Genomic DNA, 250656 nt, shown 5'->3' with positions numbered 1-250656 from the left:
CGAAAAATCGAGGTGTCCAGAAATCTAAAATTCGAAAAATCAGAAAATTGAAAAATTGAAACATCGGGAAATCGAAACATCAAAAGAAAGAAAATTTGAGCCAAGGAAATAGCCCAAAATGAATTTCAATATGAAAAATTTAAACTAAAAAAAAAAACGATACATCGAAAAACAGATACATTGAAAAATCGAAACATCGAAATTTCGATAAATCCAAAAATAAAAAAATCCAAAAATTTAAAAACCGTAAAATTGAAAAATTGAAAAATTGAGCTATGGAAATAACCCAAAATGAATTCCAAAATTAAAAAAATGAAATTAAAAAAAAACGATAAACCGGAAAACCGAAACTCGAAATTTCGATAAATCCAAAAATAAAATTAAAAAATCGAAAAATCAGAAATTTTCAAAATTAATAAATTGAAAAACCGAGAAATCAAAAAAATTACTGTTAGCCATTTTTTTGTTCTTTTTTAACAGTCCCAGTCCCATTCTATATGAAAACATATAATTAACCACGCCCGCGCACCACACCCCCATTTCAGTGATTTGGCAAATGACATACCCTCTAATTAAATAGAGGGCGGGTGGGCGGGGTTAGTATTTGCTAAGATAAGACTGAACAATATTAAGGACAATCACTAGGTTGGAGAGGGGGTGGGTGGGTGGGGCTAGTACTTGCTAAGACAAGGCTGAACAATATTAAGAGTAGACACTGGAATGAAGGAGGCGGACGAGGGGCGCTATTGCTTGCTTATAAACGTCTCTACAGCAAAAAGTTAAACTTAGCCCCGCCCACCCACCCGTTCTCTCATTTTTCTTCTTAAATAAGAAATAAATCTTGAAGTAAATAGTATTACAAAAAAATTACGGTTAGCCATTTTTTTTTCCTTTTTTAATAGCTCCACTCCCATTGTACAGAAGAACATATAATTAACCACGCCCACCCACCCCGCCTCCATTTTAGTGATTCATTTTATCTGGTCTGACAGAAAGTGGATCTCATACTGAACAGAAATAAAATTAGTTCTTAGAATGAGAAAAGCGAGAAGCTGAAAAATCGAAAGTTCAAGAAATCGACACATCAAGAAAGTAGAAAATCTAAAATTTTTTAAAAAAATTGAAACATCGAATGATTGAAGAACGAAAAATCGAAAAATTGAAGTAGAAATATTGCAAAATTCCAAAACTAATACATTGAAAAATTGAGAAATCGAAAAATTCAAGAATCGAGAAATCGAAAAGTCGAAAAATCGAGAAATTGAACAATCGACAAATTGAAAAAACCCTAAACTGATAAAATAAATAATATATAAAAAAACGTTTGTAGGATTTCAAGATATTCGATTTTCAATTTCAAAGTTATATTCTAAAACGGTGTCACACAATTTTGAATGTTTTTCCAAAAATCTGGGTGCCTAGGGTAAAAACTCGACACGGATTCATAAACCACAAGTGAGGAAGTTATTTTGTAAAATTTAAAAAACTTTTTCTGTTGTGAACTTTGGAGATGATGTCATTCCATTGTCAATACGGATGAGCAGACAAATTTTGGTTAGAGTTTTACCATCCACATGATATTTCTAACATAGTTACAAAATTTGACAAAAAGCGCTCCGGTAATTACGAATATTGTCTGTCTAATAAAAATCGACACAGACGGCGAACATACAGACAGACAGACAGATAGACAAACGAAAACGGAGATCTATTTTTATTACTGTAGGGGTCATGAAACGTCGAGAAAACATGAAGGTAGCTTGTTGGCCGACGGACTAGATTTCAATACTTTTTTGGCTTACGCTCGGGAAGTAAAAGTTGAGGAGAGGTTATCAAGTTGAGGAGAGGTTATCAAGTTGTTGGTGGGGATGATAAGTAGTTAAATTTTAGTTAGCGTTTTACCATCTACATACATGTCATTTCTAACATCCATACAAAACTCGACAAGAATCGGCCCAATAGTTTCGGAGATTCTGTTTAGTAAAAATCCGAGACGACGAACAGACAGAAATGGAGGATCTATTTTTTCATACTCTAGAGGTTATGAAAACGCCAAGAAAACATGACAGTTGTCAGTCGTACGATCAATACTTTGTCCACACTCGCGTAAAAAGATGTAAAAATTATTTGGTTCGACCTTGAAGCACAATCAATTTTACAGTCAAAATTTCAATTTGCGAATTTTATTTTTTTTTATATCAATTTTTATGAGTATATTGTAACACTAGTAGGAACAGTAATGTGTATCCAGATTTTTGGAAAAATTAAGTAAACTGTTTTTGGATTAGTCAGTAAAGAGGTTTATCGGGTTTGGACTTGTCAAATTTGAAAAGATTTTCAACGTTTCACGTACTTTCGTAACGGACATCTTCAGGAAATAGAGGATAAGAACAACGAAATCTCTTCGTCAGAAGGATTTTACCTTGGAGGTCGCTCTCCTGAACTTTTCGTACGTTTTACGCCCGCGAAGTAAAAAATACTACAATCCAGTAATAAAATACAGCCAATTCTAGTTATATGAAAAAATTGAGATACAACTACATATTTGAAAATTATAGTATACAAGATTTTTTTAAGAACACTATGTTTACTAACGTTTAATTTTATTTATACTGTAACAAAGCACAATTTTTTTAACTGTCCACAAAATATTGCAGCACAAATGTTAAAAATTACCCCACTGCGACTTTTTGATTATTTTTTGCTTTGTTAACAATATTCAGGAAAATGTGAATAACTGGACAATCTCGCATTCCAGTAAAAAAAAATAGCACATGAAGAAATACGTAGCACGTTAATTTAAATAAAAATTAGTTTTCTATCTTTAGTTATAGCATAATTAGACAGACATCAAAGAGTGGAGATATTAATTGACCTTATAGATATATTTCCCGACCACAAAATTGATGACATCAAGCTAAAAATCATCAAATAAATAAACCATAATCTCGTGGTTCAGAATTGACGGAAGTTAACAATAATTTTTTAGTTTTTTCTGCTATTTAACATATATCCGTCAAAGCAGTGTTTTCTCCAAGTTTATTTTTTTTTTTTATTGATATCAGTTAGTCGTTAAAGTTTAAAGATCGGAATGAGTTAGCAAACTAAATATTTTCTTAGTATTTGTATCTGAAAAATTTCTGAGAAATTACCGTTCTAATACTTTAAAAACATTAAAAAACTATATTAAAATTTATAAAGTCATAAGTCTTCTTCTTCTCTTAATTAGAAAATCCAAAAATTAATCTATAAAGTTCAGAAAAAAAAATTCATTTAAAATTTCCAACGATACTGTCGGCAAAATAAGGAAACACTTCTCCTTTAATTGAGTTATTAATTATGACTGAAGCGCAAATGTGCTAACCTGAGGTCACGGCACGAAGAGGCTAAGTATTTACTCGCAGCCTCTCTATTTGCAAAGTTCGTAAACCCGCCGCAAAAACGACCAGTTGCTGAGAAGATAAAGAGTGTAAATGGCAAGGGATTGTATGTTTTTGAAAAGATTAATGTTTTAGCATTAGTCGGGGAAAATTAGACCGATTTAGAGCGGAAAATGTAGAAGCTACTTTGTGAAATATTCTCATAATGTAATTTCTCCGAACTGTTAGTCTAAACCGGCCGCACAGATAATTAATGTGCATAAAATAATTCGGCTTGCTCATAAAATTTTAATGTGACTACAAAGCGTTTACATGTTTTCCTCATTTTAATACAGCGTAGAATGCACGGATTACCATACATATATACAACGCATAATGTTAGTAGCAATCTCCTTTGTAATATTCTAGCGCATCGTAGAAAAAACGGCACGCAGAAAACACACTTTTTCCACCGCATGGAGATGTATTTTAATACGTTGTTTGTTAAGCTGGAGTCATCTGATTTAAAGCGACCTTCACAATCACTGCCAAGATTGGACCATTAGTTTCCAGACTCCTGCATATTCTCGAAAAAATTGCATGAATAATTAATGTATGATAATGTTTGGGGGAAGGGGCGAACGTTGCTTAAAATCAGGATGTCGTCGCCGTGGGGTAAAGTTTTGGATTAGCGAATGTTGTTAACGAATACTTGCTTCACTGATCCTGCTGAAATGCTTAGGGATGAAATTTTTTGGATTATTATGCTTTGAGCCTTGTAACTTCGGGAACATGGGTCGGTTGAGTAATTAGTAGTTGGATGGATGTATTATGTGCTTTCATATGAGCCTGTCATATAGGTATTTAAGTCGGGGTATTGAAGCAACGGATTTTTTAACCAATTTCGACGCTGAATACAAAATGGTACGAGAGAAAGCTTTACTTGATGAATTCGTTTGTCCCATTATTGCAGACGATACATATTTTCAAAATTAATGCAACTGTTAAATTATAAAATATGCATACACACTATCGCTCGTGCAGAATCATAACGATAGATAAATGGGATACGTTTTTACCTCATAATGTAACTCATAACAGTCATACTCATAACCATAACACAGACCACACCGCATCGAATTGTTTAAAATGCACATATAAATAGGCAAAATGTAAATTCTCTACAAATAGACATATGTGCAATTGTGCATTCGGCCAATCAGTCCTCAAATAAAACAGCTGCCTGTGTTTTATTAACCCCTACACTGTCCTGTCCATGAAATAGTAACAGTGTGACCCGGAAAAAACCGGATACGCTACGTTTGAAAGCGAACCGTAGCACGATCGTTTAAAAAAAAAAACAAATAGAAATACTGAAACTGAAACGCATATTTACTTAAATACCTCCACTGGATCGTGGTAGAAGAGGGTAAAAAGAGTGCAAATTAATTCACTTTACCGGCACGTACCTCGCACAATTAATTTGTATAAAGGGCTCTCATTTTTTTATTTTCGATGTTTCTACAAATATGCTCTCTAAATTTTTAGTGTTAAGATTTTTGACAGTTATCAGTAAAGAACGGATTCTAGGATGACTTTTCATTTTGTCTGTAGACAAATGCATGAAAATTATAGATATATAAATGTGTATGTGAGAAAATCCTTTTACTTGAGCCCTACTTGTTTTTGCCTATTTTGTTCTAAAATATGAATTTTCTATACCCCTAAGCACACGTTTCTTGAGAAGGTCACATTTAATATTTCCGGGACTATAAAGAAAGACATTCCAATTCCAGTTTTGGGTAAAAAGGTCACGGGAATCTTGTTAGCAAAATGCCGACAATTCAATAACCCAAATCTATTTTTCTACGTAAACCATCAAAAAACAAATTTTATTGGACAGCCAGGTAGGTAGGTAGGTGGGTTTTAAAAGAACTAAAACACCCATTTACAGTTCTTCAACATGAAAATACTCACATCAACAAAACAAATCTTACCAAAGATACCAAGCAAACTTTAATTTCCTCATTTTATAGTGAAGACCAAACGAAAAATTTTTACTACTTATGAATTATGCAGTGCATTTGTTGGGGCAAATATACCCTTGAAGAAACTTGACAACAAAACATTGCGCTTGCTTTTGGAGAGAAATTGCAAACATAACATTCATGAGGAATCAACTCTACGAAAAAATTACTTGTCCTAAGTTTATGATGATGTAAGTATTGTTACGTTGTTCGGTGATTTAAAATCGGCGTGGGTAAAACTTAACAAATTATTTCTCAATAACTCAGATTTTGTGGCGCACCGTTTCGTGAACGCTCAGCAGCTTCTTCTTCAAGTCATCGACGTAATCTATTACCTCCTTTGGTTCTTCACTCGGAGAGCCGTACAAGATGTCACAAGTACAAGAAGTTCCCTTCTGAAAACTGCCCGCCGCCGTCTGACCCGTCCTGTCATGGACAGCTGATCGATAAACCAGTAGGAACAGTAGAAGGTGTCGATCCCAATCTTCCTGATGTTCGGCCGTTACTTTCGAAAGATGTTTTTCCATGGTACGATTGATTCGTTCTACCATTCCATCTGACTGCGGGTGCAACGATGTAGTCTTCCGTATCCCTAGTACTTCAGTAACCTTTGGAATAGGGTTGACTCGAAGTTTATGCCTTGGTCTGAATGTATTTCCATTGGGACTCCAAACCTGTTGGTCCAATTGTCAATCAGCATTGTTGCAGACTGTCGACGTCAGACGTCAATTTTTGGTCATAACTCGTCGGCGACGTTCTTCGCCCAAAAAATCACGTGATAATAACGAGATTTTTATGACTTACTTCTGACGTCAATTAATGACGTCAAAAGGCCGTCTTTTCTTCGTCATTTTTTATAGATTATATGATCAATTAGATGTGGGTCGTCGTATTCTTTAAAAAGTGGCCTTCATAATGCTTAATTATATTTAGAGCAAAAAATGCAACGGCTTTACTAGAAATACACCAACGACAAGTTTTTTCATTCTAATAATTTCTAATAAAATAATAATTATTTCTGAAAACTTGTTTACTCTGGAAGTGTTATTTTGTAAGTACCTGCTTGGCAAATTATAAATAGAACATCTGGGATTGAGCGTATAAAATAGTGAAAAGACCCTACGACAAAAACAAATTCATAAAAATTCTTTGTTCATTGTTCCTAAAATGGGACAAAGTTTTGAAGAATTCCTTCGTCGAATTTTGATTTTATAAAGACGTTTATAAAGTGATGATGCTTACCAAAATAATTAGAGAGTGATTAATATTTAGTTATATTAAATTTATTTCATCTAATGAAAAATTAATGCTCAACTTCCGTATTTACTATACAATACATCAGATGTTTGGGGCGTGCATTTGGACTTTTCCTTTTTTCGGTATTCATGTTTATTGCACTTCACAGTGAAGCATTCCAATATTTCCAGTTGGTTTTCAACCACTAAAACTTTCTCGTGTATCCGTTACTCAGTTCATTTTTAACACAGTTTTGTGAAAATTTCTGGCATTCAGTGTGGGTTGTACTTATTTACACTAGGTAAGTTAATATCTAATAAAGTAATCATTTTAATTTTTACGTGTTTCTGTTATTTTTGATAACTGTACGTAGATAACAAAAGCAGTTTTTTCAGATAAGCTGGAAAGACCACCATTAATCACTGAAGATACTCCGACTGATTATGAAGAACTTACTGTGATTGTTTTTGAAAATGAGGCGCCATAAAATATTGAAAAGGTATGTTACTGAAATTTTTTATGAACTAATACTAATGAACATAATTTTATTCTAGATTTGAAACAAATACAAAACACATGTGCGAAAGGAAAGAAATGGTAAAAATGTCATCAAATCTAACAACTGAAAAAGAAAACAAAAATAGAAGTTATGCAGCCAAGACCACACCTAAACAAATTTTGACGAATTACAAGATTATCTTTGCCTATTAGAACAAGCAGATTTCTTTGTAAGTTAAAAAAATACAATGAAATCATATATGTATACATATATAACATAATATTGGATATTATACACAGGTAGATGCCTGTAATACTACGATACTTTTTGGTAACTTACTATACATGGCACATTTCGCTTCATTGTAAAAAATTATTGACAACGAGATTTTCCTGATAGGGTATGCGTTTTTGTCAATGCAACCATTTTACGATTATCCGTTAAATTCAAGTAAATTTAGCATTTTTAAAACGCAGAATTTGTCTTCTGCTTTAAGCTGTAATCCCTTAAATTTAATAATAGCCAAATACTTGCTTTTGCCCATAGACGAAAAAATGATTTCATTTCCATTAATCCATGCACTCTAACGGGTTTTTCTTTTCAGTGCAATAAATTGAGGCAGAGTTAAAAAACTTACGTTATCAGATATGATTGTTAAAACAGAATTAATTCTTAACGGTACTTTTTTGTGTGTTGGGGACAGTCAACTCGTCGTGAATTAGATAGATTTACAGTGCATTTTCAAATCAAGTAACTTCAACAATGCGATTCAATTGTCTTTTCCTTTTATTCTAGTTTTTTTTTTATATTTTTTGTAAATAGATTTGTTTGTGTTTTTAAGACTGATTTATAGTTTATAATAATTTTCTTTTAATATTCTTTGTAACTAAATAGATTTCTTTGTGTTTTTAAAACTGATTTTTCGTTAAATAGTATATTTTATTGGAACGTTTATTGTTGATTATATGTATATTGTATATTATCCTTTTTTTTTTTGTTTAAGGTAGGCGAACTTAAAATTGGGACTATTTTTGAAACGTATTTACTATTCAAACGAAAAACAATAGTGAACCAAGAACCTTATAAACTTATTTCTTAATAAGTCTCAATGTTCGATTCACAGCCACTTCATTAATTCTCTTGCGGTTGTTCCACAGCAATCGCTTGAAGTATTTTTCGTCAAATTCCTTGATTTTCTTTTTTATTCGCTGCTTCAATTGCCTAAATGTCGAAGCTGGCCAGTTTTCTTCATAATATAATTACTTTATTCTTTAAATGTGACCAAATAATGTTTACTTGAAAACGCCTTGTCGTTTTGAAACGAAAAATAGGATTAATCATCATAAATGATGTCTTTTTTGCCACTGAGTTTGAAATCGCCAGAAAATAGGACATTTAGTCTGGCTCTTTGTCGTTCTTGTCGTTCAGGGGTCGATTTCCATGCATCTATTTTGGTAAAACGGTTAATTCCTTTTTGTTTTAATATTTTCGATATATGCCGATCTGACACATGATATTTTCTTGCTAACTTCGATGCAGTCGCCCCATTTTTCTTTGAAAGTTTAACAATCTTCCGAATTTCTCCTTCCGTTAATTTTCTTCTTTTTTTTTCCAGACTCTTCTTTCCTTTCTATTCCACCACCTCCATCCAATGTTTCCCAAACTCTATACACAGTGGTTTTCCCAATTACATAATTTTTTAATCCCTTAACCACCAAATATGGAGTAATCTTTGACTGCCTGTCATACACTAAATTTATTAATTTTCTTTTTTCAAGTTCTTTTAGTGGGGTAATTGCTAATATGACAGTTTGGCTTAAAAATAAATTATCATTATCACAATCTAAACGTCATATTTAATACAGCCCTAAGCAAATTGCTTCTTTATACAAAAATTGTGGAAATTAATTATAGTCCCGATTTTAAGTTCGCATACCTTATACCATATATCTAATACTACTATATTGCTAACTCTTCAGAAGTAACATAAAAACGGTGTTCACGGACAGAAAGGGACAGAAGATGTTGTTTTCTGTCTATAAGAGTACTGAGGGTCTGTGCGCATGTACACAAAATAGAAGCGAAAGTACGAAATGTCAAAACGCATCCAGTCACGCTATCGACTACAAATCAAGCAAGTACGAGTGTATGCGCAGTACTGTTTAGTACCACAGACAGACAGAGAGGTCCGATATATTGCTCTGCCGTTATGTTTTCGGACGCTTTTGAGGCCAGTTAGTTGACATATATTTTTTTATTTGTTAACTGAAGTTTATTGTTGGTTGTACAGAATTGTAGTAAATTTATTTTTTTACACTAATTTGTTTTAACTTTAATTAATATATATTTTGTTTTAGGGTTTACCTGGTGATTATAACGAATTATAATATTTTATTTAAGGTAAACAATATAAAATTATAAAATTATTTCAGCGTTTTATTTATTGCATATTTTTTTCTAAAAATCAAAATATAAAACAATGTCTTAAAATGGACAATAAATGCCTTCTCTAAGATGTCAGTACATCACGTCAATAGTTCGTTACAAAATCACGTCATCTAGACGAGACATATGACCGTCATTGGTACGTCAATATCACGTGAAATCTTTGGTCACTATGACGTAAATGATGACCATTTATTCACGTGAAAAAGACGACATCATGTTGCGTGGGAACTTGGGTTGCAAAAACTTGTTTCAAATGTTCATCCCCAAATCGAAGTTTTAGAGCATCAGTCTTCCGAATTCCTGTCTAAACTGCCTGTAGATATCCCGTAAAGTCAATTATGGATCTTGAATTTCACTCCTGACACCAGTGTTGCGTTGTTCGGTGATTTAAAATCGACGTGGGTAAAACTTAATAATTTATTTCTCAAGAACTCAAATTTTACACGACTATACAGCAATTATGTAGAAAATAATTTCGGCGCAACTTGACTGAATTCGTTCGTTGGACTTGACTCGCTGACTGAAATATATCGTTTTCGAAAGTAGCCTCTATTTAAACCCATACTTTCCTTCTAGATATTTCGTGATCGATGTCTTTCTGTAATACCCATCGCGACTTCCGCTTTCAGGTTTTTCTTTAGCCAGTGCCGGCCGGCTGTCGTCACCGACGATGAGTCACCCATCATCGCCGTACATACTAGAACCCATAGGCGTTGCAACGGGGCGGCGTATGGGTTTCTTTCGTAATAGTATTGTGTGATTAGATAGAAACTTAGATTTGGGAACATCCTAATTTTTACTGTTTTGTAGGTGATTAATAGAGTTAGAACAGATATTGGGATTTACAGTATTTGTATAGTAGTAGATGAAACTACAAATTCTAATGGGCAATACGTTGCAAAAACATTGCAGTGGGAAATTTTTTTTTTCCCAAAAAAATTTTGTCACCAATTTAGATGCGCGAGTCTTAGATTTAGTTTTATGCGATGTCGGATGCTCGGTAATCCACTCAGAAGAAATACTAACTTCAGAAGATGTGCATCATCCTGCCTTAGAGATTACTGTAAAAAATGTAAAAAATAAGTTGGCACACATTCGCACCAGGAATGGTGGCGAATTTAATTTTAAAAAAGCTGATTTTCCATCCTTATATCGCAACATAGCAGAAACTGACTTTTTTTTTCTAAATTCCATAACAGATGTGAATAGGGCTGTTGAATTACTTTATGACAAGTTGTATAAAATCTTCAATTTTTTTGTGCCCAAGAAAAGGCAGCCAACCAGAATTTACTCAGAATGGTTTAACAAAGAAATTATAGTTAATCTTAAACAAAAACACTAAGCTTGGATAAAGTACAAAAATGATAAATCACTTGTATCTTTTGAAATATTTAAAATCTACCGCAGTAAAGTAAAAAATTTAATTAGAAGTGCTCATAAAAATTATTTACGACGAATTACAGAAGAAATAAAAATAAATCCAAAACAATTTTGGGCTTTTATTAAAAACAAAACGAATACCCAATGTGATGAAATATAATGACAGCGATTTAACGTCAGCAGAAGATATAGTCAATGCGTTTGCTGAATCGTTTGTTAAATCATTCAAACAAGGTAATAACACCAACTCTGTAGTATTTGAGGAAAACTTAAGTAGTCTAAATAAAAACATCTTATATGTTAAAAATGTTGATTCCAGAGAAATTTGCAATTCGATTAAACTACTTAAGCCAACTTTGACAGCTGGTCCAGATGCTATTCCCTCATTTCTCATTCGTGATTGTGCGTCAGTTTTATGTGAACCGTTGTCTGTTATTTTTAATTTGATATTAAGAACATCTATTTTTCCAGAAAAGTGGAAACTATCACGCATTATACCTGTCCATAAGAAAAATAGTACAAGTGACATAACAAATTATCGTCCAATCACAATTATTAACAATTTTGCAAAAATATTTGAAATTCTACTTCATTCTCGAATATGTAATCACGTTTCCACTTATTTGTCCCCAAATCAACATGGTTTTAGAAAGGGAAAGTCAACAACCACAAACTTATTTTTAAAAACACAGTTTATTTCAGACTATTTAGATCTGTGTAGTCAGATGGACTGCATATATATAGGTTTTTCTAAGGCGTTTGATCGCATAAATCATTCATCAGAATTTTATTGCTTAAAAACATTCAATAGTAGATTGTGAAGATATTCTGAACCTTTTGTATTTCAAAGCCTGCGGAACTAACTTAAGATTTAGTTTAGTCTTAGAGGCACGACGACCAAAAACCAATGGTACTAAAGTGTCACCCCTCTATCAGATGATAAGAAACTATATGCAGATAGAAAATGAGGTGGATATCTTCAATTGCACAATTCGTGATATCAAAATCTGTTACAAATTATAATGGTAGCTACTATCCTGCACTCACTTTCATGTATTCTATGGTTTTCCCCTTTTTCTTTTCTTTTTTTTTTATTTTTTGTGTCCTTTTTCACATGTATGTCTTTCACTAAAGGTGCCCTAGCCTGTTGAAAGACTATTAACAATAATAATAATAATAATAACAGAAAGGATGTATTAAAGGATCCTTTGGTTGCAAAGAGCAATTAATCATAGATTCCATCATCTGTGAACAAGCTAGAAAAGAAAACCGAAACATATATACTGCTTTTATTGATTACTAGTTGACCCCGTGAACTTCGTTTCACCTACAACTTAATTTTGAATCTGCAAACCGAATGCTTTGAAATCTTGCAGATGTTTTAAATATCTGATAAGCATAATAAATTTTTATTCAAAATAATACTTACTTCCTCCAAAAAATTGATGACATCAGCCCAAAATTTTGCCAAATGAATCCTTTTTAAAATATCCATTTTCGTTCGTGTTCACATATTGTGATTTATCATTCCATTCATATTTTTTAGTTTTGCTTATAGGGGGTGTCTCAAAAAAAATTAATCACTGAGTCAGCTTATTTTATTGATTGAATCAAGAATTGCAAAACTAAATTTTTAATTTTTGCAGATGTTTTGAAGTTACTGTTTGACATGGTACGTTTTTAATTAAAATATATCTGTTTATCAAGCCCAAAAACTTGATGACGTCATCTCAAGATTTTGCCGAATAAATCCTATCTAAAATGTGCAAAATATCATCAGTATATTTTCGTAAATTTATCATTGCATTCATATTTTTTAGATTTGCTTTTCCAGTGACAAAAACATGTATGGATCAGTCAATTTATTTTAGAAAATAACTCAAGAGTTGCAGAAATGACATAATTAATATAATTCATAATGTTTAAATATGAGAACTATTAATATGTGATAATTAAACCGAAAACCATTTTCCTAAGAACACGAGGTTAGCAAAAACAAATTAGTTTGTTTAAACATTGTTAAATTAACCCCGAACATGTACAACTTCTGAGCGAAAATATGAAAAATAATTTTTGCAATCTCATCGTGAGGTACGATGACGCCACTGTCACGTGAGCCACCTGATAAAAGGTCACATTTTTCGGTCCTCTGCGTTTAGTTTTGATTTCGGTTTGGTGGCAGCAACATCAGAGTCCGTTTTGGCTTAAAAGTAGGGCTCTTTTCACGAATTTCTAATTTATATATTTAAATATTAGTGAAAATGTGTTGTATTAGTACTGTGAACACGAACGAAAATGGATATTTTTTCGAAAAGGACCGAAAACAGGGTAAGTTCGAGTTCAGTTTTAATTTATCGGATTCCGTGATTCGTTCACTCAACAATATTTAAATTTTGGGAAAATTTTCGAAACGATTGAAATCGGTCGATCAAAGCTATACATTTTCACGACATAAATAAATAAATTTTAAACATAATTAATATCATTTATAATGTTTAAATATGATAAGCATCAATGTATGATAATTAAACCGAAACCCGTTGTCCTACAAGCCCGAAATTATTAAAAACAAATCAATTTGTTTAAACAATGTTAAATTATCCCCGAAAATGTGCATTTTCCCGGCCAAAATATGAAAAATAAATTTTGCAATCTCATCGTGACGTACGATGACGTCAATGTCACCTGAGCTACTTGTATAAAGGTCACGTGCTTCGGTCCTTTGTGTTCAGTTTTAATTTCTGTTTGATGGCGGCAAGATCGTCGCTTCATTTCGGCGTAAAAGTGGAGCGTTTTAGCGAATTTCTAGTTTATTATTAATACATATTGTTGTGTTAGTGCTGTGAACACGAACGAAAATGGATATTTTTCCGAAAAGGACCGAAAACAGGGTAAGTACGACTTCAGTTTTAATTTATCGGATTCCGTGATTCGTTTGGTCGACAATGTTTACATTTTGGATAAATTTTCGAAACGATTGAAGTTGGTGGGTCAAAGCTATACATTTTCGCGATATAATTAAATAAAATTTAAACATAATTAATACAATTCATAATGTTCAAATATGATAACTATCAATATATGATAATTAAACCGAAATCCGTTTTCCTAAGAACACGAGGTTAGCAAAAACAAATTAGTTTGTATAAACGTTGTTAAATTAACCCCGAAAATGTACAATTTCTGATCTAAAATATGAAAAATAATTTTTGCAATCTCATCGTGACGTACGATGATGTCACTGTCACGTGAGCTACCTGATAAAAGGTCACATTTTCGATCCTTTCTGTTCAGTTTTGATTCCGGTCTGGTAGCAGCAACATTGGAGCTTCGTTTTGGGTTAAAAGTAGCACGTGTTCGCGAATTTTTAATTTATTGTTAATAAATATTAGCGAAAATGTTTTGTGTTAAGTGCTGTGAACACGAAGAAAAGTGGATATTTTTCCAAAAATGCCTGATTTTTTTTTAAATATGTTGTTAATAACATGCATTCAGGACTGATAAAGTACGCCTTTAGAATATACAATGTACTGCGTTCATAATTCACAAAATACCGTATTCATCATTTTTAAAGTAGTGCGTCCAAATTTACAAAATACGGTGTCCTTCACCAATGCTATCAAATCTTAGTCCTCTTTTTTAATGGCAAGACGCACTCCAGACCTCCTCGTATTGTTTGGTTCTTGCTGGGCAACAGCAACGAGCGAGCAAAGTCATCGCTCTTTGGTGGCAAACGTGGAGAAATTTGTATATTGTAACTTTTGTAATTGAAGTTTTTTGTACTGTATATTGTATGTGTTACTAACTTAACTTAGGTCTTGCCAATTTAGCTCCAGTGGTGCAAATGCTTTGTTTTCATGGTGCATTTGCTTGGGTTTTATTTTTGCAACAGTGCATTCTTTGGTTCCGGGACTGAATTCTCCATGTCGTCAGACGCTTTGGCCTGGGGGGGTTCTTTTGGCCCTTAGACGCTGGGTTGCATCGTTCTTTGAGAATGAGGTAAGACGACCTTGGATTTATGCGGCTGCGTTCTCCTTTGGGCGTGTGAGCGCTGCGACCAATAGATTTCGTCCCGAGTTCCATCGGTGTGCTTGCTTGGGTTTTCATTTTGCAACATTCTCAATTTTTGGTGCAATTTCTTCCGGTGGTGTATTGGCTACTAACTTTGCATTTGTATTGTATCTGAATTGTATCTGTATCTGTAGTGTACTCTGTATTGTAGTTAGATTGTAGGTACCTGTATTGTATTTCCATTGTATTGTACTGTATAACGTTCTATCCCTCATTAACAAATCCTAGCCCTCTCCTTTCCTAGCGAGATCTGCTCCAGACCTTCCCGTGGTTCTTGCTGAGCATCAACTATCGAGGACAGAAAATTCAAATTCAAAACCAGCAAAGTTTCACAAAAATCTTGAAAATCGCTCGTTGGTGGCCAACGTGGAGCAAAAGACACTTTTGTAACTCAACTAACTTTGTTAACTTTGTATTCTTAAGGAAACAAAAATATATTACATACAAATAGTCATTTGCCACACCGATGCACATTTTTAGATTAAATGCTCACAAAACGCGTAGATGTTCAATTTGTGTCCGGGGAGATACAATGTTTGCAAGTAGGTACTTCGTACTTCGAATATGAGTATCTACTCAGTTTTATTCATACCACCCAATGTCTCGCTTCAATGTTTGACTATTATGTTGATTATGAGCACAACGCTGATCATCTTCCGTATCCGAATTACCCATGAAATAAATCATTGCGATTTGCACCTGAGGTAGTTCGTCGCACATTTGATTGACTTCGTGGACGTATGTTAGCTTGTCGTCTTCTCGGCATAAAACGACACAGAATTATTTTCACCGTCAATCAAATCTGTAAATTTTGTCTTGAGAATTTTAAAATATTGAAAATTTCAAATTAAATCCTCGAATAACGGTAAAGTTTGAGGTTTTGTCGAAACCAACAAAGTGAATATACGTAAATAGAATGGCAGATCAAAATGAATAAGAAACTTTCGCAATGCGTAACTAAATTCACTTTAACGAACACTTTTCTTAAAATAAACGACGTTTCTTGTTACGAAAAAACAAACAACGACTTGAAATGCAATAATACTTTTCACAATCGCACGGAAGAAATAGTTTTGTATGACACGTCAGTTAGGCAACAGGTCCGTCAGAAACGCCAACTATTCAAATTCATTCGAAGTGGCGATTCCCATGCAAAATTTTTATTTTTTTTTAATCTTTTAGGCGTCTTATTTTTTATAAATTTTCTTACATATAAACCTTGTCCACGTAACAAGGTTTATATGTAAGAGGTTGACAAGGTTGACAATAAGGAACACGTAAAAAAAAGAATCGTCCAATTCGGTGCAGCCGTTCTGAATTTATGAGCGTACATACATTTCGGCGATTCATTTTTATTAATATAGATAAGAAAGCTTACGATTCCGTTCCTCATTCCTGGCTATGCAAAATTCTGGAATTATTTCAAAATATTTACAATTATCGATAGAAATGAAATCCATGTTGAATCTTAAAAAAATTTCAATTCTACCCTTAGTTATCTCTAATGTAGGTGTAGTCCCAAATAGCTTAGTTGAGAATTTAAAGTCTTTGCATTTGAATGATTCAATAATTGTTAAAATTCAAAAAGCTTTTTGTTAGGAACAGGTCATATTGTTCGTAAGTTTCTTGAACAGTCTGATCATGTCAGTCAGATTAGATTAGCACCAGTAGGTCAGAGTAGTGTAGGTCACTTTCCAAGTGATACGCGGATAAATGATCGGTAGTTACGCTAGACTTTTGGGGATGGGGTGAGATTAGAAAATAATAGCAGACTAATTTGTATGCTGTAATTCTAGAATCTAGAAAGTTGTTTTGTTAATCTAATCAATGTATATCATTACTTGGTCTTAATACCCGTAATGATAGAAGTCTTGCCTGAATGCCGGTCATTTCTGGGTCCGTGGTCGGTCTTAAAATAAAATTATCTGCAGAGGCAACTGGTACATCACATTTACTGCCATCGAAAATATTGGAAAAAACCAATAATGTAACAATGGCACGTTTTATCAATTCTATTAATTATTAAAAAAAAATTTTTTCTCGGATCGATTTAAATTAACTTCGACTTGCCTTAGTGTTCAAATTGCATGTTAGTAATGTCAATCAGTTTGGTTATATTTACCAATGTACGGTTGCAAAGTTGTATTAACATTGTTGCACAATTAGAGCAAAATTTGCAACTTTGCTATGTGATAAGGTAAGTAATCTGATGTAAGCTGAACTTAAATTCAGTTTGTGACACAATTTCTGAAATGATAATGTTAATACAAATGTAATAATACAGGTATATTATGGTCAACGGGAATCAAATACAAAAAATTAAAACTGCTACTAGCGGATGGCGCTGCATACATCGCACTGTGAGAGCAATACTCACGTAAGTCAAAATTTGCCGAATTCTTAAATTTATCATTAATGCATAAAAAAGTTAATGTAGTTTTAGTATATGTAAGTATAAACGGTTTTTAATAGTTGCGTAATGCTCAAATTCATCAAAATGTTTGTATTGCATTTCCGAACATTACGCGTGCACTTAATGCAAGACTGCCGTATCTCAAAACTAAGTGAAATGCAGGCAAGCTGTGAAGCTATGCGATTTCAGTCGATGTTGATAATCTGATACTCCTACTGATTTAGGTACAAATTGAACACAACAAATGCACAATGTCTTCTGATATAGTTAAGAATTGACCAAAAACGTGGAAATCAATTTGTCTTTGAATAAGAAAGGTACGAAAGTTAATTAGAGCGAAATAAAAAAATTAAAATTTGTCAAAAATTCCGATGGAATTTTGTAACTTCGTATAGAAAGGAAGTATATCAGGAAATAATAGTTAATCAATTCCCGAACATCACGACAACGGCGGCATCAGACTTAAATAAAAATGATTAAACAAATATTTATGAAGGTTCTTTAGCAATACGTAAAAAAATACGATGGACTGAATCAATTATGTATAAAAAAATGAATTAAACAAAATTATAACACAGTTTATAACAATTTAACCATAGTACACCGACCGGCAAAAAAAAACGGCCACCTGAAAAATTTCGCAAAACGAAGCTTTAAAAATTATTAATTTAACTAGTGATCGTTATTTTATTAAAGAACCATTCACTATTGACATATAGGGTATAAATTAGCAAAAAAAGGAAGCCAATTAAACTCAGAATTAAATTTAATTTAACAAAATAACAGAAACAGAGCAACACTTTGAAAGACGTCTGTAAGAGTTAAGGGAATTATTTTCGCGTGAAAACGTTTATTAATTGCCAAACTTATAATCAAATGATGAAAAACACTATTTCCAACAACAGCCTCCTTTAATGTTTTTTTTTTTTAAGAAAATATCGTACTTGGTCTGTTTCTGTTATTTTGTTAAATTAAATTTAATTCTGCGTTTAATTGTTTTCTTTTTTGTGCTAATTTGTACATCATGTGTCAATAGTGAATGATTCTTTAATAAAATAACGATCACTAGTCAAATTAAGTTTTAAAGTGGTTTTGCGAAATTTTTCAGGGTGGCCGGTTTTTTTTGCCGGTAGTGTAGATGTTGAATGAATTAATACAGTCATCGTTTTGTGTTTTGTTATATTTTTTTCATTACAATGTGCTGCTAGTTTGCTCTTGTCTTAAATTTATTAACACGCAAGCCAAAATATTTGATATGGTGTAGCAGTGCAATAGTCACGTAAGTCAAAATTTCTTGTTTTCTATAACGAGTAGAAGGGTCTACTCTAAAGGAATAAAAACACGATTAATAATAGATTCACAATACGACTATAATGTATTTCGAAGCCTTTGGTATTTAAGATACAAATAATATATAAAAACTTGGGAATTTTAAATCATCATTACTCAAAACACGCTGGTTTTGAGTTGCGTGAGTATTGCTCTCACAGTGCGACATGGTTAAATGTAGTAAACATCTGGAAATATTTTCTCCCAACTTAATTCATAAACATGTTTGGCTCGCCCCTTAAATTTAGTAGCTGAAGTTATCCGGAATCAATATGATTATTTCTTAAAGCTCATTTATTGTCCATTGTCTCCAGAAACTGTTATGACAAGTGAGGTTCATGTATCGAAGCGGCACTATATTATTGTGATAATTTTGACGATATGAAAAAGATTAGTTTATTGTTATTCATAATTTTGTTGTGTAATTCTAAATTAAATGAAACATTTTAAGTTATTCTGGAATTCGACTCCACACTCTCGAAATGCATCGCCGATGCTCAATACTATTTCCAAGAAAAGCATCTCAAACATAATTTGGTTTATATAAAAGTAAAAGATTAAGAAATGAAACCTACTGAAATTTCTAGTTTTTTTTTTAACATCGTGTGATGTTGAGAAAACCTTCTCTAGATATAAAAATGTCCTAACAGACAAAAGAAAAATTTTTTCTGCCGAAAATTTAGAAAAATATTTAATTTGTTATGCAAATTTTAACGCATTTTAGGATCGCTGATTATATAAAATAATAAAATAAAAGTAGATCCTAAAGAAAACATGTTGTGTCCTGAAGCAGGTTTATTCCCATGCAGCCGATTTGTAAACAAACCCGTGATTGATTGACCTAAACTGGGGTCAGCTTGTAGAATAAATTAACAAACCCTTAAATCTAAAGAGTCTAAATTCAGGCCTGAAACTGACTTCAATGTAGTTAAAAACTTGGTACCTGAACGGAATTTTATTAGCTCCTTAGTGTATCCTATTCACTAAACAATGCCACAGGAACACAGAATAAATGAATACACTACATCTAAAAGACGTTTGCGATCACATAGATTTATCTGCTCGCACTTTAAAAAATACATCGACGCATCGAATGAAATTCGGAATCAAAACATTTGTACAAATGCCTCTGTAGACAAACAACGGGGTAAAAGGGTCACACGCATTCTAGAAAAGTGTAAAATAGGCTTACTTCACTGTCAAGTGTACTTAAAGAAATTCTGCTGTTTTAACTTCAATATTCCAATTTAAGTCACCGTCGGATTTCCGAACTGGCGATCTAAACGCATCAATTTAAAACTGCTTGTGGGGTTTATTTGATTCAATTACTTCCTTTTAAATTTAAGAAATCTGTCAGAAGAAACTGACATTCTACTTGAGGATGTTTGCTGCGTACAAATTAAAGTATTAGCTTTGAGCAGGGCCAGAAATATCAATTTTCCAACTTTTAACAATAAACATCGCCTGACAAATTAGTCAAGAATAACTTGAATAAAAAGCTGTCGCAAAACTACTTCAAATTAGTGTAGCTAACGTGAAATTCTGTGGATAAAGAACTTAAAATGCATTTATTATGCTTGTTGTTTGTTTTGCTGCATATAAATGGTTCTAAATGAGTGCTAAGATAGCGAGGTAACGTTGCATTAGTAAGCGGCGGAAGTCATATTTGCTTTTGTAATATTAATATCAGTGACATTAACAGCACATCGTATATAGCTCAGCTTAACTTTAACCTAATTAATATAATTAGAACAATAATTATTAGTGCAACAAATGCGCAAATTGGTATCAAAATTTACCTAAGGAAGAAAAATCGATGAAAATTCATTTATAACTGTTTTTCAAAATACAATACAGTTGTTACTGACCTCTTATTCGCTACATTTTTAATACGAAATAGTTAATAACAAAAAAAAAAAGAAAATACGAAATTAGAACACAGTTCTTTTCATGATTCCTGCTTGAAGTATCACATTTGAACAAACTTAGACTGAAAAATTTATGTAAAGATTCTGTATTCCGTCAGCAGTGTACAGGACGAGTGAGCGCATGATATAAAAGCGGGTAAAAGGCATCTGTTTCACCGTCACGTATATCGAAAAATTAATTCATTTAAGGAAATTCCTTTGTTTCAATTTCATCATTTTAATTAAATCGGAAATCCAGTTGATTACCTGAAATAACGCTCTGAAAACAATCAACTTGGCCAAAATGGAGACGAATTTCGTTAACAAAACTACTATAGTAGCATGAAAATGTTCAAAGGCAACGTCTCGACGATGCTAACCTTGTTATGGAAACGTGTCAATGCATTCAATTGACTTCGAGGAATTTTTTCCGACTTCTCGTCCAAGCGAAATATTGAACCTATCCTGTATTTCACCTTTGGCGTTTTCGATGTTAATATTTACGGACTAGCTCATTGTAGTAAATTAAGTTTGATCAGGTAGTAAACTAACTGACGTAATTTCAGTAAAGTAATTTTTGGGTGTTATCCTCATCGTAATTATCGTAAATTTTATTTCAATCATTAAACAAATACCAACACCAATAAATAACTTTGATGTACATTGCATTTAGTTTATCCACAGTGTAATTAAATGCAATGCACATTTAGTTTATAGGCAGTGCGCCCCTAAAGTCTAGAATAAATTCAAACGAGATTTAACGTTCTAAGCAATGTTTTGTAAATGACGTCAGAATTATGTCGTTTGATATTTACCGACACCTTAGTTTTTAATTAAATTGGTTACTTTAGTAACATATTATTATTTGAAAAATTCTGCAAAGAATAAAAAAATGCCCATCATATGATTTTTAGTCACGACGAAGAAACTGGATTTTCTTTTTTACATTTTTCATGTTTTTTTTTAATTCACCAGACAATCAAGTGCGTTTTTTTCAGAAATCAGATGTCAAAAACTATCAAGTATGGTGACAAAAATTTCAATTATCTATTGATTGTCGACTATTAAAAAACCCTTATTAACAATGTTTGAAAGCACAAATCGCACAAAATTCGCATTCAAATACCAATCAGTGTAGTCAACTTCCTGAAAAATTGGTTGCTATTGTTCAGGTAGGACCTCTCTGATTTCTGGAGCAGAATTCATTTATTCTACATATTTTTTTTGTGAGAACTTTTGTTCGTTAAATTGAAAATGAAAGTGAATTGTTACCAGATTATTGACGTAACCAAAATTCTGGGGAAACAAAAGAAAAAGGAGATGAAAAAATACTTATAGGAGGGGATTTTAACGCAAGATTGGACGATAAGGGGACAAGAATAATAGATAAAGAAAAGGGAGAGAAAAGAGGATCAAAAGATAAAGCAAATAACAAAGAAGGGAAAATATTGTCGCAGATAATAGAAGAAATGGGATGGGAAATTTTGAATGGAAACAAGGAAGGAGATGAAGAAGGAGAATGGACGTACGTAGGGGCGAGGGAAGAAACAGAGAATTTCAAAGTGGGGGAAAGGGTAGAATCAGACCATATGCCTCTAGAAATAAAAATCAAAGGAAAAGAGCAAGAGTACGAATAACAAGAGAGAAGAAACGAAAGAAAAGAATTAGAAAAAAGAATATCGGATGAAGAGGGAATTTAAAGATACAGAAGTAGACTAGAAAAAAAGAAAATAGAAGTAAAAGAAGATATAGAAGCTATGATGGTGGAACTGAGCAACCTAATTGTAGAAGCTACGGAAAAAAGAAAGATATACATATGGCAAGGGAGGGATAATGGATGGAACCGAGAATGTAGTGAGTTGAAGAGAAAAGCAAGGGAAAAATTAAGAAAATGGAAGAATAACAAGGGAAGGAAAGCAGAGTACCTAAAAGCAAGAGAGACTTATAGGAGAAAATGGGAAGAAAGAAAAAGAGAAAAACGAGAACAAGAAGAAAAGACAATAAAGTCCCTGAAAACAGAAGAGCAAGTATGGAGATATATAAACAAGTAACGGAGAAGGAAGACTGAAGTCAGCGGGAAAATCAAAATACATGAATGGAAAACACACTTTATGGAATTATTGGGAGGTTGTGAGGAAAAATGCTGCAAAATAAATAAAGGAATCACAACGACGGAAGAAATGTGGAGAGATTCGGAAATAACAAAAGATGAAATAGGAATACAGATTGAACTGAAAAGAGGCAAGGCACCAGGAGGGGACGGAATCCAGAACGAAGCGTGGATGTTCGGGACAGAAGGAGTGAAAGAAAAGATATGGAAAGTGGTAAATGGAGTTTGGAAGGGAAAAGGGTTTCCTCGGCAGTGGAGAGAAGGTATAATAATCCCATTATTTAAAAAAGGGCAAAAAAGTGATATGAAGAACTACCGAGGGATTACCTTGCTCAATACGGCGTACAAGATATATGCAATGATTTTCGATGAGAGGTTACGAAAGGAGATGGAAGCAAGGAGTATGTTACCAGACGGTCAGGCAGGGTTTAGGAAAGGAAGAGGTACTATGGACAATGTGTACATCCTGCGGCATTTAGTGGGAAGAGAAACAAGGAAAGACGGTGGACGAATGTACGCATTGTTCATAGATTTCAAAGCAGCGTTTGATATCATGAATAGAGAGAAAATGTGGGAGTATTAGAGGAGAAAGTGAATGGAATAGAGAGTGAGAGTTTTTATACAAATAGAAGAGTGAGACAAGGATGCCCACTCAGCCCCGCATTGTTTGCAGCTTATCTAGGAGATATAGATGAAATGTTCAGAAAAGCACAGACAGGAGGGGTGGTAGTCGGCAAAGAGAAAGTGTGGTCGTTGGCGTACGCAGATAATTTGGTGATTGTGGCAAAGAAAAGAGAAGAAATGAAAGCAATTATTAAAAGTTTGGAGAAGTATGTAAAAACAAGGAATTGGAAGTGAATGTGGAAAAAACAAAAATGGTGGTGTTTGGGAAGAAAGTAAGAAAGGAGAAGGAAGATTGGGCATGGAGAGGGAAGAACATTGAACACGTGAAAGAATTCCAGTACTTAGGATATACATTAAAGAACAATAACTCAGATAGAGCGCATATTCAAGAAATGGTCCAAAAAGCGAACAAAGTGATAGGAATAGTATGGGGAATAGGAGAGAGAAAATTTGGACATGATTATAAGAGAAGAATGATGATGTTTGATAGTTTGATCAAAAGTGTATTTATGTACGGAGCTGAGATTTGGGGATGGAGGAAATATGAAGAAATAGAGAGAGTGCAAGAAAAATACTTGAAATGGACATTGGGATTGGAAAAGTACACGCCGGGGTATATAGTGAGAGAATAAACAAAAAGGGAGAAAATGAGAGTGGAAGCGGGTAAAAAGGCGGTTGGATTTGAAGAAAAGTTCAGTGAGAGAGGTGGTTGCAAGATATTGCAAGAATGTTGGAAAGAAATAAGAAAGGAAGGGGGAAAACATGTTTGGAACGAAAGGGACAAGTATTATGAAGGAAAGGGATATGCATGTGAAGAAATAGAGGGAATGAGAGAAATGGGATGGAGTATGAAAGAAGAACTGAGTGTAAGAGATAAGGATATAGATAAGCAAGAACGTAGATCGAGAATATCGGAGTCTAGATATAATGCAGACTATAGAAAAATAGTAAAGGATGAAGTACCAAAGTACACACAGAGAGAGAGAGAGAGTATAAAAGAAAAAAGAATGATGGCGAGATTTAGGTGTGGAAATCAAGAGAAAGAGAATAATTTTTGGATGGATGGATGAAACTGACAGAAGGTGTAGGATATGTTGGAGATAGGGAGAAACAATAGACCATATGCTGGAAGGATGTGAAGGATTGAGAGTATGGAAGATAAGGGAACTATGGCAAGGGGTGGGCAAGCAGAAAGAATAGAATATTTATTATATAACACTCGAATTTTTATTTTTATTTTTTATTTTTTTATTTTATTTTATTTTATTTATTTTTATTGTTATTGATTTATCTGATGTAGATTAAGTTATTTTGTACCCCTAGTGGGAATATTATTAAGCCTGTAAGGCAAATAATAAATTAATACTACTAACCAAAATTCTGGGGGTCACAAAAACATAAGAGTGTTACATATAACATGTAACACTATATAATTCCAACATTTCTGGAAAATTAGACAAGTCGTTTTTGATTCAATCAATAAATTAAATTTCCGCTTTAACTTTTCCAATTTCAAGAGAGATTATTATTTAAAAAATTGATTGAATATTATTTCTACAGAATTTCCCTGGACTCTGAACTACGTATCCAACGTTTTCCCTATAAGTTAAAATAAATATTTTTTGTGTTACTACACACAAAAGATCATGCCATTCGCATGTTTCATGTGAGGACTCGATTTTGCATTGATACAAACACATTATTCTAAGAAACCATAAACTCTCTCTGCTTGTTAGCCTAATTCTTTGATTGAAAAAAAAATATTTCGTAGGATTTTCTAATTAACGAAAAATCAGATTTCTTAATAAAAAATTAGTCCAAGGTTTTTTACACCCTCCGAAGTACAGTCTAACAAATTCAGCTTCTTCGAAAAATTGTAGAAATAAAATAGGTAACACTTATAATTTAAAGTGAAGATATGTATGGACTTCTAAAGTACGGATAAACCAGTCACAATATAAGGGAAAAAATGGATATAGTGGAGATCGACCAGACCCTTCGTTGGTATTATGTATTTAAAGATCACTGTTACTATGAGAAAAATTGAATAACAAACATTATAATAATAACAACAAATAAAATCAAGGTAAATTCATAAACTACAAGCACAGGAGTATGCTACTTTCCAAAATTTTTATAACATTTATTAACCAAAATTTTCATCAAATTGTTGGCGTGAATAATCTAAAGTTTAGTAGTTTCTTGAGGAGAAAAACGTGTAAGTACCCACTGACCATATGGACCTTATTACAATACTTTCTTAGCTTACGCTTGACAAGTCAAAATAAAATTTTTAAAATGGAAGAATAGATGAATTCTATCGGTTTATCATGTTTAGGATAACCTTAAATTGTCCGCCAAGGTTCAAATTACCCATTTTCTAGTTTGAAATTCAACTGCAAAATTTGGTTACACATTTTGAGTTCTTTTTTCAAAAACTAAGAAAGTTTAATAGCATATTATTTTGCATATTTTAAATAGGATTTACTTAGCAAAATTTTGAGTTGACGTCAACAATTTTTTGGTGGAAATGATCAGACAAATTTTATTTAGCGCTTTACGGTATCCTTCAAATACACTAAAATTTCACAACTAATTTAGTAGTTTCGGAGATACGCTGAATGCGCAAATTCCACACCCAGAATGTGGGCAAAGTGTTTGATGTGGTTTTGTAGAGAAGCAAATAAGTAGACTTTTCTCGTTTAAGACCAGTCCCTTGATTTTTTTGTTGTGAGCGTCAGTCTATTTTCAGAATTTTCATTTTCTCTATTCCTATTGTTATGAAATTTTACATATAATTTGTCCACAATTTTTTAAAAAGACGTTATCATCATCTTTTTTTATTTTGGTAAAATTTTTCATCACGTATTTTTAAAAATCAATACCTACCTATTTCAGTTATTTATAGAAATTTCGGAACCAATCTTCACCACTGTTTTCATGTTACGGGAACGTTATCGACTTTTTTTGTCGAAAATGGGATACAGTAAAATCAGTTTTTGTCAGAAAAATTGCTGTTTACGAATAATATCGGCTGAGGACGTGTCTGATAGCCAAATTTGGTTTCAATAAGATGGTGCTACGCCTCACTATACTGTTAACATTCGACCCTATTGTTTTATTTTTGTTTAGGGCGTGACAATTTTGAACACACATTTAAAATTATGTTTAATTTATCAATTTTGATTTTTATGTTTCCTATTTCTTCACAAAATATCGTTTGTGTAAAAAAAATGTGACTTGGAGCAGTTTTATAAAAATACTAATTTTCTGCAATTTTTATTCATGTTTTCGTGCTTTTCATACGAATTTTTTTTTCTTTTATAATCCAGTTTTTCCCAGTTTTGAAATAAGTATGTAACAAACCAGGTTTTACCGTTAAAAAATTATCAACGTCAAACTTCTGTCGTTATAAAAAAAAGTTGCCCGTGTTGTAAATCTTATACATATAACAATTTATTCTTGATGTTTTCATCAATTTCTTTTTCTTCCATACTTACCGCATATTAATACTTTTCTGGTGTTTTTTTTCGGATTTTAATTTGTAACAACTTGTCAAAATTATGTAATATTTCTTTATTCACTCGCATTTGTCGTTCACTGCTTAACTTTAATCCTTTTGAATATTTTTGTTAGAATTTTACTTCCAATATTTCAGACTCGTCTTTTATGTCCAGTATCAATGCTTTGCAAGCACACAGTCGTTCTGAGATAATCGTTTCATAAACTCGAATTTTTTAGCTCTTGGTATGTTCCTCTCTTTTAAAACTTTTGACAGCATTCCAGCAATGCTTCTTCTGGTCAACCGTTTCTGTTAGTCCTATGTAATCGATTGATTCTATTTTATCCATTATCTATCTCTTATTTCCGCTGCACTCAATTTCCAATTTCAATCTCCTTTTCTTGCCATTATCCTTCCCCACCTTGTTTTTGTTGGCAAATCTGTAGTATTAATACTTACCAGTTGATTGTCGTAAATTAAGCTCAATGATGTATACACAAGTTTTTAGACGTTGCTTCTACTGGATTAATTAAAGAAATATAATTAGCAACAAATAACACTTATTAAAGTAAAAAAAGTTGAAAGCTGAAATTAGAGGAAAAAAAAACATATATAAATAGGAGGAACGTAAACCCATGACAAATACGCATGCAAGCACTCATCCGGTCATTCCGCAAATAAAACTGCCATCTGGATGGAACTGTATTTTATTAACCCCGTACAGTACCCTGTTCACAAAACAATACCAGCGGGACCCAGAATAAACGGATACACTACATCTGAAAGAGACTTGTGACCACAGAGACTTATTCGTTCGTATTTAAAAAAATACATCGAGACATCGAGAGAAACCCGAAATTGAAATATTTACATAAATGGACTTAGACGTTGCCCCCGTAGCTGGGGCGCGGCGGATGCAGGAATGGGCTGCGGGACTGGCCGCCCCCGTTGGAAGAGGGCCGCGTCGTGCCGCCGTTGACGGTGACCAGCGTGGTGGTGGTCACCTCCGACGTGCAGGACTCTCTTTTATGGTAGGTCGGCTGACTGTACAGTCTGTATCGAACATTATGCAGGTCAAATCAATACCATGCTGGGAACTAAGTGCGGCATTAAAGAAAACGCTGGATTGCTGCTGGACATGCTTACACACATGCACAACTTTACCTATAAAAACGAGAATTATTGTCACGGTGGGGTCTTCCTCGTGTGATTGCCGGCGTTAGAGGGAGCTAGGTTTGATAGCCGTCCTCTCTTAGTGCGGGTTTGGCTTGAAAATAAATGGAAATGGAGCCAGTTGTGGCTAATTGCATGCACAAATAAAACGAGTTGAATAAAAAAGACTTTATTTGCTAAAATGCAAGGTATAATGGAAAGTACAGGTACATTTAGTGCGGGTGTAAGTGGTTAATGTGCAAGTGTTAGTTCCGCAGCGGCAGTGTTTGTGCTTTTTGGACCAGTCGGTGTATGGTGAAAAATTAAAAGCGGCATTTTTTAGTGGAGTGGTTGTGTTACTATTAACTGCACTTGGAAATTTATTTACACACGTGAATTGTTTAAGCATTATCTAGGCTTATTTATAGAATTTCGTGAGACATAACTTGGTTGCGACTACGCTAAACCCCGATTACAAATCTTTAGTCTCATTACATTGTTTACTATTCTAATGATTGCTTATTATAGACTTATGAAAATTTGTTTAGCTTTTACTTTTTCTTTTTTGTGTAGATTTTAAATTATTACTCTCTTAAATGTTTCTTTTAAATCTTTGATAAAATCCAACTAAAATTATAGCGTGATTATTGCTTTGATACTTAAACTATCATAACTAAATTATTTAGACACATATTTGCCGGAGAGTTTTCTTTGGTTTTTGTTATGTACTAAAAAATACTTATGTTTCTTAAATCTTCTAAGGTGCCGAAAACAATAACTTTAACCGACTGCTGATTCACATTCCTCAGAAATATGACATGAAATCCTTACAAACCTCAATAAAGTCGATATTTAGCCGCTTATAGTCTTTTTTCGCTATTGCCTGTCTTTTATATACAATAATGGCAGTAAGAAGTAAAACTTTCCTGGTGGGTCTCGAAATAACCATTTCCTCTCCGTAAGCTTATTTAATAGGTACTTGTACCGATTTGTGCTCTACTTTGTGTATTTCCTTTTTCGTTAAAAACGGTCTTTGTGAAGACTATGCTTTTACCTATACGACAGAAAAGTATCTGTATATTTTTCTGTCGCATAAATTCTAACATTTTAGTTTTTTCCGCTTCTTTTGGAGTGTATAACTATAATGGCAAGACGGTTCCAGTGTTAGAATTATTCTGGCAGATAACAAATTAATCATATTAATTGAAATTTTAAAAAGTCTGCCATTACTAAGAAGCGGAAAATTTACAACATTTTTAAATTTCACAGATCACTGGATGTAAGAAAAGAAAAAAAAGTGTAAGCAAATATTTCAACTTCGTACAAAACTTTTGCCATTAAAAGTTAAACAGGTGATTTTTTAATGTAAATGAACGTTAAAAATGCGGAAGAAGAAATTGAGCTGTAACAAAAAAAATCTACCGCTAAAAATTCCATTGTTTACTTTGGAGAAAATACTCTCTCGTGGAGCTCAGAATAGAAAATTAATACTTGGTAAAATGAATTGATATTGGGTTATTTTACATTTTTTGAAAAAAAAAAGAGATTTCAGTTCAGGAAGCAAGTCCAAAATCTTGAGATGATTATTCTAATAATTAATTTTCCTTGATATGATGTTGCACAAAACATAAAAAACATTTCCCTCGTCCCTGACGTACAATGAGACATACATACATTCGAAAAATTATAAAATTTGAATTTTATTTTCTTTTATTAGAATAAATATATGTAAATAATTAAATATGTAATTTTAAAGTAAACGTAAAGAAGCGTGCTACATGTATGTTTCAAATGAGATTTTAGTTTTTACTTTCAAAATTTTGTGATGACGTCATGACCATTTTTGCAAGGCCATAGTATATCAACTTGGATTGGATATAATATAGTATTGTATTGAGCCGTTCTTGATTTGATCAATAAAAGAAAAATGATTCATTCATGAATTTTTTCGAGCCACCTGCAATAGCAAATCAAAAAAATATTAGTGCAATGATAAATCACAAGTACAGAGTGATAATATTTTGTATAATTCAGACAGGATTTATTCCAGAAAATTTTGAGATGACGTCATGAATTTTTTGGGAGGAGACAAATGAATACATTTTGATCACGATAACCTTAAAAAGATTTCAACGCATTCGGTTTCGCAGTTACCGATTTATTCAATAAAATAAGTAAAACAATATTAATGCAATGATAAATCACAAGATGACGTCATCAATTTTTTCGGGGGATAAACATACACGTTTTGATTAAAAATTTACCGTCTCGACAATAATTTCTGCAAGATTTTAAGGCATTCAGTTCTTCAGTTCCTGATTAATCAATTAAATAAATTGAGTAATTAATACACTTTTTTGGGTCACCCTGTATAAGCAAATCTAAAAAATATGAATACAATGATAAATCAGAAGTATAGACTCATCACATTTTGCGCTTTTTAGGTAGGATTTATTTGGTAAAATTTTGACGTGACGTCATCATTTTTCTGGGGGATTAGCAAATATATTTTGAATAAAAATTTACCATGCAAAATATTGTTATAAAATTTTGACTTTTTTCCAAAAATCGGGACGTTTCGGGTAAAAACTCAACATGAATTCATAAACTACTTGTGAAGAACTATGTTACCTGATTCTGATACAATTTAAAACCCATTTATTATGTACAATTTTGAGGTGAACATTGTTGGTGAGGACGATTAGACAAAGTTTGAATAGTGTTTTACCGTCTACATGATATTCGTAGTACATATATAAAATTTGACAAAAATCGGTTCGGTAGTTTCGGAGATTATTTATTTAACAAAAATTGACACAGACGGCAGACGGACAGGCAGATAGACGGAAACGGGAGACCCATCGAGAAAATATGAAAGCTGCCAGTCACCCAATGGACTCGATTACAATACTTCCTTAGTTTACGCTCAGGAATTAAAAAAAATATAATACTACGTGCAGGATTTTAAAATATTTGAGTAGAAGATTTATTATAATTATAATATACATTATATATTATTTATTATTTATTAGTATAGATATTAAGAACACAAAAGTTCTTTACGATCAAAATATGACAACTCTGCCTCAAACAAGGAAGAAATTGAAGCATTATTTGTAAACAAGGAAGAATTGAAAACGAACAATTGGTAAAACTATCAATATTGGCTGCATTCCTGAGCAATGAGTAAGTATACACAGTTCACAGTTGCCTCAGTGGCTGAAGATGAAGGAAAATAATATGCCTAGATAGTATTTAATATAAATTCAAGTACGGCCCTGTAATATTCGCAAATACAAAATAATACAGCCCCTTCTGGTTGAGAAACGGGAAAGATTTGTGAAATTTATAACTACTGTCGGTCATCATCACGCTATAAATTTAGTTAGACTACACAGTTTTCAAACTTTGGACGATCAAATATTGAGTTAATCAAAGGTTTTTGATATTTCAGAAAAAAATATTTTTCTTTACAAAATGTGGTTTAATTTATTACATTTATTTACAATGTAGACTTTTTTATAATAACACAAAATTTGTATTTTCTGTATATGCATTTAAAATATGAAACGAATCTATCAGTATTTTAGTTTGGACGGCGATGTTGAAACAAACAATACCTGAAAATGTAATTTAGTGTGAAAAAATAAAAATTACATACATGAGGCTTAATAGGAGTCGCTACGTTTGGATCTTACGGTGTTGTCAATATATTTTCGGAATGTAATATCTCCATTATTAACACACCTATGGTTATGAAATTTTAAATGTAACTTGTCTACAACTTTCACCACATAACTGCCAGGGCAGTTTTTTTTAACAATTTATTATTATCATATATTTTTTTAATTTTGCTAAAATTTTTGTATCACGTATTTTAAAAAATCAATAGTTCAGTTATTTATGGAAATTTTGGAACGGAGTTGTCACCATTGTTTTCAGCTTGCAAAACTTTAGAAATCGGACTAGGTCTATTTTGACTTTATTTGTTGGGACTGAGATTAGTAAAAATAAAAGTTAGCAACTTCTATGACACAAACTTTTTTTGTGTATCGTTTCTAACAAAAAAAAAATCGACGATATATCTGGTAGGATTTCTGGAGTTTTGTAAACTGAAAAGTGTGTTGAAAATCGTGTTTTGAAATTTCTTTAATAACTGAGATACTGATTATTAAAAATACGTTATGAAAAAATTTCACTAAAATTAAAAGAAAAAAATGATCACAAACTGTTTTTAACAAAATTGTCCTGGCGTTATATAAAGAAAGTTATGGACAACATATACAGGGTGTTATGGAAATACACGAAAAGCTATTGTTGAAACCTTAGCAGCTAAAGAGTACAACGATTGCTACTATTAATTTATTCTACAAAGATGAAGTGATAATTGAATATTTGTCAACTCAAAATTGACAAGTAAAACTCGAAAATTGTTCTTTAATAAACCAGATAAACAAAATACAACCTACGTAGAGTGTCAAAATTACAACAAATGCTCCAAATCTCGGCACTATTTCGTATACATGCCTCAGCACCCCGAATTAAACTTTGATGCGTTCTGCCTATCAAATCGCTATTGGCCCTAACTTCAGCAGCACCGTTCTGTATTCCGTTTATAAGTTCCTCGACAGTATTGACTGGAGTTCGGTACACTAACTGTTTCATGTGACCCCATAGAAAGAAATCACAAGCGTTAAGATCAGGTGATCGAGGAGGCCACAGAACCGGTCCATTTCTTCCCATCCAATTTTCAGGAAAGTTTTGCCAAACGAATCTTCTCACCTCTCTTGCCTAATGAGCAGACGCCCCATCTTGGAGATACCACATATTTCTTCTTGTTGCCAGCGGTACTTTCTCCAAAATGTTTACCAAATTATTGGTCAAAAATGAGCTCTTTACAGATCGGGAGGCCAAAAATTCCTTTCTTGAATTGCATCTGGGTTTTCATCACACCAAAGATGGGTACTGTGCGAGTTAAATACACCATCTCTCGTGAATGTTGCTTCGTCTGTTGAAAGCAACATTGTAACGAATTGAGGATCCTTTCTATTTTTGGCACACAGCCACTCGAAGAAATGAACCCTACTCGGAAAATCTTCGGGTTTTAAGTGTTGAACTCGTATGTGGTATGGAAACAGACGCTGCCCATTTAGTGTTCTCAAACCACAAATGGTGAAACTCCAATTCGATAGGACAATCTTCTAACGCTTATCCTTGGATTTTCTCCAACAGAATTCAAAATTTCTTCCTCGGCGTCGAGCACACGCTCAGTTCTTTCACGACCACGATCGTTGCAACAAGGTTGAAATTTGCCGTTTTCTCGTAATCGCTGTACAACGGCAGCAAAGGTTTTAAGGTTGGGCAACCCATGTTCAGGAAATGTTTCCTACCGCTTGCCCGTACGTGAGGACCATATCGGGCATTTCAGCATTCGAAAAATCTGCCATTTTTAACTCACGACAAACGTCCGATGAATCTGTCATCATTTTTGCTAAGCAACCTATTTTTTACCTTTTTAATTTTTTTATGGTAACTTCTATCTTCGTAAAATCAGTAGCGTAGGGGAAATTTTGCATAAAATCTCATTGAATTTTATCTCAAAAATTAAAAAAAAAAATTATTAGAACGATTTTTGATATATGGTCTCTATACTATACCGGGTGTTTCTTTTATTTGATACAACCCCTGTAAATTTTTTATTTTTAAAGATAAATCTGTAGTTCTTTGAGCAAATTTGTATCATTTTAAAAGATCTAGTGATGACAACAATTTTGCAATTGTTTTTCAAGCAACTAGATTTTGAAATAAACGGAAAATTTTGGAGATATTTTACTAAATAACTTTTTTATTATTGATTTTAGAATATTGGTTGCTTGTGATTTTTTGTAGTCAAAAATCAATCTTTCCATTTATCAAAAAATATACCTAGTGTTCCATTAAAAAAAATAAGTTGGCGTCATTTCCGGTTCTACCGCCAGTGATAATAAAAATATGTGCTTACCATCATATAAATCTTTGAGAATGATACAAATTTGGTTAAAGAACTACGGGTTTATCTTCAAGAATAAAAAAGTTACAGGGGTTGTATCAAATAAAAGAAACACCCTGTATATATCTCTATACCCCAAACAATTTTTCCGTGCATTTAAAAAACACCCTGTATTTAAAATTTCAAAATCGTAGGTCTGTTAATAACGAAGATATTAAATTCTGTAAATAGATCGAAAATTCCACACGTAGCGACTGGCCTTAAAGTGAATTTCGCAGAAAATTACACAATATTTTTACAATGATTTTGTAATAGCAAAAATTATACAAAAAAAAATCGATGTAGATCTACAGATCTAAAAGTATTATAAATGGTTGATGTAATTTCGTGTTTTATAAAATCGTCAGTCAGGTTCATAAATTTGAGGTAGCGAAATGAAGTCATGCCTATACATCTAGGTTCTAGTATCAAACACAGAAATATTTGAGATTTGGCATGAATTCTAAATTTTAAAAAATTAAATACTTAATACATTTCACTTGCAAAAGAACGTTACGTTTCTACATTTCATTTTTAGATGAGAGATTTTATTTATTTTTATAAGCTAAGTGAAGCCGTGATATTTATTTTATCCCGAACTTTGCAATCTTGTTTTATTAAAATAACGTTAACCTCTAGAAGGAATGAGAATTGAAACTTTTTGTTATGAATTTAAAAATCTACGGACGTCAGATGTGTTTTTATTCGTTAAGCCTTTGAAATATAAACTACAGTAAAAACTGCAAAAGTAGTTAAACTGGAATCAATCTAACTATCCGTGTCTTCATTTTACGCTTCCTTGAGTTCACCCAATAACGACTAGTTAAATTAGTTTGTCTAATTGGTTGTTTTCTATTTTTAATTGAAATTAAAAAGGCGGATTTTTATATTTCTATCTCTCTACATTTTCGGCATGAACTACAACAATGTAAAATTTCTGTAATTATAAAATGAACTAAAAAAATAAATGTAAATGTGAACAATATAAATATTTGTCTCATGGTTAACAATGAGTAACTAGTAAATAAACGTTTATTGTATACCTTCGTTCCACTAGTCAAAATAACTCTAGGCATCTCTAAACGTCTATACTCATTTAAATATATAACGTTAAATTAAACAGGTTTCAATTTGACGAAACTTTACTGGAATTTGTATATAATAAATCTCAAAAACGCAGTTTTAAATTATCTACTTCTTTCTCAAAGTAGATCAAAGTCAAAATAAGTCAACTGACTAACCACACAAAAATTTCTTTGAACCCTCCACTATCTACAAAAATCCGTTTCTTTTTCTCACACCGGTTGTTAAAACAACCAAAGCCACCTCGGCATTGATCGTGTTCAAATTTAATATATTTGACAACTTCCAGTTACAGGTTAATTAACCGCTGGGAAACTAATATGCACGACAACGCAAAACATTTTAGTTGCCTAAGGGGTATTAACTTGTGGTAATTAATTCTGGTGCGTTCGAACTGTTTCATATTTTTGTCATGCGAATCGACGCACATTTTACTCGTAACTTATCTAGATTTTAAATTCGTTTCACAAATTACCTTTGAGCTTTGTCGATGGGTCTCACGTGGCCAATCGTAAAAACAAACTCGAGTGATTTATGAGAACACTTGTTTTTTATGGGTTAAAAAATTGATGTTCGAAAGACTAGGCCCACAATGGTCGTTGTGATGAAAGTGTTGAAAAATGTTTGTTCTATACGCCGTTATAGCGATATTGGGTTTTGTTGAAATTTCGTAAGCACAAACTGTGAAATTAAATTACACCAAAATTTTAACAAAAAAAATGCCTTTAAAACTTCGATTTACACTCTCTGCGCGCCAGCGTTTGGAATGAGGTAAAATAAGGCACGATTTCCATGAAATCCTGAAAGCTCGATTTCGAAATAAAAAACCTATCTACTAACATAAAAGAAATCGATGCTGTTGCCTTTAATAACATTGCAAAGAAAACACATCTGGTCATAGACAAAGTGCTTCCTTATTTTACAACTAACTACATCTTCCAAAATCGAACATCTACCAACAACCCACAGATCCGCTTTCCTTTTGTTTTTTAATTTTAATTCAAAACAATATGAAACAGTTCAACAAACCCTCGCCCATCCCCAGCACATGTTAGTCCAGAGGCGAATAAGAATTGTATCGCACAGTATGTTATTACATTTGAAAATATACGAATTCCAGTATTAAATTGTATCTCCGTGCAAAGCGCCTCGGGATGGACTGGCAAAACACGGTCTTAGCGAACGCATCCGTTGGTCTGACGGCGCCCGGCGAATTTTCCTTCAGGTTCGACATCATCCGGCATTACCAATGTCCATTCCGTATCTCTGACAACCAACATGCAACATGCATTATGGATTATTCGGTGACAAATAAATAAAGACGTCGAAAAAAGCAATAAATACGACAAAAAAGGCGACATGCGGAGGTGATCCATCATCGAATATCGAAATTCATAGTCAACAGTCGCCGATAATGACTGCAAAAAACGTAGGCTTGTCAGAAGTGAGTTATTGTTAGACCTGCTGACTCGGATTTCAGGATTCAGGATCACTTCGGGGGTTGAGTTGCGGGAATTTGGCCCAGATTTGGAATAAATTCGCACTTGTAGTTCAATCCCGATCTATGTAATGCTGTTACCTGTTAGTGAGGTCAGATTATGAGAAAAGTTTCCTATGAAACCAGCAATATGAAAGCTGTAACGTTGAACATTCTCCGAGTTTACATCTAAGTCATTGTTTGAAATCCTTTCGAGCAAAATTCGTTTTTCTCTTTAAAATAAGTAGCAGATTTTATTTCAAAAAATTTTTTAAATTTTACTAATCGGAGGTGATTGTGGAAAATAAATTCCGACATCTAGAAGGAAGTAAGAAATCACATCAATCACTCCAGTAGTTCCTGAAATTATTTACTTAATAAAATCGTCAGCAGCAAACGACAGACGACAGACAGACGGAAACGGGACACCTATTTTTCATTACTCTAGGAGTCAGTCGTACGCTCGGAAAATCTCTTAGTAAAACTTTTAAAAATATTTTTTCCTCTGTACACAGTTAACGGATTAAAACATGTTAAACCCAAACTCACTTAGCAAAACACGAACTTTGTGAAAAAATTTGATTATTCTCACGAAACTGCTAGACGTATAAAAAGCAAACTGAAAAATTGAGTCCTGAAAAGAAAAGAAAAATTACGCCATGAATTCTTTCACCACGAAAAACTAGCATCCGCCTTCTTTCCGCGACCGCTGTGTTCAGCACAATACGCCATAAAAAACTATTATATCTCCAATTTCCGGTAAACTCGGAGAAATGAAACATCACCAAAACGGGCATTTAAGTAATCAAAAATGCCGCTCAGTGTAAACTAAAAGCTTCCGTACGTCCTGCACTCAGCATGCAAATGCAAAATTTAAAATTTTTTGTTATGAACCGCCTCTCCCGCAAACAATTTTCCTAAATGCATTTCGTAACAGGTGAGTCCATCAGCATTGCAAATCCGTCCCGAAAATGCCATTAAAATTCCAATTTATTCCAAATTCAAGCTGGATTCGGCCCATCGAGCACAACTCACCGAATACTTTCAGTCCTAGATCTGGGCGACCAATCCTTGCTCCTGCTTCCGGAGCGCAGTCTGCTCGGTCCTAAGGACCTTCGCGTTTTCCACGTCTCGAAGTGGTGTCGTACGGTATTCTGCACCTCCGTGTTCAAGAAACAGTAGAACAGAGCCACGGTGAAGCCCTGGAAATTTCATTTAAAGGTTATTGTGGTTTCCTGGAATTACCATATAAGCGACTATCTTTAAATGGATCTAAAATTTCAAAGTAATCTGTGGAGTAGGTTCGGAGATTATCTGTCTAATAACATCTCCGACGAACAGGTTGGAATGGGAGACTGGCATTTTTGTATTGTATAAGCTGTGAAGCAGCTGGAGAGACAGAGAAACAGTGAAACACAGGAGATAAACTTAAAACAACCTATACCGCATAACGCATTTAAATTGATTTTTGTTTATCTTTAACTTTATGAAAAACAAGAATTAAATAGTATAATATATATATATATATATATATATATATATATATATATATATATATATACATTGGTGCCTTTAGTATTCGATACAAATTCTAATGGGCTATACGTTACAAACATTGTAGTTCCATTTTTGTTTAGTTTCTTCTTTTACTTTGGGGAGAATATTTTTTCGCTATTTTTTCTCAAATTAGTCTATTTTCAACAACACGATAATACCCCAAACATATTTCACTTGCTAATTTCTTATACAGCAGTATGACCTTTGCAATTAAGCTCCGCCCCTGGTCTCACAGCGAATAAAAAATTTATCACAACTTGGATCGGGGATACAAATTGCGATGGTCTTTTATTCGTCGTGTGACCAGGGGGGGGGACCTTAATTCCAAATTCCATATGTCTGTACAAAAAATTACGTAAAAAAGTAAAACAAAGTAAAAAAAAGAACAAAAAGCAGGGAAATAATATTCTTATTCTCTCAAAACTAAAAGGAAAAAGAAGAAAAAACTATACGAAAATAAAACGTTTAGTATTCACAATTTCACTTTTTTGTAAATTTGTAACGTAAATCGGTGGATCTGGCTACTCTGACGACGCAGCTGCAAATAATTCTAACCTAAAATTCAGCATTTGATATTTTAAGTACTCGAATTTCGTTGTTGAAAGAGGACCATTTTCTTACGAAAAGAAAGTAAAAGGATAAGCACCGCCCACCCGCCCCCATCTCAATTGTACTTATTTTTTTTTATTGGTCATAGGCGGAGCTTAATTAAGAAATTTATATTTCTCTACAAGAAATTACCACGTGAAACATTTTTAAGTCTCGCGTCGTTGAAAAAAAAAGCTATGGATATTAAGAAAAAGAAGCCGAATATGTTTTGCTTTTTTTTTTTCTCTTAATATATATATTTTCTTTTTCACAACAACAAACAACATAAAACATGTTTAAAATGGTAAATTTTGTAGGGAAATATCGATTTTGCAATTATGCTCCGCCTCTCGACGTGGCAACGAATGAAAAATTCAACACAATTGAGACTGGGGCGGGTATAGGTAGAGCTTAAACTTTGACTTTCTTTTTTATTTGATACATATAATTTTCTTTGAACAACACGATTACTTACTTAAGATATGTTTCAGTTGGTAATTTCTTGGAGAAAAATGAGGACTATAAGTAAGCTCTACCACTCGGCTCACGACGTATAAAAAAATCATCACAATTGAGATAGGGTGGGTGGGCGGGGCTAATATTTTGTTCGTTTTTCTTAATATATGTATTTTATTTTTCAAAACAAGGAACTTAAAACATGTTTAAAATGATAACTTTTTGTAAAAAATATCGATTTTGCAGTTATGCTCCGCCCCTCGGTGTCACAATAAATGAAAAATTCATCACAACTAAGATCGGGGCGGATGTAGGTGGAGCTTAAACTTTAACTTTCTTTTTTATTTCATATAAGTATATAATTTTTTTTGAACAACACGATTATCTAGTTAAGATTATGATGTTTCACTTGGTATTTTTTTGGCGAAAAATGAGGATTGCAATTAAGTTCTACCCCTCGACTCACGACGAATAAAAAAATCATCACAATTGAGATAGGGCGGGCGGGCGGGGCTTATATTTTGCCTTTTTTTTTTTTTTCTTAATATATGTAGTCTGCTTTTCACAACAAGAAACTTAATCATATTTAAAATGGTAAATTTTGTAGGGAAATATCGATTTTGCAATTATGCTCCGCCCCTTGACGTGGCAACGAATGAAGAATTCATCACAATTGAGATCGGGGCGGGTATAGGTAGAGCTTAAACTTTGACTTTCTTTTTTATTTGATACATATAATTTTCTTTGGACAACACGATTACTTACTTAAGATATGTTTCAGTTGGTAATTTCTTAGCGAAAAATGAGGATTGTAAGTGAGCTTCACCCCTCGGCTCACGGCGAATAAAAAATATCATCATAATTGAGATATGGCGGGTGGGCGGGGCTTATATTTGCCTTTTTTTCTAAATATATGTAGTCTTCATTTCGCAACGAGAAACTTAATTATGTTTAAAATGGTAAAATTTTTTTGGGAAATATCAATTTGGAAATTATGCTCCGCTCCTCGGTGTGACACCGAATGAAAAATTCGTCACACTTGAGATCAGGGCGGGTATAGGTGGAGCTTAAACTTTGACTTTCTTTTTTATTTAATGCATATCATTTTCTTTGAACAACACTATTACCTACTTGAAATTATGTTTCAGTTGGTAATTTCTTGGAGAAAAATGAGGATTGCCCCTCGGCTCACGACGTATAAAAAAATCATCACAATTGAGATAGGGCGGTGGGCGGAGCTAATATTTTGTTTTTTTTTTTCTTAATATATGTATTTTCTTTTTCACAACTAGAAACTTAAAACATGTTTAAAATGATAAATTTTTGTAGAGAAATATCGATTTTGCATTTATGCTTCGCCCCTCGGTGTAACAATAAATGAAAAATTCATCACAATTAAGATCGGGGCGGCTGTAGGTGGAGCTTAAAGTTTCACTTTCTTTTTTATTTAATACATATAATTTTCTTTGGACAACACCATTATTTGCTTAAGATTATGTTTCAGTTGGTAATTTCTTGGCGAAAAATGAGGATTGCAATTAAGCTCTACCCCTCGAGCCACGACGAATAAAAAAAATCCTCACAATTGAGACAGGGTGAGTGGGCGGGGTTTATATTTTGCCTTTTTTTTTCTTAATATATGTAGTCTCCTTTTCACAACAAGAAACTTAATCATATTTAAAATGGTAAATTTTGTAGGGAAATATCGATTTGGCAATTATGCTCCGCCCCTCGGTGTGACAACGAATGAAAAATTCATCACAATTGAGATCGGGGCGGAGCTTAAACTTTGACTTTCTTTATTACTTCATTCATATAATTTTCTTTGAACAACACAATTACCTACTTGTTTTTGATCACTCATTTTATTGGACGAAAAGTGGAATTTATATTGATAAATCCTGGAATTTAGACAAAAAAGGTAAAACCAACCCCACCCACACCCGCTTTGGAATTTCATTGGCTTATTTTTATTTAGGTGAGATTAAAATTGGATTTTATTCTGGCAAGTGGTACGATAAAAAAAACTTCAAAGTGGTTTTTATATTGATAAAACTAACCACACCCACCTCTGCTTTTGAATTTCATTGGCTTATTTTATTTACTGCGAGATGAAAGTTGAATTTTATATTACTAAGTGGTAAAATCTACGATTAGAAAAAAACTTCAAAGTGGCCACGCCCGCCCTCCCCGTTTTCTTTTTGATCACTCATTTTATTGGACGAAAATGGTTTTTATTTTGATACAAAGTAAAAATTAACCCCACCCACCTCCGCTTTTGAATTTCATTGGCTTATTTTATGTACTGTGAGATAAAAATTGGATTTTATTTTAGCAATGGGCGAAATCTACTAATGTGCACGTAATATTAAAGTTTAATGTAAAGAACCGTGCTACGTCTATGTTTCAAACGAGTTTTTCCTTTACAGAATTTGTGATGAGTTGTTTGTCAATTTGGATAGGTGTAGCACAATACTAATAATAACAATACTGCATTGTCGAATTTTTGTAATTTTTATAATGGAAATCCCATCAAAATCTCGACGTCAGGTGTAATTCAAGATTCTAGCTTAAAATCACTGTTTTTTTTGTTTTATTTAAGAATGATGTAAGTCATTTTAATAGCCTACAGTGTGCTGACAAAAAGGGCACGCCAACTCAACGGTACATTATTAAGTTCAGTCTAAGTTCGGGAAGAACAAAATATCGATTTAGACCGATAAATAAAAAAACTCTAAAAATTAGCCACACTTGTCTAATTCATTCTAAACAAGTTTTAAGGTTTTTGTTATTACTATAATATGAAGAAAACTGTGGATGACAACAAGATACTTCCAAAATTATTTTGAATAATGGAGGTCTAATTGATTTCATGTATCCAACACTAAGTGGTGAAATATTGAAAATAAAAGTTAAATTTTGAAGGACTACATTTTCTGTATTCCTCAACAACGTCTCATAGAGTTAATATGCCATTTTTTCAGCACCCTGTATTTGTCTTACTTCGATTATTGAAAACAGTCTGCATCAATCTCCCACATTACTGTGTAAATCATCTGCAACGTAATCTAAATGTCATTCGATATGGTCTTACACAATGCTCCGAATTTGAATGTAGAGAAATAATTTCCGTTTCTTGCTCACATAATATAAACGGTCAGCTACTATTCGACTCAGAGTTATGAAATATTCACATTTGTAGACCATATTGAGGCCATTGCTTCCTCTGAACATAAATCTCTGAGATTTATAATGCGTTTATCTATATTTTTTTAAATTTAATGGTTGTCAAGTTCGTATTATTCGTTTCTTTTAAGCACATTAATTTATTATTTGGTCACCACGTCATTTTCTTCATTATTAGTTACTAACAAAGAAAAAATTAGTAACACTCATTCATAATGGTGCGCTTATAATCGAAATACTTTGAGAAGAACACACCAATAAAAGGACTCAGTAGACGGACGAGTCCACCTGAGTATTTTATTTTCTTATTCTGTCTCTTGTGTTTAAGATAGTAGAATAGAACAACGGTCAACCTAGCAAATTTCACACAACGATTACGGTGAATAGAAATGTCCGATCGAGCACGTTTAGTGCATTAGAATTGCACTAAAGCAAATGTTGGTTTAGGGTTTAGTGGCCTGTGTGTAGCCATCAAATGGCCTATAGGTGGTGGAAAATTAGTCTCTTCATTCGATTGCTAAATCAAATTGGATGAGTGGCTAGGGATGGGTGGAGTTGTTGTAATATTAATGATGCGGATAGTGAGCCTGTTACAGTAAGGGTTGTTGGGGCGATCAACACGACAAAGCTTAATTGCTGATAATTCCTTTGGGAAGTTTATGATAAAATAGAGATGAAATTAAGTAGCATACAAAAAACGGTTCATCAAAATAAAGATAAAAATTGCACCTCAGGAAGAAATAAAATTATTTTAAAAATAATGAAGTTTTATCGTCGAGTTATAAAATGGCAGAGTTGTCCACAATTATATTCCAAAGTTTTATGACCTAAAAATAAACGAAATTTTTTGTTTTAACGTGCAATTTTTTTAGATTTAGGAGAAATTTGTTACTAAAACCACATCCTATTTTAGAATGAACAACATAACCAATTTCATTCGGGTGATAATTTAAAAAGGGATAACACATTTAATTATTCATATTACTCCTCACTTCTAAGGGTGGTAATTTCATTAATTAAATTCGGGGCGTCGTTTTACAAAAAATGTAAATACACATATCTGTTAAATTAATGTCACTGTCGGCTAAAAGCAGCTTTGAGCCGAACACCAACAAAACAAGACAAACTTTTACCGAAACATTTAAGCAAAAACCGCACCAAAACTGCTAAAATCTATTTTCATTTACGTAGTGGAGTTTCTGCATCGTGTTTTCTTTTTGTATAATTAAACTTAATTTGGTTGTAATCAGCAATCTACCAATATTTCGAAAAATAGCTTTATTTTTGATGTGCCAAATCCTTTCCACATCCTAATATCTTTTAATAATTATTATTGTGTATATATATCCTATTAAGCATTAATAAAAAACAGGATTAATTTTGTCGGAATTTTTTGTAATAAAAATGCCATAAACGCAACTGCCGAAAATATTAAGCGACAGTGTGAATACGCAGTAACACATGGCAATCAAATAATGGTGGATGCGCTGGGTCAAAAAACCCAGTGACAGTTAAAACACGATCAAATGTAAAAGTTTACAGCAGGTTATAATTTGCATTCCATATTTTGCATTTCTAATTTGAAAATATATTTGAAGCAGAAAATGTGAGAAAAATGTTAATATATTCCAACTCATTTTACTGCTCAAACTCGCGTTTTTTTAACGTTTTTTGCGCTCTGTTCGTTTTCTTTCTTTTCTGCATGAAAATTGCTTTGCGGTTGACTTAAAATTTGATCGAAATATAATGCAATTAATTAATTTCATGTCATTGCCTGATCTGTGTCACATTAATTGACATTTTCACTGAATCTAAATTAACTAATTGCAATAAGACGAGAAAAGCACACTAATGTCCAGCTTACACCAACATGAAATTCAGTAATACCTATTACGTTTATTACTAAGTCTGATATATTTGTAGCACGCGTATTGCATTTGTAATGTTACCACATGAAAATGTTTTGTTTAATACTCAAAGACTTATAGATGGAAATTACTTCAAAGCAAGAAGAGCTTGGCCATATTCTCTCTAAAAATAACCATTACAAATGAATGTCGTTTCGGACCTACATCTTTAATATTCAAGCTTAATTTAGCAAAGTTTATACCTCTAGCATAAACCTTCCAGCAATGGTCATGTTTTCAAGCAGCGCCTCATTCCCCCCGTATGTACACACCAAATTAAGTATGCAAGACCCCGCTTTAATACATTATGCAAGTGAACTTTGAGCTTTAGAAACCGGGTTAGACAGAAGATATAATTTGTATGAGTGCTTTGTACGAATCTCTACGATTACTAAAGTCGTTAAGAAACTACTTACAAATGACATCGAATTATAATCCGGTTAATACGAACCTTCCCATTTGGGAGAACGATTTTCCAACCACACTTTTGCAAGAGTTGTTTTGTTCTTTTTTCCGAGATGACGAAAGTTCTATTAGTTTTTAAGCGGCACAACTCCAATAAAAACCTTTTTAATAGCGGAAATTAGATTTGTTCACAGATAATTAATTTTTCCTTGTGAGCGTTAGTTGGGGAAAAGTTTTAATAACAAAGCTTTCGTGGATTTTGTTGGGTAAGGGCCGGATTTTTTCATTATTTTCAAAGCGGGATGATTATATTTGGCTGGCTGACGATATAAGGAGACGTTCAGGGGGTTATAAATACCTGTAAAAGGGATGAAAAGTGGTTGAGATTGTTAAGTTGTTTTTTCGCTTAGCAGGAACTAACGGAAGTTTAAACACACATTATTGAAACGAATTACTTTACAATTAATTTTCATTTTTCACAGGAGCGTTCGCGTTTTAGCAGGCGCATTTATCACGTGGTAATGGAAAGTCAACAGAGAGTATTTTCAAAGACAACCAGTCCGTTTAACATTTTCAAATTAGTTATTAAATTATGAAAGCCCGTATTATGGAAGAACAATAAAATTACCCAGACTCCGCTTTTAGAGAAAGAATTTTTTTATAACGTATTGATTTCAATCAATTTATTTGTCAAGAGCAAAGCTTCAACAATAACAGCGTAAAAAATCAAACCTCAAAGCTTTTCTCTATTTGTTGGCGCTTTCTGTGATGCCTTTCAGAACATCCACAAATAAATCATCAATACGCAATTTTTCCGTACCGGTAGATCAAAATTCGAAAATTGTTGACCAGGTTCGAATGTTTCAGCTATTAATCACTTTGTTATGAAAAGTAGAACGGCGCTTACTTTATCAACACGTTGGATAAAAGGCGAAGCTTTGTACGCTGAGAATTGTTATCAAATTCTTCATGCAGAAAGCACATTCAAACAAACTTACGCTTTCTTCTCTTTGGAAGCTGTGCAAGCTCGACTCTAAAGAAATTCATCGTATTAAATCAACTACTGATAAAGTAAAGATAAATGCTCCGTGTGCTGTTAGCTCTTGTTAATTTAATGAAGCATGTCTCTGGAATTTTCTTCTTGTAATTTTTGTGGGTAACTTCGCTCGACTCGCCCGCATAATACTTCTCTTCTGTTTAATTTTCGAGGGCTGAGTTTTTAATTTAGCGGGAATTTTTCGTATTAACCTTTGAAGTACACGTAACTAGAGAGTTTGGTGCTTTAAAGGGAGGATTTGGTAATAATTAAAAAAAAAATGTAAAGTTATCCACACGGAACATCCTCCATTTCCTCAAAGCAACAAGTAGAACATGTTGGGGCGCAATTTTCTCAGAATTTATGTAATATTTTCTTGAAATGGCATCATCTATTTTGATACGTACAATTGCAATAGTAACTCAAAGCCTTTTCTGAGATGACTTTACCGATTTTTTGGAAATGTTAGTACGTTACTAAATTTTAATAAAGTTCTAATATCAATTTTCAGTACTAGTAAAAAAATTTTTACCTAAATTTAACATCACAGGTAAAGGAAAACATTAAACTGCAAATTTAAAGTGAGATGTATTTAAAAATTCGTGAAGTGACGTCATCAGTTATTTGGAAGGCATAAACAGACAAATTGTGTTTATATACGTATTCACCAGACCTCAATACAGCCAAGGTTACTTAAATATCCACAAAGATATTAAACTCAGTTTATTTTGTCTTGTTTATGACTGCAATTTACACAACTTATTTAAGTTATGAATACTTTTATGTTATTAAAAAACGAATTTAATTTTAAATTTATGCAGAACTTTCTTGCCCTTTGAACAATAACAGGTATGCCATACACAAACGATTACTAGAATATGGCGTTGATGTAAGTGTTCAGCAATTGGTTTTAGCAATTCCCTACAACAGCTATCAATTGTTCCCCCTTGTTTATCGACCAAATTAACCCTCCTACAAGAACCTCTGCAGAATGTCTACCCCCTTTGATCCCATTCTGGCTTTCCTCATCTTTCAAATCAAAACAGATTATCTCGCAAGTCCACAGTCTTAAATCCGGTCCTGGCGCCGCAATATTTCGTCTCGCTTTTAATGGGACGCATCTCCCGGGACAGATTAGCTAATTTATCCGCAAAGTTGCTGTCTAGGTAAACATTTTTAGCAAATAATTCACGTAAAGTCCTGGTGTATCTGTGTTTATTCCGTCCTCATTAAAGTCGCTTTTCCGCCGAAAAAATTGAATTTGTAATGACTCCATTTCAAGCTATTACAGAAAATATGTATACGAACCAGATTCTGTAAAACTTGTAAGACGACACTTTTAAAAATAGCCCTTTTCTTGTTGTCAACGAATTAAAATTTAACGCTATACTTTAGAGATTCTAACGTCATAACGGACTCCTCAAAGGAAGATATCAGTTGCTTAAATGAATAAATAAAAATTTCATTTAAACTGCGCCTTTGAAGAAATCCATCAGAGAGCTTCCTTTTCAAAAATTCATACGGCTTGTTCTGCGAGCTTTATGGAAACGGAACTACACAAGCTGCAACGTGACCCTTTTCCGGAGATAAGAAGGTAGTTATTAGGAATTAGACGTTGCGTGTGTGGACGTTGATTTCGGGTTTAAGTCAGGTTTCGCCAGTTAAGGGTTTATTTAATTTGCGAAGAGGGGAACTGAAAGATATAAAACATTTGTTCGATGAGTGCTTAATCTTAGGACGAGGATGAGACAAACGTGATTAAGCCGAAGAAAAGTTCGGCTTTAAGATGGCCATGGTTAAGTACAATCGAGTAAATGTTTCCAGCTGGATTATTGGGGTAATATCTCGTAATATAATACTTCTGCAACAAAGAGGGCAACTAATGGAGTTGTCAATTAATGTAAGAGTCCTACAATGAACCAAAAGCTGGATTTTTAATTGCAAACATCAAAACTGACACTAATTAGTGGCGTAATTTCATTCTTTTACGGATCATAGAATACGGAATTGCAGGTTTTCTGCAACCCTAATTGTTACCGCACTGAATTGTGACTAGAGCCAGTTTTCTCTGCTCCTTCCGTAACGAAATAAATCAAAAAATCATTCTTTGAACAGACATATTACTAATTGGAAAACCAGTCACTAATGCGAGTTTACAGTCCCCACGTTCCTTTGATCATAAAATCAACATTTAATTAACACATACATCTGTCACTCCTACCAGTCAAAGCTTGCTTCACCATAAAGAACTCGCACTTCCCCAATTAATTAATTGAAAGTAAACAAAACCTCTTCTTTCTAGGAGCTACAGCATTATCTCATTTTATTAACCCCAGCATCCGATCCACTGTTCCTTAAAACTTTTTAATATTTCAAAAACCCACTCCACAATTAATTATCAAACACAAAATCGATCTCGTGAAGATATAATGAAATTTTGCCACTTCCGATAACAAACTATAATTAGAGGACGGATGAAATGAGCGGAGGCTTTTAATTTTATTATCGCCAATTATCACTTCTACTTTACTTCCTTATGGAGTAGTTGCACTTACCTGTGTCGAGAGAAGGACCGCCCGCACGCATTCGAAGATCATTTCCGATTTTTTGTCAGGGGTTGGAGCGTACATGGTGATCACGTAGGTGATGCCGAGCAAGGGCATAAGTACGAGGAGGGCTTTTGCAGCTTTGTGGTATTGTTGCGTTTCCACGGTGTTGGCGGATCGAAGTTTCGTAATTAACACCCACATTATAGCGAGAAGGAAGGCTAAGTTGAGGAGGAGGATTGCCAGAGTGGGGCCCTGGTAGATCCAGTCGACTGCGTGACTGTTGAACCACGTACACTGAAAATAACACAACGTGAGCATCAATTGAGTGTTCGAATAAGAATTTTGCACAAATTTGAACCTCCAAAATAAAGACGTTGAAATTGCTTTTTCTAAAGATGCCACTGGTCATTGAGTTCAAAGAGAATTCCTGGAAGGAATTTGAATTTTGTATTAAAATTTTTGGAATTGGTATAATATTTTATTGTTATTTTATAAATACCAATTCCAAAAATCCATTTATTTAGTTCTTAACTGATTCTAGAAACTTCTACTATAGATAAAGCTAAATTTAAAATGTATATAAATAATTACAATTTAGGAAATTAAGGTCTAACCATTATGACACCAGCGCAAAATTACAGAATTATCAAATTCAGTTTTCAAGTTCATATAATCACCAAAGAAACTGATTCTCAGAAACAGTTTCAAAACGTCGGCAAAAAGTAATAACGAGACATGCTTAAAAATGTTTTCAACCTCATTAATAAAAAGCAAAAATAAAGAAAGTTCTAACTTTGATCCTTGAAAACCCTCTTTTTGCAATAAAAACATCCGAGGAAGAATCATGGCAGAGAAGGTTTGCACTCGATTTGTTGTAAATTCATCCAAACTAATAGTGGATCTTGTATCCCAAAGCACGTAAAGTATTTTTGATGCTGACAAAAACCTAACTAAAGTCAGTATAAGGATTTTTTTACCACACGGTGCGTAATAATACTGTACCGTTTATTCTCCAAAATACCAAAAAAAAACAACAAATTTTGGTCGACGCGTTTCCTCAATCACGTTGGCATTATCTACACAAAATGGAGCGAATTGACAGGGTATTTACATTTACTTATGTCTAGATCAGCGATTCCTAAAGTGTGTTCCGCGGAACCCTAGGGTTCCGCGAAAGCCGTCCCAGGGTTCCTCGAAAAATTGAGTCTAAGTAGTCATAAAAAATTGCAATAACGACTCGTAGAATTCGTATTGTGAATAGTTCTCAGAAAAGACATTTGTTTTTCTGAATACATTTCCTGTTAATCGAATAAACAGAGAATGTTTTCGGCACCAACAATCGCAAGCACTCACACGATAGCTCTGTTCAAACTTACATATTTGTTCCAAAAGTTCCCTGATTCTATGATTTGATAACAGTGACGTTAATTAATGCCTTGAGTTGTTGAGTGCTTGTTGTACACCAGCGTTGTGATTATGGATAGGCGGCTTAAGACGGGCCAATTATCTGCGGCTAAATCAACTGCTTTGGAACCAACTGATCACCACAAAGAACAAGTGCAAGGCAATACTGTCACAGAACCAATACAAAAGGAAGGTATTTGTCAAAGTTTGCCGAGTTCTTCCGTAAGTAGTTTCTGCCAAATGAATAGTAGGAGACGGGAGTATAGCTCAGAAATGTCATTTTTTACCGGTTTGTGTTTTACGCATTTTAGGGAGCATCAACAATGGATTGTGATACGAAGGAGCTACATTCGAAGTTTTCGAAAAAAAGAAAGTACGACGACATTTATCTATCTTTCGGTTTTATTCCGGTTGGTAATGCAGAACATCCGGATGGACAAGGCAATGTTTGCAGCAAAGTTCTGGGAAACAGCTCTTTGGTACCAGCAAAACTGAAACGTCATTTGGATACCAACCATCCGCATTTAAAAGACAAAGACATGTTGTTCTTCAAAAGACAGAAAGAAAGTCATCATGCTGGGAAAACACTTTTAAAGAAATATGTAAAAACAGACCACGAAAATGCAACAAAAGCATCTTTCTTACTTAGTTACAGAATTGCCCGTACTGGGAAACCTCATACCACTGCAGAAGGTTTAATCAAACTGTGCATGGCCGACGTAGTTACTTGTATTCTAGGAGAAGAAGCTGCACAGAAAGTTGCCATGGTTCAATGTTCAAATAACACTGTGTCTAATAGAATTCACAAAATTTCTGAACATATTGAAGAAGAATTACTGCAAAGATTGCAAAAATGTAGTTCTTTGCAACTGGACGAAAGTACAGATGTTGCACAACTGTCGATACTGTTCGTTTTTGTTAGATATGATTTCGAATCTTCTATTGAAGAAGATTTATTTTTATGTACCTCCTTAGCAACGAAAACCACTGGTGAAGAGATTTTTAAAATACTTGATAGTTACGTTTCTAAACATAATCTTACCTGGCACAAGTGTATCAATGTTTGTACCGATGGAGCTGCCGCAATGGTAGGCAAAGTAAAAGGAGTAGTGTCAAGAATAAAAAATGTGGCACCTAATTGTTCGAGCAGCCATTGTGTCTTACATAGACACGCTCTTGTCGGGAAAAAAATTCCTGATGAATTAAAAAATGTACTGGACAATGCTGTCAAGATTGTAAACTTTATAAAATCTCGACCACTTCAATCGCGACTTTTTAAAATAAATTGTGAAGACATGAACAGTCAATCACTTCTTCTGTACACAGAAATCCGATGGCTTTCAAGAGGTAAGGTTCTAACGAGAATTTTTGAGTTACGCAATGAACTTAAAAATTTTTTTGTTAATGATTATTCATCCCCGTCTGTGAAATACGCTGAATTTCTATGTGATGAGAAGTCGTTGATGCAAGTGGCCTATCTTGCTGACATATTTAGCAAATTGAATGAGGTGAATTTGTTTTTGCAAGGAAAGTCAACAACAGTTTTTATTATGAGAGACAAAATATCAGCATTGAAAAAAAATTTTTGTTTTGGAGTCATGTATTAATAATCAAAATGCCAGTTATTTTCCCGTGTTAAATTATTTTTAACAGAAAACGAAATAAGTCTCAACAGAGACGTAGAAATAAATATTTGTGACCATTTAACGGGACTTTCGACTTCCTTATCAGAATATGTTCCTGACACTACTGAAGCCGATGATGTCCAATGGGTGCAAAATCCATTTTCTTATCAGATGACTGCAAACAAACCGTCCATGTTCTCAATGGAGGACTGTGAAAGTCTGCTTGAAATTCAGTGCTCTTCTGATTTGAAAATAAAATTTCAATCAATGCCCCTGAGTGACTTTTGGACTGGACTTAAATTAGAATTTCCAGGAGTGGCCGAAAAAGCTTTTAGAGTTTTGCTACCCTTTGTTTCTATCGCTGTGAAGCAGGATTCTCAGCATATATATATAGAAAAAACAAATATCTCAACAGACTAACTGCTTCATCAGATTTGAGGGTCCAGTTATCGGATCTAAAGGTTTACTTTGAAAACCTTATTGCCAAAACTTGTAAACAGTTTCATTCCTCACATTAATAATAAATAAAATATATGTGTATTAATTTTTTAAATTTTTGTTTCCAAAAATTTTCACAAGAATTTTGCATTTTTTATATTCGTATCTATTAGTTAAAAGTCTATTATAAACTTAAGTTTAAGGGAACGAATCTTGGGGTTCAGTAAAATTTAAACTTGTCTCCAGGGGTTCCACAGTCAAAAAAGTTTGGGAACCGCTGGTCTAGATAATGCCAACGTGGGTTGTGAACGGCAAAATGTTTTTTATTTTGAGTGTTTTGGGTAATAAATGTTAAAGTGAAAGTCACTATGCTACAAAGCCTTCTTCCTTAGTTGTTAAAACGTCTTTAGTGTACACAAATAAATTATTAGTAGCGATAAATTTACTGCTATCGTGAAGCTATATTGTTCTTCATTGTTTGTAAGTATGTTTACACAGAATCGTTCATTTTCAAATTTTCGGGAAAACGGAGTGAGCTATTCCCGATTTAATCAATAAAATAAATTGACTCATTCATTAAGTTTTGTGAGTCAGCCTGTATAAGAAATTTAAAAAGTTTTAATACAATGATAAATCACTAGTATACCTTTACCATATTTTGCACACTTTAGATAGGACCTATTCGGCAAAATTTTGAGATGGCGTCATCAATTTTTTGAGAGGGGATAAACGAATAAATTTTGCTTAGCGATTTACTATAATTACGATAACCTTAAAATATTTAGAGTATAAGATTTCACAGCAATCGGTTCTGTAATTTCAAAATTATATAGGAAAATATTGTTATTCAGTGTTGAATTTTTTCCAAAAATGCTGAAAGTCTAGGGTGAAAATTTGACACGAATTCACACACCACAAGTGCAGGAGTATCTCATTTTGTACAATTTCAAAAAACTTTTTATTATAAATTTTGGTGATGACGTCATCCATCTCATTGGTGGTGGGGATGATTAGCCAAATTTTAATTAGCATTAAACCATCTACATGAAATTCCTAATATACATACAAAATTTGTAAACCATTGGTCCAATAGTTTCGGAGATTACTTGTCTAATAAAAATGGATATATATATATATATAAAATTTGGCAACAATCGGTCTTTGTAGTTCCTGGGTAAATCAATAAAATAAATTTACGCATTCATTAATTTTTTTGAGCCACCCTGTATATGGAAATCGAAAAAATTTGAATGGAATGATAAATGACAAGTACAGACTCATCATATTTTGTACAGTTTAGATAGGATTTATTCGGCAAACTTTCGAGCTGACGTCAGCAATTTTTTGGAGGGGATAACTAAATATATTTTGAGTAAAGATTTATGATGCTCTTTATAGCCTTAAAACATCTGCAACATTTCACAACGTTCGGATTAGCAGATTCAAAATTAAATTGCAAAATGTTGTTTTATAATTTATTTTTTTTTAAACTAAACTACATGTTTAGGACTATATTATTTTATACAATTTAAAACCCATTTACTATGTACAATTTTGAAGTGACGTCATCACATTAGTGGTGGGGATGATTAGACAAATTTTGGTTGGCGTTTTACCATCTACGTGATATTCCTAATATAACTACAAAATTTCACAACAATGGGTCCAGTACTTTCGGAGATTATCTGTCTAATAAAAATCCGGGACGGCAGACAGACGGACGGATGGACAGACGGAGAGACGGACAGACGGACACACGGACAGACAGACGGAAATGGGAGACCTATTTCTTCGTCTTCTAGGGGTCATGAAAGGTCGAGAAAACGTAAAAGTAGAGAGTCGGCCGACGGACTCGATTACAATACTTCCTTTGCTTACGCTCGGGAAGTAAAAATCAACATAAACAGACGATAGACAGACAATACGTGACATACGACACACTCCAGATGCCACACAAACATACGGAAACGGAAAACTGATTTTTTCGTATCCTTGGGGTCATGAAAGGTTGCGAAAACGTGAAAGTAGCCATTTGTCTAATGGTCCTTCGCTCGTGCCCAGGAAGTAAAAGTGGGTATAATGTAATCTGATGTTCATAAAAAAGGAAAAATTCCAGGGGTCAATAATAAATTGCAAATTCATAAAACTGGTAAAATCAATCTGTACTATAACAGGGCCCATCCGGCGAACGCTAATTTCATGTTTTCTTGAGGTTCCATGATCTCTAGAACATGGAAAGATGTGCCTTTCAACTCGGTCTGTCTGTTTTCTGTCTGTCGTCTGTGTCGTGAACCGATTTTGTCAAATTTTATATGTATTGTAGAAATATCGTGTAGATGGTACAACTCTAACCACCGGGAATGTCTTGACGTCACGTTAAAATGTTACATAGTAAATAATATTTAAATTTCATAAAATAGCATATTTTTGTATTCGTCGTTTATAAATCCGCCTTTATTTTTATAGCCTAGGGATCCAGATTTTTTAAATTTTTTGTTAGCAGTGTTTACCAACGCCGTATTTTATAACAACGGACCAGTACTTTGTACATTCTGAATGTCTACGTTCTAACGAAGCAAATTTTCGGCGTACCGTCCCTGTCCAACCCTCATTTCAGCGTCGCCGCCTCCCCAAGATCCGAAACAGCTTCATCCAGCGAGAAACCGAGGCAGCAGGAAGCCCTTAAACGGATTTTACTTCCTTACTTGGTTGTGTTATTTATCCGACAATCTTCTTATCTTAGCCTCCCCGAAGAGGAAGCTGGCACCAGCACAACCGTCCCCGTAGAAAGAACCAACCTCAGTGGCTTGAAGTAATCTCTTCGCCAAGACCTGCAGTAGTCGGTTCAGGGCGCGGCGCTGACGTACGCCACAACCCCATTTGAGATCAGCGAAACCTGAACCGTCACGTCATCGTCATCATCACCGACTCCCGGGATTTATTGCAACGTTATAATGATGGAAGCCGTACTTAGCAAATTCTGAAGGTTGGACTTTAGAAATTCATAAACGACGAACACCGTATAAACCATGGACGCAGCATTTTGTAAATTCTGACAGTCTTACTTTTAATTTAGAATTGTTCATAGAGGGAGATTCAAAAACATTGATTAATGAACCAATTATTTTATTGATAAAATCAAGATCAGCCCACTTCAATTTTTTTTTTATTTTAAGCGTATAGTACCTAGTAATACACTGCAAATATTGAAATTGGTACCTGAAACATGCGCGTAGCATGATTCTGATTTGTATTTTCTAACGCCTACAACGTATATGGGTCTTCTAGTATGTAGTAGGACTCATCGGCCGGCGATGTAGCGTTCGCTACAAGAAAGCCTGAAATCGGATGTCGCGACGGCCCCAGAAAAACCTCGAAGCATGGAGAGGAATGTATACGTTTAAATAGAGGCCACCGTCGGAGACGAGGATTATTCAGCTAGTTGAGTCAAGAGAAGTTGCGCGGGGATTATTTTATTTTATACATAATCGCTGTAATAGTTAGTCATGTAAATTTGAGTTAGTAACAAATAAATTGTTGAGTTTAACCCACCCCAATTTTAAAGCACCCGTTCAAAGTAACAATATTTTCGTCATCAGCACAATTTCATGTCTGAATTAAATTTGCCAATTGTTCGACTGAATTTTGAAGTTTATTAAAATAATTAATTCATATTACAACGATAGTGTAGAATAATATCAGTACATATTTAAAACAGTTGTAAAATATTGAGCAAAGAAAGTAGAAATTTGTCACGAACACTGATGATAGTCCCTTCGGAATCGAGACTCATATTTGGTTGAGATCGTCTAAACACCCTTAAACTTGATGTAATTTCGGAAAGATTTGGAATCATATATATTCAATATTGTTTTAAATATGGATAAGACAAGATATTTCATTAAAATGAACCTCATTCTCCATTCTGAAAGTTCTGAAAATCAAGTTTTTTAGTTCTTTTGTATAAATAATGAGTTTTATGTTTCTCTCTGGTCTTTGATAAGTTTGATTATATCCTCTCTAAACCACTTGGGAAAACATGATTTGCGCACTGTACAGAAGGGCGGATGAAATCACCTGGAAATCGGGAATTTTCCAGATCCGCCAGTGCATATACCGAATCCAAATTATATGTAAATAATGTTTAACCACAATAAATTTTTCTATTTTAATTGCGAGTTTTATTCTTTAAAAACATAAGAAATTAAGCAGTTACACAGATGGGGGAGGTATTTGTTGTGCGTCCTTTGACATTTAATAAAATACATATAAAGTGATACTGCATCTTTACACAGGTATAAAACAGAGTAAAGAACTCAGTCCAGACTTCATGACAGAAATTTAAAAACCACCAGTCGACACTACATAAAAATATTGATTAAACTATAGTTAGCTTTGATTTATAATGAACAAATTTGTTGATGGTATAAAAAAAAAAAAACTATTTCCAGCGATAGATTGGAAAATTTTGAATTCACAATCGCCAACCGGATAATCCAAAATATACTAACATTATACGCTTAAAGCAGTTAAAGAGTTGTAGTTTAAGTTGGCAACCAACGTTCCTTTTCCCGCGCAACGAATTTCGTACGCCTATATGCCTACGCTAGTTGGCCGGTTTCGTTTAACCTGTGTTTTGGTCGATCAGCTGATTGACGTTAATTTAAAATTTTGGTTCAAAAAGTTAAAAAGTGTTTTTCGCGTTTAGTGTTTGTGTTTTTTTACTTGTTTTGATTTGTTAGGTATGATATTATAGACCTTTGTGCTGTTTTTTGTATAGTGGCTGAAGTTTGGACATTTTAGGTTAAGTTTTTTGTGTCAAAAAACGTTTCATATGGACTCCACGGAAGACATTACGAATAAAATTCATAATTACGCAAGAGTGAGTTGTCGATTTATTCTGTGCAATTATTGTATATCATTATATTTTGTAGCCCTCTTCAACCCGGTGCAATGTGACTGTTGTTGACAACATCGTGGCACAGAAAATGATTGCCAATGCGTATTCATTTTTCAAGAAGGAAAATTTTAATTTAAGATGCTCTACAGAGGTTGTTACTTCAATATAAAGTACGCAATGTTATTCGAAGTGTATGTTCCAGTATAGATAATATTGTCTGTTGGAAATAAATTGTGTTATTATTAAAAGTAATTTTACATTATTTTCAAATCTCTTTATATTTCAAATAAAGCGCCTTTGGCACTACCTTTTATAGCGGTCTATTTGGTGACTTTTCTGTCAGCTAATCTATCGGTGGAAATACTATAACATCAGATCATCAAAAATCAAGAAAGCGAAGTGTAGCAGTGTTATTATATATATCTTACATTTGACGTCAAGTTCAATATATTCACAATCGATACTTAATTTCAATTTTTGTATAGTCGACGACATTATTACGAAAAAAGTTTAAATTTTCAGCTTTATAATGAATCCAGTTTCTCGTTATATTCAACATCAAGTAAAAGTCCTTGTATTAAGAGTTGGATACAACTGTCTATTACATTCTATAGACCATCTGACAAAGCCACCTGTCTGAATATCATACTCTAATATAAATTCTTTTTAACTCGTAATTGTGTAAGTCTGTAAAGTTACAAAATAAATCATAATACAACTACATTATATATTATCGTTATAACATCATTCATAACAACATAGACAACTCTGAATTGTTAGAGATGTTAAACTTTAACGTCCCTAGGTTAGGTATACGTTGTGTTAAAACTTTTTATTGTTCAAGTGCACGAACTAACCAGCATAAAAGTTCACCTATGTTATTGATGTGTACATTATATAATGAGTTACAAATATTTGCAGATATCTTTCTAAATAATAAAAAAAATTCTATTCTGATATTTCAACAGCACTTAAAATGCGTGTATTACTGTAAGTTAGATACTTATTTAGTATATTTATTTATTGCATTGTATTCCTTTAATTTTTTAATTAGGCATAATATTTTTATTAATTTCTTGTTTATTATCTTAAAGTGTGTCCTAAATGGTACCCTTCTTGGACATTCTGTATTTTGTTCTTGGGTTAAATATATATTATTATTATTAAGACCCACCACTGACCCGGAAATGACCGGCATTCAGGCAAGACTTCTATCATTACGGGTACTAAGACCAAGTAATGATATGCATTGATTAGATTAACAGAACAACTTTCGAGATTCTAGAATTACAGCATACAAATTAGTCTGCTATTATTCTCTAATCTCACCCCATCCCCAAAAGTCCAGCGTAACTACCGACCATTTATCCGCGCATCACATGAAAAGTGACCTACACTACTCTGACCTACTGGTGCTAATCTAATCTGACTGACATGATCAGACTGTTCAAGAAACTTACGAACAATATGACATGTTCCTAACAAAACAGCTTTTTGAGTTTTGACAATTATTGAATCATTCAAATGCAAAGACTTTAAATTCTCAACTAAGCTATTTGGAACTACACCTACATTAGAGATAACTAGGGGTAGAATTGAAATTTTTTTAAGATTCAACATGGATTTCATTTCTATCGATAATTGTAGATGTTTTGAAATCTTGGTGTCGTATGTTTGAATAATGTTGTTTGTGTTAGGAATAGCAATGTCAATGAGAATGGCTTCGTTCGTGTGTTTTTTGATAAGTATGATGTCTGGTCTGTTAGCTGTAATGTTTAAGTCTGTAAGTATTGTGCGATCCCAGTATAATTTGTATTTGTTTTTTTCAAGGAATGGAGACGGAATGTAAGTGTAATAGGGTGTCGTATCTTCGATTAAGTTCATAAGTGTTGCTAATTCTTTGTGAATGATTTTGGCTGCGTTGTCGTGTCTAGCTTTGTAATCAGTTTGTGCTAGGATGCTGCAAGAAGAGATTATGTGCTGGATCGTTTCAGGTTTTGCTTTGCATAGGCGACAGCAGTCGTTTTTTATGTTCGGATCTTTGATGATGTATTTTCTATAATTCTTGGTATTGATTACTTGGTCTTGAATAGCAAACACAAATCCTTCTGTTTCGGCATACAAACTTGATTTTTTTAACCAAATCAATGACATCTTCTTATTGACATGATTTTCTTCTAAGTCTTTGTAGAATTTTCCATGTAGTTGTTTTTGTTTTAGCCCATTTATTATTTTATCTATTGTGTGGGGGGTGTGGATTTCTTCGGTGTTTATTATTAATATTATTATTATTATTACATCAATTATTTTTTTTACAAAAATAATGTTTTATTAAACAGATAATACTTATTTCTGTTATCCGTGAGAGAGAAATGCTATATTATTAGCAAGATCTTACTAGCTTACAATGGCATTTCGCTCACTTATGATTTACAAATTTACCTTAGAGAAGTAGCTTTTACGTAAAAGTCAGAATAAGACGGATCTAAAGTGAGTTCAGTTAATCTTAAGTAGTATAATATGTACCAAGTTTCATAAACGCCTCTTGAGGCGTGAGTTTATTTAATCATGAGCGAAGCGAAGCTAGTGTCTAAAAAACGAGTATTGCTGCTTTTGCTACCCAAATTAATTTCCGAAGGAGGGCCTATGAAAAGGTCTTCAGTTTCAGTAAAGTTTGCAGCCATTTGTTAACACCTATTAAATAATGCATTTTATTTGTGCGATGTCCGATACCAATTTGAAATTTACGTTGGCTAAACAAGATTTTAGATAAGGGGGTGGAAAAAATCGTTTAATCATATTAGTAGAATCTATGGTCATATTACATTACAGTCACTTGTTAATAATGTTAAATTTTTGTCTCATAAAACGGTAGCATAAACTACCTCAAGACCCACTACTGTAAGATAAAAATCATTAATATTAATAAATATAACCATTATGCTTAAGGACAATATTTGTAGTAACAATATGAAAGCAATACTAATTTACGATATAGTTCTATTACATGCATTTACAGTAGACAAGATAAATAGTCAACATATTTACCTTGTTACAACCTTTGATTAAAGTCGTTGTCTAGCTGTAGGTACACATTATTAACTACAGCAATGTAAGCAAACTAATTAGACTGGGATTTACGTGAGTGTCCGCAACCTATAAAAGGAGTATCGGCATGTCAGGAGGAAAACGGAAAAATATTTGAACAATACCTATCTCCGAGATGTGTTAAAATAGCTGAAAAAATTACACTTGTAAGAGAAAACAACAGAAAAAGCGACAGTTACAAACGATATACTTTATCGTGTGTTAAATACGCCAACTTCCGCTCACTCCAATCTTTTGCAATTTTCCATTTTTCTTTACACTGTCACTTTATAACAGTCACGGAGTCTAATGCACGCCAACGCTATTAACACAGTTAGCTACCGCGAACCTCCTCAATCTGCATAATCCATGACCAAGAATCGATACTTCCAAGTTCCAGGTATGTTAAGCCATCAATCGAGTTTCGGCAATCCCAGATTCAGTAATTTTCCGGGGATTGAGCCGAATTGTAAAACGTAGCGTGCCGAAACATGCATTTCATTTTTTCTTTCGATAAAATATTTTGTGAAAATTATATCTCACGTTCCATATAACTCACTCCGAAACAAATACGCTACAGCAAAAATATTACAAGGGGAGTTCATCGTGGAAATGTATTATTCAACGAATCGTGTTCTTACTCTTCCAGAGAACTTTGTGTGGAAGTTACGGCGACGTTTTCGACTACAAGCATGAAATACATTCCGAGGAGTTCGGAACTTTGCGACAGACATATCTGAGAAACTTGCCAAATTCTTGATGAAAATTGAAATCTCGCATGGAGAGGAAAGAATGCACGTGTAGGAGTATTATAACGGTTTTTGTTACTTTTGGAGTGTCAAAATGACTTCAAACTAAATTACTAACGTCGTTGCTTTAGGTATGTAAATTCTACTTACCGAGGAAGGATCCGCATCTGATGGAATGAAGCTTTTGACCACCGCCCAAATAAGGATAAACACCATCGGCAGGCCTGCAAAAACACATTACAAAGAGAATAAATTTCTATTAACATAATCCATTAAAGCTTCGGTTATTTCCATTTAATGAAACTGAATAACATCGAAAACAGTTTCATTTTACACATAACTAAAAAAGTTTAATTAAAGCACACCACGAAAATAAACTTACCCCAGCCGATGCCTACATAAACCCTCAACTTGAAATTCTCTCTGGTCAGGGTTTCAACAACCAAAATATAAAGATACAGTCCTAAAAATAAAATTAATTACAATTTCCACTCCGTGCTGAGCGTTTGACGGTGTACAACATGATCCTTCAAGCATAAAATTATGCAATGCTTTTAACGGATCTTGTTCAAACAATTATTACTAATGGTAGACAGTTTAGTTAAACTTCATTTAATGCTTGTAGTTGAAATTATTTAAAGCAATAAACATCAACAAATAAATGTTTTAGTAGTTCTACGTGTTCAGTTTCCAAATTTATATTTGGAAACTCTTCCCATTATTGTTCTAAAAAAATACACACAGTTATGCTACTAAAAGACTAAGTTCAACAACAGAAAATTAACTATTATTGAAAATCATATGGGTTTCGAAATGCGATATTAGTTGTTTTTCAGACATGAAAAAATCGAACTTTGTAAAATCCATTTTTCGGGTGAATTATGTATCTTGAGTCAATAATAAAAAAACAACTTCACTTTTAAGTTCAAAACACGCAGTCCGGAATTTTTACTTTAACTGCCACATTTTTTATGCTCGAACTGTAATCTTATAAACAATCAAATTATCCTGAATTGTAGAGTAAAAATTCTCGTTATTGCGTTCTTTCTCAGAATTCACATTAACTTGAAACCAGCTCCCCCAGCAGCACATTAAAACTTACCCTCAACGAACATCCAAAAGAACGTCGAAATGTGAAAATAATGTAACAACGTGATGATAAATATACAAGCTATGGAAGCTCCGTCTTTTGAGCTGAGCTGAAAATTATTTATTACGAGAGGTATGAAGAGGAAATTTTAGCTTACCACGGTCAAGGTTACGATCCACATACAGTACATTAGCATGTACGACCACATCAGATTCATGTGAATTCTATTTCGAAGGCATCGCAGCTCTCTGAAATTAATCGTATAAATTAGGGAGAAAGAGCACTTGAATTATGATGGACTTTAATTGGAGATTTATTATCATTTGGCATGATTTTGGAGCAGTGATGTTGGTTCATTGCCAATGTAATTGGGTCTTTGGGTATTTGGAGTGGTTGTATTTGTGGAGGTTCTGTTTTAACGCGTTTACTAAGTTTAGAGTTATCTTTAGCGGGATTTTCAGAGAGGAATGAGAATTTGGCAGGAGTTTGTGGACTTCCGCAGCGTGTGCAAGCTTTTGTAATCAATAGTACTTAAGTATTTGGGATGCAAAAAAGTTCAGAAATGCTACCGCAACATTTTCCAATTAAAACTAACCCCTAAAATAATTTTATGTGTCTTTTTCTTAAATAACTTCAAAACTGTCTGAAAATTTGAACAAAGAAGAAGAAAACTTTTTATTTGCTCTATCCTTTGTAGTAATTAGGATGTCACAACCGATTTAAAATATGCGCAGGAATTTCTTCTCGAACATCGGACACAAGGATCGAATTCGCAAACTCGCTGGCCAATCTTAGGAAAATTGCGTCGACTTACTTGAAATATGTGAAAATCCCCAGCGCTATCGACAGCGTAATTAAACTTAAAACATATCCAACGAAATAAATCGTGGCTTGAGTTTCCACGTCCGGAATAAGAATAATTTCCGTGCACTTGGAGTAGTCCGCCTTCGTCCAAGTAGCGTTGGCGAGACACATCCTTGTGGCATTTTCTGTAAAAAAAAACAAAAACGATAATTACTCCTCTCATTTCCTACATAAATTTGCTTTCCATTACTGTAATTGTCGCAGCGTTTGATTAAACCCGTCGTAATTTAAGTCAATATTGGAGCGTTGTTTTAATGGTTAATATATTTAATTCGCCTTTAGCCTAGCGCGTATGGCTCCGGTAAACACGGCAGATTAAATCATAATTTATCATTTACTGTTTCAATGTGTTGTTTCGTTTCATTGATCAGCGGGACGTCGAATATGACACATTCGTAATCGAGTTTAATAAACAGAACTCGAGGGTTTGCTAACTGACAATCCGTTTGAGCTCATTGCGAAAAGATAAACCCTATCAAAAATTCATAACGCTCGTGTGGAGGGTAATTGGAAATACGCAGACAAAGGAATTTTATTTACGTTTAATTTTGATTTTAAGGCGATCGCTGCGACTTTGTCTGCGAGGATGAGAAGATTACGTCCATGTAACACTTCTTGATTCTCTTATTCTCTGTATATTTAATAAGCAATAAAAATGGCGGCTGCGAATGCCTGCCAATTTTGCGACACGAATACGCACTTTTATCAGACAAATCTCTTTTTTCTCGGAATTTAAGCGATGAGCTTTGGTAATTTACATACGATTGACATGACCTCTGGGAGGGTCGTGCATAAAAAGGGATGTGATGATAGATTGGAGAAGCGGGAGAGATAACAAAAACTCGTACTGATACCGGAAGCAAGAAACAAAGAGCTTTATCCTAAATGTCATCTTTTTTATTTTCGTGAATTTAATAAATATAAAGAAAAATATGAAAATTAGACCTGTGAACTCAAGCTTTTTTGAAAAGCTCAGATTGCACGAAAACAAGTTAAGTTTCGCTATATTGGTGAAAAACAGCTGAAGATTTGAGATTTACAATAACGTAAATTATCATTTAGAAGCAGAGTATTTAAAAAAACGTAATTGAAAACTCTCTAAATAAGAGTTGACGATGAGATTTATGTTATTTATTTATTTTTATTTCCACTTTCCTTTAATCATTCTTTGCTGGTTGTGCAAAAATGTTTTATCGGAGCTCTATTATGTGCGTTAAATTCGTGCCCCACACAAAAGAGTTTTTATTTAACCATTCAACACTGAAAACACGTTTTGCATTATTTGCTTCGTCACAAAATAATAATTTGCATTTTAACCCTTTTACAAAAATTTTAACCGACTTTAATTCTGATTCATAAGCGAAAAAATAACAAAATCCCGCATATTGCGACGAATCCTATTTTTAAAATGAATTAAAATTGTTTTGATATCCCCAAAATCAATACTTACAGCAAAAACACAGTCCAAAATCTATTGGTGAACACAGACGCGGAAAAATATCGTATCAGGAATAACAGAATTATTAAATCTCGTATTGTACGCACATGTCTAAAATTTTCATGCATGCCTTCCAACTCCATATTATCTGTAGAAGCCACCGAACCACGCCTTCATACTCTCTTTCGCCACTTTTTCACCATTTAATTAATTTTATAAAAGTCTGCCTTCACGCTCTTCACCCTCCCAAGTTTTTTGTGCAAAAAGCGAACATCCTTGTTCTGTTTCGCCATGTTTTCAGTTATTAATCTACAAAGAACATTTCCAAACTTTTTCTGAACAGCTTCACCTAAGGCCATCTTTTTTTTGTTCGGAATGTAATAGGATTCATTAGCCATGTGGCTGACAATTTCCTGTTCGCTTTTGCACCCGGATTACGGAAATCCTGCTTTAAATATGAATGCCGTTTAAAGGGCTGCAGTATGCAATATAATTTATACATTTCCTGTTTCTAGTTGTTTTCACCGAGCTAACGCCGACGGCTTCGTAGCTTTTGATTCAATATTTATTATCCAGGAGGCTTTTACGAAGATAATGTTTGTGACGTTACTGGTGGAGTTGACTATTTTCAATTTAAGAAACTTGTTTAATATGTAGACGAGCAAAATTAGATATCACTAGAAGTTTCGAGCACCAAGAAGTTTTCTTTGCGAGACAGCAGATTTTTTATTACGGACGTGAAAGGCGTTCAATAAATTCATGCAAATTAGATTTCATCTTGAAATTTTATTTCACTGTTTTGTTCTCTTTGCAGTAGTAAGGTGTGGAGAATCATAGATCAGGGAATGTTATCCCATTTTACGACTTTCTTACTCCCGAAGGGACTACTCAAAAATTGGAAGTTTTGTCACAGTTGTAAATATTTTGATGTCCAGAAAAATATGGTGTAAGTTGAAAAATACACCCGAATGAAAGGTTTTATACAAACAGGATTCATTTGTGGGAGTAATGACGACGCCAAATTTCAGAGCTATACATGTTTTAATTAAAATCAGTTGCTGCACAAAGTTACTAGGGAGCTGTTAATTTACGTAACTAGTTTTTCTACTGTGGTTGTCGTTTTTATCCGATTTGAGGTCAATATATCCGACTATATTCAGCCAGTTCAAAAATTGGTCGAATGTTATTTCGACAGAACTTCTCTCGCCCTTAAAGTATAAATAGATATTCTCAATCGATTGTTTAGTCGCGCTTAGCTCATTATGGACTTTAACCACGATTTTATCACTTTCAATTTTGGAAAATTTCTTTCACATGAAGCCACAGCAATGCTTAAAAAAACCTTAGACAAAGCGCTAGACTCGGAACACACTCAGAATTTTAGATGAATTTGAAAAGCTCCAATATAGTCCACTGAACCGCTTCTTGGGAAAAAATGCTTGCTGGAAGTCGCCAAGGGGTCCCTTAGTCGTAAAATTTCCAAAATTATGTTCTCTGCAGAAAATTCATCGTAGATTTTTGTCACATTTGGAACTATTCCAGTAGCGGCTCGTGGTCTTTTTGTTAGGTGAGGCAACATTTCCGTTTCAAAATCAGCAGGTATTAATTAACATGTTGGCAATTACTTTTGTTAAAAAACAGATTGTTTATTCGTTTTTATGAAAACAATGCAAATAACTCTGAGTCAGTAACATATCTCTATATGGGTACACTTCCCGAATAAAAAACATTTAATTGCTTGACACAAACCAACGAGAAGGTGTAAAGACTACAGAATTTGCTTTATTAACATTAAATATTAATTCATATGATCTAGGGCTGATTTAAATATATTAATCAATTAATTAATAAATTTCAGCTCAAATCTGGATGAGAGGTTCTAAATCTTTGACATCCAATTGTTCGTCGTAAGAAAAGCGTGCTTAAATATTTAAACTTTATAAGAAACTTTGGAGATTATAGATTCTTATGTTGCTATCAGCATTGTAAAACTCACATTTTCATTGTCCTACTGTTTTCAATTTCAAGTTAACTTAAAAGTTTTAATACATAACCTTGGCAATGCACATGCAGTCAATACCTTTCCTCGCGTCAAATTAATGCACAACTAACTAAATGCATTCAGCATCCCTGTTCAGCATTGTGCAGTTTCACCGTGAGATTAAAAAATTCGATCTGATTGGCTTAAGGACGGTAGGCGTTGGTGCCTCCGCTGGCGCTTTGATAAAGCACTGATGACTATTGTCTTTCTCAAAAACATATTAGCACCACTGACTAATCATACTGAAGATATCCGCCTATCTGAGGCATGCCTCCGTCTGAAGCTGGCCTACACGACGATGATCAGTGCTTATTCCTGTCGAAAGCGCGTACTTCAAAATATGTTACCAAGACGCGTTTTAATAAATCACAGTGTTCCATAAAAGTTATTTGCTATATCTGTAAAATATATTTGAAGTTAACAGATATTAAAACAAAAACTAATGGTCAATTTTTCCAGGGGAGGCACTGCCTCCCCTGCCTCCCCTGACGAGCCGCCACTGAACTATTCCATGAACATCTTTTTTTGATGACGTTAGCAATGAGATTTATAAACTCCGTTGCAAAGTTGCCGTTGATAGTACCTTTGATGTTCAAGTTTTGCCGTATTTAACGGGGTTGTAGAAGAAAAGTAGAGGAGTTAAGTTGATTACTACAAAAATTTACCATTTTAGACAAGTTTTAAATTTCTTTTTGTCGAAATAAGTCTACACATACTAAGAAAAAAAGGCAAAATGTAGCCCCGCCCACCCGCCCTATCTCAATTGTGATGATTTTTTTTATTCGCCATAAACCAAGCGGACGGAGTTTAACTACAAAATCCTTAGTTCTCTACAATGTTTTTGAATATTGTGTTGTTCAAAGAATTGTATGTATATTAAGAAAAAAATAAAATTAGAACTATACAAGGCCCCACCCATACCCGCCCCGATCTCATTTCTCCATTGCGATGAATTTTTCATTCGTTGTCAGATCGAGGGGTGGGGCTTAAGTGCAAGATGGATATTTGTCTACAAGAATTTACCATCTTAAACATGGTTTAAGTTTCTTGTTCTGAAAAGACAACTACGTATATTAAGAAAAAAGGCAGAGTATAAGTCCCGCCCACCCGCCCTATCTCAATTCTTATGATATTGTTATAATCGTCTAGAGCGGAATTTAAATGCAAAATTATTATTATTCCTGTCTCTACAAGAAATTACCATATAAGACATTTTTTTGAGTATCGTGCTATTCAAAGGATACTATGTATACCAAGAAAAAATTAAAGCCAAAGATTAAGGCCCACGCATAAGTGCCCTGATCTAAATAGTAATGAAGTTTTTATTCGTTGGCAGACCTAGGGGCGGAGCCTAATGGCAATATCCATATTTCCTTACAACAATTTACCATTTTAATTGTGTTTTAAGTTTCTAGAAATAAAAAAAAATCATCACAGTTGAGATGAGGTGGGTGGGCGGAGTTTATATTTTGCCTATTTTTCTTAATATACATATTTTGACTTTTTGTTTTAATATGTGTAGAATTCTTTCCACATCATGAAATTTGAAACATGTTTAAAATGGAAAATTTGTATAAAGAAATATCGATTTTGCAATTAGGCTAAGCTCTGTAATTGCAAAAGCCATGTTTCCTTGCATAAACCATTTTAACCATCTTAACCATCTTTTAAGTTTCTTGTTATGAAAAGAAGGCTATGTATATTAAGAAAAAAAAGGTACAATATTTGGAAGTATTGTAATGAACTCCCTCGGCCGACTCTCTCTATTTTTACATTTTCTCGACCTTTCATGACCCCTAGTGTACGAAGAAATCGGTCTCCCATTTCCGTCTGTCTGTCTGTCTGTCTGTTCGTCTGTCTGCCGTCCAGATTTTTTTTTGTGTGTTTTTACAGACTAATTCCTCTGTAAGTATTCTCTGGCTGTGCGAATGAGGTACCCGGGGCGGGGACCGCCCCCACCGCCTCCCCTTTACGCCGCCACTGCTTCGAAAAAAATCGACTATTAGCACGTTCAGATTACAAGTACAAACGGCTAAAAGTCACTAACGAAATTTGTTTAATTTTGTCTCCTCGAAAATTGAAATAAAAATAAGTAAAATATCAAATGATGAATTCGATTTTAGAATTGTGTTTTAAGTATTATGTTGTTGAAAGTAAATTCTATACATTAAGAAAAAGAGGTCGATGATTAATTGTGATGAATTTTTCATTGAGTGTCACTTCGAAGGACGAAGGTTAATTACAAAATCCACATTTCTTTAGAAAAATGTACCATTTTCAAGATGTTTTAAGTTAAAAAATGTTTAAAATCGTATACAGTAAATTTGATTTAAGTTTTATAAAATATCATGCTCTTACGTGTATTTTATGAATTAGTGTTGATTTTTTGTCCGAGACATCCAGATTAAAAAAAAAAATCTAAAATGTATGACAAAAATTTGCAATTTAATTTTAAAACTACAAAATCGAATGTTCTAAAATTTTGGGAACGTTTTAAGGTTATCATAATTCATAAGCAATGTAAATCGTTAATCAAAATACGTTTACCGCTTCCCAAAAAATGGATGATGTCTCTCAAGAACGGCTCAAAACATTTTGCTGAAAATTTTATAAAATTGGACCAATTTTTTTTAATAAAACGAGAATGTGCTCGCTGCGCTCGCCTTCTAAAAGCTCTTTCTTTGAAGTTTAGTGTCAGAAATGTTCAAGAAAGTGTTTGGGATCATTTATAATAATAATTTTGTAGATTTTCGGAAATTGACCCTTAGAATACAAGCGCAGTGAGCACATTTAGGTCTTTTTTGTATGCGATAAATGCATTTTTTGTTTAATTTAGCTTCTCAGGGACAACCGTGATTTTTTTTTTTTTATAACACTTACACATGCAGAAGAGTGATTCAGTAATTAACCACACTCAGTTTTTTCCCAAAAAGACTCATAAACTTGGGGAGCATATATTCGGCAAAATTGTAAGATGACGGACACATTTTGAATAACGATTTACCATCTTCTAATAACCTTAAAATATTCGTCAAATTTCACAACATCCGTTTTTTGCAGTTACAAAGTTATGTTGAAAAATATTGTGATAAAATTTTGGTTTTTTCCCAAAAATCTTAATGTTTAGGGTAAAATCTCTATACGGATTCGTAAATCAAACATACAGAAGCACGAAATTAAAAAACAAATTATTCGATAGAATTGTAAGATGACGTCATGATTTTTTTGGGAAACCATAAACGAATAAATTTTACTTAACGATTTATTATACTTCCTGTGTGTTTAAAACTTTTGCAAGATTTCAGAGCATTCGGGTTTGTAATTTCAAAATTGTAAAATAAAATTTAAATGCCTCAGGTAAAAACTCAACACGGTAAAATTGTAAAGTGACGTCATAATTTTTTAGAGGAGCATGAATGAAAAAATTAACGATTTACCATGCCTACGATAACCATAAAAGACTTACTTGGAAATTTTGCAATTTCAAAATAAAGTGAAAAATGTTGATGAGAGACAAAAACGAGAGACCTATTTATTCGTACTCTAGGAGTCATGAAACGTTTAGAGAACATAGAAGCAGTCAGTCGTCCAATGAACTCGATTACAATACTTCCTTAGCTTACGTTCTGGAAGTAATAAACTTACGTACCCCAACTAATGATTTTGTAAAACTATTTCTTCAGTTGACAATACAACAGGATCTGAAACATGCTGTTTCAACATAAGTTTAAGGGAAACAAGTTTGTTAAATTGTTGGAAATGTTATGTAAGTTTGTTACAATAGTTAGTAATGAGTTTTGAAAGCCAACTCATAAAGGCTAGTTTGCTAGTAAGTGGTAAGATTTTCCTCAATAATATTTTTTATCCAAGCTGACAGATATTCTTTTCCTTCTCCCGTAATATGAAAGTAATGTTTCTCCTGCAACAAGGTAATATTTTAAATAATGAGTGCAATTAAAAGTAAATTCACGACGTGTATAATGTGAAATCAAGCTTTTTGATGCTAAACTCCATTTTTTGTAGGTAGGGCACTGTACTTTTATTTATGAATAATTGGATTTGAAGCTTAACGGAGCAGGAATTTAGATTAACATAAAATTAACTCTCTGATTTCAAATTGCGTGATCATTTTGTAGAACTGTGCTCACAAATAAATACCTACCTAACTACAGTAAAACATCTGACAATGCATTTGTGTTTTTTTGTTATTCTTTCCTCCCATTCTGTTCGCATAACTTTAATTTGCAAAGCTTCAAAACAGTTTATTCCAGAAGTGGATGTAGAACAGATATTTTCTCATTATGGTGGAAAACCTCAGGGCAACACAACATTTCGTCATTAAATCTAGATTCATTTCTTGTATCCATTGTGCTAATAATCGAGCATGTTTTGTGCTTTGCGTATTTACGTCCAAACCCCCCACAAGAAAAATGATTATTCCCTAAAATAACGCAATTTTGTTTTATTATTTACTTTTCATCGGTTCGTCAATTAGCACGCCTACAAAGAAACGAAAATTCAAAGACTTTTCTTTAATGTCCAATTCCGCTGAAATTGCGCCAATCATCCGGTAACACAAAAGGTAATTCCGAGCTATCTGTGCAACTACCCGTGACAACGATCGAATATCGCACCGATAAGAAAAGAAATTTGCAATTAGGTATAAAGAAAACGATAGAAGCGAATAAAAAAATCGCTTCCTTTTCGGTTAAAAAGATTGCGAGTGTAGCGAGTGACCTTAGCTCGCATAGATTAAGGAGGAATTGCAAGAAGCTGTAAAGGGACGGCTCCTCTGAAAAAATCAATTACGAAATGAATGCTGTCCTGCTCTTTGAACCTTCGAAGTTGCTGCTTTTAGGTTGCCTTTTACGGTGGAAATGTTTAGTAAAGAAATATGCCAAGTATTTGTCGTCAAGGAAAATTTGTAAATGTAAGACATGCACCTGTCTCGTTTTCGGACTGCTTGAAAAATATAGGGGAACGACCGGCGAGCTAGCCGGATATATGTAGGTTTTTTATAGCCGCCCTGCTAAAATAACTAATTAAAATGCGTATGAAAAAATAAAAATTAAAATTACTTCGCCTGGAAATGTTTCTTTGTTTTGTTTATCACGAAACAAAACATGCACGGTTTTCTTTGGTTGTTTCTTATTTGTATGCAACGTTTAATGTGGTTTTCGTAAATTAATGAGAACACACAGAGAAGCAAAATACACAAAACCCAACGGCAACATACAGAAAAGCAAAACAATTATTACGTCTTACATAAAAGCAAATTATAACCAACTAATACACAAAACGGTAAAAACACAGAGTTATTTAAAAACATTTGTCGAAGATTATTTCGACAAAACTTCCCACGCCTCTGAATGAACTCCATTAAACCCAGCTTCTCTAAAAAATTATATATATTTTTTTTATTTTTGTTTCCTGATAACCTCTATAACGTGAAAACCCGTGGCGTAAATCACACTCTCGCAACTTTTTTCACTTGAAATTTTTCAATGTTTCATTTTTTCGTTTTTTAAATTTTTTGTGTCGGTTTTTTTTATTTCCTTTATTTTCACATTTTTTTCGATTTTTTTGATGTTCCGATTTTATAATTTTTTGTTTTTTCCATTTAAATCTTTTCAATTTTTCATTTTTCTGTTTCTTCAATTTTACGATATTCGAGCTTTCATTTTTAAAAGTTTCAGTTTTCCGATTTTCCAAGTTTTTTAACTTTCAGATTTTATAATTTTTCGTTTTTCCAGTTTAAAATTTTTCAGTTTCTCGATTTTTCAATTTTCGTTCTTTAAGTTTTTGTTTTGCAATTTTTCTACTGTTCACTTTAAATGTGTATCTAACGATAATTATAAATTTAAAAATGTTTCATCTTTTCAATTTCAATTTTACGATTTTAGAATATTTCCATTTTTCATTTATTGGATTTTAAAACAATTTCACTTGTTCCATTTTTCAGTTTTTCGACTTTTAATTTTTAAATTTCTGTTTATTTAATTTTTTAATTTTTCGGTCTTTCAGTGTTACAGTTTTTCGACTTTATAATTTTGACGTTCCTATAACTTTTAGATTTTATAATTTTTGGATTTTCGATTCATATTTTGTTTTTTCCAATTTTTCGTTGTTGTAATTTTTCTTTTTCTCAGTTTTTTGATTTTTCAATTGTTCCAATTTTTTAGTTACTCGATTTTTAATTTTTAGATTTTCAACTTTCCAAATAAAAAAAATGGAAAAATTGAAAAATTTAAAAATTGAAAATTCAAAAACGAATAATATAAATAAATCTTTGAAAAATCTAAAAACTGGAAAGCAAGAACTTGAAAAACTGTAGAAACGAAAAATTGAAAAATCGAAAGATTGAAAGTTGAGAACTTCGAAAAACGGCAAAAATCTAAAAAACAAAATATTAAAAATCGAAATATTGAAAATTTGAACAACTGAATAAATAAGAAATTATAAAATCGAAAGAAACATTGCCAAGGTAAAGGAAATGAGAAAACGACAAATTGTGACATAAAATCGAGAAAATGAAAAATAAAAATGAAAAACTTTTAAAATTGAGGAAAAGAAAATCTGAAAAATCGAAAAATTAAAATTTGAAAAATTGCAAATCGAAAAATTGAAAAATTTGGAAGATGAGAATTTGAAAAATTGAAAAATTAAAGACAACGAAAAAGGAAACATTGGGATATCAAAAAATTTTTCAATTTTTCGATCTTTCGGTGTTACAATTTTTCGTTTTTACAATTTTGACGATTATATAATTTTTCGATTTTATAATTTTTGGTTTTCCAATTTTTCAATTCGATTCATATTTTGTTTTTTCCAATTTTTCGATTAATTAATTTTTTTCGATGTTTAAGTTTCTCGATTTTTAGCTTTTCAATGTTTCCATTTGTCGTTTTTTCACTTTTCCGATTTTTCAATGTTTTCCAATTTTTTAGTTTCTCGATTTTTAATTTTTCGATTTTTAAACGTTTCGAATAAAAAAAAATGGAAAAATCGCAAAATTGTAAAATTGCAAATGCAGAATTGTAAAATTGAAAATTCAAAAATGAAAAAACGAAAAATATAAAATGAAAACTTTGAAAATTCTAAAACTGAAAAGCAAGAACTTGAAAAACTATAGAAACGAAAAATTGAAAAATCGAAAGATTGAAATTGAGGAACTTCAAAATCGAAATATGAAAAATTAAAGAAACTGGAAAATCGAAATATTGAAAATTAAAAAATTATAATTGAGAAACACAAAAAACGCAGAAATGAAAAATCGGAGCATCGAAGAACTGAAAAATCAAAGATTGAAAGTTTGAACAACTGAATAAACGAGAAATTCTAAATTCGAAAAAAACATTGAAAAGATAAAGGAAATAAAGCGACAAACTGAAACATAAAATTCAAGAACTTGTAAAATTTAGGAAACAAAAAACTGAAAAATTGAAAAATTAAAACTTGAGAAACTGAAAAATTGAAAAATTAAAAATTATATTATCGAAAAATTGCAAATCGAAAAATTTGGAAGACGAGAATTTGAAAAAATGAAAAATTAAGGACTGAAAAACGAATTTTTTCAATTTTTCGATCTGTCAGTGTTAAGAGTTTTTCGATATTACAGTTTTGAGGATTCTGTAATTTTTCGATTTCATAATTCTTGATTTTCCAATTTTTCGATTCGATTCGTATTTTGTTTTTTTCAATTTTCCGATTCATTAATTTTTTCGATGTTTAGGTTTCTCGATTTTTAGTTTTTCAATTTTTCGTTTTTTCAGTTTCCGATTTTTCAATTTTTTCCAATTTTTTAGTTGCTCGATTTTTCAACTTTTCGAATAAAAAACATGAAAAAATCGCAAAATTGTAAAATTGAAAACGCAGAATTGTAAAATTGAAAATTGAAAAATGAAAACACGAAAATTATAAAATGAAAACTTTGAAAATCCTAAAAACTGAAAAGCAAGAACTGAAAAACTGTAGAAACGAAAAATTGAAAAATCGAAACATTGAAATTGAGGAACTACAAAATCGAAATGTTAAAAAATTAAAGAAACTGGAAAATCGAAATATTGAAAATTAAATAATACTATGCAAGGTGTTTAATCACACCGAAGGCAAGACTAAATGACAATAACTGAGAAATCCAAAAAACGCAGAAATGAAAAATAAAAAAATCGGAGCATTGAAGAGTTGAAAAATCAAAGATTGAAAGTTTGAACAACTGAATAAACGAGAAATTCTAAAATCGAAAGAAACATTCAAAAGATAAAGAAAATAAAAAGCGACAAATTGAAACAAGAACTTAGGTAAAATTTAGGAAACGAAAAAGTGAAAAATTGAAAAATTAAAACTTGAGAAACTGAAAAATTGAAAAATGAAAAATTGTATTATCGAAAAATTGCAAATCGAAAAATTTGGAAGACGCGAATTTGAAAAAATGAAAAATTAAAGATTCAAAAACTAAATTTTTCAATTTTTCGATCTTTCAGTGTTAGAGTTTTTCGATTTTACAATTTTAACGATTCTATAATTTTTCGATTTTATAATTTTTGGTTTTCCAATTTTTCGATTCGATTCGTTGTTAGTTTTTTCAAATTTTCCGATTCATTAATTTTTTTCGATGTTTAGGTTTCTCGATTTTTAGTTTTTCAATGTTTTGATTTGTCGTTTCTTCAGTTCTTCGACTTTTTGGATTTTCTACTCTTTCGTTGTTGCAATTTTTCGTCTTTTCAGTTTTCCGATTTTTCAATTTTTTTCAATTTTTTAGTTTTGTGATTTTTCAACTTTTCGAATAAAAAAATGGAAAAATCGCAAAATTGTGAAATTGAAAATACAAAATTGTAAAGCTGAAATTTCAAAAATGAGAAAACAAAAAATATAAAATGAAAACTTTGAAAAATTCAAAAACTGGAAAGCAAGAACTCGAAAAACTGTAGAAACGAACAATTGAAAAATCGAAAGATTGAATATTGAAGAACTTCAAAATTGAAAAACTGCAAAATCTAAAAAACGAACAACTGAATAAACGAGAAATTATAAAATCGAAAGAAACATTGAAAAGTTAAAGGAAATGAAAAAACGACAAATTGAAAAATAAAAATCAAGAACTTGTATAATTGAGGAAACAAAAAACTGAAAAATCGAAAAATGAAAAATTGTATTATCGAAAAATTGCAAAACGAAAAATTGAAAATTTGAAAGACAGGTATTTGAAAAATTGAAAAATTAAAGACAATGAAAAAACGAAAAATTGGTCGGAGGTAAATAAATCCACACTTTTCGAAAAATAAACTTATAATATAATATATATGTATATTATCTTATGTTATAAGAATAAAAACAAATTTACTATTGTAAATTTTGAAAATGACGTCATCAAATTGTTGGTGAGGATAATTAGTAAAATTTTGGTTGGCGTTTTAGCATTTACATGATATTCTTAATATTTATATAGGAGAGTAGTATTTAAATATAATACAATTGCCTAGACTGCAGAGCAGACAAATAAAAAAACAAACAGACAGACAGACTGAAACGGAAGATCTGTTTCTTCGTACTCTAGAGGTCATGAAAGTTCGAGAAATCGACTCGATTACAATGCTTCCTTAGCATACGCTCAAAAAGTAAAAAAAGTTGAAAAATTGTTGCAGATACCGTAATTGTGTGTAAACACACTCAAATATAAGTATGTGATATAAGATTTGTTCAAATTTTCACCACGAAACTTTCGCTTCAATTAAAGGTATTGTTAACCAAAACTTCAAAAATATATTAAAAATAATAATTACCTTAGCGCTGTAAAAACCGCGAAGCCCATTTCAAAAACCAGGAACACAATTTGTCTTGTGATTTCTTAGTTCCGAATCTTGCGGAATATAAACATAAGCATATTTAAGGCCTTTAACCTCATTTTAGTAAATTTATGAACACTTTCTTAATAAAAGCGTCTAAATTTAAGGGTTTGAACACAAAGTGGAGTAAATAATTTTGCACAAGGAGAGTCAGTTTCCACAAATATGTATAATCGTATAATGAATATTTGTGAAGCTTGAGTTTTCCTTTTCATCTCGAAAATGTCTTACTGCATTATTAATAAGGTAATACAGTAGCGATACCAAATTGCTGTTACATTATTAATTAATTTTGTTTAACAATAGTATGAAACATATTTTACAAAATTCCCAAAAAATGATTTTGTCAATACCTTTGTGTGAGTAAATTTGTTCTAAAATGCTTCTAATTTTGAAAGAAACATAAATAATGGGAAGCTTTACTTTGAACGAATGTTTTTCTAGTAAGCATACGAGGTATCAAAATCTAAAGAAGTGTTAAATCTAAATCCCCACATGTTTTGTGATTAATGACTCTGAATTAACCTGTTTTTAGACTCAATATAGTCCACCTGTCTTCAAACGCATGTTAACACCAAATACGTCACAATTTTTTTCTGTACCTCCAGATTGATCAGCTTTTGACAAAACCTCAATATTTTAATTCTGCATGTGCAATTCTTCACAAAAAAATGTTTTTGTTACATCTATTTAGGCATTTGTGTCTTCATATTAGTTTGGTTTAGTACACAATCAAGTTGTTTTACTGGTAGAGTCCATTAAAAGCTTTGCGACTACGACAGACATTACTGCTTATCTAAACTCAACTTCAACCAGAAAACGATTCATCAGATAAAATCCTAAGACGTATTAAATCTTTTACTTCCGAAAAATGTATTAGATGCTGAGACAGCAGGTAGCTAATCGAAACTTTTCTTCAAACTCTTGCACAAAGTTAGCACGTAACCTTCATCAAGCTTTTAGTTTTAACCATGCATTATTCACAATCACATCCGACACATTGCGGTGGGATAATCCTGGAAATCTCGATAATTCACGAACAAAATTCTACAGGAAATTGATCCTTCATTGGTCTGATTAATATTCAAGAAGGGACAAATTAGGGCGAAAGGTTAATTGTGGCAGTAACCTGACCGCCAAGAGACTATCCATACATTTTTCTCTTGTTGGTGTTTCAAAACCTCAATGCACCCACCTGCAATTAATCATCGTTTAAAAAAAATCATGACGCAAATGCAGTAACAACGAATTTACTCCGGCTGCAAATAACAACTCTCTGGCAATATTTTCAACACAAAGGGTTCGTTTTCCGGTTTAATTTCAATATTTATGTAGTCATCAATACAATTTGTTTTCCAGTTTAACCATGAATCATGAGAAGCAAACTTTTCCCGGACGAATCAAACTGTTCCAATTATAACACAAATTGCAACATTTCTGAACAAGATTTTATTCGACTTTGAGACGTCGTCATTAGCATTTAACATTAAACATTTCTAAGTAATCCGTGTGGCAATTGGTTCTTCCCGGTCATTTAGAAAGTAAAAATGAATTCCTTTACAAATACCCACAATATTCTGCACGGTTGCACTGTGCCGAGCTTATAGCAGGATTTTATCTGTGTTTGCAGGCAGCTGTCCGGAGCAGAAGTTTACCAAGCTAGACAAAATTGCATCCCCTGTCGTTTACACTCTGATTTATAGACGGTGGAATTAGACGAACCGGACTTCCAGAGCGTGAATTGTGTCACTCCGAGAGGGTTAACAAAATGCATTTACCCCACAGTTATCCGATTCCCCACAATGGGACAGCTTTGTGGCGGACTTGTTATCAAAGTCAGTGAAAATTGTATTACGACCGTTGGAACACACAATGAGAATTTTCTAGTTATTATTGTAGGAATTACAATACGTGAAATTATTTCTCCCTGCGGGACACGTTGGGTTTTAGGAACAATGCGAACTTGTAGGGGGGTTAAGTAGGCACCTTCGTATTGTACGCGTGTTCTAGTCGATGGCAAGTATAATGCCGCAGACTTTGATTTTTGCATGAGAAAACTGTTCGATCGTGATTTTAAAATAGCGACTGAATACTATTATTAAGTCGAGTTCTCCGCATAGTTAGAATATTAAATTTTCTATTCCGTTTCTCATAACTTGTCGTCGCAACAGTGAACAGTGTAGTACTGGCTAGAAGTATTACTTCAATAAAAAAACAGATTCATAAATCACAAATGTGGGAGAATGTTAATTTGTAGTAATACTTTCCATGCAAAATATTGAGGTGCCGTCATCACATTATTGATGGGAATGATTAGATACATTATGTTTAGCATTTTACCAACTACCGGGTGTAGAATCGTTTTTACATATATATATTATACATACATATAAACAGAAACTTGAAAATATTGACTCTCCTAATTATTTTAGAGCAAAACATTAAATACAAAAATTATAGAGAATAATAAACTGTATCTCAATCTTTTTTTAATTATTTTGTAACATCTTCTGGTATTGAAATAAACAGAAAAAAAGAATTTACGAGTTGTGATAAAATAGTACTAGCCATGAAATGTAATAGTCAAATAAAATTCATTACTTTGACATTTTGGCTATTTAGTTTAAATTATTCTGATTTTGGATTCAAAACAAATTTCAAAGGACGCTTTATTCTCAATAATTATTACACTTAAATTAAATGTTCAAACACATCACCACTAGCAGCTAAACAAAATCCTAATCTATCATAAAAGTTTCTTCCTGTCGCCGTCAATTGATAACAACTAATTCGAGCACTAAAAACATCTTTTCTGTTCCGTATTAAATGTAGATTATGATGTAATATGTCCAACGCGCGGAATTGTGTTTCATACGCTCGATCCAGTGCTGTCGCGGCGATAGTTTGATTACAAATATATTTTTCTTTTGGACTAAGTATATCAACATAATATAACATTTCAAGATCACAAATCTGTGGTCATGTGTTGGAAAAATTAAAAAGGGCATCGAGTATTTTTATTTGAAGTAATATAGTAATATAGAAGTAGTTTTTTAACAAGCTGTAAACACTCCAAGCGACGCACTGGCTACGACCTTGTGGACCAGATCAAAGCGTCCCCGCTACTCGCCGTAAAACACACCTTGCTTCAACTGGGGAATTGCATCCGTAAGATATTTTTCCGCCCAGTGAATATGTCTCACTGAAGCCTGGTTGTCTAGTGAAATATATAGTAGTGAAATTTTTGATAACAGGTATGCTGTTTACAGGAATGACAGAAATACTAGTAATAGTGATAAATCTACGGGTGGAGGTGTTCTCCTGGCTGCAAATAGTAAATTTAAGTCTTTGCGGTTATCTTCCTCTGATACTGTTGAAGAAGTATGGGTTAAAATATCTATTTCTTCAAAATGTGAAATTATTATAGGATGCGTTTATATTCCTCCCAAATTAGATCCGTCTAAATATTGTGATCACATTAGGTCAGTTGAAACTATTTGTGATAAACATCCTTTCTGTGATATAATAGTAGCAGGTGATTTTAATTTATCCAATATTGGGTGGAATCATGTAGATGGAACCATTGGAGTTGTTCCTCATAAGTTGAGTAGTGAAGTTGAAATATATGTTTGTGATAGTTATTTCTCTTTATATTTCAGTCAGTATAATCTTATACCCAATTTGTATGGTAATATTTTAGACTTGAGGTTTTTCAAATTATGCTGGCGTTGAGGTTATAGAATGTGAGCCATTGTTTAGACTGGACTTATGTCATCCTTCTTTTTTAGTTAATTCTGATCTAGACTATGAAAATTTGTACTATAGTAATGTAGATAGTTATTACAGTTTTAAGGAAGCTAATTATGTAGGCTTGAATGACTATTTCAATAATATTAATTGGCCGTACGTTATTAACTGTTCTAAACTTGATGAATTAATTGATATTTTTTATCATTTTATATATTTTGCTATTAATCAGTTTGTACCTGTCAGATTCAAATTTAATTCAGGTTACCCTAAATGGTTCAATGCTGAAATGATCAATCTTATCAAACTTAAAAAGTGTGCTCATAAACAGTTTAAAACAACTAATAGTAATGAAGATTATTTTATTATTTTTATTAATGATGTTGGCTTCAATTTTAATAGTAACTACCCTCATTTTGGTGATGACTTAAAAATCTATACTTCCGTTATAAGCTTCAATGATGTTGTTTGCCTACAATCTGATATAAACAAATTGAGTAGTTGGTGTATTGCAAATAAGATGACTTTTAATGTTACAAAATGTTGTGTTGTTAATTTTACTCGCAAAATCTCTCCGTTATATCCTAGCTATACATTGAGTGGGTCACTCATGACTGTAAATACTGTAATTAAAGATTTAGGTACATATGTGGATGTTAAGCTAACTCTTATATATCTCATTATGAGTATATTTTAAACAAGGCAAATAAAATTTTAGGGTGTATTAAAAGGTATTGCAGGGATTTTAAGAACATCTCTACTTGTAAAATTCTCTACGTATCTCATGTTTAGAGAGCGGATTTCTAGGTTTAATGCTTTTTGTGAAAAATGTAAGCACTTCAAAACTTTTTTATATCTGTAACTATGATACAATTTGGAGTCATTTGACACATTTTTTTTATGCTTATTTGCTTTTTTTTCAATTTTATGCATATTAAAACTTATATGCTTATTGAATGCTTTTTTCGATGAATATGAGTTTTAACGCATATTTTGTTCAAATGCCGGCCTTGTCGGGATGACAAATACTTGTTATATATATAGTTAGGCATATCGTATCGTATGCACTTTACCTGGACTTGACCATTGAAGTACACTTACTCAAGACCCTTTCTGTGAATAGGTTCCGGTCATTTGGGTAATAAAATTTTATTATAGGATTGGAAAAATACTCCATAGATTTTATGACTTTAAATCCTTACTTCCGTTGATAATGAATTAAAGCTTTTAACCAGATGTTCTTTTTCGGCATTTTGCGGCAAGACCGTTGAAGATTTTCTAGAAAAAAGGATTATTGTACCCAACTACCTACCTTAAAATTTTTCTAATGGAAACTTTTAAGTAAATGAACCGTTTATTTCACAACCATCAGTCTATCGCATCTGTCGTAGTACAGTGTTATACGTGGTTCTCCCTTGTTACATGTTGAGTTCTTTTTGGTAATATTACCGATATTTAAAGAATGCCGAAAGTAAAATCGACGCCGGATGAATGGATAAGGGATTTTCCAGAATTAAAATTAGAAAACAACAAAATATTCCGCACAGCTTGTGTGAAAACCGTAAGCCCATGTATAATGTACGTTGTTTTAGATCCAAAGTGATAAAAAATATTACGTGACGCAACATGTCAGAACGACTCTTCATGTAGAAAGGAAGAAAATGTTTGAAGTTTCTAAAATTAAACAGCAGACCATACATGAATCTGTTGCATCTACTTCCACAAAAGATGAGCAGTTTCAGCTTAATTTCGATTTATGTAAAATGATGATCCAGTCCAATATACCTTTAAAAAAAATGGAGAAAGGCCCTCTTCAAGAATTCCTTGAAAAACACTGCAATCGACATATTCCGGTTGAAACTACTCTCCGAAAAAATTATGTAGGCCCAGTGTTTCAGCAAGTTTATAACGAAATTAAACATCGCATTGGAGATAATTATTTATGGTTCGCTGTCGATGAAACAACCGATAGTTGTGGAAGATACGTGGCGAGTTTAATTGTTGGAATCTTAAATGAAAATTTCCCTAGTTGAGGGTATGTAGTAAGTTTGAAAATGTTAGATAAAACAAATGGCAATACGATTACCAGATTTGTAAATGACAGTCTTACGTCACTATTTTTGCCAAATGCCGTACCGGCGAATGAAATTTAATTGATGATCTCGGATGCAGCTCGTTATATGTTGAAAGCAGGGAATAATCTAAAAATATTGTACTCCAATTTAATTCACTCTACTTGCATTGCCCACGGTTTAAACAGAGTGGCTGAAGGAATACGTTTGCAGTTTCCTACTGTTAATAAATTAGTGGCAAATGGTAAAAAGATTTTTGTTAAAGCCCCACTAAGAGTGCAACATTTTACGGAAAAATTTCCAAACATACCATTGCCCCCAGAGCCGATTATAACGAGGTGGGGAACATGGTTACAGGCCATATTTTATTATGACAAATATATCAAAGAATTTGAGGAAGTAGTTACGGAGTTTAGCGAAGATTCTTCTCTAAGATCTAGTTTTTCTAAGAAGCAATTATCAATTCGTATGTGAGGTAATAGAAACGTTAGACAAACCCAACATGTTGTTGGTAGATGCCATAAACTTAGTGAAAGAATTTAAACAACAAGCAAACGCAGTAAGGGGTGATATTGGTACTAGAGTATCTCAAAAACTTGACGAAGTGTTAAATAAAAATGCAGGTTTCGGTGTTCTTTCCGACGTTGCTCGTGTTTTACAAGGCCAGAAGGTGGAAAATTTGGTGTTAGATTCAACATTAGTTGCAAAATTCAAATTTGCACCAACAACGAGTGTGGATGTTGAACGCACATTCTCCAATTTTAAACACATTTTAAATGATCGGCGAAAAAAATTTACACTGGACAACTTGGAACATATTACAATCATAAATTGTTTTAAAGAAAACTGAAATACGTGTGTAAAATATAAAGTCTAGGATTATTATAATAATATTTTATCCAAAGTTCTAAGAAGTGTTCTTTGATTTGTAATATGATTATGTTTTTAATGCTTTTTTGCTTAAAATAAAAGTTTTTTAATGAAAGTGTTATGCTTATTTAATGCTTTTTTGCTTAAAATAAAACTTTTTTATTGAAAATGTTGTGCTTATTTAAGCGCTTATTCTTAAATCTTTTGTGCTTATAAATACGCTCTCTACTCGTGTTAGATTTATTCTAGAGTATGGTTCTATTGTCTGGTCCCCTTATTATATAAGTCATATAGCTAGGCTGGAATCTGTTCAAAGAAAATTCATTTCATTAGCTATCTGCTATGGAAGTTCCCACAATATGTAAATAGAGATACATCTTCTATTATCAGTTATAATGCGTTGTTTGAACTTCCTTCTCTCGAAGCAAAAATACAGTTTTCAGCTGTTTGTTTTATCTTTATTAATATTCTCTCTAATAATATTGAAAGGCCTGATATTCTAAATCTATTGCCTTTTTATGTTCCATCTTATCCTGTTAGAAATGTTCCAATCTTTTATATTGATCCATCTAAATGTACTTGTAACTATATGTTGAGATGTCCACTAAATAATATTATTTTAATATATAATAGATCATATCATCATATCATATCATATCACTTGCTACAGTTATTGCCGCTTTTAAATCTTCGACATTGCTCTACGTCATTCCATTAATGTAAACAAAGTTTTACAGGTGCCCCCACAAAAAAAAAAATCATTCGGCGCCAAATCGGGGGATCTCGCCGGCCAGGGAATTGCACCCCCTCTGCCTAATAATCTCTTACAAAATTGGACCGGACAAACATCTTGTTGAAACCAAATCTCATCAATTCCCAAATCATAAATATCTGGTACTACACTTTCTTATAGCAGATTTAAATAACGATTGCTATTGAATCGGTTTGGAATAAAATATGGCCCAATGATACGATGACCCAATATTCCAGCCCATACATTTACACTACCACGATACTGGGTGTTAGTTAGCAAGAATAAATGTTGATTTTCTGTACTCCAATATCGGTAGTTTTGTGAGTTTACTTTGGTTGCAAAAACCATTTTAACCATGTTTTAAGTTTCTTGCTATGAAAACACGGCTATACATATCAAGAAAAAAAAGGACTAATACAAGCCCCGCCCACCCGCCCTATCTCAATTCTGATTCCTTTTTATACGTTGTAAGCCGAGGGGCGGAGCTTAACTGTAAAACCCTTATTTTTCTACGAGAAATTACCATGTGAAATATGTTGTTAAGTATTCAACAAGCCAAAAATTAAGCCCCACCCATACCCATCCCAAGATGAATTGTGATGAATTTTTCATTCGGTGACAGACCAAGGGGCGGAGCCTAATTGCAAAATCGATACTTTCCTACAAAAATTTACCATTTTAAACATGTTTTACCTTTCTTGTTGTAAAAAGAACACTATACATGTTAAGAAAAAAAGGGCAAAATGTAAGCCCTTTTAGTTATAATACTTAATCTGTTTTTCAGACGAATAGCAATAAATCTTGTTGATTTAAACGTCGACAACTATCTTTAACAATGTATAAGTACTGACAGAAAGCTACAGTGTAGAAAATAATGGCAGATATTTAAAATATGAGGGTTTTGGTGAACAGGTGATTAAATGACTTAATATTAGTGGACCTCATTATCTCTATCAAAATTTGATTTTCCTGGAATTAGTACCAGAAAAATGTCCCCCTTACTTTGATTTAGCAAATCTTTATTATGTGATAATAAACTCTAAAAAGTAAAAACCAACGGCATGAATAACACCCCCATAACCCCCGCGCCGTGGGGGCACAAATTAAAAGGTGACGCCGAACAAGCACGGACAATGTAAAATACACAGTCAGTCACTAAGCATGCGGTCCTTCATATCTTAATAACTATAGAAGAAAAAGTCGAAGACGGTACTTTGAGGACCATATACTACAATTATTTTTAAGTATTTAGGGGTTTTTATTTTAAGGCGTAACATACAACTTAGTTTTTTTTTAGTGAAACACCCTATATATGTACTTTTACATATTTAGTTAACCTTTTAGGCTTTACAACCAGAGCTTACACAAGGGGTCACAAAAAAATCGCAATAGGGTTATTTTTAAAATCTGTCTTATAATATTTACCGAAAGGATAAACAAAGGTTCGCGTTCTGGTGTGGTGTCAACCAAATCAAAGTTAATATACAGAGTGTTTATAAAAAAATTTAAAACTTTGCAATTTTCCAATATCGATATTTCAGTTTTTTTTCAAATGGAACACTGTACGTTATTATTGTATCTTATTCTATTTTTTGTTCTCATACTTGTAATATGTCGATGTGTCTCTTAAAAAAGTAAAAAATCGCAGTAACTTGCGACTTTAAATATAGAAAATACTCTGTAAGAAAGAAAGAGAGCAAAAAAATACAAAAAGATGCATTAATAAAATATATTCAATAATATTTGAAAAAACATCGGTATTAGAAAATTGTAATAATCAAAACACTCTGTATATGAAAGTTAATCGCATTAAAGCGTGGACCTTTCTTTATCTTTTCCCAAAATATTGTAAGACAAACTTTAAAAATAACACTTACTGTGTTTTTTGTGAACCCTTCCGTTGGTAAACATTAAAAAAAAACTGGAATATCGTGGCAACGCTGCATCTAAATTTCAAAAATAAACTGTGGTTATAAAGAAAGCCTTATAAAGAGGTCAATCAAAAAAGGTGAAAGATGGACAAGGTGTTTCATATAAAAAACTAAGTTGTGTGCCGCCTTAAAAGCAGAACACTTTGTACAGTTGAAAATAATTCTAGTATATTGTCCCCAAGCGTACAGTTTTAGTCTTTGACTTGTTTTCTATTTCTTACAATTAATATGATATTGAGGAACACGTGTTTAATGACTCACCCTGTTTATTTTTAAAGCAGATAACCAACGGTAAAAATGGGTTCTCAGCAATATGATAACGACTTCAAGTGTTTATGTTTATACATGGGAAGAATATCATGTAGAAATTTGTTTGATTTGAATGCGTGCGTCGCCTCAAAAAACAGAGGACTAAAATTATTAATTAAGCCACAATGAAATAAAATGTTTTGAATGTTATTATTATAATTCTTATTTAATCATTATTAAAGACGTACATATTCTCACGCTATTGAGAAAATAGGGTGACCCGTTCTTAATTTGATCAATAAAAATTACATGATCATATACGTACAAAATTTGACAACAATCGGTCCCGTAGTTTCGGAGATTTTCTGTTTAATAAAAATTCGGACAGACGGCAGACAGGCAGCCAGGCAGAGAGACAGACGGAAACGGGAGACCCATTTCTTCGTACACTAGGGGTCTACTGAAAATTCGTGAAAACTTAAAAGTATGGACTCGATTACAATACAATGTACAAACCGCTAGAGAGACATAGTTCCCAAAATCAATAAAATAAACATACTTAGAAGCCATTTAATTAGTGAATTTTGTTACCAGTTTATTAAAGAAACTGTTGCAGATTCTTGATTTCTCAAAAATAATAAAAGTAATAAATAACTTTATCAAATTGTGTAAGCAGTATTTTTATTACTAAACTTTAAACTATTAATTTAAATTACATGTTTCAAATACAAGCGATGCGTCTGATTACCTCGACAGTTAATACGAGTACAGAGTGGTTTAAAATTACGAAGCGGTTATTCAACCAATCTATTAAAAGACTTCATTTTTCAGTTAAAAGTTTTACATAATTTCATAATAAAATCAAAGAAATTTTTATAATCTTATTTGAATGGTCTGAAAACGTGTTGACTCAAAACTGTTTGAAAAAACAGTTTAAGAATTATATTTAAGCTAGTAAATATCAATACGAAACAAAAAATTCCCAAATCAACGAACAAAACACTGAATATTTTCCAAACAAATGTAGACGACCATTGCCATTTTTGACATAAATAAAACTATAAAATTCAGAATCTGATACGCTTCGTTACATTGTTGCTGAGCGCCGTCGATGTTTTAAAAATATTCTTTTAAAGAAATCAATAAAACTGCAGCCAACTGTAAAGAGTTTCAGGTAAATTTAAATTAACGAAAAAAATTCGGAGTCGTCTATTTTCCCAGAGGAGAATCAGGGAACCAATATCGACCACAATCCCATTTGCTTGTTCAGTTACTAAGGGGTTAGAAAAAGTTTTCATAGGCCTTGATATGAAAGTGGCCTCCATTTCGCCAACCCCAAAAATAAAATAGGGTTAAAGGAAAGTTGGCGATTTATGAAATTGGAATAACAAGGATATTGAACAACATTCAATCATTCCAATGATCAAAAAATACATGGCGTATCTAAGAGAGAGACCCAACGACGGTCATAAATTTTTGGATAAAAAAATAAAGATAGCGTGTTTAACCCTTGCGCTGGTCTGTCTCCCACTTTTCTATATTTTCTCTAATAAATCGTCTTACAATGAGTGAAGGATCCAGACATAACCTGCGAGTAAGTAATACATATAAGTAAATGTGTAATAAAAGTTAAACCAAAAATAAAATACTGCATTGCAAAACACATTTTCGCATTATTAAAAAAATTGTAGTTATAGTTAGTAAAATATGTAGAATTAATATCCACTGTTGTGCACAGTATCGATCAGTGCCGGAAGCGACTTCATTCCATAATTAAAATCGTCCTACCTTTTTAAACAAAATACCTTAAATAAATTCGCATCAAAAAGAGAAAAATAATCTGCACTAGCAAATATTTTTTCAGGCAAAATATTTATACAGCAGCATCATTCTCCATACAACAAAAGACAGATTGAAGCTTTTCATCTTGTGACAGTTGACAGCTTTACATCCTTTTTCCCACCATCAAAATAATTCACAATAAAACTTCCCTCACTCCCAACTCCACTGCAACCGAATCATTAAAAGTGAAACTTTCACTAAACTCTCACTTTCTGTCTTTCGCACAAAGCTCTTATTTTTTATTTACTTCTTCTTTACGGTCCAGCGACTCTATTAACAAGCACGGTCTCTATCGGATAGGCGGTATCAAGTATTTAAAGGTTGTTCTGGCGTGTTTTACGAACGAAAAGATCGCCAAATCGCAAATTATTGATCGTTGAAAGCCGGAAACATTATGACCCACCGGGTTCGAATCACGAATTTACTTCTCATCGACCAAATTGCCGTTTAGTTAGACCGCGAAATGGCCCTTACCACTTTTCCTCTAAAGCACTCCATTCCCTTAAGACACATAATATCCTGCGGCGGAGAGAACTAAAAAATCCGGCTGCCGAGGGAGCAGTGCGTTGTAATTTTGGGGATTTTTAGGGCTGGTGCTAAGTCTCGGTGGAGAGATTTGGCGAAGTGTTAGATTAAAATCTGCATCAAATTTCAGAATTCATACGGGAGGGTTGAATGAGATTAAAATAAAAGGGGAGCTTGATTTACAGTCTGAAAAATGTGGAATATTCGTGCCATTTTAAATTTTCAAAAACCAGAAATGTTAAAATTGGTCAAAAGTGTCTCCATTTTTTTGTATGTAAAAGTTCGACTATTTTAAATTTAAGAATTAGCTCTAAATAAGACAAAATACTTCTACGGCTATGCATTTAAAAAAATCAATGAAGCGTTAAAATTAATGAAAATAAAAAAGCTGAAAGGTCATGCCCAAAGGCACAAAGTAAAATGAAATATTAGTGCCAAGCAATCAGAATTTCATTTCGCACTGGCTATTCTTCGCCAATATTTTCAGTATGATTGGTCTGACAGGTAACAAGGGTTCGAATCAAACCTGCCATCTGCTTCCTACCCGCCTTACTGTTAACACTTTTTATCTCATTTCTGTCACAGAGAAAGCATTTCTCTCACATACTTCGAATTATCCAAATATTCGTGATTCAGAAGTGATCAATAAAAGACTTCAGTGACTTCGCATATGAAAAGTGGACATAAATACGTTTCCAGAATTGAGTAAGGCATGTATCATATTCTATAGTTACAAATGTGCAAGTTTCAGATGAATAGAAACTACACGTCAGACAAAAATCTTGCTAGAATTTGCAGGAAACTGGGCATTTGCTTCTCGTTTTATTCTCGACAATAAAGCGGCGATTTTTTACAGCGCCGTTTCAGTGGTAATACAATGTGGTATTGTGAACACAAGAGAAACAATTTTTAAAGTAAAACCTGCTACATTTTTAACCATTCCCGAGATGGAAAATAAACGATATTGTTATATTGCTGAAAACTGACTCGACTTGATTTAAAAATTTATGAACCTCAACATTATTTGTGCAGTTGTTTTCCTGCCACGGTAGCTAAATACATAAATAAGTGAAAGGCTCCTTGCTGCAGAAACTTATCTCTGCATGTATTTTACTTCTCTCTTCGCCACGATAAACACATAAACTGTTTAAAATGGTAAACTAATTCAACTTCCCAACTTCTTAACCTGTTGCATCTTCAGGGTATGCAAATTAATTCAAGAAACATTACAACTTTGCGAGAACTCTAAAAACCCCGCTGCAATACCGTTTATCATCCGAAAAAATCTAGTGTAGTTCTAACTTTCTGAATAAAGTTACTGACGCTGCAGGAATTCGTCCGATGTGGCGATTCCGGTAAATACTGCTTTTAAATTTTCTTTTGGTGTTGTCATATCTGAAAAGTTCAACGTTGGAAAATGAGTCATCGTGATGCGATAAATGGGTTTGACGTCAACCACGGCAGAACTAGAGCGCAAAGATGTTTGTCTGTTTATGGTGGAAAAGATTGGAAAATTTGTAATAATCGCAATGTAATCACAAAATATGAGGAACATGTTTTGAAACAAGGGCAAGTAATTTGTGCCAATTCAATTTAAAGAAAAACAAAAACAACTGTCTTAAAACAAGAAGGTTGTCGCTTTTTTAAGACATCGGGCCAACATATGAATTTTTATTAATATTGGAGCTCTTCAAAAATCTTTCAGAAGCAGACGACACAAAAACATAATAAACAATAAGACATTTGCAAACAATGTTAATCCTTGTTGTACACTGTGGCGTGTAATAAACAACAGCTGTTTGTACTAAGTAGCTGCCATATAGCTTTTAACTTGACACTTCCTGCCGTCATCGCTCAGTTAAAAAGCTGGTATTAATTAATCGATAATCTCTAGTAAAGATGTCTTTCTCTATTTAACAGCTACACCAGGAACTAGTTCAAACAATCGGCGTTTATGTACACTGCAAGCATATGCTATCTATATCTATTACACGGAGACATGCAAAACCGGGTATATTACAACCAGGAGCTTCTCAAAAGCGCAATTACGGACTAGAATTACCCTCTTGGGTCCCTCCCTTAGTAATTACAATACCTTGTACATTATACGTCACTTCACTATTTTCATTTGTCAGCGGGAAGCTTTATTGCACGAACTTCAACCATAAGCACACATGCCCTGTTAGTTACGCTTAAATCATAATTATAACAGTGACTTTAGGGAAAGTAAACTATTTTATGTTTAATAAAATGAACTTTCTTTGTGCTAGTTTCCAGGTTTTGTTTTATGGTTTAACACATTTTATTGTGTTGGTGGTTTTAATAGACATGCCGTGTCATCACAATATTAAAACAATATTCTGGTAAAAATTCATTTCATGTAACATTTTAGTAATTGATCGATTTGTGTATAAAAATACGGCTTTGTTATGGAAATAAAAGACATAATTTATTTAATATTAATCAGAAACGTATTGAACAATATTTGTAAATTTTGTGGTGTTCAAGGATTGTGATAATGTAAAAAAATATTTTCATGTGTTTCATACTATTACGTTTAAATAATTTTGGGTTAATTTTTTTGCATTCCAAACACTTGTACGATTTGTACCGCTTCTGCCGGAAACGTTTTGTTATTCCAGTCGCTTGCATTAATGACATCCGACAAATGAATCTCGGCAATCCCACTTCAACCTGATCCAATTCGTCAGCACATTTCTGCATAATCTGACAAATATTCCAAGACAATCGATGAAGAGTATTTTGATTGGAACAACTTTTTATCGCAATTCCATCGTAAATCAACCATCAACAAAGTAAATATTGCGTTGAAGCATATCTAGAAAGTAATTGTGTCAGATCTTTGTATCGAATATTTTCATAGATCATTATATTAAAAAGAAGGTGAAAGAGAAAATCTCTTGGAAAGCACCTTACGAAACAAATTTAGCATATTTTCTGTTCTGTTATTTTTGTAGACTTGTGCGAGCAGACTCCAACAAACGATTTCAAAAAACAAAAATTGGGATCACATTCAGCCTCGAGCCGGTAACGAGGTTCAAGCCCCAAAAAAAAGTGGATTTGTTTCATGGCGTAAAACATCATATATCTATCTATCTCGCAGAACAAGACGACAACGAATACTTGAAGTTTACACTTCGTGAAACCACTTTGCTCGAAAACAAATCAATAAATACTTCAATTAAAGAAGTTCTAGCCGACAAAATTGCAGTGAGAAGACAAACCGTTACTGCACGTAATGAAACAAACTGTCCAGAGGCAAAGAAAACTCATTTTCGTCGCAAACTGTAAAAAAACTTGCCTTAATTTGTCACAACTCTCAAGTCAGAGAAAATTTTGAGCTACAGGTGTTTCTGTCTTTCGTCGGATACACCACTGTGCTGTCTTAGGGGCCAATTCCAAGTTGGTGGCGCAAGTCACTGGGGCAGCGCAACTTTATAATGCTAATTTGGGTATCAAATGCTGGTTGCTAGGGGTGACGGAATAAACAAGCGCAATTTTTCGAATTTTCCATTGAAATTTGCACCATGGAGTTGCGGCACCTCTAGTAGGCAGTGCAAGTTGGCGCAATTTATCTCGAAAAATTCCAAGCGCAATTTTTCGAGATAAATTGCGCTTGGAATTTTTCGAGATAAATTGCGCCAACTTGCACTGCCTACTAGAGGTGCCGCAACTCCATGGTGCAAATTTCAATGGAAAATTCGACACAACTGCGTTTGTTGATTCCATCACCCCTAGCAACCAGCATTTGATACCCAAATTAGCATTATAAAGTTGCGCTGCACCAGTGACTTGCGCCACCAACTTGGAATTGGCCCCTTAGAATCGAAAGAAAGGTTTGATCAGAGAATAAATGATGATGTGGCGAAGTTGTGACAAATGAGGAAACTGAACACGACTCAGTGTCTCAAGTTCTGTTAAACAAAGTCGAAAAAAGTCCGGAACTTGTTGCAGTTTTAACGAACATTACAAGATTCATTCATTCATTAACAAAGAGTCAAGAAACAATGATGAAGACTGGCCATTGCGAATCTCTCGAATGTGGAAATCAATACAACATACAAGCTAAAAGGGTTGAATGCTTACGTTGCCAAAAAAGGATTCGTGAAGGTTGTTCGAAGTGTTTGAATTTATGAGATGCTTGCGGTAAAGTTTTGAAAACAGAGTGAGTCATATTATTCAGACTACAGGCGTCATTTGACTTGGGCAACATATTTATTTGTATTTTTTCTACCCTATCTTCCCTAATGTCTTGTCTCAGTTTCTATATTGTCATTTTCTTACGTATAAGTAAATCTAGTCAGTTAAATGGCAGCTGAAGCACTCAGTATAATCGACTTAAGTTAATCCTCGATGACATGTAATAGATCACTTAAAGGAAATAATTATTATTGGTATTTTTGTGAACATAACACTTTTCAGTATGATTTACAAAATTTTAATTAACATAATTTACGATTCGTGCATTAAACACTAGACTTGATAATATAGTTTATTTACTTTGTAGTATTGTTTTATCGTTATCTAAATAGCATTTTAGATCATACCAACACGCTAACACTAGTAACATTAAAATTTACTTTGCTCTGTTTGTTGAAGCAATTTTTGATTATTTAGGGTAAATATTGCGGCTTTTGTACGACAATTTTGTTCTTGCCCTGTCACTGCCTCTTTTGTCTCACTCTGTTTTTTCTTTTATATTTCTTGGTTAAAAATATTTACGAATGAAAGAAATTTATTTTTTGGATAAGACTTTGAACAACAATCCTATTTACATCTTATATGTTCTTAAAAATAAACGTCGTTCAAATAACAGCTTTGCAAATAATTGACAGGATTGTAAAATTTCACAAAAAGCACGCAGAAATCCTTTGAAAGCTGGCAGGATTTATTATGTGGATAAGGTCAGTGAGTTTTTAGCACTTCAGTTGTGGTTTTGTGTTCCAGCTTTTCGGTAGAGGTTTGCATTATCTTCCGGGCGTCCGACGCAAGGCTGCTTGTGGTCCAGCCAGCTCGTGGTTGTTATACCCTCTTTTTTGATAGACAGGGAAGACTATTTTCACAAATATGCATACCTGAATTTTTTATTAAAGAAGGCTTATAATTTAATTAATGAAATTATAATTTTTACATGTTTTAAAAGAACAAAGGTTCAAATATTTAATACTATTAGGCAGATTATTGTAAAATTTAATGTTGCAGGTGTATACATCGTAATTAAAGTATATTAAAATCACAACAAAGTTAGTACTTTCACAGGTAAAATTTGTCTAAAGAGTTTAGACAGTACTTCCCTCGCTGTCAGAAACATGACGACTGATGTTTTTTTTCTGGTTACATTTTTGTAGCGGGGCAATTTAAAAAAAATTGCGATGACGTCATCAACATTTTTGCAAGGACAGGTGTATCAGTTTGGATAGACGTATTGTAATACTAAAAATAAAAGTACTGTAATCCAAAATTTTCGGGAAAATGAATTGGGTCGCCATGAATACTGATTTATAATCAATAAAATAACGAAACAGTTTACTCACGGATGCCACGTGTATTAGCAGAGGCGACTCAAGATCATTTATGTATAAGCATTCTTAATTTTTATTTTTTCTTGCAGTATAATTTCTCGATCTGGATTACAGTTAAAGAATAACACGCAAGAGACGAATTAAAAAAATATATATACTAAAGAAAAACAATCAAACATAAACAATAAAATACTCATATAAATATTAGTACCAAAAAAAATTCTTTCCATCGGGGTTAGGTCTTTACTGATTTATGAAGTTACACAATTCTGAATCATTTCGAGGTAATAGGCTGTAGCCTGAGCATGACGTTCCTTTAATAAATTAATTATATTGGATGTAATGATTTTTTTCTACACTCTTATAATTCATCTTGTCTCTAACATCTAAATCTGACTTGCTAAGCAGATGTTTAGATTTAGGCAAATCTTCTACTAGACTGAACAAATCTTCAACAGTAATTTCGTTCTGTCCTAATATCATTTTTTGTTCTTTCTTCTTGTCAAATCTTTTAGCACTGGTTTTCAATAGGCAATTTCTCAATTTAGTAGCAATGTGGATGGTATCTTGAACACATACACCACCAGCTTGAAGCATAGGGCATGCCAAATATTTACAAAACTCATCACAATGCTCGCCCATTTTCATTTGATACAACATCGTCTTCAGAAGTCGTGTGTCACCATCACTCACCCAAGATTGTAATATCATATTTTGCAGCTTCTTGCAAAAGAAAGTTCCATCTCTGCATTACGTCTTTACTGGTAAATTTATTATCTGTTCCATACAGACATAAACAATATGGTGGGGCCTTTTCTTGTAAGGGCTGCATCATAATGACATATACCAATCTTGAAACCTTTTCATTGTCAAAATAACTTTTTATAGTAGGCGCATCTACGGCTGGAAAATTTTTAATAACAGGAAATCCATTTTCTGCCAAAGGAGAAACAAATCCAACCACTTGGTTGGTGGTAGGTTCAAACTGAATTCTTCCTGTAACTCCAGTAGCATCTTCACTCATCCACAACTCTCGAGGCAGCTTATATTTTGTCAAGTATTCGCTTAGTTTTTGTAACCTTACTTCACCCTCTAAGACAAAATGATCACTGTCTCGAATTGACCTTAAGACAGTTGGTACAGATGGAAGAGGCAAATTGGCTGATAACGTTTGATACGCAGACCGTCCAGCAATTATAAACAAATATGTGGAAAAAAGTTTTAGAGAATTTTCATATCGGTTACTTTTGCAATGAGACTGTCTATCTGCAGATTTTTTCAATAGTTTCAAAAATGTTGACGTTGAACTGGACTCTTTTTCTTGGTTGTGAGCTCTACTTTTATTTTTCATAAACGACGTAACAGTTTCACGCAAATTGTAATTTTCCTTTAAAAGTATACCCATTTTATTTTCGATTTTATGTACAATTATCCCAAAGGAATCTAATGTTTGACAGTTTTGAGCAGCTTTTTCTAACACTTGCGCTCTTCTTTCTCTACGAGAATACTTTGGATGTTTCCATTTTTGCGTGATGCCATTGTTAAAAGGAACATGTAGGATTGGATATTTATTACACTGAACAATCCTACTTAGTTTAGTGCAATTTGCCCTTCCCCCGATTGCTGAGGAATACAGTCGTCACTGTTTTTGCGAGCATACTTTTTCAAAGGTTTATCATCGTCATCAGTCTCGTTTAAATTTGTAACTTCCATTATTACATTATTATTATTATTCTTATGCAGGTTATTGGCTAAGCTATTACAAGTAGTTTCGTTGTCTTTAACACTATTCGGATCTTCATTGACCGAAGACAATGTTTTGGACGTGGATGAACACGATGAAGGAGATATTAATGATGTTTCACAAGACGACATAAATGAGTTGTTATCTATTTTGAAAGGTGAAGCTTGTTCAAAGGTTTCTTCTTCTGGAACACGGGTAATAGTACATGGCTTATTTGTAGATTTAACAACGATATGTTGCAAAATTGAAATCTGCTTCTTTTCTTCTTTTTTATTTTCTATCAGCTTGTTTTTATCCCCACTTTTATTACTGTTATTCATCTCAATATGATGTAGTTTTACATGCCGCACAAAATTAGAAATAATCCAACGCCTTCCATTTTTCAACAGTGAGCTTGCTATCGTGACAAAACTTCCATTTTTACTTCGATTTTTGCACATACCGCATTTTATTTTTGCATTTTTTCCCTCAAGTATAATATCCAAAGAAGTTAATGAAATAAGTTCTTGTATTTTCTGCATGGTGTTATTCTTATCGCTCTTCAATGTGTTTGTGACCCAAGTATGAATTTGTTTTAGAATTCTTCCTTTTTCATCAGTTGTCTCCGCAATTGTTTTTTCAGACAAAATTTGACTTGTAGTGGATACCTTCCTTGGTGCTTTCTCAGTCTTGTCATTAGGGATACGTCTGGAAAAGTCTTCTTTAGGGTTGCATAGCAGGTAGTTCTTCATTGAAAAAATTATTTTCACATGGCCTGGAAGTCTTTTTAACTTGTCCTTACTATGCTGATATATGCCGTAAAAGTCAGACATACAAGAATTTTCTCCAATAATGGACTGCATGTCTGACCGTGCAAACTTTTCCATATCGTGAATATCTGACATTTCAATTTGGGTTATAGCAATTGAATTATCAAATCCACAAAGACTCATGATGTTAATTAACTATGTTGGAAACTCACATTTTAAACAGTTTTGCATTTTTGCCCAAAATGCATTTTTTGAGTCATTTTTGTCAACGGTTGCATGAGTTGGAGAGTTTAAATTTTCACTACTAACTAAGTTTACCTGAAAAAAAAAAATACCAAGAATAATACTTTAGATAATAAAAGCCGGAAGATGTTTCATTTAATTTTTAATAGTACATATATTACTCAGCCAGTGAGCGATTTAGAATTTTAATCACAGGTGGATCCAATTAACTCACGAGCTGTAGGCGAGTGAGGTAAGGTCCACGAGTGAGTAACATTCAATTGCCTCACGCGTGAAGTAAGTATACCATTTTTTCCAATTTTAAAAGTTAAAATAAAAAAACAACAAATTTTAAAAGTAAAATAAAAAACAACAATTTTTAAAAGTTTCGTTCATATCAAAGATCGTCGAATGCACATAGTTGCCGGAGATAAATTTAATATCCATAGTGACGGGCACAAATAAATCAACAATTTTTCTCGAATGGTCTGATTCCGTTTACGTGGTGTTTTTGAGTTGAAAGTATAGAAGAACTGGTAGACAAAATGGATACAACGCCTCCAGATGTTGAAGAAGAAGCCCAGACTGCAGCTGGAAAGTTGCTGACTACAAAATTTGAAGAAAGATATCGTAAAGAATACGATACTTTTGACCAATGATCAAAGTTTTTACCTCACTTATGATTAAAATTTTTTGATCACAGTATGAACGAAGACCAACTTTCATGGTTACTAAACAATGATTAAATACATAATTTTAACGATTAAAATTGGAAAAAATTATTATTTACGTGCATGAACATAAAAACAAAAAATATAAACTTACATTTCGACTTAAATCAAGATTCGGAACGTCATTCATTTTGTCTTTTCAGTTAAGGCATAAACGACAAAAAATCTCTGGAAATTAGGCTGGGAATAGCAGTGGTTGCTCCAATGACTGCACACTGCACCATGAATTGGCGCGAAGAGACTTCATTGGTTTAGTCAAGGTTAACAAAACCGTGCAGATTTCAAATAGAATTCAATTAAATTCACAAGAATTCAAAAAGAGTTCACACGAATTCACAGAGAGTTCACGCGAATTCACAGAGAATTCACGCGAATTCACATGAATTCAAGAATTTAGACGGAATTCATAAAAAAATCAGGAAGTTCAAATGAGTTCCTATGATTTCAGAAATTTGCAAAGATTTCTGATGGAATTCACCTCAAGTGTACACCAGAATTCACGAGTGATTAACCCCTCGGGGGAGACCTATTTCTTCGTCTTCTAGAGGTCATGACAGATCGAGAAAATGTAAAAGTAGAGAGTCGGCTGATGGACTCGATAACAAAAAGTAAGCTGTTATTGTCGTTAAATTAAATATTGCCTGGTTAAGATAACAAATATTCTGGGTGGAATATTTTTGCAGATGTCGAAGATACAACCCTCTGATTTCGTTTTAAAATCTATATAAACTCCTAGAAATTTTGTACGTCGCTTCACATAAAAAATAAATAAAAAAATCTCCTTTACCCTTGGTTTGAATTTAAAAATTTATTATAAATAAAACAATTCTTAGCGTCTGTGTTAATTTCATTTAAATGTTGTTGTGTAACACGTTGAAAATCAGAGGCATCCATCAAGTTATGTAAGATATAATAGAAATGAAGCAGATCAACGATATAAGCCAGAAGTCATGTCAGACCTAGTGCCGAACCCTGTAGCACACCAAGCAAGGTAGTTATTTCGTGTCACGTTTATTACAAGAAACCTACTGAAAACGTTCAAATAAGTACGAGGTTGAGAATTCGGCAGCATTACTGTCAGAGCCATAGCAACGACGTGTATGGATTAAACCATCACGTGGGCCGTAATCAAATCCTTTGAATAAGTCGGGATAAGATGCTAAAATATGGTGTTTAATTTCAAAAGCGTTTACCAAATTTGAAGTATTATTCCGGAAACGTTAATGATTTAACGGAAATAAGTGGTTAACTTTAATTTGGAACTAAACTGGTTATATTGTCTTTTAGTATTTTCTTCTTTACATATTAGTATAATTCTAGAGACCTTCATTAGAACGGGTATTCTTCTAACGTAGGTATGTATTAACGTCAATGTCTAAACTACTTTTTACTGGAATTTTGCACGTAATAACTTCAATACTTTCGACGTGGCCCTAACTTTATTATTTGAAAAATTAATATAAACATCGTTAGCTTTGGTATAACTACGAAGCTTTTATAAGATTTTTAGTTTTCTAACATATTTTTTAATTAAGCATTAAATCCTCGATTGTTGTTTAACTGCACCCATAACCATATTCAAATGTTAAATAATAGTATAAAACAGATATCAATACATATAAGATTCAATATTTCCTACGACATTTATTAATTTTACTGCAGTTTAAAACCGAGACAAAACATAAATCTCTCTAACTGTTGAGTTTATGCAAAGAAACCTCACATCTGCCCCCAAGAGAAAATAATAACGATTTCAAAGTCTAACTTGGAAGTTCAACCTGTTCCTTCCAAGGTCGACTTTTCGCTCGTTTCGTCTCTGTCTGCACAGATAGTCAAAACACATTTATTTAAGGCGCAAATTGAAAAAAATAAAAATAAAAACAAGTACTAATAATTTCCGCTGGATGGAACAGTGCACACGACATTAACCAAATGCAGTGTGTATTTCAGACAAGAAAATATATTCTACAGACATTTATACCTCCCTCATAAATTCCATTCTTGTTTTCATAAAGTTTAACTCAGACACCGAATATATCAAATGTTTTTCTTAAAATACAACATCAACAATTTTTATTCGTCTCTACACCGGTCAAAACTTGACTCTGGCAAAACAAAATCTTAACCCGTTATCAAATATTTGTTCATAACCCGAGTGTAATCTCCACGTGTGCCTCTCGTGCAGACATCGAAATTTTCCAGGTATTTTGTAACAATTCGAGTGCATAATCCAATTAACATTTGACAGAGCGGCTCATTATCCCGGCGAAACTCTCCAATAAAGACCCACTAGAATTAATTACGAACACCTATTTAATTAAATACTTACGTGTATCATCGTATTTAATGCTCATAAGTTCGGCAAAGCACTTAACATAGGTTGTTTCGTTGATGGGCGTAGGGGGCCAACAGAGCAACCCATCTGTGGTCACCGGACAGAAACCATCAGGGTTGATTTCAGCCAAAGCCGCAGTCTTATTCGCGTAGACAGTCTTACAGTGGGTTTCCGTTATGTTAAGTGTTAACTTAATGTCTTCTGTGTCATTCCACTCGTTCTCTCCTTCCACCGATAAACTGACGGTCTGGTCCAAAGGACCTGGTTCCTGGGCGAGCTGCGAGTCCGACAAGCTCATTTTTAACACATTTTGGCACTTGTGGACACTTCAGTCTGAAACACAACACGATTTGCTTAAGCAAACGTAGCAATTGTTTCACAGTGTGTTTTGCTCTTATCAGTTTGTTTAATCTTGATTGTGATATATTATATTATTGTTCTGGTTAAATATGGAGGATGCACTAGCGCGCAATTTGCCTCAGTGGTGGCGCCGAAGAGTTTCTAGGCGATTAATTTTGAAAACCGGATTTTCAAATGTAATTTCTTTTTTATGGTTTTCCGAAGGAAATTATTATTTATCTATTCTGTTTAAAATTCGACTTATACAAACCCAGTATTTTATTACTTGAGCAATGAAAGATGGGTCACTCGATCAAACATTTCGATCGAAAACTTAAACAAATTTCTGAAGAATAAAAAAATTATTATTTATGCTGTTCTACTACCGTAAACAGTTTCATTTTTGTAAGAGATTTTCTGTTTGTTGTTGTTTAAAGTAGGTTATGCGATTTTACGTCACGTCAACGTCACGTCGTGTTGACAAATTCACATTACACATACTTGTTTAATTACTGTTTTCCGGATCTTGCTTTTCAGTTTGTGTGGATATATTTTGCAAGTTCTATATTTTGTTATATTTTGATACCCATATTTTTTTTATTTAGTGTGTCATAAACAAACGGAAAAAAAACAAAAACAATGTGCAACAGTGATAACTTTTGAAATAATTTTATTTTGAGGATAACGACGTTGCGGTTTCAAAAAGAAAAATAACCAAGAAAAATTGTTACACATTTATTAGAGGATTAGACTCTAGAACAGTTTCGTCCTGCCAGTAGCAAAATCCTGCGGACATGATGTTTTACGCCTACCACCGTATTTATTGCGTTCTAAGCTCTATTCAGCTCCTCTAGGGTTACTAAAACGCATTATAAGAAAACAATAACACCCTACCTAATTTAAATGAAGGCGTTGTGGTTCATTAAACGAGAAGTTAATATTACAGGGACTAATTTATGAAAAAGGTGAATCGACCACATAATAGAGTAGGAAATTCATAACTGGTCTGTAATTTCCAGAAGTTTATATATACACTATGAAAATGTCATCGAGGTTCAAATTAATCTTGAAAATAATTATCCTTATTATAGTAGTGTTTGTTTTAAAAGGCATGTTTATTTACGCTACATTATTGTGGATATGTATAAAAATATTTTTTTAAAACTGTAATAAAATTAATTGTTGGTACACAGGGGTTTTTACACGTGAATGTAAATAATCTGAAACATTTTCTCCTTTAATTATTTTTGCAGCAAACTTGTAAAAGAAAAAGTTGTGGAAAATTAAAAGGCGCTTTCACAACCGCCCTTAGTCTCCTTTTATCTTTATTCAGTTCTTAAAAGTGGAAGAATAAAACGTTGAAAATTTACACTTCAGTTACCAAGAAGTCACTTCAAATGACATTTAATTCAGTCCTCCTTTAATTTAACGGAATTTATTTTGTCTTTATTTGAAGAAATAGTACGCTTAGAGGATGTTATACAATAGAAAAAGAACGATCTAAGAAAATAATACTGCAGCAAAATTTTTCATTATTTATTTCCGAATGGCACAGAAACATTCCATGAATATAATATTCTGTTGTAACTTCTTGGAGAATTTTAGGAAAAACTGTTACGTTATTGATACTAAAAATAATTTTCATATTTTTACTTACAATTTTACTATCTGCTTTCCAAATTTTTGAGAATCGTGCGTAAGAAAGCTTAAATGTATAGACGAAATAATGAAAAACCTGAAACGAAAAAAATTACCCAAACATCGAAAGCACTGAAATATGAAAACCCCCATTTCAAGGCAAAACCAACTACGTGAAGAGCAGAATTTTTACGTTTCTGTGTCTCTTTTGATGTACATTTTATTACAGAACATAAAGTGGGCTATTTGTTTTACGTCACATCATCGTCGCATCGTGTTGACAGTACACGTCATATACGTGTTTCTGTTTTCTCGACATCTCCGTGTGGGGGCTCTCAAGATTGCGTTCATTCATTCCACCTATTTTCGGGATTGTTTGCTTGTTAAAATTAACACTGACAGTCGTTCCTGACCACAACCCTCCTACTCACAATTTAAAATAAACTACAACAATTATTTCTAAACCAAAATAAAACTCCAATGAAAGACGTTTTATTATTTTATTTTTATCACACGACGATAACTCACAATATCTAACTCTACTGTGGTTTGTAAATAATAAAAATCCTGTGTTAGCTTCAAGTACACGTTGAAACAGTTTTACTGACACCAGACGTAAAATAAAAGAGATGTTAACTTTTATAACAACTTGTTGGATTGAAGACAAACTATTCAAAAGATGTTTTTCCAGTGTGACAACGCTCGAATTTTCGTCAATTCTAATTTTGATGAGCAATTAATTCGCACTTTGCGAAATTAGAGGATTTTGGTGCGAATCTCAGGGATGTGTAATATCCGAGTAATAATTACCTCGGAAATTTCGTTAGAGTAATTAGGCTTTTCACATTAGCTGGCATTAAACAGACAAGTTTTTGGTGGCGGGAGAAACACGTTGACATTTAAGTAAAACGGTAGAGTAAAATTTGTAATATTTATATTAATTATAAATGGTACGAATGTGAACACTTGCCAAAATTTAAATGCAGGAAATATATTTTACCAGACCTTCCATAATTCAATTTTAATTTATTTCAGTAATATTCCTAGATGACATCATTGACTTTTTGCGGTGGATAAATATATACAAATTTTATAATATGCAATTAAACACAACATTTCTTCCACCACTAATACGCTACTCCATTGTCTCAATTTACTCGTTACTGTGTTCAACGAGTTTCCCCCATTAAAAAAGCTCGGATTACGCTCCTGTCTACGAGTATAACACTTGCCTCATTCTAATCACCAGATAGCTTCCAATCGGTTTGCGCCATTTCGATTAATACTACCAGTTTAATTAAAACACTAACTTCTAAAATGCGAAAGTTTGACACTTTAATGGACGTCAAAGAAATTAAATTGAGCTGTCTATTAGATCAGTTTTCAATTCGTTCTCATTCGCAATAGTGAGACAGACGTTTTATTCATCGGTAATTATGACAAATGCCACTTTTACGAGTGAAATTAAAGCTTTCAGCTTTATTTGCGAGATACAGTTCATTCCAATTATAGCTGGTTTGTTAATTCTCAAGTGGTAATTCGATCCTGTGGCTAAAACTTTAGCTTCTAAAGAATGTTTATGCTAGGTGCGTGCCTAATTAATTAAATTTTTACCGCCACTTCGTTTTATGACTTGTTTATTAGTGTGTTAACAAAGTGAGTTCACATTCTTGCGGAGATTATTTTAGCCAGGTTACGTAGTGTCGTAGAGGTTAATCGGAAAACCAGGGAGCATCCTGTTTATATTTATTACTACTTTCGTAATTAACCCTTAATGCAGTAAAGTTTGCAATGTGACTGTGACATATGTGTGTACGTTCGAACAACATGGTGCCCCTGCTCACTTTATTTCACTAACGTTAAATTTTATAAAGTGGAAGAATTTATATTTATAAATTAATTACAAACAAAACACAAATGAGACTTTAATAAAAAATAAATTATAAATTATCATAAATTTTTATTATTGTAACTGACCCAAGAAAATACTAAAATTTATTAGTATTTTTGTTGTGGTGGCAGGCTGAATCATTCTTAATTCTTATCAGACCGCCCACCCTAAATTTGTATTTTACTTTTTCGCGCGGCTTCTCTACTCTCTTATTTGTTGTTTCATGGCTTTTTGTTCCGCAACCCACCTAATATATTTTCTTAATTTTATTTGACATCATAGAGCATTCTCTAATATTTCTTTGAGGTTTTCAACGAATCCTCGTGGGCGGGCAGTATTACAACATCCATTTTTAGCTAAGTTGAAATTAATTGTTCGAAGACAAAAAGTTGTTCAAAGAACTTAGCCACGTTTTACTGTCAATTTTACGAATATCGGATGCGATAATCCCTCTCTAATAAAATTTTATAGAAACCTAGAAGCGAAATTTACATAAAACGCTCATCTTTCCTTGAAATAAATGGACGATTTTATTATTGTGCTTGTACAACGTAAACCCATTTAGAATTTTAATAATGTTTGGTCGAAACCTAAGCCCCAATATGTTCGTTTTGCAAAGGTATCTGATGTTGAAACCCTCTAGATTATCGAATTTGTTATACGTTCGAGTGATTAACTTCAGCGTTCATATTATATTTTATTAAGGTGTTGGGTTATCTCTGCCAGTAAACCCAAGTTGCCTCCCTTTGGTAACTGAGCCGCCTTTTCAACGTCTATCTTACCCTATTTTGCGATTGGTTAATTAAAGATCGGTTTACGGGACGTGGGTTCGGTCTAATTTAGATGTCATTTAGCCTAGTAAATCTGTAATAAATTTAACGAGGAAGTTATTAAGTAATGCTTCAGAGAGGAAGAAGTGGCAGATTGGCGAGGAATTACTTTAAAACTGTGCGGGAATTATGATGGGAAATTTTACAGGTGAGTGGAGAGATGTACAGGAAAATAAAATTGAGTTTTAAAGTGGTGTTATTTTTATTAAAAATTGGTTCAGCTGATTGATTAATTTGCTCGAATTTAAATATCCAATTCAGATTTTTCATCGACCAATTTAGAACCCAATATGCGGGTTAAAAAACAAAGCTATGGATTTATTTTGTTATTTTTTTAATGTTTTGATGTTTTGGGTGTCTTCTTGAAAATTCGTGGCAGTTATACCAACGTTTTTGAATGTGGTTTAAACAAAACAGTACTAGTAATAGCAGTATAGTAATTTTAAAAATGTTAAAACTAGTACTAAAAAATTGAACTGTACCTATATATAGGGTTTTCAAATGAAAAAGTCATCAAAGTGGCCTTGATTTTGTATAAACATTGTGAAGTATGTCTACAATAAACCTAAAATTTAATCGATGACAGCTGCGAATTGATACAACCTAACCTCACTTTTTCGTATAATAAAATTAATGCTTTTCAACAACTGTGCCAAATGTCAATTATACACAAAAGTAAGTTTCAAAAAAACAACGCCAACTTGTTGACTTTTCACTTGAACACCGTTATGTAGAGCAGCATATTCAGAGATGCATTAAAAAATATATGTATCATTATCATTAATTTTGAACTTATAAAATGTTTCCATAATACCGTATTTTAGTCTTTAGTTAGAAAGTTAGATTTTAAATGTAAGACAAACAGTAGGTTTTTAAATAAATTAAGACGAAAAAAGTTTTATAAACACCCTGTATATATGGAAAAAAGCGACTGCGCTACTGTACACCATTACAGATTTAGGACAGGTAATCATAAGCTTAAAAAATCAATTAATGCATTTCATTGCAAGACTATACTTAAACGCGTAGGCTTTTGTGTACACAGGTGTTCAATATTTACGGATGCTTAATTGATTCGAAGTGATGGTAATTCTAGCCGCCGTGTAAATTCGGACTTTATTCTCTAACACAAAAAAGAATGAGATTAAACATTCTCTGTATGGGATTACGTTAAAACCAGAACAAAGTATGCAGAAAGTTGAGGAGTTTAATCCCGTTAACAAAGGCGTGCAAAAATAGCGTCTAGAATGTTTGGCGTTTAGCTCAAAAACAGAAATATAAAAATGTTTCTTCGTCCATAAAGCGTTTTAACTATACTTACCTAGTGTACGTGGATAAAAAATTTATAGATACAACATAATCTAACAAAACCCCGTTATAGCATAGCACGTAAAAAATGTCTATTATGTTACTTTACGAACCCTACAACATAAAATAATTTTACGGCAGTTATAAAAAACAAATAACAAATCTTCCTCCAGAAATAACCAAGATTAGGCAATTCGATCGAATTTAGCTTTTTGAATCAAATCCTGTTTAATCTTCGGGACACCTGAATATTAAAATCCCGACACACTTGTTGTAAACGTTTTAATTAAAAAACTTTACTTTTAAATATTTAATCAGAACTTTGGAATTTGTTCGTCCTCAACTTTTCCGGATCAAGAGTTGACGGAGTATTTATTGCCACAAGCTGAGTTCCCTGCATTTATCTCTGGAGGAACAATGTCCGGTCCTTTTTCCATTGTAGCATTAAATGATCGCCTTCCCATAGAATCCGCATTCTTTCCCTGTTTTTATTTATTGCACGGAAGTGTTCCGTGATCGTTTAAAATATATCCTCTGTCAAGTCTAATGTAACGTTTTCGGAGAGATTTTCACTATGGGTGTTGTAAATCTATTGTTGGGTGAGAGAGTATTGTGTTAAAGTACCGCGACGGATCGAAACAGATAGAATTTCAAAGCGTGAGTTTTGCCCTTCATAATTCCTACATTTGCATAATGTAACAATATCCGCGCTAGAAACTCTTATACCGGGTGTGTGAAATTTTGTTACTTAGAAAATAGCTTCCGTATTAGTGGGCTTACTAATTACGAGGAAGTCTATTCTAGTATATATAATCATGTAAAATGAAATTTATTTAAAAATACTTCGAGATGACTTCATTAATTTTATAAAGCAAATGAATAAATAATATTTAACTGGAGTGTTATCATCTTCCTGTGAATCATTCATTATACACTAAAACTTGTACTTATTTCATGATTTCGTTTTAAAATTTAAATTATAGTAGGAAAAACAGGCGCATATGCAACACTGTCGAGGGCGACTTGCATCCAGAAAACTTCGTGAATAGTAAGTAAGAATACGATATTATGCAGCATGCATTGAAATTAAAATTGTCAGCTTGGCAGTTTCTGAGTCAAATATTCAAATTAATTCACGAACAGAGCGTACAACAGACATTCGAAACAATTATTCAAGATTTTCCGAATAAACTTCGCCTAGTGGTGCAATCCCGAGAATCTAATTCTGCCGGGTGATGTATGTTTACTAGCAATGGCCATATCTTGTCTGAAAATTTGGAAACAAACATGCCTTATTATTAGAAACAAAGTATAATTGCGTTACAGAAAACTCTGTAATTATCTGGAAGAAAACAAATTTATAACTTATAATTAAACTGAATTGCTGATGGGGATATGCCTTTGACAACACTCAGCGAGGTTTTGCGGTCTTTGCTTTTAATTTGTGTTTATTAATTAATCGCTCATTTGTTAATACAACTGGTTGTAAACGAAATGTGTTTGATTCATTATTCCGGTCTTGCTTATATTGGCATTGGGGGCGTTTGAATGTAGGTGGTAATCTTAAATTTCTGTATAGCGTTGGTGTAAATGCCATTTTATCAGGATGGCCAGTACATTAAAAATAACCCTGCTGCTGTTTTTGTGGTTTTTAAAAAACTGGAATAACTTGGCAACGTCACAGAGGAATTTCAAAATTATTGGCCAAAGATAGGGAAATAAAAACATCTAAAAATAATATATATGGTATTAAATGAAAAAAAAGTTCCTAAAATAAAACACTATAAAACAACTCTAGATTATGCCCCTCAACAATCCGTACAACTGAATATGACAACAGCCAGTGGACCAATGCTTTCTATGCCTTTAAAATAAAATGACTTATTGTTAAAGCAATTGTTAAACAATCTCGTGCCAGTTTAAAGCATAATAAGTCGATTTCCGTAACTACTATATTTAGGTACGTACAGAGAAATTAAACAGTTTAAACACAATTTCATAAAATTTTCAGGCCTCATTAAGGTTACGAATTTCTTACAAAGAACTTCAGTACAATATCAAATCAATTAAAAGTGGAAAATTGCCTTCTCTAAAATAGAAAGCTCTGGGGTTATTACATCCGTAGAAAGTTTGAATAATTTAATATTTGATGTTCGTAACTGCATATCCAAAGTCGGATAGTATATATTTAAGTTCAGTAAGAATGGAGCAGTTGGAACTGCCTGGAGAACAAAGAATATTTACAAAAATTAAATCTAATCCGAGTTTCATAGAAATATGTTTCAGATCAGTATTAATTAAATCCCACAACATTCGAATAAAATTATGCTGTATATTTTAAAGTTAATAACGTTACAAATATACAAGCAATACTAAAAAAGCATGTTTAAGAAAAATGGTTTAGTTATTAACAATGATGATTGCCTAAAATTCTCAGCTTATGTAAGTATAGTTGCTTGAAAATGCAAATACTCGCATTATCAACTTTTTTGCTCTGAATTATAGTTTTGGAAATTTCATTCTACCGTATAACATTTTATTGGCAATAACGAGACGGACAGTAGTACAATAGCAAGAGATATTTACAACTTAAAGTTGTCTCGTGCTGGTAATCCCCAGATGTTAGAAAACGGAATAATCCAGGTCCGGACAAGGACCATCGTTGCTCACGAACAAAAATGACCATTATTTTATGACTACAACTACCTGCAAAATGTTCTCCGACAAATTCGGGTGAACTGGTGTGAGCCATAAATATTTCTTACCATTGTCTCGTCTCGTTATTGTCAATAAAATTTTATAGGGTAGAATGATATTTCCAAAACATACTATTGGATCGTTCCGTATGAAAACATCAAATTTGAATAAAAAAGTGCACAGCATGATTTTTGATTTTGATGAAAAAAATTGAGGATGTTCTTTAAGACAACCAATGTGAAAAATCGTCTCATTTATTTTTTGGATTCTTCACTTCCAATCGGCACCCTTTTTAGAGATCTGAATTTGTACCATTTTCAGATTTTCCTATTATGGACTGTAACTTTTTTTCTATAATACGTATTGAAGTGATTGTAGTTTTATTTTACTGCCTAAGTAGTATGCTTTCAATAATAAGTATAAATATCTTATCAGAACAAGTGGATGGGCTACTGAAAATGCTGAAATATTAAATTTTTCCAAATTTTAAATATATTTCTAGAAGCTCACGTGTCTGTAAAGATAATATTCACAGGTGTGTCAGACTTTTTTGAGACTAACTTAAAAAAATTTCCGAAAGTTGTTTCGACAGAACTTCCCTCGGTCCTGAAGTACAATGAAACATATGCAACATTTTTTTCGCCAGGACACGTATATTAACTTGGATTGGTGCAGTTTAAGGGGACTCGCTAGACGAGGTATAACATTTTTTTGGTTTTTTGTATGAAAAAATGATGTTAGTATAGATGTATCATACATCAAACTGCAGCTTTTTTCATATTCTAGAGCGCAGAGACCAGTTCAATCAACTGAAAAAATATGGCTGAGAAATATCGTAAAAAAAGCACCATTGTATGTTTTCTTTTCAAGTTTTTTGAGTCATAACCATCATAGAATCGCTTTAAAATTCGCACATGGATAAAACATTACTTTTTACAGGGCGCAGAGTTATTAAATGTTTGTTAGTGATACAATTTGTTTAAATAATAATGTGTTTATTAAAATCAAAATATACCACAAATTAATGCAAAATACGTCGAATAATTTTAACAGGAATATCAGAAGAAAATTAATAATCTATTGGTTAGCAGAGTTTTTAACAGAAACTAACAATTATTGCAAAAAATGGGTATCAATTCGACAGAATTTGAGCAGTTAGTTCAGTACTTTGCCGATAGGAGCGCCACTAAAATTTACGGAAGCGACTTTCCAGGTAAAACCCTTATCGGCTGCTCTACCACAAGCTGATTGTTTTAGAGTTCTCGACTGATTTTTCTAATTTATGGCAAGGAACTCAGTTTTATAACAAGCCGCCAGGACCGGCCGTAATTAAAACTGGGGAACTATAATATTTTTACTCCACTCAGGATCCTGAATTCAATACACATGATTACTAAAAGTTCATTGTAATATTATTGTTAATATATATTTTGCTTTGTTAATTAATAAAACTAATAAACATATTTATAATAATAATAAAAATTATATAAAATACAGCTTTTGTTTAACACGTATAAGTAGCTAAGTGTATCTACTACTTATCCCAGAAAGGAGGTGTTTTAAAAAAGCCCTACGCCCAGTAACTTCCCCCTTCATTGTTTACTCGAAAAAAGTGCTCGTATATGTTTTCATTTGCCGAGAGATTTTCAAAATATATTTATAATAAAAATATGCAAGTCTTGGTGATGAAAAATGTACTCCTAATAAATTATTAAAGTACATAAAAAAATAGAAACAAATTTTATTTGTTTTAAAAAAAATCTCTCGCAAAGGCAGGTTCTCCTTTCTTCTTGAATCAATTATTTCGGACAATAATGCGCCTAAGTAAAATCTGCCAAGTTTTTACATATATTTCTTCGTCTTTATAAATTTTTTCTATATTTATTCCTTTGGGTGTCCATATACATCAAAATAAACTTCTGAAATACCCGTAACAAGCATTTGTTCCTGGACTTGAAAGTAGTAATCATGATTTTTTTTTAGTTTCAATTCTCTGTCTGTCAATGTACAAAATTTGATTTTTTTTTAACCGCTTCTTCGGGAGACAAATCTTGCGATTTTGAAGGGCATTTAATTTCGACTAATGCACTCCTATCCTCTAGAACCCTGTCTGGACTAGCAGCCAAGTAAGGAAATTGTTTTGAAATAAACAAGCCACACCGTTCAGTTTTTATATTTTTATTTATTTCAAAACACTTGACAGCTTTTTCCTCACTTTGCTGTCCATAGTATGTATGACTATTACCTCTAAATGTACTGTACAATAGAGACTCCACAGTTTTAGCTATTGCTGTAGTCGGTCTAAGTTTGTAAATACGTCCAAAATTTGAAGCTCTAACCCTAATTTCTCTTTCTTTTGCCCAAATGTGCCTGTTGCCTAGTGTCTATTTCAATTTGGTCTAAATTCAAAGATAATTTTCTCAAAAAAACCTCTTTGGCTGTCACAAATGTTTCTACATCCATGACAGGATTTTCTAAAAAATATTTAAACCGTAATCGCAGTCGGGACCAGCATACGTAAATTTTTTTACGACATATTTTTTTACGAATACTTTGTCTAAGACGAGATTGAACAATATTTTTTTGTTATTAAACCAGGACCATTTTAATCACAATATATTTACTTATCCCCTCTAAACAATTGATGACGTCACCTCAAAATTTTGCTGAATAAATCCTATCTAAATTGTATAAAATATGATGAGTCTCTTCTTGTGATTTATCATTCCATTCATGTTTTTTGGATTTGCATATACAGGATAACCCCAAAAATTAATGAATGCGTAAATTTATTTTATTGATTTAATCAGGAACTACAGAACCCAATGCTTTGAAATCTTGCAAATGTTTTAAGGTTTAATTTATAATAAATTCTTGTAATTTATCATTCCATTCATATTTTTTGGATTCGGTTACTCAAAAAATTTAATGAAGGTGCAAATTTATTTTATTGATTTAATCAGGAACTACAAAACCGAATGCTTTGAAATCTAATGTGAAAAAAACATAATAGGCATGCAGTTGTCACGTTTCCGGGAGCGAGGGAAGTACTGTCTAAACTCTTTAGACCAATTTTTTTGATTTTTCCATTTTTCCATTTCTCAATTTTTCAATGTTTCAGTTTGGGATTTTTTCACTGTTTCGATTCTTTAATTTTCCTTCCATTTTTAGGTTTTTCAATATTTCAGCTTTGGAATTTTGCAATATTTCGTTTCTTCAATTTTTCAAATTTTGGATATTGTGTTTTCTCGGTTTTTAAATTTGTCGATATTTTAATTTTTCAGTTTTTAAAGTTTTAGGTTTTTAGATTTCTCACTATCTCGACTTATCGATTTTTCAGTTCCATGATTTTTCAATTTGTCGAATTTTTAAATTTTAGATTTTTTGTTCTCTATCATTCGATTTTCTGAGTTTTCGGGCTTAGATTTTTTTTGTTGTTCAATTCTTGGATTTTAAAAATTTTTGTTTTTTAAATTTTCCTATTTATCAACTTACTGGGATTTCAATGTTTTGATTTTTTGATTGTTCAATTTCTCGATTTTTTGAATTTTTAGTTTTTGATACGATTTTTTTTTTCAAAAATTTTCAGTTTTTCAATGTATTAACTTTACGATATTTCAGTTTTACGATTTTTAAATTTTTTTATTTTTCAGTTTCCAATTTTTGACGTTTCTAAATTTTTCGATTTTTCAATTTTTCGATTAACTGATTTTTTGATTTTCCCATTTCTCTATTTCTTGATTTTTCAATTCTTTCTTCAATTGTGATTTTTCAATTTTTCGATTTCTGAATTTTTCAATGTTTCAGTTTTGGATTTTTTCTCTTTTCCGATTCTTCAATTTTCTTTCCATTTTTCAGTTTATCAGGATTTCAGTTTTAAATTTTTTCACTTTTTCGATTTTTCAATTTTCCTTCCATTTTTCAGTTTTTCAGTATTTCAATTCTGAGATTTTACAATGTTTCTGTTCTTCAATTTTTCCATTTTTTGATGTTTCGATTTCTCGGTTTTTCAATTTTTCGATAGGTATTTATATTTTCAATTTTTAAGTTCTAGATTTTCCGTTAATTTTTTTGTTTTCCTTGATGTTTTGATTTCTCGATTATTCGATTTTTCAAGTTCTCGGTTTAGATTTATTGGTTTTCCAATTCTTCGATTTTTAAATTGTTTAATTGTTAGATTGTTCAATTTCTCGATTTATAAATTTTTCAATTTTTCGGTTTAGCGATTTTTTTCATTTAAAATGTTTCAATTTTTCAATTATTAAGTTTTCGATTTTTCAATTTTGGTGTAATTTGAAAACGGTATTAATAATACATTAGGCGAATAAACTAATAGACGGGCTTGATAAGCCTTGTTTGCTTGACAGTGTCTAAATTGTGTTTGAATAATATAATAATTATCTCGAATATTAACATTAATATGTCAAAAGAATACGAGAAATGATTATTCTGTGCTGAAGGTATGTTGTGGGCCGCCTGTCATAAATTATCATTATTCTGCATTATCGGCTTACGATGCTTTTATGACCCACGTCCGGTAGTCGTCTATCCCAGCGCGTCAGGTAGATTTAAAGAATTGCTGGTTGCGTTTAAGGCAACAAATGGCGCCCAATTCAAACTTGTCTCTCGTCTAGCGTTCCCCCTTCAGAAAGAGAGATTGTTGTTAAATTAGAATAGATGTCTTCAATTTGATACCTTGCTTTGCCAGAAAAACCTTTTGAGAATACCGCTGCATAGACATTAACAATTTCAGATGGATCACGATATACATTATCATCATGTTTTATCAAACCAGGAATTCTCGTTTCTTTGTTCTTAAGATGAATATACATATTTCCAAAAATCGTTGGGACATTTTTGCAAAGATTGCTCAGCTTTTTGGGTAAAGAGTTCTGGATAATACCTATAACATCCTGAGCATTTCCATTTTTTCCTATAGTATTGCTTCATTTTGATGTTGTGTATTATTTCTTTATTGAACCAAATAGGGAACTAGCCTTCATTACGATTTCCAACTTTCGGGACAGAATTGTCAAGGATTTGATAAAGGACATCATAGAACTCTCTCAAAGCTACATTAACATCCTTTTGCGCATCCAAAAACGACCAGTCAGCATTTAATAAATCAGAATAGAGTTTGACGTAGTCTGCTTTACGAAAATTGTATCGTGCCTTAGTAGCAGAAGGAAACGGTATGGGATCAGGAAACTCAATCAATGTATTTATTGATAGCGCAGGATGATGCAAATCTTCCCTAACAAGTGGGAATTGCTCATGATGAACCATCGTCTCAAATTTTGTATTTGATAAAACTAAGTCCAAGATATTGTTATTGCGATTAACAACACCATTAACTGAGTTAGGTTTAACAGGTTACAAAAATCAATAAAACAGCGAGTTTTTGCACAAGCAATGTGGCGATCGGGGTCAAGAGAGAAATGTGGCAAGTTGAGATCACTGGTGGTACGTAAACAATACCTAATAAAAAAGATATTTGCGGCATTCGTAACGTATTTGCACATGATGATATCAACCATTGGTACCACATTGCTAATATGCGTAGTGTCAACTTGCTGAAAGTTATAGTCATTTGAAGGAGCAAACAGAACTCCGCCACCACTTGAACGACCAACCGAAGAAAATTTCAATATATTTCCTGGAAATTTCAAATTTGCATTTTTTCCTCAACATAATGATTTCTGGACCCCAAGTAAGCTATTTTTGGAAGTTTCCAAATTTCAAGCATTTTTTTCAAGAAAATGGCGATCCAGAGACTTACAACTGCCTTTACATTTTATATGAGTACTAAAGCCCTGAAAAAATCTACTCTCTCAGGTCAATAGTGTTGACACAGGAGTGAGCGGAAAGTTACCAAAATCAGCAAATTAAGTATGTATAACGAAGTTTCAGTAGCCCACGATTCATTGGTGCTTGTTCAGATAGTACCAAAGAAAATTAACAAAATTTGAACAAAAAGCGTCACTGTTACCAAATGGAGAAAACGATTTCTAGTGCGCAGGATCACCAAAGTGTACAGAGTGTGTTTAGTAAAGCTGTACCGCACTGTTCTATCTTTGTTTATTGTAGACGTACATTGCATTTCTTAAAGCAGGCGTTTGTCGTCACTTATTTCATACATACATTTTCATCGTTCTAACCGTTCTAACCATGCCGGACAAAAAATTTCAAACGACAAGTTCCTCATTTTAAAAATCAGCAAAATAAAAAAATATGCGGCGTACCTAGTTTGGTGGTTTCATATAGAAAGGTTCATGCTCAAAATTTTATTTTATTAAAAAAACATAATTATATTCTGGTTGGCCCGGAAGTTTTAACTGTCTTCTTCATTCCCTGCCAGTCTAACACCAACATAAAGACATTTTTGTTAACTAGATAAATTTAAATTTCAAACAGAAATATCCGATTTGTGGTAGGCGAATTAAGTATTTAATTTGAATTATATATGTACTTAAATTGATGAACCCGTGAATCTGTTCATTTGGTTAATTTGAGTACACAATCCATAAATTGCTCGATTAAATAAAATAAATTAAGCACTTAACCGGCCATGCGATAATACTAGCCAATAAAAAAATAAATAAAACACCATATTAATTCTAAATTCTGCTTGCTGTTCTTCTAGTTATTTCAATGTTATCTCTATGTTACAGAAATTTTATAAGTGTGTCATTTTAATTTAACACCTCTTGACATTCCACGCTAGAAGCGACATAAATTTAAAAATTACAACTACTATTTGAAGTAAAATACAAACACTCTTCTCAACGTTAATAACTTCATGTCAGAATTACGAAATATCGAATATTGTCGAAACGCTTTTGCATTTATAACTGCACCATTTCGCTTCCCTTGTCGGTAATTCATGCAATGAGTTTACACACATGTCTGGAGCCAATAAAACTGTTTATTCCATTCCAACAGTTATACGTGAGCTTTCGCTCCATTTACCATAAAACCGACCTGTTACTGTTATTTCTCCGGAAAAGTAAATAAAACTAACCTTTTGTATCGACGTTGTAGGCGATTATGCTTCCGACACGGTTTGTGCCAATTCTGCAGAAATCGCGATTGGGTTCATTGTTAAATGACAGCAATAGTAAACTCTGCATAAAAGAAAGACCTGGTTTAAGGCATCCGTTTTTCCCATCATCAATACAGCATAAAACAACATTTAGCTCATGTTTTAACAATCGACAAACTTGTTGTGATTTGCTGTGTTTCTCACCGTTCAATTAATTGTGTTTATATTTACTTTAATTTGCACGCCGCTGAAAGAAATCATTTGGTTCTTTAAAAAGGAGAGGTGGTTCTAAAATTAGGTGTGTCGACACAATGTACGTCACACTGAAACAAACCTACGTGAATTTTTTTGTTGTTGTTTTTGTGATGAGAAATGTCAAAATTCTTGCGCAAAGCTCTTACTATGAAAAACTTAATTATAAACGCGAACACTTACTCTAAATTCATGTCGTTTGGTCTAGGAAATGCAACCCACAACACAGTTATGGCCCAACATTCTCGTAATTGCCTGAGCGGGAATTTAGGTCAGGTTGAATGCAGATAAATTTTGAATGTTACAAGAACTAACTATAGGACGTACATGAACATTAGTGTGAATTTGAATGCTTAATTTATGTGGAATTTACTATTATTTTGTCCATTAAAATCTATCATTTGTTTATTAGCTTCAACGGCACCGTAGTCCGTTCAGTTTTTAATGATTAACTTATATTTATGAAACAAACAATCATAAATTTATGTAAAGCCACTTTTTAGTACAGGTTCATCAACTGTTAAAGTCTCAACTGAACGAATAAACTGAGTAGAGAATTTAGTTAGTACGTTCTCTTACGCAAAAAATCGGAATTGCTTCCATCGCTAGCGTTATGTACAGACTTTATTGCAACCTTTCCAATTTTCACACAAACAGTAAAAAATAAAATCCAGTCGAACTTTATATTCTAAATTTTCGCGGTGTCGCTACACATTTTCTGGATAAATTGAATAGTTGTTGGATCCTTAATGTAAAATCTAATCGATAATATACATTTTTTTTATTTCTCCAAAAGAAAATGTCTCCGTTTTTCTACATCATTTTACGATTTCCTTTATAAGACTAAAATTTTTTATTATTTTATAAAATACATCAAAACTTCAGAAAAACTTAAAATGTTTCGATTTATCAGATTTGGTAAATATGCTTTAACTTTTAAAATTGCTCTGAACGCGGCTGGCGTCACTAGCGTATCAATTTCAAATGATGTGCTTTTCTATTGTATCGCTACACATTGAACTAATCTTAAAGCTTTCAAAGGCAAATTATATAGAAAATCCAATTTAAATTAAAACCATGGAAACTCCGACAGCGCGATCATTTTTACTCTACCTCGTGCAATAAAACGACAAAAAACCCAACTAGTTCCATCCAACTATGATGGAACACAATCCAGTTAATTAAACTTGCATTCAAGTAGTGACTGACATTCAAATTAAACTATGTGATTTAATGCTACATTTTAATCACATATAGTTAAAGCCTGATGTTATACCGGATCACAGCTACGGTACACAGGTATCGCAAATAATGTTAAGCAAACATCAAACAATCAACGTACGATTTCCAAATGTGTAAATACTGGTCATTCCGAAACATTCGTTGAACGCCCCCGCTTCGATTCACATAACCGATCCTGTTTTTTTTTTCTAAAAAAAGTAATTTATGTAATTGAAAAAAAATCTCTCAGCAGAAAATAATTTCAGCGCAATCTTTTCCACATAATATTCCAGTCGGGGCAACATTTATGAATAAATAACAATTTCATACGGGAGTCCGTTATTCGATAAACAATGGGGTTATAAATTCATGTCGCTTCGAGTTGATGGTAACCCTGCAAAATAAATGAGTTATTGATGAGCCAAACCAAAACCGGTCGGATAAAATTAGGAAAAAGGGGGAAGGAATTGTGTTGCAGCGGAGGAATTGGGACACATGCCTCTAGAAAAATTTCTTGCTATTAAACGTTTTCATTACAAAAATATCGTTATGGTGATCGATATCTTTAAGACAGCTTAAACTTCGACCTGTACACATGAATACAATACATCAAATTGATTGTTGTTTTGGGGCACGAAATGCAATCTGATTTTTTCTAGTTGGGAAAGTAGTTCGGCCTAGGATATCAGCTGCCATAACTTTTCGCTTTTTGTTCAGGTTTGGGCTTCTATTATCTGCATTAAACCTCTACAGAATTCGCGTTAGTTATCTGTGTTCCAGATGTTGGAAACTGCCATTTATCAGCGTTAAACCGTTAACATCAAGTTTTTTCCCGAAGTAGAAACCTAGCACACAACTGTCGCAGAATTACTGCTTCTCTGAAGCTTATTCATATAAATGAACCACCTAACTAAACCTGCCTTATAAATCACAATTTTAAATCCTCTTGGAAAGACTTGAATATTTAATTCCCTTTCTAACAATAATTCACAGCGACGCCACCGATTATAAAAGGCTGATCCCAGATTATCGTTTATCACATTTCAACACGAAACCATGAAACTTCCGCAATGTTTCCTTCATACAAATTTGTTTCCGTTTTATTAGCAGACCGCCGCATAAAACCGAATCAGTTTTTATTGGTTTATTCTAAGGCAATGTTTAATGACTTTCAGACATCCGGTGTGTTATAGATTTACTGTCGACAACCATTATGTTGCAAACATTGAAGAGCTTTTCTACCAAATATTTGTTTAATATTACCGCGGACGAAACAAGAAAGGTAGAAAAAGCTTTTGATTGATTTAGTGCACGTTTTGCTATTTACGGATGAATAGAATATGAGCCGACTTTTCAGCAAAAAATCATGCAGAGGTGCATCAGATTGAATACTTGATTAGGTTAGTTCAAAGGTCGGACGGACGGCTTTTCTGGGTCAATGAGTAGGACAAGAGGTGGATGCTAAAAGAGGAATAATGTTGAGGGTAAGACCGTGCGTGGGAATCCCAGACAACATTCGTGTAATAGAAGCGGATTACAATAAAGGAAAGCTGCTTGATACATTTTTCTCGAGGCAATACAGTGAAGCTTTCATTTTATTTCCTTTTGTTTAGTTTGTACACAGACTGTATGCACAAACTGTTATTTTTATGGTATACTTTATACTCAGTACATGACTAAGATAAAAGGTATACCTACGTTGTGTTTCATCTGAACTGACTTCATAAATATAATATTTAATCCCTTATTTTCTCAATGTTTCATAAATTGTAGAATATGAAATGCCGGTGTTCTGTTTCCAAATTAGTTATTTTTTAATTTATTTTAATAAAAAATTTTTATTTAAACTTGAGGCTGTTGTTACGATGAAGCCGAGACTAAAAATGCAATACAACGCAAAATGATGTCTTCCTACGGAAAAATTTAATACTTTTCTGTTTTTTGATATCATTATAAAAATGTAATACTTAGTTTATAAACTTTGACTTTAGCAAACGATATATCCTCTAAGAAAATAGACAGTGGGTAGGCAAGGCTAGTATTTGATAAAACAAGTCTGTTTTTGGCACTTTTCACGTTTTCCACCATTTTTCAACTATTTCCGAAAATCGGTTAAAGACGTTTTCTTGTAATTTGCGATCTCCAGAAATAATTTTCGACTTCGTTTATTATATAAGTTTTTTTTATAAATTTCCACTCTCACTCGACAGAAGAACATAATTAGCCCCACCCACCCACCCTGTCTCCTTCTCAGTGATTGATTGATTTGATCCGAACTAAATGAAATGAATGATTTTATACTAAACAGAATTAGAAGAGGTAGGGTGGGCCGGCCTAGTACTTGCTGAGGTAAGACTGATTTTGGCAATTCACATACGCTCCAAGAAAGTAGAGGGCGGGTGGGCGGGGCTAGTATTAGCTGAGATAAGTCTGAATTTGGTAAATGATATATCCTCTAAGAAAATAGAGAGTGGGTAGGCAAGGGTAGTATTTGATATAACAAGTCTGTTTTTGGCACTTTTCACGTATTCCACCATTTTTCAACTATTTCCGAAAATCGGTCGAAGACATTTTCTTGTAGTTTTCGATCTCCAGAAGTAATTTTTCACTTCGTTTATTATATAAGTTTTTTATAAATTTCCACTCCCACTCGACAGAAGAACATAATTAGCCCCACCCACCCACCCTGTCTCCTTCTCAGTGATTGATTGATTTCATCTGAACTAAATGAAATGAATGATTTTATACTAAACAGAAATAAAATTAGTCGCCAGAATGAGAAGAGGGAGTGTGGGTGGGCTTAGTACTTGCTGAGGTAAGACTGATTTTGGCAAATCACATACCCCCCAAGAAAGTAGAGGGTGGGTGGGCGGGACTAGTATTTGCTAGATAAGTCTGACTTTGGCAAATGATATATCCTCTAAAAAAATACACAGTGGGTAGGCAAGGCTAGTATTTGATAAAAGAAGTCTGTTTTTGGCACTTTTCACGTTTTCCACCATTTTTCAGCTATTTCCGAACATCGGTTGAAGACATTGTCTTATAGATTTCAATCTCCAGAAATAATTTTCCGCTTCGTTTATTATATAAGTTTTTTTATAAATTTCCACTCCCACTCGACAGAAGAACATAATTAGCCCCACCCACCCATCCTGTCTCCTTCTCAGTGATTGATTGATTTCATCCCAACTAAATGAAATGAACGATTTTGAGAAGAGGGAGTGCGGACCGGCTTAGTACTTGCTGAGGTAAGACTGATTTTGGCAAATCACATACGCTCCAAGAAAGTAGTGGGCGGGTGGGCGGGGCTAGTATTTGCTGAGATAAGTCTGACTTTGGCAAATGATATATCCTCTAAGAAAATAGACAGTGGGTAGGCAAGGCTAATATTTGATAATACAAGTCTGTTTTTGGCACTTTTGACGTTTTCCATCATTTTTCAACTATTTCCGAAAATCGGTTGAAGACATTTTCTTGTAGTTTTCGATCTCCAGAAATAATTTTCGGCTTCGTTTATTATATAAGTTTTTTATAAGTTTCCACTCCCCCTCGACAGAACATAATTAGCCCCACCCCCCCACACTGTCTCCTTCTCAGTGATTTATTGTTTTGATCTGAACTAAATGAATTGAATGATTTTATACTGAACAGAAGTAAAATTAGTCGCCAGAATGTGGAGAGGGAGGGTGGGCGGGCCTAGTACTTGCTGCGGTAAGACTGATTTTGGCAAATCACATACGCTCCAAGAAAGTAGAGGGCGGGTGGGCGGGGCTAGTTTTTGCTAAGATAAGTCTGACTTTGGCAAAATGATATATCCTCTAAGAAAATAGACAGTGGGTAGGCAAGGCTAATATTTGATAAAACAAGTCTGTTTTTGACACTTTTGACGTTTTCCACCATTTTTCAAAAATTTCCGAAAATCGGTTGAAGACATTTTCTTGTAGTTTTCGATCTCCAGAAATAATTTTCAGCTTCCTTTATTATATAGGTTTTTTGTAAGTTTCCACTCCCACTCGACAGAAGAACATAATTAGCCCCACCCACCCACACTGTCTCCTTCTCAGTGGTTGATTGATTTGATCCGAACTAAATGAAATTAATGATTTTATACTGAACAGAAATAAAATTAGTCGCCAGAATGAGAAGAGGGAGTGTGGGTGGGCTACTAAGCCTAACTACTAACTTGCTGAGGTAAGACTGATTTTGGCAATTCACATACGCTCCAAGAAAGTAGAGGGTGGGTGGGCGGGGCTAGTACTTGCTAAGATAAGTCTGACTTTGGCAAATGATATATCCGCTAAGAAAATACACAGTGGGTAGGCAAGGCTAGTATTTGATAAAACAAGTCGTTAACGTTTTCCACCATTTTTCAACTATTTCCGAAAATCGGTTGAAGACATTTTCTTGTTGTTTTCGATCTCCAGAAATACTTTTCGACTTTATTTATTATATAAGTTTTTATAAATTGCCACTCCCAGATAATTAGCGCCACCCACCCACCCACCCTGTCTCCTTCTCAATGATTGATTGATTTGATCCGAACTAAATGAAATGAATGATTTTATACTGAACAGAAATGAAATTAGTCGCCAGAATGAGAAGAGGGAGGGTGACATACGCTCCAAGGAAATAGAGGGCGGGTTAGTTTGGGTTTTGCTCCTTCAAATTGTCTAAAATTCTTTCGTGTTGATGAAATTAGAAACTATTAGAAAAGACGAAATTAAAAAATAGACCATAAGAAGCGAACTATAAGTTCTAAAACAATATCGAGTATGACATAAATTAAATCGTAACGGACGTGACAGTCATAACACTGTCACTTAAAAATGACCCAAATTAGAACATAAATTAAAATAGAGATAGTACCAAGGTTAATAGTTGCTTGAAAATCATGTCATAAAATGACTACCGATGAGCCTTATCCAATCGTTTTATAAAAATTTAAAATTCAACTAATAACATGACAGCGTTCTTATGGCGAAAATGATTCAAATGAATAACGGATCTAAAGATAAAAAAAATAAAATTAATCTTGTGAAACTGCCGCAATTGTGAAGACAAAACTAAACGCAAAAAAAATAACTACACATGAAAGAAACAAATAAAAAACGTCTTTAATTAAATTAATTCAAGTTATTATTGGAAATACGACACACAATAACAATAAAGAAAATCGCTCGATCACCACTGACGCAAAAACGCCCATTCTTCACAGCATATTGACAAACCCACTCATATTGTGACTTGTACTAGAAACACATTTCCAATTTAATCAGAACGTGAAACGATTTCCGGAAAGCTCAATATCAAGGTCAGCAGGCAAAGCTTGATATCTTAATAGCAAAAAGCTTTCCGTCCGAAAGCGCGGCGCAACCATGGATTACGGCCTGAAAACCTGGCCAGATGCATGAAAATGGATATTAAAGTTGATTTTCAATGCGACAGTGTAAACTTTATGTCGACTGCAAACGTTCACTCGGTAATAAAACAGTTTATTACAACCGACTGCGATTAGAATCGTTTAATTTTTTGCCGCCTGCTGCAGGATAAAGGATTTGCAGGACACCTGTCTAAGCTCTCAAGTTGCGTATTGTTTCGAATCAACTTGTCTCCGGTTTCATTGTTTGTTTTGACAGTGGTCTGCAATTAGGATTAAAACTCTATAATTCAGGGGGAATGAAGCAAATATTATTCTTTTTGTAGTTTGCAGTTCGTGCTTTTCAGATAATAGGATGTTGCTATAAGCTACGGGTTTTTTTTATTTTGTTTCGAATTAAAAATTAATTGTCACTGCAAACTTTTTTTACAAAAGATTATAAGCTGCTAATTGAATAAAAAATTATGAACAAATTTATATTTTAAAAATGTAAATTTACTATTCTTCTAATTCCAAAGCGTAAATACTAAAACTTGGACAAAAAATGAATGAATGTCAATTAAACGCGGTAAATATTTCTGAAGACGTCGTGTTTGTTCTGACAGTGGCTCGGTTAAGATTAAAAGTCCATATTTAATTCAAGAGAATAAAGCAAATGTTGTTCTTTTATGGGTAGTTAATGTTTTTGCAAAAGTCTGATGTTGTGATAAGTAGGCGAGGATAATGAGGAAGCTGAAAACACACAGAAATTGTTATATTTAGCCTCTAATTAAAACTTTGTTGGAGTTTGGATTTGAGAAAAATAAACACACCTCGGGGTTATTGGGTATCTTCGAGTGTATGGAAGTTTAATAAGAAAGTTGGTAAAAATAGATACAAAACACCAGCATTGAATGCAGTTTAGTGAAGGCTCGAATAATGATAGTGCATTTTGTCTTATTTTTTTACTCACGATATTTTCCAATCCTCGATGTTGTTGTTTTCCCGACGTTAAACTCCCTTGAGTGCTGCGTCAGTTTACACAGAAAATTTTAAAGATCTCCCAGAGAGTACACTTTGCATTGTTAACAGAATTATAAAATATCTACACGATAACGTACGAGGTTATGTAAATTTTACCGAACTGATATTCTGTCATTCATAGAATGTGGTTTCAACATTCATTCCGGCGGTAAATAATCAGGTATGCATAATTTTATTAAAGAGGCGAAGTCGAGCATAAATAATCAAATTGGGATGTTAAAAGTGGTATAATTAAAATACGATATTTAAACAGAGGATACAGGAGGATATCTGTGTGCTTTATAAACACCGACAGGTTGAATAAACATTAATATAACTTTGAACTCGTTTAAATTGTGTTTGTTGTTTGAACAGTGGAGCGTCTTTGACCTTTGCCGTTTTTAATTTATCTTGAGGTGGGTTTTATTATTCTTGAGAAGGGAGACAACACCGAAGATTTTACATATGAGACGAAAAGGGGGCGAGATTCAGGCATGTTGATTTTGCATGAAAGACTTAAAATAACTGTCGCAGTACAGAGCATGAAAAGAAATGGAACAAATATTTTAAATTTTCTATTTATACCCACGCAAAAATAGGGGATTCACTTGACGTAACAGCCACTACATGAAAATTTGAATGTTATTATGTTAGCAATGTCATGTCGAGTGCATCCTTATTATACGGGTATGTTACAACTAGGTTTAATGACAAGATGAGTAGCAAAACAAAATGGAGGAAAACCATTTGGTGGTTGCTGCTCATATCCACAAATTTCTGTTTCTGAATACAACGTTACGTTTTTTTATCAAAACATAAAAGTATATTTAATGTTTTTAAAATAATGTTTTTTTTTATAATTTAACAGTCAAAGTGTTTATTATCACGTATCACATTATTTAGTTGGATAATTATTTTACAAAATAGGATGGTGTTCAATTAGCATACAATTGTTTGCCAGCGGCTGAACTGTTGATTGTTTTAATATTGATGTGATCATTTCTCACAAAATAAATATATTAGTATTTTAATTGGAGTACTCCTAATTGTTTTATAAAATTAACCGAACAACATAACAAACTGTAAAAAAACTTATACAGTCAGTGTTGAAACCAGAAAAGGAAAACAGAAACCCTTGTGTAATATTAAAATAAAAAATATCTGTCTGACAAAGGAAAAAATAAAAGAAATTAATAGCAAGATATGCGTGTTTAAAATACTGTTACGCCGCCCCAGTACCACGCCTATAGATTTTTTAGTGTGTGCCGCGATGACCGGTGACTGGATGCGGTGCCGGAAATCTTGATGGCGGACTCCAGAACAACCTCGAAGGCGGCGATCGCGAACTCTCTAGAAGAACGCATGGCGGTTTAAATAGGGACCACCGTCGAAAACGGGCAGTCGGTTAATGAGAGAATTAGAGTTTAGTCAGATCCATTTCGGTCGAGTTAAGCTGAGTCGGAATTATTCTATACATAATCGTTAGTAGTGTTAATTAGTACTAGTGTGAAATAAATTGTTGAGCTTTACCCATTCTGATTTTCATACCCGTAAATCGTAACAATATATTATTCCCTAGACGAGAAAGAGAAATCTATATCATTGTTTGTGGATTAAATTTGATATGAATAAATCTAACAACGAAATTGCGAATTTGCTGTACACAGTTTTAGGAAACTCGTTTAGATTTTACTCGAAATTGGTAATTGTAAAATACGCAGGTTTTTAAAAAATTTTAAATAAAAGCAAAAAACTTCTGTGAACAAATTTTACTAACAAATAAAATTAAAACTTACCACTATTTTGTTGCTTCCAATTTATTTTAATTTTGTTTTGTTAAAGCAGTCACTACATTACTTTATCTATTTCGTTAGTAGATACAGCAACAGTGTAATAAATATTGTGCTTTTAGAACAGTTTCACTTAACTCTGAAATATAAATTTTCATAGGAAAATTTGTTTGTTGCGTTGTATCTGATTTGAATTGTAAAGTTTTGTTTCATTTGCATTAGATACGACTGGTTTAAGTTCGCAATTATATACAATGTAAACTCGGTAATGAACTTGAACTAGTTCTATAAAACACACATATACGAAATGTTCATTGTGCTATACTTTAAAGCAGTTTCAAAACAATAACATAACATTACGAAATTGTGTTTATTCAAATTATTTGCAATTTTATTATATTGACAAACGACGAAAAAACAAAAACAGTAAGGTTCTATTTGCATTTGTATAAAATGTATGTTTGAATCCAGTCGTTTTATCACGTCTTTTTGTATCTGTAATACAATATATCTCTGTCTATAACAAGATTCCAACCTAAATGTGAGCTAACTACAAATCTCGAAATGTCAGATTAAAATAGAAGAGGTGAGTATAAATATAGACGACAACAACATTTCTCTACGTAATGTAAATTTCACAACAATAGGGTCAATTCCATATGTTGTTTTAATTATAAGACGTCGTATTTTAAATTTTTTACAGAAGTAGTAATAAACACGTGTAAACCTAAACTCTGTTATTACTTTAGACACTCTGTCACCAAAGTTTAAAACTTTTTTGGTTTCGTTAAACAAACATCCCCTCTAGGAAAAAATTGGAAAAAATATTAATATCAAAGACCAACATAAAATCGATATGTTGTTACAGATTTTTAAACATTTTTTTATTCATATATGATGTAGTATTAAAAAAATCAGTTTCAGTTTAATGGAGTACCAACAGTCAACCACAGTTTACAGAATATTAAATTTATTTGAAATATAGAGTAACAGACTTCTTTAGCTGCATATAGTTTAACAACCAAATCTTACTTTTATTTTTCGTATTTCCCTTGTCCTAAAAAATTGAGTTGTAGATAAATATTACAATTTATTTAGTTCAGGTATTTGGTCTTAGATTTCTTTGAAATTACGATTTTGTACAAATATTGACTGACGCATTACAGAACAAAACTAGAATTTAGTTAAGTATATACTTACTTTAAGAAAATTGATTACTGCGTAAATAAAATTTTACGAAAAAAAATGTTGTGGTAAGATAGAAATGAGACTTTTCGTTTTGTTCTTTAATGAATAAATTAGCTCATTTTTAAATTATTCTTTTTTATATCAAAATTGAAAGTACAAATGTGAAAATCTTAACATATTATTTGTTAACATATACAATATTTTTGACCTGTGGCTATGATGGACACATTTTATTCCTTGAGCTTTTATTAACGCAAGTGAAATTGTTTACTCTAGAACTACCTACTTGAAATATCATTTTTGGTCAGTGAAAATGATCACAAGAATTTTAGCGATGTGTACATCACAACATCCAATTCAATCAGTTCCAAACACTTCTACGAAATTGTGTCGTCGCAGTAAACACATTTCTGGTGTAAACACCTGTCTTATAGCAGTGTCAATTTCGAGAGGAGCTCAAAATTTCAAATACCCATTTTCACAAATTCTAAGCGGAGTTTCAACGCGTTCGGCGAAAGCAGCGAGGATGTATTTTTCAGTTACCTGAATGCGGTTTGAACTGAAACGTGACACTCTCAAATTTTAACCCCGTCGAATCGAATTCCATTTTTTCTCGTTGAAACTAAAACACAAAATACTTAAAAGGTAGTTTCATCTTGTGAGAAAAAACTAGTGTTAATCCCGTTTCACAGTGTCGACTCCGTATTGAAATTTGTCAGTCTGTAGACTTAACTAACTCAAACAGCTCCAAATTACAGTTTACATAATTTTGAAACAAACTAGAATCTCGTTGAATAAACATAACGTTAAAAGCTTTTGACACAAAAAAGCTTTCTAGGTCTCATTACGTCTTTCCTGTTTCGAAAAATTACAAATTGGTAAAATATTACGTCAATGGAATCTGTACGATCGTCTCGCACTAACAAATATGCCATCCCCCAAATGTATCAAGGGTGAAATTTTTTCGGTACCCATATCTTACAGTAAACAAGACATATCTCTGGCAGCAATCCAACCCAATAAAGAGGGAAGTAAGCCAAGAAGAAATCACTCAAGTAAGTTAGGGCAATTAAATCAGATTCTATTAAAGACCGAAGCGATCTAACGCTGAACTCGCACGTGAAACATCAAAGTTCTCCTGTGTTTGCGGCAAGCGGTACGAAGGGTAAAATAGATCAACAATAAAAGCAGAGAAACGAGTAAATTGCAATTACACTAGAACACTATACGCGTATGTCAAACAGCAAGTTTGAAAGCTTCCAGCGCGTCAGATAAGGGATGATTGACGATTAAATTTAGAAATAGTTCCGTTTTTCGGCCAGAAACGCATCATTAGTTTCACAAAAAGAGAAAAGACGTTCAGTAGTGGCTGAAAGTATGATAAATTCGCTTTTAACACAATGTGAGTATATATTTAGCTGACTTTCATTAATCTCTGAGAATTTATACTCGGAGATCGAATTTCCGTACGGATATTGCGGAATTTCGACTTTTTCGCTTGAATGTATGATGACTTAAAAGCTGCTTTTGTTCGCGAAATGGGTAAGACATTAATGGGGTTTACATGTTCTGCCTATCCTCCAGTGGATTCATTACGTATTCATACTGTATATTATGGCTGAAATTTGTCTAGTAATACCTTGTGATGTACAGCATAGGGGACTGTGATTGTTATCTAGGGATATTCCCTTATCAACCGAAATTATTAATTGAGATTCGGAAGTAATGTCTAATTATGTTTTGACAGGCGATATTGTTTGTACTGGAAGCATTCACAAATTTCTTCCAAGCACGACAGTTGTGATATTTAAACTAATTTGGGCGAGTTGCGTGTGCCCCGTGATAACACATGCTGAATGTTGAATTCGACTAGACAGAGACCTTGTCTGGATTTAGTGCATAATTATTCGAAACGAGATCTCGGCAACAGTTTGACAAGATAATTTCTAAATTGCACTGAGGGAATGCTCGAGTAGTTGTTCTAACGAGGACTAGCTAATTTTAATCAACGTACTATGTTATTAGCTTTGCTTCATCTATTAAACTATTAACGAGAAAGTTTTAAATTTCGCTTTGTACAATAAAGGTAGGTACAGCGGTACATCTGTCGCAAAATGCTAGCGAAATTGAATACTTGTACTAATTAAGTAATTACCATCAAATCAGTAATGTCACTCTGATACTGTTTCATATTCTTTCAAGCTCTTCCACCTACAACGATTTAATCCTTATAAACACGTAAAACATAAAGTAAAACATCATATTTAATTAATTTTAAGTTGCATATTTTGTGTATACCTTCACTGGTGCAGCCAACATTTCTACTACATATCTTGCGTTCTATAAACTGTGAACATATGTTACAAATCTCCCTCTCGTATTTTCGTCCAACTGTACAGACACTCCATTCTTATTTAATTTACTTTTCGTTGTATCATAATTTTCTTGGCTTTTGCTTCTGTAGAGATACATCATGTCTCACACACTTTCGTTCCATATACACGCATCCTTCTCTCCACATCTTTCGTCTTCGCTCTACAGTTAATTTCATGTTTTCATGGCCTTCCATGCCTTGTATAATACCAAAGTGTCGATACCCGTTTCCGTTTGTGTGTCGTTTGTCGTCTGTTTATCGAAAATTGTTATTAGACACGTCATCTCCGACACTACTAAACCAATTGCTCTGGGATTTTGGGTGTACTTTAAGACTCGTGTAGACAGTTGAACCCTAACCAAAATTTGTTTAATCATCCCTATCAACAATTTGATTTCGTCATATCAAATTGATTTAAATTAAAAGAGTTTTCTAATATTGCATGTATTCTTTGCAAATCTACAGCATTAGTTCATTCTAGTTTTTTTACTTCCCAGGCGTAATCTAAGGAAGTGTAGTAATCGAATCCATTGGGCAACTTGCCTCTTTCATATTTGCTCGATGTTTCAGAGATCCCTAGATTACGAAAAAAGTGATCCCGCGTTTCCATCTGTCTGTCGTCTGTGTCAAATTTTGCAAATAAGTAAATTCGATTTAAAATGTGCAAAATATAATATGAGTTTATTCCTGCGATTTATCATTGCATATACAAATTTTAGAATTGCTTATAGAGGATGATTAAAAAAAATTAACGAATGAGTCGATTTATTTTATTAATTGATCAGGAACGAATCATTCCATTTTACTGAAAATTTAGTATAATACTGTTATTATTACCATTAGAGTGCACCTATCCAAACCGATGTACGTGTACTGCAAAAATGGTAATGACGTTCACAAAATTTTGCATAAGAAAAACTCATTTGAAACATATGCTTAGCACGCTTCTATTTTAACTACGGATATATATCTTTATTTTAAGTTATAAAAATAATTTTAGTAATCTCATCGTGTCCAATGATGACGTCAGTGTGACGTAAGCTACGTGAGCAAAGTTGACGTTTTTCGGTCCTTTGCGTTCAGTTTCGATTTCTGTCTAGTGGCAGCAACATCGGAGCTCCGTTTTAGCTTAAAAGCTGCACATGTCCGCGAATTTCTAATTTATTGTTAATAAATAGTAGTAAAAATGTTTTGCGTTAGTGCTGTAAACACGAAGGAAAGCGGATATTTTTGCAAAAATTCCCGAAAACGGAGTAAGTACGATTTGAGTTTTAATTTATCTGGGTCAGTGATTCGTGTATGCGACAAACATAAAAATAATATAAATTGTCATAGCATAATAAACAATATTTAAACATAATTAAAATTATTTATACCGCTTAAATATGATAAGCATTAATACGTCATAATTAAACCGAAAACCGTTTTCCTACAAACATGAAGTTATTAAAAACAATTCAATTTATTTCAATATTCTTAAATTAACCCCGAAAACGTGTAATTCCCCAGCCAAAATTTGAAAAATAATTTTTGCAATATCATCGTGACGTACGATGACGTCACTGTCATGTGAGCTATCTGAGCAAAGGTCAAGTGTTTCGGTCCTTTGTATTCAGTTTGGATTTTGATTTGGTAGCAGCAACAACGGAGCATTCGGAGCTCCGTTTTGGCCTAAAAGTAACGCGTTTTTCAAATTTCTAATTTATTGTTAATAAATACTAGTGAAAATGTTTTGCGTTAGTGCTCTGAACATGAAGGAAAGTGGATATTCCAAAAATGCCCGAAAACGATGTACCTAAGTACGATTTGAGTTTTAATTTTCAGGGTCCGTGACTCGTGTATTCGACAAGTATTAATATGTCATAATTAAACGGAAAACCGTTTTCATATAAACATGAAGTTATTGAAAACAATACAAAATGTTTAAATTTTGTTAAATTAACCCCAAAAATGTGCAATTTTCCTGCCAAAATATGAGAAATAATTTTTGCAATCTCATCGTGACGTACGATGACGTCACTGGCATGTGAGCTACCTGAACAAAGGTGGCGTTCTTCGGTCCTTTGTGTTCAGTTTTCATTTCGATCTGATAGCGCCAACTTCGGCGCGTCGTTTTGGCGTAAAATTAACCCGTTTTCGCGAATTTCAAATTTATTGTTAATAAATATTAGGGGAAATCTTTTGTGTTAGTACTATTAACTCAATATAAAGAGGAACATTTTCCAAAAATACGCGAAAACGGAGTACGTACGAATTCTGTTATAATTTATCGAGGTCCTTGATTCGTACATTCGACAAATATAAAAAAAAATATCAATTATCATGACACAGTAAACAATAGTTAACATAATTACTATTGTTTATACTGTTTAAATATGATAAGTATTAATATGTCATAATTAAAACGAAAACCGTTTTCCTACAACCATGAAGCTATTAAAAACAATTCACTTTGTTTAAATATTCTTGAAGTAACGCTGAAAATGCGCAATTCCCCAGCCAAAATTTTAAAAATAATTTTTGTAATTTCATCGTGACGTATGATGACGTCACTGACACATGAGCTATCTGAGCAAAGGTCGCTTTTTTCGCTCCTTTGTGTTCAGTATTGATTTCGGTCTGGTGGCAGCAACATCGGAGCATTTGGAGCTCCGTTTTGGCTTAAAAGTGATACATGTTCGGGAATTTTTAATTTCTTGTTAATAAATACTAGTGAAAATGTTTTGCGTTACTGCTCTGAACATGAAGGAAAATGGATATTTTTCCAAAAAAGCCCGAAAACGGTGCAAGTACGATTTGAGTTTTAATTATCGGTGTCCGTGATTCGTATATTCGACAAAATTACAAATTATCATAACACACAGTGGATCTTGCTAAGTTAGCTCCAGTGGTGTAAATGTTTTGTGGGTTTTCATGATGTACTTGCTTGGGTATTAATTTTGCAACAGTGCATCCTTGGTTTCGAGTCTGAATTCTCCATGGCGTCAAACGCTCTTGGCTTGGAGGGTTCTGTTGGCCCTTAGACACTAGGTCGCATCATTCTGTAAGGATGAGGTCAGTCGACCTTGGATTTATGCTCCTGCGGTCTTTCCTTGGGCGTGGGAATACTGCGATCCTATAGTTTTCGTCCGAATTCCATCGGTGTGCTTGCTTGGGTACTCTTTTTGCAACATTCAGGTATCGTTTTTCTTAAAGTGGGTCTCAATTTTTGGTGCTAGAGATTTCTTCCGGTGTGTATGTAACTGGGTACTAACTATGCAACTGTATTGTATCTGGATCTGTAGTGTATCTGCATTTGTATCTATAGTGTATCTGTACTGTACACTGTATTGTAACTGTTTCGAACCTAGATACACCTGTATTGCACATATATTGCATTTCTATTGAACTGTACTGTACTGGCATAGCATGACTCACTTTCGTATAACGTTCTATCCCTCATTAACAAATCCTAACCCTCTCCTTTCCTAGCAAGACCTGCTCCAAATCTTCACGTGGTTCTTGCTGAGCATCAACGATCCAGGCCAAAAAAATTCAAATATTTAGGGCCAGCAAAGTTGCACAAAATTCGTGAAATTCGTTCGTTGGTGGCCAACGTGGAGCAAGGGGGACTTTTGTAACTGAAGCATTTATACTGTTCAAATATGATTAGGTACTATAATTATGTCACAATTAAACCGACAACCGTTTTCCTACAAATATGAAGTTATTAAAAACAATTCAATATAAAATTTTATTCTTCTTAAACATCTTTCGTCTCTAGTTTGTAAAAAATCATGTTTATTAATTTTAAGGAGTCTCTATCTGTTGATGTATGATCATGCACGATATAACAAAATAGAAAACAAAAAGTCACTATTGACGTCGAACACAAACGAAATTACCCATAATTTCACAGTAATTATCAAATTTGGATCCTTTTATCGGACAAACCAATCAATACTCATTAGTCTGACATTTTTTTTAGTTTACCACAAATTCGGCCGTATGCGAATTATTGATGTATAGGTCACTTATTAAACTACATGTGTAGTGTTATTTCATACAATTTAAGACCCATTTACTACGTACAATTTTGAAGTGACATCATCACATTATTATCACATTTTGGTTAGCGTCTTATCATTTACATGATATTCCTAATATAAATACAAAATTTGGCAACAATCGGCCCAGTACTTTTGAAGATTATCTGCCTAATAAAAATCCGGGACGGCAGATAGAAGGGCAGATGGAAACGACAGACCTATTTCTTCGTACTCTAGGGGCCATGAAAAATCGAGACTCAATTACAGTACTTCCTTCGCTTATATAAGTATATTTTTGTGTAACATTCAAATCACTTTAGAATACCATTCATTGCAATGACGTCATCAAATTGTTGGTGGGGATGATTAGCGAAATTTTGGTCAGCATCTACAGGAAATTTCTAATAAACATGCATAATTTGACAACAATCGGTCCAGCAGTTTCGGAGATTACGTGTCTAATAAAAATGGATACAGATAGACAGACAAAGGAAAACGGGAGACTACTTTTTTCGTACTATAGGGGTCATAAAACGTCGAGAAAACATAAAAGTGGCCATTCGTCCGATGGACTCGATTACAATACTTCCTTCGCTTACGCTCGGGAAGTAAAAATATATCTTTAAAAAATGTACGTACATTTATCCTGCTTGCGATTATGTTTTAAATATTTCTAATTATCCTGATATCGAAACTTAAAGTTACTGAACGTTTATATTTTTATGTCATATTTTTTTAATGATTGAACTGGGGATTTAGAACATGAAAAACTTATAATACATCTACATCAATATTACTTTATCGTAGAAAAAAAAAGGAAAAAATTGTTATATCTCCTCTAACGAGTTCCCTTAAGTGAAATTTGTAAAACTTACAAATAGAAAACTTTTAATCTGACGTTAGATTTGACTTTATAACTAATTCAAAATTATTATAAAAGTGAGCAGCAAAATTAGACAAACGTTTTATATGTTTATTTAGCACTGTTGTAACTATTGAACTATTCTGATATTATTTCTTTTGTTTACTTAATATAATAATTTAATTGTATAACTGATTTTACTATAATTTTAAACACTATTCTACAAAATTTACCTGCTTATATTTAAACGCATAACTGTAACAATAATATTTTAACGCTGCAAACATTAGTCGCTAAATATCTTCAAGAATGAGAGAGGTATCGATTAAACCCAAGATTCAGTCTATAGGTATACATTTTATTCGTTACTACAAACATTTTTTTACAAATGCGTTTTTAACCTGAGTTATATCTTCCAGAGTAGAATTTCCCTAATCCCGTGCTTTTTAAAATCGAGAACGTTTGTATCCGGATTTATTAATCATAAAACTAAACTCCAATCGAATGTTTCAATTCAAAGTTAATTAATTGAAACGAAATTCAGTTACAATTGAAAATTACATCACAATTGAAAAATCAGACATACACAAATTGGACGTTTAATATTTGTCGGAAATTCAAGTATGAATATGTTTACAGCAACAATTTTTTATTTTTTCTCAAATAAAGGCATGCCTTTATAGGCAGCGCACGCTTTATGGTACTTTTACCGAAAGCGGCATAGCATGACTCACTTTCATACAAGGCGTGACCTTCCGTATTGCACCGTTCCATATGCGATGATACTGCCCACTTTTGCAACAAATGTTGTATCTTTCACGAAAATGTTTAAATAAAAAAATAATGAAGCAAAATAAAACTGGAACCGTTTTTATTTAAAGGGTTCTCTTGTCGTTGCGGTTTCATTTCCAGTGCACAATTTTCCGGAAAGTAATATCTCTTTATGTCATTCGAAAGTCGTTTCTTCCGACGTTATTATTGTAGCTTGATGCCAAAGATATTCCTTTGACAAACACATTCCTCCCATTGCGATCCACACACATTACTTTTAATGATCGAAACCCCTGGTTTTTTGAAAAGCTGCAGATTTTCGAATAGGGGCTTTCAAAATACGTTTAACGAACGTACACAATGCGAATGTTGTCGATAAATTTTTCCGTATTATATGTTTGCTTTATGTTTGGTGTAAGACTTATGTCTTTAGTTTTCGGAGAATTGAAGGGAATCGGGGAGATAAAGCGGAACGAAAGGATAATGTTGTTAGGTTTTATTTAGATGTAAGATCTCGAGCATTAAATAAAATCAGGTCGCTTTCAACAACATTTCTCTTGTGTTCGACTTTATGAGGTCATCATTGTTTGTAACTCTGGTTTTTACCAAAAAAGGGTGATATAAAAAGAACTAATTTGGAATATAATCTCGGCTATATTTTCCGCTTTTGCTAAAATTATGAATATTACAAGTAGACACCCACTTTGTAAATTTTATTAGTGAAATTAGATTTCACTGCGATTTATTTTCTTTTGCGCTTTTAGATTTTGTCAGATCTTCCCTTCGTTATTTATTTAAACAGATTAAAAATACTCGAAGTGGCTGCCTCTCATCACGTCTATAATTAAAAATTAACCCAAACTTTACATCTCCCTAAGCTAAATTGCTTTGTTCGTATTCACAAGCAAAAAGAGATTTAAGTATCTTGATGTCGGTCGTTTGACTTAAATTCTGAAGAGTTTAGTATTATGAAGGAATTTTAAAAGATACCTTTGAGGTGGCTACACAATATGGCGTTTCCGTTCGATCCACCGATCCGGAAGTATCTAAGCTCCTAAAGAACGGCATCACATTTTCCAGCAGTATTTTTTCGCACGAAATGGACACTTTTTCCTCACAGGGTTTGTTTTTGTTTTGGAGTTGCTTCCGAGTTAATTAATAATTAACAACATTACGAAAATCACAAGCTGGAGAGAAACAGCCAGAGATTTGAAGTAATTAAACAACAGAGCCTTGGCATAAAGACGTTTTGAGATTCCACCCGTTTCCTCCTACAAATACATACAAATCGTCTCCTCTGGAAGCAGAAAACTAATGTAATCAACACATTTTTGTCGTAAAAAGCAATGAAGCGTAAACTCCATTGCACTGCCGTCCATAAGTGATAAAAATCTCCCGTTTAGAGCAAATCCGCCTCAAACTTGGACAATTAATCCTCAAGTTTTTCCATCTGCGTAAATGCGGTTAATGTTTGTGCATTTCCGCACTAGCAACTTTTGCACATTGTAATAAATTAAACAGAACACCGCTTTTCGAGTGTTCCGCACAAAGACAATTCGATTTATTCATGCGAAAGTTTAAACAGGGTTCGTGTTTAGCAACATTTTATTAGATAAGTTGCGATGTCATATTAGGGATTTCAGTTGATAAAGCAGGGAATTCTTTTGGGAGAGTTTGCATATTTTGGCGTGGAGAACGTGTAGTAATAATTTTAGGGACATTCGTGTCGTGACAAGGTGATATATTTTTCGTTTGTATTTTACTCGTTGGCTGGGTGAAGACTTAATTAATTTTGAGTGCATTTTTTGCGTTTTCTGGGGATATAATTTTATGAGTGTTTCCTTTTGGTTGGTTTGGTCGTTGGCGGATCTGAGTTTAAAAGGAAATGCAAATGTGTGCAGGTTTTAAACACATGAAGCTGGGAAACGGTATTTTTTGCAGCTGATTTAATCTGGTTTCATAGGTATGAACTCTGCTTAACAAATTAGTGTAAATACTCAAAGGAAATCCTAGTCATGCTTTTGGTTTGCCCATGTTCTTTGTTGGATCTAGTAAGTGATGTAGCGTTAACGTGCTCGTTCTCCTCTCGAACGATGTACTAAGTTCCTTTATTAAATAATTCTTGAGATAGTCAGACAGAGCAAATCAAAATACCTTTCGTGGTAAGGAGTACAATTTTGGATGGTTTAGAAACAAGATAGTGTAAATCAAGTAACTATATTTTCAGTTATGGAACTTTCCTTATTTTTAGTAGATATAGTTTGAAAGATTCAAATAATAAGTCACTAAGAAATTGAATGTTGAGAAAATATCGAGGAGAAAAATACAGAGATCACCTTTCGTGATGAACAATAGTTTGCTCTCATAAAGTACCAGCACTTGTAAAAATCAGCCTTTTCAGCGTTTTTATGAAGCAACTCAGTCTTTTCCCTCTCATGTCGCAAGAACATTACAAGGACCATCTCCCCATACATTAGATTTCACGAACTGATCTTCCACTCGAAATTCAGCTAATGTTCACATCCTACTTCCCAACCACTTGTCTTTATTCGACTATGAAGAAAAATTAGTTTTATATAGGTCAGCTCGTGCATTATTAAAGACCTCCACCATACTACAGTCACAAAGGGTCGCCGCACTTAATCACCTGCAAACAAATCGTGTTTTTAGTTCAAGTTTAATCGAATTACAACCCACGCGATGACCTCCGTGAAAAAGATAATGTTCAATTTTCTTATCTATGGAAGGACGGTTGCATATAATGCAAATAGCATGCAATGGATTAGAGCTTGTAAACGAGAATGAAACGGTTTCGTATTAGCTTATGTTGTTTGGCATGTGGAGGGTTGTAAGTTCTGCAACTTCCGGAGTTACTTAGCTCGACTGGGTCGCGGAAGTGGAACCGCAAGGGTATTGCGTCCGATCGAGGAACTGTTAAGAGCATAAAGTTAAGAAAAGTATTGCTTCCGTTTTCGTATCCAGGTATTTACCTGTCCGTGCTGACAGGAGATTGAGGGGTTGATATTTTCCGTGCAAGGAGAGTGAAATGCGGACGAAGTTCGGTGGACTTTTTCGATGTCTATAAATATTGATAACCATTTAACAAGTTTATGCACGTACATTATTAAAGGTTGTATATTCACTGAAATTGGAGATGTACCAATTTTGCGGTAATGTTTTACATCTGCAAACAAAAGTTCCGTTAGTTGAAAGGTAATTTTTTGCGACATATAGTTCTATAATAATCATGGAAAACCTTCCACTGACATCAATGCATTCTGCAATTCTGCAGTAGAGTAATTCATGGTTGCTTATGAAAAGGAACTTCACAAGTTCAAGTGAAGCTTATCATTTTCGTGGGTGCTCCTTATATTACCAAAACTTAATTAACTATGATGTTACCTTACAATTTCTCAAAATCACATATTCAAACTGACGTAAACTGCGCATCAAAAACAAGATCAAATTTTACACAATACTAAAAAAATTGGTCCAAAGTTGTTTCGACAGAAATTATTATAGAATTTGATTTTGGGGATTCTATATTTTTTGAGAACCCCTATAAGTTGAAATAAACATATGTAAATATGTAATGCTATTTAAGATAAAGAGATATATTTTTATAAAAAATTGACAATGCTTGCAATAACTTCAAAACGTCTGTAAGATTTCAAGGCATTCGTTCGGTTTTACAGTTGTTCATTTAATCAATAAAATAAATTGAGTCGTTAATTTTTTGTGCATCACCCTGTGTAAGCAAATCGACAAAATATGAATGCAAATGCAATAATTTCAAAAGTGTGCGGTATACTTTATTGAACGATAAAAAAAAGCAAAATAATATTGGATGGCTAAGTCGTTTTTCGAATAAAAAACACAATTTTATAAAAAAATAAAATTAATTGCTAAAACGGAGTAGGGATGGGTGAGTGGAGCCACTTTTGAGTTTGCTTTAAATCATAGATTCTATCTCTTGTCAAATCAAGATTCAATTCCTTTCAACAATAAACTAAATAAGTTAGTGAAATGGAGAAAGAAGGTGGGCGGAGCTAAGTTTAGCATTTTTCTACAATCTTGTAAGCAAGTAATAGTCCCGCCCACCCACCCCTCTCTTGATTCTAGTGACTACTCTTAATTCTTAACTAATGACAAAATTATTATACTTATTATTGAATCTCAGGCAATTCTGCTAAACTGTGAGAAAATAGATAAATTATAAATAAAGTGCCTAGAAAATATTAAACTGTTGTTAAATAAGCATTCCAAACGTAATAATTATATTTAAAACGCCTTATTAAAAATGATGCTCCTCCCACTCGCACAAGCTCCACCTTAATAAATCATTTCATTGGCCCGGAGAAGGGTGTGATTTACAGTTGTACCTCATTGTGTCTACTTTATATGATTTTAAAATACTTATAAGTAAACGTTGACGTCAAAGTCGTTGTTCGAATAAAAATCAAAATTTTATTTAAAAAAAATTAGTCCTAGATTCTGTCATTTCTCAATATAAAATCCAACTTCCCTCTCAGAGCCAATAAAATGAATTATCAAAACGGAGTAGAGATGGGTGGGTGGGGCCACCTTTGACTTTAATTTAAATCTTACATTCTACCGCTTGTCAAATCAAAATTCAAATCCTTTTAATAGTAAATAAAATAAGACAGTGAAACGGACGAAGGAAGTGGGCGGAGCTAAGTTTAGCTTTTTCTACAGTTTTATAAGCAAGTAATAGCCCTGCCCACCCACCCCGTTTTGTTTCTAGGACTACTCTTAATATTGTTAACTAATGACAACATTATTGAATCTCGGGTAATTCTGTTAAACTCTTTATAAGAAAATAGATAAATTGTAAATAAAATATCTATAAATTATTCGGCTGGTGTTAAATAAGCATAGCAGATGTGATAATTATATTTAAAACGCAACATTACTCCTCCCACTTGTACAAGCTCCACCTTAATAAATCATTTCATTGGTCGGAGAACAGGGGCGGAGTTTACAATTGTACCGTATTGTGTCTATTTTATATAATTTTTAAATATTTCGATGTAAACGTTGATGGCAAAGTCGTTTTTCGAATAAAAATCAAAATTTTATCAAAACGTTCAAGTCCTAAATTCTATTATTTGTCAATGTAAAATCTAACTTTCTTCTCAGAACCAATAAAATGAATTATCAAAACCACGGAGGGTGGGTGTGGGCACTTTTATTATTTTGATTTAAATCTTAGATTCTATCGCTTGTCAAATTAAAATTCAAAGCCTTTTAACAGTAAATAAAATAATTCAGTGGAATGAAGGAAGGAGGTGGGCGGAGCTAAGTTCAGTATTTTTCTACAGTCTTATAAGCAAGTAATAGCCCCGCCCACCCAACTCCTCTTGATTTTAGGACTAGTTAACTAATGACAACATTACTCAACAATTCCGTTACTCTTTATAAAAAAATCGATAAATTGTAAATAAAATATTTAGAAATTATTCGGGGCGTAATAAGCACGTCAGACGTGATAATTATATTTAAAACGCAATATTACTAATGCTCCTCCCACTTGTATAAGCTCCATAATACATCGTTTCATTGGCTGGAGAAATGGGGCGGGGTTTAGAATTGTACCTCAAGTTTTATAAAGAAAATCTACTCCTAAATTCTATTATTTGTAAAATATAACTTCCTTCTAAAATGCAATAAAATTATGAAAACGAAGGAGGGATGGGGCCACTTTTTTTTATTTAATTCTTAGATTCTACGCTTGTCAAATCAAAATTCAAATCCTTTTGACAATAAATAAAATAAGTCAGTGAAATGGAGAAAGGAGGTGGGCGGAGCTAAGTTCAGTTTTTTCCCTTTTGATTCTAGTGACTACTCTAAATATTGTTAACCAATGACAACATTATTATATTATTTAATTCGTTAAACTGCGAGAAGATAGACAAATTGTAACTAAAGTATCTAGAAAGTATTAAGCTTGTGTGAAATAAGTATACTAGACGTGAGAATTATATATATTTAAAAAACAACATTACTGATGCTCCTCCCACTCGCACAAACTCCGCCTAAATAAATCATTTCATTGGTCTGGGGATTTTTAAACATTTCCATGTAAATCCTGACAGCAAAGCCGTTTTTGGAATAAAAAGAAAAATTTCATAAAAAAATGTATTACTAGATTCTGCTATTTGTCAATCTAAAATCCAACTGACGTCTCAGAGTCAACAAAATGAGTCATCAAAATGGAGTAGAACTGGATGGGTGGGGTCGGTTTTGATTTTGAGTTAAATCTTATACATCCTGCCCTTTGTTAAATGAAAATTCAATTCATACAGAAGTAAAATAGGTTAGCAAAATGGAGAAAGGAAGTGGGCGGAGCTAAATTTAGCTTTGTATTTACAGAGTCTAATAAGCAAGCAATAGCAATTGCAAACAAAACTCAGCAGCTCTTTGTGCAGGTGGCTGCCTGGCTGCAAGTCATAAATTAGTGGAACGCCCGGAAGTGGTCAATCTCGAGATCATATGTGTCAACAAACGGTCAGTCGAAGACGAAATCCTATTTTTGTAATAACCAAATTAAAAACAAATAAATTTTGCTCAAGCCAATATTTTTTTTTAGACAACCCGTTTAATTAATTATAATTTTGATTTTTTTCCAAAAATCTGGAAGTCTCGGCTAAAAACTCAAAACGGAGTCATAAACTACATGTGTAGGACTATATTATTTTATACAATTTAAAACCCATTTACTATGTACAATTTCGAAGTGACGTCATCACATTACTGGTGGGGGCGATTAGGCAAATTAAACGGACAAACAGACGGACAAACAGACGGACAGACGGACAGACAGACGGAAACGGAAGACTTATTTTTTCGTAATCTAGGAGTTATGAAAGGTCGAGAACGCATAAAAGTAGAGAGTCGGTTGACGAACTCGCTTACGTTCGGGAAGTAAAGATTGATCAAAGGTTATTTGGACAGAACTTCTTGCTTCCTATAAGCAATTCATAAATTTTTAATGCAGTGATAAATCCCAAGTATAAACTCATCGTATTTTCCACATTTTGAATAGGATTTATTGGGCAAAATTTTGAGATGACCTCATCAATTTTTCCGAAAGGGATAAAGGAATAATTTTGAATTAACGATCTGCCATGATTACGATAACCTTAAAACGCTTACAAGATCTGAGAGCATTCGATTTTGCAGTTTCAAAGTTAAATAGCAAAATATTGTTATGCAATTTTGATATTTTTTCAAAAAATCTGAGCGTCTAGAGTGAAAACTCAACACGGATTCATACACCACAAGTACAGAAGTATCTTATTTTAAGTAATAATAAAAAAATACTACATATTGTAAATTTTGGAGGTGACGGCATCCCTTACTTTTTACCATCTACGTGGTATTCCCAAAATTTAATCGGTCTAGTAGTTTCGGAGATTATCTGTCTAATAAAAACCCGGAGAGACAGATGGAAACGGGAGACCTATTTCTTCGCACTCTGAGGGCCGTGAAAGGTCGAGAAAACATAAAAGTAGGGAGTCGACCGATAGACTCTAGGACAATATTTCCTTAGCTTACGCTCGGGAAGTAAAAACTATTTTCTTTGTCTTCAACACATTTTAATTCTACAACGTTGCAATGATAATTTTAGAAATAAATGTTTGGGGAACTTTCAGTGTAAATAAAATTTTTATTTTCTTGTATGTGAAGTTGATTGACGAATCTTTTATACATTGATTCACATATTTTACCATATTCCGAGCAACCTAGTTTATTTTAACCAACCTTTTTGTATTTTTTAAGACAATGCAGATGTCTGTGCGTAAATGAAATTCACCTTTTACGATGGTGGTTTATTCATTTCACACAAAATACAAAGTTGCTCTGGTCTCTCGGGTACGTATTCTTCTCCCTCTGGTTACTTCTCGAGGACTCTTCGACCACTGCGTTTCCCTCTAAAAACCCAAAATTTAACTAATATTCATTAATTAGAAGTCTATAGAAATCTGGATCACTTTGGAAAAAATAGGAAACGTTTAGTAATTCAATAAGTAAAATTAATGTGCTAGTGTTATATATATGTAACAAACGTGGAGGATCACAGCGCTGAGTTTCTTATCACAAAATGTATACGAATAATTTCAAACGTGAGCGAATTTTGTAATTTCTTAATCATTAAAGATACGCTCATTTACATAAAAACGCTGTATCGCGACCGTGAAATTGATTATTATTTTTCATGTATTTTTCTTATTTTCTCAAGAATTATGCGTTCGGTGTCCTTTTAGACTATCTCCCGTTACGTCTCGCGATTCTCCCTCCTGTACCGCAGGTTTGGTTGTCATAAATCTACCATGGCATTTTATTCGCTTTTACGAAAAGACTTTAGTATCGTAAAATATAGAGAATTCATCCGATTTCAATTTTATAGCACTCCTTTTATTGCTGCATTATCTAATTTCCACAAACCGCAGACAATGACATATTAGAAAGATATCAGCAAATCTTTACAGTTAAATTTCCAATCCAGCGTGATAACGAATTTATACCTTTAAAAATAGAATAAATAGAAAAAAATCGATTGTTGAAATTGTACAAAACAAAACACTGAACTGCGTGTACGTAGCTTTGAAATTTGCGGTTTTCGGTTACCTGAGGGTAATTCTATAATAGATAACAGTTGCATGAAGTAAACTATTTCCCATAATGGAGTAATTGTCTGAAATAAATGAATACGTGAAACACAGATTACTTAAACCGGAAATAGAACTGAGTTTGTTCGTGGCGGAACTTTGCGTGGGCTTTAAGCACTTCGATACGTTTACCGATACTAATTTTCGAAAAATAAAACTAAATTTGTTCACAATAACAAACAATTAGATTTTATATAACTAACAAAAATCATATCTGAGCTTATTTTGGAAAATTGGGAATACACAAAAATCGAAACAAAAAATTAATTACGACACTGTATTTAAGGTATCATTAGGGAGTTTCCTGAAAATGTGATTTACTGAATGCGGTCGTTAAAAGTTCGCGAATATTTAAATGTAAAAAGTTTAATGTTACCTTTGTAACAAAGAATACCCAGAAGTGTCTAACCATATTCAGACTCTAATAGCGTCTGGTGAAAAACAACGCTTGGAATTTTTTTGCCAAATGGTGAATTTTAACAAAAGCCACGCATTTATTAATTTATTATCTGTTGTTTCAAAAACAACGAAACAACTTTTTTAGGATGGAGCTGCTTTAGAGCTGTCAATTTTTCAGTCACCACCCGAAGTACAAAACACACAATAATAATAAGAATGAATTTTATTGTCCCAATTACCGCGTGGTCAATCTCCCTTCCATAATGCCACACACGTATTGCTTCCTTTTGAACCAAAATTTGCGAACAAGATTGCATAAATTATCAAATTTCAGTAAAGGGCATTCCAGCATGTAACTCCGTAAAATTAGCTTTGCAAAACTTTGCGGTTACGTTATATTCCGAAGCAAGTCGGCTATTAATTTCAAAGTTTATATACTGTTTTATTATGCGTGAAAATGTATCGGACAGAACGTTGAGCTTATTTACTAAATTAAGTCAGGAAATTAACCTAAAATGCGGTGGTTGTGGAAAGAAATTTTTGCGTGTTCGTTAAATTTTATAACAGTATAATTAACAGGCAATTAGGGGTTTTACGTCACGCAAAACATGTCTTGCGTTATATTGTGTTAGTGCTTGCAATAATTGATAAATATTCAACATGGTGTCGCAGTTGGTTCGAATTTTATGGGTAAGATAATAATGCAATATATTTTCTATCCCACATAAGTTAGAATATACATTTGTGAACACATGTCGCCATTTTATACGTTACATGACAAGAACCTTTCATTTTGTTGTAAAGTTACACCCAAATTTTTATTTTAAATTTCCCACTGAGGTTGATTTACATGGATTAATATGTACGTGTATTATTAGTATTACATATGTAGATTTAAATTATAATTGTTGAAATTTTATTCATGCATTATTCGAAATCTGTTAAATATGCATAATGTTAGAGTTCGATTTATTTGTTGCATTTTATGACACGCTATGAAATTGTCACAAATTTACGATGAAATAACATGCATAGATCTAAATTTGTATTTCATTCTAGATGAGTATTTTCCTCACTAATTAACGAAATTTGAAATAAGAGTGTTAGTAGGTAGATTAGACTATTGTATATAGTGACGGTATTTACGATTCGTAAATTGGTTTGTTTTTATAACACGTCAAACAAAGAAGCCGACTGTACTTGTCGGATATTTTGATCACATGTGTGTAAATGATTGAGTAAAGCACATTTTTTCACAGCATAAATCAAGTTAATTTTGTGTGAGTTACTTAGTAAAGTATGATTCTAGTTTATAGTTTATGTAAAACATGCAACTTTCTGCTGTTAGTGGGCAATTCTTCTCGGTTTCTCTTCCCGTAGCCTAACATGTGTTACATTTTATTTCACTTTATCGTTGTAACATTAGCATAAATTACACTTCCAGCAAACTTTCCTCTTCGTAGCTTAAAAATTCAGGGTCAAATAGCAGCACAGTTTTAAATTTAGCTCCCTCCTCCCCAACTTTGTTAAAGTCTCCATTTACATAACTCCTGACTGTAGTTCACACGCGACATAATTTAGCCGACTTCTACAGGTGGTTGGGTTCCCGATGTTTTTCCATCAGTTTAAGGCTTAGCAAAAAGAGGAATCTCTCCGAATTATTCACCCTTTTTAGGTGCGCTAAATTCGATTCCCGTTCGTTTTGCTTCTTTTAACTTGATTAAATATTTTTAGCGAGTCAGACTCTTCAAATAGAGCATTTCCAGGTTTAAAAAGCAATTTGAGGATGGCGTCGATGTCGATTACTCTTACTTACGCTGCTAAAATGTGCACTTATGAGAATAAGCCGCAAGGAATTCGATCCTGTTCGAAATTCGAGATGAGAATTTTCCAGTGTAATTGGGTGCAGAGGTGCATTATCTTGAAAGGGTTGTTAGTCATGGCGTTGAGGGTTTGCTGAGGTTTACTGGGACAATATTTTTGTTACGTGTCATGAGAAGTTTCAGGTGTGTTGACAGACCTTGTTTGAAATAGCACAACAATAGTGTGTTTTTGGGTGGCTATTTTTAATTAAATTTTACAGTCTCGAACAAAGTAAACCAATAAAATTACTTTGTGCTTGATCAGGAACAACAAATGATATTTTTAGAGGATGGGATATTAAATTAATTCTCGACATGTGGTTGTTCCAAAGAAAATGTGATTAACGTTTGGGGGACGAAGCTGAAATATTTGGGCCTCTAAGTGAATTGAACCATAATGTTGTGATCTAAAAATTATTTATTGGTAATAAATACGGTTTCATATATTTTATGGGCGTGCTGTAAACTGCTGCCAAAAAGATTACCGATTTTCTTACCTTTATGACAGGTATTTTTATTTTATATTGACAATAAAATGCGTCGCTGAAACAAGAAAATGCCACTAGAGATTTAATATTTTTGAATTTTGCGATATTACATTTAAAAGTTTCAATAAATGCTGCGAAGCATTTGCAAAATGTCGCATAAAGCGCAATGACAAATCTAACACAGTTGTAGCGAAATGAAATAAAAATTTTTGTTTAAAACACGGCCGTCGAAATAAAAGTTGGGGAACTTATTTTTTACGACTGCGGCTGTATATCATTTTGCACCCGCAGAAAGCTCCAGAATGCTGCGACGTAATTAGATATTAATGATGCTTTTGACCTACTGAAGCTTGTGACAACGCTGACAGCTAGTGAAGTTCGTAAGATAAATTGGTTTTGCAACTGCAGTGGTTACAGAATTGCACGTAAATTCAAACGAAAACCAAAATATAACAAAAAAAAAAAAAAAATTAGGACGATACAAAATATGGATATTTCAGTAAATGTCCTGAAAAATATGGTACTTTTTTATTTATGGTCACGTGGAAGAGTTTGACAAGTGGTAACATCGTTATGTGTTATGTGTTGATGACAAGCAAACAGATTTTTTTTTTATTTTTAATGGTGAAGATTAGTAACCAAAAAATTTATTTTATGTAACGTTAAAATTTGGCCGTGAATCTTTACAAGGATTGTGTGTTGTTTTAAGTTCACATTAAATTTTATGAGATTTGCGAAAGAGATGAGTTGACCTCGAAACGCTGAGAAATAGGAAGGTTAAAGAAAACAGTCTTATTTCTCGTGACAGTAACGAAAGCAAAACTCTATCATAAAGTCCTGAATATTTTAGACTAAAATAAATGGTAATATAATACCGTGTGATTTTTTTAAATTTCTACTCTAGTTGGCCATGACGCGTACGTCAGCAAGACAATTGAAACGGCTAGCGTAAGCGTAATAGCCAACTAGAGCAGAAATTTAAAAATCACCCAACATTAGACCGAAATTATTTTAATTTTTAGTAATCTAAGTTAACACCATAAAAAAATATTTTTCTGGAGCTGTTAACAAACGCAGGTAATTCAAAATAATTGCCGCTCAGAATACACCTTGTAATGTTTTAATCGAATACCTATACCAGAATTGTCTGAAATATTTAAGAAATAATTTTCATGAGAAATAATGCTTCAACTTCAATGAAATAGACTAACTAAAATAAAGTTTTACGATGACATAAATTCAGTTAAATACACGTGTATCCCAAAGCTATTTTGTCAGACACCAGATCTTTTTCAGTTGCAAGAAAGTTCACAAACAAAATAGAAAAATGATTCCTCAATAAATTCTACGCAGTGGATCCTTCAAGTCTGGAATAAATTCGATAGAGAAGTTGAGGAATGAAATTTAACAAAAAGGCTAGAACAGGTCGATTTAGATTTTACATGGGCTATATATATGAACAACTTTGAAATGTTTTAGCTAATAGCGGAGAACTACTCTTCGATATTTTTTACTAAATGTATAATGGAAAACTAGACATAAGAATAAAAAACTTCTTTATTTTTATAATTCGATTTGTAAAAATAATAATAAAAAGTAAAAATTTCTTCATGACACATAACCTTTACAAAAATACTTTAACATTTTTCTTTAATTTTTTTAATGTTTTGGCACCGTATGCTAATTAACACAAGATCTAATAACGCTTTCCTCAGTGCCAGTTTTGATAATAATCGTTCGCGACGTTCTTTAACAAAACACAAAATACACACCCACCTACACATAAAATTAATCGAATATGTTATGGAACGGCTACGTAAATTCTACAACAGACAAATTAAAACTGAATAATATAAATAGCACTACACAATAGCACATTGTCGTCAGTTTTATAAAAGACTGTTACCATATTTTGGATTTAAACATTCCCACTTAAAAATTCATCAAATATGACCATAGTTAATATATCCCACTTTAAATTAATTTATTTGATTTATTTTTACATTCTCTTTGTTAGAAACGCTATAATTTATATTTAAATCTACGTGATACACATAAACAACAACATCGTCCTTTGTTCGTTTCAGCGCAGCTAGTTTTGACGCTGTCGACCAACTTCATTCAAAATTTAAATACGTTAAATAAACCCAGAAGTTAAAATATAACCACCTGTAGAGGTTTTCAAAATCTATCCACGTACAAACTCCGAATATTTTCAATAATAAAGTAGTTAACGAAAGCCCGAATTTATTTTCTTTCTTAAAAAAAAAAAAAAAACTCCACTAAAACCCTCATCCACAACCCCTTCTTCCCTACTTGAGGCCTAACTAATCAACTTCTGGCACATACGTAAACATCCAAGTTAAATATACTCAACAACTGTTTACAAAGTCGCTCCTTTGAATACTCACACTTTGTCAACTTAATAAATCCCGTGGAGCACTTAACAGCCACCATTTGTCCCTTCATCCCGAATGAAAATTCGGCGAAAGCGAGAATCGAATTGTCCGCGCTGCACCGCTTTGAAAGCTTCCTTTGAAGACCGGAGTGTTGGTACAACTGCGACGCTGCCGACGCTCAGGACGCGAACTGGACCAACTTTATGCGTACTCCCGTTGCGTCCTGCCGGAGTTCGTCGTCTGGCGAAGCTCCGGGCATTTACTACGGGGCTAATGGTGTTTTTAGAAGGCGTGTGTGATGTGGACGTAAGGGTTGACGAGAGAGTAAATTGAGACTGAGGGTAATTACGAGGAAGGGAAACACTTTTTTAAATCGGCGTAGTTTCCTTGATGGTTCAATTTTTCGAATTAATTAATAAGATCAAAGAAGTTTATTGAATTATAAATTTCTCTTCATAAATACTTACAAATTTAAAAAAAACTGTTTTTTATTTAAATTCTAGCCGTTTTTATAATAAAAAATATTAAAATTTTAAATACTTGTTTATCATTTAATAAAGACAGAAAATACCACAAAAGTGCTTCGAAATCACTCACTGTGCCTTGTTTAAAATTTCAGTAGTTTATTTGTCTTACGAAAATATTAAAAGAAAACTGAAATGTGTAAAATAAACTCAGTATCATGTATATTTGTAGTACAGCACTGGATTTCACATAAATTATTACAAACTGTTGACGATCATTTCATGCAAAAGAATGGAGTCTACAAAACTCGTTCATTCATTTTTGATGAGACGGGGAATTTGCCAGTAGCACTTTAATAATACATTTCGTACTGAAAATGTTTAATTATAAGTTAAAATTCAACGCGACAGTTTATTATTTCATCACTCGTCGCACCTTCGTCAGTAGATTTTCTCTCTTATCAATCTTCGTGTAATTTTTTCACATATTCTAATGTCTGACAATCTTTTGCTTCTAAACATGTACCACACAGTGTCTAATTCTTTTTATTCTACATATAACGTTATTTTCATTGACTTTCTGAGTCTTCCTTGAAGCTTTCTTTTAATCTCCTTCTCATATTATATTTTGATATCATCTGTATTTTTCTCGTTCTCTTCCAAAAAAAATATATTGTTATCTCTTGTAAGGTGTTTTTTTTTTCTTTTATTACAGAAGTAGTATGGGAAAAACAACACATCACAAAGATCTTTATTAAAGTTTTAATCAATCATTGATCAACTAAGAATATATTTTAATTTCTTGATATTTGCTGCAGCTGATCACTATAGCCTGTCATTCAAATCTCCTAAATACTGTCTAGATACCTAATTGTTATATTTTCTCCACACAAACGTCTTTCTTTCTCTTTAAGGGAATTAAGGATTACAGGATATAATTGTTCATCTCCCTCGGGTGGCGTCATGTAAAAACTTCATTAAATAACTCTACTCAAAAATACGCCCTAAAATATTGTTTACAACTGGCTATATAGAAGTACATGTATGAAGCAACATACTTTAAATTTTCCAAACTAAGAAAGCATAGCAAAGTTTCACAAACTAAAATTAAATAAAAAATTCTATAAAAATTTAAATAAACCTTTGTTAACCAAATAAGTGCATTTTTTTTAGTATTAATTATTTAAAAATGTAGAAACTCTTTTCCCCTAGTGTTTTCTGCAAAATAATAGTGTCGGCTCGTCCATGGGGTCAATTGGTCAATGACCCTCAAAAAAATAAAAACTGAATAAAATATTTTTTGTCAAAATTATATACATTGTATCATGACGTAAACAAAAATTTCAACAACAATTCAACAATTCTATTTCACGGTTCGTTGGGTCAATTTAAATATTGCCCTCACACAGACGTTGACATTTCCTTTGAGTAGTAGGGAAATAAACTTATGGCTTTTATGCAAAATTGGCTTAAAGATACAAAGTCAAATACAGCCCCATAAGAAGCATGACTACGTTCTACCGAAAATAAGTTAATTAACAGCTTTAGCAACGTTAAGTATTGAAAAGTTTATTGGGAAAACATTGTGGGTTTTAATGATCGAACATTTTTCAAACACAAAAGAAAAAAGAATTGAGCTGAAATTTAAAGCGCTTTAAAAAAATAAAAAGTAGGTTTATAGAAGGTTTGCATTTACATCTGTACATAAACATATGACACTTCAATGGAGTAGCCTACAAGCAGCCACTGCAAAATAGTTTTTTGGCGGGACGCTAGTCGAGATAAAAATCATTCGAAAGTTCAAGTCTTATTTCTGATACAATATGATTCTCAAATCTTAAAACGTTCATGTTTATTTTATATATAAAGGTTTTCACTTTTTCACATTTTTACTTTTTAAGTTTTTTAATCCATCCGACGACTTGCTACTGTAATGTTTTCTCAACGTTACGTGACCCTAATGTATGAAAAAAGTGGTCTCCGGTTTCCGTCTGTTTATTATCTGCCTGTCTGTCGTCTACATCGATTTTTATTAGACAGATAAACTCAGAAACTATCGGACCGATTGTTGTCAAATTTTGTTTATTAGGAATACTAGTATGTAAATGGTAGAACACTAATCAAAATTTGGTTAATCGTTTCCACCAACAATTTGATGACGTTTGCGTCTATCAAGGGTAGTAACTAGAATGAAGAAGGGATGAGTGAGCAGGGGTACTGCTTGCTTATAAGACTCTTCAGAAAAAACTAAACCTAGCCCTTCCCCCCCCAACTCTTTTCTCCATTTCACTGACTTATTGTATTTACTGTAAAATAGGAATTGAATTCTAGTTTGAAAAACGGTAGAACCTAAGATTTAAAACGAAGTCAGAAGCGGCTCCACCCACCCACCCCTATGCCGTTTTGGTCACTCATTTTATTGGCTCTGAGACGGAAGTTGTGAAACTATTGCTTGCTTATAAAAGATCCTGTAGGAATTGATGAATTGATAGTTAATACAACCAGCAACCAACAATAATCCACTCAAACTGGGGTATCAAGGTAACAGTTGAGTTTTGTATAAAAGGGTTGCCGTCCTACCAGGCGCGGATCCAGGGTGGAGGCAATGGGTGCAATTGCCCCCCCCCCCCCCCCCCCGACACACGAACGAGGTACTTTATTTTGACCAATTTCAAAATTTTGAAATCGCATTTTATTTTGTAAATACAGTACCTACAACCTCTATAATCCGAATTCACGATTAGAGGCTATTTGAAGTCGATGCTTCTTTAATCCGAACAAAAACTCTGCAATCCGAACTGAACTTGGAAACACGCACCTAGTTGCATAAATGACGCAAGATCTTTCTACATAGCTATGTTGTATGGAATATTTTGAAATTTTTAAAAATTGCCATATTTTAATGCACTGAATTAATTAACTAATTCTGGAACAAAGGTTGAAGTTATCGAAGAAATGAGGCCCGAAATCTACAAGAAAAGGTATTTACGTAAATTTCGAAAATCGTCGAAAATGAAATCATTTTTGAAAAAGTTTCCTAAAAATTCAGGGATATGTGTATATCCCGACGTGCTGATTCCAAAAATGTAGCATGTTAATGGTAACCGAGCAATATTTTCGAAAATTCGGTGTGAAATTCGAATTTTTCGAAATTTTTAAAAATTGCTATAATTATTTCAACTGGACGAATCTGGAAAAATGGTTTAAGTTATAGAAAAAATAAAGCCAGAAGTGACTTCTGAGGCCCAAAATCTACAAGAAAATGTATTTAGTTAAATTTCGAAAATCGTCGAGAATACATAATGGAAAATTACATTTTTGAAAAATTCGTCTAAAAATTCTGAAAAAATTCAGGGTATAGATCCCGGCGTGTTGATTCCAAAAAGATAGCGTGTTTATGGTCACGGAGTAATATTTTTTTAGAATGTATCTATTACACCGGGGAACAGTGGATCAGCGGTAACTACTTTGAGAGTCGATTTTGGGTATTTAAAGTCTGCTGAATACGAAAAAAATTTTAGATTTGCCAAATTGACTATAATTTTTGAGATAAATGGATCTTCATTATACGACCTCAGTTATGTAATAAATATATGAAATTTATTTTAAGACTGTTATTTTCAAACCAAACTGCTAATATATGTTAGATATACATTATTATTAATCAAAAATAAAAATAAAAGAGAAAAAACATGTTTTTTGTAGGATTTTCTACAATATTTCGAATTAAGACAATTTGTTTTTGAAGTTCAACGGTAATCTGTCATCATTTGCGCTTCCATTGGCCTTAGTACCTTTCTTCCACTACCTTTATGTACTGGTGAAAAAATTTTCACTGCTATTAGCTGGAATCGCTAAGACTGTTAGGAAATGGGTCCAAATGACTAAGCAACAAATGGATTTTTAATGCTCATGTTAATTCCTAATTTTTCAAATATTTATCTAGGATATTGGCAACGCAATGGCGATACTCTATTGTTTTATGATTCTCCTAGAAATTTTTGACCGCTAAGATAAAGCTGTAATAAAAAAACAGAAAGATTTGATCGGAAATGCTTGAAAATAACATTTTTGGATGACTTTTCGTGAAGTGCTGTATCTTTCGAACCAGAGTCATTTCAAATGTTCTGATCACACAACAGATTACTACAACAATTGCAGTAACTGAAAGTACAATCAAAGCTAATACCGCATAAAATTTAATTTTTTTTGTTGCCCTGTGTTATCCATTGTTGCTTAAGAATTCTTTAATTTTGTTTAATAAAATTAAGGTTTATTTCTTGAAGTTTGTTTTCAACTGTGTATGAAGTTGTTATTCAATTTCCTTTCAGATTTTTGGGAAAATAGCTGATCCGAACAAATCGTTAATCCGAACACACCTTTTTTCCAATTAATTCGGATTATCGAGGTTCTACTGTACACTATATGTATAACGAAAACAACCAAAGGTCACCCATGTTATGTGAAAAAGAGTATACTAGTTAAAATTTTATAATTTTTTTTGTTTAGAACGAATTTCTGGGAGATGAGTAAAATCTCAAAAAATTGCGCCCCCCCTAAACGAAATCCTGTATCCGCGCTTGCGTCCTACACATTTCTTTTCGAGTTCTCCTCGTGTATCAATTAGTTCGTGTTGGGTTTTCGTGAAGTGAAGTTCAAAAGTGTAAGTGTTTTAAGTTGTAAGTACTAGCCCCGCCCGCCCACCCTTTATTTTCTTAGAGAGTAGGTTATTTCCCAAAATCAGTCTCATCTTGGCAAGTACTAGCCCCGCCCGCCCACCCTTTATTTTCTTAAGAGTAGGTTATTTGCCAAAATCAGTCTCATCTTGGCAAGTACGAGCCCCGCCCACCCACCCTCTATTTTCTTAGAAAGTAGATCATTTGCCAAAATCAGTCTTATCCTAACAGGTATTCGTCATGTCCATTTGCCTTATATTTTCTTAGAGAGTAGATTATTTGCTAAAATCAGTCTTATCTTGCCAAGTATTAGCCCCGCCCACCCGTCCTTTATTTTCTTAGAGAGTATGTCATTTGACGAAATCAGTCTTATCTCAACAAGTACTAGCCCCGCCGACCCGTCTCTTATTTTCTTAGAGAGTATGTCATTTGCCAAAATCAGTCTTATCTTGGCAAGTAGTAGCCCCGCCCACCCACCCTTTATTTTCGTAGAGATTCGGTCATTTGCAAAAATCAGTCTTATCTTAACAGGTACTAGTCATGCCCATTCGCCTTTTATTTTCTTAGAGAGTAGGTTATTTGCTAAAATCAGTCTTATCGTGGCAAGTATTAGCCCCGCCCACCCACCCTTTATTTTCTTAGAGAGTAGCTCATTTGCCAAAATCAGTCTTATCGTAACAGGTACTAGTCACGCTCATTTGCCTCTTATTTTCTTAGAGATAGGTTATTTGCTAAAATCAGTCTTATCCCGACAAGTATTAGCCCCGCCCACCCGCCTTTTATTTTCTTAGAGAGTTTGTTATTTGACAAAATTAGTCTTATCTCAGCAAGTACTGGCCCCGCCCACCCGTCCTTTATTTTCTTAGAGTGTATGTCATTTGGCAAAATCAGTCTTACCTTAGCAAGTACCAACCCATCCACTCGCTCGTTTTTCTTAGAGACTACGTCCTTTACCAAAATCAGTCTTATCTTGGCAAATACTAACCCCGCCCACCCGCCCTTTATTTTCACAGAGAGTAGGTCATTTGCCAAAGTCAGTCTTATTTTATCAGATACTACTTGGTACTTGATATTGTGTAATTAACATTATCTAAATTTTATAAAATATGTGGTCTACTCTTTTACTTTTAATTTACGGATCTACCTTGGTTTTATTTATTATTAATATATTTGTTTATTGTTTAATCCATTTTGCCTTTAGACATATAAGATCATCCATCAACCCATCGATGGCGCAGTGATAGTGCGCTAGCTTTGCATATGAAGAGGGGCTGAATGCTTAATGCCGCCGTGCCGTTTTTTTTTTCTCGGGTCAATAACAGTTCAGCCCATTGTCTCGAAAATGTAAGAATGCAATAATGTCGCACCCAAATATATTTAATAAAAATAAAATAATTATTATCATAATAACACCTCGCCTAAAATTACATTGCTCCATTGTAGCTTAATTAATTAAATTAGTCTTCTCCTTTCTTTTGAGGAGACAAAATCAATCAAATGTCATTTTCTTTTAACGCAGATGTTTGTTGTCGGAACGTGCTAATAGTCCAATTCTTTGGAAGCATAAACATAAACAGTCGAAGTTGCGCATGTACTGAGACAGCGAAAGAGCAAGTTTTCCCGTTAGTTATTTGTTGTCCGCATTTATGCGGACAGCGCTCTCTTGGCGCAAGAGCTGCGGGGGTATTATTTACGCCACTAATTTTCTTTTACTTTATAGAGGTGATCACAAAACAAAAATCGCAAAATCAAATGTTATAATTTTTTAAAGAAGCGGGATTTGTTTGATTTCTGTCAAAATAATCTTCTATCAATTTCATTCTTCTTAAATATATACGAAAAATACAGACAAGTAAATCAACCAAACACTCGTAAAATAATAATTTTTTCTCATTTTTCTGTAACTCTTAACAAAGGCGGATAATTCAAAATAATCTAATATACTCCTGTGTGAATGTATAATGTTTTCATTAAACATGCTTTAAGTGTTAGAAGAATAATTTGCTAGACAATAATTTATCAGTTAACCCCCAATAAAATAACTAATATATGACCTGAAATATATATATGTTACGGTTAAAGTGAATACTCGGCTAGTTTCCAAACTAACTGGTTGTTATGCAAACTAACCAAGTCGCTAGTTATTATAGACGAAAAACTATTTTCTCTTACATTAGCAGGGTTTCTTGGTTAATTTGTAAACTGCCCAGCTAGTTTATAAACTACCGTACAAGTTTGGATAATTTACATACTTTTTTTAAAGTACATAAATTAACCGAAATAATTGGTTAGTTTACAAACCAGCCACTTTGTTCTGGTTAAAATAAGAACTTTTTCTCTAGTACGATAAAATAACCAATGAATTGTATCATATTTTAGGCAGTTAGTATGCAAACAGACAGTTGTTTTAGTGTTCAATGTAGGCAATGATACAATTCATTGGTTATTTTATCGTACTAGAGAAAAAGTTCTTATTTTAACCAGAACAAAGTGGCTGGTTTGTAAACTAACCAATTATTTCGGTTAATTTATGTACTTTAAAAAAAGTATGTAAATTATCCAAACTTGTACGATAGTTTATAAACTAGCTGGCAGTTTACAAATTAACCAAGAAACCCTGCTAATGTAAGAGAAAATAGTTTTTCGTCTATAATAACTATAGCGACTTGGTTAGTTTGCATAACAACCAGTTAGTTTGAAAACCAGCCGAGTATTCACTTTAACCGTAACATATATATAAAATAGATTTAATCTCAACACACGTACTTTTGCGAAGTTGTTTTGTCACACACACAAAATCTTTTTGAGCTGCAAGGAAGTTCATAAACATAAGATTTGTCGATAAGTTCTACACAGTGGGTCCTGAGTCTGAATAAATTCTCTAGAGAAGAAGTTTAGAATTGAATTTTCTCAAAAACGCTAGAACAGGTCGATTTAGGTTTTTTTTGGGCTGACTTTTAAAAGTTTTGGTTAATGTCGTAGAATTACCTCCTCGATATTTCTTTATTAAATGTCTTTAAAAAAGTAGAAGACTAGACATAAAAAAATCGTTATTTCTATAACCCATTTTGTAAAAAATATGGAAAACATGTTTGAAGAATGTTTTAAATTATTTTTTTATTATTGCCCTTTAAGTGTTTAACAATAACATTGAAAAGAATCTTAAAACAATTTGAATATTGTTAATATAGAAAATGTTATTATGTTTGAATTGTTGCCCAGTGAAATCTATTTAATACAAGTGTAAAAATCTGAGAGTTAATACTGAAATACTGTAAATCATCTAAACGAACCAATGATTCATAAATTAAAAATAGTTTAGTCCGAGTTTGGACCGCTGCGATAAAAGTCGTAATGCATTTTCATTCAAAGCATTTACTGGTTTTAAGGCAATAAATAATCGGGTTTAGTCTCTTTCAGCTTCAGATGTGTTCAGTAACTCAAATTAAGGCAGCGTGTTTTTCTCCCTTGTCCATAAAAATTAATCATAGACATTTTCATCGAGCAATAACCGAACGTGTTGCTCTTGACACACCACCTTCTAATTACTCCACACTCCGACCTAGAAAACAGCGTTTAATTTCACCCCTCGGTGACAAGGACGACACGCGAAAAACTAAATACGTCGATGATGTATCCTCCCTTAATGTGACCTGAAACATGGCATCTCGACTCGTGTTTCAGGAATCCCAAAAAAGGCCTACAAAAATCTCGTTATGTCATAGCCAGATTTAGTTACATTGTTAGGACTGGCAAATGTACAAAATACACGCGACATGCAAAAAATTCCGCGAGTTCTTAAAACAATATTCAGCAAAGTCGCAGTTTACACTTACGTCTCATCTTTAGTTTCTGTGTAATTGACTCCAGCTAGGATAAGTGGAAAATAATGAAGCTTATTAACTTAGCTCTTAGACTTGACTATCTTCATTAATAATTAAATGTTCTCGACTTTGTGCCGCGTTAAACTACGAGTAAAAGGGTTGATGGTTCTCGGTTACCAATTTTATCACAGCGACTTCAAATACTTTAAATAATGCTGGAACACAGCTTTGAGTATCGAATAGCAGTGACTGTTGCCATATAGACGGCCAACATCTTCACATGTTTGTCCTCATTTCGACAGGGTAAAAGACCTGTCATCCCTTTATGGATTCATTGATTCTCCCCCCCTATTTATATATATAGAGCTTTTTTTGTGAATTAATGAAAATTTCAATAGAGATGCCTTTAACATCAGTTGTACAAAACTGTTCAAACTAACGTACATTAATTATCGTAAAGGTCAAACTTAAATTACCAAAATAAAAGTCTTGTGTTAAACTCGCAACGCAACCCTGCTTGTGCATGTGCCCAAACAACAAATTAAGCGAGAACAAAGCACATGCCACGATTTAATTCTAACGTTGCACAAAACACCGAGTCAAAATCATGTGCAGCAATTAACGTACGATTACGTGCCACGCAGTTTTCGAGTTTAACTAAATTTTGTACTAAATTATGTTTTTTTGTATACAGTATTACAACACATGTAATGAAATGTAAATTATTACAAAACTATGTTTCGCGTAACCATATTTGGCGCAGTCGTATGGATTTGCATATTTTCTTTATTTTATGTACACAGAAAGTACAGACAGACTTGAAATTAGTTCTACATGCTAATTAGATTGCTGTGCATTGAATCACTAAATTAACAACCACCACAGGCGATCCTAGACACAGAGCACTTGTTCATTACCAGTAATGCTGCAATGAGGCAGCACGATATTGATGAGCATATTGGAGTATGTATGAATTTGCACGAGTATCTAATCACGCTGTGGAATCATGTAACCATAATTTACAAAGAAGGAAAGGGGATTTCTGTTATCTTCAAACTAAAAGTTCTTAAAATTGTAACTGCATTTCTGTAGTGTATTTAAAATCAAATTGATTTAACATGTTGGAATGACGTCATATATTCTTTGGAGGAAATGGATAGATAACAGAAATAAACATCAACACAACACAAGATTGATACACGTAAGGATAATTTTAAGAAATCTAGATAGATCTAGTAGTCTTGAATAATAAAATAGACTTGTATTAGGTAGGTTTGTTTATATATATTTTTTTAAACCCTGAGTTCGCTCAAGGGACCCAGAAGCTGTCGTGTTTCCAACACTGCACTGATTGCCTTTTAATACTTAATAATGCTATTAATAAAGCATCCGACCGGTGATGTCAAGGTGTCTCGTCCGACCAGACGTGTCCTAAGTGACGCTTGCTGACCCAATACGTCACAGATGGACATAACACCAACATGTAATACCGGAGACCCCTTTCCACGTTCCTGGCAATTGCTTCGCAATAGTTTCGAACTTACATTTTCGTATTCTCTTAACTATAAAATTGCACGAAAACCTGAAACAGCCATTCGTTAAAATGGCTCTTAGCTTGCTTACTTCAAAAGTATCACCCGCATATGAAAAATATGTATATCAAGTATAAAAGCCTGTTCACGAATAAAATAATACACATCGGAATTCGCGAGAAATGGAAACAACTTTTATTTTTAAGTCAAACAATCTCGTTTTTGCTATATTTTAAAAGGTTAAAATGTTGTATATATACAGTAGCATTAAATTACTAAAAATTGCCTTTCAGCAATATTTCCAGCTTTATTTTCATGTAAACTGATTACTTCGGTTGTGCTTCAACTCTGCTAACCCTTGAACCATTGTTCAGAAAGAATTTTCAACTCAGTTTATTTCAAACTTCTGTTCATAAACTATTATAAATTTCATGTTTTTGGAAGTTTAGAAAAATATCCCTCTTTACTATCTGAATCTAAGCTAGGGCTAACTTTATGTTCTCTCGACGTTGTATGATCCCTAAAGGATGCCACAATAGGTCTCCCGTTTCCGTCTGTTACTCGTCTGCCTGTCTGTGTTAACTCCAGCTCAACTCAGTTTTATTAGTAAAAGATCAGTTTTTACAAACAATAAATCAAAACATATTCCATAAAGAGTCCGTGTAACTGCATGCTCACAGTCGCGGTAGAATCAATTACCTATCAATGCTTTCCAGAACCCATTAAAAGAGATGAAATAGCGTGTGCACAGTTGTAATTTGCTTCGGTTTCACATAACAGTATTTTCTCGTGTCATTTTTTTTAAGACTCAATTGATGTCCGCCCCACCAATAACGCAGACCTAACTCAATTAAGCACCTTTCAGTCGCAGAAACTTTAATAAATGGAAGAGAAAATCTGTCATTACGTTTAACACCACACAAAATTCCCATTCCACTTCATTAATATTTCAATAAAACGTCCCTAAACCGTAATTTTATTTATCCCAACACGGCAACAAGATTTCACGAGCTAACTTGATTTACGTCCATACAAATTGCTTAATTTTTAAAATTAATCTCCACATTAATTTAATAATCTGGTTGAACTGTACAAAACAATTAACTTTTATGTCCGCTTTTTGCTCTTCCTTCTTCTCCAGTTGTGACGGCTCGTCTTTCTTTTAAAAAATTCATTAAAGAGTTACTCCAATTAAGCAATTCTGTTTGGGATTCTCGCTTTTATCTTGACGTTTTCTATGTGCTTTGTGCCGACAAGGATGTGTTTGTCCATTATTCAAACGGGTCCTGAACAAACAGATCTGCATTATCTACTACACCGATTTGCTAGTATATCAATATGTACGCATCAAAATTCGGCTTTTTGTTGTCGTCTGCAACAGACACGAAGCAAATTACAACTTTTTTTTTTAATCCAGACTGAACGTGATTAAAAATCGGTTGTTGAAAAAGTAAATCTTCGTTTAGAGGGAGATCAACTGGGAGGCGCTATGCAAATGTGTTTGGGTTTAACGCAAATGTCATATGTGATGTGGAATTGATCACTTAGTCGAAATGCCAACTACAAGCGCAAATTTGCAATGGTGATCTTCGAAATCTCTGTGTGACACTCTGACACTAGTGGTGACGCACTGAATCAAAGTACATAATTCATGGACGTGCTTAAAAGCGATTAATTTAGCAAGATAATTTGTGTTTTCAATAATTTTATAATTTATTAACCACGACGATGTAATATTGAACGTGTTTCTAAATTTAGTAAGTTCAGGAAGTAACGAAATATTCAATGTTACAGAATGTCGAGCGGATTCGTTTGACACGTAATTTTTTTTAATGATGACTTCTTTTTTTAGAATGGTTTATTCTCGATTTCTTTATTTTTAGATCAAGATAAAATAAGTAACAGTTTGGCGGAAAATGTTGCCAACTTCAGTAATGACCATGAAATCGGAAACAAAGAAACACAATAGAATAACCGAAGAATTTAAAATATAAACTAAACGATTTGAGCAATAAATTATGCAACTGATCATACGATAAACCACACATAAATAATTCGATTTAAACTGCAACATAACTTTAAATTCAACAGATAATCCAAAAACCAAATACTCCCATATTAAATTCGAAATAAATCGAATAACAATAAAATTTACCAGCGATAAATTGGTACTACATGTTGCGTCAGTAAAAGCCATTGTGAATAAATATTTCTTAAATTCTGCAATAAATTTGGTGGATGAGTTTGTTTAATGTAGCCACCACAAAAAACTGGTGCCTGAGCTTTTTTCTGGTTCTCAACTAGACTAGAATTCCGGCTCCCACTAAAGGTTTCCTCAAGGGCACATCTAAGACATCAAAGATGGTGTCTGTTTGGATACTTTTATTATTTAGATTTTGCCAATTTCATGGCGAATGAATCAAAATAAATATCGCGTAATAAAATTCTAGATTTTGAAAGCTCTAAACTGAAGCTGCACAAATATACTGATGCACAAGTAGTGTCGGTGGTCAACACCAACTCCCATTATTTAAATAGCTTATAAACTTGAACCAAATACGAAACTTCTCTCAAACCCATTTCTTCAAACTCACAAACCTCTAGAAAACACATTCGACTCAATCTTCATCACTTCATAGAAATGTAGTTTTCTGTCTCAAGGGGGCACTCAACTCAACTTCCCCGTCTATTTTAACTTGGAAAGAGATTTCAGGAAAACACATCCGACTTGTTTTCCGTGGCCTCTGTTAACTTGAGTGTTTATTTAATAATTCACGTGCCATCTACACGAACTCCAAACTTTTACCTTACCACAACATCGTCTAATAATTGTTATTTACTTTAGCCGTTGAAGCAACATTTTGGAGGTTGTAACGCGGGATTTACAAAATGATAAATTTTCAGAAGGAGTCCCTGACAACACTAATTAAAAATCGGCTCTGAGAGATTATCTTTTCATTAGTGTTGGGATTATCTGAATATTTGCATAGCGGACGTATGAGCTTTTTGGAGAAGAAAATTTGCCGGGAATTATTATTTTCATTAACTTACCGTTTCTAGAGATGTATTTCTGAGAGTCTACAGTTATTATAATAACGTTTTTTTTTTTATTTCGAGTATACATATGAAGCAGTCAAATTAGTAATTAAAATTGTTTTAATGATTTTGTACTGTTGTCGTTACTGTGTGCTTCCAGCCCAAGTTATAAAAAAAAATAAACAGCACATTTGCCGCATGAAAGGGCGAAATAACACACAAAAATCTTCTCTCATGTCATATGAAACTGCCGCTAACGAAAACACCATTATCAGAAAAATTAAATAATTTATTCTCCCCTTAATAACGCATTCTAAATGTGAGTCTCCAGAGCTAACAAAAAGCAAAACAGAATTGCGGTAAATGAAGCAGGTTTATTATGCGGGCACTCGCTCCACTCTAATAAACTTCATTGTGTAAAAAATGTGATGATGATCGTGATATTATCTCAAAGTATAAAGCAAAACGAGCAACCGTTCTGTATAAAGCTCAAATCGATACTTACTGAGAAGAGCTTTTAATAATTTTTAATTTGCATTTAAATTGCAGCGACAGGAAGCTTGCAAATTATTACTTTTCGAGCATGTTAAATAGAAATAAAAATAAAAATAAATGTGAATTTCTTGCTGCAAAAGCTCACTGGAGGAGTGACGGACGGGTGCATTGAATATTTCTTTAATCTAAACTGCTTTTAAAATTGAATACATCTACTATCGTTGACAACGACTAGATGGATGCGATGACCGCGGAACGAATCTTTCAACAAAAAAAAAGTAATAAATGAGTGACGTGAAATCAATAAATGCAAACACTCCATATAGGACGAAGAATTTATATTAAGTCTTTAATGGGTAATCCCATCAAATTTAAAGTGTACATAAGGAGTTGTTTACAAGCTGAGCGTCAGCTCCTCTAATCCTGTTATGAATGGTACAAAACGATAAAGCGCTTCCATATTCCACCAACTTTAATTTAATTCCTCTATTAACAGCACGTTAAAAAACTTTTCGATCAATTATAATAAGCGGATGCACGAATTTGATGTTGAATGTAGCGGTAGAACATTTACAAAATTCAAAGTGTGTTATTGACCATAATGAAAAATTAAAGTGAATTATCGAGATGGCGTAGTCATAATTTACTCAAAGAGCGTGGGTATTGATTGTTTGTGACTGTTTAATTGATTTCCACAAAACCTAGGAAATTTGGTCGAATCATCTCTTTTAGGTCGTTTTTTATGGCTCACATAAATATTTCAACGGTGGGAATTGAAACCTGTTGTAACTATTGCAATTAAAATTTGCATAAACAAATTGTTATGGATTCCATATCATAGCACAACACAAATTACGTTTGCATATCCGACTGGAAAAATATCATACCGACATGAATTGAATTTTATAATTAACGAGGTAATTCATCTACAGTTTTTTTGACAATAAATATAATTCTGTATAACGGTTAGACGGAAATTTGTTTTGTCATGTAACTGTCACACGATCACAGCAAGGATGATGAATGTATATATTTTTTCAAAACACATTTGTTTCTTTCAGATTTGAAAAGTAAATGAGACTATAACAAACGATAAAGTCAAACAATAAAAATTAATGAGTTTTTACAGTTTACACCTTACATTTTGTATGATTTTTTCGTAGCCGACACATCATTAAGACGTCATTTTTTCTGATAGACGGTAAACAGCAATTTGATAAATGACGTATATTTACATACTTTACAAAGCAGTGTTTAAAATTTAATCCATAAAAATGCCATTAAGTCGTTGTAAAAATCTTACACGTGGCGTAACGTTAGTCATAGATTTCAGGTTTCTTAAGCGTTTTAAACACAATTAATAAATCTGCTTGTCATGTAAACGTCAGTGATAAAAGTGGTGGACAAAATCCAAACGTTGGTGCTTCTTGCAAATTTAAAACAATTTTTAACGATTAATTAATCATTTTGATTAAAACGTTTATCTCAAAAATTATTTCCGTAGCGCAATTTAAGATCAAACGAAATAATATAATATGTTGACGATTTAATCGAAAAATTCATAAGACGTTTAAAAATAGTTGATGGCGTGATGTTATTAATAATATTTTAATTCGTTAAGTGTCTACATTACACGTTGGAAATTTCAGTAACTAATGTTTTTAAAAGAAAAAACTGCAAAACTGGCGGGCGTGTATAAGCCTTTGCTGAAATAATATGTACAACTCTTAAGCCCTAGAAAACATCCTGCCACGAAATGAATGAACTGAATAAAGAGGAAGAAATATTTTTAACGTACCATCATGAAATTTGTAGTCTGAAACCCTTTGTCTTTAAATATCGTATTAAACTACCCTCTTATTATCGATAAATTTTCAGTCTAAATTAATTTTTTTAATTACTGTCAAAATTATTAACTAACAATTTCTACATATAAATGAAATTTAAACAATATCTCGATGTGAGATTACAAATTAAAAAAATCGTATTTAGACATGAGTTTGTGGAAACCTAAAAAATAATTATCTATCTAATAATAATCTACACTACTTGTAACAAAATTCTATCCCTTTAGCCGTTTTACCAAATTTTATTCATGAACTTTTTATCCAATTTATTTAATGTAATTAGTCAAATCGTAATATAATCGCTTCCGTCCCATAAACTCGTAAAACTGAGCAAAAACATCTTACTCTGCGTCCCATTTCCCGGCTCTGTTAGTGCAAACCCCGCCGAGGCAAAATCTAAAGTCCACATGACCCAGAAACCGGGACTATGTATTTATCCCTGACCTTAGTGCTATCAATTTCTTCTGGCTCGGTCCGCATTAAACAACTGCATCCAAACAAAGATCACGTGCCGCCTCCAACGCAGTCCATTTCCCACTGTCCCATCATTTTATCCCTTAATCCAGAAGTAAACAAATTTACGATTTTACAACACCGAAAACTACAAGAATCTCAACTTTAAAAGCGACTTCGTTCCGACAGCCTTCGAAATAGGATGAATGTAAGAGATCCGATAGAGAAATCACTTTACGCGCGCTAATAGAATACGAAATCTGTCTTGGGAGTTAGCAAGATCGAAAATGGACTGAGGATAACAGCGGCTTTTCAACTGGTTATCTGATACGCTGACCCTCTCTATGACTTGTGCATTAATTTGTTTGTTTTCGGACAATGAAATGATGCGATCGAGCCGGGATAATTTTGCTGAATGCTGACCTATATGTGAGTAATAGGGGATTTTATTTCGTCAGAATTATTGGAATAGCCGACATTTAGTTCTCAGAAAAAAATGAATTTTTTGCTGGGCTTCCTTCCAAATGTTCTTTTATATGAAATCCCGGCACGCTATTTTTCTATTGTAAAATTCCCACAATACACACATTAATATTTGATATAATAGCGACCCTGGAAATTGATTTTGGGTGTTGTAATATTTCATTTCGATATTATTATTGCAACACTCTTGTCAATTACCAAAATTACTGCAGAGAAAGTCGTATTAACATTGTTATTTGCTTGTAATTACTAAGAATTGTGTTCATTATTGTCTGTGTGTACAATCACTAGCTTGGATTAAAATTCTCAATTTTTTTAGAGGTGGAGACCTGTATCTTACTGTGTTTTTATTGTTGAACTAATTACAAAAAAACGAGCTCACATATACGTTGCAATATTTAATTACATCCTCGTCCAGGGACGCTACAAAATAAATTTTCCAGCTTAATGACACAATACAACTCTTTACTGTATTGTAAACATAAACAGCAAAAAGCAAACGATTTTCCTGATCCCGTTTTTCCGTAAAATTAAACTATTTTCTCCTTCGTCCTTTTGATGTCAGAAGTAGCGCTTAGCCTTCTTTACCTACAAATACTCCGTTTTTAATGAAGTACATCTCGACTTTTTTAATAACGAATAGTTTTCTCTCACAAACAACCAACGCTTACTCGTTTCAAAAACATTTCGACAGTTTGTTTGAATTAAAATGTTGCTATATTTGACTTGTCTCGCGACTCGTGTTTCTTTGTTACAAAGGATCTGCACTCAATACGCTGACTTTATTACATCCCCTGTCACATACATCTGAAGCTTTGAAAGCTGCTCGTATCGGAAACTAAATTTTCTATAATTCGGTGCTGTTGTTTAGTTGAAGCCATCAAAACTTATAATTCGGTTATGTAGTCGAAATATGAAGTTGAACACACACTTGAAAAACTATGTCTTTATGAAAAAAACACTTCAAGCTCGTAAACGTCGAAAACCAGGCTTCGAAAGCGCGAATTTCAATCAAACTCTAATTTTAACACAGTTAATTTGGTTAATACGCCATGAATAGAGTTTATTAGAAAGTAAAGATTTAATTTGTGTACCACCTACGATTATTTCATATTGCATGAACGCTCTAATTATGACTTGTGGTAGTTGTAACTAGCTGCGAGCGCTGAATTTATAATTAATAATCGTTTTAATGGAGGCAATTTGTGGTGGTAGCGTAGAATTGCCCATTATCTTCCAATATTGCGAAATGAAAGTAAATGTGGGCATTGTATAAACAATTTTATACAACCCTATAATTTGCATAGTTGGTAGGCTTGATTTTTGGTGTGGCGTAGACGATGTGGGACGTGTCGCAACGATAATTATTACGTTTCAACGAGTAAAAAAATGTTTCATCAGGCCGTAAAATTTATTATTAGAGAATTTATAAAGACAACAACACAATTTATTAAATTTTGAACTAATCTGAATTTCATTAACTCTGCTAAACTTTTCAGCGGCACGGAAGGCTTAGCTTTAAAGTAAATTTCAAATAAAGTAGACGTAAAAAGTCTCATTTCGACATCAACTCGTTAGAGGACCATTAGGATTTCGCAAATTTAAATTAAATGTTCCAAACGGAAAATCCGCATGAATATTTTATCACGCGCAGAGAAGTTACCGTCGACCATCCTTTTTAAGTGTTTAACTAATCGTTACTTTTAAAATAAGTAAAAAAAAAGAAAGTTGTTTCCGCCCGGGATCGAACCGGGGACCTTGTGCGTGTGAAGCACACGTGATAACCACTACACTACGAAAACTGTAAAGGTATAATTAAAACATATACATACTGTTTGCAATTATATTGAGTTACAATTAGTTTCTGGAAAGTATTAAATTTTTGTTTTTTTTTCGTAATTTTTATTGCCTTCAAATATTTAATTAATATTTAATTATCGAACAACTTGCAAAATACAGGAATTAACACCCTAATATAATAATTGTACTACCGTGTTAATTTAATTTGATAGCCACTCTTAAATGGTGGCGTATAACTGGTTGCATAACGTTAAGTTTTATTATAACACGTATTAGCCTGCTATAAATTACCTATAAATATTAGTATCGATCATTAATGTAGTAAATTCGAATAATAATGTACCTTCAACATGAGGTTATATTACATCGTGCAGAAAATTTAAAAAAATATGTATAAAAAAATACATCCCCCAGTTTCATTTAAAATACGAATTATTATTAACGAAGTGTGGGAACAAAATTGTTTCTCTAAATCTCATAACGTCAGCCACAGCTTAATACAGATTAGTGATAAACTGGACTTTACATTTTACAAATTCGAGGCAGACATTTACAAGTTTTTTTTTCAGTTGCAACTTCATTTCCGCTTTAAAGTGAATTTTGCCCAATGATAAATTCAATTGTGCTCTGCAAATTTCCAGTCTTTATACATTTTTACCAATATATGAATACAGAATACATGCTTTCCAGATATACGCACACGAACCAATAAATAGTTGATATCAATCAGAACATGTATGTGCATGACAGGACGGTTAGAAAGAGCATTGTTTCATCCTGGAGCGGCTAACACAAATTTATACCGAAACCAGCATTTTTTAATTAGTATTAATTTAAATTTGTCTTCGTGCAAATATGTTCAAGTTGGAAATAAGTATTAACACAAAAATGGAATCTTGCCGTCCATGTGATCAATTGATTAATGACTCCCAAAAAATAAAAAGTTAAAAACTGATTTTTTTTTCAAAAGTATATTTATCAGTTGTGTATTCGTATTTATATACCATAACACAATAAAACCCAACCAACTAGGAATGAGAATGGTTCATTCGCGATTGGGTGGGTCAGTTATAAACATTGGCCTCACGCAGAGTATTATACGTAGAGCCTTGATTTGAGTGGGAGTGAAATAAACTTACAGCAAAGTTGTACAGTGTCAAACATAGTTCCATAAGAAGCAACGTGGTCAATGACCGCGTACCACCGAACATCAACGAATTGCGTTCGGCAATCATAACAACTAGGTACTGTATCAGCTGGGTTTCTGGGTCGATATTCGCATTTCACATTATTGCATTCAGCCGCGGATTACACACTGTTTAGCATATTTTTACAGAAACTGAATTCAACAACTCAATGAAAATGTAAGAGAAAATGGTTGCATTATATCGAAAATTCTGATTTGTATTAAAATTTTTAGTGCATTTGATTTAGCAGAGAACGTTAACTTTGTGACGGAAATTGACATTTTTAAAGAGCATTTAGATAAAAATGCTAATATTAAGGGGAGTTCGAAAATGCTTGATTCCATGCTTGGTGTTGGTCAAGAAAAAATTTGATCTGAAATCACTGTATCAGATTTTATAGCTGCTTAAACTGATGAAACGGCTGACAGTTCCACAAAAACGCAAATGTGCTTCTTTGTAAATATTTTCTTAATGGTCTAATGTACGAAAGATTTTTTAGTTTATTAATCCCTCTGGGACGACGGCTATACCTGAGTGACGAAATTTTTAAATTTCTCGATTGGTTGGATATTTTGAAAAATCCAGAAAAAGTAGTAGGCCAGAGTTACAACGCTGCGTCGGTGATGAACGAAAAATATGGAAGAGTACAAGTAAATATAAAAGTTTTTCAAACACAAAAGGTAGAAGAATTAAGCTGAAGTTTAAGGCGTTTTAAAAATAGAAAATAAGTTTATAGAAGGTTTGCATTAATATACATATATGACTCTCCAGTAAAAAAAAAACTACAAGTCACCACTGGTATCGAGATAACGGTTTATCTAACCTTCGTCACCTACACTTATAAATAGGACCTACAAATATAACTACGGCTTTTATATCTAAATACTCAGTGTTTGAAGTGTTTGCAACGATGGCTTCAAAAATCTTTTTGACACTTCCAAGCGGACAAAAAATGCCGGTTCTTGGTTTAGGAACGTGGCAAGTAAGAAAAAATCCTATCTAAAGCAAACACACTTTTATTACTATCTCTAGGCAAAAGACGATGCAGAGATTGAGACAGCCATTAACACAGCACTGGAATTAGGATACCGTCACATAGACACAGCATGGTCCTATGAAAACGAACGAGCTATTGGCAGAGTCTTGAAACAATGGTTAACCTCTGGGAAACTCAAACGAGACGATTTATTTATTACCACAAAACTACCACTGGTGGCAGTACATCCGGATCGAGTTGATGCGTTCATGAAAAAGTCTTTGGAAAATCTACAACTAGATTACGTGGACTTATATTTGATACATTTCCCAGTTGGTTGCAAATATAAGGAAGGTAATGTGAGGCCGTACTATGATGACAAAGGCGAGGTTGTGACTGAAGGAAAAACAGATCATGCAGCTGTGTGGAGGGTACTCAAAATATTTACTTTCTCGACAACGAGAATCATTTTTCTAATTTCAGAAAATGGAAGAACAAGTAGAAGCAGGACGTGCTAAAAATATTGGTCTTTCGAATTATAACATTGCACAAATTTCGACGGTACTGAAGACGGCAAAAATAAAACCCGCGAATTTACAAGTAGAAATGCATGTGTATCTACAGCAAAAAGGACTTGTTGATTTCTGTCATAAGAATGGAATAACGGTCGTTGCATACTGTCCTGTCGCAAACCCATCGTTTGCACAAATTTTCGAACGACTGGGAAAAGAGTAAGTGGCAATTTTTTAATTGTATGGTGTAATTTCCAAAAGTGTTGTAGTTCTAAACATTTACCTAATATTTTTGCCGATCCTGTGATTGCCAAAATTGCTGAAAAGCATAAGAAAACGCCAGCACAAGTTGCTTTGAGGTTTCTTCTACAAGTAGGGGTTTCTCCAATTCCGAAAAGCGTCACACCAAAAAGAATAGAAGAGAATATGAATGTTTTTGATTTTGAGTTAGACGAAGATGATATGAAATCTTTAAATGCTTTAGAAAAAGGAGAGAAAGGTCGACTAGCTAATTTTGGATTGTTAATGTCTGGGTAAGGGTATTTTGACGATTAATTCAAAAATTTTAATACGTGTTTTTTCAGCATGGACAAACATCCAGATTTTCCATTAAAATAACGTACAGTGTTTATTTAAATTTAAAATAAATATTAAATTCGAATAAGGACCATTTATTCCTGACTTTCCTCATATTAATATTTTACTCATCGAATTCAAATAAGTGTATTTTGGTAACTCCATAAAAAAAACTTGGTGTCATATTCATTTTCTATTCCAAGAACGTTATAATAACTGGTTATTAAATATCCGTAAATTCCGTTGATTTGTTGGATTATGTGAATAATAAATCACACTAACTTACTCATTTTTTTTAACAAACTTTAAATTCTAATTATCAGCCTGTAAAATATTTGATTTTACAGTGACAACATTACGAAAAAATTTAATCATAAAGAAAGGACATACGAACTTATTTTTCTTCTTTATTCTCATTCAATTTTTATTTTCACTTATTTCTTAGAAATTTACTTAATAATTAATTATGATCCTCATGTTGTTATCTCATACACTTTTGGATAATCTACTATTTGCAATGTCATTTTCCTTAAAATAATTTAAGTATATTACATATTTACTTTGCTCTATTTTTACATTTTTATATCTATTTTTAAAGCATTGTTTGCCGATAAAAGTGAAATAGATGACAATTAAAACGTTCTTGTGCAATAAATACTAGACAACACAATTATCGACAATGCATTTTAAGACTTTGATAAAATTTGTTTGTGCAATATAATCACTATAATCCCATAATATTCAAGCACCTTTTAGACATTTTTTTTTGCAACCTTATCGATTATTGTGCGTACAAAATTTTTAAAGCTGCTCGATGAGTTGACTTTTTTTTTAATAAATATTTACATATAAAACAGATTCTTCCCTTTCATTCAATGTACAAATTATGTGTAGACCATGCAATCAAAACTGTTGCTAAATATAGATATATCATGACATCACCCACAGCTAACACAGATTTGTGATAAACAAACATTTTTTCAACTGCACCTTAATTTCCGACTCGAGTAATTTTTGTTAGATTATAAATTCAACTTGGCTTTATAAATGTTCAGTCTTCACAAAATATTGACATTTTTGGCAATCGTACATGATTACAAAGCACATGGTTTGCACAGATATGCACACTGGCCAATAAATAGTTCATATCCAGGAGACCGTGTACATGACAGAGAAATATATTGCAGTTAGGAGCTCATTGTTGAATCCTGAATTTGCTAACACAGATTGACACTGAAACTAACATTGTAATAACAAATATTAAGTTTATTTGTTAACCTCAACATGTTCAGTTTCGAAAATCAATACTCCACAATAATGGAAATTTTATACACTTTTTCTATAATACTGTGTTGCATCAGCTTTGATAATTTACTTTCTTGTAACCTACTATGTATTAAATATTATTTCAGTTGATATTCATTTACCTACAGAAAGCTCCGCTTTGACAAAAATTTAACCCAAAATATGGAAATGAAATACCAGAAATACCAAGATTAATTAAAATAATAATACGCGTTTGTTTGTGAATGTTTCAATTTCGTTAATGTAAAATGAAAGTGACAAAATTCAAGCTATTATAGTAGACGTATTTAGAACATGCTATTGATTTATTTTTTTCAAATTCAAAAACACGCCAATAGAAAATAGGTTGTCATTTATTTATAAAGTTATTGATTATTATACATATTATAATTTTATTTGAGCTTTTAACTTTATAATTTGCCTGCATGCATATATATTTATTTATCATCAAACAAATGGCCGTATTTTGTTTCTGGAATAGGAATTTATTAAAAAAAAAACCTGTAAGTTGAAGACACCTTTATTAATTTTCATTTTATTTCATCGGATAATCTGGATGGTTCTCTATTCTGAAAAAATGATAATCACATTTTAGAACTTTTTTAATGCACATTTTTTACATACCCTCGAATAGCTTTAAAATCTGCGATACGCGCAGGTTCTCCAACTTCCAATTTATTCAAAGCCTTCATGTCTTTACAGTCTAACTTGAAATCAAAAATACTTATATTTTCTTCGATTCTTTTGGGCGTAACACTTTTGGGAATAGCAGCAACACCTATCTCCAAAAGAAATCTTAGAGCCACTTGCGCGGCAGTTTTTTTATGTTTTTGGGCAATTTTTCCGACTACTGGATCATTTAGTATATCCGGCAGTTTTTTAGGTCTGTAGAAAACACTGCTATTATCCTAATACCTAAACAGTTAGCTACATACTTGCTACCCATTTTCTCCAAAAATTTGTTGAAATTGGGGTTTGCCAAAGGGGTGTGAGCGACAACGGTGATCCCATTTTTCTTACAAAATTCAAGCAACTTACGTTGCTGCAAATAAACGTGTACTTCCACTTGGAGGTTAGCGGGTTTTATTCTCGCGGATTTCAGAACAGTTGCAATTTGGGAGACAGTGTAGTTCGATAGACCTATACTTTTGGCGCGACCTGCATCTACCTGTTCTTCCATTTTCTAAAATAGCAAACTTAAATAAATATATTTGTTCTTGTTTTTTTAATTGTACCTTCCAAATAGCCGCATGGTCTGTCTTCGGTTCTGTTACAGGTGCTCCGTTTTCTATAACAAACATATGAGGGCCGTCTTCTTGATACTTGAAGCCCACAGGAAAATGAATTAAGTACAAGTCAACGTAATCGAGTTGTAGATTTTCTAAAGACTTCTTCATAAACATCTCTACTCGATCTGGGTGAACTCCTACCAACGGTAACTTGGTGGTGATAAACAAGTCCTCCCTCTTGAGCTTGCCGGATGATATCCACTGGTTGATAACTTTACCAATAGGTTTTTCATTTTGGTAAACGAAAGCCGTGTCGATGTGACGATAACCCAGTTCCAAAGCCACATTTATTGCCGCTTCTACTTCTTCTTCGCTATTGGTCTAAATGTAATAGTTATTTTTGGAACTAAAAAGTATTTTCACTTACTTCGAGAGTCCCGATTCCAAGGGCCGGCATTTTTTGACCACTTGGGAGAGTCAAGGAAATTTTTGAAGCCATTTGATGAAAATTTTAACGAAAACGCTACAAAACAAGAACGGTGATATCTCGTCTATAATGACTGATTTTCAAAAACGACAGCTTTTATGTAAGTGTATACCTACATTTTTTTTGAGAATTAATCTGATAAAATTGTGCTGCGTAACTACAGATGATTCATTTGTTGCACTAATCGATAAATGCTTATTTCAACACCGATGCATTTTCTCTTATTTTAATCCCCACTTATTGCAATGTAATGACTGTTTTTAATCCCTAGAGAATTTTTTAACTTTCAAGGGATTAAAAAAAATTTTTTTTTAATTTAACTCCCGCTTCATACAAAGACAGATAACAAGTCATTAACGACAAGTATTTAATTTTTTGGTACATTGCATACTATTAATACTACATATTTTTGCCGCATAAGTAAATATTAACGTTACAATTTTGGAAGAGGCCCATATTGCTACGATCGTTACACTCTTAAAATCACTCAATTTTGGGAGGTTAATGTTACTCTAGTAGATCTAGTGGCTTCGCTTGTAATGAGTGTATAGCAATGTCCTTTGTATAGAGCAGAATCTGCTAACTGTAAGAATTCAGCCAACAGCTTAGGAAATTTAGAGAACGCATTTTTTCTCATCGTCTGTACAGTCATTTGTTACGCTTGTAATTAATAAAAAATCTCTTGTGTGGCGTGTGGTACGTTCTTTGGTCGTAGGTTTTCATACATCCTACATAATTGTAAATAAAGTGTGTTCTTGCTTTCGTATTCGACAATGGTAAATACTCTAGGAAGAACAGAACCACGATCTTCTATATGACCTATCTGCCAATCAACTAATTCTGCAGTTCTACAACCTCCTGCGATACCCATTATTGTAGCCACTTCTATTAGCAAATAATCCTTGTCGGGAGCTTCATTTAAGAAGGTACTGACATTCTCACCCGTAAGAATCTTTGATTTCTTTGACCTGTAACCTCATGAGTCATGATTGCTTCTTCAGGAATGCTATAACTTTTCCGAACCTGCAATAATTTTTCATATTGAATCACAATTCAGAATAAAAATAGGTACACAAACTTGAAGATTTGACATTCTTTACTTTTTCGGACAAATAGGCGAGGATTGTATCCTTGTTGACGCTTATGGCCTTTTTCTGACTTCATCAGTTACAAAACTTAGTGTATTCTTTTTCAAATAAGTGATTTGAACATCCCCTCAGGGGAATTAAAAACTAGTTTAATCTGTTGGTACATAACACATTCTTTCTCGTAGTGGTTAAATTAAAACGTTTTTCTTTATTGATATTTTTCAATATAGAACAATGTTTAAAAAAAACCTAATATAACAAGGACAATGGCAAGCGAACATATGATTATTATGTAAACGTTAAGTCTGTTACAGCTTTTCGAACTAGGGTTCTCATCTAATTCAAAAACCAATGACGTTTACACACTTTAAATATTAATCCGTTATACTTGTAATATGTTCTCAAATTAAGAGAAAATGGAGCAATACATCAATCATACACTCATCTAATTTTTTATTTAAGCAGTTACTACAACAATAAATATGTAGAAAGTTAGGAATAAGTCGTCATTATTTGAACAATGTTAAGATTTATTTTTAATTCAAACACACATAACCATATACAATGTTTGTACGTTATTTGAAAGGATAGTCTGGGTGTTTTCCAAGGCTGTAAAAATACATATTAAATTTTCTTCTGAACTATAAAAACATACCTACCCAGGCATAAATATTTTAAAATGAAGCAATCGACCCTCCTCTCCTCTTTCTAAAGCATATAAAGATTTCATATCATCTTCATCTAAACCAAAATCAAAAACATTTATATTCTCTTCTATTCTTTTTGGTGTGACGCTTTTCGGAATTGCAGAAACGCCTATCTGTACAAGAAATCTCAAAGCAACTTGTGCTGACGTCTTTTTATGCTTTTCAGCAATTTTGGTAACCACAGGATCGTCGAAAAGAGTAGGCAACTGGTGAGAACTACGATTTTTACGAAATTACGTCATTCAGTAAAATATTTGACGACTTACTATTTTATTCCCATTCGTTCTAGAGTTTGTGCCAATCCTGGATGTGCGATAGGACAGTATGCAACGACCGTTATTCCATTCTCATGACAGAAATCTACAAGTTCTTTTTGCTGTAGATACATATGCATTTCTATTTGTAAATTCGCGGGTTTTATTTTTGCCGTCTTCAGCACCGTCGAAATTTGTGCGATGTTATAATTCGAAAGACCAATGTTTTTAGTGTGCCCTGCTTCTACTTGTTCTTCCATTTTCTGAAATTAGAAAATAACTGTCTTTGTCGAAAAAGTAAATATTTTGAGTACCTTCCACAAAGCTGCATGATCTGTTTTTCCTTCAGTTACAACCTCGCCTTTATCGTCAAAATACGGCCCCACATTACCTTCCTTATATTTGCAACCAACTGGCAAATGAATCAAGTATAAATCCACGTAATCTAGTTGTAGATTTTCCAAAGACTTTTTCATGAACGCATCTACTCGATCCGGATGAACTGCCACCAGTGGCAGTTTTGTGGTTATAAACAAATCTTCTCGTTTGAGTTTCCCAGACGTTAACCACTGTTTCAAGACGTTGCCAATAGGTCGTTCGTTTTCATAGGCCCACGCTGTATCTATGTGACGGTATCCTAATTCTAGTGCTGTATTAATGGCTGTCTCAATCTCAGCATCGGTTTTTGCCTAGAAATAGTAATAAAGGTTTCCATCTTTAAATTAGATTTTTTTTTACTTGGGCCGTTCCCAAACCAAGAATCGGCATTTTTTGTCCGCTTGGAAGTGTCAAAAACATTTTTGATGTCATTGTTTCAAGCACCTCAGACACTGTGTATTTACACTTAAGAGTTGTAGTCAGGTTTAGCAACGGTGTTTGTAAGTACGCAGCTTATATAAGTGACGAAGGTTAGATAAATTGTTATCTCGATAGGACTGGTTCTTTTTTACGAACTGTTGGTTAGATTAGAATATTGTGTAATATTGATTTTCAGTCTTGAATATATTTAATGCAGTAAACCAATTCAACTTACTAATTGTAATCAAAATGTTAGTTTCGTTATAAATCTATTTTAGCAGCTCCAGAGTCATGCACACGTTGTGGAGGATATGAAGAGCAGAACGTGTGCGTGACACTACAGATAACGTATGTACACATGTAACAATGTAATCTTACCGACAGTTTTAAAAAGAACCTGTGCCATATGGAGATGACAGTTTGTCTAATTTTCATCACCTACATTTAAGCTGCGTATCTATTAATATCACTACAACTTCAAATGTAAATACGCATTGTTTGAATAAATACAACTATGACATCAAAAATCTTTTTGACGCTTCCTAGTGGGCGAACAATGCCAATTCTTGGCCCAACTAAGGAAACTTTTACTACATACTTGAAATTTTTATCACTGAATATATTTAGGCAAAAGATGACGCTGAGATTGAGAAAGCCGTTAACACAACACTAGAATTGCGATACCGTCACATAGACACAGCATGAGCCTACGAAAATAAACAAGCTATTGGCAGAGTATTGAAACAATGGTTGTCATCTGGAAAAATCAAATGGAAAGATTTGTTTATTACTATGAAACTACCACTAGTGGCGAGTCATCTGGATTGAGTAGATGCGTTCATGAAAAAGTCTTTGGAAAATCTACAACTAGATTACGTGGATTTATATTTGATTCATTTGCCAGTTGGTTGCAAATATAAGGAAGGTAATGTGGGGCCGTATTTTGACGATAAAGGCGAGGTTGTAACTGAAGGAAAAACAGATCATGCAGCTTTGTGGAAGGTACTCAAAATATTTACTTTCTCGACAAAAACATTTCGACAGTACCTACTAAAGACCTCAACATTAAAACTCGTGAATTTACAAAAAATAGAAATGCACATGTATCGCCAACCGTGATCTCCAGCAAAAAGAACTTTTTGATTTCTGTCATAAAAATGGAATAACGGTCGTTGCATATTGTCGTGTTGCAAATCAAACGGTTGCACAAATTTTCTAACGACTCGGGAAAGAGTAAGTATCATTTTTTTATTGTAGGGTGTAATTCCCAGAGTGATATAGTTTTAAACATTTACCTAATATTTTTGCCGATGGACAAAATTGCTGAAAAGCAAAAGAAAACACCAGCACAAATTGCTTTGCGGTTTCTTCTCCAATTCCGAAAAACGTCACACCAAAAAGAATAAAAGAGAATATAGGTAAATGTTTCTAATTTTAATTTAGACGAAGATGACATGAAATCTTTAAATACTTTAGAAAAAAAAGAGCAATGTTGACTAGCTAATGTTGGATTGCTAATGTCTGGGTAAGAGTATTTTGGTTACTAATTAAAAAAATTTAATACCTGCTTCTACAGCGTTAAAGAGCATCCAGATTGCCTATTTAAATAACGTACAGGGTTTATTTAAATTTAAAATAAATTAATATTAAATTCGAATAAAGATGATGTATTCCTGACTTTCCTTACATCAATCTTCTGCTCGTCGAATTCAAATAACTCAACGTTTTTATATGATGACTAGATGACCCAGTGAATTTCGTTTCACCTACAATTTATTTGATTATAAGTTTATTCGCTGTTCTGATGAAGAAAGTTTTGTAATATTTCGCGAGCGTAAGCGAAGGAAGCATTGTAATCGAGTCCGTCGGTCGACTCTCCCCTTTGATGTTTTCTCGACCTTTCATGACTGGCCCGATTGTTGTCAGATTTTGTATTTATATTATGAATATTAATATTATGTAGATAGTAAAACATTAACCAAAATTTAATCCTCACCAATAATGTGATGACCTCTCATTAAAATTGTACATAGTAAATGGGTTTACATTATATAAAATAACATAGTCCTACACATGTAGTTTATGACTCCGTGTTGAGTTTTTGCCCGAAACGTCCGGATTAAAAAAAAAATTGCAATTTAATTTTGAATCTGCAAAACCGAAAGCTTTGAAATCTTGCAGATGTTTTACAGTTATGATAAAGATGATAAATTTTTAATCAAAATATATTTACTTATCCCCTCCAAAAAATTGATGATGTAAGCTCAAAAGTTTGCCGAATCAATCCTATCTAAAATGTACAAAATATGATGAATCTGTACCTGTGATTTATGATTCTATTCATATTTTTTGGATTCGCATATACAGGGTGACTCTAAAAAATTAACGAATACGTGAATTTATTTTATTTATTTAATCAGGAACTACAAAACCGAATGCTTTGAAATCTTGGAGATGCTTTAAAATTAACATAAACATGGTAAATTTTTCATCGAAAGTTAATTGTAATTTCAGCTGCTTACAGTGTTGGGCAGTATCTAGATACTTGTATCTAAAAAAAGTATCTAGATACATTTTTGGGTATCTAGTATATGTATCTAGATACAATCGAATTTAAGCACAAAATATCTGTATCTAGATACAAAATTAATGGCGCAGATACAGATACACTTTTTTATTTCAATTTTTTTTCAGTAGTTATTAGTTGAGTTATACTGGTAATAATTTTTGATACTTCATCTTGGTGATTTTGGTCACATAAACAAAAATAGAGGTAAGAGGTCCACTAATAGTGTTCTGTCACGGAAATTTTCATATTTTAAATACCATCATTTTCTACATTGTAGCCTTCAGTACTTATACATCTTTAAATATAATCCTGAGGGGAAATAAATCTAAACCATGGTAAGATGGTATTTTAAAAACCATAAACCACAATTCACTATTCACTGCGTTTTACTCTTATCCGGGGCAATGCATTTTATCTGTTTACCTGAGCAATCCGGGTCCGGTAGGCCCGCTGGTTGTATTTGTGTTATTAAATATGAGTAATTTTAATAGTAAAAATATTTGTTTAAGGTATGTTATTATTTTTAGAAAATAATAATTGCGTGTTACATAATGATTAATTTTTTCAATTAGCACAAATTAGTTCTCTAATCGACTAATCGAATGTTCAATACATACATTTGTCTTACATAAATCGCATATTTCTTACTGTTTTATAGCTTTATTTTACAGACAAATGTAGCATCTTTTCCTGTTGCCACATGTGTCATTTCTTCACTTTTTCATTGTTGGACCTAACGCGAGGCGGGCTTGGCCGGTCCGTTTTGCCCTAGAATGTGCCGATTATGTTTAAATGTAAATTTTGGGGAATAAAATTAACATTTTTACAACCCTCGGTAGTATAATTTATCGTGATATATTCTCAGAAATCGGGAAACGAGATTAAAATAAAATGAGTTTCAACAAAAATCTGAAAATTTAAAGTTGCACTCTGGTGATTCCGGCCTCCCAGGCAGCCTTTGGTCCTATAAGGGGTTTAAATACCTTTCTAAGAAATTGTACTTATTTTGCCTTATTAAACGGAACCAGCAATTCTTCCTAAAATGTATATACCTGCCGCACCGGGATAGACGATTACCGAACATGGTCATAAAAACATCATAAGCCGATATTGAACAATAATAATTTATGACAGGTTGCCGACAACATACCTTCAGCACAGAATAATCATTTCCCGTATTCTTTTGAAATATTAATTTTAATGCAGGAGATAATTATTAGATATACTCAAACACAATTTGGATACTGTAGTATGGGAATAAAAACAAAAAAAATATTATTTTTAAGCGTACATAATAAATATTGCACAATTTGCAACACATCAAAGAGCGAAGCGATAGCCTATTTGTAGGAAAAAAGAAAAGATTTTTCAGTCTTGTATAACCATGCTACAGTAAAATGTTTATTTTTTAAATTTAATACCACAATCCCTTCTTCTGCACCTGTGGCGCGGGTGTTTAGTAGCGGAAACCAAATTCTGACTCCAAGAAGTAATAATTTAGGTGATAATAATTTCGAAATGTTGTTAATTTTAAAAAATGCATTAAACAATACATTAAACATATTTTCAGTTATTTTATTAGCCAAAGCTTCAAAAAGTATCTTGTATCTGCATCTAGATACATTTCGAAAAATCGAAAACAATCTGTATCTAGATACTTTTATCTTCCATATATCTGTATCTGTATCTAGAATTCTAGATACATTTAAAAGTATCTGTCCCCAAGACTGTCTGCTTATAATACTCAGTTTGTTTAGGCGTTCTGTCATATGAGAGATATATATTTTTTGAAGATCCTTTGCCTCGTAAGTTATTATTACACTGAACAAAACGAGATATTTCGGATTCATCACTTAATACATTTTTGATTGGACGTGAACGTGGAAGAAATTTCCCCAAACGTAGATTTTTTTTATAATTGTTGGCGTGGATTTCAGGTCTACCTGTTGTAAGAATATTTCTAACTAACCCTTGATCAGTCTGAGATTGCTCCTCCGGTTTAAGCGTTGAATCTGGTTCTGGAACACCAAAAATTAAGAGATGATTAGATTTTTTCTGACGTTGCATATGTGCTTCATATGCAAGTGAAATACAAGAAGAGAGAAAGCATTTCAACATGTGAAAACAATATTTCCTAAGCTTTCTGCTGCTAACATAAACCAAGGTAAAACCTAAAATATTACAGTGAATTTCAGTTTTCATATTATCTACGTTTTTTATATTTAGGAATTTTCATTGGACCTGAAATTCGAATGAAGGATCAAATTTTCTACGTCTATTTGAATGATATGGAAAAATTTACTTGGCAATCAATTAGCTTAGTGATCAATGAATTTTTAGGAAACAAACGTTCCACAAATTATGTCTCATTTAAATTTCTTTGCTGATAATTTTTTCATCGAGAAATCAAAAAAAGTCGAAGAAAGATTTAAGAGAAAGACCCAAGTATCCAATCTTTCCGAATACATGAGGCTTTTATAAAGAGTTAGATCCTTCTACATATTCTAGGCAGGTTAAATATTCGTAGACATAATTAAATATCTGTCGACAAAAATCTTTGGAACATTTTTTTAGTGCTTCTTGCTCGTTTTTCTATGTAAAATTAGAATTCACTTCATTTTTTCTAATAGTTCACCGGACGACAATAAAAGTTTGAATTTTTTTTTTTTTTGACGACATGGGTATATTATCTCTTTTAAGCGTTGTTCAGCACAAAATTACCTTTCCGACCATGTTGAGAAAATATATGTAACAAAAACACTTCTAATGTGTTATTATTGTCTTTAAATTGACTCATGTTAGCGTTGCATTGATTACAAACGACTTTTATTGATCTTGACTTTGCTCTGGTCAATTTGAAATAATTCTCAGACGATCCAACACAATTAGCATGTAAAGGACCTTGGCAGCCATCACAGTTAACGGTTGGTGATTTGCCAGCAGCACCACAGTGCAAACAATTCATTATTGTTGATGTGAGAAGTGAGGGATTTATGAGAGTGTGTACACGCATCGGCTTGCTGCTTGAACGAACTTCCTTAATATTTCAAGGTGATTTCATATAAATTAATTCATATTATTGAATAATCCTATAATATTGTTCAGAACACTCATTCGAGAAAAATTTGTCTCGTAAGACACAAGTGTACGATATTTAGTCATTTCACTTGAAGTACACCAGGTTCTTTTTAGTATTTCTTGTTTTTCACTAAACGATTAACGCTATCAGTGTCATCCTATCAGCTAAGGTTTCTCCTCTTGTGTTTACCATCCATAGTCAGTCCAGTGTCTGTTTGCATAAGTGAGTCACTCTGAACGACTGCTGGGTGTGAAGCCTTGTGTCCCTGTGTTCAATTTTTTTCTTTTTCTCTTATTCTCAACGAAATGAATAGTTGTTATGAATTGTGATACTATTGGTAACAAAAATAACCCCTGTAATATTCAATGTGATGGTTATCAAGGCCAGTTCCACTCTAGATGTGTTGGTCTATAGTGACAGCGATGTCATACTCATAACGACTAGAAGCAAATCTAAATCAATCAAAGTTTTATGTAACAGTTGCAACAATAACTTACTGCATTTAAATGACCTAAAGAAATTGATTTCTACACTAGAAACTAAATTTTCTGATTCAATAAATCAAATACAAAACGAATTTTTAGAGATCGTATCGAGTAGACGTGTCTTAAACATGGCTAAATGATTCTGTCTCTAATTCAGAAATAATATCCCCTCACTTATATAATGTGTATAGGTGTGATCGTAATTATAATCAGTTAAATACTTCAAGAAGTGGGGGTGTTCTTTTGGCATTAAAATGCTCTATCAATGTAGAAAATATTGATTTAACTAATCTACTTAATGAACTGATCAATTTTGAGATTGTAGAGTTTACTGCATGTTGTAATTTCCTAAAAGTTGTAGTTCGATACATTGCATTTTCGTCGATCCTGTGATTGATCAAATTGCCGAAAAGCATAAAAGAAACGTCTGCACAAGTTGCTTTGAGATTTCTTCTACAGATAGGTATTTCCGCAATTCCGAAAAGCATAACACCACAAAGAATAAAAGATAATAAATTTTGATTTTTGTTACTATCCGTCGGTATGAGTTCGCAGTAAAGAAATACGCAGTTGACTTAAATTAGCGTATATATTGAGACAGTAACAAAACAAGCGTTCTTTACAAGTTATTCCTACGAACTAAAGGCACATATGTCTCGAGTGGCCAGATTGCCCCTCGAGGGTTGAGGGCGGTACGACCCGAGGCGAAACCCGATATCGGTCGAGTCTGCATGAAACGAAACAATATTAACTTAGATGAAGATGATATGAAATCTTTATATGCTTTATAAAGAGGAGAAAAAGGTCGACTTCTTGACTTCAAAACATTTATGTTTGGGTAAGTACGTTTTTACAGTTCAGAAGAGAATGTAGCATATTTTTTTACAGCATTGAAAAACATCCAAATTATCCATTAAACTAACTTACAAAAACCGTATACTGTTCGTATTTCTTTGAATTTGAATTCAAAATAAATCTTAACATTGTCCAACTAGCGACGGCTTATTTGTGACTTTCTTTATCATTGTTTTACTCATCGAGTCATAACAAGAAACTTCTAGAAACTTGAAGAAGTTATAAAAGTATTAGATATCTATAAACGTCTCTCTTAAATATGAATTATATGTGTATACATTTAAACATTGAAAGCATATTGCTTCCAAAACGAAAAAAATTACAACAAGTAAGCTTTAAAGTCGACAATGTTATTTATTCAACTATTGTTCCTTTCCTTTCTTTATCGTCGTCTTTTACTTTTCCATTACTTACCGCTTATCGCTTATAGTTGCCGGCTATTTGTGGTTTCTATATTATTATCTTTTAATAATTTACTTTCTTGTCATGTCATCGTTCTCATCACACTTTATTTGTTCTATTCTATTTTTACTTTTTTATATCTTTTTTTAAAAAATCTTGTTCTATACTCATAAGTGATAAGTGGTAGATATTAAAATAAAACGTTGTTGCTTAACAGATATTGGTAAACGCTTTCATCGATAAGTGCAAAAAGAAAACTAATCTTTAATTACACAGCATATCTTTATCGGATTAAATCTCAAAAGAAAAATGAGACTCGAATGTTATATGAAATAATTATTTTTATTCTCTAATCAGTTATATTCAGAAACTATAAAATTTTCTAACGATTGCACGAATACGGCCAATCACTGTTTGCAATAGGTTTCTTCGTAATTTTCTTGTTAGCAGGAATCCACATGTTTTTAAATTGCGCAAGTGATAATGCTGTGCTGCCATCTTTTCTTAACAATCTTTTTACATTTACCCAATATCGCTCAATCGGACGAAGCTCAGGACAGTTTGGTAGATTATCTTCCTTTTCTAAAAACTGCACATTATTGGCATTCAGTTCCAGAGTGGTACCAACGTAGTGAGCCGAAGACAAATCTGGCCAAAGCAATGAAGGGATGATGTTATGATGTGAAAGAAACTGTTGGAAATGGTATCCATTCTTCTAGATACATAAATTGACACGTGTTTTCATGTTATCAAACACATTTTGTAATGTAGCAGGAGTAATACGAACACACTCTTCGGTAATTATGTCTTTCAGTTTTTCTATGGTGTGAATGGAAGTTTTAAAAATAGTGTTTTTAAGTAGATGACCGAACAAGAAGTAATCCAGAAGGGTTAAATCTGGTAACCTTGGGGAGTATTTAGGAACTGAATGTATTCAACTTATCACCCTACCATCCAAGAATTCACGTAAAAAATTCAAATTGCCTATTGTTGTAGATGGCATGGCAACGTCATATTGAAAAAATCCGTCTTGAACAAAAACAGTTAAGATATTGGGTGGTATTAATAAAAGTAAGTATTTACTGATACTGACAGTTTTTTAAGGAAATGCTTACATTTGTATTAATAAAACATAAGTAAAACTGATGCTGAAAAGTATATGCTTATATAAGAAAAGTATATGCTCATACTTTTTATCAAAATCAGTATTTACTTAAGACTGTATAAATAAAATCAAGCTGATACTTACAGAATTCAGTATCTACTTATAAATTTATAAGCATGCTATTTGATGTACTTACGACAGCAAAGACTTAAAAAAAATTGTGAGAAATGTGCTCGCAAATTTATAAACAACGTAGACAGAACCCTCCTGAACGGGATTTTATTCGATAATATCGTTTTACAAGTGAAAATGTGATGTGGATGGCAGAACATTTTCTTGGAACCAGCAATGAAACAAGAGGCGGCAGTCTGGACTCATTTACAAAAATGAAAATTTTTTTGCGGTATGCAGCCGATCCAGGTTTTCAGACTGGAGTCGCCGAAGATATAGGAGTTAGCCAGCCTGCAGTTTCCTATACTATAAAGTGTGTTACCCAAAAGATTATGAACAAAGCGCACATTTGGATTCGGTTTCCCCAGGTAAAATTATCTGAATTGCAGGACAATGAAGCCATACAAGAAGAAAAACAGCGATGGTTAAGAAGATATAATTTTCCCACAGCAATTGGAGCTATTGACTGTACATTAATCAGAATTAAAAAAATTCATGTAAATAGACATGGCAATGAATACATCTGCAGAAAACAGTTCCCTGCTCTTAATGTGCAAGCAACATGTAACGCGGAGGAATATTTTACAAGTGTCAGTGCTGAGTGGCCAGGATCGGTACATGACAGTCGCATCTGGAGGAACAGTTCTGTGTGCCGGGTCTTCAGAACTTTTAATAATGCTGTACTATTGGGAGACCAAGGATACGGTATAGAAAAATGTCTGATGATTCCTTACAGAAATCCAGCCACACCAAGGGAAGAGGCCTTTAATAATCTGTTAAAACGTGAGCGGGTTATAATAGAAAGATGTTTTGGGCAATTAAAGCAAAGATTTCCTACACTCCAGAATATCATACGATTGCGTCTACTTGCCATTCCATCATTTATTGCAGCCTGTTTCGTTCTCCACAACGTAGCTAAATATCTTAAAGATGAAGCTGTACTGGAAGAAGAAAATAATGATAATGATAATGACGATGATAACCTAGATGAAGAAGATAATAATGATCCAGCACAAGAAGTTCAACGACGTGAAGGTCAAAGAAAAAGAAATGAATTAACTGAAATAATGTTTCAAAATATTGAATTAACAAATGCAAATGAAACTAAAGATAATAAAAATTAATAACATTTTTTACAAAATTTCTTCACTAAACACATTAATTAAACTATTTTCTCTTAGTCTTGCTTTTTGAAGCCTAATAAGTTCTAAATGTTCTACTAATACGAGTCTTTGCAATTCTGAAGTTAAGTTCTTAGTTTCTTCCGTCTCATATTTGTCTAATATTTTTGTTTTTTTGGTTTTGGAGGTTTTGTTTCTTCTTCTGGTGGTGATTGTAACAGTTTAGTGCAACTGGCACCTATTTCAACTTTTCCTATAAGAAAAAAATACACATATAAATTTATTTACGTCAGAACAGGATAACACTCTACCAGGCACTTTTACCAATACGGGATTTGGTTCACCGGCGTTCATAGCCTCAAAAATAAATTTTTCAGCGGTGCTTAGCTTGCTTTTTTATTTCCTGTAACCGATTGGTCTGTTTTCTTTTTTACAATTGTCTTTAAATTATTGATTTGTTTCAATACTTTTTTGACATCAGTTTTCTTTCCAAAATTTGCTGCAAGAGATTCTCGGATAACAGATTATATTTCAGTTTCTATCTTTCACTTACCTTCTATTTCATTCTTTAATAACAGAAGCGCTTTTTCCTTCTTGTGTGTTACCGCTGGTGTTTTCGTCTTGTTTAAAATAATAGGATTGTTTTTAACAAATTTTGCCACAAAAACTAAATCATTGTTTTTGTGGCATTCATCTATTCGTTCCTCATCACTAAACTCGTCACTTGTCGACATTTTTGGTTTTTTAAGGTGCCCAGCGCAGTCAAACGAGAATATAATTTTTTGAAATACGATGACTTGGATATTTTATGTATTTTGTGGATAAGCATAAACTTATCAAAATAAGTATTTACTTATAAGTATTAGCATCTTTTTATTAATATGGAAATAAGTATTTACTTTTAGAACTTCCTGATGCTTATAACAAATGCTAATACTTACAAGTATTTACTTATAAGCATTTACTTATTTTTATTAATACTACCCATTATTTCGACATCTTTGTGCTGTTACAGTTTACTCAAAGAATTTGGATCGAATGATATGTCGGCTAGACATTACCAATTTCAAGAGGATGGAGTGGTGTTTCACGAAGGACATGTGGACTTTCAGCACTCCAACATCTCATATTTGTATATAACTTGCAAAACAAAATTTCATAATTGTGATTCAAATTGACACAAACTCAGTACCGTGGAGATGAAACCAAATTCATCAGAAAAGAATGTTAAATCCAACAAGTTATCATCACTAAGATGTTCAAGAAACCATCTGCAGTAGGCACTATGTCTATTAAAATCAGCCGGCAAAAGTTCGTGATAGGCATGAAGTTTGTATCGAAAAAGGTGGAGCTTTTTTTTCACAATTTTATGGCAGATACCCATGGAAAGTCCAACTTTGTACGACATCTGCCTCAATGAAATTGATGGATTATTTTTCCTTTTTATTTTGGTAACTCGATAAAAAACTTCAAAAATGGTGTCATGTCCATTTTCTATTCCAAAAACGTTATAACAACTGGTTATTAAATATACGTAAATTCCATTGATTTTTAGATTATGTTAATAATAAATCACACTAACTTACTGATCTTTTTCGAACAAACTTTAAATTCTAATTAGCAACCTGTATAATGCTTTTTTTGTTTTTACAGTGACAACATTACGAAAAAATTTAATCATAAAGAAAAGACACTGTTATCAAAATTAAAACACATCCTACATAATACGAATTTATTCTTCTTTATTCTTATTTAATTTTTATCATCACATATTTCTTAAAAACTTACTTAATAATTAATTATGATCCTCATGTTGTTATCTCATACACTTTTCGCATTCTGTTGCATTAGCTTTTTGATAATCTACTATTTGCAATGTCATTTTCCTCAAAATATTTTAAGTACATTATTTACTTTGTTCTATTTTTACACTTTTGTATCTTTTTTTAAAGCATTTTTTAATGCTGATAAAAGTGATGTGGATGACATTAAAACGTTCTTGTGCAATAAATACTAGAAAACGCAATTATCGACAAATGTGCAAAATGCATTTTAACACTGATAAAATTTGTTTGTGCACTATAAACCTACAATATTCAAGCACCTTTTCGGCATTAGTAACATTATCGATTATTGTGCTTACAAAATTTTTAAAGCTACTCGAGTTAACTTTTTTTAATATTTAGGTACATATGTATAAAACAGATTCTTCTTTCTCATTCAAAGTACAAATTATTTGTAAACTATGCGATCAAAACTGTTTCTAAATATCATAACGTCACCCAAAGCTGCTAATGCAAATTAGTGATAAACAAACACAGATAAATCATTTTTTCAACTGCACTTTAATTTCCGATTTAGAGTAATTTTTTTTCGATTATAAATTAAACTTGGCTTTATAAATGTTACAAATATTAAGTTTATTTGTTTTAACCTCAATATGTTCAGATTCGAAAATCAATATTCCACAATAATGTAAGTTTCATATATTTTGACGTGACAACGTCTTATAATTCGATTGAGCCGGCTGCACGCACGAAAAAACATGACTCATGCGGCGTTACCTCGCTCTGAGGCGTTCCATGTAAGGCTTGAAGTGCAAGCGAGAACGCGGAACGAGCGACAAAGAGGCACAATCGGCCTTCGCGTTCGGCAGCGTTCGCCATCCGTCTCTCTCCTTCTTCCGTATCTTTATAACAGCCACTATGTACATCCCATCATGGAAGTTGATACCGATATACCAATTCTACTTTGTGGCGACTTCAACACAAATGTGAAAAATGACGAAACATTCATCAAATTCATGAAAGACATGTTTAATGTCGATTGTGCATCAGACGTTAATAACTCAACAACACTAGGAGGCACCACCATCGATTTGACTTTTTCAAGACACATTAAACTCGAAACACTCCCTTTCATTTCCTACTTTTCCTATCATCGTCCTATTCTCAACAGAATAACACAGATTGTAAGAAATTAAATATTACACATGTTTAACAGTTGTAAAACAATTGCTCAACGCACATTTATACTTGTAAAAACTATTAAATTGTAAAAAAAATTGACATAATTGTATTTATGCGTATAAATAAATCTAACTTGATCAATTTCATTGTGATTTCTAATTACCTCCTTCTCTATATACATACAAATCTATTAAACAAATGAAATTAAAATTTTCTTTTGAAAAATGCTACCATTCCATCAGTATTTTCTTAAGACGTTGTCACGTTCAACTATCGTCAGTAGACCGACTTTACAGACAACCGATTTTTTTTTCTATAACATTGTGTTGCATCAGCTTTGATAATAATTTACTGCCTTTCAACCTAGTGTTAAATATTATTTCAGTTGATATTCATTTACATGCAGAAAGCTCCGCTTGGCAGAAATTTAACCCAAAATATAGAAATGAAATGCCAGAGATACCAAAATTAATTAAAATAATAATGTGCGTTTGTTGTGAATATTTAAATTTCGTTAATGTAAAACGTAAACGACAAAATTTAAGTTATTATAGTAGACGTATTTAGAACATGCTATTGATTATAAGTATTTACTTTTTTCAAATTCAACACCCTAATAGAAAATAGGTTGTCGGTTATTATATATAGGTACGTTATAATATTATTTGAGCTTTTAACTTTATAATTTGCCTCCATGTATGTTTATCATCAAACAAGTGACTGTATTTTGCTTGTGGAATAGGAAATTATTAAAAAAACACTGAAAGTTGAAGACACCTTTATTAATATTCATTTTGTTTCAACGGATAATCTGGATGTTTCTCCGCTCTGATAAAACAATAAACACATTTTAGAACTTCTTTAAAGCACATTTGAATACCTACCCTGGAATAGCTTTAAAATCTACGGTGCGCGCAGCTTCTCCCACTTCCAAATTATGCAAAGCCTTCATGTCGTTTCCATCTAAATTAAAATCAAAAATACTTATATTTTCTTCGATTCTTTTGGGCGTAACACTTTTGGGAATAGCAGCAACACCTATCTGCAAAAGAAATCTTAGAGCCACTTGCGCGGCAGTTTTTTTATGTTTTTGGGCAATTTTTCCTACTACTGGATTATTTAGTATATCCGGCAGTTGTTTAGATCTGTAGAAAACACTGTTACTATGTTAATACCTAAACAGTTAGCTACATACTTGATACCCATTTTTTCCAAAAATTTGTTCAAATTTGGGTTTGCCAAAGGACTGTAAGCGACAACTGTGATACCATTTTTCTTACAAAATTCACGCAAATTACGTTGCTGTAAATAAAGGTGCATTTCTACTTGGAGGGTAGCAGGTTTTATTCTCGCTGATTGCAGAACAGTTGTAATTTGAGAGATGTTGTAGTTCGATAGACCTATACTTTTGGCGCGACCTGCATCTACCTGTTCTTCCATTTTCTAAAATAGGAAAAAAATAAAATAAATATATTTGATCTTTTTTTTTATTGTACCTTCCAAATAGCAGCATGGTCTGTCTTCGGTTCGGTTACAGCTGCTCCATTTTCTATAAGAAACATGTGAGGGCCTCCTTCATGATACTTGTAGCCCACAGGAAAATGAATTAAGTACATGTCGACGTAATCTAGTTGTAGATTTTCTAAAGACTTCTTCATAAACATTTCTACTCGATCTACGTGAACTCCTACCATCGGCAACTTAGTGGTGATAAACAAGTCCTCTCGCTTGAGTTTGCCAGATGATATCCACTGGTTGATAACTTTACCAATAGGTTTTTCATTTTCGTAAACGAAAGCCGTGTCGATGTGACGATATCCCTGTTCTAAAGCTGCATTTATTGCTGCTTCAACTTCTTGCTCGTCTTTGGTCTAAGTGTAATAGTTAATTTTGGAACTAAAAAATATTGTGACTTACTTCGAAAGTTCCGTATCCAAGGGCCGGCATTTTTTGACCAGTTGGAAGAGTGAAAGAAATTTTTGAAGCCATTTTATAAATATTCTAAAGAAAACGACGCAAGGGAGGAGCGGTGATACTGAATTTGTTAATGAATGATTTTCGAAAACGACAGCTTTTATATAAGTGTATGTAATCACATTTTTTTCGAGAATTAATCTGACAGGAATGTGCTGCGTAACTACAGATGATTTCATTTGTTGCACTAGTCGGTAATAGTTATTTAACCAACTAAGTAGTTATGTAATGACAGCGATTAACGATCGAGTCATTGTAATTTCACGAGCGACCGAAAGGAGCGAGTGGAATTAAACACTGCCGAGATCGTTAGTCGCCATCACACTACGTGTTAGTTACAATATTTTTTCGATGATGGAAGTTTTTAAAATTTAGAAATTTTTTTTAAAAAATCAATTATGCAACCAAATATACACCTTTTGTAATTTTCATTCAAACATTTTCTCATGGCAGTCATAATGTGAGAGAGTATAATCAAAAGATTCAGAACTTCTATAACTTTTATTTTGAAACAAATACAACTTTTTATCGTAGGAGTATAACTTATTAATAAACAATAATCGAACGAATACCCGTAGAAAATCTGGCCAGTATCGAAGCCTTTGAAAATGATAAAAAGTGAAAAAAAAATCGGAACAGGATAATACCCATTGAAAAAGGAAGAAAATATAACTAAAATAAAAGGAAAAATAATTTCCGGGCGATCTGAGGTCGGAAAGTTGAAGAGGGTGAGCTTTTAAAGGTAGAAAACGGTTTATCACGATTTCCGGCAAAACTACAAGTCCTATCGAAAAAACTTACTTAGCAAAGTTGTAGGTAATAAAGAAATCTACAACTTTTGTGTTTACACTTTTTTTACATAACTCAAAATTTACCCAAAAAATGCAAATAACCAAGTTTTTGTTTTCTTTTTCACAAAATTTGGTGAAAACTTACCTACTTATGTGCAAAACTCACTGTAATTTTTTTTAGCCATTTGTTTCATAGATTTGCAATTTTTACTTCCCGAGCGTAAGCAAAGGAAGTATTGTAATCGAGTCCGTCGGCCGACTCTCTACTTTTACGTTTTCTCGATCTTTCATGACTCCTAGAAGACGAAGAAATAGGTCTCCCATTTCCGTCTGTCTGTCCGTCCGTCTGTCCGTCTGTCCGTCTGTCTGCCGTCCCGGATTTTTATTAGACAGATAATCTCCGAAAGTACTGGACCGATTGTTGTGAAATTTTGTACTTCTATTAGGAATATCATGTAGATGGTAAAACGCTAACCAAAATTTGTCTAATCATCCCCACCACTAATGCGATGATGTCACTTCAAAATTGTACATAGTAAATGGGTCTTAAATTGTATAAAATAACATAGTCCTACACATGTAGTTTACGACTCCGAATTCAGTTTTTACCCGAAACGTCCAGATTTTTGGAAAAAAAATCAAAATTATAAAACAACATTTTGCAATTTAATTTTGAATCTGCCAACCCGAATGTTTTGAAATGTTGCAGATGTTTTAAGGCTCTAAAGAGGATCATAAATCTTTAGTCAAAATATATTTGGTTATCCCCTCCAAAAACTTGGTGACGTCAGCTCAAAAGTTTACCGAATAAATCCTATCTAAAATGTACAAAATATGATGCGTCTGTACTTGTAATATATCACTCCATTCATATTTTTTGGATTTGCATATACCGGGTGGCTCAAAAAAATTAATGAATGCGCAAAATTTATTTTATTGATTTACTCAGGAATTACAAAACCGAATGCTTTAAAATCTTGAAGATGTTTTAAAATTATCATAAGCATGGTAAATTTTTGATCAAAATGTATTTGGTCGTCCCCCCTAAAAAGTTTATGACGTCACCACAAAATTTTGCTGAATAAATCCTATCTAAAATGTACAAAATATGGTGAGTCTCTTCTTGTGATTTATCATTCCATTCAAATTTTTTCGATTTGCATATACAGGGTGACTGAAAAAAATTAATGAATGCGTCAATTTATTTTATTGATTTAATCAGGAATTACAGAACCGAATGCTTTGAAATCTTGGAGATATTGTAAAGTTATTATAAGCATGGTAAGCTTTTGTTCAAAATGTATTTGTTCATGCCTCCTAAAAAAATTGATGACGTCACCCTTAAATTTTGCTGAATAAATCCTATCTAAAATGCAAAAAATATGATAAGTTTGTACTTGTGATTTATCATTCCAAACGTCAGCGCAAATTGCTTTGAGGTTTCTTCTGCAGATAGGTGTTTCCGCAATTCCGAAAAGCGTCACACCAAAAAGAATAGAAGAGAATATAAATGTTTTTGATTTTTGCTTAGATGAAGATGATATGAAATCTCTATATGCATTAGAAAGAGGAGAGGAAAGTCGAGTTCTTGATTTTAAAACATTTATATTTGGGTAAGTACGTTTCTAAGATTCAGAAAAAAATTTAACATGTATATTTACAGCATTGACAAACATCCAGACTATCGATTAAAATTACTTACAAAAATCGTATACATATTGTTGTTCATATTTCTTTGAATTTGAATTCAAAATAAATCTTAACATTGTCCAACTAATTACGGTTTATTTTGCCTGTGTGAAGAACATGTTTTTATTAGATATCTAAGTATAAAGGCCTTCCTTCAATATGAATTACTACATACGTATATGGGTGTCCATTTAAACGTTGAAAAGATATTGCTTCCGAAAATGAAAAAAATTACAACAAGTAACCTTTAAAGTTGACAACGTTATTTATCCAACCATTGTTGTTTTTCATCCTCATGTTACTGTTCCATTACTTAGCGCTTATCAGTTCCCGACTATTTGTGGTTTTTATATTGTTTTCTTTATCATTTTTGGCTGTAAATATTCTGCTACATTATCTTTTAATAATTTGCTTTCTTGTCATGTCATCGTCCTCAACATATTTTATTTGTTCTATTTTTACTTTTTTATGTCTTTTTTTAAAAATATTTTTCTATACTCATTCATTAGTGATATGTGATAGTAGAATATAAAGTTGTTGTGTAGCAGATATTAGAAAACGCTTTTATTGATTAGTACAAAAAGTGAAATAATCTTTAATTACATAGCATATTTTTATCGGATTAAATCTCAGAAAAATTATTCACGTAAGGTAAACGTACCAGTGGCTTATGCTCTAAGACTATGTTGGGCATTATTTAACCATTTAAAAACTAAATTTCCTGTTGAATCATTGTTTAATTAACTCATGTTATCCTCTATAATGTTTTATATAATAACAAAAAAATTTATTTATTAGTTGCATTTTGTACCGACGCCTGACAAAGGGGTACCAGTAGCTGACAATAAGTTCAACACGCTTTTTTTTCAAAAAAACTTTATTAAAATAAAAATAATTTCTATTAGAAAACAAAGAACACAAACATCAAAAACAAAATATGTTAAAATAAATATCAAAAAGTTGAGAAAACAAAAAAATTTAATAAAATACAAAATGACTTAACAAAAAATAAAATATTTAATGAAGAAACCAGTTCAGGAACTTTGAAAATACCACGACTGTTTATCCGTTGGGGCGGATTAATTATTTGCATCATATCAGTATCTTTATTATACCACAGTTTATCAGGAGTTTGTGGCCATCTCCAGTTACCAAATTTTGATTTTGTCATAACGTTGACGTAGACGTTTACTTTAGTTACAGCTTCAATAATAACAGGGTAATATTATTCTTCGTAAAGGATTATCACGTAAGAATTGATTTCCAGATTTTGTTTGTCAAAAGGTTGAGGAGGCGAAGGTTGAAGTGGTAATTCAGAAGTTGATTCCTCACCATTCTGATGTATTGGGGATTGTTTCCTCCGTTTGACAGTCTTTTTAGTGGCAGACTGTTTCGTTTTTTTTATTCTCTTCCCGTCTTCTTTTCCTTTCCTCTTTTGCTTTCTCCTTTTCCAAATTTTCATTCTCTTTTTTGGAATAATAGTAATATTCTTTTCGCAAATTTGAAGTTGCTACGCAAAGAACGATTTCTTTTCTACCTTTTTTCTTATTAGGTGTAACTTTATCAAGCCAAAATAAGACTCTTCTAAAGGGAGATGAAACATCAAATGGAATTTTGTTCTCAAGATTTTTGTCAGGGCTGTCTTGAGAATGATTAGTATTATTTTCCTCACTGTCTACCTTACTATTACTGGCTTCTGAAATATGCTCTTCAGTCTGCCTTGAGCCATTATTGCTTTGCTTTAACGAAGAGTCGTCATCGTTCTGTGTAAGTTTCTCTTTATTGACTGTCACCGAATTATTTTGACGTTAAAAACCTCAGAATTATCTACATCAATGGAGATTGAGCCATTGTTGTCATCTAATAGTTCGCAGTTGTCTAAGACCATTTCTTCTTCTTCATCAGAACGCTGAAATTTGTTCCAGAGATAAAATAACGAAGTATCTTTGATATCCCTTGACCACTCTCCTTGGCAGGATTTGAAAGCCTGCAACTTGTCGTTATCAATAATATTCTCCAACATCTGCAAGATTTCTTGGTCGTTTTTTTTAATCTTTTGGTGCCAAGCTTTCTTTAGGATGTATTTATCTATCAAAAGCGTCAGCATGAAATGGAAACAAACCACATTTTCGGAAACCATTAATAAACATTTGTTTGTGACAAGTGGTTCTAATCACATCATTTAAAACAGGCCCAAAATTTTCTCGTTTGAGTTTGCATCCATTATTTGTCATTTTCCATTTCAACACTCCTTTTTCCATCCGTTTTTAAGGGAAGAAAGATAGCCACGTCCATTGGTTGGCACAAATGGATGGAATTGGGAAAGAGCGAAATCAAAATGATTTTATATTCCGTGCAAAACTGACTAACGCCATTGTTAGGTGTGAAGTATGTCCATCAACGAACAAGACTACACAAATATTGATCTCATTGTCTATTAACCACGGATAAAATATGTTTGCCACATATTCAAAAAAGGTTTGAGAAGTCATCCATCCGCTTTCGATTTTTCCAATGCCCCAACCATAAGGCATCTGATTAACTATAGCAGGAGGAATTCTTTCATAGAAGAAAACAATCATGAGAGGTGTTTCCATTCCAGCAGCATTTCCACTCAGTAGAGCGGTTAAACATTCTTTGTCATTTTTTTTTTAATTGTTAGTAAAGGAATGGACAATTTTTTGACCTCTTTTTACAATAACTTTACTTCCCTTTGGGCATAAAAAGAGAGCAGTTTCATCCAAGTTAAACACTCGCCGTGTATTTGCAAACACCTCGTCCATACACCCTTCTCTTTCCATATGTGATTGTACCTCCGCGTACCAGCTTCTCAGACTTTGTTCAGTTAATGAAGCTCTTCTGCTACTTAAATTTTGTGAAACTCATTCACAAAGTTGAGGATGTCTTCTTAAGAAGGCATCATACCAATGTCATCCACGCCTATTATTGGTAAAGGGATTGGGGCGCTTTACAGATGTTAATAGCATCTGTACACTATTCAATAAATTTTCTTAATGGACAGGAAAACCTTGTTGTGATGAATGAAGCATCCATTTTTCTAAATCCAGCTCTTCATCTTCCATTAAAATTGTGCTCGGACCCATCTTCCGTTGCGCGGGATATTTCCCCGTATGTTTATAATATAATAACGTGGTTCTTGCACCTTGTAAGCTTTAGCTGCCGTAGATATTGAAGGGCCAGTTTTTACAGCTTGTAATGCTCTGGCCATATCTTCTTCAGTGTATTTTAATATTTTTGAAGTCGCCATTCTTGATGAAAGAAAAACGGGACTAACAGAAATTGTTAATGCATACGACAATAATAACGAACGTTCAAATAAAAACGACGTCAAGCTGGCTTTGTAAATGTGAATTTAGGGCTTAGTGAATGATTCGTTCACATTTCCAAAGCTAACTTGACGTCATTTTTATATGAACGCTCGTTATTCATAAAAATGACTGTCACCTACTGATTTGTACATCAGGATTAAATAGAAGTATGTCTTAATTAATCTAATTATTGATTAATAATAACTAGATATTATAATAATAATAATATTTGATTATTAATGTAAAAGTTGTGACCGTCAAAATCTCATGTTCACGTAGCTGATACAAGTAAGTACCAGTACCTGATCCAGATCATAAACTTAATTATTTCTGTAATTTCAAAGATAAATAGAGACCATCAGCTACTGGTACGTTGATTTTACAACACGAAAAGAAGCTATTTCCGCAATTGTGACTACTGAAACTTAATATATTTAATATACTTATAACGAAATAACTAAATTTGTCATAATGTACCAATACCTGACAACTTCGTGTCAGCTATTGGACAAATGTCGAAAAAAAATGTACCATTACCTGACGTACAAAAATAAATATTATAAACACCAGTAGGAAGCTGAATTACGGTAGAAATAATATTTTTAAAGTATTTACGTATTATCGAATAATACGCAACTGAAAATAATTCTGCTGTGGGGGACTCATTTTTTTTCGTTACGCCACTGTGTTTTTCTCAATATTTATTGTTAACCGAGTCTTTTTTACGTCTGAAATCTTCAAGTATTGAGCTCTCCAAACTTTCTGATTATTTGGAACACTGCTAATTTTAAATATTTAGTTATTTTAGTCATTTAACCAATTCCCACAGCTGCAGTTTTTCGGAGCATCACCTTTACCAAAATAGTTTTCTCGTCTCAGTGTCGATTCGCTTCATTTTAAAAAGAAATAACGTTTATTTGAAAACAAAAATGGCATTTAACAGATATAATTTTAAGCTTTCATTGAGGTATATCAAGTAGAATAGTTTACGTTGAAAATTGGCGTTACTTTCAGCGTGTCCGTTTAATAAAATGAATACTCCTTAATACTGATGGTGGTGGGTCATATGAATCGAGTAGATGCGTTCATGAAAAAATTCGTGGAAAACCTAGAACTAGATTACGTGGATTTATAGTTGACTTATTTCCCAGTTGGTTGCAAATTTAAGGAAAGTAACGTGATAACAAAAGTGAGGTTGTGACTGAAGAAAAAACCGATCATGCAGCTCTTTGGTAGGTGTTCCCAATACTTACTTTTTCGACATAGAGAATTTTTTTATAAATTCAGTAAATGGAAGAGCAATTACAAATTTTGGTCTGTCAAGTATATAACATCGCGCATATTTTGGCAGTACTAAAGACCGCAAAATAAAAACCTCTGAATTTACAAAAATGGAAATGTTTGTGCATCTTCAACCGTCTGTCTAAGAATGGCATAACTATCGTTGCATACTGTCCTGTCGCAAATCAAACGTTTGCGCAAACGACGGGGAAAAGAGTAATTATTATCATTTTTTTGTAGTTCTAAATATTTACCTAATATTTTTGCCAATCCTGTGATTGCCAAAATTTCTAAAACGCATAAGAAAACGCCAGCACAAAGCGCTTTAACGTTTCTTCTAAAAAAAGGGGTTTCCCTGATTCCGAAAAGCGTCACACAAACAAAAATAAAAGAAAATATAACTGTTTTTGATTTTGAGTTAGACAAAGGCGATATGAAATCTTTAAATGTTTAGAAAAAGGAGATAAATGTCGATTATCTGATGTTGGATTGCTAATGTCTGTATTTTGGCTACTTATTCACAAATTTTTATACACGTTTTTACAGCATTCAAAAACATCCACATTGACCATTTAAATAATGTATAGTGTTTATTTAAATTTAAAATAAATATTAAATTCAATTAAAAACGATTTATTCCTGACTTTCGTTATAGCAATCTTTTGCTCGTCGAATTGAAATAAGTTTTTATATGATGATATTTGTCACTATAGAACAATGTTTTTAAAAATTCAGAAAACAAAATACTTAAAATACTCCGAGGACGATAACATGCCAAGAGAATAGATTATTATTATTACTATTATCTAAACGTTAAGTATACGAGTATAACCCTTATCGAATTAGGATTCTCGTCTAATCCAAAAATCAATGATATGTTCACAGACCTTTAATAGTAATACGATAATAATAGTATTTTAGTAATACGATTTTTAGGAAACTGCATCATAAATAAAATATCTGACTACCTACTACTCTATTCCCCTTTTTCCTAGAGCTTATTCGAATCCTGGATGTGCAATAGGACAGTATGCAACGATCGTGGCTCCATACTTATAACAGAAATCAACAAGTTCTTTTTGTTGTAGATACACATGCATTTCTATTTGTAAATTCGCGTCCCATTCCAACTTGTTCTTCCATTTTCTAAAACTGGAAAAATAACTGTCTTCGTTGAAAAAGTAAATATTTGGACTACCCTCCACAAAGCTGCATGATCTGTTTTTCCCTCAGTTACAACCTCGGCTATGTGGTCAACGTACGGCCTCACATTACCTTCCACATATTTGCAACCAACCGGGAACTGAATCAAGTATAAATCCACGTAATCCAGTTGTAGATTTTCCAAGGACTTTTTCATGAACGCATCTAGTCGATTCGGATGCACTTCCACCAGTGGTAGCTTTGTGGTAATAAACAAATTTTTTCGTTTGAGTTTTTCAGACGATAATTATTGGTTCAAGACTCTGCCAATACCCTGCTCGTTTTCGTAGGCCCATGCTGTGTCTATGTGACGGTATCCCAATTTTAGTGCTATATTAACAGCGCTCTCAACCTCAACATGTCTTGCCTAAATATAATTATAAAAGTTTCCACTTTAAAATAAGATTTTTCTTACTCGAGCCGTTCCCAAACCAAAAATCGGCATTTTTGCCCGCTTGGAAGCGTCAAAAAGATTTTTGATGTCATAGTTTTAAGCACCTCAGACACTGTATATTTGCACTTAAAAGTTGTAGTTATGTTTAAAAATGCTATTAATGAGTATGCAGCTTAGTGGTGAAGGTTAGATAAACTTTTATCTGATATAGCATTAGCCCTATTAAACGAACTGTCGGTGAGATTAGATTACTGTGTCATATTGATTTTTTGTCTTGAAAATAAACCTGTATTAGCAGCTCCAGCATTAAACAACGTGTAACTAACTGCACTGTTATGCACATATGAACAGCAGAACGTGTGCATGACAGTGCAGATAATGTATATTGCAAAATAATGTAATCTTACCGATAGTTTTAAAAAAGAACCACTGCTCTATGAAGATAACAGTTTATCTAACTTTCACCAACTACTTAAGCTGCATACGTATAAATATCACTTTTAAACACAACTACAACTTTTAAATGTAAATACCTACGCAGTGTTTGAATACTTACAAATATGACATCAAAAATGTTTTTGACACTTCCAAGCGGGCAAAAAATGCCGATTCTTGGTTTGGGAACGGCGCAAGTAAGAAAAATCTAACATAGTACTTGATATTTTTATTACCAAGTATATTTAGGCAAAAGATGACGTTGAGATTGAGAAGGCCGTTAACACGGCACTAGAACTGGGATACCGTCACATAGACACAGCATGGGCCTATGAAAATGAACAAGCTATTGGCAGAGTCTTGAAACAATGGCTATCATCTGGAAAACTCAAACGGGAAGATTTGTTTATTACTACAAAACTACCACTGGTGGCGGTTCATCCGGATAGAGTAGATGCGTTCATGAAAAAGTCTATAGAAAATCTACAACTGGATTACGTGGATTTATACTTGATTCATTTCCCAGTTGGCTGCAAATATAAGGAAGGTAATGTAAGGGCGTATGTTGACGACAAAGGTGAAGTTGTAACTGAGGGCAAAACCGATCATGCAGCTCTTTGGAAGGTACACAAAATACTTACTTTTTCGATACAGAGAATAATTTTTATAATTTCAGAAAATGGAAGAACAGGTAGAAGCAGGACGTGCTAAAAACATTGGTCTGTCCAATTATAACATCGCACAAATTTCGACGGTGCTGAAGATGGCAAAAATAAAACCCGCGAATTTACAAATTTAAATGCATGTGTATTTACAGCAAAAAGAACTTGTGGATTTTTGTCATAAGAACGGAATCACGGTCGTTGCATATTCTCCTATCGCACATCCAGGATTTGAACGAGTTTTAGAACAACGGGGAATAGAGTAGGTTGTCAAATATTTTAGTGCATGTTGTAATTTCCTAAAAGTTGTAGTTCTAAACAATTGCCTAATATTTTCGTCGATCCTGTGATTGCCAAAATTGCTGAAAAGCATAAGAAAACATCAGCACAAATTGCTTTGAAGTTTCTTCTACAGATAGGTGTTTCCGCAGTTCCGAAGAGCGTCACACCAAAAAGAATAGAAGAGAATATAAATCTTTTTGATTTTGGCTTAGATGAAGATGATATGAAATCTTTATATGCTTTAGAAAGAGGAGAGGAAGGTCGAGTACTCGATTTTAAAACATTGATGCTTGGGTAAATATGTTTTTACAGTTCAGAAAAAAAATTAACATGTATTTTTATAGTATTGGCAAACATCCAGACTATCCATTAAAATAACTTACAAATGTCGTATATTGTGTTAGTATTTCTTTAAATTTGTATTCAAAATAAATCTTAACATTGTCCAACTAGTGACGGCTTATTTGTTATTTATAAACGTCTGTCTTAAATATTAATTTTATGTGTATACATTTAAACATTGAAAGCATATTGCTTCCAAAATGAAAACAATTACAGCAAGTAAACTTTAAAGTCGACAATGTTATTTATTCAACCATTGTTGCTTTTCATTCTTTATCGTCATCTTACTTTTCCACTACTTACCGCTTATCGCTTTTTAGTTGCCGACTATTTGTGGTTTCTATATTGTTTTCTTTATCATTTTTGGCTGTAAGATTATTATCTTTTAATAATTTATTTTCTTGTCATGTCATCGTCCTCAACATATTTTATTTGTTCTATTTTTACCTTTTTATATCTTTTTTAAAAACATTGTTCTAGACTCATAAGTGATAAGTGATAGTCATTAAAATAAAACGTTGTTGTGTAACAGATATTAGAAAACGCTTTTATCGATTAGTGTAAAAAGTGAAATAATCTTTAATTACACAGCATATTTTTATCCGATTAAATCTCAAAAGAAAAATATTCAAGTATATATAAAAGATGCCATTTTAGAAAATCCGTCATCTACAAGCGAAGTAACATAGCTCCTTTCTTCTAGAATTTTTGTTAGAATTAGCACCAAATGGCCTCAAAAATTTCCTTGACTCTTCCAAGTGGTCAAAAAATGCCAGCCCTTGGAATCGGGACTTTCGAAGTAAGTAAAAATTCTTTTTAGTTCCAAAAATAACTATTACACTCAGACCAAAAACGACGAAGAAGTTGAAGCAGCAATAAATGTAGCTTTAGAACTGGGATATCGTCACATCGACACGGCTTTCGTTTACCAAAATGAACGACCTATTGGTAAAGTTATCAACCAGTGGATATCATCTGGCAAGCTCAAGCGACAGGACTTGTTTATCACCACCAAGTTACCGCTGATAGGAGTTCATCCAGATCGAGTAGAAATGTTTATGAAGAAATCTTTAGAAAACCTACAACTCGATTACGTCGACTTGTACTTAATTCATTTTCCTGTGGGCTACAAATATCAGGAAGGGGGCAGTCACATGTTTAGTGTAGAAAATGGAGTAGCTTTAACAGAACCTAAGACAGACCATGCGGCTATTTGGAAGGTACAGTTAAAAAAAAAGTAGAAAAAATATATTTAGCGAAGTTTGCTATTTTAGAAAATGGAAGAACAGGTAGATGCAGGTCGCGCCAAAAGTATAGGTCTATCGAACTACAATATCTCCCAAATTACAACTGTTCTGAAATCAGCGAGAATAAGACCCGCTAACCTCCAAGTAGAAATACACGTTTATTTACAGCAACGTAATTTGCTTGAATTTTGTAAGAAAAATGGTATCACCGTTGTCGCTTACAGTCCTTTGGCAAATCCAGGTTTCAACAAATTTTTGGAAAAAATGGGTAGCAAGTATGTAGCTAACTGTTTACATATTAGGATAGTAACAGTATTTTCTACAGAACTAGACAACTACCTGATATACTTAGTGATCCAGTAATAGCAAAAATTGCCCAAAAACATAAAAAAACCGTCGCACAAGTGGCTTTAAGATTTCTTTTGCAAATAGGTGTTGCTGCAATTCCCAAAAGTGTTACACCCAAAAGGATTGAAGAAAATATAAGTATTTTTGATTTTAACTTAGATGAAAAAGATATGAAGGCGTTGTATGATTTGGAAGTAGGAGAACCTGCGCGTATCGCAGATTTTAAAGTTATTCCAGGGTAGGTAAAAACTGTGTTTTAAAAAAATTCTAAAATATTTTTTTTCAGAGTGGAGAAACATCCAGATTATCCGATGAAATAAAATAGGAGTCAATAAAAGTGTTTTTAATTTTCAGTGTTTAATTTCTTAATCCCGAAACAAAATACAGTTAATAGGTAAATTATAAAGGCAGAAGTTAAATTATCCCAGACATTTTAAAGACAGTCTATTTTGTATTGCCATGTTTTTAAAGTTGATGAAAAAGTAGAAAAAAAAACAAATACCAACATCCTAAATACGTTTAAAATAATCAAATAAATTTTGGAATTTTATACTAAGAAATCTAAACATCCAACAAATACGTTGAATTAATCGTTGGTATTTCATCCTAACATTTTTTGTCAAATTTCTTCTAAACAGAGCTTACTGTAAGTAAGTGAATATCAAACGTGTTATAATATTTTTGATTAGGATATTTTTGGAAGAGTTCGTTAAAACCGTTGAAAGTAATGTTATAATATTTTTCATTAGGATATTTCTGGAAGAGTTCGTTAAAACTGTTGAAAGCAATGAAATCATTACAAACGAACTTTTCTACAATTAGTGCATAATCATGACCAGAGCGAATTGGGAAACGACGGTTCTACAAAGGATTTGACAATATCGGTTACGACTTAGTTTAAATGAGATTGGTTGTAGGATCAACTGTCGAATGAATATTTTGAATATGATTGGGACTTTGTATGATTGAGAGGGAGAATGCCAGTCTTTATAATTCTAAGTTAGTTTAAGAAAAGGCAGTACTTCGATAAGAGTCATGAGAGGTGACTAGTTCTTCAGAAGTGCTCAGTGGAGCAAGTTAATGTAAAAGTGAGTACTTCGAGAGTAAAGAGTCATGAGAGGTGACTAGTTTGCAGAAGTGCTCATTAGAGCAAGTTAATGTACCTACGATATAGTGAAATAAAGGAACATAATTCAGAGCAATTAGTGTTATTTCGAAAAGCTCTAGTTATCTCATGAGGAGGTAATTGGACACAAGAAAAAGTTAGAGTTGGTGATTTTAGTGCTTTTATAGCAATTTCTCAAAAAGCGGGAAATTGTTATAACAAACATAACAGAGATTTTTGTTTTTCTTGAAGTTAAATTACTCATACATTATATATTGTTACGAAATAAACCCATAACCTCTCCGGTGCGACACTTATGAGTTTTTCTATTATGTGTGTCGATGAACGGTGACTCATTGGCGGCCGAGCGGCGGGCGCATAAAGACAATCTGGAGCCGGTTACCGGAAGTCTCGAAGCGGCGTGCAGGGAAGTCTCGAAGCGGAGTCGCGATGGATGTTCGTGAAAGATCTCGATCGGAGAAGTATGGGTTTAAATAGAGGCGACCGTCGGGAATGGATTCTAGTGAAGATTCTAATGAAGCTAGTGAAGTCAGCCAAGAACGTCCAGTGAAATTCGTCGGAATCATTTCTGTACATAATCGTTGCAATAGTTAGTAGTGTAATTCCTGTGTTTTACAACGTTCATCAATTCATGTCATGTGCAAAGGTGTAGATAATGTATATGATAATATATTTTGTTAAGGTCACTTATAAGTTTGTTGTATTTTGATTTTTTTAGTGTTAATTTTCTTTATTTAACTTTATTTTGTTAAGCACACTATTAATTGTTATTAATATTGTCCTATAAGTGGTAAATTTTATTGGACAATAAAGAACAAATTATTATTATTATTAAAGAAATAAATTGTTGAGTTTTACCTACGGCCGATCCGATTCGCCCGTCAATCGTAACAATATAATGTATTCAAATATAAGCAATATATACTTGTTGGGTCAGAGCTTATCTTGGCATCACAAATCTGTTGCCCAATAAGTATTAATCCATATACTCTGATAATGATATAACATATAACACAAATATAAATAAAACTACTCTGTTTATCCTCTTGGTTTTTATCCAACCTTCAATATAATCATCTACACTTCCAAATCAATAACACGTCTATCTTCTCAATAGCTATTTTTTGTGCTGTAATTGAGTCTAATAAATCTTAACATGATTGCAAAACCTATTTTAACGCTTCCCAGTGGTCAAAAAATGCCAGGAATTGGAGTAGGTACCTTTGATGTAAGTACAATATAATCACATACGCCTGCATGTGCTTCATCGGCTATATAAGTATATTTCAAAAATTTGTTTGTTGTCAAGAAATCCGAAAACAGGGTACTTACCATAGGTACTTACGACGAAAATGTTTCAAAGACCGCACCTAACTGTGCGTAATATGTATGATAGGGTCATAGTTATTTCATTGTTTACTATTCTATAAAATCTCTATAATGGTAAAAGATACCTAATTGTTAAACATGCAGTTTTGTATACTGACTACTGATTCCAATTTTTTAGCTTCTTTATTTAGTAGTAATAGATTATTGCAACTTTCTCAAAAGTCTCAAAAAGAGATGCTAAAAATGTGTTTAGTCACCAAAGCACAGAAAATGTTTTAATAAAATGTTATTTTATAGTTAAAAGCAAATAAAACGTATTAATACTTATTAATATTCAATTCTGAAGAATGATGTGTTCCCGATTTTGAAGTAAAATAAAAATTCAGGTAGATAAATAAGAAACTACGATTTTGTTTAATTATCGCGTTTTCTATTAGATATTTCATGTAAATGGAATGATGTATAGAACTCATTCTTCTTTATTTCTAAATTTCAATAACACATATAAGTTCATAAATAATAAAAAAATATTGAAGTGTTCCCTTTTAGCTCACATTTTCTATTCATACAAAAACGACGTTTGTAACAAAAATAATTCACCTTACCGTGTCGTTTTTGCCAAAAGACAAAGTAATCCTATTTTGTGCCATATTGTTTGTGAGTTCCCACTAATTTGAAAAAAGCAGTATTAACTACTGAACATTTTTTTGTCATTTTTAACCATACCAAAAATTAACACTTTATTAGGGTAGCATGATTTTTCATATTTTTATTCAGCTTCAATTCACTTGATTATGTTGTATCGCACTAGAAATTTCACATTGATAATAAATCAGTTATAGCTGGAGCATGGGAGGATCTCCAATAGAACTATTGCACAATAATTAGCAATATACGTATAGCCGATGAGTAAAAATAAAAAAAAAATCCAGTACCACTCGACTTTTATCTGACCTTCACCAAACATGAAAAGGTATATCTGTTTACCTATATATATTTGGCAATTTATATAATTTGTTCATATTCACAAACTGCATTTGTACTTGCAGCGATAGTTCCCGTCGTAATTAAATTTTGACATGGCAGCAAAAATCAATTTAACGCTTCCAAGTGGTCAAAAAATGCCAGGACTTGGACTAGGAACATTTGATGTAAGTACAACGTAATCACCTACTCCTATATTCTCAACAGCACAAATTTTGTTTTTGTAAAAAATTCTGTGTCCCTCAAATATTTAATACGTCCCTACATCTATATACAGAAAATATCTTTAGACAAACGAAGAAACGGGAGCAGCTGTCAACGCAGCCCTGGAACTTGGTTATCGTCACATAGACACTGCTTTCGTCTACGACAGCGAGAACGATATTGGACGAGTACTAAAGGAATGGATATCTTCCGGCAAGCTCAAAAGAGAAGATTTATTCATTACTACAAAACTGCCAATGGTTGGAGTCCATCCAGATCGCGTAGAGATATTTATCAAAAAATCCCTAAAAAGTCTACAGCTGGATTATGTAGATTTATATTTGATCCATTTCCCTGTTGGTTGTAAAGTTAAAGAAGGAACTGGACAGCCTTACCTTGACGAAAATGGTGAAACCGCTGTTGAACCAAAAACAGATCATGTGGCGCTTTGGAAGGTACACAATAACACAATTAATTTTTATAAAAAATCGAACTTACAATTTTGATTACATTTCAGAAAATGGAAGAGCAAGTTGATGCGGGACGCACCAAAAATATAGGTTTGTCAAATTACAACATATCCCAAATCACTACAGTTCTCAAATCCGCAAGAATCAAACCAGCCTGTTTACAAATAGAACTTCACGTATACCTACAACAATCCGAACTCGTAGAATTTTGCAAAAAGAACGGAATTGCAGTTGTTGCTTTTAGTCCTTTGGTTAGCCCAAGTTTCAACGATTTTTTAACGCGAATAGGACAGAAGTAAGTTTTTATATTATCTGATCTGGTGTATCATTGTTTCCATTCTAGGCCCAAAGAACTGCCCAACCTCTTGGGCGACCCAGAAGTGGCCAAAATTGCACAAAAACATTCAAAGTCTCCGGCACAAATCGTTTTGAGGTTTCTTGTACAAATAGGTGTAGCACCAATACCAAAAAGTGTAATACGGCAGCAACTTGAAGACAATATCAACATTTTTAATTTTAATTTGGACGAGACAGATATGAAGATTTTGCGTGGACTAAATAAAGGGGAAGCGGGACGGATAGCTACATTTGATTTATTTAAAGGGTAAGTGAAAAAGTTGATTTTATAATTGATTTGTTGCATTGTTTCTTTGTAGAGTTGACAAACACCCAGACTTTCCGTTTCCAAAAGCGTGAGATTGCTAGGTACAGCAAATAGTTACTTAGTATGTTGTGTATTAGTCACACTGCTGATATTCAATACATATATATTTTTGGTAATATCGTTGTTTAAATGTATATCCTACACCTCTGATGCACAATCTCCTAACACTAAATCAGTATCTATAAAATTAGGTGGAATAACTTACATAGGCCGTTAATCTGTTCAAAAAACAATCAAGAATCAACTTAATCTTACGCTTCCTCACTGATGAAAAGCAATTCATCATTGTACAATCATACAACAAACAAAATTATAGAATATGGTCAGCTCATTCTTCCTAGACGCCTTGGTACTTTCTTGGACTAGAGCTTTCACTAATTAATTAGCAATGGATTTTTCAACATGATTCTGCGTCGATGCTTGAAACTAAATTAGCACAACAATGGTGTCGGAACCATCTTTATGATTTTAGAATGACCACCTTTCTCTCCCGACTTTAACCCAATGGATTAGGGTGTGTGGACTATTTTAAGGCAAAGAGCTTACTCAAAGAGTTACACAATTCTGAAGTAGCTGAAAAAATCTTCGTTCAGGAAATGGACCAAAATTTCTAATGAAAAACATTATTTTATAACAGTAAATTTTCATCTGCAACTTAGTCTTAAGTCTAAGCGAGCAATTTTTGAATAATATCAATATCAAAAGGTGTTTAATTCATAGTTGTTCATAGTATCAACCAAAACTGCAACTCCAAGGTATTTCTAATCCCTGTACATATACAATATCAACATAATGAAATCATAGCTCAGCAAAAATTACATAGTTAAAAATTGATATATCCTTTTAAGGTTACCTCATATTGTATCTATTAATTGCTTAATAAGAATAAGAAGATTTATAAAATAAGGACTGTTTGTGTAGTTTTTCTTTGTAATGAAAGTGATACAACAAAATTACGACATCATATATCTGAATTTTTTTCGTGCACAGTGTATGCCCTAAAGGTTATAATAACATTCAACAAAAATAATTCCTCTTAAAAAAATAATTTATCAAAACTTTATTTTATCATTTTTATCCATCTCAAAAAACAAACATCATTTCAGTAGTTAACAGTATTTTTTATAATGTTATTCAGATTCAGTTCACCTAAATGTGTGTAGTACATTCGAATAATTCCATTATGATTATGAGTCAGTTATAGCTGCAGCATAAAAGAATCTCCACTCTGCACTTAACACAAAGAGAACTATTACATAATATTTAGCAATACATACACATCTCTATAGTTGATAAGCCAGACATAAACAGACCTGCAGTACTTAACCCACTCGACTTTTATCTGACCTTCACCCTGGCATGGAAAACTACAGTATATCGGACTACCTATATATATTTCTAACTATATGTACATTTAAAAACTAAAATCGGCCGTACATATTCAGACTCTGCGTTGGTACTTGAGCCAATAGTTCGCGCTTGTAATTCACTTTCGCTTACAGTCATCATGGCAACAAAAATTTACTTGACATTACCAAGTGGCCAAAAAATTCCAGCAATTGGACTAGGAACCTTCGATGTAAGTTTCCAAAAGTAAATCACCTGCACCTACATTTATCATGTCAAATACACCAATTTTATAATTTAACTTTCAAACTTTTTTTGAAGGTGTGTTCTAAAATTCTATTTTAGCCACACATATTTTAAATATAGATATAATTGCTGATTCAAATTTTGGGACCTCAAAGTATCTACCTCCCTCAGGCATATAACGAAGAAATGGAAGCAGCTCTCAATACAGCCTTGGAACTTGGTTATCGTCACATAGACACGGCTTTTCTCTACGAAAACGAACGCCCTATTGGACGGGTAGTAAATCAATGGATATCATCCGGCAAACTCAAAAGAGAAGATTTATTCATTACTACAAAACTACCGATGGTTGGTGTTCATCCCGATCGTGTAGAGATGTTTATGAAAAAATCACTAGAAAATCTACAACTAGATTATGTAGATTTATATTTGATACATTTCCCTGTTGGTTGTAAATTGAAGGAAGGAAATCCATGGCCCTACTTTTACGAAAATGGTGAAACTGCTGTCGAGCCAAAAACAGACCATGCGGCCCTTTGGAAGGTACCCACTTAATGTTTATAGATAAATTGCATATGCATTTTTGGTTATTTTTCAGAAAATGGAAGAGCAAGTTGACGCTGGACGCACGAAGAACATAGGTTTGTCAAACTATAACATCTCCCAAATCACGGCAGTTCTCAAATCCGCAAGAATCAAACCAGCCGCCCTACAAGTCGAACTTAATGTATATTTACAACAAAGTGAACTCGTAGATTTTTGCCAAAAGAACGGAATTGCAGTTATTGCCTATTTTCCTTTACTTAATCCAGGTTACAACAACTTTATAACGCGAATAGGAGAAAAGCAAGTTTTTATATTGTTTAAATTTGTGTTTCATTTTTTCTATTTTAGGCCTAAACAAATGCCCAATCTCTTGGGCGATCCAGAAGTCATCAAAATTGCACAAAAACACTCGAAGTCCCCAGCACAGGTCGTTTTGAGATTTCTTGTACAAACAGGTATAATACCAATACCAAAAAGTGTAATACTGAAAGAACTTCAAGAGAACATCAATGTTTATTATTTTAATTTGGACGACGCGGATATGAGGATTTTGCGCGGATTAGACAAAGGAGAAGCAGCACGGATGGCTAGGTGTGAATTGTTTAAAGGGTAAGTGAAAAAAATTGGTTCCAGGATTGTTTTGTTTCATTGTTCGGTTACAGAGTTGATAAACACCCAGACTTTCCTTTTCCAGAAGCGTAAGAATATCAGCTAAAACTGATCATTGTGGCTAATAATTTTAGTACTTTGTATCATTGATATTAAAGATATTTTTTTCATAAAATTGTTATTTATGTGTGTAACCAACACCTCACGTTTACAATTTCATTAATATTATAACACATTATTTTAACGATATTAATTTTAAGCGACATTATAAAATAATAATATCCAGATATTGAACTACCTACCTAACACTAAATCAGTACCACCACACTTTAATAGTTGCTTTTCAACTAAACCGAATTTTAAGTAAGTATATAATTTATTACTATACTATAAAAAAGGCAATGTCCCGATTGACTGACCTACCAACGACCAGCCCAAACCGCTAATGATAGAAATTTGGAGAGGATGTTCATTTTATATAGGGCGCATCGTTTAAAAAGGGATTTCTCGAAATTCATCCCCTAAGGGTGTGCATGTGAAAAAGTATTTTTATGGTAACGTTTACTTAAAACCTGATATTAATGCTCTTCAACATAACTAATAAAACCCATATTTAAGCATTTTCCGAGATTCAACCCGTAATGGGGTGAAAGTGGTGGCGAAATGACAAAAATATTTCTATTGTAAATTTTTACGTGGAACTTGGTATTAATACTCTTCAACACAAAAAATTAAACACACATTTCAGAATTTTTCGCAATCGGGTGACAAAGTTTGTATTGGAAAAACAATTTTTATGGCGATTTCCAGTACAAATGCTCTTCAAATTTCAACTTGATAATAATGCTCTTCAAACCAAAAAATGGTCCACGCGAGCGAAAAGCTAATTATATACTGATTATATATTATATTACTGTACACACAATGTTCCTTTGAAATGTATTATGAAAGAAAGATAAATTATATAAATAGATACTTATTTTTACCTTACTCAGCACATTTTTATCTAAACCTCTTCACCTCATATCTGGGGAATTGTGTTTACACATGTGTGAAAAGTCATACGTCATGGAAATCTAGTACTTGATAATTATATAAATGAAATGTACATTATTAGATTATTTTATTCATAAAAATCATCTAAAATTTAAATACGATATATTGGTTAGGTATAGTTAGTTTCGAAGTAGCAGCATATGAGAACGCCGAATTAATGTAAACAAAACTATTGCACAATAATTAGTAATCTAAATATAATCGATAAATCAAATTGAAAACAAATCTATGGTACTTGGCCACTCGACTTTTATCTGACCTTCACCATAATATAAAAAGGTACCTGTTTACCTATATATATATATATTTCGAAACTTTTATAATTCTATCATATTCACAAACTAAGTTTGTACTTGCAGCGATAATTCGTACTTGTGACTAAATTTTACCCTAACGCTAGTATGGCAGCAAAAATATACTTAACACTACCTTGTGGTCAAAAAATGCCCGGACTCGGACTAGGGACCTTTGATGTAAGTACAGTAGAATCACCTACACTTTCATCTACTACCTGTATATTTTAAAATTAAATATATTTCGAAACCGTTATGAGAAAAGTGTTCCAAAAATAAATTATTAGTTCAAGTCGATGTCAATATTTAGTCCACTCCTGTATTTAACAAATATTTTTAGACAAATGAAGAAACCGAAGCTGCTGTCAATACAGCTCTAGAACTTGGTTATCGTCACATAGACACTGCTTTCGTCTACGACAGCGAAAACGGCATTGGACGTGCGCTAAACCAATGGATATCTTCCGGAAAAGTGAAAAGAGAAGATTTATTCATTACAACCAAACTTCCAATGGTTGGAGTCCATCCAGATCGTGTAGAGATGTTCATGAAAAAATCACTAGAAAGTCTGCAGCTAGATTATGTAGATTTGTATTTAATCCATTTCCCCGTTGGTTGCAAACTTAAAGAAGGAACTGGATGGCCTTATCTTGAAGAAAACGGTGAAACTGCAGTCGAAGGAAAAACAGACCATGTGGCTCTTTGGAAGGTACCACTTAGTTTTTATAGAAAAATCAAATTTGCACTTTTGGCTATATTTCAGAAAATGGAAGAGCAAGTTGATGCCGGACGTACCAAGAATATAGGTTTGTCAAACTACAACATCTCCCAAATCACCACAGTTCTCAAATCCGCAAGGATCAAACCAGCCTGTTTACAAGTAGAACTTAACGTATATCTACAACAACGCGAACTCGTAGATTTTTGCAAAAAGAATGGAATTGCAAATGTTGCCTATTTTCCTTTAGTTAATCCAAGTTACAATAATTTCCTAACGCGAATAGGACAAGAGTAAGTTTTAATATTATTTAATCTTGTATGACATTGCTGCTATTTTAGACCCAAACAAATGCCCAATCTCTTGGGCGATCCAGAAGTTGTCAAAATTGCTCAAAAACACTCAAAATCGCCAGCACAGATCGTTTTGAGGTTTCTTGTACAAATAGGTGTAGCACCGATACCAAAAAGTGTAATACGGCAACAACTTGTAGAGAATATTAGTATTTTTGATTTTAATTTGGACGAGGGTGATATGAAGATTTTGCGCGGACTAGATAAGGGAGAACCAGCACGAATGGCCAGATTTGAAATATTTAAAGGGTAGGTGACAAAAGATGATTTTCAGTTTGTTTGGATTCATTGTCTGGTTGCAGGGTTGATAAACACCCAGATTATCCTTTTCCAGAAGAGTGAAACTGCAAGGTAAAACTCATCAAGATGACTAATAATTATAAATACGTTGTTATATTAATTGTCGTGATGGCATTGAATATATCGCTTTTGCAAAGTTGTTATTTATATGTTTACCCTAAACCTGATCGTCACAACGCCATGTTTATTAATTGCTGATGATTATCTAAAGAAAAATATAAATTAATTATTTTATTCATTTCAATATTCAGCGTAATATTGATTAGGCACGAGTAGTTTTTGTGGCAAAACTTTATTACGCCAGGAGTAGTGACAATCATACAACATTAAAAAAATAAAAATATAATACAATGTCATATGATTGTACAGAATTATGTAAGTAAGTAGGTAAATATAACCGAACATTAATAAATCTGTGTAATATTTAACATTTTTGTTGAGAACTTGTAAAGCAACAAAGTGCAATGTAGAGACAAAAGTCCATCTACCTCAGTTAACGCAATTACGTGTTTCATTCAAGTAATTCCAGAATGATAATAAATCAATTATAGCTGCAACATAATTACGGTAGACCGAGTTATTGCACAATAAGTAGCAATGTATGTAGAACTGATAACTCATGTAAACAAATCAGCCATGCTTACCCACTCGACTTTTATCTGACCTTCATTGTAACATGAAGGTCTGCAGTATACCTATCTACTTATATATATTTGAAAACTTAGAAAGTGCAAATTCACAAACTGCGTTTGAACAATCAACGATAGTTCGTGTCTGTGATCACATTTTCGCACGTTAACATGGCAGCAAAAATTTCGTTGACTCTACCAAGTGGTCAAAAAATGCCAGCACTTGGACTAGGCACATGGGAAGTAAGTACAATTTAAACACACGCGGTCACCTCCACCTCTACAAACTTGTCTGTTTAGGCAAGAAACGACGAAGAAATTGAAACCTCTCTTAATACTGCTCTACAACTTGGTTACCGTCACATAGACACAGCTTTCGTTTACGAAAACGAAGCCGCAATTGGACGAGTGCTAAAGCAATGGATATCTTCTGGAAAGCTCAAAAGAGAAGACTTGTTTATTACCACAAAACTGCCAATGGTTGGAGTTCATCCAGATCGTGTAGAAATGTTTATTAAAAAATCACTCGAAAGTCTTCAACTAGATTATGTAGATTTGTATTTGATTCATTTTCCTGTTGGTGCTAAATTTAAGGAAGGAACCGTGAGGCCTTATCTTAACGACAATGGGGAAATTGCTCTTGAGCCGAAAACAGACCACGCGGCCCTTTGGAAGGTACCGAATTATTTTGTTCACAAAAATCAGTTTGCACTTTTGGTGTTTATTTCAGAAAATGGAAGAGCAAGTAGACGCAGGACGCACCAAGAACATAGGTTTATCAAACTACAACATCTCCCAAATCACCACAGTCCTCAAATCCGCAAGAATCAAGCCAGCTAATTTGCAAGTCGAACTCCATGTATATCTACAACAACGTCAACTCGTAGATTTTTGCAAGAAAAACGGAATTACAGTTGTTGCCTATTGTCCCATAGCGAATCCAGGTTACAACAAATTTTTAGTGCGATTGGGACAACAGTAAGTTTTTATATTGTCCAATCTCGTGTCACCGTTCCGATTTTAGGCCCAAACAACTTCCCAACCTATTGGGCGATCCAGAAGTCGCCAGAATTGCACAAAAACACTCAAAGTCTCCAGCGCAGATCGCTTTGAGGTTTCTCGTACAAATTGGTGCAGCACCAATTCCAAAAAGCGTGACACCAAAACGAATTGAAGAAAATATCAGTATTTTTGATTTTAATTTGGACGAAGGGGATATGAAGATTTTGCTTGGACTGGACAAGGGAGAAGCAGGACGGCTTGCCGGATTTGAGGTATTCAAAGGGTGAGTGAAAATAGTTTGCTTTAAAACAGTTTGTCTGAACATTGTTTTTCAGGCTTGACAAACATCCAGATTTTCCATTTTCGAAAGCGTGAGACTGTTAGGGAACATGGGCGATCGCAACAAAATAACTGAGCATATCTAGACATAAAAAATTGTAAAATTTACCTATTTATACAATATAATAGATGATAGTTTACACATTGTATGTTTTCTCGACCTTTCATGACCCCTAGAGTACGAAGAAATAGGTCTTCCGTTTCCATCGTCTGTCTGTGAGAATTTTTATTAGATAATCTCCGAAACTATTCGACCAATTATTGTCAAATTTTAAACATTAGGAATATCATGCACCAAAATTTGGCTAATCATCCCCACCACCAATGGACTGACGTAATCTCCAAAATTTACAATACTATTTTTTTTTCAATTATAAAATAAGATACTCTTGTACTTGTGTTGAATGAATTTGTGTTGAGTTTCACCCTAGACATCCAGATTTTTGGAAAAAGAATCACAATTGCATGACAACATTTTGCAATTTAAGTTGAAACTGCGAAACCGAATGCTTTGAAATTTTTCAAACGTTTTAAGATTATCGCAATGATGGTAAATTGTTAAACAAAATTTATTCCTTTACCCCTCCCAAAAAATTGATGGCGTCATCCAAAATTTTGTCAAATAAATCCTACCTAAATTGTGCAAAATATGATTAGTTTACACTTGTGAATTACCATTTCATTAATATATTTTAGAATTGCTTATACAGGGTGTCTCAAAAAATCAATTTATTTTACGGATTAAACCAAGAACGGGTCACTCCATTTTCCCGAAAATTTGGAAACAATACTGTTATTATTAATATTGGATACCCTTCGACCAGTTTTTTAAATTTTTATCTTATACGTATCACTTCCAAGTAGTGAGAACATTGGACTTGATCAACTACCTATATGACACTTCCAAATTTTATTAACATACAGAAAGATTTAAAATGAAATATGCATTCAAATATGTGTCAACCTTGTTAGAGATATAACTTTAGTTATGTACTTGGAATGCATTACGCAATAAAAAAAATAATTGCATGAATAAACTAATCGATCTGGCTCAACGGTATTTATTTAATCTGACCTTCTCAGTTCTTATAATGAAAAACCATTCTACTGAATATAAGCTTAGAGAAATGACAAACATGACAGCAAAAATATCTATAATTCTCCCAAAGAGTCAGGAAATACCTACATTTCTATGCGAAAACAAACACCCTAGTGTACGTATTCTAAACCAATGGCTATTTTCAGGAAATAGAAAGAGAGAACTACGACGTTTATATTGAAGTTATTTCAAAAAATTAGAATATCCAGATGCGGAACAACTTAACACTAAATCAGTGTCACAATATAACAAAATTATTCATAAGCAAAATATCATTTTACGAGAGAAAAAACGTTAGTACCTACATCTTACTCAGCATATTTTAATCTAACCTTTTCACTTCGTATCAGTAGATCTTGTTCACACGATATGAAAATACATAGAACTTCATGGAAATCTAGCATTTGATAGTAATAAATTATAAATATAAAATATACATTAGCGACTTATTATTTTATTCATGAAAACCATTCGACGACATGTTAATTAGGTTTAAGATTTTGTGTGCTGAAACGTATGTGATAAATATATACTTCATATACATTAAAAAAAAAAAACTTTCCTCGTCCAGTACAGTCCAACGAACCGGCTTCTTTGACAAATTATAAAATTTGATTTTACAATTTTTGTTTTCTCTATCTACCTCTATAGACTTTTCTTTGCTGCGTTGGTAGCGGCGAGTCCATTACTTATCTTATATTCATAATGGGTCCAAAAGTTAAAAAGGACACTACTAAGAATCTACATGGTGTTGTTAACCAGTGTTTGGCTGATTTTTTGAGTCAATTTACAATCCAGTGCAACTGTCAAGATAGTTTCCCTTCTTAATTGAGGAGTTAACAAACTGCAAATTCTTGATTACGACACAAAATGCATTAATTTTGAGCCTTCAAAATGAAGTAAGTGCTCTTAAGCTAGAATTTGTTAAATTCAAATTAAATCCGTCGCTCGACCCTATGCCGAAGGAGAGTATGGTTGAAAATTGCCGATCTTCATTCTTCGATAGTCGGAATCTTACAAAAACGGTGGATAAGTTCAATAAATCGATAACGAGAGATAATGTTTTCAAGGTTTTTACGGACCGATCAACTCCTTCTACATATGTAAATATGCGCCGAGGAAGTGATAATAGACCTTTACCGAAATCATTCGCAGATACAGAAATAAAAGAAGTATTGTATCATATAGAAGATTCTTCATTCGAAGATAATGATGAATCAGGAATAGACCGGGAAGTAATTATTGCTAACAAAGCATTCTTCTATATACCGGCTTAGTTCCGAGACTACCTCTGATCAAGTAGTTAATTTTTTAAAAGCGGATTTCCCGGAAGTAACATGCGAATCCGTTCTATTCGAATACCTTGAACACTATTCGTCTTACAAAATAACAGTCGACCTTCTTAATAAAGATAAAGTTATGGATGCTGATAGATGGCCCCAGGGAACGTATATTTCAAGATATTTTCAAAAACGACCCATGAAAAAAAAACATCAATTTTTCCCTTGGTGAAACAACCCATAAAACAAATGAAAACATAGGCGAAAATAAACAAGTGCGTTTGAACATTGGCTGCGCTAAAGACGTTGCACAAGAGTACTAACTACCAAAACGTTCGCGGACTTCCAAACTGGTGAGCTTCTATATTTCAGTTTTGTGTGACGATCATCCGTATATCGTACTTAGTGAAACATGGTTAACGCAAGACATAAAAAATTCCGAATTATTTCCTACAGTGTATCAGGTTTACAGGTGTGATCGTGACTATACATCTGAATGTCAACGAGGTGGATGTGTTCTAATTGCCGTTAAAAACTCTGCTACAGTAAGTCCAATAGATTTGACATCTTTACGGCAAAATATTTCGCGTATAATTGACATCGTGGCCTGTAAGGTTAAGTGCAATACTAAAAAGAGACTGCATATCATTGCTGTATATATTCCACCAAAGATTAGTCTGCAAGATTTTGAAGAATTTTTAGAGTCTTGAGACTTGTAGTTATATCAACTCTAGTTCTCACTATGTAATAATAATAGGTGATTTTAATGTTCCATTATATAATATTAATCAAGATGAGACAAAAAGTAGAACTTTGTACAGTTTTCAACAGTACGTTAATTTTTCGCAATTTAATAATGTAGTCAATTATAATAGTCGTACCTTAGATCTAGTTCTAAGTAACATTAAATGTGATCTATCTAAAGGCGATCATGCATTGGTACCTGAAGATAAACATCATCCTTCTTTGTTAATAACAGTTCACTCTTCTACTATCTCTCGCATTAGTGTTAATTTCTCGCCAGATTTTAGTTTCAGCAGTTACAATTTTTCGAAACCTAATTTTGTCATGATGTACGATTTGTTTCTTCATACAAATTGGTCTATAGTAAAGCAATATGACAATCTAAACAATTGTTGCAGTATTTTTTACAACTTAGTTTACTCCATATTTGAACGTATTGTTCCTCAACGTGTGCAAAAATCTAATAGGGTATATTCTATGTGGTTCACTAAGAATTTAATAAAACTCATTAAAAAGAAGCAAAAGGCTCACAAAATATATAAGAAATCTAAAACAGAATATTATTGTAGCAAATGTAAAGATCTCAGAATTTAGTTAAGAAACAAATCAACTCACTCTATAAAACTCATATGAAAAAGTGTGAGTCATTTCTTCTATGTGAAGATTCATCAAGTTTTTGGAACTTTGTGCGTGAAAAAAATGGGCAACCGAGAATTCCAGGTTTAATGCATTATAATGGCAAAGATCTTTTGACGGCTGATGCCATATTAAACGCGTTTAAAGATTATTTTTGCAGTGTTTATGTTGATTCAGATCCAAAGAATGCTAATACTTCGGTTTTTTCTTATAATGAGGAAGGGCATTTAAATGTAAAAGTTGATATTTTTCATCTTGAAGATATTTTTCTTGGGATTAAAAACCTAAAAAATAATAAATCTTTTGGCTTCGACAATATTCCTATTTTCATTCCGAAAGATTGCGATCAAGTTCTTGCAGAGCCATTGTTACACATTTTTAATTTGATTCTGAAGACATCTATTTCCCCAAACGTTTGGAAGAAAGCGAAAGTTTGTCCTGGCAATTCTATCCCATGTATCTAAATTATTCGAATCTGTTCTCTATGGATACTTATTTAAGCAGATTAACAATAAAATCTCTTCTGATCAACATGGTTTCATGTAAAAGAGATCCACTGCGACAAATCTTGCTTATTTTACACAATATGTCTCCGAAATTTTAGATTCTCAGAGACAAGTAGACGTGATCTACACAGATATACAAAAAGCCTTTGATCAAATTGATCTTTACATATTTTTACAAAAACTACAGAACTTTGGGTTTTCGAATTCATTATGTAATCTTTTTGCATCATATCTTTTTAATCGTAAACAAGTAGAGATGTACCGACTGTCGGTCTGGCCAACTAACCGACTAGCCGATTGTTCGGCCAGTAAAAACCGACTAGTCGGCCGACTGTTCGGCTTTGCTAAAACCGGTTTATAAATGCGACAGACAGTGTGTTTTTTTTCTATTTCTCTGACTACCTTAAAAATTTATTTTATTTTAATAAAAGGAATAACTAAAGTTCCTTTGTTTTCCAAAAAATCTGTTAAATTTGTTTGGATAACTTTGACATTTAATTTTTTTTTAGTAACTCAGTACAAAAATAAAAAATAACACAATTTATGGCCAGTTTATACAATATTTTAATAACCGAGATTAAGTTGATCGCGCATTTAACAAGCCCATTAGCGACGTCTGATTGGCGTAGAGTCGGTCACATGGCACTTTAACGCGGGGTTAAAAATTAAATCGCAATTAAATATTTAATTCAGGTTTTGTAAACCGGGTTTAATTGTTTTTTATACTATTTTAATTTTAATAAAAAAAGCCGACCGATCGGCTGTTTAGCCGACCAGTCGCCGACTGCCAGCCGACGATGAAAAACGGCCGACTAGTCGGCTTATCCGACCGGTCGGCCACTAGTCGGTACATCCCTATAAACAAGTAATTATGTACAAAAAGTGCACATCTCCATCTTTTAAAATTACATCAGGAGTCCCCCAAGGTTTTAATTTGGGGCCACTACTTTTTCTTATATTTATTAATGATCTATTCCCACTTTTAAAATGTCTTAAAGCTTTATTTGCTGATGATCTGAAAATATTCAATAAAATCTGTTACGTCAACGATTGCAGGGATCTACAACACAACTTAAATGTAATTAATATGTGATGTGAAACCAATAAGTTATATCTTAATAGAGACAAATGCTACATTATGTCCTTCACCAGAAAGAAAAAAATTGTTCACACTGATTGTAGAATTAGTGGTATATCAATAACCGGTAGCCTCGTGATAAGTGATTTAGGTGTCACGTTTGATGTTACATTAACCTTTTTAGAGCACATCAATAAAATTACATCTGCTGCGCATTCAGTTTTAGGTTTTATTTGGCGAAACTGTCGAGATTTCGAAAATACCAATAATAGCCTACTAATCTTACATTATTCTCTAGTAAGATCAAGACTGGAATACTGCAGTGTCATATGGTATCCAATCTTTAAAAATCAAATCAAATGTATTGAGTCAGTCCAACGTAAGTTTTTAAAATTGATTGCATTTAAACTTGATGGTTTTTATCCCCCCAAGGGAAGTGAGCATTCATTATTATTAAGCCGTTTTCATGTGTTGCCATTAGATGTAGGACGTGATCAAGCCTCTGTTACATTTTTGTATAAGATAGTTAATTTTCACTTTGAATGTCCAGTCCTGTTATCGCTTATTCCAATACATGTCCCCCCAGTACGTACAAAAAAGCATAATATTTTTTATAATCCACCTAATAAGACTTTAATTTTAAGAAAATCCCCTTTAAGTATATGTTGCAGCAACTTTAATAAAATCTGTAACAGCTGCGATATTTTTTGTGACAGCTTGCAGTATATTGTAAAATTATTTAATAGAAATTAGATAAATAATAACAAAGAGCGCTTCCGTTTATCATTGAATACTTATTAGTTATAGTTATAATTATTATTTATATTTGTTATTTATGTTTTTAGTTTATATACGCATTCTTTTATATCTACTTGTCCTATTTTGGTATTTTGTATCCTGTGTGGGCAATAAACTCTATTATTATTAACTCATTTATTATTATAAAGTAAAAACCAATACTATAAATAACACCCACATAGTGGGGTCGATTCGCACAAGTGCGGATAATATGAAATAGATTTAAAGCAGATGACCAACGAGGAAAATTTCATTCTGACAGTGCATGCTTAACTTCGATTGTTTATTTATATTTATATATAGTTTGAAATAATTCTACTATTAGCATGTTCACATAACCAACATCAGCGGCGACAAATCAAAATATTCATTTGTGTTAAAAGAAAATTAAATTTGAAAGGAAAAAGAAAGAACTAATTGATTAAGCTATTTCATTCAAATAATTCCATACTGATAATAATCAAACTTCGGCATTGTGGAAGTGATCGCCAGCGCTATTGCAGTCGTGGCCTACAACTTCAGGTATTCTTAATAACAATTACTACTTTTTCTAGGTTTTCCTCACTTAAACCAGTTCTCCTAGATGCTAAAATGCTTTAAAAATCAAAAATGAGTGTTCAGCATCACAATTTTCGTAATAACCCTAAACTGAATCAAACGCCACTGAGACTGCATAGTCGGCCAGCCAAATTTATCGCCTAACGTCGCGCCGTCGTTTTTAATATTTGTCCATCTCTTCGGCTGTGCCAAACTCTGCCGATACTAAACCAATTATAACTGTAGCGTAAGAGGATCTCCAATCAAAGCAAGCAAAACTATTGCACAATAATTTGCAATATGTGTATGGCTGATAAATAAAATTTTAAAAATACAATGTTAACCGCAGATATATATTCGCAAAGTGCATTTGTACGTGCAGCGCTATTTCCTGGCTGTAATTAAATTTTCACAGTTACCATGGCAGCAAAAATTTCGTTAACTCTACCAAGTGGTCAGAAAATGCCAGCACTTGGACTAGGAACGTGGGAAGTAAGTATCATTTAAATATAATGCATCACCTACATCTACAAACGTTGTTCTACTTAGGCAACAAATGACAACGAAATTGAAACAGCTCTTAATACTGCTCTCCAACTTGGTTATCGTCATATAGACACAGCTGCCGCTTATGAAAACGAAAACGCTATTGGACGAGTACTAAAGCAATGGATATCTTCTGGAAAACTCAAAAGAGAAGATTTGTTTATTACCACAAAACTGCCGACGGTTGGAGTCCATCCAGATCGCGTAGAAATATTTATCAAAAAATCACTACAAAATTTACAACTAAATTATGTCGATTTGTACTTGATCCATTTTCCTGTTGGTTGCAAATTTAAGGAAGGAAGCGTGCATCCTTATGCTAACGAAAATGGTGAAACTGTCTTTGAACCGCAAACGGACCATGTAGCTATCTGGAAGGTACGGTTTTGACGCTAGATAAACATCTAATTCATAATTCTGAACAAATTGTAGAAAATGGAAGAACAAGTAGACGCTGGACGTGCCAAAAACATTGGTTTGTCAAATTACAACATCACCCAAATCAGCACAGTTCTCAAATCCGCAAGGATCAAACCAGCCAATTTACAAGTGGAACTTCATGCATATCTACAACAACGTGAACTCGTAGATTTTTGCAAGAAAAACGGAATTGCAGTTGTCGCCTATTGCCCTGTAGCTAACCCTGGTTACAACAAATTTTTAGTGCGGCTAGGACAACAGTAAGTTTTTATATTCTGTAATTTCGTAAGTCATTGTTCGCTCTTTAGACCCATACAACTTCCCAACCTCTTGGGTGATCCAGAAGTCGCCAAAATTGCACAAAAACACTCAAAGTCTCCAGCGCAGATCGCTTTGAGGTTTCTTGTGCAAATAGGTGTAGCACCAATTCCAAAAAGTGTTACACCAAAACGAATTGAATAAAATGTCAACATTTTTGATTTTAATTTGGACGAAAGTGACATGAAGGTTTTAGATGGACTGGATAGGGGAGAAGCAGGACGGCTTGTCGGGTTTGATGTACTCAAAGGGTGAGTAAATTTGTTGTTGTTTTGAGATAGTCTTGTCTGAACATTGATTTTAGGGTTCACAAACATCCAGACTATCCGTTTTCAAGAGAGGGAGGTAGCACAGGCGATAACGATACCAAAAAATGATAGTAAATCATATCGAACACCTGTTGTAACATTTACCGATTTTTATTACACATAATATCTACAGTTGTTTACTTTTTTATGTTTATCCCAAACGTATCATTTACAAGTATGCCCGATAATGTGAGACCTTGGTCATACATAAGGCATTTAAAAATATTACTTGTAACATAGTTATCCAAAACTACAAGCACCATCATATATATAAATATATCTCTACAACTACATTGTTAAAGATATAATTTTAATTTTATACTTGGAATGTATTGCGCAATAAAACAAAGATAAATTACATAAACAAACCTATCGATTTAGCTCAGCGTTGGAATTTAATCTGACCTTTTCACTTCACAAAGAGGTGTGTTTTTTAAGCTCTATGAAAACTGTTGTAGAGAAGTGACAAATATGGCAGCAAAAATATTTTTGACTCTTCCAAATGGTCAGGAAATGCCAGCACTCGGTCTTGGAACCTGGGAAGTAAGTAAAAATTTAAAAACTTAAATATATTTCTCTTCGGAATGACCACAGGCAAGAAACGATGAAGAAATTGAAACTGCGCTAAATACAGCCCTAGAACTTGGTTACCGTCACATTGACACAGCATTCCTATACGAAAACGAATGTGCTATTGGACGAGTTTTAAAGCAGTGGTTATCTTCCGGAAAAGTGAAAAGAGAAGATTTATTTATCACAACAAAGCTTCCTATGGTTGGAGTCCACCCAGATCGTGTGGAGATGTTCTTGAAGAAATCTTTAGAAAATCTCCAACTGGAATACGTGGATTTGTACTTGATACACTTTCCTGTCGGTTGCAAATTTAGAGAGGGAATCGTACGACCATATCTGGAAAATGGAGAAATTGCGACCGAACCGAAAACAGATCACGTAGCTGTCTGGAGGGTACTGACTCATATAAACACTCAAAACATAGTTATTTTCACAATGTTTTAGAAAATGGAGGAACAAGTTGATGCCGGACGAGCAAATAACATAGGTTTGTCAAACTATAACATCTCTCAGATCACCACAGTCTTGAAGTCGGCTAGAATAAAACCCGCTAATCTTCAAGTCGAACTCCACATTTATTTACAACAACTTGAACTTGTCACTTTTTGCCAGAAAAAAGGAATCACTGTGGTGGCGTACTGTCCATTAGCAAACCCCGGTTTTAATAAATTTCTACAGAGACTTGGACATGAGTAAGTGTTTAAACTTCTCATATTTGTCTTGAGTGGTGGTGTTGTAGACCGAAAAAACTACCAGACCTCTTGAACAATCCAACAGTTGTACAATTTGCACAAAAGTATTCGAAAACTCCTGCTCAGATAGCTTTGAGATTTCTTCTGCAAATGGGGGTTGCGGCAATTCCTAAGAGTGTTACCCCAAAACGAATCGAAGAGAATATAAACGTGTTTGATTTTAATATAGACGATGAGGACATGAAAACACTACAGAGTTTAGAAGTGGGAGAAGCGGCGCGATTGGCTGATTTTAAACTGTACAAAGGGTAAGTTAACTTTGTATTTAAATTCAATTTTGAATGCTCGTTTTGTAGGATGGAAAAGCATCCCGACTTTCCTCTGTAGCAACAATAACCACCTTATTTTGTACGTAACTGCATGGCTAAGATTTTTTGTTTAATAAAGATGTATCTTTAAAAATAATAGTTATTTTATGTTGGCTTTAATTTATAAGAGTATTTACATACGCGAAAATATTGAAAGAATCTGGCAAATATCGTAAATTTCAAGAACATACCTAGAACATTTTTCAGCATATGCAAAAGACAAATGTACGCACTTAAATAAATAAGATACCACCGTGTAAGACAGACAGATGATCTATAGGTGCTATAATGTGTCACGATTGTGGAAAATCTCAGGTTGTTATGACACGTGAAAATTTATTACAACAATCCTATTTCTGTGACGAGAATACAGAAGGAAACATTTCCAACACATTTACATTTTATTTTCATTTATAAATGCACACATTCAAAATTTAGGGCATGAAAACGTAATTAGTAATCAATAATATATGGCGTCTTAGGTACCTCAGAATAAAGTCTATAGCTACATAAAAAGAAACTAGATAAAAGTTATCCCATATTCAATAACAACTCATGGTTAAAATATTATTAAACACTTAAGATTAAGCTGATTGAAAGTCTTTCTCTTTACTTCCAGAAAACGAAGTAAGTAATATTTTAATAGACTCCATTTGATTACTGGCTAGTTTCATGTTTTCTCGACGTTTTATAATTACAAAAATTTGAAAAAGTGGGTGCCCGTGTTATCTGTTTGAGATTTTATTGGACGCGTAATATCCGAAATCGTTACAAAATTTTAGATATACTTATTCTATAAATATCGTGTAGAGTTTAGATGATAAAACGTTAACCAAACATTTGTCCGATCATACCTATCAAAAATTTGATAACGTCATTTCAAAATTTTGCTTAGCAAACGATATTTAAATAATATGTTGAATAAAACTGTGTATATTCATAAACCCATATCATAGAAAAACAGAACTTGTAAAATCAAATTTTATCACTTTTCTAAGAAATTGAATTTGTTGAACTGGTTGTACTCCAGATGCCAAAGAAGTTCTATCTAAGTAATTGTAGAGCATTTTTTTGCTATCTACAATCACAAACCTTCGTTTCCTAACGTAAAAGTTTTTATTTTTTGTTTGTTTAAGCAATTTTAAAGAATGTTAATTAGAGATTTGCTAAACAAAAAGTACACAAAAATAACTGTTTTTTTTTCAATAATTACAACTTTCTTTAAATCAAAACTGCATAAAATTCCAACTTTGGTAACCAAGTGTATTTAAGGATTTTCTTGAAACGAAGCGTGTTGAAATTAGAAAAAAAATTGAAAAACCTTGTTTTTTTCCACACAATTCAGATTTGACATTTGAATTAGAAAATTAGACAGTTGATGCCAATCTCTAATTTCTAGTGATCTTAAGATTGCACCTTAACTACAGAAAAATTTCTGTCAGCTACTTTTCCCGAACGTGAATGTTTATTACTTTCAATCAGCGCCACACGCTATCGAGTTATCAAACTTTGTCAAAAAGACAGCTTTGTCAACGAACAAACGTCAGAAATTTCAAAAAAACGTTCAAATAATTTTGATTTATTAAAATTTTAAGGACGACAGCATGAGTAAATACGCCATTTCAATTATGGGCGCGGTAAATTCTGTATTAAAGGCATTGTTAAAGCAGTCGAGAATATTGTATCCTCTACGGAAATATTCTTCTAATATTGCTCGTCCACCGTCGTTAGAACTGCCTAGTGGTCAAAAAATGCCACAATTTGGAATAGGAACTTGGCAAGTAAGCTACAATTTTGAAATCTCAGCACATTCTAATCGACACATTTAGTTAACAAGTGAGAATGAAATTAATACGACTATTAATACAGCTTTGACAGTCGGTTACCGTCACATAGACACTGCAATTATGTACGACAACGAGGAGTTTATAGGAAACGTATTACAACAATGGATCTCTTCTAATAAGTTGTCCCGTGATGATTTGTTTATCACCACTAAATTACCAAAGATCGGAGTACACCCCGATCGAGTGGAAATGTTTTTGACACGGTCCTTAAAAAATTTGCAACTGGATTACGTTGACTTGTACTTGATTCATTTTCCAGTTGGTTTTAAGTACATACCAAATATGAATGGTAGATATGCGACAGATTTAAAAGGACGTGTCGTGATGGAAGAAAAAACCGATCACGCAGCGATTTGGCGAGTACATTATTAAATATGAAAAATCAAAGAACTTAACTCAGTTTTTAGAAAATGGAAGAACAAGTAGAGGCCAACCGCACGAAAAATATTGGTTTATCGAACTATAATATCCCTCAAATGACTACAGTTTTAGAATCGGCACGTATCAAACCTGCAAACTTGCAAGTGGAAATTCACATCTTCTTCAACCAAGATCATCTCGTCGACTTTTGCAAAAAAAATGGGATTACTGTTACTGCATACTCCCCTCTGGCTAACCCAGGCTATAATAAATTTATGAAGAAACTGGAAAAACCGCAAGTCTTTTATTGGTTTGATTGTTAGTTGATGACATAGACGTTTCCAGAGCCACGCACCTCCCAAAGATTTTCTTGAACACTCAAGTCATCGAACTCGGAAAGAAATATTCCAAGACACCAGCACAAATAGCTCTCAGATTTCTTTTGCAAAGGGGGTTAGCGACGATTCCTAAAAGCGCCACACCTAAACGAATTGAAGAAAACATTAACGTATTTGACTTTGTTTTAACTGATGATGAAATGAAAATGTTGCATAAGTTAGAAATGGGAGACTTAGCTCGAGTAGTTGATTTTACTGTGTATCAAGGGTAAGATAATTGTACATTTTTTTTTATTTTTAATGTTTGTTTCTTTAGGATCTACCATCATCCAGATTTTCCTTTCTAGAAATAGGTTGATTTTAGTCATCCTAAATTTTACAAAAATATAAGGACTACTAAAGACAAAAGTTTTCTAATTTTATTTCCACGTTTTTAAGAAGACATTTTTATTTTTTACATAGTTTGTCTAAAAAAAACTTGTTCTAGAGCAGTGAAAAAAAACTTCTGCTTCCGACATATTCGAAAATATGTTATATAAATTCGATACTCATAATTTTTGCTTTGTTCCTTTTTGAACAATAATATGTGTTAGAAAATCCAATGTAACAAGAGAAAATTCGCGGAAAACCTGGAAACTAGACTTACAAACCTTCAGTTTTCTAAACAAATTATAAATTTATTTTTTATAATGACGCCTATACGTATATTAAAGGAAATAGTACTGCATTTCCTAAATTTTGGGAGAATTACACAACCAATTTTTAATTAATAAAATTATTTGATTCATTCGTAGATTTTTTTAAATAGTTTTTATAAACAGTTCTAAAAATTGGTCTAAGGTTATTTAGACAGAACTCCTCTCGACACTTAAATACAATTGAATAAATTCATTTGTTTGGAAAACTTATAAAATTTGACTCCGCAAAATTTTATTTATTAAATGATAACAACTATAAGTAAAAACATAGGGATAATACTAGTCACCGTATAAAAAAAGTTCGATAACGATAAGATTTGAACCAACACAGGGCAGAGCACAGGTTAGCGTTTTATAATTTACACGGTATTTCTAAGAATGGTGTTTACTAAACATTCGGAAAAAATTCAGAAAGTTATTATTATTATTATACTATATATATATACAAAAATGTATTAATAAAGATCTATATAAAAATTTAAAATAAATGCAACCTCTTGAATCTCGAAGCATTTTTTTTTTATTTTAATAAAATTTTCGAAAAACTTCATATACTTTTTGGAAGGGATGAGTAACTAAATTTTAATTGTGCTTCTGTAATTATATTAAATCAGTATCTTCGTAAAGTTTAAAAAAATCATTTCGAGGATTCTTCTTCTAATTTTTTTTCACAAATTTTATTGCTGTGACCATAACAAGTACATGTATATTTGAAAATATGCTTATGTTACTAAACCACTAATAAAGGAACATACACTATAAATTTCAAGCCTGATTTACCTTCGAAAATTTTTTAATGACGTCACCGAGGAACGGATGAATAATCGATTTCTAATTACCGATTTACCATATTCACGACAACCTTAGAAAGTAACAAAGTATAGAAGGATATTATTTTGTACATAGGGTTTACTTCGCAAAATTTTGAGATTATATTGTCAATTTCTAAAAGAGGACAAACAGATGAATTCTGATTAGCGACTTAGTAAGATTTATAATAACTTTAAGACGCATGCACATTTTTAAAGTAGTCAGTTTTGTAGTTTCTAAGTTAAATGATAAAATTGTGTTGTACAATTTTCGAATTTATTCCCAAAAACCTAAATGCATAAAGTTAAAAATAGGGTAGGTACATGAACAGAAGTATATTTTACATAGGATTTCCTTTGCAAAGTTTTGAGATAACGTCATCAAATTTTTGGTGGGATAATGAGACAACTTTGTTTAGCGTTTGAACATCTGCAGGATATTCTTAAAATATGTCCGGTCCAGTTTGTACATGATATTACTCAGCACTTACTTTGGGAACAATAATAAATTTTATTAATATTGCGGAAAAATTTATATATTTTTTTTGACAATGTGGTTGAACTTTGTTTAAAATGATAATTCGTAAGAACGACTCGATCACATTTATTCTTACACATTAATTAAACGGATACTGAAAACAGTTAAATTAATAGTTCTTCAGGTTTTAGCTCAACAATGTCTTTAGTCAAGTCCCACAATTTTTTCGAAAGTCCTGGAACCCTGGTAGTTATATATGCCGGTACTTCTTGGCAGTCCTCAAAATGTGCTCCATTATATTTCTCGATATCTTTGGCCACAGAACAATAAATTGTAGTCTGCGCCCCTTCTTCGCTTGTCTAGATAGTAAAATAGTAGAAATTTACGATTAACGATATTTAAAAAACCAAAAGAACACTTACTTTAAAGAACAAATTTTTTAAAAAATTTAAAATAAATTTTGATGTGCCTTTGGCATGTCTGAAAATTTCAGTCTTCACTGCCCCTGGATGCAATGAATACGTGGTGGTTTCAATCCCATCCAATCTCTTCGCAAGTTCTATGGTGAATAAAATATTGCATAACTTGGAGTAGTTGTACACGCTATAAATTCCTGGGAACTTATCTACATCAGCTACTTCAAAATTACGGGCGTATTTTGCGGCAATCGATGATACATTGACCACTCGGCTTCCTTTAGTCTTTTTTAGTAGTCCTAAATCCTTAATGTATATAGAATTACAACGATAACAAATTTTCTACAAACCGATAAGAAGATTTGTTAGAAGAAATGCAGATAAGTAGTTAATTTGCATCAGCAAAACGTGTCCATCTGTACTCCTCTTGTCACCTATACCTCCAGCTCCTGCATTGTTAACCAGAATGTCTAAACGCTCCTCTGTTTCGTTTATCTTCTTCGCAAACCCTCTCACCGATTCAAAAGAACTCATATTAATCAATTGTACCACAATATTTTTGTTGCCAGTTTCTTCCACTATTCTGACTCGAGCTTCTTCTGCACGCCCTTCGTCTCGACATGCTAAAATCACTCGAGCACCCCTTTTGGCAAAGTCTAAAGCCGTATCGTAACCGATACCTACAACGACTTTTAATTTTCTAGAAGTTATACTAAACCGCACTTACCTGTATTAGCTCCTGTAACTATTGCAGTTTTGCCCACCAAACATGTATGACTTCGGCACCATCCCGTCGTCACTTTCATATAAATCTTGAAGGCAATAACTAGTACAAAGATAATGAGAAATATAATTGTAGTTATGGACAGCATGATTCGACAAAGGTCAGCGTTTTTAGGCGAGAACTGTTTACGCTGCCGTCAATAAGCAAGCGGGTTTTCGTGATTGTATAATTGATAAGAAGTGATAACATTTATATGGGAGAGATAGTCAAATAAAATAAAGATTTTGGTAATATAACACACAACACGTAATAAACAACTGTATGGATGTTTTTATTTGTATAAGTTTTAAGATGTAAAATTTTAATTTTATCCAACGTAATGAATACATTTTTGCACCTAATACATACAAACAATGCCCATTACTACTCCGAATAATAAATACATTACAAAAACCCTGGTCGGAAAACAGTGACTTTTCTATTTTCTATCAAACTGGTTAACGTCGGTGTTAATTCCTTGGACAGTAAATAGTGAACCTTCTCCTGTTCTTAAATATATAATAATCTTCTCGTGTGCTACTAAGTGTATCATCTCTCATGGAAAACCCTTCTCCATCCTTACATATTTATCCCTTTTTTTATCCAACTTCGTCCATGACTACAACCCTACGCCATCTAAAATATACCTGAAAACAATTTCTTCACTTATTGTACAAGTATGAATAATATCAATAAAAGCTACATCGTCGTTTTTTAAACTTTTCACTAACTGAACATTGTCAAACCCAGATTTAGCAGAATCAAGTGCTGTTATTGTTCCTTTTTCCCTTTTTTGGCACCTCGGGCTGCTGAACCTGACACGTCAGCACCTAGGCTGTGCCCAACAAATCAATATTTTGAGGATCTACTCCATAATCTACAATTTTGTTGAGGAACTGGGAGTAGTTTTCACCTACGGAATTGCTGGGTAAATAACGTTTCCAAAAATGTCGAGCCAGTCCATTATAATAATAACATTTGCGTCGTATTTTTTCAAAAAGCCAATTTCTTTATTTAAAGTGTCAATTTTATTTTCTCTAATATGTGTAATATGTTTTTCAAAATCTTATAAACATTTCTGAACATATAAGCTGTTAGCGCCTGGAACTTGCATTTGGTTGAAGAGCACATCCACATGTGGTACAATATAATGAATTCCTTCTAAGAAAAAATTAAAATCTGCACAATTTAAAATTCTCAATAAACCAGTTGCGTCACTAATTGTTTTTGAATCATTTTCTGTAATTATAATTTGTTCTAACCACTCGTCGATCAATCCTTTCTTTTTGTATAATGTATTGATGATTCTTGTTTAAAATTCCATCTTGTTGGAGTTGCTTTGGGGAGTCTCTTCTGTACTATCTCATCTAAAATTGCCGTTCGTCTTGTGAATCTAGAAAAAAATGCAGCAGAAGATTGCACTTCAGCAAAAAATATTTTCAATATTTTGTTACAAACAGCTGCTCTTTCCAACAATAAATTGAACTGGTGAACATAACAGTAGGTAAAATAAGCACTAGGGTATTTTTGCCTAATAATTGATTGAACTTCACCATTTTTCCCACTCATAACCGACGCCCCGTCGTAGCTTTGAGCAATAAATTTATTTAATGAGATACCGAGAATCTCAAGTTCTGTTATTATAGCATCCGCTATATTTTATGCTGTATGTCCTGAACGTCAAATAAATCCCCAAAAGCGTTCAAAAATTTCTCTCTTACAAAAAATAAAATTGAAGAACTATAACAAGTTGCTATTGGTTGAAAGAATCTGTAGTCTTGTCGGCTTCGATTGGAACAAAATTTTATTTTGTAATCTGTCTAGTTGTTTCCGAATGCCTGTATTACCGAGAAGATTGTAATCCACTAAATGATGTAATCTCTCACTCGCACTTCTTTCATGTTTTGTTGCTCTTTCCCTTAAGTGTCGTAGATCATCCACGGCAGTACTAATCCAGGGCGATGCGATGGGTTTAACTCATTACTGAGGAGGCACACAAAACAAAACAATTTATTATTTTTTTCACAACCACACATCCAGGAATATTGATCATACGTGTTACGTCTATTAAAATGTCTATGAAAGTCTCTCGTTTTGACATGAACACTTTTTTTTATTAATAAATCGGGGTCGCTCTCCGTAACTTTTTCACTAAAATTTTATCGTCATGACACAGAGAACGATTTTTTATTAAATATTCAACCGAATTCATTGTTTTTAAATTTTTATTTAAAATGAAACAATTTCACTCACTCAAATGAAAATTGAAACTCACAATTGAGTTACGGCAGCTGACCACTGTCGGAACGGGACCGGATTCCAGCTGAATGCCGCGGCTAGGACGCGTGGTTTCCATGGCAACGGTCTACACAAAACGTCTAAATCAGCCATGATTTGCTCTCTGTCTCCGGCTTTTATCAGCACTTCACCAGCAATAACATGTCATATATCCAAGATACAACACCTTTAGATGTAAGTGGATGTAAGTTTTGATACATTTTATACAAGTGGATCGAGATAAAAAAATTAGTTTTGAGAATTATCACACAAATTTCCAGATAATTTTTTAAATATTGAAAATTACTATTTTGCTAAATGTTACTTTAGCACCGGTACCTAACTTTGCCCAAAAAACTAGATTTCTATTGTGCCCTATATCTTAAAATCATTTAAGAGAAAAACTTTTTTAATCGCCCCAAATCATTTTATGCACTTCAGATAAGAAATGTATCTAAAAACCTTTGAAATTAAAGTACAATTACTGAAAAATGATTTATTTCATTCTTGATGAACACTGTAGCAAAAAAACTCGTCCTAAAAACTTCTATTCTACCGACTTCTGTAGTTGTAGTAGTGTCTTTATAGGTGGTTGTTGGGTTGTGTACAACATGTCGTGGTACAACCTTTTTACAGAACCCTGAATAATTTTCTTTTCACAATTTTTGTCATTTTGTCACTAGAGGGCGGCAAAAGTAATACCTTTGGGGGAAACCCAAAATTGGGGTTTCTTTGGCCATCAGCCGATCGCAAGGAATCAGCGCCAAGCAACATAACGTTTAAATTGTACCGTTTGTTCTAGTCGTTGAATTTGTTATAAAAGTGGTTAAATTTTGTTGTGGTAGCAATAAAAGTTATGTACAGAGAGTTGATTGTTTATTAATAAAATAGACATAGTTCATAATAGTATTTTTAGAACAAAACTGGGTCGCAAATATAAAAATATCGTTGGCAGTAGGTCTTACAAAAATTATAGTCCTGGAAAGTTAGAAGAAGCCCTAGAAAAAATTCGAAATAAAGAATTAAGCCAAACGGAGACATCAAAAAGATACCGTATCTGCCGAGGAACACTGCAGAACAAGTTACATGGGGCGCATAGTAAAAATCCGGGGCATTCCACGTTACTAAGTGAAGCTGAAGAAGTTGTTTTTGAAGAAATACTAGTTTCATTGTCAGCCTACAGATTTCCACTCGATATTCTGGATTTGCGATTAGTCGTTAAAGCTTATCTGCATCGTAAAGGAATTACAATGAAGCAGATACCTGATAATACCCCTGGAGTTGACTGGGCAAAAAATTTTGTAGCACGTCATGGTGCTTTGACTGAAAGGTTTGCAGCCAATATCAATTCAAAAAGGGCAATGGTAACTCCTGAATGCACAAATCAATATTTTGATACATTAGAAAATGAATTGAGAGATATTCCTCCTTCTAATATTTTTAATTTTAACGAGACTAACTTGTCACGAAAGAAAAAAGCTATTGTGAAAAGAGGTTAAGAGGATGTAAGTATCCTGAGAGGGTTATAAATTCTAGTAAACAATCCATTTCTATAATGTTCTGTGGTAACGCTGAAGGCACAATCTTGATGTCTTACAAACGCAAATCTACAAACAATAAAATCATACCCAAATGTGATTTGCCTCGTTTATTAAAAGAGCCAATTGAAGGTCTTTCTTGGAAAATTTCCCTAATTAATGACTTTAGAAAAAGCCGTATTGTCCCATGAACAATGAAACAGAAACGATGTTTTGAAAAAGCTACCCAGCGCCGAAACACAAGCAGTAGCTCCTATTGTGAACGCAACTGTTTTGGAATTTTTACAACTATTTATATTATCATCTCTTCCAGGTGACGACAGAATTGAAAATGAAATTTATTTAAACCCGGAAGACAATATTGACGTCGATGACGCGGCTAATGAGTATGAAGATGATGCAACTTTAGAGAATAAAGATATTTCGGCAAGTGAAGAGGAGAATGATTCCACAGAGGAGAATGCAGATGAGACAGAGAACCAGATCGAAGTAGACAATTTTGTAATTTTTCGTTACGAAGGGAAATATTACCCCGGAAAATTATAAAAGTAGAGGCTTACAATTTTATTATTAAATCCCTTCAAAAATCGGGGATTTTGTACTATAAATTCCCCCACAAAGACGACATTCTATCGTTCACACGAGATATTATCGAAAAAATTCGAACACCAACATTCAATTCACGTGGCTTTGCAGTTATTGCAGAAATGGATAAATTCGAAGAATTTACCTATGACTGATTTTTTTTGTTTGATTTGATTGTTTATTTTTATAAATGTTATATTTTCTTTTTTATATTTCTTAATAATAAAAGTTCGTTTATATTTTAATGAAGTTACGTAATTATTTGAATATTATCTCTATATCTGTTTACTAAAACTAGTAAAATAACGTTAAAAAACACTTTTAGCGGTCAAAGTACCAAACGGTAAGGTTTAAAAGGGGACTCGCTAGACGAGGTATAACATTTTTTTGGTTTTTTTGTATGAAAAAATGATGTTAATATAGATGTATCATACATCAAACTGCAGCTTTTTTCATATTTTAGGGCACAGAGACCAGTTCAATCAATTAAAAAAATATGGCTGAGAAATATCGTAAAAAAGCACCATTGTATGCTTTCTTTTCAAGTTTTTTGAGTCATAACCATCATAGAATCGCTTGAAAATTCGCACATGGACAAATCATCACTTTTTACAGGCCGCAGAGTGATTAAATGTTTGTTAGTGGTACAGTTTGTTTAAATAATAATGTGTTTATTAAAATCAAAATATACCACAAATTAAAGCAAAATACGTCGAATAATTTTAACAGGAATATCAGAGGAAAATTACTGATCTATTGCTTAGCAGAGTTTTTAACAAAAACTAACAATTATTGAAAAAAATGGGTATCAATTCGAGAGAATTTGAGCTGTTAGTTCAATACTTTGCCGATAGGAGCGCCACTAAAATTTACGGAAGCGACTTTCCAGGTAAAACCCTCATCGCCTGCTCTACCATAAGCTGATTGTTAGCGTTCTCGGCTGATTTTTCTAATTTATGGCAAGCAACTCAGTTTATAAAACTGAGCCGCCAGGACCGGCCGTAGTAATCTATTGTTAAGGAATTTAACTTTTACACAATGAGGTACTATCATAAAACCGAATTAAAACTGGAGAACTATGTATAATATTTTTACTCCACTCAGAATCCTGAATTCAATACACATGATTACTAAAAATTCATTGTACATAATATTATTGTTAATATATATTTTGTTTCTTAATTAATAAAACTAATAAACATATTTTTCTACTCATTAAGGTTGAAGTTTGTCATTTTCCCATCGCTGGCAGTGGATGAAATTTCATTTCACCCTCTAGTGGAAAAATACTCGGCCGTCTACGATTTTAACGGGTCGTCCAGCCTGAGCGTTTCGCAGCTAGCGAAACGTGTCGCGTATCGCCTGCACCGACCGCACCGTCCGCTTCGCGCGCTTCGAAAATCATGACGCCTAGGCTGGACGACCCGTTAGTGTTTGACGTTTAATACTGCTAGTTTACACAAGTGAAAACAATGAACATGAGTGAGACTGACGAAGTTTCTGAAGAAATTTTGAATGCTGCCAATGCGGCATTTTCGAATCTGATACAAGTGCAGTTATTGATACAGGAAGCAGCCAACTAAGTTTAAACAAAGATACAAGTTCAAATAATACTTACGATAAAAGTGTAAATATTATTGGTGATAATTGCACAAATTGTTCTATTACAGTTAATGTATTTCAAAAATAAAATACCTACCATAAACAAACATTTATTTCCTAATTTCTTAGAAAAAATAGTATATGCAACTCGCGGATGAAGAAATTTCAACGGCTCGAGTTTCTTTTTCGCACTCGCTCGTTGCACTCGCTCGTGTGAAAAAATCACTCTCGCCGTTGAAATTCAACTTCATCCACTAGTTCCATAATGTACTATTATAATAATAATAAAAAATATATAAAATGCAGCTTTTGTTTAACACGTGTGTGCTAAAGTGTATCTACTACTTATCCCAGAAAGGAGGTGTTTTAAAAAATCCCTACGTCCAGTAACTTCTCCCTTCATTACTCGAAAAAACTCATTTTCAAAATATATTTATAATAAAAATATGCAAGTCTTGGTAATGAAAAATGTACTCCTAATAAATTATTATTAAAGTACATAAAAAATTAGAAACAAATTTTATTTATTTAAAAAAAATCTCTCGCAAAGGCAGGTTTCTGTTTCTTCTTGAATTAATTATTTCGGGCAATAATGCGCCAAAGTAAAATCTGCCAAGTTTGTCTGCCATCTTTTTACATACAGGGTTAGTCACGAGAGAATTACTTCTGAAAATTAATTTTACGCAACCCAAAATACTAATACCCTGTACCACTTGATATTATCTAAATTTGAGATGAAATGCCTAATCCATGATTGCGTTGACTTTTGCAGTGTCACTTTGACGTTAATTAATTTTTAACATTTTTTTTCATCGTTGACTCGTCTCTAGAGCCCCATTGGATCGACAACATACAGTCAGATCAATCTGGGCTATACTGAAGCCGTAAGTGCTGTACCAATGTTGTTCGCCGCTAATGTGCATGTGTTAATTCGCCATCTCTCCGTCACCTAGAGCCTCTTCGAAGTGCAAATCTGCCACCTCTGGACTTCTTCGTCCATCCATTTACAAAAAAGCCGTAGCATCCCCCCAAAATGCTCAACATTTTCAACAGATTAGTAGTTAAATTATTTACTTACTTGTTTGAGTTTGCGTTGTAACCTTTGAATAAAATACCGTAAAGGAATTTTTAGAAATAATTTTCTCGTGATTAATCGGTTGCAAAAGATCAAGAGGCACACTGACAAATTTATTAGCGGCGCCGGAGGAGATTTCCGACTGGCTGCGGTACCACCATGGACACTCGCGTAACCTCCTTTTCCACAATTGTCAAAATGAGATTGCCAAACTCAAAGCAATCATGGATTAAGCATTTCATTTTAAATTCAGTTAGTATCAAATAGTACATGGTATTCGTATTTTGGGTTGCGTAAAAATAATTTTCAGAAGTAATTCTCTCGTGACTAACCCTGTATTTCTTCGTTTTTATAAATTTTTTCTATATTTATTCCTTTGGGTGTCTACACAACAAAATAAACTTGTGAAATACCCGTAAGAAGCATTTGTCCCTGGACTTGAAAGTAGTAATCATGATTTTTTTTTAGTTTCAATTCTCTGTCTGTCAGTGTACAAAATTTGATTATTTTTTTTCTAACCGCTTCTTCGGAAGACAAATCTTGCAATTTTAAAGGGCATTTAATTTCGACTAATGCACTCCTATCCTCTAGAAGCCTGTCTGGATTAACAGCCAAGTAAGGAAATTGTTTTGAAATAAACAAGCCACACCGTTCAGTTTTTATACTTTTATTTATTTCAAAACACTTGACAGCTTTTTCCTCACTTTGTTGTCCATAGTACGTATGACTATTACCTCTAAATGTACTGTACAACAGAGACTCCACAGTTTTAGCTGTTGCTGTAGTCGGTCTTAGTTTGTAAATCCGTCCAAAATTTGAAGCCGTAACCCTAATTTCTCTTTCTTTTGCCCAAGTGTTAAGAGAGTGCCTGTTGCCGCCTAGTGTCTATTTCATTTTGGTCTAAATTCAAAGATAATTTTCTCAAAAAAACCTCTTTGGCTGTCACAAATGTTTCTACATCCATATCAGGATTATCTAAATTATTTAAACCATAATCGCAGTCGGGACCAGCATACGTACATTTTTTACGACATTTTTTTTTATGAATACTTTGTCTAAGACGAGCTTTTTTCATAGACGAACAATATTTTTTTGTTATTAAACCAGTGCCGTTTTTTGTTAACTTTTGTTGGATTTTTTCATGATACATACCTTTTTCGAAATTGTACAATAAGACTGCACCGTAACACCTGGTCGTATAGCCACCCTTTAAAGAAAAATTCACCCTTTTGCCGCCAACAAACTTACTGATTACAGAATTATAACATTCCGATAAGTTGTTGGTAACATTGTGTAATAAACTCCACGCATTATCTGCCACCCTTTTATTTCGAAACAAAATTTCATCAAAAAAATCCATTATCCATCAACAGTGGGAAAAGATTTTGTTCTCCAGCCTCCACTTTCTTTTTTACAGATTCTTCAGTACAAAAAGAATGTTCACTAATATTACAAAAAGTGTGACCTTCAAAGGTATGCTTGGGACCATTTTCGATTTCTTTTTATAACATTAGTATTTTTTCTTCGAATAAATGATTTTCATTTTCTGTCCAAAATGAAATAGATGAGTTCACCGCCAATGGCAACTTTTCTATTTTAGCGCTTAGAATGTCTTTTAAATATATTTGGTATTATTTTTTAGTTCCGTTAATTTAGATATGTAATTGCGAATAATATGAATTTTACATTCAATTTTTTGAATATGAAATTGTGGGCCATACGGAAATGATGACAGTAATTTATGGTAGACACTACTGTCTCCGTCGGCTATTATTTTGCCATAAATTAAGCCATACAAAGCAACTGATTTCATAAACCCTTCTAAAATAACGCCTGCTTCCATAACGATAGAAGTGCCTTTATAACCTGACAAGCTCTTTACCTGTACAAAAAGAATTGACGCCTGGGCTGTAAAACGAATTAACGTTGGGAGTCCATAAAATTCTTATAATTCTGGACAAACTTTAAGTATTTGTGTTTAATAATTAGCATTATGAAAGAAAAGTATTAAACTCCAGTCCAAATTTAAGATACTGTAATTTCATTACGTCACACTAAATAAGTAGTATCTGTAAAATATACTGCGGATGTATTTATTTAATTAACGTTTACAATTTTTATACTTAGCAAGTAGAGTTCTTGATAAGCATTCCTTATTTAACCGAAAAGTTATTAATTTAACTAAGCAGCTATTATTTCACCAAACATACATTATTTTATTATATAACTTAGCATTTATCATTTTTACCGAGCAAAAATACAGAGCGTTTAAAAATAGAACTGTGCATTTAATTTGTTCCCCTATCTAAATAACAAGAAAACGGTATTAATAATACATTTACGCGTATAAACTAATAGACGGGCTTATTCTCTGCTGGAGGTATGTTGTGGGCTGCCTGTCATAAATTATCATTATTCTTCATGATCGGCTTACGATGTTTTTATGACGCACGTCCGGCAATCGTCTATCCCAGCGCGTCAGGTAGATTTAAAGAAGAATTGCTGGTTGCGTTTAAGGCAACAAATGGCGCCCAATTCAAACTTATCTGTTGTCTAGCGTTCCCCTTTTGGTGGTGGCCAAAATATCACCCACCCCCCAGGTAACTTTGGCCACCCAAAAAATATTTTAAAAAAATATTTGCAATAAACGCACTCAACTGTTGCTTCGTATATTAAGAGTAGTAACAAAGACTAGACTAATAAAAAATATTCGATAAATTTATATTAATAAACATGGTAGATATGAAGGGGTGAAGTTTGAAAGTGGCCCAAATTAACACCGTGTTACGGTATTTGTAATTTCGACCACTATCCGGTAGTTTTATTATAAGACTATAGGAGCAATTCTGAATCAAACCTTTAAAATTAAAATTTAAAGGTTGCTAAAAAATAAACAGCCTATCAGATTTACGAATTTAACTCGTTACTTATATTATATGGAAATTTGCAATTTAACACCCTTTAAAAGTTTTTACAGAATTGCCCCTTATATCTGCCATAAAATCACCAACAGACGATAAACGATCGACAGGCAGACGGAAACGAAAGACCGCTTTTTTCACATTCTATCTACGAAACGTCGACAAAACGTAAAATTCCCTAACTTTTGTATGCGTCATGAGCATAACTTACCTACTAAAACCTTAGATCATACAGGGTGTCTCAGAAATAAGTACATTAATTTTAACCACTAACAGAACTTGTGAAACGGAACAACTTTTTTATCTAGCATTTTTTCGAAAACTCAAGTCGAATTTCGAATTTTCCCACCCATATATTCACGAGCCGTCTATGTTCACCTTAAATAATAACTTAAATAATAACAACACTACAACAATGAAGAAGGTACCCTAGCAACCGTTTTGACACTGACAATCATTTTTATGTCAATGTTTTTATTAAACGTTGTCTCTTTAAAGTTTGTTTGGCACAGATTTCTAATTTATAGACGAAATGTGTTGAAATGGCTTTGTTTTCAAATCTGGAATGCACCGATATCGTTTTAACGTACGGTGAAGCTCGGGGAAACGGCACTGATGAGGTCGGTTATACGAGGGAAGGTGTTCAACACCCACATTTGGTCCGATGAAATTCCGTAGGCCATTAGGGGGCAGGATTTTCAATTTGTCTCTAAATGTTTGTCACATTGACAAGATTAGGAAAATACGTATCCTAGTAACTGTTTTTGACCATAAATTATTAATTATAATAATTATTAGTGTCCATGGGTGACTGAGGATCCATGGGCGGGTAACCTTAATTGGGATATAACTTTAACAATTTTTAACTTGATAATTAAAAAGTTCTTGACAAAACTTTACTAAAAAAAGTTGTTGAATTCAATGAGCTCTATAACTGATTAAAATTAATGTACTTATTTCTGAGACACCCTGTATAATAAGACTAGAACACACAAATAGACAAATTTAAATATTTTACAAAAAAAAAAATGACAAACATAAAATAAGAACTCCACGAATTAAGAAAAATAGTTGTTTTTTCATAATTCCTCCTTGTGTGGCAAAGATAGTTTGCTCATCCAACGCCAACTTGAGGAATTATTTGGAATGGATTGAAAAAACAAAATTACGTCGCGTTACGAAACAATGAAATCACCTTTCCTAACTTTTGTGGTATTTTTCGGTATTAAATTAACCAAAGTTAGTAAAATTTAAGGCATAAACGCTTTGAAATAATATAAAAAATATGAAACACTCACCCTTGATTTCTACGAGCTTGCAGTCACTTCAGCACAAATTATAATTTGGGGAATAATTATTCCCCGAGGATTTGTAACCCACTATTAACACTTGTTTATAGTTAATTATTAATTGTTATCAATAAACAAAATTATCTGGTGTTTTCGGTTTAACTTGATAAGGGGCACTAACAAATCGTCGCCATATTCCACATACTCACAGCACACTAGACTACTTATTCAGTACCTGTTTTTTTGAATTAATAAAACTTTGTAAACAGTGACGTTTTGTTTCTGTACACTTGACGTCATTCACTTTAATTATTTCTGAAAAAAATCAAAAACACCACATTGTGGTTACATGATATGATGTAACTGAAGAAAGAAAATTTAGATGATGTCATCCAAAAATAAAACAGTGATAAAAATTACCGTTCTCATGTATGCACAAAAAATTTATTTGTGGCAATAAAGTTTTAGTGAGCTTTTTTTAGAAGAAAATATCATCGTAGAAGAGTTTTATTTATTTGATTTGAATTAGAACATGTTATCAAATGCAACAGGTGTTTTTAAATAATTTTTTTACCACACACCGTGTTGACCGCATACCTACAGCTAACAAATAAAAATTTGACTTTTACCTCTTGTTACATACACAGCCATAACGTAATTGTTTTAACATTACTTTATACATAATAATATAAGGCAGGTAAATAAAACAAAACTGGACCAAACATGCCTTTATTGAAAAATTAAAAAAAATGCATCAAAAATCAACAACACAACTTAGCACTCCATAGCTGTTCCTGCAAAAAGAAACACAAAGTATTATTTAAAGAAAGTACCTTCTTCATACCAAACTGTAGACTCCTGTCACGTAAAGCAGCTGCTTGCAACGCTCTAAGAAACTCATTAAATATAGCCACATATCCGAACAAACTTGTCTTCTTGAAATCCTTCATTTTAAAATTTGTTGCCTGCACCTCAGCAGACTCAGTGGTTTTTTGTCCTTTATTTTTGGCATCAAAAGCATTAACTTCATCAAGAAGTTGACTAAAATATAATTTTTAGACATATAACAAAATACAAAGGAAAATTTACCTAACTGTGGGTACCTCCTTAGGACTAAATTTATCCACACTTTTTACTTTAAATGGTACAGAAATTTTTCCTGTCTTTGGATGTACACAAAACGGGGCTTTCAATAAATGGTTCATGCTTTTTGTAACATTTATATCAAGGCGTGGATATGAATAATATATTTTCATTTCCTCAATCAAGTTTTTATAAGATTTGGAAATTTTTTGCTGAAATTTCAAACATTGATATAATTAAATACCAATCTACTATATGTTTTACCTCTTTAAATAATCTATGAAAGGTGCTCTGAAACGCGTTCCACCGCTCTGTCGTACTACTAACACTAGACATAGCATCATGAAATAAAGGTCTTAAATCCGTCTCTAAATTATTTAAAAACTCATTCAAACGTTCATTAGTCCCCAAAATATCCTGTTCAGTTAAAATATCATCAAAGTACTCATCAATAATTTTTAAAGATCTCCTACAAACCAATACATTAAACTTGGCAAAACCAACTTTTGAAAAATTACTGAAGCGAAGAATGTACGGAAAACCCCAATTTCACCTTCCTAGTGAGCATTCCACCACGTATCACATTTAAAAACTCAGCAATGCAAGATCTTTCCCCATCATCCAACTTCCGTGCCTTTTTATCACCAACCCAACAGTGAATACCTCTCCTTCCAGAAAACACCCACAAAATATGTTCAAAACCGAAATCCTCCCTTAACGCAGCATCCAATATTTTACACGCAATAATCATAAACTTCCAGCACTTGTCACAAACATCTGCCCCAGAACAGCAAGTTCGAATGTCATCATAGTCCGTCATATCAATGTCGAAGACGACTTCTCTTTCCACTGGAGTTTTCACAGCCGAGTAGTTGCCTTTCAAGGTGTCTTTATAGACAGCCCCTATATCGATTTTGATGGGAAATCGTTTATGTAGGGCCTGTGCAAACTCTTCCGCTGTGTCAAAAGATTGATAACGCAAGTAGATGTCTCCATGGAGTGTGAAAGAAATTTCTCTTTTGTTGAAGTTTTTGGGGTCCCCTAGACAAAGTTTTAATGAAGGGAAAACTGGAGATTAGTACCTACCGTAGCACAGCCATTTGTGGAACGCTACTTGTGGAAATAATCTCCTATAATACACAGGAAGTAAATCTGGTAAGGTTTCTTCGTTGTATGTGGAACCAGACATGTTTCTTTTGTAGAATTTACTGCAAGAAAACGTGAAGTGTGGTTTACAACTTGGATAATTTTGGCGCCAACTGTTTCATAGTTTTCATAGGTTATGTTTGGTTATGTGACATCTGTCATCTGTCAAAATAAAAAAAATAAAATTTATTTGCAATATTTAATTTAGAGAAGCAATTTTAACAAAAATAGGAAGCTCTGTTATAATAATAGGTAGGAATATTCAATAGATTTTAGTATAATTTACTTGGCGGCAACAAATGGGAAGTCCGGGTGTATATCAAGTCTGCAAAAAATCATAACAATAAAAAAAAATAGTGCCACTACTTCTTACCCTGGGAAGACTTTAAAATCGCACACACGCGCTACCTCCCCAACTTCTAACCCCTTCAGAGTATTCATTTCATCGTCATCCAAAGCAAAGTCAAAAATACTTATATTTTCCTGAATCCTCTTCGGAGTAACGCTTTTTGGAATGGCAGCAACTCCTCTTTGAATAAGGAATCTCAACGCAATTTGCGCGGGTGTTTTTGAGTATTTTTCGGCAAGTTTTGCAATTACTGCGTCGCCTAAAATGTTGGGAAGCTCTTTGGGCCTACAATCACGAATTAGATTTTAAGTGAAACAATGTACTTGGCACTTACTGTTGCCCAATCTATACATATAAAATTGTTTGTCCTGACTGACTGATTCATCAACGCAGAGCCTAAACTACTGCAGCTAGAAACATGAAATTTGGACAATAGTTTCCTTTTGTGATGTAAACACCCACTAAGAAAGGAACTTGGGAAATTCCACCCCTAAAAGGGTGAAAAGCGGTGGTAAAGTTTGTACAAGAAGACTTACCTAACCATTTCTGTTGTAAATATTTACGTGAAACTTGGTATTAATGCTTTTCAACACAAATAACGAAACACGTATTTCACCATTTTCCGAAATTCAACCCCTAAGGGGGTAAAAAGTGGTGGATAAGTTTGTACGGGAAAACTACTTCTGTTGCACATTTTCACGTGGAACTTGGTATTAATGCTCTTCAACACATATAATGACACACGTATTTCAGCATTTTCCGAGATTCAACCCCTAAGGGGGTAAAAAGTGGTAACTAATTGTGTATGGGAAAATATTTCTATTGTAAATTTTTGCTTGGAACTTGATATTAATGCTTTTCAACACAAACAATGTAACGCGTATTTCAGCTGTTTTTGAGATTCTACCCCTAAGAAGATCAAATGAGGTGACAAAGTTTATATGAGAAAAAATATTTGCATGGCGATGTTTAGTTGAAATGTTGTTAACATTTGTTACTTGAAAATTGGTAATCATGTAAAATTGTTTGTCTTGACTGACTGATTTTAATTCTTTTTTGAAATTCATCCCCAACGGAATATGATTTGGGTGGAAATGAAATGAAAGGATGTAGCTGTAGCAAAAAATATCCTCGAATTCTCCTGAAAGAAACCCAAACAGGCGAAGACAGCTACCCTCAATACCGGCGAAGAGGTTCCGCGGATGGTGGATTCACGGTTGAATTCCATGTTGTAACCCTAGATAACAGATGGGTGGTACCGTACAATCCACTTTTATCTTGAACTTTTGCTGCTCACATCAACATAGAGTATTGTAACTCTCCAACTCCAACCAGGATTATTTGGTCTTGAAAATGACAATGATGAGGTCAAATTATATGAATGTGGTCGATATATTAGCAGCTTTGAAACTGTCTGGAGAATCCTGACGCTTTCCTATACATGAACAATTTCCAGCGGTTTTTCATCTCACAGTGCACTTGAAAAATGGCCTGCTGTCTGTTTTAATCCTAACGACTTTAATAATGTAACTGAAAAGGTAAATAATTCACAGAAAACTACTTTTCTAGCATTTTTTGAGCTTTACAAAACGAATAATTTTGCAAAAATCCTTTTTTATGTTGAAGTCCCTTCGTACTATGTGTGGAAAAGTACCAAATTTGAGAGACAAAAACGTGGAAAAAATGTTGATGGTTGGCCGGGAGTCAAAAGCGATCAAACTTTGGGCAGAGTGTACACCGTTCACCCTAATAACGCCGAATGTTTCTACCTTGGTCTTCTTCTTCAAGAAATGAGAGGGCCAACATCATTCTCGGATTTAAAAACTATTGATGGTGTCGCTTATCCCACATACCAGTCATCATGCAAAGCTTTGGATTTGTCAAGTTCAGTCAGAGTATCAAGGGAGTGTTCATATTATAAATGAAATGTACAACAAGTGTGTGATTTCCTTTAAAGACACGGTGCTGTCTTTAGGAAGACAATGTTTAAAGTATTATGGTTCGCCTCAGCCTGTAAAACGTGAAGAAGTCATACAAAACAGAGACTATTTCAGAGTGATTAGCTATGACATACTTTTATAGGCACAACGAAAGTTTATTAAATACAGAACAATATCAAATTTACAACCAAGTTTTAGATAGGTCAGGTAAATGTCTGTTTTTACATGGCTGCCTACAATATTAGCGACAAAACTATCCAAATATTTTAACTTTTTTAAAAAAATATCCTTTAATTTAAAACATGACTTTTAATCAAATCGACAAAAGATAACCCAAATTACAAAATTCATGGAACCCTAACTCCAAACTTTCAGTCCTTATTTCACCCACTTAGGGGTAATTGATGCTTACATAACGAAAGGAACCTTCTGTCCAAATTTCGTGTTTCTAGCTCCAGTAGTTATGTTAATGAATCAGTCAGCCGAAGGACAAATACTTTTATATATTGTTATTAATGAAGGCTTGCACAAACTTAAAAAGTAATAAAATTGAAATCAAAAAATAAATCAGCGGATCAAAAATAATGTGTCCTAATTGCGAAAACCACGCAAGCGGAGCTGCGGGTAACAGCTAGTCTTTTCTAAGAATTTATTGAAGCCTGGATTAGCCAAAGGCGAGTAGGCAACAACGGTAATTCCATTTTTTTGGCAAAAATCTACAAGCTCCGGTTGTTGTAAGTAGACATGCAGTTCCACTTGTAAATTAGCAGGTTTTATGCGCGCAGTCTGCAAAACTGTTGAAATTTGAGATATATTGTAATTTGATAAGCCTATATTTTTGGCTCGGCCTGCGTCCACTTGTTCTTCCATTTTCTGCAATCACACTATGGGTTATTCTATTATTACATTATTATTGAAATGTAGTACCGCCCAGAGAGCCACATGATCAGTTTTCTTTTCAGTTTCAATTTCCCCGTTTTCGTTAATAATTGGTCTCACTGAACCTTCCTCATACTTGCAACCAACTGGGAAATGAATCAAATACAAATCCACATAATCCAGTTGCAAATTATTCAATGACTTTTTAATAAACATGTCAACTCGATCCGGATGTACTCCAACCATTGGAAGCTTGGTGGTAATAAACAAATCCTCACGGTTCAGTTTTCCAGTAGAAAACCATTTCTGTAAAACACCACCGATGGCGCGTTCATTTTCATACACAAAAGCGGTGTCGATGTGACGATAGCCCTGTTCTAAGGCTGTATTCAGTGCAGTTGCAACTTCCTCATCAGATTTCGCCTACATTTAAAAATATTTACATTTTTGTGTTACTTATGCAATAACTACTTACTTCCCACGTTCCTAAGCCCAATGCCGGCATTTTTTGTCCACTTGGAAGAGTTAGAGAAATTGGTGAAGCCATTTTTGCAAAATGTTTAAAACAACTATTTTTTGGAAGACAGGTCACAGGATTCTTGATTTGAAAAATTCTGCTAGACAAGAGCTTCAACATTCAAACAATTTTCCTCTATGACTAACAGTATAATAGAGTGTATATTATGGAAACTTACTTTAAAGTTGTGTTAATTTGTTTACAAGCTGAGTGGGTTATTTTAAAATTCGTGATTCTTATTACGCAATATTTGACAATTATGAATTAAAATTTCTATAGGCAACCAATTATACACATATTTGTATGCACCCAGCAATACACTAAAGAAAGCAGCAGCTGCGGTCATTCTACTACTCACACTGTTAACAGAGAAAATATCAGTTTATTAATGAATTTCTAATACGAAATGTACAAAATGTGACGGTGAGGTATTATTTTTGTTTTGTTGTTTGGAAATTCACAGTTCAAGGTTTTTAACTGTTCATTGATCTAGTACGATTTTACCATCATATAAATTTTAGGTAGGTAATAAATATTATTGAGTGGATTCTACTCTTCAATAATATTACCTAAAATACTTACGAAGAACCAAACAAGGTGAATCGTGTAAACGTTAATATAAAAAAACACGTGGTAGGAAATCAATTATTCGGGCTTCACATTTTTTTAACAATGATATCTAAATTTTCGGTGTGTTTTTACTTAAGTTATTACTTTACTCACACTTCATAACTTCTTACTTGCGGTTTATACTACATTTATCATTCCATTCATATTTTTTGGATTTGCATATACAGGGTGACTCAAAAAAATTAATGAATGCTTGAATTTATTTTATTAATTTAATCAGAAACTACAAAATCGAATGCTTTAACAACTTGGAAATGTTTTAAAGTTATCATAAACATGGTAAATTTTTGATCAAAATGAATAATATTTGATGAGAAAAAACTGATTTTGGTACTTTTGACATTTTCGCCTATTTTTCTAACTAGAAGTGGTCAGGTCACGGTAGGTTAAGTCAGGTCAGATGCATGAAATAAGAAATAAATTTTATAGCAAATATTTAGTATAACAAAAAAAATACGATTAGCCTTTTTTTAATTTTTTTATTAGACTATTTTAGATTCTATTATTAGTTTCCAGTCCCACTCGACAGAAGAACATAACTAGCTCCGCCCACCCACCCTACCTCTTTTTCAGCGATTGATTTTATCCGATCTGAATTAAATAAATGACCTTATACTTAACAGAAATAAAATTAGTCTTTAGAAATAGAAGAGGGGGGAAGGCTAGTACTAAGATAAAGCTGATTTTGGCAAATCAAATACCTTCCAAAAAACAGAGGGTGGGTGGGCGGGGCTAATATTTGATAAGATAAAACTGATTTTGACACTTTTGACATTTTCGACTATTTTTCTAACTAGATGAGGTCAGGTCACGGTAGGTCAAGTCAGGTCAGATGCATGAAATAACGAATAAATTTTATAGCAAACAGTATAACAAAAAAAATACGATTAGCGTTTTTTTTTTTATTTTTTTTCATTAGACTATTCTAGATTTTATTATTAGTTTCCATTCCCACTCGACAGAAGAACATTTAAACTAATCTTAAACGTTGATTCATTTTGACAGAAAGAACTATTATCAGTTAAATTAATATTAACATGGACTAGAGATACGAAATGTATCTTATATCTAGGTAATCTATTTTGTATTATAGTTGTTTCTTATATCGGAATTATTTTCTTACAACTTGAATTTGAACATTTATTCTTGAATCATTATTCTGATTTTAAGTGTATTTAATTTGGACTAAATTTTGAATTTTTCGCGGGTTTCAAAATTTTGTTTACAAAGCAGATTTTTGCTGGATTATCCAGGACTTTGCAACTTTGTTAGAACACATCAAACTTTTAACCAGGGGCGGCTCATGAGTTGAGAAGTTGATGAGGCAAGGCACAAGATGCTCCACTAGCTACCTAAATGTCAAAAAAATTGTATTGTCGTGCTTGCGTTTTTGGTTGACATGGAATTTTTTTCGGAAAAAGGAAATTTTAGAAACATTAAGCACGTCAAAAATGTGTAATTTTTCTATCCCAGCAAATCTAATTCGTATTTGATTAATTTTAGTATCAAGAATTTCGGAAAAAAGTTGCCATAATTTCTGTTTATCATTCATTGCTTTTCGTTTATGACGTCTCAACGGTAAAATAATCAATACCAAATTTTCCATTAATTTTGTTAAAAATGGTCACTGTGTCTAAATTCGTGTAATTTACCTAAAGTAGTTTGCAGCAAATTCCTGGCTCTAAGAATACTTTGAGTAATTAATGCGAAAATTTGTTACAAATTTTTTTTTTATTCTTTCAAACTAGCTGACCCCGTGAACTTCGTTTCACCTACAATTTAATTTTGAATCTGCAAAACCGAATGCTTTGAAATCTTGCAGATGTTTTAAACATATGATGAGCATAATAAATTTTTATTCAAAATATATTTACTTATCCCCTCCAAAAAATTGGTGACGTCAGCCCAAAATTTTGCCAAATGAATCCTCTCTAAAATGTCCAAGATAGGATGAGACTATACTTGTGATTTATCGTTCCATTCATATTTTTTAGTTTTGCTTATAGGGGGCGTCTCAAAAAAATTAATCACTGATGAGTCAATTTATTTTATTGATTGAATCAAGAATTGCAAAACTGAATTTTGAAATATTGCAGACGTTTTGAAGTTACTGTTTGACATGGTAGGTTTTTAATCAAAATATATCTGTTTATCAAGCCCAAAAACTTGACGACGTCATCTCAAGATTTTACCGAACAGATCCTATCTAAAATGTGCAAAACATCATCAGTATATTTTCGTAATTTATCATTGCATTCATATTTTTTAGATTTGCTTTTACAGTGACTGCAAAAAATGTATGGATCAGTCAATTTATTTTAGAGAATAACTCAAGAGTTGAAGAAATGACTACTTTGAGATCTTGCAAACGTTTTAAAGTTATTGTAAGCATGGTAAATTGTTAAGAATATTTACTTATTCCCCCCAAAAAATTGTTGGAACGGCCCACTCGATTTTCGCAGATAATTTTGGGAATACAATACAGTTATTTTTAGTATTACACTGCACCAATCCAAGGTGGTATACGTGTTGATCGTAAATGTTCACACAAGAACATCAAGAAAAGACTCAACTCGAAAATGCTGAATATGTTTCATTATACTTTTGGTGCGAAGGAAGTTCTGTCGAAACAACGTTCGATCAAATTTTTGACAATGGTTGATATAAATAAAACTCAGTAGATGCTCATACTCGAAATACGAAGGATCCACTCGAATATCAAATCAAAATATTTCTAGTTTTTCTAGATGATGCTAATACTTCAATAGGTAACAGTTGATGCTCAAGTAGTATCTCGATACAACAAAAACGGAAAACATTGACAGTGTTCAACCATCAAGGCAAAAATCGAGTCACCAAAATATCAGTTAGTAAGGGGTAGACATCTTGAGTTGGGAATCTCTATGGTCAGTGTTATAAAAAACGCACTGCACAATTTATGCATAAATAAAAGCTAATTAT

General features: G+C 33.1%; 18 protein-coding genes, 1 non-coding gene and 1 pseudogene across 33 annotated transcripts; 11 read left to right on the top strand and 9 right to left on the bottom strand.

Moving 5' to 3' along the window:
- Positions 1-5649: 5649 nt before the first annotated feature.
- LOC135136223 (uncharacterized) lies at positions 5650-7484 on the bottom strand. The gene is made up of 2 exons (XM_064065416.1): positions 7461-7484; positions 5650-6060 (listed from the first exon to the last, which is right to left on the bottom strand). Exons 1-2 carry the CDS (start codon positions 7482-7484, stop codon positions 5650-5652), a joined length of 435 nt encoding a protein of 144 aa, XP_063921486.1.
- Positions 7485-27596: 20112 nt separating this feature from the next.
- Positions 27597-164204, bottom strand: LOC135143784 (diuretic hormone receptor-like). 6 transcript variants are annotated; one of them, XM_064075739.1, is made up of 11 exons: positions 163894-164203; positions 99119-99457; positions 62437-62611; positions 61780-61870; positions 61635-61731; positions 60915-60995; positions 60683-60756; positions 48336-48623; positions 37681-37847; positions 28070-28172; positions 27866-28002 (listed from the first exon to the last, which is right to left on the bottom strand). In XM_064075739.1, the coding sequence occupies exons 2-10, from the start codon at positions 99420-99422 to the stop codon at positions 28091-28093; spliced, it is 1359 nt and encodes a 452-aa protein (XP_063931809.1). In that variant the 5' UTR covers positions 99423-99457; positions 163894-164203; the 3' UTR covers positions 27866-28002; positions 28070-28090. The 6 variants fall into 6 exon arrangements, with proteins under 6 accessions (XP_063931796.1, XP_063931801.1, XP_063931807.1 ...); XM_064075726.1 differs by lacking the exon at positions 28070-28172 and having other exon boundaries at positions 27597-27958; positions 163894-164204; XM_064075731.1 differs by lacking the exons at positions 28070-28172; positions 163894-164203 and adding an exon at positions 147588-147721 and having other exon boundaries at positions 27597-27958.
- Positions 164205-166114: 1910 nt separating this feature from the next.
- On the bottom strand, positions 166115-166187 carry Trnav-cac (transfer RNA valine (anticodon CAC)). Its single transcript has one exon. It is a non-coding gene; the product is annotated as a tRNA-Val (tRNA).
- A 2021-nt stretch (positions 166188-168208) lies between these two features.
- Positions 168209-169524, top strand: LOC135143803 (1,5-anhydro-D-fructose reductase-like). Its single transcript, XM_064075743.1, has 5 exons — positions 168209-168354; positions 168405-168779; positions 168832-169079; positions 169130-169393; positions 169445-169524. The coding sequence occupies exons 1-5, from the start codon at positions 168283-168285 to the stop codon at positions 169476-169478; spliced, it is 993 nt and encodes a 330-aa protein (XP_063931813.1). The 5' UTR covers positions 168209-168282; the 3' UTR covers positions 169479-169524.
- Positions 169525-171276: 1752 nt separating this feature from the next.
- On the bottom strand, positions 171277-172542 carry LOC135136215 (aldo-keto reductase family 1 member B1-like). The gene is made up of 5 exons (XM_064065404.1): positions 172398-172542; positions 171977-172351; positions 171677-171924; positions 171366-171626; positions 171277-171310 (listed from the first exon to the last, which is right to left on the bottom strand). The coding sequence occupies exons 1-5, from the start codon at positions 172467-172469 to the stop codon at positions 171277-171279; spliced, it is 990 nt and encodes a 329-aa protein (XP_063921474.1). The 5' UTR covers positions 172470-172542.
- Positions 172543-173985: 1443 nt separating this feature from the next.
- On the bottom strand, positions 173986-175704 carry LOC135143742 (1,5-anhydro-D-fructose reductase-like). Of its 2 annotated transcripts, XM_064075676.1 has the most exons (6): positions 175540-175704; positions 175245-175459; positions 174821-175195; positions 174519-174769; positions 174205-174468; positions 173986-174154 (listed from the first exon to the last, which is right to left on the bottom strand). In XM_064075676.1, exons 2-6 carry the CDS (start codon positions 175314-175316, stop codon positions 174121-174123), a joined length of 996 nt encoding a protein of 331 aa, XP_063931746.1. In that variant the 5' UTR covers positions 175317-175459; positions 175540-175704; the 3' UTR covers positions 173986-174120. The 2 variants fall into 2 exon arrangements, with proteins under 2 accessions (XP_063931746.1, XP_063931740.1); XM_064075670.1 differs by having other exon boundaries at positions 175245-175704.
- Positions 175705-180634: 4930 nt separating this feature from the next.
- LOC135143776 (aldo-keto reductase family 1 member A1-like) lies at positions 180635-202389 on the top strand. 2 transcript variants are annotated; one of them, XM_064075717.1, is made up of 6 exons: positions 180635-180924; positions 201146-201241; positions 201288-201662; positions 201717-201964; positions 202015-202275; positions 202324-202389. In XM_064075717.1, the coding sequence occupies exons 2-6, from the start codon at positions 201170-201172 to the stop codon at positions 202355-202357; spliced, it is 990 nt and encodes a 329-aa protein (XP_063931787.1). In that variant the 5' UTR covers positions 180635-180924; positions 201146-201169; the 3' UTR covers positions 202358-202389. The 2 variants fall into 2 exon arrangements, with proteins under 2 accessions (XP_063931787.1, XP_063931786.1); XM_064075716.1 differs by lacking the exon at positions 180635-180924 and having other exon boundaries at positions 201071-201241.
- LOC135136205 (putative nuclease HARBI1) lies at positions 184186-185094 on the top strand. The gene has a single exon (XM_064065392.1). It carries the CDS (start codon positions 184186-184188, stop codon positions 185092-185094), a length of 909 nt encoding a protein of 302 aa, XP_063921462.1.
- LOC135143727 (1,5-anhydro-D-fructose reductase-like) lies at positions 188822-190385 on the bottom strand. The gene is made up of 5 exons (XM_064075646.1): positions 189978-190385; positions 189557-189931; positions 189256-189503; positions 188945-189205; positions 188822-188888 (listed from the first exon to the last, which is right to left on the bottom strand). Exons 1-5 carry the CDS (start codon positions 190047-190049, stop codon positions 188843-188845), a joined length of 1002 nt encoding a protein of 333 aa, XP_063931716.1. The 5' UTR covers positions 190050-190385; the 3' UTR covers positions 188822-188842.
- LOC135143735 (aldo-keto reductase family 1 member B1-like) lies at positions 198912-200552 on the top strand (annotated as a pseudogene).
- Positions 202390-204246: 1857 nt separating the features above from the next.
- On the top strand, positions 204247-206930 carry LOC135143754 (aldo-keto reductase family 1 member A1-like). Of its 4 annotated transcripts, none has more exons than XM_064075685.1 (6): positions 204302-204391; positions 205542-205643; positions 205767-206135; positions 206198-206445; positions 206494-206754; positions 206807-206930. In XM_064075685.1, the coding sequence occupies exons 2-6, from the start codon at positions 205572-205574 to the stop codon at positions 206844-206846; spliced, it is 990 nt and encodes a 329-aa protein (XP_063931755.1). In that variant the 5' UTR covers positions 204302-204391; positions 205542-205571; the 3' UTR covers positions 206847-206930. The 4 variants fall into 4 exon arrangements, with proteins under 4 accessions (XP_063931781.1, XP_063931755.1, XP_063931773.1 ...); XM_064075703.1 differs by having other exon boundaries at positions 204360-204376; XM_064075696.1 differs by lacking the exon at positions 204302-204391 and adding an exon at positions 205448-205465.
- A 1293-nt stretch (positions 206931-208223) lies between these two features.
- Positions 208224-209712, top strand: LOC135143720 (aldo-keto reductase family 1 member A1-like). Its single transcript, XM_064075634.1, has 5 exons — positions 208224-208393; positions 208579-208950; positions 209006-209253; positions 209302-209562; positions 209616-209712. Exons 1-5 carry the CDS (start codon positions 208322-208324, stop codon positions 209653-209655), a joined length of 993 nt encoding a protein of 330 aa, XP_063931704.1. The 5' UTR covers positions 208224-208321; the 3' UTR covers positions 209656-209712.
- A 984-nt stretch (positions 209713-210696) lies between these two features.
- LOC135135403 (aldo-keto reductase family 1 member C13-like) lies at positions 210697-212418 on the top strand. 2 transcript variants are annotated; one of them, XM_064064452.1, is made up of 6 exons: positions 210697-210897; positions 210978-211091; positions 211252-211620; positions 211675-211922; positions 211971-212231; positions 212285-212418. In XM_064064452.1, the coding sequence occupies exons 2-6, from the start codon at positions 211020-211022 to the stop codon at positions 212322-212324; spliced, it is 990 nt and encodes a 329-aa protein (XP_063920522.1). In that variant the 5' UTR covers positions 210697-210897; positions 210978-211019; the 3' UTR covers positions 212325-212418. The 2 variants fall into 2 exon arrangements, with proteins under 2 accessions (XP_063920522.1, XP_063920513.1); XM_064064443.1 differs by lacking the exon at positions 210697-210897 and having other exon boundaries at positions 210921-211091.
- A 497-nt stretch (positions 212419-212915) lies between these two features.
- Positions 212916-214392, top strand: LOC135143711 (1,5-anhydro-D-fructose reductase-like). Its single transcript, XM_064075623.1, has 5 exons — positions 212916-213154; positions 213212-213586; positions 213642-213889; positions 213936-214196; positions 214249-214392. Exons 1-5 carry the CDS (start codon positions 213083-213085, stop codon positions 214286-214288), a joined length of 996 nt encoding a protein of 331 aa, XP_063931693.1. The 5' UTR covers positions 212916-213082; the 3' UTR covers positions 214289-214392.
- A 6925-nt stretch (positions 214393-221317) lies between these two features.
- Positions 221318-222608, top strand: LOC135143780 (aldo-keto reductase family 1 member A1-like). Its single transcript, XM_064075720.1, has 5 exons — positions 221318-221422; positions 221480-221854; positions 221909-222156; positions 222205-222465; positions 222519-222608. Exons 1-4 carry the CDS (start codon positions 221351-221353, stop codon positions 222356-222358), a joined length of 849 nt encoding a protein of 282 aa, XP_063931790.1. The 5' UTR covers positions 221318-221350; the 3' UTR covers positions 222359-222465; positions 222519-222608.
- A 282-nt stretch (positions 222609-222890) lies between these two features.
- On the top strand, positions 222891-224252 carry LOC135135395 (aldo-keto reductase family 1 member A1-like). The gene is made up of 5 exons (XM_064064435.1): positions 222891-223065; positions 223117-223488; positions 223540-223787; positions 223835-224095; positions 224144-224252. The coding sequence occupies exons 1-5, from the start codon at positions 222994-222996 to the stop codon at positions 224172-224174; spliced, it is 984 nt and encodes a 327-aa protein (XP_063920505.1). The 5' UTR covers positions 222891-222993; the 3' UTR covers positions 224175-224252.
- Positions 224253-225707: 1455 nt separating this feature from the next.
- Positions 225708-227094, top strand: LOC135135389 (aldo-keto reductase family 1 member A1-like). Its single transcript, XM_064064421.1, has 5 exons — positions 225708-225936; positions 225985-226362; positions 226410-226657; positions 226708-226968; positions 227017-227094. Exons 1-5 carry the CDS (start codon positions 225760-225762, stop codon positions 227045-227047), a joined length of 1095 nt encoding a protein of 364 aa, XP_063920491.1. The 5' UTR covers positions 225708-225759; the 3' UTR covers positions 227048-227094.
- A 1701-nt stretch (positions 227095-228795) lies between these two features.
- LOC135135381 (retinol dehydrogenase 11-like) lies at positions 228796-230040 on the bottom strand. Its single transcript, XM_064064411.1, has 4 exons — positions 229829-230040; positions 229452-229781; positions 229108-229400; positions 228796-229044 (listed from the first exon to the last, which is right to left on the bottom strand). Exons 1-4 carry the CDS (start codon positions 229971-229973, stop codon positions 228850-228852), a joined length of 963 nt encoding a protein of 320 aa, XP_063920481.1. The 5' UTR covers positions 229974-230040; the 3' UTR covers positions 228796-228849.
- An 11824-nt stretch (positions 230041-241864) lies between these two features.
- Positions 241865-243527, bottom strand: LOC135143671 (DNA primase small subunit). Its single transcript, XM_064075584.1, has 6 exons — positions 243321-243527; positions 242753-243275; positions 242499-242703; positions 242241-242446; positions 241996-242192; positions 241865-241945 (listed from the first exon to the last, which is right to left on the bottom strand). The coding sequence occupies exons 1-6, from the start codon at positions 243421-243423 to the stop codon at positions 241926-241928; spliced, it is 1254 nt and encodes a 417-aa protein (XP_063931654.1). The 5' UTR covers positions 243424-243527; the 3' UTR covers positions 241865-241925.
- Positions 243528-243565: 38 nt separating this feature from the next.
- On the bottom strand, positions 243566-247337 carry LOC135143681 (aldo-keto reductase family 1 member A1-like). 4 transcript variants are annotated; one of them, XM_064075600.1, is made up of 7 exons: positions 247244-247337; positions 247024-247200; positions 246597-246971; positions 246308-246542; positions 244064-244076; positions 243754-244014; positions 243566-243705 (listed from the first exon to the last, which is right to left on the bottom strand). In XM_064075600.1, the coding sequence occupies exons 2-7, from the start codon at positions 247183-247185 to the stop codon at positions 243663-243665; spliced, it is 1089 nt and encodes a 362-aa protein (XP_063931670.1). In that variant the 5' UTR covers positions 247186-247200; positions 247244-247337; the 3' UTR covers positions 243566-243662. The 4 variants fall into 4 exon arrangements, with proteins under 4 accessions (XP_063931670.1, XP_063931674.1, XP_063931681.1 ...); XM_064075604.1 differs by having other exon boundaries at positions 247024-247176; positions 247244-247333; XM_064075611.1 differs by having other exon boundaries at positions 247024-247162; positions 247244-247329.
- Between the last annotated feature and the right edge of the window lie 3319 nt (positions 247338-250656).

This window comes from Zophobas morio, unplaced genomic scaffold (genome assembly GCF_036711695.1).
Source record: "Zophobas morio isolate AGI-343-1 ecotype UQ-CSIRO unplaced genomic scaffold, CSIRO_AGI_Zmor_V1 ptg000004l, whole genome shotgun sequence".
NCBI classification, from domain to species: Eukaryota; Metazoa; Arthropoda; class Insecta; order Coleoptera; family Tenebrionidae; genus Zophobas; species Zophobas morio.
This window is presented reverse-complemented; position numbering and strand designations above follow the sequence as displayed.

Excerpts from the sequence above, each read along its gene's own strand:
- LOC135136223 (XM_064065416.1), bottom strand. The coding sequence starts at position 7,484 with ATGAAGCGAAATGTGCCATGTATA. Across the intron at positions 6,061-7,460 it reads AGCGAAATGTGCCATGTATA|GTTTGGAGTCCCAATGGAAA; the intron begins GTAAGTTACCAA and ends TTGGACCAACAG.
- LOC135143784 (XM_064075726.1), bottom strand. The coding sequence starts at position 99,422 with ATGAGCTTGTCGGACTCGCAGCTCGCCCAGGAACCAGGTCCTTTGGAC. Across the intron at positions 62,612-99,118 it reads CATTAAATACGATGATACAC|AAAATGCCACAAGGATGTGT; the intron begins GTAAGTATTTAA and ends TTTTTTTTACAG. Across the intron at positions 48,624-60,682 it reads CAGATGCGGATCCTTCCTCG|TGTACGTGGTTCAACAGTCA; the intron begins GTAAGTAGAATT and ends TGTTATTTTCAG.
- LOC135143803 (XM_064075743.1), top strand. The coding sequence starts at position 168,283 with ATGGCTTCAAAAATCTTTTTGACACTTCCAAGCGGACAAAAAATGCCG. Across the intron at positions 168,355-168,404 it reads TTGGTTTAGGAACGTGGCAA|GCAAAAGACGATGCAGAGAT; the intron begins GTAAGAAAAAAT and ends TACTATCTCTAG. Across the intron at positions 168,780-168,831 it reads ATCATGCAGCTGTGTGGAGG|AAAATGGAAGAACAAGTAGA; the intron begins GTACTCAAAATA and ends TTCTAATTTCAG.
- LOC135136215 (XM_064065404.1), bottom strand. The coding sequence starts at position 172,469 with ATGGCTTCAAAAATTTCCTTGACTCTCCCAAGTGGTCAAAAAATGCCG. Across the intron at positions 171,925-171,976 it reads ACCATGCGGCTATTTGGAAG|AAAATGGAAGAACAGGTAGA; the intron begins GTACAATTAAAA and ends TTGCTATTTTAG. Across the intron at positions 171,627-171,676 it reads TTGGAGAAAATGGGTAGCAA|ACCTAAAAAACTGCCGGATA; the intron begins GTATGTAGCTAA and ends TGTTTTCTACAG.
- LOC135143742 (XM_064075670.1), bottom strand. The coding sequence starts at position 175,316 with ATGACATCAAAAATGTTTTTGACACTTCCAAGCGGACAAAAAATGCCG. Across the intron at positions 174,469-174,518 it reads GAACGAATGGGAATAAAATA|TTCTCACCAGTTGCCTACTC; the intron begins GTAAGTCGTCAA and ends TAAAAATCGTAG. Across the intron at positions 174,155-174,204 it reads TTTAAAATATTTATGCCTGG|CCTTGGAAAACACCCAGACT; the intron begins GTAGGTATGTTT and ends GTATTTTTACAG.
- LOC135136205 (XM_064065392.1), top strand. The coding sequence starts at position 184,186 with ATGAAAATTTTTTTGCGGTATGCAGCCGATCCAGGTTTTCAGACTGGA.
- LOC135143727 (XM_064075646.1), bottom strand. The coding sequence starts at position 190,049 with ATGGCTTCAAAAATTTCTTTCACTCTTCCAACTGGTCAAAAAATGCCG. Across the intron at positions 189,206-189,255 it reads TTGGAAAAAATGGGTATCAA|ATCTAAACAACTGCCGGATA; the intron begins GTATGTAGCTAA and ends TGTTTTCTACAG. Across the intron at positions 188,889-188,944 it reads GATTTTAAAGCTATTCCAGG|AGCGGAGAAACATCCAGATT; the intron begins GTAGGTATTCAA and ends TTGTTTTATCAG.
- LOC135143776 (XM_064075717.1), top strand. The coding sequence starts at position 201,170 with ATGGCCTCAAAAATTTCCTTGACTCTTCCAAGTGGTCAAAAAATGCCA. Across the intron at positions 201,242-201,287 it reads TTGGAATCGGGACTTTCGAA|ACCAAAAACGACGAAGAAGT; the intron begins GTAAGTAAAAAT and ends TATTACACTCAG. Across the intron at positions 201,965-202,014 it reads TTGGAAAAAATGGGTAGCAA|AACTAGACAACTACCTGATA; the intron begins GTATGTAGCTAA and ends TATTTTCTACAG.
- LOC135143754 (XM_064075711.1), top strand. The coding sequence starts at position 204,320 with ATGATTGCAAAACCTATTTTAACGCTTCCCAGTGGTCAAAAAATGCCA. Across the intron at positions 206,136-206,197 it reads ATCATGTGGCGCTTTGGAAG|AAAATGGAAGAGCAAGTTGA; the intron begins GTACACAATAAC and ends ATTACATTTCAG. Across the intron at positions 206,755-206,806 it reads ACATTTGATTTATTTAAAGG|AGTTGACAAACACCCAGACT; the intron begins GTAAGTGAAAAA and ends GTTTCTTTGTAG.
- LOC135143720 (XM_064075634.1), top strand. The coding sequence starts at position 208,322 with ATGGCAACAAAAATTTACTTGACATTACCAAGTGGCCAAAAAATTCCA. Across the intron at positions 209,254-209,301 it reads ATAACGCGAATAGGAGAAAA|GCCTAAACAAATGCCCAATC; the intron begins GCAAGTTTTTAT and ends TTTCTATTTTAG. Across the intron at positions 209,563-209,615 it reads AGGTGTGAATTGTTTAAAGG|AGTTGATAAACACCCAGACT; the intron begins GTAAGTGAAAAA and ends GTTCGGTTACAG.
- LOC135135403 (XM_064064452.1), top strand. The coding sequence starts at position 211,020 with ATGGCAGCAAAAATATACTTAACACTACCTTGTGGTCAAAAAATGCCC. Across the intron at positions 211,092-211,251 it reads TCGGACTAGGGACCTTTGAT|ACAAATGAAGAAACCGAAGC; the intron begins GTAAGTACAGTA and ends AAATATTTTTAG. Across the intron at positions 211,923-211,970 it reads CTAACGCGAATAGGACAAGA|ACCCAAACAAATGCCCAATC; the intron begins GTAAGTTTTAAT and ends CTGCTATTTTAG.
- LOC135143711 (XM_064075623.1), top strand. The coding sequence starts at position 213,083 with ATGGCAGCAAAAATTTCGTTGACTCTACCAAGTGGTCAAAAAATGCCA. Across the intron at positions 213,587-213,641 it reads ACCACGCGGCCCTTTGGAAG|AAAATGGAAGAGCAAGTAGA; the intron begins GTACCGAATTAT and ends TGTTTATTTCAG. Across the intron at positions 214,197-214,248 it reads GGATTTGAGGTATTCAAAGG|GCTTGACAAACATCCAGATT; the intron begins GTGAGTGAAAAT and ends ATTGTTTTTCAG.
- LOC135143780 (XM_064075720.1), top strand. The coding sequence starts at position 221,351 with ATGGCAGCAAAAATTTCGTTAACTCTACCAAGTGGTCAGAAAATGCCA. Across the intron at positions 221,855-221,908 it reads ACCATGTAGCTATCTGGAAG|AAAATGGAAGAACAAGTAGA; the intron begins GTACGGTTTTGA and ends AACAAATTGTAG. Across the intron at positions 222,157-222,204 it reads TTAGTGCGGCTAGGACAACA|ACCCATACAACTTCCCAACC; the intron begins GTAAGTTTTTAT and ends TTCGCTCTTTAG.
- LOC135135395 (XM_064064435.1), top strand. The coding sequence starts at position 222,994 with ATGGCAGCAAAAATATTTTTGACTCTTCCAAATGGTCAGGAAATGCCA. Across the intron at positions 223,489-223,539 it reads ATCACGTAGCTGTCTGGAGG|AAAATGGAGGAACAAGTTGA; the intron begins GTACTGACTCAT and ends ACAATGTTTTAG. Across the intron at positions 223,788-223,834 it reads CTACAGAGACTTGGACATGA|ACCGAAAAAACTACCAGACC; the intron begins GTAAGTGTTTAA and ends GTGGTGTTGTAG.
- LOC135135389 (XM_064064421.1), top strand. The coding sequence starts at position 225,760 with ATGAGTAAATACGCCATTTCAATTATGGGCGCGGTAAATTCTGTATTA. Across the intron at positions 226,363-226,409 it reads ATCACGCAGCGATTTGGCGA|AAAATGGAAGAACAAGTAGA; the intron begins GTACATTATTAA and ends CTCAGTTTTTAG. Across the intron at positions 226,658-226,707 it reads ATGAAGAAACTGGAAAAACC|AGCCACGCACCTCCCAAAGA; the intron begins GCAAGTCTTTTA and ends AGACGTTTCCAG.
- LOC135135381 (XM_064064411.1), bottom strand. The coding sequence starts at position 229,973 with ATGCTGTCCATAACTACAATTATATTTCTCATTATCTTTGTACTAGTT. Across the intron at positions 229,401-229,451 it reads TCTAACAAATCTTCTTATCG|GACTACTAAAAAAGACTAAA; the intron begins GTTTGTAGAAAA and ends TTAAGGATTTAG. Across the intron at positions 229,045-229,107 it reads TAAAAAATTTGTTCTTTAAA|ACAAGCGAAGAAGGGGCGCA; the intron begins GTAAGTGTTCTT and ends TTTACTATCTAG.
- LOC135143671 (XM_064075584.1), bottom strand. The coding sequence starts at position 243,423 with ATGTCTGGTTCCACATACAACGAAGAAACCTTACCAGATTTACTTCCT. Across the intron at positions 243,276-243,320 it reads CCACAAATGGCTGTGCTACG|GGGACCCCAAAAACTTCAAC; the intron begins GTAGGTACTAAT and ends AACTTTGTCTAG. Across the intron at positions 242,193-242,240 it reads AAGGAGGTACCCACAGTTAG|TCAACTTCTTGATGAAGTTA; the intron begins GTAAATTTTCCT and ends ATTATATTTTAG.
- LOC135143681 (XM_064075600.1), bottom strand. The coding sequence starts at position 247,185 with ATGTTGAAGCTCTTGTCTAGCAGAATTTTTCAAATCAAGAATCCTGTG. Across the intron at positions 246,972-247,023 it reads TGGGCTTAGGAACGTGGGAA|GCGAAATCTGATGAGGAAGT; the intron begins GTAAGTAGTTAT and ends TTTTAAATGTAG. Across the intron at positions 246,543-246,596 it reads ATCATGTGGCTCTCTGGGCG|AAAATGGAAGAACAAGTGGA; the intron begins GTACTACATTTC and ends GTGTGATTGCAG.